Consider the following 288,358-nt stretch of genomic DNA (forward strand, 5'->3'; position numbering starts at 1 on the left):
GCACTGCTGGGGGGTGGGGGTGCTGGGAGACATGTGTGGGGGCCTGGTGGAGGGTGCCCTGCACTGCTGGGGGTGGGGGTGGTGGGAGACATGAGTTGGACATGAGTGGGGGCCTGGTGGAGGGTGCCCTGCACTGCTGGGGGTGGTGGTGATGGGAGACATGAGTTGGACATGAGTGGGGGCCTGGTGGAGGGTGCCCTGCACTGCTGGGGGGTGGGGTGCTGGGAGACATGTGTGGGGGCCTGGTGGAGGATGCCCTGCACTGCTGGGGGGTGGGGGTGCTGGGAGACATGAGTGGGGGCCTGGTGGAGGGTGCCCTGCACTGCTGGGGGGTGGGGTGATGGGAGACATGAGTGGGGGCCTGGTGGAGGGTGCCCTGCACTGCTGGCGGGTGGGGGTGCTGGGAGACATGAGTTGGACATGAGTGGGGGCCTGGTGGAGGGTGCCCCTGACTGCTGGCGGGTGGGGGTGATGGGAGACATGAGTAGGGGCCTGGTGGAGGGTGCCCCTGACTGCTGGGGGGTGGGGGTGCTGGGAGACATGTTTGGGGGCCTGGTGGATGGTGCCCTGCACTGCTGGGGGGTGGGGGTGGTGGGAGACATGAGTTGGACATGAGTGGGGGCCTGGTGGAGGGTGCCCTGCACTGCTGGGGGTGGAGGTGCTGGGAGACATGAGTTGGACATGAGTGGGGGCCTGGTGGAGGGTGCCCTGCACTGCTGGGGGGTGGGGTGATGGGAGACATGAGTTGGACATGAGTGGGGGCCTGGTGGAGGATGCCCCTGACTGCTGGGAGGTGGGGGTGCTGGGAGACATGAGTGGGTGCCTGGTGGAGGGTGCCCTGCACTGCTGGGGGGTGGGGGTGCTGTGAGACATGTGTGGGGGCCTGGTGGCGGGTGCCCTGCACTGCTGGGGGGTGGGGGTGGTGGGAGACATGAGTTGGACATAAGTGGGGTGCCTGGTGGAGTGTGCCCTGCACTGCTGGGGGGTGGGGGTGCTGGGAGACATGTGTGGGGGCCTGGTGGAGGGAGCCCTGCACTGCTGGGGGGTGGGGGTGCTGGGAGACATGAGTGGGGGCCTGGTGGAGGGTGCCCCTGGATGCTGGGAGGTGGGGGTGCTGGGAGACATGTGTGGGGGCCTGGTGGAGGGTGCCCTGCACTGCTGGGGGTGGGGGTGCTGGGAGACATGAGTTGGACATGAGTGAGGGCCTGGTGGAGAGTGCCCCTGGATGCTGGGGGTGCAGGGGCACATGCGTTGGTGGGCAGTAGTTCAAGGTGACATGTGGGTTGGCTGGGGGGCATGGCCATGGTGGATGGGCTGCCTGTGGGACATGTGCAGGGTAGGCCCCTGTGGTGTGGGCCGCCTGCAGGGGCCGTGGAGGGTGTAGAGGGTACACCTGGGAGGACCCACACGTGCAATTCATGTGTGGTGCTCCCCGCGCACCCCTGGAATACACGTAGCATGATGGAATTGCGTGTGATACTTCCTGCGCACCCCTGAAATACACGTACCCTGCTGCTTTTGCGTGTGATACTTCCCGCGCACCCCTGGAATACATGTACCCTGCTGCTTTTGCGTGTGATACTTCCCGCGCACCCCTGGAATACACATACCCTGATGGAATCACGTGTGTTACTTCCCACGCACCCCTGATGTACACGTACCCAGGACAATCGCGTGTGAAACTTCCCGAGAACCACTGAAATACACGTTCCCCGCTTGGCGTTTGCTGTTTGGCAGCTCTGTGAACTGGTCCAGGGTTAGCGCAGCCCTTTGCGGTGATTTGGGAATTTTGAAGGCTTTTCCTTGCGCGAGGGCGTTCTTGGGGGCGTAACTGGCGCTGCTGCAGGGTCGCTGCGCCACTCTGCGCCACGGCTGGTTTCGGAGGCTAAATTCCATGAATTCGCTGTGCGATGAAAAGTATTTTTTCACACGCGGCTGGCGCAGTGTATCGCACGGGCACACTGTGCGGCAGCCACGTGCACCACTTTTGTGCAAATTTCTATGAATTACCGTGTAAATGCATTCTGTCTCTGAGCGAGTCTGTGATTGATACCAATATACAGGCACCCGGGCAAAACCCCTACTTTTGTCACTGGCCTCAACAATGGCTTGGCAGCTCCTTGGCATCTGTATGAACCTGCTGGGATAATTTAATACATTAATTTAAAAAAGAGACTTTCTTGACTCTCAGTTCTGCCTGGATGCCACACCTTTGGACTGCCTCTTTTCTTTCGATCATACGATCAAAGTTAGAAGCCTACGCCCCTTGATTTGGCCAGACCACTTGGGAATACCATTGCAGACTCTATAGATCAATTTTATTGTCTGCCCCAAAGGAGTGGCACAACTGGAATTTGGTTAATAACAAGAAGCGGACACAAGCTGCAGAGTTCTGGCTTACGGCGAACCACCTATCCTGCCAGAGGTTACATGTAGACCTATCATGATGGTAAGAATAAGATAGCTGATGTAGTTGTACCGTTAAAGACAGGTAGAGCAAACAGCCAGGACAAAGACAAGGGGCCTCATTACGAGTTTGGCGGTAGCCATGGAGCTGTTAGCTGCATGGCTGCCGCCAAACCGGGCTCTCTTACCGGGTTCCCAGAATGGGGAATTACCGGGCCATTCCAAGTACGGAGGGCCCGGTAATTCCTCCCTCTGGGAACCTGGGCCCAAGCCCGGACCGTCTCCATTCCCATCTGAGCCCCATAGGGCTCAATGGGAATGGGAGAGGGTGCAAACAACGGGCCGATTACGAGCGGCCCGTTGTTTGCTCCCTCTTCCCCTCGCGGGACCCGGTAACGACGCCAGGTTTGACCAGACATTCTTTACCGGGTCCCACGAGGGGAGCTTGTAATCGTGTGGAATGGACTTAATGGGTCGAAACCCATTTGCGGAACCCTTTAACCCATTCCGCCAATCTTATAATGAGGCCCAAGGTCCCCTGGTAGTCAAAGACCTTAATACATTTGAGAAAAAAAGGTGGGGGGGGCAAGATGGCCACCAAGTAAGCAGCCTTTTGTTGGAGCGCTGCCACCTCACTGACAACAGGCAGTTATCCCGCCTATTGTTGGGCCCTGGATCTGGCAGTGCAGCCTGCGGTACTGCCTGGAGGAGGAGACGTGGTCTCATGGGTGGGCTTGTGTGCGGCCACCATGGTGAGGCCTATTAGAGGTGCAGGAGCAGAGAGGGAGCCGCGCAGCTGGAGGTGTTTGACTGCAGAGTGGCAGGCTCAGCGCCAGGGTTTATGCTAGCGTCAGTGCTGTAGCGGCCATCCGTGGCAGGCTCACAGGAAGTGGAGGGAGTGACAAGCCAATCCCAGGTGGCAGTCACATTAGAATCCAGAGCTGGGTGGCTTGGCACCACGTTGTGGAGCTGCAGGCCTATACGCACAGTGCCAGAGCTCAGTGGAGGGCCTTGCGCTGCAGCGCTGTCTGTGGTGCGGGCCAGGAAGGCCGAGGTAGAGGAGTTGGCCCACGGGCACCAGACACAGTGCACAGATTGAGTGGAGACGGTGAAGAGTGCCTAGGGGCAGTGTATGGCTGCCTGACACTGGGCAGTGAAGGTCGGGCTGCCATTTTACTACTGAATCAAGTGAGTACCCTGTGTAGGGGTGGTCTTGGGCCAGGACCTCTGGGCCCACAGCCAAGGTCGGTGGTGAGCAAGAGGTGATTCCGGGGGGGGGAAGCAGAGTGACAGTGGGGGACACGCAGGCTAAGGCCCCAGACAGTGAAGCATCAACTGGTAGTGATCGCCGAATGTCTAAAAGAGAAGAAAAGGGTGACCAACGAGCACATTCATCAACACATGGCCCACTGGAACTAAGCTTTCACAAGGCGGTGCAGAAACAAGGTAAAATGGCAGAGGGCGGGTCAACAGAGGTGGCAGCGGTGGAGGGAGAACCATCAGGATGTCGATCCAATGCAGAGTTGAGAGCGCTGATAAATGAACAGGAAAATCACTGACAAAATTATCACCATGGCACAAGTGAGGCATGATAACAGGTAAACTAAGCAAGAGGATGACTGAGGTGGAAAAGAGGGTATCAGAGCTCAAAGTCAACATATGCAAGAGAGCTGGGGGAGCTACACGAGGCAACCTGGATGCAGGCACTTAAGTGATTTGGAAGATAGGTCACAGAGGAACAATGTCAGAATACTAGTCCTGCCTGAGGGCACAGAGAAAGGCATCATGGAAGTATATCTTGAAACGCTGCTCCATACCCGGTTTGAAGATGGTGCTGACCTACAGGGTATACACGTGGATAGGGCTCATCGAATCCCAACACAGAGGCAGCCACCGGGAGAATTTCTGCAGGCCATTATGATGCAGTTGCTGAAATACTGGGAGAAAGTCAACTTCTGTCAATGGCAAGGGCGAAAGGGGAAGTGGTCTTCAATTGCAATAATTTTTCTGGATTACAGAGTGGGGACGAAGAAAAGCAGAAAGATGTTCCAGGAAGCCTAAAAGCTCCTGAGGGCTACGAAGATACAGTACGCCCTACTGTCGCCAGAAAAACTTTGTATAGATGTCAATGGCAAGCTGCAGTTCTCTGAGGACGCCAAATCGGCTGTACACTATACTGAAATGAATATGGGCTAAAGAGGAAGAGGCAGGAGAGTTGGATCGGGGAGCTATGCATTGGACATTTTAAGTCATAGGCGTGGCGGCCAAAAGTGATATTTAGGTTTTCCACATGTGACTTAGCGGGTAAGAAGTGAAGTTTGGACAAGCAACTGCTTACCTCCACAAGAGGTGTGAACACAGTGCGGTCCCCCCCATTTGGACAAGGAACTGCTTACCTCCAGAAGAGGTGTGAACACAGTGTGGTTCCTCCCGCTGCATGCAGTGGTCGGGGTGCAGAACGCCACTGTGGCTTACAGAGGTATAGTGGGTTCGGGATTGTTGATAAAGGAAGGGGGTGTGTGTGCATGGTGCTGCTTGCGCATGAAATGTGGCATCTGAAGTTGGGGGGTTGGATGCATGGGTCGGGGGCTGTTGGGTAGAAGTATGCTGGGATGCACCAGTGTCTGTTTTACTCTAGGACTGTCAGGGCTGTTGGCAGCAAAGTAACCTGACAGGGGATGAGGCAGCAGACAGATTTGTGTTGGTTAATAAATATGGGGCAAAATACATGTGGAGGATAAAGGTTTTAACTTGGAATGTGAAAGGTATACATGGCTAAGAGAGCTAGGATAATATGAAGGGGTATCAGCATTGCGATGTTGCAAGAGACACATCTTACAGCCGTGCAACATGAGATGCCGGGAAGGATAAGGGTAGGGAATGTGTTCAGCTCCTCCTTCACTTTGGTGACTAGAGGGGTCTTTATTTGAATCCATAATACTATGCCCTAGCAAACAGAGTCGATAAAACACAGGATGGAGCGGGTAGGTATGTGGGGGGGGTGGGTCGTTTGGGGGCTGGGAGGTCAGCTTGAAATGTTGTTGTGCACCTATCCACCCAGCATGGACAGTGCAGATTTTGTCATGCAGATCTCCTCATTACTTTGCAGACAGGCCATGTACAAGATCTATTGGATGGGGGAAATGCAACTTTATTTTAGATAACAATCTGCTAGATACATCCAGAGCTAGGGGTAGGGCATTGGGGCTGGCCTCTAGAACTCTGTTAGACACAGTCACGGAACATGGGTTGGAGACTGGCAGCATCTACATCCGGGTGTCAAGGGTTATTCCTTCTATTCGGCAGCACATGAGTCTTAGAGCAAGGTAGATTTTGCTTTTGTGCAGACAGAGGGAGTGCATGGGCTGGAAGCAGCAGAATACCTGGTTTGGTCATTATCCATCCACGCACCACTGCAGATCACATTGAGCTGGGCTTGCGAGCCGTCTCCAATACCAACATGGAAACCAAGGACGGATGAGCTCACAGATGGCGGGTACAGGCTCATAGAGTGACAGGCAATAGAGGAGTTCTTTAACAACAATGCAGACTCAGTAGGTTCTGTTGGTATGATGTGGGAAGCATTAAAAGTTTCCATTAGAGGGGTATGTATTTCCACCACATGCGATGTTAAGCACACTTTCACAAGGCAAATTGGGCAGCTGGAAACTGAAATAGGGGACTTAGATAAGAAGGTGGTGAACTCCAAGGCGCTGGAAGCGTCGATGGCTGCCAAAAGGGAACAGCTTTGTGACGCATATAAGCTAGAGTACACAGCATATGTGAGCAAAATGCATGACCAGGGTGATAGGCCGAGTAGAACTTTTACATGGCTGGTCAATAGAGGAAAAGGAAAGGGTGGCATCACTGAGATAAAGAACAAGGTTGGTGGAACCATTCAGGAGCAGAGAGGGATTCACAAAGTGTTCAGGGAATTCTATGGAGAGCTATACACTCAGCAGACACGGCTGGGTGAGGCTCAAAATGTGTACCTGTTGGATGATGCGGGATTACCATGCTTAGCGGAGTAAGACAGGGTAGACTTAGACTGGCCTTTAGATTTTGAGGAAGTTCAGTGGGTGATAAAGGGTTTGCAAAGTGGAAAGATACCAGGGATTGTCAGGATTCCTGTTGAATTCTGAGCAACATATAAGGAGCTGCTGGTGTCCAGGTTGCTGGAGGTTTATTCTGAGGCGTTTGAAAAAGGGATAATGCCACAGTCCTTGCCCAAAGCTTTCATTATACTATTACTGAAGACTGGGAAAGGCCCAGGGGAGTGCAGCTCCTATAGACCACTTTCCTTAATAAATGTAGATGGTAAAACGATGGACCAAAAACGGCTGGCCCGCGTTATTCACAAGCTGGTGCACGAGGATCAGTCAGGGTTTGTGCCTCAGAGGAATATAATGCTGAGCGGGAGGCATAGGTTTTTAATCATTGAAGGAATGCTGAAGGAAGAGGGCCATTGGGCGATTGAAAGCCGGGACTGTGTAGATTGGGGCTATATGTATAGGGCGCTTCAGAAGTTTGGCAGAGGAGAAAGCTTTGTAAGGGGGTGAAATTGCTGTACAAGGAGCCATATGTCAGAGTTAAAAGAAATCAAGTTATCTCTGGTAGATGGCAAGTGGGCAGAGGCACTGGACAGGGCTGTCCCTTGTTGCCGCTGCTGTTCGCTTTGGGGATGAAACCATCTGCGTGCTTGTTGAGGAAGAAGTTTGAAAATAGCGGCTACAGCATTAGGGGGCAGGATCATGTCACATAGTTATATGCAGATGTCTTGTATATTAAAAATCCATCGACCCAATTTCCGAAAATGCCGGAGCAAATAGAGGAGTTAGGTGTTGGTGTCAGGCTTACTGATCAACTGGACAAAGTCGTGTCTATAGGCACTTCTGGGGGCGGATAGGACTGCTTTGGTTAACTTGGTAATTCCAGTTCCCATCTCCCCTTTCCGATACCTGGGTATCACTGCTAGTGCGAATGTAGGAGATGTGTTTGAGGGGAACATGACACAAACACTTCACAGACTGCAGAGAGCTGTGGAATACTGGCAGAAGTTCCCATTGTCCCCGATAGCCAAGGTAGCCATATCTAACATGATAGCCCTTCCGAATTCTCCTGAACATATTTCAATGGATCCCCTGTGTTAATAATTGCAAAGGATATTGGAGAATGGATAGAATGATGGGACGCCTCTAATGGGGTGACAGAAGCCCAAGGATAGGCCTACAAACGTTGAGGTTAGCGTACGAGGAGGGAGGCATAGGGGCACAGCCTTAAGGCTCTACTATGCAGTGCTTTATTGCAATTTGTGGTCCCATGGTTGGGGGATTCAAGGATATTGTTGTGAGATATTATAGTGTGATAGAGGCAACACTTGCACTGCAGGGATTGCAAAACAAGAGACAGGTCAATGTCCTGCCGTGGCAGCTGAAAACGATACATAAAATGTGATTGATCTGCTGCCTTACAGCGGATTTGCATGAGCTGTACTGACTCCTCATGGCCAGAGTTACATCCCGACTCCGGAGGCACCGGTGGGGGGTAGAATGCTTGCAGGCCGCGCTGGGGTGCGCGCTTGTTCTTCTTCTTGCTGATAGATTTTTATCCATCAGCGGTGACTTTTGGATACCGAGGCTTGAGCCTCATTACTCCATCTTCTCAGGTTGAGTGTGTAGTCGTGGGTTTGTATTCTTCTTGGTCTGTGTGGTCTTGTCACAGTAGGGCTGGTTTCACAGGGTCTTCGCAGTGATGGGCCGCGGGTAGCGGTCGAAGGGGTTTGCAGTGGTGGCAGTGAGTCTTCTGATCAGAGGGTTCGGGTTCTGATCCAGTTCTTGGCAGAAGTTCTTACTCAGCTTCGCTAGATGTTCATCCAACATCTCGATGTCCAGGTCTCTGTGAAGGTCTGCTATCCTTGTGAAGATTGGAGCTCCAGACGATATCCGCAGGGCCTTGTTCTGGACTATCTGGAGACTCTTCCGGTGTCGCTCATGGCAGGTCATCCATGCTGGGGAGGCATAAGTCAGGGTTGGTCTGATGATCGCCTTGTAGACGTTGATCTTTGTCCGGAGGGGCATGGACTTGCTCTTCAGGAGTGGGTACAGCGATGCCATCTTTCCTGTTGCCTTCTGCTGAGTATTCTCGATGTGGCTTTCCCAGTTGAGTTTGCTGTCCAGGGTCACACCGAGGTAGCGGCTGCTGCTCTCCCATTTGATGGTCTCCCCGTTGAGGCTGATGTGTGGGTGCTCCTTGATCTTCTTTCTGGTGAACAGCGTTGCAGTTGTCTTGCTGGTGTTGAGTTCTATCTGCCAGTCGCTGTACCACTTTGCAATGGTATCCAATGAAGCTTGCAGGTTCTTCGCCACTTCCTTTTCGCTGAATGACTGGGAGATGACTGCAACATCATCTGCATACAGCGCCAGGTTCGTCTTGTGGAGATCTGTCGGGATGTCGTTGGTGAAGAGGTTGAACAGGAAGGGTCCGAGGTTCGATCCCTGTGGCACGCCTGCTCGGATGGGATGTGAAGAGGACATCTCAGACCGCATGGCGACATGGAAGGTGCGGCCTCCCAGGTAGCTTGCAATCGTCTTCACCAGGTAGTTCAGAAATCCCAGGCCAATCATGTGCAGCAGTCCCTTGTGCCAGACTCGGTCGAATGCTTTGGCGACATCCAGGAAGACGATTCCTGTGGACTTCTTGATGTTGAATCCGTGGCTGATGGTGTCCACCACTCTCAGTAGCTGGTGAGTCGTTGCATGCTCCTTTCGAAATCCAAACTGTTCCTTTGCTAGTAGATTTCTTTCGGAGGTGAAGTCGCTGAGTCGAGCGAGGAGGACCTTCTCCAGGAGCTTCGATAATCCAGAAAGCAGGCTGATGGGGCGGTAGTTTGCTGGATCCCTCAGTGGTTTGCCGGCCTTTGGAAAAACGATGACCCTTGCTTCTTTCTAGGAACTCGGGAAGTGCTGGAGCCTCATGCATGCAGTGAAGATCTCTGTGAGATGTTCCATTGATGCTGGTGGGAGGTTCTTGATTGCCAGGTTGGTTATTCCGTCGCTCCCCGGTGCCTTGCCGTTCGCCAGCTTTTTTCCGCGCTGGGGTGTGGATCGGGAGCGAAATAAAGCACGTCATGCTGCATGTTCCTTCTGCTCCGCTCTGCCTTTATTGTGCCTCACGTCGTCGCATTAGCAGGACACGAGGCAGATACAACAGTCACTAAGGTAGACAGAGGCGGGAATATGTAAGTGCTGCAGATACCAGTTTGGGGGGAGGAGATCTGCTCCATGTTGAAGCAGGTGCATGTAGATGGGAATGTCGCTGGAAGGTGCAGATTTGTGAGTTATGAGCAGGCCAGACTCTTGCTTGAAATGGGAGGTGGGCTGGCTTCTTGACGTATGCCAAATTGGCGGCATGCAGTAGAGCGGAGGTGTTTCCGAAAGCTCCCCAAATACTTGCTGTCAATATTACATTGTTATGGGAGGGAGGAAGACAGATAATGACTATACACAGGGCATGTGTTAGGAGGGCAGTGCCAGAGAAGTGGGAGGAGGACCTAGGGCAGGCTCTCAAAGATGCTGACTGGACGAGGGTATCTGGGAACACATAATCTCTCTCGCAAAATGAGGTCCAAGATTATACATTACAAATATTTGCAACAATCATATATAGCACCCTCTAGACGCCACAACATGTATAGTCAGGCACCAAATGGTGACATGTGAAGGCTACCTTCATTCACATGTGGTGGGAATGTTCCCAAGTAAGGAGCCTATGGCAGAGAGTTATGGAGGTTCTCTCCAGCTTCACAGGGTGGGCGCTATCGGCCACAATCGAAATGTGACTCCTGGGTATTATGCCTGGTAGGAAGAGAGGTCAATTGCTGCTTGAGATTCCAAGACTGGCTAAGAAGCGGCTCGCGATGGTGTGGAAGCAATCGACCGGGCTAAGTTGGGCCAGAGGTATGCTTACATGGGCAACAGCAGAGAGGGACAATAGACTCAAACACGCTGAGTTCATGGGACAAGAGGGATATATGTTCAGTGTGGGACGAATACCTGGATGCTGTACTGGACTCACCAGACTTGATGCCTCCATGAGGCTCCCCGGGAAGCAGGGTCTTTGGATGATGGAAGGCAGGTGGTAAGGCAATGCTCGCCAGACGTGTGCGAGGCATGACATTGTGCAGGGAGGATTATTCCCTGGTGTTGTATGTTAGGGTATGTGTGTGGTAGATGAAGTCTAGCTTTACAAGGGTGTAGGAGGTCCGCTACTGGGGACAGATGGTTGCAAGGGTGTGGGGGGGCACTGGTGTTGGTTGGGGTCTTCTTATTTGTTTCTTTTTCCTACTTATCTCTGTTGCTGTTGTTGGGTGTCCTGACCCACGTTTGAGCTATCATGCTGCAACATTTGGTGCTGTGGGCTTAGAAAATCCAAGATGGCCAAAAAGCCCACATGTGCGCCAGAATCCAGGAGAACCACGCAGTTTGTCCGCACACCAAAATGGTTACCTAACTTGCCAACCACCAGTGTAAAGAAAGATCTTTGTTAACAAAATCCACTGTTACTGATGTCAAAAAGTTGCTGAAATCGTGGCTCACCGGACCACTTTAAAGATTCAACCCTTTTGTGGGGTTCCACATAACCATTTTACTGTAAGGAGCCCCATCAAAACAATGTTAAGCAAGGATTATTTACTACCATGTAAGAACCATTCCTGTTTAGAATGCATTAATCCAAGAAAGATCCCAAAAATGGATGCAGTACCAACAAAATCCTCAAGGCAGCGCTAGCGGTCTAAACTCTGACAGGAGAACTGAGTGCAGTTGCTGACAAAGGGATTTGACTCAGCTGACTTCAAAGGCTGCATTTTAATTAAAAATTAGCCACCTGCTGTTCCCAGAGGCCAGAAGCCTGGGAAACCCTCTCACCTCAAGAGATTCACACCACAGCCCAGGATATCACATGGTCATAATAACCAAATGCAAAGTGACCCCCTGGTCTGCTGACCTCAACCTCCTGGAGACCACACAATAGGCTATTGCACTTGAAGAGAATATGTTGATTTTGACTGTTTCCTGTCAACAAAGGCCTGTCTGCCAGCAGAGGCATGGTCACTGACCCACCCAAGTCTTGGAGGCGGACTCCAACACTCTGAGAACTGAATTGAAAGCAAAATATATATTTTACAGAAACACTGATAACTCTTTGTAATCAAATGACAGAAATGTATAACTTTGAGAGCCTTAATTTAAAAAATGTACCTTCAATTCAAGCCCAAACTCCAATTTGTGTGATGTTCTGGGGCAAAACCCTGCTATTTATGTATACTACAGACTCTGTGTTTAAGCTAGAGACATGGGAATTTACTGGAGTATGTAGGGACAGGCCGTGTATATGTGTATACTTTTTAATGAAAAACCAATATTGCAAAACCACTAAAAAGCACAAATGTTGCCATTTCTGAATGCAAGCCCCCAGGAAGAGCAGAGTTTGAACAGGGTATACCTCATGTGATATGTGATGGGTGCATGTAATTTCAAACCACTGTGTATCTATGAAATATGTCTTTAGGTCAAATATAGATTGTGTGTAATTTGACAGGGGAGTGTCCTTTCTGCAAGCCATTAAATGACATCATTCTGACACACAATCCTGCTCTCCAGTGAGAACGCAAAGAATTCTCCAACCTATCAGAACTCTGAAGGGGTTGGGCCTAGAAAGCTAGCCTCTCCACCCACTTTCAAAACACATAAAAAGAGACTGCTGGGACAGGTAGAGACATTCAAATCCATTTGCTGCAACGCGCTCTGCCGGTCCACACAACATCCAGAAGATACTAGATCCAACACTTAGACTTTAAAACTCCAAAGAACTTGATTCAGAACTCAAAGCAAGGGCCTAAACCCACAAACTGAGAACTCTTCTCAGTAGGCCTCAGCATCCAGCAAACCTAACAGCGGTAGCAGCATCCAGGAGCCGTGCAGATCAGCGCTGGGTCCAGAGAAAGCTGTGCAGAAAGATCCAGAAGCAGTGCTGTACCCAGAGAAAGCAGAGCAGTATCCAGAACCAGAGGCCAGAGATCCAGAGTGACCCAGACCGCTGTTAGCAGAACCAGAGAGCTGACCCAGATCACTGTGAAGTGCCGAGAACAGAACCGGAGTCCAGTCCAAAACCTGGCCAGATCCGTGGCGAGGCCTATTTCTAAATATAATGTGAGTACCTAGCTGAACTGTGCAGAACCAATAACTTAGTTAAAATAATCTAATCCAAACTATTTTAATCTAAGTAGAACTGCCTCCTAACTGTCACTTGTCAATTCTAGCTGCAAAGCTGTCACCTGTCATTTTCTAGCTGCAAGCTGTAACCTGTCGCTTTGAACGTTTAAAATTTCAAATCCGAAAAAGAACAACCTTCACAAAATCGTTCATAACTCCGTAACCGTTTGGGCTAGGAACTTGGTTTAACTTTCCTCTGAAAGCTTAGGATCTCAGCTCTTCAACAAGCCTAGACTTCCTACTCCTTATACTTTCTCCGTAATCACGATTCTCGCACTCGCGAATTTTACCGCGATTTGCGATTTGGTTAAAAATCCAGCCACGTGTAACCATCAGCAGTCATCTCTTTCCTTGCTAAAAATTCGTTTGCTTCTTAAGAACCATCCTAGATCCTTGCTAAAGTGAGCCTGAACTCATCCCAAGTATATTTCACTCACTCTGAACCTCCTAAAGGGAATTAAAACCATTTTCAGCATATTCCTCACTTCATTGTCCCCATATTCAAAGCACTTGGGTCTGTGTTTCAAAACTCCTATCTGTTGTATAAGCTGCTGGGGGGGAATTGAACTGAATTCTATTTGATTGCATTCCTAAGAACTGAGTCCCATTCTATTCATCTCCTTACATTGCATTAAGGGGGGAGTGAATTGCCAGAGAAAAGTGATTACATTGTCTTTTGCTGAAATCCTATCAAGTTATTTTCTGTACTGCATTTCATTCCACGTTGCATCCATTTGAAACCATAAAAGTATTGTTGCTATCTTATCCATCCTATCACCACTCAGCATTGATTATAAAGAAGTGTGCTAGTGCCGGACTATCCATTATTGATTACTGCTCAGATTAAGTGTGATATTCAATTATTAATTTATTATAAAGTGTGATATATATATATATATATATATTGTTTAAATTCTTAAATAAACCTTTTAACTTGCAAAACAGAACTACTTCTTGGCTCAGTGGGGTCAGGGGGATTCCAAGAGAGGGGTGTTATATAGGGGTAGTCATCCAGAACTCATGAACTGGACATAAAGATATATCAATAAGGGTTTCCATTCAGTATCCCAGACTAGGCATTGACTTAGCTGTAGTGTTGAATTGAATCATCTTACAAATTGGGGGCTCGAGCCGGATGTTTGGGTTAGATCTATCACTTGTGCAGATTAATACAGCGTGCCAGCTGACCAGGTACACATATCCGGTCAGATCACCACGCTGTGTTACGCTGTAAAGCACTCCTCAAAGGAACGCTCTAAGGAAAAGGTCTGTTTTGCAAAAATAAAATACAAACTTCTGTAAGTCAGGACAGAGACCAATCTCTAGAATGACAACCTTAGTAGACATGAAAATAGCCAGAGAGCACTTCTTACATAAGTTATTTGTGAGAGGTGAGTGGACTCACCAGGACCGCATGGTCTGGTTGCAGGCCATCACACAACAGGTCACTGAAACAGGGTCAGATATATGGAGAGATCAGGGTCCCTTACATGTGGCCCTGAGTGAACTATACATGGCTCCTAAAGCTAAGGATGAACAAGACAAGATGGTTAGGATAGCGGCATACCTGTACCTATATATAGAAGACATGCAGGATAAATGTACTGAAAGCCAAGATCTGGCGAATAAGCGACAGATGGCGTTAGAGAAGGTCCAATCTGACCTGGTCTCTTCTAAGCAGAGGCTGCAGGGGAGCCAGGAGTCAGAAAATGATAGTAGGCAGTATATCATTAAAATAAAAGAGGACATGGATATACTGCAACAGGAAAAGACAGACCAGCATACCAGAATTCTGGCTTTGCAGAAGGAACGCCAAGACAGTTTGGACTCCCTACTGCAGAGCCAGAAAAAGCTGGAGCAACAGATCAATTTCAACAGGGCATGCACAGAGCAGGTAGCCACCCTGCAAATCCAACTAGACAGAGAGAAAGAGGAGAGCAATAAACTGATCCTGAAAGACCTGGATACCCAGGCAGAGTTTGATCAGGAGCCCCAGAAAGCTGGTGCCTTCCAAAGGCAAAGGGACGACCTGGCGTCACAAATTCAAGCTCTTGGTCAGGAAAGGGACACCTTAGGCCAGGAAGTCTGCCACTTAAGAAGAAAAATGGAAGAAAATCACCTGGCCCACCAGGGACCTCCAAAAAGAACACCAGGACTTGCTAGAGCACACCAGGAGGGTGGAGGAGGCTCTGGCAAGACAGGAGCAGGCCAGTAGGGATGGGACTCAGGAGGTAACCCTCCTGCAGCAAAGACTGGCCCAGTGCTCCAGGACCAATCAGGAAACGCAGAGAGAGAATGAGGCTCTCTGCCAGCACAATGATAGGCTCCAACAACAGGTAGCAATGCAGGAGAGACTGATAGAGTCTAGTAAGGCCTTAACTGAGGAACTGAAGGCGCAGGCTCTTGCATTGCAACAGGGAGCAGGGGCAGATAGAGACCAGGTTCGCTGGGAAAGGGAAACTCCTGAGCATAACCCCAGGAGCCCCAGTACCAGAGGCCTTTATCTCTCTCAGTCCCTGGACTCTGCCACCCCCATTCCCCCTGGCGCACATGAGCACTGGGCCACAGGGATGGCAGATTACTATCCAGCCAGAAGCATGGGGCTCATAGGCCAGTACCTCCCAGGAATGGATGGGCGGGCATCTGGGTATGGGCACCCAAGCACAGTGCAATTTAGTGGGGAACCCCAGGAGAATAGGCCCATGAAGGGCATCCTGAAAACTTCTGCCCAGTTATGTCAGTGGGGGGGGTACCCATCAAATCCTGGCAGCAAGGAGGAATCTGAAGGCTCCTCTGAACGGCGCAGGACACAGGAGACCAGGTCCCCACATTCTGCCAGCCAATCCCAGGCTCGCAGAATCCGGGAAAACCTGGAAGATCAGACAGGAACCTCTGGGAGCAGTGCCTCTGAGTCAGAGGATGAATGGACCAGGGTTACCCAAACCAAAAAGGCCAATAAGGCAAAAAGGGCCTTGCTTAAGGACCCATTGAAGCAAATAAAGGCAATAAGGAGTGTCATCACGCCTTATCACAAGAACGCCAAGTATTCTGTTTGGGAACACTTGGAGCTTTACGAGCAAATGATGGAGACTTTCCATTTGAAGGACAGCCAAAGCTGTATTCAGTATGTAAAGTGGACATTCTCCCCAGAATACTCCAGTTTCTTTGCGGGGCTGGGGGACCAAAATCATTTAAGATGGTCCACCTATAAGTCGGCCATCTTGAAACATTTTTCTGTTCACAGAAATCCTCAAGAGGCTCGCAAGGCAGCCTACAATTTGCAATGTGGGGAGGATCAGGCTCCACAAGAATTTGTGCAAGAACTGAAACGTGCCTTTGCGCAGACCACCAGAAGGGTGCGCACAGACAGCAGAGAATTTGTCAATACATTTTTCCATGCCTTGCCCAAATATATAATGACCCAGCTCGTGAGAGATTTTCATGAGAAAAGATCTTTAGACTGGGTCATTGAACAGGCTACCCGGATCTATGAGGTGCAGAAGCCCATAGAAAATAAAAGCAATACCCAGAAAAATCCCAAAACCAACAGCACCCCTGCTGCTGCCAAGGTGGCAGAGGTAAAGGTCACCCCCGTTTTGGAGTTGGAGATGGGGGGCCTAAAAACCTACCTGCACCTAATAATTCACAGCCCAGAAGGCCCTCGGGCCAGTCACAGACAGGGAGTCGAGGAGGTAGTCCCACAAATGGGGTCCCCCGCTCCCCTAACTATGTAAGTCCCCGCTACAAGGGAAACCGACCAATCCTGGGTTATGTGTGGACTCCTCCAGCCCAAGGGTGGGGGATCCAGCCAAGCACCTGACCTGGGGAAGTTCCCTCCTAACTTCCCCAGGAGGGCAGAAATTCTCCAAATCCTGGGCAGAACTTTTTCCCCAGGTATCCACCCAATTTCCAGCCCCAAAATCATCCATCCTTCTTTCCCCAATTCCCTGAGCCCAGAAAACCTAATCCGGGAGAGGGGAGGCCAAGGGTGGAGGGGTACCAAGATCTTCCCAACCAGGGGTACTACCAGAGAAGGGATAGCTACCCTTCCCGGGATCAGCCCAGGGGAGAAAATAGAGCCCCGTATCAGCCTGAGCGGGTTTCACAACTTGAGCGCCAGGTCCAAAATCTGGCACGAGATCTGGGTCACATACTGAGGGCTCAACAGAACCCTCAGATGAGCATGGCACCACAGAATGCCCCAAACTCGGGACCTGGTGCTCAAGAACAATGATGGGGGCGGCACCCCGATAACCCACCGGTTCCCAGGGAGGAGGCACAAGGGGAAGGGGGGTGTAAAGCCTTGGAGGAAGCTTCCTTCCCAACTTGTAAACACCCCCTGGAAAACCAGGAACCGGAAACAAAATCTCCTGCCCCTGAAAGCCTGCCTCCCAAGGAGCAGAGGGGGGGGGGTAGGAGAAACAAAGGACCCAAACAGACCCACTTTGTGGAGGAGGTTCAGGTCTTCCAATTTGAGGGAGAGGGATCCTCAGAAGATCCTGGGAAAAGGATCTTCTCCTTCAGAGATGAGGGAACTCCTCCCAAAGAAAAATGGGTCCCAAGCGATGTCAATTCAGACTGGGGAGATATGGAGACTGAGCTACTGCCGCCCATCATCTCATCCCAGAACCCACAATACCAAAATCCCCTGGTTCAAACCCATCCGGATGACTGCCTCCAAAAAGAGCGGGGATGCCCAGAACCGGAACCAGGGGAACCCACAATGGCTCTGATCTCCAGTTGCCAACTTTTTCTTTCAGATTCCCAAGGCTCTCCACAGAATCCTGCCCAAATCTCTTCTCTAGCAATGTCCAAAACCAGAAAGTTAGCCCACCAGTTGTCCAAAAATGTGCATTATCTGTGCCCCCTTGAGGAGAAGGAGGGAAGATACTATGCCCCGGTACAAGTACAGGGGCAGGGTACAATTTTGGCACTGGTGGACACTGGATCCCAAGATACCCTTCTGTCCAAAAGGGCCTTTGATGAACTAAATGCAGGAAGGGGGGAGAATTACCGTATTCCTCCCACCTCTCTTCCTGGACAACTGCAGAACATTGACGGGAAGGAAATTCCCGATGAGGGGACTGCAGACTTGGACATTAAAATTGGGCGACACAAGTTGAAACACCCGGTCATAGTAGTGACTCCAGAGGGCACCCCTTGTTTACTAGGGAATGACCTCCTGAGAAGGTTGTCACCCCTAATAGATTTTGTAAACAAGGTCCTCTGGACCCAGACTAGCCGACCAATAAAATTAAAACAGAGTGTCAACCATGTTAGTTTAAACTGCACCTGCCACATGGTTGAACAAAAATCTGACCAAGTAGAATTTCACTTCCAGAACAACCAGATTCCAGACGTGACAGTAATAGCAGTAGGACAACAGACTGGTGATGGGGGGGTCCTCTCTATTTCTGAAAATCAACCTTCCTTCCAGTTTAAGGTGGTATTCCGCACTGGAAGGAAACACCCTGAAATTCTTTACTAATTCACAATCAGAAACTCCCACTCCTATAGTCCAGAAAGATGTGAAATCAGCTCAGAGCCTGGCTGATATTCAGCAAATTGGAGAGCAGTTGTTCATCCCTGTTCAGTTAAATGATGGGAAGGACTCTGTTCTCGCTCGAGTGTGTGTGAACAACGGTAAGAGCTTCATCAGCGAAGCCATGTTCCGCCAACTGCCAAAAGATCCAGCCATTCCCACATTCAAACTGATAGACAAATGGGAAATGGACCTGGAAGCACCTAATTCCAAACATCTCCTGCCAAGCAGGTGTATGCTCAAAATCTCCGTTGGCAACAAGAGCATAGTCCATAATTGTTGGGTCGTGCAAGACGTCACTGCCGCCTTTTACTTAGGCAGTGACATTCTCAATCGCTTTGCCATTAGTTTGGACCTAATAAACTTCAAAGCTTGGTCCCGATTAGCGGATAATCCCATGGGCTTTGATGATCCAGAAAAAGCATTTAGGTCAGCTCAATTGCTACCTTATGCAGTTGAAATTCAGATCAAAGAGGAAGTCACCATCCCAGAAAGGACCCGACAATTCTCCCTGGAAGTGAAAGTTAAAAGAGGACAATATTTGCAAAACCCTGATGCTTACATACATCTAAACGCTTCTCTCCAACAGCAAGGGTTGGGGGTAAACCCAACTCCATTAATCAACATAGAACATTACACCATTCCAATAGAGGTGGATAACAGCGACTTAAAGAGTATTACTCTAGCCGCAGGCACCATTATTGGAATGGCGTTTGATGACCGACATTTTTCCATTGATCTAGGAAATGAACTGTTAGGACCAATCCCCAAGGACTGTTTTGACAGTGACAGTGAGGACAATACAACACCAGACAGGATGTTTACCCGGCATGGGGGGAACTTCCTGGTGTACACTTCCTGCCCCTATGGTAAGGAAGATGTGACTTGTGACTTCAGGAGGGATGAGGTGATTTTCCAGGTCCATGAGGGTTGCCTTTCCCACCTGAGGCCTCCAGTCCAAATCAGCACTCTGACCAGGGACTTCTCCACCCAGCTGGAGGAGCCCTCTGAGATAGCCAAACCAGAATTCTTTCCAGGCTTCAGGCAGATGGTGGAAGAGAGAGTCAACCTAGCTGATGCCTGTGTGACTCTGGAACAAAAGCAAAAGTTGAAACAAGTTTTCTTGGATTTCCAAGATCTCTTTGCGGTAGACTCATATGACTGTGGTCGCACTGACATCCACACAACAACAATCCCCAAGGACCCTGGCATGACTCCTGTGTTTGAGAAGCAATATCGCTTGCCTCTCGCATCAATGGAGTCCCTTACTGAAATAATTAAGAACCTTGAGTCCCGGGGAATAATCCGTCCAGTCTACAGCACCTTCAATAATCCGGTGCTGGGAATATTGAATCCAAACTGCCAGTGGAGACTCTGCGCCGACCTCAGGGAGCTCAACAAACGGGTCCATACTTCCCAATGGCCTCTGCACTACATTGACCAAGGGCTGGCCCAGATCCAGGGGTCACAGGTATTCACTGCAATAGACCTGACCAATGGATACTGGACTGTGCCTGTCAGTAGGGAGGACCAATACAAGCTGGCTTTTACCTTTGGGGGCCAGCAGTACACATGGACCCGGACTCCCTTCGGATACCTCAACTCCGGCAATTAATTCAACATTTTCCTACACAAGGCCATGCCCGACCTGGGTGCAAGGGGTAACCTGGCTTATGTAGATGATGTCCTCATCAAAAGTTCATCTGTGGAGAAACACATAGCGGAGATCCGTTATGTTCTGACCCAGTTGAGGGCCGCCGGAGCAAAACTTTCCTTTCAGAAAGCACAGTGGTGTAGAACCCGTGTTAATTTCTTGGGGCATGAGATTACTCCTCACGGTCTCTGTCCCCAGGAAAAGAAAGTGGAAGCACTTCAGAAACTGAAAGACCCCACAACTCTGCGGGAACTAAGGAGCCTCCTTGGACTGACTAATTACAGCAGAAAGTTCATTGAGGGCTACGCAGAGATCACCAGACCCCTGATTCATCTCCTGAAGGGGGGGGGGTCAAGTGGGAATGGGGTCCAGAACAAGCCGAGGCAGTAAGACAACTCAAAAGAAGCCTCTCACAAGCGCCCTGCCTAGCTTACCCTGTCAGAAACAAGGAGTTCTTCCTGGAGACGGGGTTCTCTAATATGTGCTTGACGGCAGTATTATACCAAAAGCATGACAAGGTCAATAAAGTAATCTCCTATGCGAGCAAAACTTTATCCTCTGTGGAGGAAAAATTCAACGATTGTGAGAAGGCACTCCTGGCAACGGTGTGGGCATTGAAGAATTACCGCCCGTTTATCCAGGGGGAACACATCATAGTGGAGACCCCACACCAGCCTCTGCAATATCTCCAAAGTGACAGAATCCGGGCCGGAAATGTGAGTAATTCCCAAATTACTTCCTGGATTCTGTCAATGCAAGGCTTTCCTGTGGAGGTCAGATATGGCCAAAACGAGAAGAGTCCCCTCGTGCAAGGTCTGGCTGACTTGCATGATTGTGCCAGAGAAAACTGTCTCGAGGGCGAAAGTCTAAAGATCAAGGACAACACGGAGGCATACCTTAATTCCCCACACAAAGCCTTTGAAGAAGACAAGTGTGAGGGAATGCCCACTGTCTATGTGGATGGATGCTCGTACCATGTTGACAACGACGGGGAGAAAGAACTGGTGGCTGGCGTAGGGAATGCATGGGTGAAGGAGTTCCCAGAACCCTCCGCTGGATACAAAATTGGTCCCCGAAGTAGTCAGGTGGCAGAATTGATGGCTGTGCATCAGGCCATCCTCACTGCTGTCCAGCATCAACTCCACAAACTGATCATAATCACAGATTTGGATTATGTACGGAACGGGTTCGTGGAGCACCTGGTTAATTGGAAAACCAGAGGCATGTTATGTGCTAACAACAAACCCTTGAAACATGGGAAGTTGATCCAAAACATTGATGATCTGGTCACCTCGAAGGGGATGACCATCTATTGGAAGAAGATCAAGGGTCATTCCAAAATAGAGGGACCAGACAAAACTGGAAATGACTTAGCTGATCAGCTGGCCAAAACCGGGGCCATCCAAGGGGATCTAATTGAGATTGAGTCCCTGTTGGGGTATATCCAGGTCACTGCTATCACTAGGTCCCAGACAAATGCTCACAATGACCTTTCAATTGCACAATGGAGTAAGGAGACCCCTGATGCTGATTTGATTACCGCTCAGAAGGGGGATCCAATAATTGGTAAATTTTACCAGCACCTTGAGGACCCTGAGAACTTTCCCCTGACGGATTCCGATTACATTGGGAAAGAGGACCTAAGAGTATTGATGAAATGTCCCAAAATGTTCCGAATCCAAGACGGTTTGCTGGTAAGGAAATCCAAAGCTGGCCACGGGTCAGTGGGTGGTTCCTACCTCATTCCGAAGCCTGATGTTAAGTCACGCCCATGATGCGGCCACCGCCGGTCATAGGGGGTTTCACACAACACTGGAAATCTTAAGAGAGGTTGCATACTGGCCACACATGGGGCAGAACCTTGACCAATACTTGAAGGGGTGTCTTGTGTGTGCACAATTTCAGCCATCATCCCTCACGCACCGTGCACCCCTCCAAAAGAGGGGGATGACACTGCCATGGTCAGATTTGCAAATCGACTTTGTAGGCCCTGTGATTCGCTCGACTAGAGGAAACAAGTACATGTTGACCGTTACATGCTTGTTTACCAAGTGGGTGGAATGTCTCACAGCCCCAAATTGCAAGGCAGAAACTGCAGCTGCCCTGATGATTAACCACATCTTTTCCCGTTTCGGTCTACCTCAAAGGATTGAGTCAGACAGGGGTAGCCACTTCACCAGTGAAGTAATGACAAAGATGTGGGAGATACTGGGGGTTAAAAGGAAGCTACACATTGCTCACAGGCCAGCTTCTTCTGGAGCAGTAGAGAGATACAACCGAACCATTGTGAGCATATTAAAGAAGTTTGTGGCAGATTCTGGGCCAAGTTGGGATATCCGATTACCTCTGGTCCTAATGGCCATCAGATCTACCCCTTCATCTGCAACCAAAATGTCACCATTTGAGTTGATGACTGGACGCAAGATGGTGCTTCCTCAGCATTTGCTCTACAGAACCCAAGAGCAAACGTTGATAAATGCCTCCACAACTCATGAGTATGTGGAGAATTTAAGGAAACACCTTCAGCATGCTTTTGCCTATGCTCAGCGGAATCTAGAAAGATCAGCCGAGAGTATGAAGACCCACTATGACCTGAAAACTTCCAGCAAGGAATATCAGGTGGGAGACCGGCTCTATCTATACAATTTCCAAAGGAACCAGGCCAAACAGCGAAAATCTTTGCCTACATGGAAGGGACCGTTTGAAATTATAGACAAGATCTCCCCTGTGGCCTACAAGATCCACATCCCCAAAGGCGGTTTGGCGGAGGGGGAAGACAAGTGGGTCCACATTAACCAGTTGAAGTGTTGCCATCCCAGGCACACTCTGCAACAACTGGAGGAATCCTCTGGAATCCCAGGGGGTACTGTCTCAGATTAATTCCGTTCTAACTTAAAATATCCTACATATCGCCTATCAAATTCTGTGTTTCTCAAGTTTATGTGTTCCTGTCTCTTAATTTAATAAAATGTGCATGTTCATATCTGTTGAGTTCTAAAATAGATATGCCACCCCACTATATCAATGGTGGGGGAGAAATGTCCATCAATAGGTGTTGCCGCTCTTCCTTTGTCATCCTAGGAGAAAGAAAACCTGTAGACTGGCCAAGGAGGACGATCCGGAGACCGGGAGCAGAGACGCAAGGGGCCCGGGGTACCGCCCAATATTCCCATCAGGACCGGCGAGGAGAACCGATCGATCAGTACCGGATGGAGGAAAAGATGCTGAACTGTGCCATTTGCAGAATTGGGAGAAGATTATGTGGACATACCAGTGCATGGGTCATCACCTTCTGTGCACCCGACTCCCCATCAACTCAAATTCAAAGTGCAGTCGCGTGGGGGGACTTTGTTGGGTGTCCTGACCCACGTTTGAGCTATCATGCTGCAACATTTGGTGCTGTGGGCTTAGAAAATCGAAGATGGCCAAAAAGCCCACATGTGCGCCAGAATCCAGGAGAACCACGCAGTTTGTGCGCACACCAAAATGGTTACCTAACTTGCCAACCACCAGTGTAAAGAAAGATCTTTGTTAACAAAATCCACTGTTACTGATGTCAAAAAGTTGCTGAAATCGTGGCTCACCGGACCACTTTAAAGATTCAACCCTTTTGTGGGGTTCCACATAACCATTTTACTGTAAGGAGCCCCATCAAAACAATGTTAAGCAAGGATTATTTACTACCATGTAAGAACCATTCCTGTTTGGAATGCATTAATCCAAGAAAGATCCCAAAAATGGATGCAGTACCAACAAAATCCTCAAGGCAGCGCTAGCGGTCTAAACTCTGACAGGAGAACCGAGTGTAGTTGCTGACAAAGGTATTTGACTCCGCTGACTTGAAAGGCTGCATTTTAATTAAAAATTAGCCACCTGCTGTTCCCAGAGGCCAGAAGCCTGGGAAACCCTCTCACCTCAAGAGATTCACACCACAGCCCAGGATATCACATGGTCATAATAACCAAATGCAAAGTGACCCCCTGGTCTGCTGACCTCAACCTCCTGGAGACCACACAATAGGCTATTGCACTAGAATAGAATATGTTGATTTTGACTGTTTCCTGTCAACAAAGGCCTGCCTGCCAGCAGAGGCATGGTCACTGACCCACCCAAGTCTTGGAGGCGGACTCCAACACGCTGAGAACTGAATTGAAAGCAAAATATATATTTTACAGAAACACTGATAACTCTGATAACTGTCACTTGTCAATTCTAGCTGCAAAGCTGTCACCTGTCATTTTCTAGCTGCAAGCTGTAACCTGTCGCTTTGAACTTTTAAAATTTCAAATCCGAAAAACAACCTTCACAAAATCGTTCATACCTCCGTAACCGTTTGTGCTGAAAGCTCAGAATCTCAGCTTCTCAACAAGCCTAGAACCGACTTGCTACTCCTTATACTTTCTCCGTTATCCCGATTCTCGCACTCGCGAATTTTACCGCGATTTGCGATTTGGTTTAAAATCCAGCCACGTGTAACTATCAGCAGTCATCTCTTTCCTTGCTAAAAATTTGTTTGCCTCTTAAGAACCATCCTAGATCCTTGCTAAAGTGAGCCTGAACTCATCCCAAGTATATTTCACTCACCCTGAACCTCCTAAAGGGAATTAAAACCATTTTCAGCATATTCCTCACTTCATTGTCACCATATTCAAAGCACTTGGGTCTGTGTTTCAAAACTCCTATCTGTTGTATAAGCAGCTGGGGGGGAATTGAACTGAATTCTATTTGATTGCATTCCTAAGAACTGAGTCCCATTCTATTCATCTCCTTACATTGCATTAAGGGGGGGGGGGGGTGAATTGTCCAAGAAAGTGATTACATTGTCTTTTGCTGAAATCCTATCAAGTTATTTTCTGTACTGCATTTCATTCCACATTGCATCCATTTGAAACCATAAAAGTATTGTTGCTATCTTATCCATCCTATCACCACTCAGCATTGATTATAAAAAAGTGTGCTAGTGCCGGACTATCCATTATTGATTACTGCTCAGATTAAGTGTGATATTCAATTATTAATTTATTATAAAGTGTGATATATATATATATATAGTTTAAATTCTCAAATAAACCTTTTAACTTGCAAAACAGAACTACTTCTTGGCTCAGTGGGGTCAGGGGGATTCCAAGAGAGGGGCGTTATATAGGGGTAGTCATCCAGAACTCATGAACTGGACATAAAGATATATCAATAAGGGTTTCCATTCAGTATCCCAGACTAGGCATTGACTTAGATGTAGTGTTGAATTGAATCATCTTACACTGTGCATTTGACTGCCTATCAAATTGGTGGATTGGTGACAACTATTTGTTTTTTTAATGCTGAAAGTCAATAAAGAGATATGAAACTAAAGGAAATCTCTTAGGAATGCGGATTCGCCTCAGACCGCGCAGCCCATAAAAGGGCCGTAAGGCATTGCAAGAAAGTTTACAGCAAGAGAAAAAGACCTACTATTCCAACTGCGTTTGAGTCTTTTTAGGGTCCACAATGAACGTAAAGTAGTAAAGTCCCTCAGTAAAAACCCTCCTAACCAACCGGGAAGTGTCAATAAATGTGGCATTCTTTTCTCTGACAAAGTTGCTACAATTTATGCAGATTCACAGAGTAAAAACCATCACAATATGTGGGTGCCCTGATAATTTTTCGTTTCCCATTTTGGGTTGCGGTTTCTGGTTTTTGAGGTACTTATACTATGCCACAGGCAGACCGAACTTCATCAAAGAACGCATACACATATCAGTTACGAACCAGATTCATTCGCTATAAAGAATGTTTTTTTACACATTTGTGGAACGATGCATACATTTTTATCTGGCAGTCTGCGATCTCCGCTGGATCACAAATTGAATTTAGGATATCCTTATTAGCAGACCTGAGAAACCAGATCTGCTGGAATCTTTCGTTTCAGATAACTCAGTGCAAGATTGTTCAAACGTTTGAACATCAAACACAGCACATTGAAAATAATTCGGAAGCAAATGGATGTAACGCTCACCTGATTCCCGTAGAGGCGCCGGTCTTGACTGGGCGTATACCGTATCTTCAAAGGTGATGTGTAACACACGGCTGGCTCTTTGGGCTGGACCTCTGTGCACTGTATGTTTGACTCGAAGGGTAAGATGTCTGCAGATAGAAAATATGGGATTAATGAACTGGGTTATTGAATGTCTCTCTCTTCTTCCCTTTCTCTTCTCCTGTAGAACCCCGAAGGTTAACGCTCTCACCTTAGGTAAGTGAACGCCGTGCTCTCCATCTGCCTCGGGGCAGGGTGCTGTAACCAGTTTCTTCACTGGATAAGGGGAGCAGGCCTCTTGACTTCAGAGGACTGCTGTCCGTCGTTTACTGCACGAACGGTAAGTTTCGAGTAATTCTAATGTCTTTAAAGTCTTTAGTAATGATGTCTCTTGTTTTGCAGGGTTCCGGCGATGGTGGATGACGGGCTGAAGTGAGTTGAAGATGGAGCCCGTGTGATGAATAGAAGCGCCTGGAAGCACGTAAGTAAGCTCTTGTTGCCTGCTTCACGATGCGCTCTAACTGTCTTTTTATTTTGCAGGTACAAGTTCGGAGCGGCTGCAGGGTGCCGGAATACCCACTGGGTTAGATGTGGAAAGGAGTAATGGCACGTGAGTATTAAAGTTCCCCAATGTCTTTAAACGCACCTTGTTTTGTCTTTCAGATGCGGGATGCAGCGCCGAAGGCCTCCGGAGCGTGCGAAGAGTTGGTAAGCTTTTGTCTTTCAGATGCCGGAATGCAGTGTGAAGACCTCCGGAGCGCACGAAGAGTAGGTAAGCCTTTGTCTTTCAGACTGCAGCGCGAGGCGTTGGTGACAGCCGATGGCCCAGGTAAGTGAAGAGCTGTCACTGAAGACCGTAATGCTAACCTGTTCTTTCTTGTCTTTATAGGTGTTGCTGAAGATTGGATTCAGGATGGTAAGCCTTTTTCCTTAGGCCCAGGATCAGATGCAGAAGACACGATGAGCGTTCTGCTGCAGAGGATGCAGAATAACGCAAAGCAAGATTCATCCATCGGGTGTGGTTTAAATAGCCTCCTGTAGTGCTTAGGTGTCTCCTTCCACAGCCACGCCTAGGTAAGAAAAGAGTTCCTGCTTTCCAGAAGAGTTCCAGTGTTCTGAACCTAGGGAGTGGCTCCTGCCCCACCCAACAGGAAAAGTAGTTCCAAACAGAAGAGGATCAGAGGCTCAACTGGTAGGCAAGTAAGCAGCATGGTCTGCTGCAGGTAAGTCCACCCAAGCATTATGAGCCCGGGGCTTCCAGCGCTGGGACTGGGCATATTTATGAGCCTGGTGCCACTGGCGCCAGGACTGGGTCCAAAAGGTCCCAATTGGGACTGGTTGGCACTCGGAACCTGGGTTATGAATCTGCTTCCAAGGGAGTTGGGAAAACCCTGACCTTTTGGAAGCAGAGATCATGACAGTAGCCCCCCTCAAGGCCCCTCCCAAACCGGGCTTCTCCGGGGGTTTTGGCTTGTCAGGAAATGTTCGGTGAAATCTTTTGATTAGGCGAGGAGCGTGGACATATTCAGCAGGTTCCCAGGATCTCTCTTGGGGGCCGTAGCCTTTCCAGTCAATTATGTAAAATAGTTTAGATTTGGAGATCTTGGAGTCCAGAATGCTTTTGACTTCAAACTCGAGTTCCCCATCAACTAGGATAGGTTTTGGAGATTTAGTTAGTCGGGTTTGAGGTTGCACGGGTTTTAATAGAGAGACGTGGAAGACCGGATGTATCTTCATGTGCGGGGGCAAGTCCAACTTGACCGCTACTGGGTTTACTATGGTAGTGATGGAATAGGGACCAAGGTATCTTGGGTTGAATGTGCGTGGCCCTTTTAGAGGTAGATATTTGGTGGATAACCAGACTTGATCCCCTACTCGATATTGAGGGGCTTCCTTCCGATGTTGATCTGCTCCTTTCTTGTATTGTTCTTTAGCCCTTTGAAGGTGAGAAACAGCTTCCTTAAAGGCTTGGGTGATTGTAGAATGCAGGTAGTCTACTGCTGGTGTTTCAAGATCTTGGAGGGGATCCAACTCCGAGGTTCGAGGGTGACTGCCGTACAAAAGAAAAAACGGGGTTTTCCCAGTTTCCGAATGGACAGAGTTATTGTAGGCATATTCGGCTATCCAAAGGATGTCTTTCCAAGTTTTTTCAGTTTGTTGCAGCATGCAGCGTAAATACTGTTCCAGAGTTTGATTGGTCCTCTCGGTTTGTCCGTCGGTCTGAGGGTGGTGACTGGTCGATAGTCTCACATCAATTTGAGCCGACCGACAGCAACTTCGCCAAAAATGATAAATTGACTACCTCGATCCGAAATTAGAACCGAAGGAAAACCGTGCAGACGGACGATGTTTTCGAGAAATTCTCGGGCCAGAGTTGCTGCTGTTGGCAAGCCTTTGAGCGGAATGAAATGCGCCATCTTGGAGAATAAGTCCACGATTACTAGAATCGTATTGTATCCGGAGCATGGAGGTAGATCGGTGATGAAGTCCATAGAAAGCGTATGCCAAGGGCGAGGTGGGATGTCAATAGGGCGTAAGAGGCCTGCTGGTCTTTCCTTTTGACTCTTGTTTTGGGCGCATACTCCACAGGACATTATAAAGTCTCTGATATCTTTTTTCCAAGACGGCCACCAGAAGTAGCGCTTGATCTTTTCTGAGGTCTTGGCTATACCGGGATGTCCTTCCATTAAAGAATCGTGATAACAAGAGATTACTTCTTTCTGTAAATCTGTGCTGGGTAGGTATAATCGTTCTTGGAAATACAATAAGTTGTCCTTTACTGCAAAGTCCTTTCCTTGCAGATGCCAATTGTGTATGTCTGCTGGAGTTACAAGTTGCCTGGCTTTATCCTTAACTTCCTCTATGGATTGTGTGGCGATTACACCCAGAATTCTTTGTTCGGGAATGATTGGTACAGGTTTAGGGTTGATCAAGTGTTCTTCCACTCCCATCCGAGAAAGGGCATCAGCTTTACCGTTTTTTGTACCAGGTCGATAGGTAATTATGAAGTCAAACTCGGCAAAGAATAATGCCCAACAGAGTTGTCTAGAGGATTGGGCTTTTGCGGTTTTCAAATATTGCAGGTTTCGGTGATCCGTAATCACAGTAACGGTGTGTCGGGCCCCCAGCAGATAATGCCGCCAAGCCTTAAAGGCAGACTTGATAGCCAGAAGTTCCTTGTCAGTAATCGTGTAATTGATTTCAGGAGGCGAGAATTTGCGGGACCAAAATGCCACGGGTTGCAACTGATTGGTTACCGGGTCCTTTTGTGATAGAACTGCCCCCATGGCAAGGCTTGAAGCATCAGTTTCCACGATGTAGGGGAGTTCGGGGCGAGGGTGTTTTAAGATTGGTGCAGAGATAAATTTAGTCTTCAAATCCTGGAAAGCTTGTTCCGCCTCGGTAGACCATTCAAAAAGTTTGTTTTTCTTTAACAAGGCAGTGATGGGCTGGACTATTCGAGAGAATTCGGGGATAATCCTGCGGTAAAAGTTAGCGAAGCCTAACATGCTTTGCACACCTTTTACGGAGGATGGTGATGGCCATTTGAGAACTGCATCGACCTTCTTTGAATCCATACGCACTCTGCCAGGTGATAATATGAATCCCAAGAATTCAACTTCAGTCACGTTGAAAACACATTTTTCCAATTTAGCGAAAAGTTTGTGTTGACGCAATCTTTCGAGGACCATTTTCACGTGTTTCCGATGTTCAGATTCCGATGAAGAATAAACGAGGATGTCGTCAATGTAAACAACAACACACACATCTATGAGCTCTCTGAGGACATCGTTCATAAAATATTGAAAGGCGGGCGGGGCATTGCAAAGTCCGAAGGGCATGACCTGATATTCAAATAGCCCATACTTGGTGCGGAAGGCCGTCTTCCATTCATCGCCCTCTTTTACTCGTACCAAGTGGGAAGCTCCTCTAAGATCCAGCTTTGTATATATGCATGCTTTTCTGACTTGGTCCAGGAGTTCAGGGATCAAAGGTAACGGATATCTATTCTTAACGGTGATCTGGTTCAGGGAGTGATAATCGATACAAGTTCTAAGGTCTCCTTCCTTTTTTGGAACGAAGAACAAAGCTGAAGAAGCAGGGGACTTGGAAGGACGAATAAACCCATTTGCCAGGTATTGATCCAGGTATTGTCGAAGGTGAAGGTTCTCAGGCTCGGTGAGGGCATAAATTCTACTACAAGGAGGAGTAGATCCAGGTATCAGGTCTATCTGGCAGTCATAAGACCTATGAGGAGGTAGAGAGTTAGCCTGATCCTTCCGGAAAACATCTTGGTATTCTAGGTATTCGGGAGGTAACTGGGGAGTCTCTGAAGAAATTGCTGCCAGTGCAACACCAGGTGGAGGGTGACAAGTAGAGACATTCTGGAAACTGGACCGTTCTTGCTCGCCAATCGATCAGAGGATTGTGTTTCTCTAACCAAGGTATTCCTAGAATAATCTGAAACTGAGGGGCCTTGATCACATCGAACACGATCTTCTCATGGTGTCCATCTTGACTTATTAGTGTCACTTCTTGAGTGGTATGTGTTACTGGCCCGGAGGCTATCTCCGTACCATCCACCGTAGTAATGACGTCCTTTACAGCCTTGGGACAAAGAGTTAGATTCATCCTCAAAACCATTTCATGATCCACATAATTGCCGATGGCACCGCTGTCGACGTAAGCTTCAATTGCATGTAATCGATCCGGATTATCAGGGCTAATGAGGACCATAGGTATCACAAAATGCGAGGTCACGGAACTGGTTTTCACGCTCGGCAAGAGGACCTCTATTCTTGTCGGGCGAGGTCGTTTCCCTGCTCAGAGTTTGTAACTTTGGTAACTGCAGCTCCTACTGCCTTCTTAGCAGGTTTCACCGGACAGTCTCGAAGAAAGTGCCCTGAGTTTCCGCAATAGAGGCATAATTGCAACTGTTTTCTCCTTTCCCGCTCCTTTTGTGTTAGAGGACCTTTCAGACCCCCTATGTGCATGGGTTCCCCGGAGTCTACTCCTTTGGAAGGAGTTGGCGGTTTGGAAAATACTCGAGCATCAAACTTGGAACGATCGGCCTTCCTGTTCTGCAGTCTGTGATCTATTTGAACGACTAAGTCTATATAGTCCGAACAATCTTGTGGGGGATTCACTACTTGGGCTAACACATCTTTGAGCTCTCCACTTAGACCTCTATAAAACAGCGTAATCCTTTTGTCCTCAGGCCATTGAGTTTCCACTATCAGTCTGTTGAAAGACGCAATATAAGCCAAAAGGTCTTGATTACCTTGTTGCAACGAAAGAAGCTCATTGTCCAAGGCCTGCCCCTGTGAATGTCTTGCGAACAGTTTTTCCATACTGAGCTGAAAAGCTTGAAAATCATGGAGGACTGGATCATCTTGATTTACTAGAGGGATCGACCAGTCTGCCGCATTGCCACTAAGGTACGAAAGCACGAAAGCTACTTTAGCTTGATCAGTTGGAAAGGCTGCTGGCAGGCATAAGAAATGCAACCGGCACTGATTGATAAATACTGCAAACCTCTTTGGGTCACCAGAAAATCGTTCGGGCGGAGCCAGAGGTACATTCCCAGGTAGGTTGATCTGCACTGGATTCATAGAGGATGTAGAAGGAAGATTTCCCCCAGATGCGGGTAACGGGGTCTGTCCGGCTTGTGACTGTAGCAATTGTCTAGCGAGATCATCTGTTCGCTCCTTGGAAATAATCAGTTCCCTACTTAGAGCGTTCGTTTCCTGACGGGCTGCATGCACTTCTGCCCTTAGTTCCCCAAGTAACTGGGCTAGTTGGTCGGTACCCGAGGTTTCCATAGCGCCTGGACGGGAGTTTTGTGGTGGGCTTTGCGTTCTGTAACGCTCACCTGATTCCCGTAGAGGCGCCGGTCTTGACTGGGCGTATACCGTATCTTCAAAGGTGATGTGTAACACACGGTTGGCTCTTTGGGCTGGACCTCTGTGCACTGTATGTTTGACTCGAAGGGTAAAATGTCTGCAGATAGAAAATATGGGATTAATGAACTGGGTTATTGAATGTCTCTCTCTTCTTCCCTTTCTCTTCTCCTGTAGAACCCCGAAGGTTAACGCTCTCACCTTAGGTAAGTGAACGCCGTGCTCTCCATCTGCCTCGGGGCAGGGTGCTGTAACCAGTTTCTTCACTGGATAAGGGGAGCAGGCCTCTTGACTTCAGAGGACTGCTGTCCGTCGTTTACTGCACGAACGGTAAGTTTCGAGTAATTCTAATGTCTTTAAAGTCTTTAGTAATGATGTCTCTTGTTTTGCAGGGTTCCGGCGATGGTGGATGACGGGCTGAAGTGAGTTGAAGATGGAGCCCGTGTGATGAATAGAAGCGCCTGGAAGCACGTAAGTAAGCTCTTGTTGCCTGCTTCACGATGCGCTCTAACTGTCTTTTTATTTTGCAGGTACAAGTTCGGAGCGGCTGCAGGGTGCCGGAATACCCACTGGGTTAGATGTGGAAAGGAGTAATGGCACGTGAGTATTAAGGTTCCCCAATGTCTTTAAACGCACCTTGTTTTGTCTTTCAGATGCGGGATGCAGCGCGAAGGCCTCCGGAGCTTGCGAAGAGTTGGTAAGCTTTTGTCTTTCAGATGCCGGAATGCAGTGTGCAGACCTCCGGAGCGCACGAAGAGTAGGTAAGCCTTTGTCTTTCAGAATGCAGCGCGAGGCGTTGGTGACAGCCGATGGCCCAGGTAAGTGAAGAGCTGTCACTGAAGACCGTAATGCTAACCTGTTCTTTCTTGTCTTTATAGGTGTTGCTGAAGACTGGATTCAGGATGGTAAGCCTTTTTCCTTAGGCCCAGGATCAGATGCAGAAGACACGATGAGCGTTCTGCTGCAGAGGATGCAGAATAACGCAAAGCAAGATTCATCCATCGGGTGTGGTTTAAATAGCCTCCTGTAGTGCTTAGGTGTCTCCTTCCACAGCCACGCCTAGGTAAGAAAAGAGTTCATGCTTTCCAGAAGAGTTCCAGTGTTCTGAACCTAGGGAGTGGCTCCTGCCCCACCCAACAGGAAAAGTAGTTCCAAACAGAAGAGGATCAGAGGCTCAACTGGCAGGCAAGTAAGCAGCATGGTCTGCTGCAGGTAAGTCCACCCAAGCATTATGAGCCCGGCGCTTCCAGCGCTGGGACTGGGCATATTTATGAGCCTGGTGCCACTGGCGCCAGGACTGGGTCCAAAAGGTCCCAATTGGGACTGGTTGGCACTCGGAACCTGGGTTATGAATCTGCTTCCAAGGGAGTTGGGAAAACCCTGCCCTTTTGGAAGCAGAGATCATGACAATGGAGGAATGACCAAACTGGGTTATAGAAACTGTCTTTGTCAAGTTAAAAATTACGCAGATAGCTACATTGTGAAAGTTTGTAGCCGATTCATTCGGTATTCTGTAATAGCCAAATATAATGAATTGTACTGGTCCAATTTGGGGTTTATAAAAGTCCCCACTAAGAGCAGAAGGTGCATATAGGGGAATTTTTTCTTTAGCAGGAGCAGTTTATAAGGTGCTGTCTTGAAGGTCTCACTGATCTTGGAATTCAGATTATTGTCGGATTGCCCATAGAAGTCAAGAGATTTAATTTTAGACGGAAATGAAGCGCAAAGGCCTAAAAGAGTAGGGGAGTGCAGCAGTCAATGGTATTTCTTTGGGGCTCAAAAGAATAACTTCCATTTTGGTGGGAAGTCATAAATAGGGCTATCAAGGCGAATCGGAATCTTGTGAATATGTTGGCACCTAGTCGTTAGGAATTAATGGAACCATTTCAAAGTGGAATCTGCAATTCGAAACAAATCAATTCGATGAGACAATACAAATCTTGGGTCAACTGTATCAAAGGCTACCGACAAGTCAAACATGACTAGGAGTGTTTAGAGGTCAGAGACAGCAGAAAACAGAATATCTTCTGTGAAGGGCAGACATGAGAGTCAGACACAAGGTATTCATATTCTCAAGCAAATACATTTATTAAGATAATAATAGGTTGGGAGAAATGCCTTAATGGCCCTGTTCTAAGAGGAATTTCCCTACCTAAAAATCAAACCTAAAATGGAGCAGCCAACATCACAAAATCAGTAACTGAAAAGTCATACTTGTGTCCAAAACATCCTATCCTGACCCTCACACTAAACAAAACAACAAAAGTGTGCAAGGAAATGCCTTTTTCTTGATATTAGCAAAAAGTGTTCAAACGCAAAATTTTATGATGAGTCCAACAAAATAAATTCTCCAAGGTAGAGACCCTTGAATCCAGAGGGTGTTCCACTTTAATTAATAGTTCCTTTATGTCCTTTACTGGACTCACACAACTCTTGTTTGTATCACAAGCCTTGTAACTGTCTTTCTGTAAGATTTCCTTTAGTTCCCAAGATTGACTAGTGTACTCCCCTGCCACAAATCTTCATTAAATCGCAACCACCTGGTATACTCGCCTGCCAGGATTTCTTTTAAAGTTCCTTCCAGATCACTGGGTATACTAGTCTCTGCCATGGACATTTAAATAAGTTCAACTGCCTGGTGTACTCACCTGCCAGGACTTTTCTTAATTGATTCACAGTTCCTTGATTATACCGAAATGGCCTATACCGTGAGGTACTTGGCATATTTGCCTAAGGTACCACTTGCTCAATCTTCTCCCCCACCCTGGCATCCCATACGTCTGTGCTTGATTGGGGGTTGTCTATGTTCTGTGTCTTGACTGCATTCAAACATTCTTCTTATGCCCTTTTCAGCATTAGCACTTTCATATTTATCAAACACTTGCCAGCGCCCTTGTCGGAATGCCCCCGGGGACCCCAGCTGTTTTGGGCAGACTCACCAGCCTCTTCCAGCATCTCCGACTCTGCCCGTGCCTTTGTGGTATAGCTGCGTCATTCACGTTCCACTCGTGAGTCAATGGAGGTCTCGCCAATGTTCATGCAACTCCATGACCACACATTAGCTTCCTCTCTTGGTCTGGACTGATGAACGCTGCTTCTACAAGTGGCCCGACAACCAGTACTTCTGTGCAGCTCCCCATGTCTTCAAAGCTTTTGCTGCTTGTCTGTGTTGTCCTTCCACCTGTCCCTTTAACCTGCTCTGTGTGTCTCGCGTTCGCAAGTCTCTAGATTGAGTTCACTGTCCTCTCCTGCACTGCTTGTCTTGTTAGTGCAGTCACCATCTTTAAATGTCCTGCGTCCATGAATGTCATTGTGCTTTCAACTCTCAACAGGTTTTTCTCAGGACTTTTATAATAAAGCATATTAGAAACAGTAGGAGTGTGTGTGAGTTGTGAGTGTATAGGTTGAAGATGGAGGCTTGACTAGAATGACAATAGGTCATTAAATGTCCCGCGTCCATGAATGTCATTGTGCTTTCAACTCTCAACAGGTTTTTCTCAGGACTTTTATAATAAAGCATATTAGAAACAGTAGGAGTGTGTGTGAGTTGTGAGTGTATAGGTTGAAGATGGAGGCCTGACTAGAATGACAATAGGCCATTAAAAACTAGGGTATCAGAAGGTCTTCCTCATGGGTAAAGGGGGAATACCGCGTCCCACCTGATGGACTCAGTGTATCTCCCCAGAGGATGTCTCCCGCCATCTGATCTCCGTCATACAACCGCCCCAGGATCAGGTAGTGGCTGCCGTCCCCTGGCCACATGGGAGGAGGTCACTACCAGGAAAACAGTGACAAATCCAACTGGTTAATCCCACTTCAAAGACCATGAGAAGAGCAGTCTTTGTTCCATGTCTAGGTCAGAAACCGAACTTACATCATTATGAAGCATATTATTGGGTTCAGCAAGCTGTTGCAGCTGGAAGATCACTATGAACTCAATGACCTTATAAAGCTACCGCCGGCTTGCCACTGGGTGACAATTGTTCAAAATAGAAGGATCCATGGATATTTTTTTTATAAACGGGAAGATAGTTTCAATGTCTTTGGAAACCACCCCTTACCCAATGATTTATTACTGAATGCTGTGATCGAGTCTACAACTGAGGCAAAAGGTTTAGCCGATAAATCTGGGAAAGCATCCTCCAGTTGGTTGGTGGGACAGAAATCAGTTAAAAGCAGTAGTACATCAGCTGAAGACACTGAAGTGAAGTTCAACTGCACAACTGGTCTGGATATGGTCTTGTAAGCTGCGGCTGTAGTGACAGTAGACTTAGAAAAATGGTGGATAACAGGCTAGCAGTGATACACAAGTGGCTCGTCCATAATGGACAGTGGGGAGTAGGCCCCCCTCCATTATGAACAACCCAAGCCAGCCCAGTGAAAACACTGAGTGCTTCTCCAGCTGCAGCAAACAGCTGAGGGCCCGCTCCTGGGCTGGCTTTAACTGAACTCTCAAAGGGAAACCTTTGTTTCTCTTTGACAGTTCAGCACAGCACAGATTTTAATAACACTTGTAGAGCGCAGCATAAAACCGAAGGCACCATGGCGCTAAGCTAAAGAGAAAAAGTCTGACCAGAGAGATGAGAACTAAAAGAGAAAAGTCTTCAGAGCCCGACGAATAGGCAGATGGGGCTCAATGTTATGCAGAGAAGAAGGGAGTTCATTCCAGGCCTTCGCAGCTTCCACAGAGAAGGCGTGCCCATCCACCCGGGCAAGCCTAACCCTAGGGGACTGTATGGGCTTCAAATCTTGTGAGCGGAACAGCCTGGAAGTTACATACCTACAAACCCTTTTCTGAAAAAATTAATCTTGTAAAAGCTTTATGAACCACGCACATAGCCTTAAATCTAATACGCTGCTTGACAGGGAGCCAATTGAGGCAACGCAACAGGGGGGTCATATGAACACCAAAAGGAGGACAAAGCACCGTCCTGGTTGCCACATTTTGCAACAGCTGAAGCCGCTGAAGCAGATGTTTTGGGAGGGTAAGATAAATGGCATTACAATAATCAATATTTCTGATGACCAAGGAGGAGACCAGCATGCCAGGAGACCACATGCCCAATAAGCCATGAAAGGCAAGGGGAATTTTGCCTCACCAAGCTTGTATGGCCCATTGGGGATACAGGATTGGGTACTACAGGCCAAAATGTGTGAGGAGGCGCTCTTGTGCCTCCTCACACATCTTGGGCTAGAGGACCAGTGTTGGGGAGAATTCTCTCTTTAGGCTGAATTTCCTAACCTAGTGAGTCCCCCAGCAGCTTTGCTGGATTTCTGGAGTTTGTTTTTTTCTCCTGCCAAGAGTGAGACTCTTTTTCTCCCACTCTTGGACATGATTTATGGTGTTCCTTTGACTGTTAATGTGTTTTATGGGGTATGGGGTCCTTTACTCCATAGGGTCTCATGTGTTTTTACTATGTGTGTTACACAGCACCCTCCGTGCACTAACACAGGGGTGTCATAGTGACCCCCCACCATAGACTCCATACCCTGGGACTGACTACTGTCTCCCAGGGCATGTAAAGTCACCATTGGCTTTACTAGTCCCAAATTATTAACAGAAACCAGTACAAACCATCATATTGTGGACGTACTGGTCGGGGCAATTCGATTGCCCTGAGGTCTGTTAGTCGAGGGGGCACGTCTCCGTCCCCCCTGATCGAGTTTTGGCTGGTGGCAGTGGATACTACTTTTTATATTCGACCGCGAATATTTCCCTATGAGATTTTCCCATTGTTCGAGGCTACCAACTTTAATTATTTAATTCTCATAGCCTCGAACATACCGCCGGTTTATTTTATTAATATTAATTCGCCGGTTGGTATTTTTTGCCAGGACTCGATTCTAAAATGACATTTGTGTTCTCTTCTGTGACTCCAACCCAAGTCGAGCCCTTTGTTCCACTTTTTGGAGGGCTTCTCCACAGAAGCCTCCAAAAGTGGTGCCACTCTGTCTGGGTATCACAGGGGGTGTAGGAGGGGCTTTAGGCACCCTGGACTGAGTTACCTTGGTAACTCAAGTCGCACTCTTGTGTGATTGCCCAAGTGATGAGCCGGCCGGCTCACCACTTAGCATGTTTGATTGACAGCTAGGCTGAGTGAATGGGGGTATGCTGCATAAAAGCAGGGCTTTGGGGACTGGAACTTCAGAAGTCGCCACAGGACCTGAGAATCCGATGAGGGAGAAGCTGAGCCGACCTACCACGACGACACCACCGGTGGAGCCCTGCGGAACCGACTCACCACTTCCCGACGACAGAGAAGATCTCCCGGCTGGAGAGGCTTCTTCCCCTGACTGGTGGGCACAACCAGTTTACCTTCTTCTCTTCGCACCCCAGACCGGTCTGTGGTCGAATTGCCTGTGCCAAGCACCCCGGCAGCCGGATAGCCACTTACCACTGGACCGCGAACTAACAGACCGCTCCTTGTACGCGAGAATCTCCGCGGCTGGTTTCTTCCCTGGCAGTGCAATGGACTCCTGTCTTCCTCCCCGACGAGATCCTCTCTTCCCCCAGACGAAGCACGAACTCGCATCCGCTGGCAGGAACAACTGCCCCCTTAACCTTCTGGGCTGGCCGTCTTGACCCTCTAACTGGTCCCTTTCTTTGGGCCAACTCCTTTTTGAACCGTTACAAGACTATTGTGCACTGCAGCCGGGTGACCTTGGACACATTTTGTTTTGATCCTCTTAAAGCGGGTCTGGCCTACTGACTCTGAATTCAGGGTGTTACTTTGCCTTCCTCTCTTGTTGTGTTTGTGAAAAAGTGTTGGGATCTGTTTCAATTGATTCTCTGCTTTTCTCTCCCTTTTTTTAAAACAAATTATTAGAGTTCCATCTATGTTAAGCGCTCACCGCTGTCTGAAAATAAGTGGGGCTTTACTTAAGACTTGTCTAATATTCTTTTAAGGGAGTGTATATCTTTTAGTGACCGTGTTTTTGAATTGCTTAATACTAGTGCCTTTCTGTTTTTCTAGATGTGGTTTTAAATAAATAATTATCTCTTTTACACCAAGCTCTGGTCAGTGTTTACTTGTTCTACTGTGTTCTTTTGACCTATTGTGAATGCTCTGTCTACTTGCTTACTCTTCTTGAGGGAAGTCTGACTGCTCAGCCACAGCTACCAAGTGAATCTGTGTGGTGCAGACTGCTACCAAGTGGGTTTACTGCCAAACACCTGTAGTCCTAAATCTTTTGCAGTGGTCCCAGAGGGAACTGCACAGGTTTCTCCCTAACACTGGTGCACAGCGGTGGGATTTGTATTGGGTATACAGTTTAGAGTGCTTTTTGAACACTTTAGGACAACTAACCACAGAGCTTAGCACTAAAAAGCTGATTTTCTAACTATGTCTACTATGGAGAGTTATACCCTAGAATCATTGTCTGCCAAAACTGCTGATTACTTGAAAGTATTGTGTAGACATAAGAATCTCTCCGAGAAGGGCAAGAAAATGGAACTTATAGAAAGATTGTTAGAAAACTAGAGGAATCTACCCCCCCAGCAAATGTAGAAAACAGTGATGGTATTGATCTGAATCAAAGTCTTGATAATGAGTCAGAAGAGGAAAGTGAACCTAATGAAGTTAGCCACTCTGAGCGTCTGTCTGCCTTACCTACTGGGCCTATCCCAGGTCCTACATGTAACCCTGCTTATTTTGAACTTGAATAAAATGAAGCTTGAATTACAGTACAAACGTTTTATTGCTCAATCTGAAAGAAACCAAGAGCTAGAGTTCAGAAGAATGAATGCCCAGGCTGAGCAGAAGAAAGCTGAGTTAAGACTCAGAGAAAGAGAGCTTAATCATGAACTAGAAATGAAAAAGTTGTCTGTGGAAAATGCTTCTGTCTCCTCAGGTTCTTCTAGGGGTTCCAGTCCCAAAAGACCCCAGATGCCTAAGGAATTAGTGGGTATATATGAACCTAAGTTGGATGTGTTGGATTGGTTGAAAATGTTTGAATATAATCATGGGCTCCAGGACATCACAGGGAATGAGTTACTTCCCTGGTTGTTCTCTAGGTTTATCCCTGTTGCAACTGATGTGGTAATGGAGTTGGGGGAGGTGGATAAGGATTATGAATGTGTGAAACTAGCTTTGATAGCTAGATTTGGGAAGACCCCTTCCCAGTACCTTAAGAGGTTTACGACCCTCAAAAATCATGATGGTACCCCTTGGGCTACTTGGGTGAGTGAAAGTTTGAAAAACTTAGAGGGATGGATTAAGGGTTACAGAGTTAACACTTATGAAGGAATGAAGAATCTTGTAATGTCGGAGTCAATTTATGATGCCTGCTCTCCTGAGCTCAGACAGCACTTGGCTGATTCAAAGGAATTAGATTCCAGGAAGTTAGCTAAGGCTGCTGACTTGTGGGTTGCCAACAGGGCCACTCACAAGGATTCTGGGGCTACTCAGAAAAAGGATGAGGGAAAAAAAGCCAAAAAAGGATTCCAAAGAGAATTCTAATAATTCCAATTCCAAAGAGGGCCCCAAACCAAACTAAAAGGGTAAGCCACAAGGGAAACCAAATCAGGCTAGTGTACCTCCTGGTGCCAAACCACAAGGAGGTCAGAACAAGCCACCATTCCAGAAAGCATTTGGTAAATGCTTTGTTTGTGGCTCTACTGACCATGTGAAAGAAGATCCCAGATGTAAGGGTAAACCTTCAGGGGTCCAGCTTGTCTCCTTAGCCTTCGCTCCAGAGGAGGAAGTACAAATGGCAAGTGGAAACTTTCTATTACTGGTGGATGAACCCATTGGAGTCTCAGCCAGTGTTTCTTTAGTGTCTCTGGGTTTGTGGGAACAACAGAACTTAGATGTCTATAATTCTATCACAGATTATACTAAAGAGTATTATAAGGACAGTGTCCAGGTGAATGGTCAGGAGACTCCTGCCATTAGGGACACTGGGGCCAGCATAACTGTGGTAGAGAAATCGTATTTTCAGGCTGAGGATGTTGCTAAGGCACCCAAATGCCTCACCAAGATAGCTGGAGGGCCTGTGCAGATGCTTCCCCAATTACCAGTTCTCATCCAGTGTAATGGCATGACTGTGAAGATACCTGTCAGCATACGAGTGAGGTGCCATGAAGGGTTCTGCTGAATAATGACTTGAAAACTCTTGGAGTAGTGTCACATACCCCCAGACCTCCTAGTAAAAGGTTACAGGAGCTCACCAGACCTGCAAGGGAGAGAACCATGAGAGGTACTCCCAAGGAGATGATTAAGAAAGAGATCACTCCTGCTCCACTGGAGATGTCAGCTGCTGTCTCTAAGCCACAAGAAGCAAAGGGGAAACCTAAGACTTCTAACAAGAAACCAGCAGTCAGCACTCCAGTGCAGCCAACAAGGACTTCCCCCAAGTTGTCCAAAGTTAGACCAGTAACTCCCCCTCTAGCTGAGGCTGAGAGGGAGGTACAACCCTGTGTGGTTTAACTAGACTCTGAAGAACAGCTAGTGGAAGACCAGGAACTCATCCTGATCCTGGAGATCTGGATCCTGTTGACCATCCTGAGCTGCAGTCTTTACTGGCAGAAGGTCGACCCAACAGGGCAGACTTCAGTAAGGGACAAAGAGAATGTCCAACTCTGGAAGGTCTTCGCCACCAGGCAGATGCTCAGGCTGAAGGGCAAGAGCCTGGGAAGTATAGGTTGCACTGGGAAGATGGCCTCTTCTACAGTGAACCAACAGAGTCTGCACCTGGGGACAACAAACGAGTTGTAGTACCCCAAGAGAACAGACCACAGTTCTTGCAGTTAGCCCATGAGATTCCTTTGGCTGGTCACTTGAGTTTCAAGAAGACTAAAGAAAGGCTCTCACTCTACTTTTATTGGCCAAAGATGGGGGCTGAGGTAGATAAATACTGCAGGAGCTGCCACACCTGCCAGACTTCTGGTAAGGTTGGCTCCAAGAATGTGGCACCTTTAGTGCCTCTCGCTGTAGTGGGAGTCCCATTTGAGAGAGTAGGGATTGACATTGTTGGTCCCCTTGATCCTCCAACTTCCTGAGGCAACAGGTTTATACTTGTTGTAGTAGACCATGCTATTAGATACCCTGAGGCAATTCCTATGAGGACTGTTACAACTCCGGCTGTGGCCTAGGCCCTCCTTGGTATTTTTACCAGGGTTAGGTTTCCTAAGGAAGTAATCTCTGACAGGGGGTTGAATTTTATGTCCCACTACATGAAAGCCATGTGGAAAACCTGCAGAGTTACTTACAAGTTCTCAACCGCATACCACCCTCAGACAAATGGGATGGTTGAAAGGTTCAACAGAACCATGAAGAGCATGATAGGTGCTTTAGAGGACCCCCTTAAAAGAAAGTGGGACCTTCTACTGCCATGCCTTCTCTTTGCTTATAGAGAAGTCCCTCAGGAGGGAGTAGGTTATTCTCCCTTTGAACTTCTTTATGGTCATCCGGTCAGAGGTCCATTGGCGCTGATCAAGGAGGGGTTGGAGAGTGCTCCTTCCCCCCAAGCCAGTCAGAGTGACTGACTACGTGATGGGTCTCCAAAGGAGAATGTCACAAATGATGGCAGATAACTTGAAAGCTGGACAAGCATTGGTCAAGCACTAGCATGACCAAAAGGCTAACATGGTTGAGTTTACTCAGGACCAGCTAGTTCTCGTTATGATTCCCACATGACAGAGGGCCTTGCAAGACAAATGGATGGGACCCTTCAAAGCTGTAACTTTGGGTAAACTTGGAGAGGTCAACTATCTGGTGGACTTGGGCAATCCCAAGGAGGCTCCAACAGTCTTCCACACCAACAGACTAAAAGCGTATGTCTCCAGACCTGATGTAGGAGCTTTGCTTCTAGCGTCATCAGAGGAAGAAGAAGAGAGTCAAGCTCTTCCTGATCTCCTCAGAGGCTTACCTTTAGACGAAAAGATTGAAGGAGTAAATCTCTCTTCAAATCTGACACCTGAGCAACAGGAAGAGTGCAAGTCTATGTTAAATCAGTTTGCCTCTCTGTTCTCACTTTCACCAGGCTTGACCCCTTGGGGAAGCATGACATACTCACTGGTGTTTGTCTGCCAGTCAAAAGCAGAGGATATCGAATGTCAGAGAATGTAAGAACCCACATCAAAGGTGAGATCAGCAAGATGCTTGATCTCGGGGTAATAGAGCCCTCTACTAGTCCATGGTCTAGCCCAGTTGTGTTAGTACCAAAGGCAGGATCTAAGGAACTAAGATTCTGTGTGGATTACAGAGCTCTTAATGCAGTCACTAAGACTGATGCCCACCCTTTGCCAAGGACAGATGAGTTGGTGGATAGACTTGGTGCAGCCAAGTTCCTCAGCACATTTGACTTAACGTCAGGCTATTGGCAAATAGCCCTGACAGACCATGCCAAGGAGAAAACTGCATTTTCTACCCCAGTTGGCTTATACCAGTTTAAGGTTATGCCTTTTGGATTGAAAAATGCACCTGCTACTTTTCAAAGGATGGTAAACCAGGTTCTGAATGGGATGGAGGAATTCTGCATGGCATACTTGGATGACATAGCAGTGTTCAGCAATTCCTGGGAAGAACATGTGGACCACCTGAGATATGTTTTGAAGGCTCTTGGAAAGGCCAATCTGACCATAAAGGCAAGTAAATGCCAGATAGGACAGAGTAAAGTGGTCTACCTTGGACATGAGGTAGGAGGTGGAGAAATCAGGCCTTTGCCCAGTAAGATTGAAGCTGTGTAAAATTGGACAACACCTACTACTCAGACCCAGGTGAGAGCCTTCTTAGGCCTCACTGGGTACTACAGGAATTTCATTGAGAACTATGGGTCCATAGCTTCTCCACTGAATGTCATCTCCTCTCCTAAATTCCCTAAAAAGGTTAGGTGGAATGAGGAATGCAATCAGGCCTTTGAAACCCTGAAAAAGGCTCTTTGCCAAGCCCCAGTACTCAGAGCTCCTGACTATCACCAAACTTTCATTGTGCAAACAGATGCTTCAAATGTAGGAATAGGTGCAGCAGTCCTCAGTCAACTGGATGGGAAAGGTAGGGAGCACCCCATTTGCTTCATCAGTAGAAAACTGAAGGATCCTGAAACAAGGTGGGCAACCATTGAACGAGAGTGTTTTGATATTGTGTGGGCTCTGAAGAAGTTTAGGCCATACTTGTATGGTTCCACTTTTGTCATTCAGACTGACCACCATCCCTTGAGATGGTTAATGCAAATGAAAGGGGAAAGCCCAAAACTATTGAGATGGTCAATCTGCCTGCAAGGGTTTGATTTCACCATTGAGCACAGGTCAGGGTGTCACCACCAAAATGCTGATGGTCTCTCTAGGATGTATGTCATCGACTAGTGGTATGAGATTCATCCAGGACTGGATTAAATCCTCCTGTCCCTTAGTCTGGGGGGGGGGGCGAGTGTTAGGGAGAATTCTCTCTTTAGGCTGAATTTCCTAACCTAGTGAGCCCCCAGCAGCTTTGCTGGATTTCTGAAGTTTGTTTTTTTCTCCTGCCAAGAGTGAGACTCTTTTTCTCCCACTCTTGGACATGATTTATGGTGTTCCTTTTACTGTTAATGTGTTTTATGGGCTATGGGGTCCTTTACTCCATAGGGTCTTATGCGTTTTTACTATGTGTGTTACACAGCACCCTCCGTGCAGTAACACAGGGGTGTCATATTGACCCCCCACCATAGACTCCATACCCTGGGACTGACTACTGTCTCCCAGGACATGTAAAGTCACCATTGGCTTTACTAGTCCCAAATTATTAACAGAAACCAGTACAAACCATCATATTGTGGATGTACTGGTCGGGGAAATTCGATTGCCCCAAGGTCTGTTAGTCGAGGGGGCACGTCTCCGTCCCCCCTGATCGAGTTTTGGCTGGTGGCAGTGGATACTACTTTTTATATTCGACCGCAAATATTTCCCTATGGGATTTTCCCATTGTTCGAGGCTACCAACTTTAATTATTTCATTCTCATAGCCTCGAACATACCGCCGGTTTATTTAATTAATATTAATTCGCCGGTTGGTATTTTTTGGCAGGACTCTATTCTAAAATGGCGTTTGTGTTCTCTTCTGTGACTCCAACCCAAGTCGAGCCCTTTGTTCCACTTTTTGGCGGGCTTCTCCACAGAAGCCTCCAAAAGTGGTGCCACTCTGTCTAGGTACCACAGGGGTGTGGGAGGGGGTTTAGGCACCCTGGACTGAGTTACCTTGGTAACTCAAGTCGCACTCTTGTGTGATTGGGCTCACCACTTAGCATGTTTGATTGACAGCTAGGCTGAGTGAATGGGGCTATGCTGCATAAAAGCAGGGCTTTGAGGACTGGAACTTCAGAAGTCGCCACAGGACCTGAGAATCCGACGAGGGAGAAGCTGAGCCGACCTACCACGATGACACCACCGGTGGAGCCCTGCGGAACCGACTCACCACTGTACCTGAGAAACTCTGCGGCTGGTTTCTTCCCTGGCAGTGCAACGGACTCCTGTCTTCCTCCCCGACAAGATCCTCTCTTCCCCCGGACGAAGCACCGGCTTGCATCCGCTGCCAGGAACAACTGCCCCCGCTGCAGTATTCTCACCACTTTAAGGTACCGTGTCCGCCAGGCCTCCCTTTCTAAAGATTGCTACAAGGTAATAATAACCCCTTAACCTTCTGGACTGGGCTGGCCGCCTTGACCCTCTAACTGGTCCCTTTCTTTGGTCCAACTCCTTTTTGAACAGTTACAAAACATTTGTGCACTGCAACTGGGTGACCTTGGACACATTTCGTTTTGATCCTCTTAAAGCGGGTCCGGCCTACTGACTTTGAATTCACAGTGTTACTTTGCCTTCCTCTCTTGTTGTGTTCGTGAAAAAGTGTTGGGATCTGTTTCAATTGATTCTCTGCTTTTCTCTCCCTTTTTTTAAAACGAATTATTAGAGTGCCATCTACGTTAAGCGCTCACCGCTGTCTGAAAATAAGTGGGGCTTTACTTAAGACTTGTCTAATATTCTTTTAAGGGAGTGTATATCTTTTAGTGACCATGTTTTTGAATTGCTTACTATTAGTGCCTGTGTGTTTTTCTAGATGTGGTTTTAAATAAATAATTATATCTCTTTTACACCAAGCTCTGGTCAGTGTTTACTTGTTCTACTGTGTTCTTTTGACCTATTGTGAATGCTCTGTATACTGCCTAACTCTTCTTGAGGGAAGTCTAACTGCTCAGCCACAGCTACCAAGTGAATCTGTGTGGTGCAGACTGCTACCAAGTGGGTTTACTGCCAAACACATGTTGTCCTAAATCTTTTGCAGTGGTCTCAGAGGGAACTGCACAGGTTTCTGCCTAACAAGCGTCATGATCAGAGTGCCCTTGCTTCACCGTTCATATGGAAGAGCCAGAAATCACTCTCTGCTTCTTGGTTCCGGTTGTATGCTGTACGCTAGTCAGAGGGACTTCATCGCAAGGCCAAGAACACACAATCTGGAGCTGGGCAGCAGGTAAGAAAATAGAAAAAGTATATTTGGGTACATGTGTTTACACGAGAGTGCAAGGGTGAATGTGAGTGAATGATTGATGATGCCTTATGAATGCTGCTATGTGTGTGAATGTAGGGATTGCTTAACAGTAATGTTCATTAGTCCTAGTCCTCTTCCTCAGCCCAGTACTTACTTGTGAGGTATCCTTACCTAACAAATAAGTACTGAGACGAGGAAGAGGAACATGAAGGCAATGTTAGGATTATCTACCGGTAATCTTAATTACCCATAACCATACTCTTCCTCATCCCAGTACTTGCCCGTGCCCACTGTTCTTCTTGTCCCAAATATTAAAAAAACAGAGACACTTATCCGGCGGCATCAGGGTCCACTGGCCATGGCCTTTGGGCATGGCCAGTGGCCACATCCTGCCGTGCCCACTATAGATGTTTCACCAACCATTAAAAAAAGACCCATATCCCCCGGCCTGGTACTTGTAAACCCACCTCTGTGCAGGTTTACAAGACTATTGCTAAATCCCAGTGGTCCATAGGCCACTGGTTGCTCCCTCCTTTTTACTCCTGCACTAATTTCTCATGCTATATACACTACCTTGCTGCCGCCCTCTATTCCCGTAAATGTCGTTCCCGATAAACATTCCCATGGGAATGGTAAAACAGAGTATGTCGTTTCCAGCTGTAACGTAACGTTTGCTGATTCCAGCGGAAACGGGGAAAATGCTTGAAAATTCAAAAGCCGTCCTGTCCATCCCTGGCACTTCCCATGTGTCCCCCTCCTCTTTTCTTGGTCCCCCAAATCCGACATTTTATCAGATTTTCTCCGACATTTCCAATTTTGAGCGTACCAGGACATTTTGTCAGGTGAAATTCAACCATATCTGTCGAGTGAGTCAAAAGTTACATATATCAGTGAAAAAACTTTGTTAAAGGGATGCTATTGTTAAGTTGGACTAATAAAAACCTACCAAATCAAGTGAAAAAACTTTGTTAAAGGGACGTTATTGTTACAAGTAGAATCGAAAACCCCAAGAAATTTGCCAATTGTGGTAAGCTATGCAACCATAACTCGCGCCACCGCCATGCACTGCTAACACTAACACTCAGGACCTCAAACATGACATCACAAATGACATCATCTAGGGACTGCCCCCGTAACCTTGACAAAGTTATTTCCGGGTTACTTTGGGTATGTAAGCACTATCCTTTGGGTATCCATTCACCTGGGCGTCCACAGCAAAGGAAAGACAGAGCTAAGGGTTGCTGCTATAGCCCTCTATTTCATTCTATGTTCCCCGTTAGCCCCTGTTGGCCACAGGTTGCCGCGATAATGCCTTGCATACAGCACAAAAACAACATCCAAATCAAACTCCAACACAACACTCCACTAAAACAAATTGCATACCCCTGCATTCTTCTCAACTGCCATTCTGCACCTGCTCACACACAGGAAATTAATGAACTATTTAGCAAATATTCCCTAGATATACTCTTCCTTACTGAAACATGTCTCAAACCCCACCACACACCTATCATCCCTGAGATGCTTCCCTGCACCCTCTTATTCACCACAAAGACTGCCCACACAAACAAGGTGGTGGCATAGCCATCGTATATAAAGACACGCACAATTAGTTCCCCCGATACACATCCTTTGAAGCACTCTCTCTCACTTGCTCCCCTCCATCACACCCACACCCCACCTTTCTCCACCCAATTTATCACTCTCCTACACACAATCCCAACTTCTACACTGACTGAACTGACCTCCCTACTAAAAACCACACCTCCCCCCTCAACATCTACCTTGGCAACTTCAATCTCGGTAGTTCCCTTCCAGACACCAATCCCACACTAAAGAATATCCTCACTGCACTCACCCCATATGACCTCACACAATTCATCACCAATCCCACTAACATTGCTGGCAACACCTTGGAACTTTTGATCACACGCAAAAATCATGTCTCTGTGGATAATTAAATCTGGGTATTGTGGTTTGATCACTTGGTATTCCCTTCACACACACACTACCACACAAAATCCCACCACCTGCCACACATCCCTCTCGCGTCCCAGCTGGACAAACCAAACATATTGCAGACATAGCCTTAGCACCACTCATACCATTTCCACACGCCCACTCCTTCATCCTACTCCACCAATAAAACACCATCATCACAGGGGCACTTGACAAAATTTCACCACTCAAATTACAAAAACCCCAAAACAACCATCACAGACCATCGCTCAATAGTTCCCTCCCCTCCATCAAGCAGGAAGCCAGACATCTACAAAGATCCTGGCAATAGAACCCATGTACTTCAACCAATACACCAACAGACACTGCCGCACCCAATATAAAACTGCCATACACAATGCAAAAGCCACCCATTAATTCCAAGAACTCCAATCCACAACCACTCATACCCAGAAACTATTCAGCATCGTCAAGTCCCTCTTTCAACCCCATCCACACCTTCCGCACCCCCATCCACTGCAGTATGCAACTCCCTCATGAACTACTTCACCTCCAAAATACACATCAGGACAACCCTCCCCTCTGCACTCCCACTCACACCCTGCACTTCCAAACATACCAGTACATGGGACATCTTCCACCCCATCAACACCCTCATTCAACCTCAATGCCAAAACAAAACCTGCACACTTTCTGAATGATACATGCCCACCTCAAGCTGCACCCAATTGCATCACCACCCTAGCTCCCCACTGGCTCAACATCAAGTACTGTCTTTCGCATGGTACTACCGCCCCATTACTAGCCTACCATATTTCACTGGAATCATGGAACACTTTGTAACTACCCAACTGCAACAACACATCACCACAACCTACTCAACCCCTTCTAATTTGGCATTCAGCCTGGCCACATAATTGAGATCGCTACTGTACACATCCTTGATGACCTCCACCGCATCACAGACATAGGACACACAGCACTACTCGCACTCCTCGACCTCTCTGCAGCCTTCAACACCACCGACCGACCATTCTACTAGACATCCTAGACCACAGGATGAATCTCTATGGCACCATACTCAACTGGTTCACCTCCTTTCTCACTGACAGGGTACACTTTGTCTCCATGCCTCCTTATCGATCAGACCCCACCCCTGTCAAGTACGGGGTGCTGCAATGCTCACCACTATCTCCACTCCTCTTCAACCTATACGTTGAATCCCTTGGACAGAACCTTACCAAACACAATGTATATTGCCACCAAAACGATGATGACAAACAGATATACTTCCAAATGTCATCCCATTCACAACTCCATACCCTTAAAACCGGTAGTTCCATCAGCAAATAAATGGCCACCCACTTCCTAAAACTCAACCCTTCCAAAACAGGATACATCCTCATCTGACCCCAAGGCACTAATCCAACCTCAACCCCTGGATCCAAGAACTCCCCATGGACAACCCACCCATATCTCTCTTCATACCAGTTAAAACCCTTGGCTTCACAGTCGACTCCCACCTTTCCTTCACACACCACATAGCCACTGTCCCCATAGCATGCAATCTACAACTACACCTCCTATGCAAAATGAGACATATCCTTCCTCCTGAGGACTTCCGCACCGCAGTCCAAGCACTGGTTCTCTCCACGCTTGACTGTGGAAGTGCTTTCCTCACTTGACTCCCCAACAAGCCATATAATAACGCAGCAGCCAGACTCATCCTCCACCGATCGAAACATACACACATCACCCCCGCTCTTGCCCAGCTCGGCTGGCTACCCATACCTCAGAGAAATGCCTTCAAAGGACTCTGCATTGTGTTCAAAGCCATCCACCTCAAAACACATCTTACCTTCATGACAAACTCAAATCCATCACCCACACAAACACCAGACAAGCCAGCCAACACCTTCTACACATTCCGCTCTGCAAACTCACATGCGCACAAAAACACGCATTTACCCACTGGGCACCCAGCGCATGGAAAATCCTACCTCTCCACATACGCACTGCATCCGCCATCACCACTTTCAGAAAGAGCCTCAAAATATACCTGTTTCCCCACACATAACCCTGCCCCCTGCCACTGCTATCACGTGTCTATCCTAATCTGCCAATCCTTTCCTGAAAACATTCTGAAACTTCTTTTTTCAACGCTCACCTTTTCAATATTTAAGCTATGCAAGGTGCTCCGAGACCCTGTAATTGTTTATTTATACAGCGCTTATACACAGGTGGAGTGTTTCAAAGCGCTAGATAGATCTTAATTAGGATTATATAAAATACAGAATACATCAAAAACACATAATATAAAATGGAAGAAAAACACATGCATAAAAGAGCGATGCAAAACTCAGCCAGGCTGGGGTTCAATCCTGCGTGACGCTCTCCTGAAAGAGGCCAGTCATCTAGTATACTTCATGGTCCCCTAATGGTAGTAAATTAGCAGTACAGCGTGCGGGGGAGAAATGATTCATGTAAATAACTTCCCTTCACCGAAAAGCATTCGATAGAATAGGAATTCTGCTAGGTCCATTCATCGAAGTCAGTGCATTGAGTCGCTTCATCTCAGTTTCTCTGCCTTCCTTTTACTTCGTTTAGGAGAGTGCTCTCTGGAAACCTCGCCTGAACATCTTCCCATAAAATCAGCACCAATCCAAGGGAATGCAAATCCAGTGTAAGGGCGTTCAGGCTTCCAGAAGATGGATGAAGTGTGGAAAGGACATTTAAAACTTGAACAATCAAGTTGCTTTTCTTGATAAAACTCTTTGAACAGCATACCTAGCTGGGCCGTCTTTAGCATAAATAGAAATAAACTTGTGTCAGAAAACCACTGGGCAAATCTTCTTCCAAATTCTTTTCTCCAAAGTCCCAACTTGCCATATTGTACTCTAGCCCCCATACATAGTCTGGCTGCCGAAGTTTGCCTGAAATACAGATTTGAAATAAGGTGAGATGATGTTATGTTTCCTGTGCAGCCTGATGATGGCTCTACTGGTGGCTTCTGTTTCCTTGGTTGACGAAATAATGTGCGACTTTCCACTAAAGGAATTTGAAATGGTTACACCAAGACATGTACATGTGGGCACATGTTCCCAGGGTGTAGTATTCAATGAGAACTACAGTTTCCTGTGTTTAGGGGGAAAAAGAATGATTTTAGATGAGCTTTTGTGATTTTGTTTGCAGTACTGATCAACTATGTTGATGTGTTTCTGCAGTGCCAATGGAATCCGTGTCAGAAGGTTGACTTCATCTGCATATAACAAAGCTGGAACTAGGAGCTATACCAACCGACGTCCACTCACTCTGGGTTGAAGAATATCTAGCAATTACAGTCAGCAGGACTGTATCTAAATTACTTCCAGAGAACCACCTGGGAGTAGCTAGAACAGAAGGTCTGGAGATGGGCAAGGCTCCTTGGTTTATGACCGATACCGTAGATCTAACCAAATGTAATGTTACCACATTTATTTGACCGAGGTAATGTGGTATATGTATAGTGCATAATAGGTGGGGCATGGGGTAAGGGTATAAGTTAGGGTAGGGTAAGGGGGGATGCAGGGGTCTCCCCCTGATTATTAAAAAAAAGTAAAAAGTTAATTTCGTTTTCCAGTAAAATAGTTTCGGTCACTTCTCCATTCATTCAAATATTTTTGATTAAATCATGGACATCCGTTTATGACAAGGTTTCTCTTGCCAACATGTTGGTAGTTCCAATACGCCGATAGAGTATTCCAATATGGCCTTGCAGTTTTTCATGCTCATTTATTTCTTGCCCGTCACCCAAAGACGGACCGGATCAGGAAACACTTTTTGAAGCCCGTTGCACCAGAGGAGGGATTCTCCGTATATGAAGCTATATTTTCTAGTGGCGCCGGCGCATTTTTTAAATTACTGAGGCGCTTCAGGTGGCTTGCTCCCTCATGAGCGTATGGAGAATCCTCTCATCCTACATCACTCTTCTCCCTTCTCATGTCAGTGAGGGGAGAAGAGAAATTAACATCTGACCAAGTATGTTCTACTACAAATACCTGGACCAGAAGCTATAGGCACATGAGGATTTCTTTTACATTTCTGAGATTACCCTATCGAGTATTGGAGAGTTAGGACTATCTTGTGACCCTTCGTGAAGGAAAACCTGGGAACATCTGGGAATAAATCGCTTCATGATATGCATCCTGGTGGGATATTTGTTTCAGAGGATGGTTTCTTGAGATGATAGGAGGTTGCTTTCCCAAAACCCTTCATACTCCTACAACTCTTGTTACAATAGATTGTTAATTCAAGTGGTTTCAACGCTGTAAATGATGGTCCTTGTAGCAATGGTTCCTGGGCATCAGAGATCGGATGAGGTGGGAAGAAAGTGTTGAGCAGGAATTCTCCGATATGCAACAGAACCAGATTTGTTCGCATAGACATGAGGTTACAGAGGTGGCAGGTATACATTGATTCAAGTGTTGAACAGGGTTTGTATTACCAGAGCCATTCCCGAGATCAGTTTCACCTGCCCATATTGTAGCAAAGAGGTGGCAGGGCTTTTTCATGCAATGTGGGAATGCCCCATTGTGCAATTCTTGCTAGGATAGAGGAAATCACAGGACGTTCACTTGCTCTGGAAGCCTTCTCCGTGTTAGAGCGAATCCGCAATGATATCTGGAAAATACTGTGGAGCTCATGTTGGATTGCAGATTAACGTTAATGAAAAGAGTAAACATATGGAGTAAGGCTTTAACGCCTTACATTAACATCTGTGATGAATCAGAGGAGATAATCCCAAAGACCCTGGCCAGGGACCCTTCTCATGTGGCCAGGGAAAGGCAGACGCTTCCTGATCCTGCTCCTAGGGGTGTAATTCTGTGGGAGACCTCTCTAACCAACTTCCCTAATGATCCCATGGTCTTAATGTCCTATTGAAAAATTGAAGCCTTACATGAACAAGAACACTAGGGACTTCAAGTCCCATAATGCTCTAGGTACTGGGAAGTGGAGCTCAGAGGTGCAGAACTGTAGTGTGAACTCTAATGTTTCTAATGACCCACAACTGAGCAGAACTGTTAAATATGTAAAACCCCCTCAGGGGCAGGCCATTAAGAAGGAGAAGCAGTGGGGGCAGCAGAGACAGAGCGAGGGGAGACGGAGCTGCCACTGTAGTGGAAGCAGGATGCCATGTCATGGAAGTAGCAGAGGTTGGAAGCCCTGTAGAATGTAGAGGCCGTGCAGCAGGAAGTGGTACAAAGAGAGGAGCTCTCCTGGTCCTGCATGCAACTCCGGTGTGTGGCGTTCACCAGAGTGCAAGCGGAGCAGCGGAGTTTCCAGAAACAGGAGGCGATACCGGAGCGGTCAGGCGCCTGTGCAAACCCCAAGGAAGGAGCAGCAGGTCCTTTGGAGGTGCACGAAATTAAGGTAAATTAACCCTGGGGTGCTCCAAAACAGACAGCTGACTCCCAATAAAGTTTTTGAATACCGAACTATTGAATGCAAGCCAATTAAGTGCAAATCTTATATTACGAGACAGAATTGAGGAATATTGTATCCCCCATTGTCGAAGTGGGTGCAACTCTTGTATTGAGAGATCAAATTGAGGACTATTGTATCCCCTATTGTCAAAGTGGGCGCAACTCATATATATTAAGAGAGACAAAGTTGAGGAACATTGTAACAACCTTTGCCAAAGCAAAAAGGAAAGAATATTCAAACAAAGTGGATGTGGGTTAAAAGAAAGGTCACTTGTACAAGAAAATTATAACCAGTATTGCCAAAGCAAGGCAATTAATGGAAAACAAAGATGGTAGAATAGAAGCCCTCCTTGTAACAATTATCAAGGGGGAGAGGAATATATTCTGCATTGCCAGGGGGAAATGAGTACAGTGAGAGACATTGTCAATGTGTTGTGACTTGAAATTATTGTTGATCTATCTTGTCCTCATTTGAAGATTGAAGTGTGGAAAGTTTGAAGCAGCCTCACCACACAGTATCTATAGTAGTGGTAGGTGTTTTATCCTGGCAGGTGAGTATATTAGGAAAGGGACTATTAGTGGTTAGTGGACCAGGAAGAAGAGAATTGAAGTACTGCAAAGTGGTAGAAGGTTGTGGAGTAGTGCAAGTGTCGAGTCCATTAATGTGTTGTGATGAACTGTGGGAAAACCATCCTGACAAAACATTATTGTTTATGAAGAACAAACGTGAAAGTGGTTTTTCTTTACAGAAGAGAAATTACATTGACTACTGACTGAAAGTGGGAAGACAAAGGCCCTGATTCATGGATTATTTGCGCCGAAAAAAAACTGGGTTCGTGCACCATTCTGCCCACAAATCCCCATTTGTTAAACAGAGATTTGCGGGCAGAATGGCGCACAAATCCCATTTTGTTCAGCGCAAATAATCCATGAATCAGGGTGAAAGTCTTTTGGTTTATCAAGCAGGAACTGTGTAACTTTGACGAGTATTTTGAAGAGTTATACATCCCGTATAGCACATTTCAAGTGCCAACCGAAATACTTGGAATGAAAAGAACTGTGTGTTGTATTCGGAAACAGAACTTGGCTATTGAAAAGAACTTTCCTTATTTGAAGTTTGGGTTTGGAAAATCCTGAATCAATCCTGGGGAAAGGGAATCCGACCCTGGTTAGAAGGATACATGTTTACAAAGTTTATGTTTGAATAGGACTTATTTTATTTAGGTTGAACGGCCATTTGATACCTGTATGATTTTGCTGTATGTATAAGTGTGAGGGACAGATACCTTTTGATGTTGTTTTCCTTTCATCTTAGTTTGCCAGGCAGGGAAACCCTTGTTAGGTTAGGGAAAGTGAGGCATTTACCTTGCCTTTATTATTTAATATAATGGCTACTTGTGAGAAAACTCCCACCTACTTCTACGCCTCACATTTCTGACCCCTCACACGTCACACCCAATTTTCAATCATTAGTATGGCGTAGTCAATTCTCTAACAAAATGAGAACTTCTACAATGAACCAAAAAAGATTGTCCCAAATACCAAGAGTGTAACATCCATCTGGCACAGTGAAATCACCCTGAGCAGTGAATTAAGACGACCTAAATCAAGGATGAAAGTAACATTCCAGACCACCAAACAGGAAGCAAGAAAAGTGATTGCACTAGATTCCAATAATGCCATTGAAGCCCAGCTACAAGATTGGTCATTGATCTCGGCAACCTTAGCCTCTACCAGCTCTTATTAACAAAAGCCATTAAAGATAGACTCATGCAACATCAGCGGTTTTAGTCATTTACTTAATGAAGACCATCGAAACCTCAAAACATAACATCTTCTGTTACCAAGAAACCTGGATGCGGAACAAACCGGCATGTGACGGATTCTCCATCTTCCTGAACCCTGCTCTTAAAAATGTGAGCGGTCGACCGTTCTCAGGACTCTTAACAATGGTGAAGATGGAACAAGGACTTTCAATCCTGGAGGATCACTGCCCCAATTCCTTCACACAAATGCTAGTCCTCAAAATGAAGAACCTCGAGACTGACAATGAAAAAATACTAGTTCTATTCAATCTGTATTGGAATCCGCAAAAATACATGCCACAACTTTCCTCAACACAACAACAGCCTCGATAGAGGATGCCTACTACCGATTTGCAGATCCTTACATAATCATTTGCAGAGATTTAAACATCAAAAATATAGACCCTAGAGGACTTCCCATTGACAAAAACAACCTGTGTAATAGAGCAATGATGTGGCACCATGAGATAAACAGTTGGAATTCAGTCATGCTGTTAACCAGTCAAATTAAATGAGACATCCCAGCAAAATACACATGGTCCTGAGGAAAACATCAAGCTCACTTGGACTATTGTTATGCATCATAGAACATAAGAGAACAGATTGATACTATGACCATCATCCAGGCAACATCAAGTGATCATCTATTGACACTCGAGTGGAAATCTGCTCAAAAGCATAAATCAACACATCCAACTTCCACCAGTACAAGTATCGAACGGTTGAAATAGGCTCAAAATAAAAACGAATGACGTGTACTTGATTACAGAATAATTGCGTAGGTTGACGTCCGCAGAAGGCCCAGCAGTTAATTATTTGGGAATTTTATCAGTCTATAGTGAGAAGCCAAAAGGAAAAGCAAATGTTCTTCTAACGAATGTACACACCTTTAATAAAGACCTGGTGCAACATCAAAAAGCCTATATAGCCGATATGTGCGATATAACAAACTCCTAGGACATCATGCAATCGTATTAAAGAGAAGGAGCCAACAGTAAAAAAAAACTGGGTAATAGCTACCAGACCCATCCAAGCGCAACAGGATGCAGGACAAATGTTAAAACATGCTGCACCAAAAAAAAGCTTCGGAGCTATGGTCTAGTTTGAACAACAATGCCAGCCGTCAAGAATTGTCTCCAACCAATATGTTAACAGATCAGTGGCAAACACATTTCACTGCATTATTTGCTCCATCTACTTTCAGTGCATATCCGGCCATTAAAACACGTGACCATCTTTGGAACATCTATCTTGACAAAGACGTCATATGAAGGATAAATAAAAAACTAAGCTCATCCCGAGCCCCGGGTCCGGATCAAATCACCAAAAATCTCATCAAGAAGTCAACTGAAGCCTGGACTGAACTGTGCATATGCATATTCAATAGAATATTAATAGCCAAGAAAATCCCGGACTCATGGGCTCCATTAAATCCAATATTTAAAAAAGGTGACGAGAAAGATCAGTGGAACTATCGTCCAACTGCCTTACTAGATGGCCTGCGAAAAATCTTTGGCACAGTACAATTAAGACATCTGAATGCATCTGGCCAGTTAGAACCTAGACAATCGGGATTTGTCAAGGGAATTGGCACTTATTTCGATGTATTCCTCTGGACGCTGACAAAACTGAAAGCAATACAAACTAAATTCAAAGTCTATACAGTTTCGTAGATCGAGAACAAGCTTTTGACAGCGTCGACAGAGAAAAGCTCTGGAACAAACAGTACTTGTGGGGCTGTTTGTCCGACCTACTTGAAGCGATACAAGCTTTATATTCATCTACATCTATTCAAGTGACACCATCTAAAGAAGGCACCCTATCAAGTAGAATAAACACTTTTAGGGGCCTAAAACAAGAATGTCCCCTGGCTTCAGCCCCGTTCATTATCTATACATCCGATACGAGTTCCAGTCTAAAATCAGCCAGTGTCTTTCCACAGGCAATCTCGTCATAATGGATCGAACCAGAATAGGATTAACGTGAAAAAAACTAAAATAATGGTACTAGCAAACACCAAATGCAAAGCTCGATCTGGAAGCCAGAAACTAGAGAAAGTTCACCCATAGCCTACCTGAGGGCCCAGATCAGCTGCCACATTGGCAAAAGTGGCTGGTTGCATCTGTTGAAATCGAATGCTAAAATCTAGCCCCACAAGCGAGATTAAGAGAAAATATTGCAAATACACTGTCACCAATCATCAGGTTCTATAATCAGAAAGTAACTCCCATCTTGACATACGCTGCAGAATCAGCACTCAACCTTCCTTGGCAAGCTTGGGGCCGGTTAGAAGGTATGTTCTGGAAGAAACCTTTGTGTCTTCCAAAGAGTATCCCAATTGGCTTGGTAATATTTGAATTGGGTCTGCAATCACTTCAGTCGATAGTTTTATGGAAAAACCGTATTGCTGTACCGCAAATGTATTATGTCCGATGACTTACCTCCATTCGACATCTTGCGAGCAACAACTGGGAAGAAAGCAGACTGGCTGTTAACTAAATGGAAAACATGCAAAATATGACTGTATACACTAGACACAAATGAAGAAACACTAATTTCCAATCCGAACAAAGTGAAACTAGCAATTTGGACACACAACGGAATAAATATTCTGAATAAAAGATCTCAGTACTGTCCGGCAATACCAATGGAACCAAAACGAAGAGCATTTGGAAAGCGTCTATCATACTTGAACACATTTCCGTCATCTGAGCTTGGAGACCCATTTATGCGGATCCGACTAAATATACTACCAACGAGACGGGTCCTGGGAATGCAAAATCAAATTCCGTGGTCAGACATGTTCTGTTGAATCTGCTTAAACCAGCACATGAGTGAGTCCACAAAACACTTGCTGGTAGAGTGTGAAGCCCTGCGCGGAATAAGATTCATCATGTTCGCAAACGCAAGCAAAAATCAGGATTCTTTAACAACAGAAGAGTGGTGGTGTTTATTTATAATTGGACACATAGTTATAGCAGGAACTAAATGGCAACAAATGTTTTAACCTCGGACTGAAGGCTGTCTCCTCTCTAGTGGACAAATCTGATTCATGTATATTGGTGGAACTGTCCTTCAAGCACTGTACCGTGCAGTCTCTCCTTTTGTTGTCTATATAGTGGAATCCACAGGAAGCCTCTCTGAACTCGATTCTAGAGGAATTAGACTGGATATTGGGCCATGCCTCAGTGTCTTGTCCCAATCATGAAATCATGATTGGAGGTGACCTGAATTCATACCTAGAACTCTACAACGTAGCACAGCCAGCGCGTTCTTCCTCTTTATATGTACAACAAGCATTCCACAGAGGATCTAAATGGACAAGCTTCTTCGAAGCATGGGGTATTTACCCAATCCAACTTGCGCCACACTCCATGAAAATCTCTTGGAGACGTGGCACAGCGTCTTCCCTTATTGATTACCTGTTTGCATCCAGAGTATGTTCTGGTTTGCTTGACCCAATTCTGATTTTAGACTTGGGAGTAAGCGACCATTACATGCTGTTTTCGCGCTTACATTTGGGGATTGACGCATACAAACCCTCTGTTCCAGCCAGTATGGCTGAATGCGATAGGCATACTATGTCTGTAGAAAATTAGTGTTCCTGGTGAATAGGGATCTCCTTGTATGCCATGATGACTTCCTCTCGCTGGGTAATGTGGAAAAAATTAATGAAATAAATCTTATAATGATCCACAGGCATCTATCCGACTTATGGGAAGGTCTCCCAGGCCAAGATGACCCCTTTGGATGTCCATCTTAATTCGGATTTGGTTTTAAACCTAAAAAAGCAGAAAAATTGGGACCTACGTATCTTAAGACGTAAGTCTACTAGCCTGTTTAAGTACCACAAGGAAAAAAACTATATTATCGCCTGCTTTAAGAAACATCTTAAGAATCTTCGCCAGGCAGCGTTTAACGTAGCCAACCAATACATGCTCCAGCTGTTATGTAAAAAAAAAACGCGGGAGCTATGGGCTATCCTACGAAACCCGTCTGGCAAGGAAGATTCACGATTGGTGGCAACCATTTCGGGCCCGGAAAGGGAGTGCTTTTTTTCCTCAGAAATATGCAGTGCCGGAGGCACATCTTAATTTAGAATCAATTAACATGCAGCTATCCTTTACACGTGTCTGCCCATGGGACCTTAAAGACATCATATGGGCCATCTCCCTATTGAAATTCTCGAAAGTGGCTGGTCCGGATGGGCTGCCCCCCTGCCTCTTTAAGGATGATCCCTATTTGTGGGCCAGGTACCTGCTTTCACATTACCAGCTGATTTATCAAACTGGCAGAGTGCCACAATCATGGCTAACGGCCATTATAATTCCCATCCACAAAAAGGGTGCTTTGAGCAACCCAAGCAATTTTAGACCAATTGCTCTAATCGATACTGCTGCAAAAATCTTTGCTCGGCTAATCTTGTGTGAGTTGGAAGCTTATTTAAGATCCTCGAACATTCTTTCAAAAGCCCAAGTCGGTTTTCGGCGGGCAATGGGTACCCAGTTAAATGCTGCAATTTACGGAGCCGATACGGGCTCCAGGATAAGAAATTGGCTTGGTTTTAGGGATTTGGTGAAGTGGGAGGGATGCAGATTTTGCTTGAAAGCGACTGAATGTGAGACTTTAGAACACCTGTTTATGTATTGTAACTTTTTTTTCAATCAAAGGCAACTCTGTTTGGGTGTATATCTGACCTCTTCTTCCGCTTTTGAATGTCATCTACTCTGGCTTCGATGCATGCAGGGCAACACCATCCCTATCATGTTAGCTACGGTTAGACTGGTTGTGATGATTGAGGAGCACTTTCTGCCATGTAACATCGCCATTTTGTGTGGGCAGTCTGTGGAGTCCCTCTTGCCATTTAAATAGAATTTACGCAGTATCGTTTATGCTACCGACATTTGCTAGTTTAGATGCTTTTGTGGTTCTGTTACTTTTTTGGTCCTTTGTTCTCTTACGCTATAAAGAGGCTGCTGTGTGTGAATATAGCAGTGGTATATCTGTTTATCTTGTTATGGGTCTAAAGAATGTTGAAGGTGGGTTTTTTTTCTATGTTGGTTGTAATGTGTTTTTTAAATCTTTTATTACGTCTCAAATGTCCTAAATAATAACTTCTTTTGTGTTTTGTATGTTGTACGTTTTCTGAAGTTTTCTCTACTAAGAGTATTATTAACATGAATAATTTGATTATGTATTATTATAAGATTCTAAAATTTGTAAAGGTGTAAATTAATTTTTGCTACCAAAACAAATGAACAAATTTTAAATAAAAAAAGAAAAACTAAATGGCAACAATTCTTCAAATGAGCGAACGACATCAGAAAGAAATTAAATGGCAGGTTACATGAGAGTATGTTGGCCCAGGGGACTAAATCAACCACGTTGAGGATATCTTCTATTGCAAACACTTTATGGAAACTTAGATGACTACAAGAAATCAAACTTTTTAGATTTTTATGAAAAGTGTGTACTAAAGTAAATAATTTAAAAAACATACATATATGGTGGAAAGTAGGGACGAACGAAACTTGCGTTTCCACCGCCATTCTTCCCATCTCTGCAGCCAAATGATGGGTTTTAGGAATATGAGCTCCTGTGCGTTTTGTAATCATTGGCGAAGAGGTACTATTTATACCAGGCATGAGTGAGGCCATGCCCTCCTTTCCGATTTAATTAAAAAAATGTTGTCTGGTGTAACCCTTGTCCGAATCGGGGCACACCTAGGGTGGGCTAACATACTGCCCACCTGTAAGGTAAAAAGAACACAAACACACACTACATTGTTTAATCACATCGACTACATGCATTAGCAAGCCAGGTGATAGAGTAATGCCTGAAAAGCACATCATGGTTGATGGAAAAATTCCCCAAAGGGTGTAGATTTTATGAAAAGAGGTTCTCGAACAGCTGTCCATCATGTAGGCGTCTAGAATGTGTTTTTCTTAGTAAACAGTAAACCTAAAACGTGCATTAAAAGATTTATTTTGCTCCCGTTACTGCAGTCAACCAACACGTATTGGCACAAATGCACTCTACCAGATTGTAACCCAGTCCACCAATGCAGACCAATACTGTTTATGTTGATATTATGCAGTCAACCTAAAGCGAATGTGCGATGGAGCCAGTCACCTGGAGGGTATTTTATCCAGGGTACACCAACAAAGAGGTGTCATTTAACACTAGGGCCACTTGGGTTCTTCTCAGAATATCATGACTTTGTCGTCACTGTAGGGGGTGGAATTAGGCCTCGCTAGACACCATACCTGCAAAGTTACTCCATTCTCTTGTCACAGGCACAAAACCAATGAGTATGGTCCTAATCAATCCTGCCCCTTCCCCTGCCCGCTTCCCTTTAAATGTTGCCTGATTTCCTGTAAGCACCGAGCAGTGGCTTCCTTGGTAAGGGTAGAAGAAAGGGGGACATTCTTTGCTAACAAGAAAGCCATGGGGAGTTTGTGATTCCTCTTGGCATGGTCTACATGCAACACCAAAGGCCATCGCCGCACCCGAGCACTAGCCAAAGTCGGGCTCCCCAAACTCATGCTCTGGGTCGAGTGCAGGATTTTTTATATAGGTCCATCCGCTACTTTCACGTCCCACACCTGAGCTTATTACAGTTGCAAAACCATGAGTAGCAGAAGGAATTAAAGGGAGAAAGGCAGAGCAGTCGTCTTGCTGCAACCATTACTGTCCTGAAGATTTTAAGAGCCACACATAACATACCTGGGTCATTAACCAAGATACCCATTTACTTCTGCATTACCAAACTGTCCCTTGCTAGGTTCCGGGGACATCCAGTGAGGGGCAGGAGGGTGATCCCCAAAGTGGGCTGAGTACCCGCCCAAGGCAATGGCTGACCGGCCTGGCCGTGAAACCCCTGGTCACCATCACCTCGTCACATGGCATGGGAATCTCATGAGGGAGAATGGCATCTGTCCAAGAGACACGTGTTTGGCCGGTAAAGCATTTGAAGCAAACTGAAAGCCAGGGTGTGGCAATGAGTGATGAGTGTGGCAAGGAGTGATGAGCCAACCTAAAGACCCACATCATGATTGTAAGCCATAACCGTAGGTGGGGGGTCTTAAGTCAACCCATGCTCCGAGGAGGAGCAAGTAGGGAACTCCAAAATGGAGCAGATGCGGTTCTTGAAGCTGTGGTCCCGTAAACCCCAGAGACCCACCCAGGCATTTACCTCTGCTTTCTGACAGGCAAAGATGAGTGTGTGAAGATCTTTCACATGCAGCACTAGTGAGTGCTCCTTCCCAGTCCATGTGGACGAACACTGGCAGAATGACGCATAGGAGCATGTGAGCACGGAAGAGCAAATGTGCTGTGTTCCCACACAGAACACCCTTCTTTATTCTAAATTCTGCTGCACCTAGTTAGCCCGATTCTAAGTGAACTACCAAACGTTTGCACCTTTCTCATGCGAACACACTTACATACCCACACCACACCCTCAACACACCCCCACCCACACCCTCAACATAAACAAACCCCACTTACCTTACAGTGAGCGGGGTGTTGCGGGGACAACCCCGCAGCCCCCGTTTTTTTTCCGGGAGTGCTGCTCGGGTGTCCCCCACAACACCCTGCTCACTATACCACACAGTATAATGAGCCGGGTGTAGCGGGGGACACCCTACATTCTTTTTTTAAAATTTTACCTATTTTAAAGGTTCGCGTGGGCAAAAAATGCTACCACCAAAGGTGCGAAACTTTGGTGTTCAAACCTTTGGTGGTAGCATTTTTCAGACTTTTTCCCCATGCAAACCTTTATAGTTGGTAAAAATGTACAAAACCGTTATCACAAATGTAGAGAGAAAGAAGCAGGGTTCTAGATAGTGAACACTCCTGTGCTGGGCTCTGTGAATGGTTCACTTGGAATTGTAATGTTTCTGCAAGGTCACAGGTTTGAAGAGGCAAACCCAATACCTCTTGAAGGGGAAGTTTCAACATAAACGTCCTGGTTACCTTGCAAGGCAAGTATTTGGACCCTTATTTGTGAAAGGATCTCACGCATTTTCGCTTTGGTTGTTACATGAAAGTTTTTATTTGCATTGAAATATAGTTTAGACACATTGTCTTTCATGTAACAACCAAAGTGAAAACGCGTGAGATCCTTTCACAAAAAAGTGTCCAAATATTCGTTTATAGTTATCACAAATGACCTGAAGAACACACCAACTCTTGAAGACAGTTTATGTAATAAAGGGGCTCTCTAAGAGCCGTCCCTTCCCTAGCCCAGGTGTCCCTCAATCACAGGATCATCTTGAGAGATCAGTAACCCCTACCGTCTAAGAATCTGGCTGCCTGTTGGTGTTGGTCCAACTCTCTCCCTCTGGGAGAAATGTAGGTGATCTATAACCTAGGTTCCCAATGCAGTGTAACTCCAGGATAGGTGCTTTCCAGACACTCAGGCCCCAACGGGTCCATTCCTTTCACACCCTTCTGCTCCTTGCCCTGATGTTCCAGTATGCCTTCCTCCTTCTTCTACTCTCCTTTGTGTCTCTATACTTCTTCCCCTTCTCCCTCTGATGTTCTCGCTCTCGTGTACTCTCCACACCTCTCTCTACCATTACTCTCTGCACCACCACTCTCCACACTACCACAATGTACTCCTGTTATAATGTTGTCTTGTATATGATTATGATTGGTTATTTATAACGCGCATAATACCCAGAGGTTTCTAAGCGCGGACCCGGGGAAATCAGACCCGTGTTGCTCCGCGTCGTCTTGCTTCCAAGGCGAGAGCGCTGCCCTGAGCTATCCTGTCGAGACAATTAGATATTAGATCTGTTTGAGGAAAGAGCTGTGTGATGTAGGTACTTTTCAAATTGATTGTTATGTATTAAAGGAGTTCCAGTAATAGCTGTTGCTCTCGGAGAGAAGAGGGAGTCTGTGCTGAGGGTCTGTGCCTTTGTTACTTGTGAATAAACCCAGTTAAAGAAACACTCGTGTGTAGACCTTCCTTTCTCACAACTTCAACCACACCCATCACTTTTCACGGTTCCATGTCATTTCATCGCAGGATGTTTTTTCGGTGGGTTTTTTACCGTGATCTTTTTGTTGTTGAAAAAACCCATCGATTGATTTTTTTGAAAAAAAACCCATCGATTCTTTTATTTTTTTTAGGGGATGTTACCCCCCTAACCCCCCAATTTTCAAAAAAATTCAATGGTTTTTAAAAACATCCCGCGACGAAAGGACATCATACCCTTTTCACTCCCCGTCAGATTTCCATTTACTCCCTGCTCTCGCTTGATTAGCCCCACTTACATACCTTGCACACACACTCAAGTACCACTTTCTCCCACAAACCATTACCTCACATTGGATACTTTTTCAGAGATCTTTATCCATGCTCCTCTGCACCATGCGTCCTCCGCTTGGTCTCTTTGTCATCCTCTTTCTCCCTTGATTTGGCTTTAATAACTCACAAACCTTCCCGTCTCCTGTGCCACTTTTTATTCTCCCCTTTCCCTCCCCAGAAGCGCTCTCCCTTACTTGGTTCCCCGGGCCAACTGATGGCTTTCTTTTCCCCAGGTGAGCAAACACATAAAAGGGGTCTTACGTCTCATCCATTTCTTGTACACAGGTTTGCTTGCTCTAATCAACTGCGGACGCTACTATCATAGTCAATGTTCCAGGTCGTTTTAGGGGTTCTCGAGTGTTACTTATGCCGATTACAAGTAAAGGATTTGTCTCTGCACGTTTTGCATTGTGCACAGAGATTGCTGGAATGCTGAGTGGCCCACTCTGCATACTTGCTGGAATTATGATATGGCATTTATAACGCGCCTATACACAAGTGTTTCAAGGTGCGACAAGGCAAGGGAGGGGAACAAAGGGAGGGAGGACGGACGGACGGACGGACGACGATCCTATGAGGCCAGGTGCCATTCAGATGGCGCAAGTGCATGGGATGGTGGACCTGGGCCCGAGAACAGAGGGTGGCCAGGTAACCAGTGCAGTTTCAGCTTCAGCCAAAAAATCAGCAGGGGAGAGATGGAGAAAAAGCAGAAGCAAAGAGAAAGGTTTTGAGGTACTTCTGGAACCGGAGATGATTCTCCTCAAGTTTCAGGGAGGGAGGCTGTTCCAGAGGGAGGCCCCAGCCAAAGAAAGATATCTACCGCCAACTTGTTACTTGGAGAAGCAAACTGACCCTGAGGGAGTTGGAGGAGGATAAGCGAAGAGCTCGAGAGGGAAGATATTTAGGAAGAGAGAGTTGAAGGTATTGAGGCCCAGGCCCGAGAAGGCCTTGTGGACTATGCAGAGGGGTTAGTCTGTTTTGTGTAGCATGCTGGTCTGCTGTGCAGGCTGTTCTAGCACACCACAGCTCTCTGCCATCTCTCTCTTGGTCAGGTTGCTCACTCAATGTTCCACTGCTGGGCAGACTGGATGTGGAATTTCCACAGGACAAAATAGACAGACCAGTATTGTGTAGTACAAGCATAGGGCAAGAAAAGGTGGTACTAATTTCATGCAAGCAGGCACAAGTGGAAGGTACAGGGATGGCTTCCTTCGAATTCCTACACTCCACCTCTGGGGCAGGACTGGGTCTGGTAAAAACCCTGTTAGGCCTCCCACACCACATCGAAAAGGGTCCCCACCCCCCCACCCCCCCACCCCCCCCCCTCTTGACAGGCAGTCCTGTGCACGTTGGGGAAACGTACAAGCATGGAGGATACGGAACGAACGTGGGGCACTTTTCTTTGACCTCAGAGCCAGTTTTGTGTCCCAGTCTGACCCAGCTCGCTAATATCTTCTCCAATAAGTAGTCGAGCCCTGGTAAGACACATCCTGGATGACAGTGAGTCTATTATTTGAAGACATAAGCTTTTGATCTTTTTCAGGGTTGCAGCAGGCAAAGGCTGTCGCAATACATTTATTCTTTAACTATTGTAAATATAGCACTGTGTGTTGTCAGTTTTAATTATCCTAGAAAAAATACAAGGCTAGCTCCTTTTTAGTTCTGGTTAGAGAGACCTTCATCTCTGGCAGATATTTCGCTGGTACATTTTTACAGGGACTTCCGGTTTTCCATTAAACAAAGTATCCAGTGAAACCTTCAATTGTCCATTTCTATGGCAGCCATATTATGCAAGCTGAAAAAGAGAAAACTAGCATGCTCCCCTTCTATCTCTCTACTCACCCCCCTTCCTCGACCCATTCCCACGCTCTCACCCCCCACCATCACCACTCTTCCCTCTCCCAGCTTCCAACCCCTCTTCCTCGACTTCTCGCCCACATCAGACACCTCGAGCGCCATGAGATTCACGCACGAATCCCCTGTCCCCAATGCCTTCCTGCCCTCTGACCAACCCCCACCCGCCCAACTCCATCCTCCCCCCACTCACTTCCCCCTCCGCCCACCTACTCTTCCCAACCTCCGTCGACCAGTCCACAACATTCACTAACCAGAACCCACAGTTACCCCCCAGGTCCCAAACCCACCACCCTCCCCCGCAACTCACCCCACCCTTACAACGCCCAGGATTACCCCCACTCCAAAATCAGATGCATCATTTTTAATGCACGCTCTGTAGCAAAAAACACATATAGCATCTTCAACCTCCTCTCCTCTGACAACCCTGACCTAGTCTTTATCACTGGAACCTGGCTCTCCGACAACTTTGTCCCTGTCGCTCATGAAGCCTCCCCCCCACCCCCCGAATACTCCCTCATCCCGCTCAACAGACCATACAGAGGAGGCAGAGTGGCAGTCGTTTTCAAATCTCACTTCTCCGTACCACTCGTCGACTCCCAGACATGCATTCCCTCTTGTGAATCCCTCCTCGTTAAACTCTTGCTACCCCCGACAATCTCCCATAGCTTCCTAATCATCTACAGACCCCCCCCGGTTATGACAGACATTTCACAACCAACCTCTGTGACTCTATAGCCACCATCCAAGTAAACCACCCCTCTCTGACTCTTGTAGGAGATTTCAATATCTGGCTAGACATTCCCACCAACCCCATGACCCACTCACTGGTCGACTTTCTTGATGCGCTTAACCTCTCCCTTCACATGAACAGCCCAACTCATTCTAAAGGACACACCCTTGATACCATCTTCAGCTCCCACGACCAGATACATCTTTCTCCCCCCCAGACCTCTCATCTGGTCTGATCACTCAATCGTCCCTTTCTCCATGCGCTCCCCAGTCTCCGCGTCCAACCCTGAACCAACCACCCTCCTCCACCACAAATGCTGGAAGAAACGAAAGATCCTCCGAGACATAGCTGAAGCCCTGCTTCACAGACCACTCCACAACCGCCCCCCGGGATGAACCCAGAACCATCGACTCCTTCGATTCATGGCTCGATAACTCACGAATCCCGCTCACCCCCGCATGCCGCCCCTCCTCACGCCTTGGTCCCTATCCCAAATGGGTTACTCCTGAGCTGAAGATTGCGAAACAACTAAATAAATCCCTAGAACGCAAATGGCAGAAAAGCACAACCAATCTGAGCAGATCCACCTTCGCCTTGCACGATCGCCACTAAAGCTGAAATTCGGAAAGCCAAAAAAGCCCACTACAACGATCAAATTATGAACTGTGGAAACCCTAGCAAGGAACTCCACAAAATCCTTTCAGAGTTTGTCAAACCAATCTGTACCTCAGCCCAATCTACCCCATCTCAATCACTCTATGACTCGCTCTCGCTCCACTTCTACACCACTGCTCTCGCCAGAACGACTTCTCTTAACAAACTGGCCCTCCTCTCACCGCCACAAAATCCGTCCGCTCCTCCAACCTCCCCTCTGCCCGCCGCCGCTACAACGCCACCCACCTTGAACTCCTTCAACCCAATCTCCAGAGACTAATTTCTTAAACTTCTTTCTGCCTAAAAACCCTCCAGCTCCCCCCTCGAACCCTGCCCTGTCTCAGTCCTCAAATAAATATTCTCATCCACCTGCGCAGGAGAGTACGCAAGAACCATCCTAAACGACTCCCTCAGCTCTGGAATCTTCCCCGACGCTTTCAAAATTGCACAAAAACCATCCCTCAACCCCCTCGACACCCAAAACTACCGCCCCATCTCAAACACCAGGTTCCTTGCAAAACTCATCGATCAAACCGCATACTCCCAACTAAAGGCCTTTGTCGAATCCAACAACCACCTTGACCCCGCACAATCAGGCTTCAGACCACGACACAGAACCAAAACCACTCTGGACTCAATCTGGGACGATCTTAAGATCACCGCAGATTCTGCAGGATGCGCTGCACTAATCCTCCTAGACCTCTCCGCCGCCTTCGACACAATTAACCACTCAATCCTACTTGACCGCCTCCACTCCCTAGGAATCAGTGGAAACGCTCTCAAATGGATAGCCTCCTTCCTCAGCAACAGGAAACAAATAACCCCCCTCTCCACCTTTGCCTCAGCCGCTCGACCAGTCGATACTGGAGTACCACAAGGAGCATGCCTATCAGCCCTCCTGTTCAACCTCTATATGTCCACCCTTCCTGGAATCATCCGCCCGCACAATATCCTGTGCTACAACTACGTTGATGATACTCAAATCATCCTAAAACTCCTCAACTCCTACTCAAATTCTCAGCCCGACCTCGCAGCCTGCCTCCTTGACATCGACCATTGAAGGACTACAAACCACCTCCTCCTAAACCCCACTAAAACCGAAATCATGGTGTGTGGCGACACCAAACTTCTCCCCCACCCTTTACCTTGGCCCACATCCATGGGCCAACCGCCCACCACCTCTGCCACAGTAAAAAAGAAAAAACCTTGGATGCACTCTGGACTCTGGCCTAACCCTCTCTCGTCAAATGAACAACATATCTAAGTCTTGTCATTACCACTTCAAAATTCTTTCCATACCTCTCGTTTCCTAACAGACTTGTCGCTGTTAAGTCTATTGTAATGTCGAGATTGGACTACGCTAACTCCCTCTATCTCGGAGTCCGAGCATACCACCTCACTAAATTGCAAAGAGCACAAAATGCTGCCGCCAAAATGCTACTAGTACTGGGGCCAAGAGACCACACCTCTCCAGCTCTCAAAACACTCCACTGGCTCCCAGTTGGCCGAAGAGCCACCTTCAAGACCCTATGCATCACCCACCGTGCAGTGCACAAGACCGGCCCTCTATACCTGCAGGACAAGCTAAAACCCTACCTCCCACCCCGCACCCGAACATCAAGCTCTGCCCTCCTTTTAATGATTCCCAACCACCTACTCGGTCAGGATAGGAGGATCCTCGTTCTCAGCCTTAGCCTCCACTCTATGGAACTCGCTTACACCCCATATCCGACACTCTGAAGACTGTCAATCCACAAACTACTAAAAACGTGGCTCTTCCCATAACAATGATGACCACCACCGATGACCACCAAAAGACATGTCTGAATCCCCTAGCAACCCAAGGATGAAACACACAATGAAGATGTGCTACCTGGTGTTCACCCACACAATAGGATAGAATGGATGGACTAGAGAGAACGATAGGAGTGAATGGAGTTGATGTATGGAGTAAACAGAGAGAGTAGACAGAATGACAGAGTTGATGGAGCAGAGAGAATAAAGGAGTAAAGGGAGTGGAGGGAATGGATAGAGTAGATGGAACGGATGGACCAGATGGAGCAAATGGAACGGATGGAGCGGTTGGAACGGAAGGAACGGGTGGGACTGATGGAACAGATGGAAAGGACAGAGTAGATTGAAAAGATGGAGTGGATGAACAGATGGAGTGTATGGAACGGATAAAGTGGACGAAACGGATAGAGTGGATGGAACCGATCGAGGAGATGGAACGGATGAAGTGGACGTAGTGGATGAAACGGATGGAGCGGAGGGAGCGGATGGAGTAGATGGAATGGATGGAGCGGATGGTACAGATCGAACGGCTGGAAGTGATGGTGCGGATGGAACCGATGGAACTGTTAGTGCAGATGGAATGGATGGTGCGGATATACGCTACATACATGTATCCCATCCCCGTATATATCTGTATCCCCATACATACCTGTATCGACCCCTGTCACTATTTATGTGTATGTCGCTATGTAAGTCCCCCCCCCGTCCTGTCCATGTGCCTTATCACAGGCACCTCTACAGATAACTACCATATCACACTGCAATGCTTACTCTCTACTATACACCATCACTGAACTAGAACACAGCTATAACCCTGATAATTCGGCCTAGCTGCTCACATACAAATAGGACCCCATGAACACCATATCACCCTAATAAAACACAGCTAGCTGAGCACATTCCGCGTAGCTGTTCACATAGGCGTTCCTCAGGCCTAACGCAGCCAGAACGCAGTCCGAGTGTCCACCCACCTGACTGCACACATACAACCGATATCTTCAGCACCACACTTATTGCTAGCAAGCAGCTTTCCTCCAACAACTACACCTGCTGCTCACATATCCGGTGCACCCATGCACCATACGACACTATCTCTCTCTACTGACTTGAACTACGGTTCCCAAGGGCATTCAACCTACCAGCGCTTTGACGTCATACCAATGATATATAAAGCGCTATATAAATGCCAAGTAACATAACAGAGTATCCAGTGAAAGCTTCAATTGTCCATTTGTATGGCAGCCATATTATGCAAGCTGTTTGCACTAGCTTCCTTTACCGACTGTTTTCTACATGCGTCCCAGTTGATTGCCTCATGCATTTATTTTCTTATATTTTTCCTTTTGCAACATCTCAAATGCAGGGATCGTCAAGGCTAGCTATCCACGATGACAAATCAGAAGGACGAGTGCATAAAGTACTGTGAGAACATGGACACTACAGCATTGCCATGTAACAGTGATGAAGCCCTTCATAGGGTTGTTTAAGTCTTCATTACTGGTTAATGTAGCTGTAAGGCACCATCTTATCATGCCTGCCATTGATAGCGTTTTCCACCCACTGTCTTCTGTATGCCTTTCCCACTCTCTGCCTCATGCATTTATTTATTTTTCATTTCAAACGTTAATGCAGGGAGTGTAACAAAAAGGCTAACTATTCACTGTGACTATCTGAAAGCAGATGGACAAAGTACTGTGATGTGTACCTCTACTGAAATTAATGTATTGTTACACCACGTCTAGAGAACAACTGAATATCATCATGCATTTGGGTCATAGCCATTGGTCACGTTGCTTTCAGTACCTGTAAAACGGACAACCATGGCACTGCAAACAGAGTAGAGGAGGCAGATGGAATGTAAACCTGGTAATAGACGTTATACTAGCCCAGGCATGTCATTTAGAGGAACACTCTAGTTCGTTACTACTTTGACTGTATTTGTATCACACCAGACATCTCCACCTTCTAAGCGCCAAACAAGGCATCAGACTCATGTTGCAAAGCATGGCATTACCCAGAGTTATCCTCTTACCCTACAAATGAAAAACCCATACATCAATGCAGGTCACGTATGTTAAAGGTCTACTGGAGTAGTTCAGCATGAATACAAAAGGTGGCAATGCAAAGCACCCAGTTCTTTCTCTGCTCACTGGATTGGGATGAGGCGTTTCTTGGCATAGTGGTTATGCGACATGTGTAAACTCAGTAAATTAGCACATTATGAACAACATGAGAGAGCCAGTACGCACAGCTGTGCTCCCTTCTTGATGCCATATTTCAGGACGCTGTACCCACATGTTAAGAATGATTTCTAATCCATGTGTAAAAGGGAAGCTTTCAGAAGCACTTGTTCATTACATAGGTAGGTTGTGTGCAGTAAAATGTTTAGTTATCCTAGAGTTCAGATCAGCACACCAGGGCCACTAGTCAGACTCTCTATGTTGCCGCCTTCTGCCAGAATTGGTAAGGAATATATAAGTGTGAGGATTACAGGATAAAGTTGAGAAGAAGTGAAATAATAATTTCTCAATGAGCCCCTAATATGTGTTCACATATTAATACGCACTGGAGATAGACCCCTGGGATTTAGGTGCCTAAAGAGCGACTCCTTCCTTGCTTTTCATCTTTGTGATCCTGCAGGACTCACGGAGGATAGACACTTCTATGAAAATAACCCAGTAAATAGGAATATGCTGCCAGCAAGAGTCTAGTGCAACCAGCTAGAGGTACAAATATAAGTGCAATTAATTTTACAGTACTCCCTCCTCTCTCTGCACTTGCACTCTCTGAATGTTCACAAGGCCTAATAGGTCTGTCTTTTTCCTCCAGTGTATTAATTGTGTTCTATCCCATGTTCCCTCCCCGTTACCCTGTGGGCGCTTTGAAACACAAGTTACTTGCTGTATAGGCACGCAACTATCAAATGATAAATAAATAAAGTGTGCTCAGAACTCACATGGTTGTATTTGCTAGTGATGAAGCTATGAGATGGACTCTGCAGAAGCCCGCACTAACTATGGAGTGCCGTAATCACGCATTGAGGCAAGTGCTGGCGAAGGCACGCACAAAACGTCAGACCTCCCGACTTTGCCAATGCTGGTTTCATGTGCAATTGTGACCAATAAAGAGCACTTTCCATCTTTTACCAATTAGTTCTTAGACGTAAGTGGACAGTGTTTGACCCGGTTTTGGGAAAATAAATACATAACTTTGTTCCATTCCCAAAATGTGCACTAATGTGTAAACAGTCACCAAATTCTGGTAAATTCCTTTGCTTCTTACACAATACAACGTATTATAAACAGGACAATGCTGTGCAGGTAAATAAAATAATTCACATCTGTTCTGGTGGCAATTCTCAGTAGACCTGGTACCCAGAAGCAATTCTCTTCTGCACCCAGAGGGTACTGATTTTAAACTAAGAGCCACTGGTTCAATTAAACCTGGAGGGGTAACTTGAAGAACTTTTAAAAATGTTTGACCTATAACAAGAAACGTGCTAATCAGACATTTATATGCAAATATTGTATTGTTTGCGAGTAACAACATTAACAACATTTACAGCAAACATGGTAGTAGACAAGTAGAAAAGTGGCGGGGATTATTCAATAACAGGATAATAATACTTTTTGGTGTATTGACAAAATTGCATTTCCAATTGCAATTAAGAGAAGGCACTCTGGTCCACAGACAGGGGCAGCATTGCTATTGTCAGTAGTGCAAAAGCGTTGGTCTCCTTCTGATGAGGGTCTATGAAAAACTGTTTCACACCCGCACTAAATAAAGGGGGAGGATTTTTCACACCCTCCCAACTATGGGGTCGACAGTGCTGTCGGCTTATTCTTAATGCACAGACCTTCATCGGTATATCATCGCAACAGATTGATGCATGCAGATTGAGTAAAACATTTATCAATGCAATTAGTCTCTGTAACGGATGTCACGGGAAACAAGCACCTGCACCATCCCTAACCATAGTGGGGGGACGATGAGCATCCTATGGAACAACTGATGCCAGACTGGGAACCACAGAGACCCTGCATTACTGGAAGACCCGTCCCCCTCATGTTTAAGACAGACCAATCACTTAACTTTCGTCCATTGTGCATCCAGCACTGGAATGCACAGGCTTTCCGTCTCCACATGAACAAGTGTCTCAGCCCAAGTATGGTGGACAAGTCCCATAGTACATGTCAAGTCTTAACACACAGTACATATAGACTGAAGGATACTGTCCCCTCCACCTGCCAAACCCTGCAGATCCAACCCGAAAGCCAGACGTCTGTGTAGACAAGTGGTAGTCAAACTCGGAGCAGACTTCACAACTAGTAAAAACTAGCCATTGGCACATACACAGCCAAAGCCCAATCCCAACTGTGAGAGTACACAGGAAGTAACACAAATGGTTTACTAGAACTGAGCACAGAATAGGGTTTTACGCGCTCCCAACACCACAAGGTAACCGACATCCATAAGCTCAAGTGGCATATGCATGTTTAAAGAATAGGTACACGTGCCTGGATTACACTCTAAACCTACACATATCAAGCAGTGGAGAGCCACAGGTGGTCACAAACACAGGAGTATAAGCCAGGACTGACCAGAACAACAAATGCCACATCTGTGGCACTGCTAAACAACCAGGTCATCAAAACAAGGGCTCTGAAAGCTCATGGAATGGACTACAGACGGTTTTCATGTATTCTTTGTTAGTGGCAATAGTTTCTCAAAGTCATGTATCGTAGTGTACCTAGCAATACATTGGACGTTGATGGTAGCAATGTTTGACAGCTAAACTTAAAACTTGTCACACACCTTTATCCCCTGCCATAAACTGAACAATTGAAAACAAATACAGAAAGCAACAAATTCAACATTTGAAATAGAAACATTTCTGGGGGACAAAGCCAAGACAATCTCTCCAGTCTAATGCACCCAACATTCTACAGAGGGAATCACTGGCTTCAGACGGCATTCAATTCCCAGCCGTGTGAGGTCTCGGTCTCTCAGCAAGCATCCTTTCCAGGCTGCATCACAAGCGATCCAGGGAAGGTGGTCCTGAAATATTCTTCCAAGAGCTTCTCTATATCCTCTTCCTGGTAGTCTTTGACAAAGAATCGCTTGCCGTCCTCTGCTCCACGTACCATAGCTGACAAACCTGTAAGGTAGATGAGATGAAGGGAATGTGAAAACCGGCTGGCACACTCCTGCGTTAGGTTATCTCCAGTCATGCGGAGTACACAGCTGGCAGTGCAAGAACAATGGCCAAAAGCTCACACAGTTAGAACACCACAGAAACCACTCGCTCCACTGAGACACATCCACCACCAAATGTTAAGTCTGCCCTCCGGTGAGTTTTCCTCATTCTTATACTAAACTTCATAACACAAAAACACCTGTCTTTTCTATAATGTATCGTAGGGGGAGGGCAATGGCGGAGGGTGCAAGGGTGCCTCTGTGGAAAAATAAATAAATCTATGTGCCTAGCAGATAACGACATTATTTTTATTCTCTAGTTATCCATTAAATGCCATAGTTTTTCAATGGAACACTGATCAGTCCTTTATTTCCTGGTTATTACATTTGTACCATGGCTGAGCAAAAAAGAATAAAACTGAAGAAAAAAAATGGTGAACCAAACCTAAATACAAAGTGTGATACCCAAGCACAGAATATGAAGGCATGACAACCACATGTCATGTAAACATGTTAAAAAAAAAAAAAAAAGGTAGCCATCAGAATCCATCCGATGGATTAATTCCTGTGGCTGATCAGGTCTCGAATGTGACCCGCCTGTAAATGCATCAAATATATTCTTGGAGACACATTAACGAATTCCAAAAGACAATATATATGTTGCACTAGTATAAACCTATAAAATTGAAGGGAAAAACGTTGTTACAGGGACGTTATGGTTACAGGCAAAACCGAAAAACCTCAGAAATTCGCCAGTTATGGTAAGCTAAGCAACCATAACTCGCGCCACCACTGTGCACTAAGACTAAGACCCATAACATCAAAGATGACATCACTTATGACATGACATGTCCTGCTCCCTCTTTTTTTGGTCAATGATATATGTAGGGCAGGTGGTTTTCTTCACGGACAATCAGGAAGTAAACATTCAAAAGGTACTCTATGTGTAGACCTTACCCTTCTCATATGTTCTACACTACTTTCCCTAGGGTTCAGTCACATCATATGATACATATACATAAGGGAAGAAGCAGGCCTGAAACACAGCAATCATTTGTGGCTATGAAGATAACCAGTTTGGTTATGAACACTTTCTGCTAATACTGCAGCTTTTTGCCTACTTTACTTTCCCTGTATATGGGCTTATTTGTGTGCGTTGAGGTCTCTTTATGTTTTGAGTTTAGTAGTACAAGTATGTAGTAAATGAGGCGTTATTAGTTACTTATTACAAGTGTCACAGTATGCAAAACTCTGACACTAAAGCATTCATCATTTTACTATCCAACATGGCAAAAAGGTGATTATTGCACCTCTGTGGTGCATGCTGCAGACAATGACTACGTTTCTGCATGACTTGTTTCATATACTGGAAAGAACTCTAGACTGCAATGGTGTTTATAGCAATGCATTGTGTGATGAATGATGTTCTCCTAATGACCTCTGATAGTTTCCTGCCAACATTATATTGACAATCCCTTGTGGAGGCTCATCATGAAATGTATATGTACATGTGATGTCATCAATGACATTTGTGATGTCATCTTTGATGTTATGGGTGTTAGTCTTAGCAGTGCAAGGTGGTGGCGCGAGTTATGGTTGCTTAGCTTACCATAACGTGCAAATTTTGAGGTTTTACCTGTAATCATAACGTCCCTGTAACAACGTTTTTCCATTCAATTCTATAGATTTTTACTAGTGCAACTTAACCATAAGGTCCCTTTAACAACGTTTTTTGTCAGTGAATTTCATTGGTTTTGAGAAGAATACCCTTACTGTGCCACATAGTGCAACTGCTGGCACCATGTTAATGCGGACAGCAGTCGCGGACTATACGTTTATTTGCAGAGATCGTGTGGCATCCAACCGCCCGAGTAAGGAAGGTGCTCTCTTACATAGTGGTACCAATTACCAAACGCAAATAACAGACAAACAGCACCATGGGCAAAAATTGGCAGGGAAAATAGAGTAGATTTGCAAATTGTGCACTTATGAAGCAAACAGGTCAAAGGCATAGGGAGTACACCATAACGGAATGCATCAACAACAGAAGGGATGACTGCCTTCACCAATCTTACCGCACTGCTACTTTAAACGGGAAGAAAGAACGAACTGCCAGAGTAAGTACTGAAAAATGCATAGACCTTAACGTCAGTACAATGTAGTAAGAACCCTAAACTTTGTAAAATAATTGCACCGGTGCTGCAGTATGCAATAGTACGGAAGCATAACGAGCAATGCAGCAATGCCAAGCACCTTACAGTGGCAGGAAGAACATTTCCCTCATGACGCAAGTACTTTCTATAGTAACTCCATTGGTACGCACAGTGCTGTGAACCGTAAGAAATGTAATTATATAATATTTTTTTATTTAATAAAGTCTGGATCCTGTCAGCCTCTGCTGTTTGAAGAGGGGGCGGAGATGAAGTTTTATTTCTTCAAAGCACCATCTGTGTCATGATGCCTACCCCGGGTATCTGGACCAAGCCCATCAGCCCCGGAAGCAGGCATCCAGACATTCATTAAAACCTCAGCAGCCCCGGCTAGGGGCTATCTGGGTTCAGTCTTGGCGCCTCAGGCGCCAGGCTCATAGTCATTACTTACCTCAGGCATACCATGCTGCAAATGAATCCAAGCCAACGTGAAGCCTGGAGGGGACTATTTTACTACAGGGACTATTTTTTACTCGGGTGTGGTTCTAGGGACTTCTTACCTGGGACTACTTTTGAGGCTATTTAAACCACGCCCGACCAGCAACACACGCTTCGCGTTATTCTGCATTCTGCAGCTTAACGCTCACCGTGCCTGCAAGCCTGCATCCAGTCTTCTGCCACGCCCGCCTCGAATCCGGAGCTCCTAGAAAAAGGGGAAAGAAGGAGAAAAGGTTAGATCACGGACATTATTTTAATTCCTTACCTGATTCTGGATCTAGCACGACTCCGAGCCTGAAAGGACATTACTTCAGCATGCGTCGCATCGCCAGCTGCAGCGCTGCGCCATACTCACCAGTCCACAGCATCTGTCGACTTGGCGCTGCCTCCATCATTTTCTTCGGCGAACTCCAATACCTGAGGGAAAAACAAAAGGAATAACAAGGTGAGCCTAGAGAGCCGACAAATACAATCACTTTTACCACCAGGCTTACCAGATTTACCACCAGAGGCATTACCCTTCAAGACTCCACATCTTCTTATGCCGCATCTATAAAAGGGAGAGAAAACAACAAGTTAAACTCGCGCAACTTTTACCGGACAGTGTTGGGTTATACAGACTCTTACCTGAATGCCATCAGCAGCCTCCAGACAATATTTTTTGCTGCAATTCAACAAGGGGATGCAAGAGTGAACATCGGACATATTGAACTCTTTGAACTGAACTTTATAAACCCCGGAGTCAATATTCCTCCGGAACTCTTCCAGTACCCCAAACCAGTGAAGTAGCTGTTATCTACGCGCCCCTGCATGCCACGCAGGATGGAGAGCTCATCATTTAAAAACATAAGGTGAGGATACTAATCGGGAATATCGGAGGTGACTAGCGGGGAGAACGAGAACAGTGGGGAGGGACCATCACTAAAATCCACGGAGCTAAATCCCTTTCTCCACTTGCAGGAGAATACTTCTACGGGTCAAACAGACGAGATTAGGCGGGACAGTCCAGACTGTCATCTCTGCACTATGCTTCACGTTGGCGGAGACCGCCGCTGTCCGGGTCCGATCGACGCCCCTGTGGGAACCAGGTGAGCGTAACAATCTCCTCTAGTTGTACTATTTACTTTGCCCTGGTCCTGGCGGTTCAAAAGGCCAAGACTTTCGTAAAATCCCACAACTGCGATGGTCCATTTAATGTTCTCTCTACTCATCAAGTTGTTCCATTTCCCCTCTTCGTCCACAAAGTCAAACTTGCCAAATAAATGCCCCAGATGACTAGAGCGAGTTTCGTCTACACCTCTACAGGTTAGGAGTAGGTGCTTCAAGGTTTCGATTGCATCTGGTTGGAAGCAAAATCGGCAGAGGCTGGTGTTGACTTGTTTTCGCCTCTCTAATATCTTGTTTGTGTATCAGATGTTTAGGCGGATCTGCATAAAATTTTCACGCAGCTTCTTGCAGGGACACTTCAATAGATAAGCTCTCGCTTCATTCATTTTTACTGGATTGTTTGGACTGTTCTTCATTGATTTTACTAGCTGGGCTTCGTCTATAGTTTGTATCCAGTCTCTCTCCATCACTCGTTTTTTTACTTTTCCTGGAGTGTGAATGAGGTCCTCGCGAGAGCAGCCTGCCCAGACAAGACGAGAGATTATTTTCTCCTCCCATTGTTGGAGCATCTTGCATGTCCCTGCTCTCATTTCTTGTTCAACTGCCCTAAGTATCAACAAGGAGTTAGGTAAGAGCATTTTGCGGTATAGCATCAATTCGTTCCGTGCTATGATGGAATTTAGTGACTGTAAAGTGAGTTCTTTCCTAATGACTCCCACAGGAATTGATTGTGGTAAATTGAGGACTTTGCGCCAATAGCGGCCTTCTACTTTCTGCCAAAAAAGTGATGTAAAGCAAGGCATAGCTTCCACCCCATACGTTAAAGTGGGGATGACTTTCATCCTGTAGAATGTCAGCAATGGGGCAATTGTGAAACGGCCGTACTTTCTGGAGAGCATTTTGGTCTGGGTTATTAGCAGGCGTAGCTTTTTCAGAATGGTTTCACACATCAGGTTTTCTTTGACACTTTTGCTAAGTGTTATACCAAGATATTTAAAGTCCTCCACCGTTTCCAGTGTTTCTTCCCGTATCTTCCATGTGAATTTCACCTTTTTGCTCACGCCTTTTCCCAGAATCATGATTTTAGTTTTTTCTTGATTCATTTGAAGCTGGTTTGCCTGCAGATAAGAATCCAGGTTCGTCAGTTGTCTTTGGAGGCCTATAGGCGTTTGGTCCATCAAGATGATGTTGTCTGCGTACAGCATTCTTGATATTTGCTCTTCACCTATTTTTGGGGGGAAGGATCGTACCTTTGCCTCTTGATCTTTATAATCTGAGGTGTATGCATTGTAAAGAGCTGGTGCTAGTGGGCAAACCCGCTTTACTCCTCGTTCGATCAGGATGACAGTAGGCCTTGCTGATTTTGATGTACGCACATCGACGTGTCGGTGTACAGATCCTTGATGGGATTTAAAATTTCAGGTGGACAGTTGCTATTTTCAAGTTTTTCCCAGAGCAGGGTTCTGGCGACGCAGTCGAATGCCTTTGTTAGGTCAATAAAGGCCATATAGATTTTGGGGTGGCCTTCGACTACTTTGGCTTTCAGGGTACTTAGTGCTAAGATGTTGTCAGTCGTTCCTGAATTTTTCACAAAGCCTGTTTGTAACGGGTCCGTCCTGTGCCGAGGGCTACCCAACTTTTGAAGCTTTCCAAGATAAATGCTGCAAAATGTTTGCCTATCGAGTTTAATAATGATATAGGCCGGTAGTTGCTCAGGTTGTCTCTTGCACCTTTCTTAAAGATGGGCACAACGATTGCCTTCTTCCAAGATGGAGGAATGGTTTAGGCTGTGTTACAGTTCTTGAAAACTTCTCCCACGAACTTGGACCAACTTTCGCCCTTTTGTTTGAGGTCAAAGTTGGTGATGCCGCCTGGTCCTGCCGCACGTGAACCATTGAGTTTTTTGATTTGTCTCATGATCCGTTGGAACTTTCCATTTTACTTTATCATCAGTAAGGGAGCGTGTTGGGAGTTTCAGGGGCGCTTTGTAAAGTTGTTCAAAATGTTTCACCCAGCTCAATTCGCCCACTGCATTGGTTAACGGCTGGCTTTCTCCCTTTGTTCTTCCATTAATCAGAGACCAAAGGTCCTTTGTTTTTTTGCTGCAGATCGTGCGCAGCATCAATTCTGCATCCTCTTGGTTTCTCTGGTGTCTATTTGCTCTGAGCCACTGTTGGTAGTGTTTTGTAGCTTTGTCTAATTCTACTGTGTCGAATTCCGAGCCTGATTTATTTGCTCTTCTTTTTAATTTTCTGACCAGCTTCCTCTTCTCCACCAGTTGTTTGTTGAAAGCGTGGATTATCGTTACTGGCCGTTTGACTTCTTTTTTTGCCGGCTTTCTGTGGACTAAACAAAAGCTGCAGTTATCCGTGGATACACTGCACAACCTCCTATAATTGATTCATATACATTTGTGCGTAAAGACGCAGCATTATCCCCTCCAAGACAACAACCCTACTTAAAGAGTATGTGTTTTAGACGTAAAACAGCATGCCAGAACTCATTTATTTCTGATTAATTTAATAATTTTTTAATTATAGAAAACTTTTACAAAAGAGCACATCAAATATATTAATAACACATCTATAAAAAAACAATTGTCAAGAACACACATTTTATCACATCAACAAAAAAAGCTCACACCACACATATCATTGCCTTCCATACTCTTTCCTCCCCATACATACAAAAATCACTCATACTTGTGCAAAAAAACGCAATCCTGGTAAGTTTGTTCTGTACCTCAGAACATCCCATCCATATGGGTTTGATATTTTACTAATTCCAAAAATGCCTATTTAACAATACTTTGTCCATCAAAAGATGTAAGAACACTGGGTGGGTATTCCAAAGCTAACATTCATGGACCCATATTAATCCACATATTGGTTTATAAAAACCCAAGTTAGAGCCAACTCTGGGAGGAGTAGGCTCTGTGGTATTGTCGACTCGAGTTTCGGGCTGCCAGAACGGTCTATACAGCTTCCGTCTAGTGCACCTCATCAGAACGTATACATTACAAACAAAGACACAATTACTAAAAACAGAATTCAAATTGATGTGACTTGACAAAGTTCGTTCAATTTCAAAGAGCCAATTTCTTTTGCTTCACAGGGTGTTCAATAGTAGTAATCCAAATACGATTTTTTCCGAAAGCCACTTCTTGATTCACAAAGGCGTTGTTTCCTCCCCGCTGGATATGTTGTAGGCCAAATGGTTCGAGTGCACTAGACCAATAGCACAAGATCCCTGTATTCTTCCCCAAAAGAGGAAAACACTGGATGTGCACAGTGCCTCACACTCAAGATGTCAGCAGTCACTGTTATTCCTGCCTCTTGAAACATCTGTGACTCGAAATATTCTTCATGGAATCCAATTTCATATTGCTTTTGTAATGTTTTGACACCTCATTCACTGCAGAAAGTCAGTTGGCATTGGAGTTGCAGCTATCTTCCAACACTGTGAAAACTTCTGTAGCAGGAGCAGCCGGCAGAGGGTCACAGCCTTCACAGCTACTTTACAAGCTACTTGCCAAAGCCTGTGCAGCTTTCTGTGGACTGTCAGAGCGGGAGAATAATCCCTTATGTTCTCGACAAAGTGACTGCTGTGGCTGGAGTGCTCGGAGTATTCTTTCGTCAGAGCGCTGATTGCAGTGTTTGATAAACAAATACAAATACCCTGTGTGTCCAAATCCGGAGGCAACGTCATTCTTCGTTCTTCTTTTAAGCTCATCTGCCATTGGTGAAGTAACAAGTTGTGGTCGCCGTTTTCGGTCCTTGGCACCATAAAGGACGCAAAATATTTTAGATGGCTTCTGGACACATGGATATAGTCAATGACCGCCTCTTTACCCTCTCTCTCCCATGTTGGAGTAAAGGTTTCTTCTGTGCTATTTATCAGGTGCAGATTGTGCAGGTCTCTAGATTTCATGAGACTGGACCACAAAGCAGCTCTTCCACATGGGTTTCTCTTGTCGGTAAGTAGATCGATGTTCAGATCACCGGCAATCATTATGCGTTTGACGTCATCTTCTATTAGGGCTGAGTCGATTGCTCGTTCCACTTCCATCATAAGTTGTTCGTTTGGGATTCTCAGAGGGTTCCAATAGATGTTAAGGACCAAGATCTTCTCTTGCATCTGTTTTTTTGTGCTTTTGACCAAGGTTGACCACGTAATTATTGATGCCAGGATGAATTCCAATCTCTTCAAGACCTTGGTCAAAGACAGGGAACTTCCTGACTTGACTGCTGTTATTAGGCCCAATCGTGGTCTGCCTTTTTGGCCTTTTTGTGCCCGGGAGTGTGCTAGCTCAAAGCCATCTAAGCAGGGCTTGTTGATAAACCATGTCTCCTGAAGACAAAGTACAGACAGTTGCACGTCTGATCTCGCAGTCAAATGGGCGAAACCCCTCGTGTTCCAAGATGCCAGTGATAGTGTAGATATGTCGTTTGATCCTTGGTGAAGCCAAGATGGATCGGAGGTGACCATATATAGCGGCTACTTTGTTCTTAGCCGATTTACTTGCTTCATAAACCAATCGCTGTTTTCGTCAGGATTAAGGGGTGATCTTTCTCCGAGGCTCCACTCTTGTTCGGCATCGGTACGTGGATCCATTTTTTTCCTTTGGTAAACATTCTTTGGGGATAAGATGTACCGTTGCTCCTCTTTCCCGTGAGGGCTTTCTGCTGGATTAGGCGATTTATCTTTTATCTGTTTTCGCAGCTGTGTTAGATCGTAGCTCCTCCGCAAGTCTCTAGCTGTTTTTTCCCCTCCCAGCTCTCTAATGTTAGTTACTCTCTCTGAGGCAGCCTGAGCTAATCTAGTGTAGGAGAATCTCCTACTAGGCGAGTTGGGATTTCGTGTGGCTCTTGCAAATCTTCCTTTAATCAGTCCTCTAGGATTTTTTTGTTGCTTTGTCCTCCATCGTTTTGTCTGATTGATTGTCGCATTAATTGCTAGAATAAGCTCTAAGCCCAAATATTTTAGTTCATCCTTGGAACTCCAAAATAATTTTTGGGCCTTGCTTGAATTGACATGTAGGTAGGAGCTGTCCTTCCTTCTATTGAGGTTAGGTTCCAGGATGTCAATAATGTTTAGCGCAGCCACTTTGATGTGCTTTATTTGCTCAAAGATGCTTGATAACGCTTTGTAATTCAGAGTCCAATTATCTCTTTCTTTGCGGTATCTTTGGAGCTTGAATGTCCGCGTCAGGATTGGCTGCACACTAGAAGTGAGCTTACGTTCCCCGAGCGTTCTCTTGCCAATTAGGTGACTCAGAGATCTCTCTTGCGTCGTGAGCCCTTGACCTGTAATATGTTTTTGGTTGGAGTGGAGGACGGCGCAAACTCGTCTCCCCCGGAGGGTGATGTTTGGGGGCATCGACTTTTTCTGCATTTTACTTTCATACCCCAGCTTTCCTGTTATTCCCTTGATTATTGGATTGGAATATAGTACTGTCCTGGCCTGTCACTGAATGTGGTTGCGAAGACTCTGAAGCTCTTTCAGCAGTTTTTTCAATTATGTTTTTGGTACGTGGTCTGTATTCTTGTGGTGTTGGACTAGAATCCTCAAAGATCACTCTCTTATTTGCCATTTGCGTCTGTCGAGGGTTTGTGACATCTCTTTTGATCTTTTTTTGTTGCGGAGCTACTGGAATTTCAGAATCCTGAACAGTGTATAAACTTAAATTCATCAGATCTATTGAGTCGTATGTTTGTTCATCGTCTTGCCGATTCTCTTCTACTAGCTCGCTCTGGGCTGGTGATAAGATTGAATTTTTCGAATTGGTCTGCGAGAGTTTGAGGCTGTTGCTTTTTTTAACAACTGTTGCTTTAACTGCAAGGGGGCCTTTCGCAATCCCTGTGTTGCCCTTCACCTCCTTTGATAAGCAACTTTGCTTCGGTACAGGCTTTTTCGTAGGTTCGATTTAAGACAGGGCTTTCTGCGAGAAAATATCGAATGTTGGGAAGATATGGTAAGTCGTGAACGTGAAGATTGCCGGAGCAGATTTCGTCTTTGAGCTTTCGTTTGCATTCAGTTTTGGCTCTGGTTTTCTTATTTGTTGCCCCTGGTCTGTGGTGTTTTCGCCACCACCGCCCTCCTGTGGCGATAGAGGTGCAGGGGTGATAATAGAATGCGGATCAACTTTTTGAGATCTTGCCGGTACTATAGAAGTACGGGATGAGTCATCATTTGCTACTTTTGGTGTTTTAGTGGGGGATAACTCCCGCAAACGTCTGTTTGAGTATGATAGGATCTTGTAGCGTGTGCCTCTGCTTCTCTCCCAGTGACATCTTTACTATTATTCCCCTGCCTTGGCCTTTCTTGTGCATCCGCGTTAGGATGTTTCTCCTTGGCAGTCACGAAGCCCTATAAGAAGAGTATTTTTGAGTACATCATAGCGATCAGTGTATATTGATCTTTCATTGCATCGTTTAGAGCTTCATATAACTTTCCAAAGGGTGACAGTGCTATTGTGACCGTTGATAGGATGGTCATCGCGTCCAATTTCTTTTGAGGAGAGTCTTGCGTTTGTTTGCTGGCGACCTCGCTCATCCGTCTGTTCGGTATTGGCGACCTCGCCCTTGGATCTTTGGTGTTTGTTGTTTTGTCAGCGTGTTTCCTGTTGTCTGTAGTATTAGAATGCAAAGGGCTGGAAGTTGATTGGTTCGCCAAAAGGTTGCTCAGTGGGAGTTTTGCTGCCACTTTTCCCTTTGTCTTTCTTCAGAGTCTCTTTTCCTTTACTGAGTTGCCCAAGGTCATTTATGTTTTTTAGGTTGTAGTACCCTTTCCTCTTGTGTTGTTTCTTTTCCCTTGGTAGGATCAATTTGATCATGTGATGGTGTTCTATGTTCTAGTGACACTTCCTCAGGTTGATGAACCCTCGCTTTCTCCATGTTTGGAAGGGGCGCAGGGGACTTTGTTAATGGGTCGAGTGTACACTTAGCTCAGATGCACTGGACGGGGTAGACTTAGCTTTTCATTCCCCTGTAATGAGTGGCTCTAGTCGGCCCATGTCTGGGGCAATTTCTGCAATCTTTTTGTTGCCTGCCTCCTCAAGATTTTTTTGTGGGTGAATAGATTCCTTTCTGGCCACCGGAATTGGGGGAATAATTATCTCTGAGAGGTGTGAGGCTGTGTCTTCTACAATAGCCAGCAGTTCCGCTTCAGAGATGTCATGGTGTATGGAACCATCTTGGCGTCCTTTCCTGCCTTTAGAATATTCATGGAGTTGGAGGGATTGGAGATGCTTAGTTTGTTTTGATTTTTGCACGTTTTTTTATATGGGGCTTTAGAGCGTGATGCTTTTCTGGCTGACGTTTTAGATGTACTGGCCACTATTTTACTTGTAAGGTAGTGCTTGAGGGGTCTCTGATCCTCCTTTCCCAACAGATTCACTGTTGGAAGGACTGATTGGGGAGCTGTTCCACTCTCACTTGCTGGTGAGGCCGGGATATCAATCCAGAGGGAGGACCCTCCCACCTCCCCGCCCTGCCTCGGCCTCACTTCCTGCACGAGGTCCGTGGGCGTCCCGTCTCTCGGAGGGGACTCCTTTCACATCCCCGCCGACTCCGGCCGCGGGGGGGGGGGGGGGGGCGGGCACCCTCCTGAGGACAGTCCTCGCCTTGACTTGCCAGCTCACCCTCCGCAGTCGCGGGCCACGGTGTCTGAGGTGCCCCTGGCGGAGAGGAGATCCTCCACCTGCGGGTGCGTGTGTACAGCAGCCAGGATAGTCGAGGATGGGCACCTGGCTCCCGCAGGCGCGGCCTGCGTAGGTAGCCCCATCGTCGCAGCCGCTCCCACCTCTGCTCCGTCCTCTCCGGTGAGTGTTGTGGGCTGCACACTATGATCAGTATTGCGCGGGTAAAGGGGGCAGAGGGCTTGTGTTGTTTCTCCACCTGTTCTGGGGGATCTGCCGCCATAATGCATGAGGTGGTTTTTACTCTCCTCCTCCCGACACCCCCCCCCCCCCCCCCAAGAGTTAATTCTTCAATAGTAGAGGGGGGGCTTTTGTAAGGGTTACTTTTTCCCTCCCTTCCCTTTTTAGATACCTGATGAGGTGACAGGTGGGATTGGAGTTGGCTCTGTAGCGTATTTTTCAGGTTAGGGAAGGGAGTCGTCTTTAAGGCTTTTACTGGTTGGAATATACCGTGTCCCCTCTCTAGAGTGCTTCCTCCTGCACACCCTAGGAGACGATCACGTTTGCTTCTAGTGTTTATGCCCTCACCTTCTCCCTCCAGGGAGTGTCGCTTTGCCGTCGCTGCCATAGGGCACCAGGCGGGCCAGAGATGGTGCTCCACGTGCCAAAGCCGCCAAACAGCCCAACAGCTTCACTACAGCCCTTCTGTCTCAGAGCCTACGCTGCAAGGGCGCTCTGGTTTTGAGCCCAGCTGGCGGTCACGTGACTTTCTCGTCGGCCGTGCGTTGATTCCCGTTCTCAGGCGGAGGCGTCCTTTTCACCTCCTGCCTTGAATGAAGGTCGTGCAGGCAGCTGCAGGGAAGGATTGCAGTGATGTATTCCTTCGCTCCTCACACATTGCAGCACACCAACAATCCAATGCTTTCAATGTATCCGCCGCAATGAATTAAAATTAAATAAATTGCAGCGCCGCCACAGCCCAACAGCTTCACTCCAGCCCTTCTGTCTCAGGGCTAATATATATTGCTGCATGCACATCAAACCCATTTTCTTTATGGCAAGACAACATCTTGGAAAGGAAAGCAAGGCGGTACAAGCAGCAACCCTTGCACAACAGCATATGGGCATAGGAAACAAAAGAAACTCTGTGCATCTGAGAATGGACAGCGTGGAAGTCAAAGTGGAGAAATTGGTGAACAATTGGGCCGCTTTAAAGGATTGCGTACAAGGATATCATTTGGACAAAATAACACAACACTGGCACACCTGCATGTGTACTCCTTCCCCATGTCGGAGACCCCATTCCCTCAAAAACCTTTTCATGGGCGACGTTACAGTAATAAATCAATCTCTTCCTCCCCTAACAACCGAAATTGTGCAAATCCCAATTTCCCCACAATAAGTACTTCTGCTACCCCTTCCTTTCCAAATGGGGTGTATGCATGTGTACAAGGAAACAATAATAATGAAAATGTTGCTGACTGTTTGAGTGGTAATTTGTTTTGTACCTGAAAAGTGGCTCTCACTCAGCAGCACACAGTCTAAACATTCTCCTGCTATATAAACCTCCCCACATAACGACCGACTTTGTAAAGAATCTGTCAACCTTTTTATTTGCCTCTGTTAAAGCAAATACAAAATATTTGCTTCTGGGAGATTTCAATCTATGGTTTAACCATAAGGAAGATAAGACTGCCCTTGAAATGCAAAAAGCTCTGCAGGAATTAGGCTTTACACAATGGATTCAAGAGCCCACTCATAGCTTGGGCCATACTTTAGATTGGGTAGCTAGTCATGAGACTAAAATCCATAATATAATAGTATCACCATGTCCCTGGTCGGATCATTTCTTTGTAAATTTCGATATCGGGTAGATTTTCCCATCAAACTTAAATGTCAGAATCCCACTAAAATACTGCATCGGAACCTAAAGAACATTACGCTGAACAAGATAGAATCAATTCTCAACACTATAATTGATCCTATCACTGATACTCCGGAAAATCTAGCAAAAGATGTCACTTGGTGCAACATTATGCAACAAGCGATGCATAAAAAACTTGACACCATTAAGGGAAATATATTAGAGGAAAGTAACAATATAAAATGCACCAAGGCCACACCTGTGGATTGGTCGTATCATAGACCAGCAACAATTCCAATCTTTAATTTATCCCCCATAACAGACAAGGACTTAAAAACTATTAAGCAATTAAAGCTTACAAGAAGCAAAAATGATATACATACTACCATGATAATTAAAACTTGTGCCCCTTCTTTAAATTGCCTCCATCCGCCAATTTGTTAATACCTCTATTTCCACCGGCACGGTCCCCCCAGGAACTTAAGAAATCTTGGGTTATGCCAATTTTGAAAAAACCTGGGTTTTCAGTCGATATGCCAAATAACTATCATCCAACTAACAACACAGCGTTTTTACTTAAGAGTCTGGACTGAGTGGCCTATATACAAATTGCAGATCATCTAAAGACCTATCCCATTTTAAACGACCATCAGTCTGGATTTCGGGTCGGATATGGCACTGAAACCGCGCTTCTCGAACTGAAGTCTAAGCTGATGGCCCGTATGGATAACAAGGAAGCATCTCTGCTCATGCTACTTGACCGCTCCGCGGCCTTCGACCTGGTGGACCACGATATCATGGCCACCAGGTTGTGTGAAGTTGCTAATTTTTCCCCGCTAGCTCGTAATTGGGTATTGTCATTTCTTAACAATCAAGATAGCAGAGTCGTCTGCGGCAATGCTGAATCTGACTCCATCGTCACAACCTGTGGTGTCCCCCAGGGTGCTTGCACCTCCCCTTGCTTCTACAATATTCTTACTGCTCCTCTGTTCGCAATACTTGATCATGAGAACATTATATTTACCAACTATGCGGATGACACTCAATGTGTCATCCCGCTCTCTGGATCTCACAGCATAGACGAGTTGGCCATCAACAGAGTTTTTACTCTAATTGACACCTGGATGGTCCACAATAAGTTAGCACTGAACAAATCAAAAACTGAACTGCTTGTAACAGGCTCACCACACACTATTAATAAACTTGGCCCACAGTATGATAACTTCCAGTGGGGAGAAGAATCCATCAAACCACTCAAAAAAGTGAAAACTCTGGGAGTGATCTTTGACTAACACATGACCATGAAACAGCATGTCAGTAGTCTTGTTTCATCATGTGCTTATTATATTAAACTTCTAGCACACTTAAGGCCTCTTATCTCACAGGACAATGCAGAGACTATTGCGAGAGCAATAGTAGGCGCAAACAGATTATTGCTCTAGCCTCCTTATGGGAATCAATAAGTCTGAATGTAACAGGCTACAAATATGTCAAAATGGGGCTATTAGAGCCGTCATGAAACTTAAATATAGAGACCACGTTACGACGGCGAGACGTGAGCTGCACTGGTTGACTGTGGCCTCCAGATTCCTATTTCGAACTTTGACTATTGTACACAAGTGCAGATCTGGGAATATGCCTGGATATCTACTGTTAGGTAAGATTTCCACAGGGCTGGTAAATCTTCCTTGCCTGGTTCAACTCCAGAACTTTTTGCTTTTCTAGCGAGATATTTTCCATTAATACCTCAGTGAGTGGGAACCTTTTTCCACACTCACCTGTCTTTAACTCTTTTTATGGGTGTCATTTTTAAGACTCTTCATAGTGTCTTTTTAAAGTTGTCATGTCTAAACAACTTATTGGCAATAAGTGCCTGTTGTTGCTGGGTTGCCCTAGGGGCTCCCCCTTTAACTTTCTTGTGCTAACCTTGAGTGAACTACAGTTCCCAAGGGTAGAAAGGATCTTTGGATCCCTTTTACATTTTATTCTGTGAAAACCAGCACACCCCACCTTATGTGGAGTGCTGGGGAGATACAATGTATCCCCTTTCACATTTAAACTGTAACAATTCTGTTACAGTGACAAGCTTACCTTTAATGGCTGGTGGCAGTGATACCTTTTACTAATTTGGTGCCCCTTTACCGCGTGCTGTAATCACAGCTGCAGTAAAGGCACCTAAGGGTGCTCATTTTTACCAAAATGGCCCCTGTCTTCTTTTTCTGCCATTCAGTGTTTCTTTTTCCTTCCCCTGACATCCAGGGCGGGAAAATCCTTTGTTTGAGTTTTGGACACCCCGCCCAGGCTCCAGTCAGTCTGTAAGCACAGGAAGTGGGGGAGGGGTCCCGAACTTCCCCCTCCTTTGTCTTAGGTCTTCCTTCAACTGGGCCAAATCCCAGTGGGGGGTTGGCTGTCCTGATTGGACAGCCAAACGCCCCTTTCTTGAATAAATGCGGGGAGAGAATGCAGAGGTTGTGTTGCAGTTCCTGATAAATACTGGAAACCTGGAAGCTGAAGTCATGTCGACCACTGGAACCGAAAACCGAAGAGGATGACAAAGGAAAAGCGGCGGGAATGATTTCCAGCGGCCAGAGAGCCTGCTTTGTAACCGGAGCCTGCTGCAGCCCTTCCTTCCGATCGACCTGGGGTCTCTGAAAACGACGACCCGAACCCAGAGCCTGGTGAGACCCACTAGACTCAAGACGACCTGCATTTTGAGCCATCCCACGGGTTGCTGCGACCTTGCGTTCTTGCAATACCCCAATACCCTGGGACCTCCTGCCACTGTGCGGTGCATGGTCTTCCGAATTCCGAATCTCGCTGAAACTTCGTGGGCATCCTGGTCTATCTCCAGAGACACGAATCGAGTCCAAAAAGTCCCCTCACAAGAGTGCTGGACCTTTTAAACAACGAGAATTCAACCGCGATTTTCTGTCTTCTGTGCTCCTTGAAAAGGCGCCAAACCCGCAGAACCGCATTCAGCCACGAGAGAAATCTTGCCTAGAGCCTTCTTCATTGATCCCTGCTGCAAAGTCTCTTCTGAGGTCTTGTGTTCAGTCTCCAGGACAAGGAATCCAATGACCGGGTATTTGGCTGCAGTCCCTGAAGTTCTCCTGCTGCAATCTCTTCTTCATTGCTGAGGTACTGTGTTGGCTTGGGTATATACTTACCTTAAGGGATTTCTGTGTAGTCCTGGGGTGTTTTCTGTGATTGGGAGGTCCCTCGTCCAGTACACCCAGTCCCACTGCTAGAATCCTGCTGGGGTGTCTTCTGTGAAGCCCCTGGACCCTCTTCTAACCCTAGAAGTAAAGTACTCACTTGTTTGCCCATTTTTCCTAAGGAAACTCTGGCTTTTGCTACTAAAGAACTTATTCTAACACTGCCTGTTGGTCACTAGTCCTAGTGACCCCCCTTCTGCCACTGAGAACACTCATGCTCTAAGGGAAAAGACTTTGAAGGGATTGGGACTTCTGTCTAGAAAAGAAATCAAGTGTTTTTACTTACTTGTAAAGAGTTGATTGGTAACTGTAATTCTAAGAGTGAACAGTTACAAAAGTTCTTACTGATCTTGGATGTGTGATGCACTATTCTTAAAAGTATGGTTAACATCTTTCCTTCCTTAGCCACTGTTTTGCCAGTCTAAAAGAAAGTAGATGTGAAGGTATTTTACTCTCCTGTGATTAGGTTGTGCCTCTTTACAAAAGTAATGTGTTGGTTTCATGACATTATTCCTGAAGGGTAATTGTATGAGTGTCCTCCAACTGTTGGTATCACCAGGTTAGTCCTGCTAGGATAACTGTATGAGTGTCCCTCAACTGGGTCTTGCTTCCCCTGACTTGCTGCTAGCCTGTCTTTAATAAGTCTACATTAGGTTGTTGCCTACCTAGAATATCTATTCAGTAAAGTGTGACATTGGGTTTTACTTTCCCCTTCATTGTGAAGTTAAAGTAAGTGGGTTTTACTTACCTTGTGTTAGCTGTGTGCCATCCAAAACAAGTTACAAGAGTTATTGCTTACCTCAATCTGGGGTTCCCTGATTTCCAAAGCATCTGTAATTGTACATTACACCCATAGGTATTACTCACCTGGTATAACTGTGTGTTATGACAAAAGTAGTTATAGGTTTTTACTGCACCTAGAATAAGTGTTTCACTATTCACCAAAAGTATATTGTCCAGTTGACTGTTTATGTGATTTGTTCCAAGAGTCACTGTACAACTGGAAGGGCCTACTGTCCTTGTATTACCAAAAGTAATCTAAAAGTAACCATTGGTCTTTTACTCCCAAAGAATAGGCTTGGCCTATACTAAATGTGTATAACAAGGTTTTGACTTCCCTAGAACTACTGTTAGGTGTTCCAAATAAGGTCTATACTTGGGTCTGTGTACTTTCAAGTATAGTGTTGTGTTATATTGTGATTTCATATAATGTTTCAGTATTTACTTAACCCCTAGATTTATCTGGGCCTACTTGTATTTAAATAAATCCTTTATTTTTATAATACATAGTGTTTCAGTGTTTCTTTGGATCATTTGTATTACAATTTTCACTTGTACTGTATCTACTGCCCTCTCTCCCTCCTAAGATAAGCCTGGCTGCTCTGCCTACGCTACCATGTACTCAGGTGGTACAGTCTTATACTAAGAGTGGAGTCTTGTACTGCCTCAGTTGAATGGTTTTACTAGGCCCTTAACTGGACTTCAGAAAAACTGTCCTAACATCTACAACAGCTAGTATCCATAACACCAACACAAGAACGTTGAGGTCAAATAATCTGCACCTCCTATCTGAACCGAAGTGCCACACTGTTAGAGTAGCTAACGCAGCCTTCACCTCAAATGGACCTAGAGCCTGGAACGCTCTTCCTCTAGAGTTGAGATCCATTGACTCCCTGGAATTGTTTAAGAAAAGATGAAAGAGCCATTTGTTCAACTAAATGACTTTGACATGTTCATAAATATTCTCCTTCTGGCTTCCCTTTATGGATCCTTCTGCTTTGTTATATCTGTCATGTAGTGCCCTCACGCCTTCGGGTCTATGGTCACGCTATATAAATGTATATAAGTAAAGTCCTTGTTGCAATGACCGCAAGTAAGAAAAAGGTAGGTGTCCTATGTATACTACAGCTGTTCGGCCTAGCCGCAATGACAATGGAGGTATCCGTACGCCGCCAGCATGCTCCGCATGTCTGCATGTTGTACCTCACCAATCAATGCGTCTACGCCCGGCCATTTATGCGTAATACAAGTACACGCATGTGTGTCTGTTCCTCTGTGTCCTGCGGACATCGCCACTGTGCAGCATATGCAAAGGAACGTTAACTCGGTCGGGCGTCCAACCAAGTCCTACAGGTAGCTATGCAAACATCCTACCTGCTGTACCTTATAAATACCTAGCATCTCCCTAAATTGTTGGCGCATGTATGGCGCAGTTTTAGTCAATAGAGAAAAGGCAACAATGTCCATAGGACACCCATGCATGTGTGCACAACGTATTGCGCCCAAAATGCATGCAGCAGACAGCCGTCCCAAATGAGAACAGTGGCGACGTCATCATGCGACTGCAGCCACTCTGGGCGTGAGCCCTTATTTTGGGGACAGGAGCCAGACCCTCGAACAGCAGGAAAGTGCAGGGTTGCGCAAACTAAAGTACACACTTACAGACACCACAATGTGCCGTTGCACGTGTGTATAGTTTGAAACAATGTTGGCCTGCTTTCCGGGTGAAAGTTGTCCACAGCAACCCTACAAAAGGACACACCCCAGAGGGACTGAGCAATCAGTTTGCAGCTTTGCTGAACAAAGTAGCAGGCCACATAGGTTTGCCCCATAAGTAATGCTGGACCAAATCTGATGTGCTACAGTGTGTCTGCAACTAATAGCAACCATGTTAGTCCGGCTGAGTACGCACAGTAATGGACAAAATTATTAACAGACCTCGCTGCGCCACACCCAACAGCAGAAGCAATATTCCCCATTGTGCCAATCACATGGGTAGCTAGCGGCAAAGGGGAGTAAGCGCACATGCGTTTTCCCAAGGACGGCGAGGGCCGTGTCGCAATGAAGCAAAAACATTCCTTCTTCCCTTTCCAGTTTCTTCTTTGCAGCACACCGTCATTGCGTACTGTTAAAAAGATCCACACGCTTCCACCAATGACATTGAATAGCTCTCCATGTAACAGTATCAGTTCTGTACAACACTCCTCTGTGTACACACTCCGCCCAGAAACGTTATTGCGCAATCCATGTGGCTCCACAGTCCCATTTCCATCTCTACCATCTTGAAAATCCCTGGATGTGGCTTTCGTACTGAGCGCAAGCGTAGGGGCTCAACGTTCAACCAGAGTACAGGAAGTTTGTTATAAGAGGCGGCTCTTTCAAGAGCTTTTTTTGGGGGTGGTTTGCAGATGCTTCTAGAGGAACACTTTTTTATTTGATTTTGTGTTTTCATGTGTGGACATTTTTACAGTAAACCCTTCACCGCATCTTGCAAAACAGCATTACCAATGGGTGACAAAGAAATGCCATCTGGTTGGAAAAATTCTGCATTTTCACAACTAATGAGGTCATTGTTGCAGAAGACCATCCAGGCAGCGGACAAAAAAGTATTCATGCTTCTGTTGATGAGACAACCTCCTGCGTCTGGCATGGAACAACATCCATGAGCAGTGGACCACACTCTTCCTGGTGTTATCGATGAGAACAGCACCTTGGCAGTGGGAAAAAGCCTCTTCACTAGCTTTACAAACCTCTTTAGTCAACGGAACAATCCTAAACAAGACATGTAACCCATATGCATACCACCGTAGTGGATTACGATAACATCGCCTCTACCGAAAGTGGCCAGGTCTTTGCAAAGTGCATCCATGTCGGCGAAACTGCGCTTGCACACACCATTCCACTATGCGACCACTCCTTCCAACCCGAAATTGCCATCAAAGTTTCTTTTCATGGCATACTTGTGCAGATTGAGTAGAAAGGCATCCCCTATAGGTAACACAATGGGTTTCGCCATGTCAGCCAGCCTCACTACGCAGACTATAATGTACAGCAGGTTGAACGCCCCTTCCCGTAAACCACACCCACAGTACCTGATTGGATAATCCCAAAAAGTCCCATTTGCATTGGACAGCAACGTAAAAAGCGGGAATTGTGGCACGTGCGGTGGCCAATTCCACTACCTTTTGTCCAGCACTACCTCATTGGGTACGGGTAAATGGCGCACACACAATTCAACCAGTTCAATCTAAGACGTTACCATCTAACACTGTCGGTGCTGCACACCACTTCATAGAAAATCCACCTGCTAGTGTCCTGTCACTTGGCACCCAATACTGTAGGCCTTACCTACACCCAGCACAACATAATAGCCTCATGAAAGGGAACATTTCCCAAATATCACGATCCACAAACGTAACATATGATGGGTGGTGCAAAGGGCAACCGCAAATAGCGTCATGTGGCTCGCTAATGTCCAAGGTGGTGGCATAATGGGTACCATATGGTAACGGATATCAGGTCACTTGTGCTGTTCAACCACGTCGACAAGGTCCTGCACAACCATTTTTTCGACGTCACCACCATCAGAGACAAGCATAATTAAAAGTGCAAGTTTGCATTATGGTGGTGTGCTATGGAGCAGGCCCAGCGTCTTCAGTCACTGGGCTACGGGCTACCATACACCTAACAGTGTAGCCCATGGCCACACCCAGCTCAACATAACAGTTATGGAGGTCACCCCTAGCCACTTCCAAGCATCCTCTACTTCACCACTTCTCCCACAGGACACACTGGAGAAGTCGTCGCTTCATCAGGTCCAGGCATATACTACACAGTGTACGAATTGCAACCAAACTCTGCAACCATAAAAGCAACATTTTAGCACACGCAGCACACCGTACTGCAGTGTACATTGCAACTTTCATATGTTCTCCCCTTCTGCCATTGCTCTACCATCACTGACCACTGGGTCTCAGCACACACTGCACATCCTAGTACAACCTATGTTTTACTTCTCATGTCATATGTAATGCCGGCCCCATCTGCAAATGCACCTGCCAACTTTCAACCTGGCCACATCTTTACATACATGGCTCAATTACATTGCATTGCCTGTGCAAAACGGTAGGTGTGTGGCTGTGTACATTGTACATATTGCAACTTTATAATGCTGATTACTTCCTTTCAAGGCGCACTATGGTAAAACACTTCCTCAAGGAAGGGTCTTATAGCAAATGCACATGGTGACATGTGGCTCCCTATTGTGCAACAGGGGCAATGATGTACACTTTATTGTAATGTACGCATAGCAGCTCACTTCTGCTGTTCCACCAAGTGCACAATGTCCTCTGCAACCATTTTGTGCTACTCACGAATTCCAAATGCATGCACAGTAACAACTGCATTGTTGCATTGTATTGTATTGTGGAGGCTGTGATGAAGGCCTAGGCTGTTGGGAGCATGGCCTTTGGCCATGCTCCCAACAGTCTAGCTGTAGGCCACACTCAGCACAACATAACAGCCATGCAGGAGACCAGGTACGCATGTACCACAAATCACAATGGCAACATACACACCAGCCCTTTCAGTGTATATTGCAAGTTTCATGTGGTCTCCATTGTACTCCCCTTCTGCCATTGCTCTACCATCACTGGCCGCTGGGGCCTCACCACACACAGCGCACCCTAGTACAACCCATGTTTTACTTGCGTTGCCTGTGCTAAACGGTATATGAGTGGCTGTGTACATTGTCCATATTGCAACTTTCTCATGCTGATCACTTCCTTTCATGGCGCAATGAGGTAAAACACTTCCTCAAGCAGGGGTCTTAAAAGGGCCAAACCATAGCAAACGCACATGGTGACATGTGGTTCCCTATTGTGCAACGGGGGCAATTAATTCCACCATATGGCAATGAGCTCACTTGTGCTGTTCCACCAAGTGCACAAAGTCCTCGGCAACCATTGTGTGCTACTCACCAACTCCAAATGCAGGCACATTAACAACTGCATCAATGCATTATATTGTGGAGGCTATGTTGAAGGTCTTTGACCATGCACCCAACAGTCTAGGCCTAGTCCACACTCACCACAACATAACAGAGCATGCAGGCAACCAGGTAGACATGTTCCATGAATCACAAACGCAACATACGCACTAGCACTTCCACCCAACCGCCACACCATAAAGCAGGGACACAAGAACACATGTTCCACGTACCATAATGCAGAAACATCTCGCTGTGTTTGGCACCACTACCCACTTCCAATCACAAAGCATTATAAGCATGCCAACAAAAGAAGACAATCTTCACAACATTGAGCCTGCTTCCACCACACTAGTACGTGCATTGAACCAATGGTGCATACCGCATTGCAACACTTACAAATCTGCGCAATGGACACTACGCAAGCACATAGAACAAACATTTGCACCAGGACCTCTTCCATATGTACACTATTCCATTAATACACCCATTGGACACACTGAACGACTGGACACTGCACCATCTCCACCCATACACCGACAACTGTAGGTTGTTCTACCAATCACCACACATATGCAACCACCATTGTGTGCACTGCAGCCAATTCATACACAATAAGCAACATTGTGGCACCTACTTTCAACCAGTGCACATAATTATCTGTGCTAGGGCTGCAGCCAAGGGGCTACAGACTTACATCACACCATAGTACAAGTTTAAATCCTCATTTGTCGTGGAATGCACTCCCCTTCTGCACATGTGCCTGCCACCACTCATGACAGAAAGCCATCGGCGCTGTAGCTCGCATGCCATAACGCAGGCTGCCTACAATGACCACACAAGATAGTTGCCTGTTGAGGTATCTGCGCATTGGCGGAGCATACACAGATAGTGCTGGCAGACCTCTGTCTTCTTGCATAATGATATCACGTGAAGCTCTTCTCACTCCCACACCCTTTCCATCCCTTCTTCCCACCACCAGATACCGTACAATGTTTTTTAGATCCTTTTCCCACCGCAATGTCCTCCGATACAACATACTGCCTTCATGGAACACTTTTCACACATCCCGTCACCGCACACTGCAGTTCAATGTTTTGACCGCACTGCGAACAGGGAAATGGGATGCCGGAGCGGAGCCAGATACGACTAATTTTAGTACGCACACTACTACGTACAAGAGGCCCAGCCATGCACACAATAGCTTAGAGCCTTGCCACACACACCGCAACACTATCCTCTGATACACCATGGCGGGGTTTCCTAAAACCTTTGACGCACAGCACGCTTCCCTCCAGCCAACCACCGGCAGCGTCCAATGTTCGACATCACGCGTACCGCAGGCCAATGAGACTTCGGTCCGCGGAGCGAACAGGGATATGGGTCCACGGAGCGAACCCAGATATCACAAATTTTTTGTGACGTACATTTCAGTGGTTTGCAAAAGAATTACTGGTCCGATTTCCATCAAACACACAAAAGCATGCTCTCTGACCCAAGGACCCCGCTCCTGTTGCAAATTTGGTGAAAATCCGTCCAGCCGTTTGGGATGTAGCCATGCGCAAAGTTTTTCCCCATTCAGTCTATGGAAAAAAAAAAAAATGTTGGGGACCCCCCCTATAACTTTGCACCCCGCCCACCCCCACTCACAAAACCTCACCCAACTTGGCGAAAAAAGAGCCGCCCATATACTTGTTTTGCAAAGTTTGGTGAGGATTCGTCCAGGGGGAGCGAAGTTACAAGTGCTCTTCCTATGAGTTTAGCAACTTAACTATAACTACATGGCCGCTATCACGGGCGTGTAATTTTATATATACACAAACACACACAGTACTCCATCATCGTTAGAAAGAGTACTCAATGCTGCCTCGTGTCAGGTAAGATACTGATGGCCTCCAGAGGCCCACCCAAACCGCGCCTCGGCTGGCTCGTCCCAAGAGTACCCAACGCTGCCTCGTGTCAGGTAAGATACTGATGGCCTCCAGAGGCACACCCAAACCCCGCCTCAGCTGGCTCGTCCCTGTGATAACAGCTGCATCTTCTCAAATAAGTTTGTACACACCCCCCGGAAATGAGACGGAGTAGTCCACTCTGATCTGTATAACATGAAGTTCCCCGCTACCAGGGTGGAAGTGCTGGCAGAAGCCGACTGCTCAGGCCGCGAGACAAGCTCCTCTAACATTAAGGCACTTTTCCTCTCTGTGTCCTGGTCGATCTTAATGTGCATGAGGGAGGGGTCCGCTCACTGAGGCTATGAGAAAGACTTGCCTGAAGGAGTAAAAACAGATGATCTGCCATATTCTTCACTCTTTAGAGCAGATGAAAAGTGGAAAACCAATGTTAAAAGCTTTTGCATAATCCAGTGAAACGATGGAGCAAGCAAAACAGAATGCACTTCAGAAGGAGAAGTAAGCAGTGTTCACTAGCAGGCGTAGCTGTGAGCAACAAGTCGACCCGACTGCATGGATCTGTCAAGTCTTCCCCATCCCATAAACACTGCCAAATCGGAGCACTTGTGGTCAACCTAGGGTGGTGAACAGAGCAGAATGGACGATGTGGTTGGCTGAGTGTCGAAGGTGGCGTGAGCCTACCAGTGCCACCTCAGTTGTGGCTCATTATCACTCCTCGGCTTCCATTCTGAAACTCGTCTTAGGCTGTCCTACTACCTGCGACAATGCCTCTTGCAAGGACCACTGACAACTAGATCGGGCCGTATCTTGCTTGCGTAACAGTGTAACAAAACCCCAGGCTCGTCAGGGTATTGTACATTACAGGAAGAGTTCGACCCTCCTCTTCAAAGACTAGTTCTTCCCTAAACACTAGGACAACATATCCTCCACTCCCCAACTAACCTAAGATGGGATGATCTGCTCCCCTTGTTCCTCCCCCAGTTTCCTCCCCGGATTGCTTGAAGATCCGAGGCTCCTACCCAGATAGCTCCTTGATCCATAGTATCTCTGCTCCCCTCACCGCGTCCTTCCCCCTATGATTTGCAAAGCGCTCTGTTGCTTCCTGAAGCGGGGTTTGCCCTCAGAAATACTCAAGCCAGGCCTCTTTACACATTAAATATGAAACTTGTATGTTTCTGTGCACCAGTTGAGAGCAGAGTACAGTGCAAAGGGCAGATGACTTAACTGAAACCAGCGCCCAGTTTGATTCTCATCTGCATGGACAAAATTGCAGGCCATGAAGGAGGTCTGTCAGAAACATCACACAGTGAGATGAGAAGTGGATTCCTTCTGTGTTTCTCGTCTGTAAATGCTCATGGAGTGTAGCTTAATGCAAAGCAAAAACAAAGAGGTGATGGCTGGAAGGTTTAGAATGAATCTTAACCACTGGCATTGCTCTGGGCAACCCTCCAGACCATTGTTCTTCACCTGCCAAGCCATTACAGAAGGGGAAAGACCATATGCAAATCATATGCGTGTAGCGTAATGCATGCAGATCTATTTTCCAAGCAGTTTATAATCACAGCAGTAATAAATTGGAAACCTTGATTACAATTTAGAAAAATCAGTTAAACAAATTCTGCTCCTTTAGTGAATCCATGCTTGCACTGCACAAATGTGCATTTACCATCAAGATGCATCTATGTGGTGTGTTCATACATAATGTGTGGGGGAAGGTTGTTCACAAGTGTAATAACTTGTTAGGAGCCAGACACACTACTGTTTTTTCTGTCCTATTCATTTTCAAGTTCAGTAAGGTTCTAGTTGCATGCGCAATACTTTACACTCTTGCTGAGGCTATTTAATTTACACTCCGTTAAAACAGTGTGTAAAATACTCCCACCACAAAACCTTATCTGGGGTACGGACAAGTATGTAAGGTGTAGTTTAAACATCCATTAAACCTGAACTTGGAATCAATGTGGTAAATGTACTATAAATGGTCAGCAGCAGCAAGGCTGTTGCTCAAGGATGAGGGATTGTCATTACACCAATCACAGGGGACACAGCCTTTTTCAAGACTAGACGTAAAGCATTCAAAACTTGACGACTCGAGCCAGTGCAAGCGCTCTTATAAAACAATCAAATGGTTGCTTTTGCAAAGGAAACAAAAACTCAGCGGCCATCCAGATAGGTATTTCAAATGTTTATATAGTTGTTCATGCAGGATTCCTCCAAATTCTAAGCACTGTGATTATTAGTTCAGTCGATAGTTTACTGACCTCTGAAGAGAAGGGTAACTTGGACCAGCCAACATTTGATCATGAGATTAGATATACAGTTAAGTTAGTTTGGTTCAAGTAAACGAGGACTTTCATTAATCATCAAAAGACAATTCTGCTATGAAACCTTAAAAACACATTCCACGAGTCACCCTTGCTTTACTATTTAATTAGCCAGGATTGTCGGCGTCTTAACAATTTAAATATATAAATATAGATCCAATGTGCAGACCTTTGAAGAGGAATAATGAAAGGCGTATTGGGTGACTGTAGAGCTGCTGACAACTGACACACAAGTCACTTGTTCTAAAGTTGAATTCCTTCGAATTCCGTTTTACAAAATGTTTACTATGTTGAGTTTTTGTGATTCCATGAGCAGAGTTAGCCTTCGTATTTGAACTAGTCGCTTTCAATGCTATTAGTTCTACGTATCAGAAGCTTGCGCAGCAGAGGCAAATAACTGTTCCTGCACTATGTGGGTGGTGCTCCCCCTGCTGTTCCGTTATTCCTATCCTATGTAGCGGCAGCTAGGATTGCTTGGCCCCTGCTGAGCTAATTCTTTGCGATAGGAATTTGGACAGCCGAGGCCTATTCTGTTCACGTTCTGTGAAGTCTAGCTGGCATTTCGGAGGCCATTCATTTACCTGTTCAATGCGAGGGGGCTTGCACTGCTCAGTCCCTTCTCTATGCGAGTGAAACTTCTACTGCTGTGACAAATTATTGATCTAAGGTACTCTTCTACTGTTAGGCCCACAATGTTCCTCTTCCATGTTAGGTAAGAATGATCAAGGTCGATGCAACACCTTTTCGATATTAGGCAGGCTTCAGGAGGGCACACTGCCCTCCAATGTTGCAATGGTTTAATGAGGGTGTCTACCGTGGAGACCCATTCCTTTTCTACTCTTGCTTTACCTTGCACTGATGCACTCCACCTGTTCTACATGATGAATTATTGTATTGGGGTTGCCACGATACACTGTTTTGGTTTGTGCGAGGGAAGCTTGAACGCATCCGATTCAAGTTGTCCTGTTCTGTGTGAGTGAAACGTAAACGGGTTATGCTGCTGTTATACCCATTCGTTGCATTCATGTGAAACCAACAGTGTGTGCTCCTCTGTTCCATTGGTCAGATGGCATTTCTTCTACCTGCACGCTGTGCGTTCCCTTTTAAATTGTGGGAGAAGGGAGTCATCTCTTACCTGTAACTCCATTTCTCCAGAGTTCGTATCTTTCATGGATTCACATGCTGTGAATATTTTCCGTCAGGCTGTGAAAACCTCAGAAACATTAACATAGCATTTTCCTATGGAAAACTTCAATACCAAATGTCCCATCGACGTTTTTTGGGGTGCTTTAGGTGGCACCAATAGGAGGTCTAGTATAAAAAGCCCTGCCACCGCAGCTTCTCTTCAGATTTTAACCTCCCAAAGTAGAGGAAACCCAAATCAAGGTTTGCCTGCAGGGGCGGCCGGCGGGCGCATGTGAATCCATGAAAGATACCAACGCTGGAGAAGGAACAAGTTACTTACCTGTAACTGTTCTCCAGCATGGGTCTGGCATGGATTCACATGCTCATGAATATTCCCCGTCGTCAGGCTGGGAATCCTCGGTAAAGAAAAAAATCAGTTTCGTTTCTGATCTGTCTTTCTTAGTAGTAACCAATCACTGATCTCTGGGTCATACTGCCCCCAGCCAATGACTGCCCTCTCCCTAAGCCCCGCCTCTGGCAGCCATCCTCAGATTTGGTAGCACGTAAAGTGGCAGTATGACCAAGTGAAGAGCCGCAGAGGGGTAGGCGGGGGAGGGGGGTAACTTGTTCCTTCTCCAGCATGGGGTCTGGCATGGATTCACATGCTCATGAATAAAAGAATACATAGCAGTACACACATGCACAACCACGGGAGGTGGCAAAAGGCTCAACATTAAGCAATACAACAACTCAACACTAAGCATCTCTTACCTCCTCACCAGGCTCACCTTAAGCGAACAGGTTGCGCAGCACTGCTTGGCCAACCCTGGACTCCTCCCTGGAGTCCTGATCGACGCAGTAGAATCTTGTGAAGGTGTGCATCGACCTCCACGTAGCAGCCCTGCAGATGTCCAGCAGGGGCACACCAGACAGGAACGCCGTGGTAGCAGCGATCGCTCTGGTCGAATGGGCTATCGGACGGCCGGGCAGCGGTCAGTTTGCCAACCGGTGACAGTGCATGATGCAGCCGGAGAGCCATCTGGAAATGGAAGTCTTCGAGAGAGCCTTCCCTTGATTCACAGTCCCAAAGTTCACAAACAGCTGTGACGTCTTCCGAAAACTCTTTGTGCGGTCCACGTAGAACTTCAGCGCTCTAGCTACATCCAGCGAGTGCAAAGTCCTCTCAGCCGGCGACGAAGGCGACGGGAAGAAAACTGGTAACACCATGGGCTCGTTGAGGTGGAAGTCCGACGGCACCTTGGGCATGAAGGAGGGGTGCGTCCTGAGCACCACCCTCGTGTCGTGAAAAGTCAAGTATGGAGGCTTGCAAGATAGGGCCTGAATCTCTCCCACGCGCCGTGCGGAGGTGATGGCCACTAGGAATGCTGTCTTCCACGACAAGAACTTCAAAGGCGCCAAATGCATAGGCTCGAATGGGGGCCCCCCCCATGAACCTGGTGAGCACCACATTAAGCTCCCACGCCGGGGCTGGAGCCTTCACCGGCGGCAACGATCGGAATAGTCCCTTCATAAATTCCTTCACCAGGCGATGAGACCACAAGGACGCCCGTCCCATAGTCTTGGTATATCGGGAGATGGCAGCCAGATGTATTTTGATGGAGGCGTGAGCCAGTCCAGCTTTGGCCAGCGACAGTAGGTACGGCAGTACTTGAGGGGCCATAATCCGCAGAGGGTTAGTCTTCTGTGCACAGCACCAGACAGAGAACCTCTTCCACTTATGTCCGTAGCACTTGAGAGTTGAGGACCGCCTGGCTTTTGCAAGAACCTCTGTGCAGTCCGCCGGGATATCATACCATCCAAACTCTAGTGCTGCAGGAGCCAGGCCTGCAAGTTCAGCGACTCTGGGTCGTGATGAAGAATGGCGCCTCCTTCTCTGGAGAGAAGATCCGCGTCCGCCGGCAGCTTGCCTGGTGGGGACGTTGACAAGTCCAGGAACCAGATCTGCCTCGGCCACGCCGGTGCGACGAGGATCATTCTGCACCTGGACTTCTTGAGCTGGTTGATGAGACGGAGCAGCAACGGAGGGAACGCGTATAGAAACAGGCCGTCCGAAGAGAACGAGAAAGCATCGCCCATGCTCCTAAACTGTGGGAACCTGCGGGTGAACCTCTGGCACTTGGAGTTTGTCGCCGTCGTGAAGAGGTTGATCCGGGGTTTGCCCCATCGTCGAAAGAGCCGATCCACTTGGTCCAGGTGTAGTTCACACTCGTGGCACAAGCGCAGCTCCCTGCTGAGTGGGTCGGCGATGGTGTTTTTAATTCCTGCCAAGTGGAAGGGAACCACAAACATCCCCTGGGCGACAGCCCAGTGCCACAGATCCTGGGCCTCCTTGGATAGGGCTGGGGATCTGGTGCCTCCCTGCTTCCGTATGTAGAGCATCGTGGTGGTGTTGTCGGTGAAGATCCTCACCACTTTGTCCTTGAGGGACGGAACGAACGACTTGAGCTCCCAGAAGACTGCTCGAAGCTCCAGAATGTTAAAGTGGAGAGACCTCTCCTCCGGGAGCCAAAGGCCTCTTGCGTGGAGGTCTCCGGTGTGGGCCCCCCAACCCTCCAGGGAGGCGTCCGTCGTCACCGTCTCCTGAAACGCCGGGGTCTGAAAGTCTGTGCCTGCCGTGAGGTGCGCACGGGTACCCCACCATAGGATCGCCCGACGGAACTCCTCGTCGAGAGGGATCCTGTCTTCGAAGCAGCCCGTCGCCTGAAACCAGCGGGCGTCGAGGAACTCCTGTAGCGGACGCATCCGAAGTCTGCAAAGGGGTACAAGGTAGATGCATGAGGACATCATCCCGAGGAGGGACTTGATGGACCTCACCCTGGCCACGTTCGTGGCTAGCAGGCGCCGCACCTTGCCCAGAATGGTCTTCGTCCTCTCCTCCGACGGGGAGGCCAATCGCCCCACTGTATCGAGCTTAGCTCCCAGAAACAGTGCTACTTGCGACGGAACCAGGTCATCGCTGTGTGTTCGACAGCGAGTTCTCTTGTCCTTGCATGGATTAGCCAGTCGTCCAGGTAGGGGTAGACATGGATCCCCTGCAGGCGCAACCGCGCCGCCACTGGTGCCAGGCACTTGGTGGATACCCTGGGTGCCGACTTCAATCCGAATGGTAGGGCTCTGAATTGGTAGTGGCGTCCCTGAACCATGAACCTGAGAAACTTTGTATCCTTTTAGAATGGGGATGTGGAAGTAAGCATCCTCCAGGTCCAACGGCAATAGGAAGGCGCCCTCCTCCAGCTGTCCCAGCACGTGCTGGAGGGGGAACATCCTGAATTTCTGCGCCTTGATGCATTTGTTCAACCGACGCAGGTCCAGGATGGGGCGCCAACCGCCTGTCTTCTTTCTGACGAGGAAGTACCTCGAGTACACTCGGAGCCCCGGAGCCTCCTGGGGACGAGCTCGATAGCACCTTTCTTGAGCATCGCCCTTACCTCCCACAGCAGTTGAGGGACGCGATTCTCCTTCCGGGCCACGGGAGGAATGCGAGGGCACTTCTTTTGGAATTCCAGCGAGTGCCCGTTGGCCAGGGTGTCCCGCACCCAACGGTCGGTGGAGATGGACTCCCACACGCTGACGAACTTCGTCAGCCGGCCTCCAACCGGGGTGCTTCGGTGGGGGCCCGACGACACGGCCGGGACAGTCTTGCTTGGAGACGGCCTTGGCGACGACGGCGGGATCCCCTTGCTTGCCGCGACCTCTGTAGGCTTCCTGGGAAGAGGAGCGGGCCGCCTGGCGGTATGTGGAAGAGCCACCACTGGATCCTTTGGAGGCACCCTGTCTGCTTCCGGAGCTCCGAAAGGGCCGTCGTTGTTGAAGTACCACTAGAGCCCGGGCCGTCTCCGAGTCGGTCTTGATGGCCTGGAGAGACTCGTCCACCGCCTTACCAAAAAGGTTGTTGCCGTCGAACGGAATATCCAACACTCTGGTCTGGACGTCCTGGCGAAAGTCTGTCGCCTTGAGCCACCCTCGCCGTCGGAGGCAAACTCCGTTGCCCAGTTGGCGAAATCCGGTATAGGCAATGTCCGTTGCCACCGTTATGGCGTGATCCGACGCCACCTCGCCTTCCTGCAGAATTTGTAGGGCCTCCGCCCTCTTGTCGTCAGGTAGGAAGTCTAGCAGGGGAGCTATCTTGAACCAGAGCTCCCGGTCGTAGCGGGCCACGATCGTTAAGGCATTGGCCGCCTTAATCGTCGTCGCCGCTGACGAGATGACTCGTCGTCCCATGGAATCCAACTTCTTGCCCTCACTGTCAGGCGGGGAAGTGGAAGCCGCCGCACCCGCTGCTTTCTTCTTCGCCGCTGCCGAGACGACGGAGGCCGGCGTGGGCTGGGCCCTGAGGCACAAGGGGGCGGTATCGGGGACTCGGTACTTTCGTACCTGTCCCTCTTGGCGGGTGTCGTGCAAGGGTTCTTGAGGACAGCAAGCCCCTCGCCCCAGATGTCATTGAGCAAAGTCACCGCGGAGACAGTCTTCCTCTTGGCCTCTCGTTGTTGGTAAAGAAACCCTTCCTTTTTTTGTCCTTCAGGGCAGAGCAGGAAGAGCTCGGATGGCCTGGTTATCATGGCGTGAAAGGAGCCAATTTCGTCGGCTGGAGAAGCCCTAGGGGGGTGATGACGGGATGTCCGCTGTGTCATTGCCGCCGTCGTCCATCCCCGTCGCTGTATCCGTCGCCGTATCCTCTCTAGGGTCCGGCGAGGGGTGGGGGGGGGGGCTAGGGGGGGATGAGGGGACCACAGGCGCTGGCGGGCACGAAGGGCGGAGAGGGGTGGACTCTCCTCCGCTTGTTCGGAGGGTTTCCCCGACAGGCCTGGTTCTGGATCCTCCGTCGGGGTCCGTGGTAATCTCGTCCTTATCTCAGTACATAAGGATTGGATCGCCAACAAAATGGCCGCCAAGCTATCCTGAGGCTCGGGTAATGGCTGCGATGGGCGGGATGGCCGCTCCACTGGGCCCTCTTCGATCACATCAGCGGGGACCGTCCCCTGGGATCGAATCTTCTCGAACCTCTCGTTGAGGCCTATGAACCTCTCGTTGAGGCCCTTCTCGGTTTCCACCAGCTCCTCCTCAGAGGCTGATTGAGTCTGTAATGGCCACCGAGTCTGTAATGGCCACCGCCCCCCCCCCTTTTTCCACCGGGGACTTCACGGGGGTATTAACGATGGGCTGGCGTAGTCTCAGCCGGCTTCGCCAGGGTCGCAGCGACTACTTCGATAGAGGCCTTTGCCGGCTGGATCAACGCCCTCACCACCTTAGGTGCGTCCTGGGCCTTCGCCTTGGGGGGAGGGTCAGCGCCTCGCTCCCCCTTCGAGATCGACTGGGGCCGCTCCAGCAGCTTACCCGGGTTCTCGGACTTCCTCTTCTCCGAACCAGAGCGCTGGCTCGTGGTTGAACGTGCCGGGGAAGTCGCGCCCTGCCTGGCAGCCGAAGAGCCCGACCTTTCGGCGCTCCCAGTGCCCGCGGACTCGCAGTGCTTGGCCTTCTGTTGGGCCCCCGTCGCCGGGGTGCCCTCACAGGACTTGGAAGCCCGCTCAGACTTTTTCTTCGCCTTCTCACCTGCTGTGCCCTTCTCCAGCCAGGCGGCGAGGCGGGAACGACGATCTTGTTTGGTCCGTTCCGAAAGGTTCTTGCAGAACGCACAGTCCTTCTCCACGTGCGTCTTGTCCTCATGAAGGCAGTAGAGACATTGCAAATGCTCGTCCTCCTTGAAAACGTTTTGTAATCTGCATCAAGGGCAGCACCTGAACAGCTTGGATCCGGGCGTCGAGCTTCCCTTGTCCTGGGCCATGTCCGTTGAGGTAGGCCGCAGATCTTCCGGAATCTTCCAAGAAGCGTAAACTCGACAAAAACTTCACCCTTGAGGGGCGTAGAAGAATTCTGAAACGGGTCCCAGTTATCGGAAGTAGAAACGGTGGAGCTTGAGGCTCGATTAAACCGAAAAAAAATGAGAAAACCTCCTGAAAAAGCGCAAAAACTCGAGAGCTATAGCACGAGGACTCCCAACACTTGAGCGTGCAGTAAAAATCTGAGGATGGCTGCCAGAGGCAGGGCTTAGGGAGAGGGCAGTCATTGGCTGGGGCAGTATGACCCAGAGATCAGTGATTGGTTACTACTAAGAAAGACAGATCAGAAACGAAACTGATACTGATTTTTTCTTTACCGAGGATTCCCAGCCTGACGACGGGGAATATTCATGAGCATGTGAATCCATGTCAGACCCCATGCTAGAGAAATGGAGTTACAGGTAAGAAACTACTCCCTTCTCCAGCATTGGATCTCATGGATTCACATGCTGTGAATAGATTACATAGCAGTATGATAACCTGGTGGTGCACGACGGGCAAACAAAACCCCTTGCCCCAGGCCATAGCCATCAACAATATGAAAAAACATCCAATATAAGTAACGATAAACATCATTAGAACAAACCAAACCACGGAAGCTGCGGGGCTTACCTTATTGGAACAGGCTTTAGAGGACCGCACGTCACACCTGCACATCTTCTACATGCTGTTGCCCCAGACAGTGTCTGATAAAAAGGTATGCAGCATCGCCCAAGATGCTGCTTGGCAGTAAACCCACCCACAGCGCCGCAGACGACGCCGTGCATCTTCTAGAGTGGGCTTTAGGAGTGGCCCGCAAAGGCGTGCCAGCCTTGCTGTGGCAAAAGGAAATCGTAGAGGAGAAGACCCAACAGGAAAGTCCTTGCTTAGAAATAGACTGCCCTATGTTGGAGGGGCCAAAAGCCACAAATAACTGACTTCCTAAAGACCTGAGTTTGGTTGTGATAAAACTTCAACGCCCTCTTGGCGTCCAAGGAATGCATCGTTTTTTCTGCAGGAGTGGTAGTCTTAGCGAAAAAAGTGGGCAAGGCGATCGTAGAGTTCTTGTGAAACTTCGACTGAACTTTAGGGGTAAAGTGAGGATTGGTAGACAGTAGAACCTTGTCCCGCATGAATCGCAGATACGGCAGGTCGATTACCAGAGCCTGAAGTTCAGAAATCCTCCTGGCAGATGTAATAGCCACCAGAAAAGCGGCTTTCCATGTGAGGAACTTAATTTTCGCCGTCGACATAGGTTCAAACGGTGGCTTCGTGAGAGCTGAGAGTACCACATTGAGACTCCATACCGGAGAATACCTCTTCTTCTGGGGAAACGTCCTGAAATGGCCTTTGAAGAAGTGTTTGACCAACCGGTCACTGAACAGAGGTGTAGAGCTGCGCCGTCTTGTGAACCTGGATATGGCAGCCAAATGCACCTTGATCAAAGACAACACCAGCCCCTCCCCCTTCGACAGCAGCTGCGGATACGGAAGAAGCTGAGCTGGTGACACGTCTAATTGCTGCAAGTCTGGCTGATCCGCGCACCAGGCACAGAACCTAGTCACCTTTCGGCCGTAACACACGTTGGTAGATGGCGCCCTTGCCGCAGCCAAGATCTAACAGCAATCTAGCGAGATCCCTAGATGACCAAATTCGGAGTGGTCAGCAGCCACGCTGCAAGACTGAGGGATGCCGGGTCGTGATGCCACACCCTTCCGTCGTCCTGCGACAGCAGATCTGTCTCCGACCCCAGATGAAGAGGGTCGTTCACCGCGGGGTGAAGTAGATCCGAGAAACAGGTCCGCCTGGGCCAGAACGGGGCCACCAAGATCACCTTGCACACTATCTGGATCGTTCTCCGGATCAGAGGAAACGGAGAAAACGCGTACGCAAACAGGCCCGTCCACAGGAATGAGAACGCGCCCCCCCCCCCTCGAGTCTGGATGAGCCACCCTGCTGGCAAAGAGAGGGCACTGCTTGTTTTTTTGGGTACGCAAACAGGGCCAGCGCGGGAAGACACCCATTTCTTGAAAATCCTCGCCACCTGGGCGTCCTTCAGTTTCCATTCGTGCAACTGAATTGTGTCTCTGCTGAGAGCATCCGCCTGAACATTCTGAATACCTGGCAAATGGTAAGCAATTATGTGAATCCTGTGAGCAATGGCGCAATGCCAGACCGCCTGAGCCTCCCGGGACAGGGGCTGTGAATGCGTGCCGCTCTGCTTGTGCAGATAAATCATTGCAGTGGTGTTGCCTGTTTGAAGTCTTTTCTGCCTCTCATTCAGGGTCTGAATTCTGAGCCCAGTGTACTGCTTTAAACTCCAGAATGTTGATGTGCAACAACGCCTCCTTGAGGGACCATAAGCCCTGAACCTGAAACTGGTCGAGGTGCGCCCCCCCAACCCACCTTGGAAGCGTCCGTCACAATCGTGTACTGAAAATCCGGCTCCACCAGGGGCACGTCCCTCGATATGTTGTCGGAGCGAGTCCACCATTGCAGGGCATTCGCCAGAGCCCAGGAGGTGATAACCTTGTCGGACCAGGAACCGAGGCTCTGTGACCACATGGAGGCATGAAACTCCTGCACATAAACAGTCGACAATTCCTGCATCAGGATGAGTGGGATGCAGGACGCCATGGATCCGAGAAGAGACATGTAACCTCGGACCGTGATCGATGTTCCCGGCCCCCACAGGGCCGCCCTGGAGATCAGCTTCTGAATTCTGTCGACAGACGGCTTCCCCAGATTGAGCTCTGTGTGAAAACTGGCCCCAGAGGAAAACCAAGTCCCTGGATGGCGTCAGATTTTGTGAAGTTGACCACAAACCCCAGCCACTTTAACAGGAGCATTGATGCATGGAGAGACTCCAACGTCCTTTGATGAGTCGCTCCTCTGACCAACCAGTTGTCTAGGTACGGATAAACATGGTGCCCCTCCCTGCTGAGGAAGGCTGCCACCAGAGCCAGGCACTAGGTGAACGTCCTGGGTGCCGACTTGAGGCGAAAGGGGAGAACCCCAAAACTGGTAATGATAGTCGCCGACCATGAACCGTAGGAACTTGAGAGGTTTGGGAAGCATCAGGATGTGGAAATAAGCGGCTTCGAGTTCTAACGATGCCAAGAAATCTCCCAGGTGGTGTCATGATTCGAGCCCCCTGGAAGCTGTGGGAACAATGGAGGAGGAAATGAGTTGAGTACGCTACGGCGAAGTCGGTGTAACTTTCTAGTGTTTCACCCCGACTTCGCGATGACGTGTTTAAAGATGCGTCGAAGCTAGCACTCGGCGCGTTGCAACCCTGCTTTCTCCGTCGGGTTTACACGCTGCTCGAGTGTTCCGCTTTATGCCTTTTGTTGAACTTTCCCTCTAGGCTTTTAGCCTTTGTTTTTCTGCTTCTGCGTTACTCTTAATGCTCCTCTGGCATTCCTGCCGCCGTCTCGTCAGTGGTTCGGTGCCGGTCTCCTGGTTTCCTCCTCTCCTCTTCCGCCCTTTTGCCTCTGAGTAATTTCTACCTTTTCCACGGCTATTCCTGTTCCTACCTGAAGTTTCACCGGCAACTGGTTAATCTTTCTCCCGGGTCCGGTGCATTCTGGGTATCGTAGTACCTACGCTCTCAAGATCTACGCTCTCAAGTCCTCCCATCAGTTAAAGAAGAGTATTTAACTGGTCATTCCATTACCATCAGAGGATCGACATCAGGGTTTTTCTGCTAAGGCTTTTCCCTGAAGTGGGGTGGACTCCCTGGGAGCCCCTACTGCCAGCTTATCGCTAACAGGCAGTGTTGCGTCCAGAGGAGCATACCCTAAAATCTGCAAAGAAAAGCCTAACTCCTCCTGGCGAGAAAGAAGACAGATTTCCTCTGGACGTTCCTCAGACGAAAATTCCACAGGTGAGGAGGTGGAGGAGGTGGGTGACTTGGAGGTTGAGAATACATTTACTATCAAACCTGAGAGGTGGACCGAGCATATAACGTCTGGCAACGTTAGCATCCTGAATTTGTGGCGTTTCAGATTCTTGTTTAGTGGCCGAAGGTCCATAATGGGTCGCCACTTTCCATTTGGTTTTTGATCACAAAATACCAGGAGTAAACCCCATCTCCTTGTTCTGACACCGGGACCGGTTTTATTGCCCCTTTTTCCAACATAAGACGCACTTCTTGACGCAAGATCTGCAGATGCGGCTGCAACACCTTCACTGGTGGAATAGGAGTTGCGGGTGCCGAAACTCCAACCAGTGGCTGTATTGTAATTAAACGCCACTCTGCCCCCTAGTTGACTGCCCATATGGCAGTCATTACTGAGGCTTGGACTGCCGGCCTCTACTAGCTGATGCGGCTGGACCCCTTCTGCTGCGCTTGATAGTCCTCGTTAGTCCTTGTTCCTCTGCGTGGACTGGAAAGAACGTCAGAACCCTTGGGAGGAATAACTGGGGTAACCGTAGCCCTTGTCGCAAGAGCCTGCAAATCTGGCATTCTCTGAGGCTCCTCGAAATGCACAAAAGTGGCAAAAAGAGCATCCACGCTGCAGCGTCCCCAGTGATCGCGCTGCATCAGAGTTCTCCTTCACACCTTTCAATGCCTTGTCAACTTTCTCCCGAAACAGCTGCTTACCTTCACATGGCCTGTCCACCACTTTGTGTTGTACCTCAGGCTGAAAATCGGTACAGCGCAGCCAGGCCTGCCTCCGGAGAACAACTAAATTTCTTATCTGTTTGAACCCGGATTCGGCCAGGTCCACCGCAATATTAATGCTATGATTGGAGTCTTCCTCCCCCCTCTCGAACCAGAAGCATTGCCTCCTTCCGTTTTTGCTCAGGCAGATGCGCCAATAGTGGAGCCAACCAGTACCACATTGCTCTGTCGTAGCGAGAGTTGGCCGCCTTGACCTTCGTAGCCCCAACCGTAAGCACCTTCTTGCCAAACGCATCCTGCTTATGGCCCTCATTGCCCGGGGGCTTTGCGCACTTGTGCTGATTACGTGCCTTTCGACTAGCCGTCGCCACCGACTCCGGAGTGGGTTGCGACGTGAGGCACTTGAAGACGCTTTAAACTTTTTCTCTAAGCAGCCTTTGACCGCAGGCTCCGAGAACGGATTGCGCATTGTGTGCAGACCTTCTTGCCACACGTGGTCCAATATGGGGACAGAGAAGACCGCCTTCCGTCTCTTCCCCATATGATCAAACTAAAAAAACAATCCTTTTGCTCCTCTTCCGGAGTAAGACCAAACTTTTGACAAGCCTTTGCCATCATGGCATTAAAGGCGCCCACATCTGGCGGAGATGGCTGAGCCGGGTTACTCGGGGGATCCACCTCTGGGGGTGTATCCCAGGTATCCGTCCTCCTGGGCAACGACGAATCTCCGGTGTCAACGGACCACCTCCGGGCCCAAGCAGAGCCGAGGCCTTCAATAACTCCACACTTGCCGCAGCGATCGTCGACGAGGTATCCAGCCCAGTCGACGACGGTGCCGTCGACTAAGGAATAGAAGGCAGCACAACCACCGTCGACGGAGGGTCTCTCGTAGACGAACCTGTCGGCAACAGAATCGAGACCGCCACCAGCCTGGCCTTCTCCGGTGAAGTTGGCCGCTGGAGCTGGATCGATGCTTGAAAGACTCACGGGCTGAAGAAGAATGGCGCCGGTCCTTCGAAGATGAGTGCCTCGTCGACGAAGACGCGCGTGACTCTGCCTTCTCCTTATCAGCTGCCGCGGATTTGTGCGACAGCGCCTTCTCCGGCCTGCCACTCAATGCCCTCGACTTTTCAGCCCTTCGTGCCCGACCCTCTTCTCTGATGCACCGACCTGGTTCCAGACGACTCACCGCCTTTCCCCACTTACGACGCCGGCCCTGCTCTGCCAATCTCGCCCTCGCTCTCGGTGCGAAGACGACACCTTCTCCGCCGTAGTAGAGGACTTGCCACTGCTGGCCAAACCAACTTCCGTACCTTCGTTCAACCAGCAAATCAACCACCGGTTGCAGTCTTTCAGCGTCTTGTGAGAGAATGCTTGACAAATCTCAAAGTTGTCTGCGGAATGATTGGGATACAGGCAATACAGACAGTCTGCATGCCCATCCCCTTTGTAGACGTTCTTGAGGTCTCACAGGGACGAAATAACGATTTCTTTGGGCCCAATGTTGACATGATGGGCCTGAAAATACACAGAACAGCAAAGGCGCGTGCAAAACACGATAAGCAATTTTCTCAAGAGAAAACTCGAGGTAATTCCAACAGTTTGGAGACGGTAGAAATCTGAAGGGAAGCCGCGGGGGCGGGGATATTTATACTAGATGTCCTATTGGTGCAGCCTAAAGCACCCAAAACGACGTTGCTAGGACACTCAGTGTCGAAGTTTTCCATAGGAAACCGCCATGTTAAACTAACCAAGGTTTTCCCAGCTTGACAACGGGAAATATTCACAACATGTGAATGCATGAAAGATCCAATGCTGGAGAAATCATCTTTCTATCATGATGCGGACCACCGCCACATAATTATTTCCATACAGTTTTTGCATGCGGCTGCTGCATGTTAAATACATTTTGCTCTCTTGTGAAGAAGACCCATTTTTGCTCCCTTGAAATCACATTTACTCTCAAAGTTTGAAAATATGGAGTATAATACTCCCACCTCCAAATCTTGTCTGGAGCAATGACCACTATAATAAAGGGTGTCGAGGAGTGACTGTGTATTAGCAAGCGGGGACCGGGTGGTCGACTTTCGCAGGAGTGGTTGCGGAATATTCCAACCACATTCTCTTCCAAGGGGAGGTCTTCACTGCAGATTCGGGTACATTCTTGAAATTAAGAGATCCTTGTAACATTTCTCCTTACACCGAATTGCATGCACCTTTCCTGAATCCTGTATTTTTCACTCTTCCTCTAATCCCACGCGTGACCCATTAAGGTACTTGCAGCTTGTCAAAAACACCAAGTTGGACACTGTCACTAAATATTCCAGCCTTACTAATACAGTAGTGACCTATAGCCTAACACGTTATGCCTATACGTTACCCCCAGCTTAACCAATTTTCCTACATCCTTTAATTACTACCACCACCACCACCACCACCACCACCACCACCACCATCATACCCTCCTTGGGTGCCCTTGGGGTCCAGTGGCACATTCCGGATCAGCAGCAAATGCACTAGAGTCGGGTGCATTTAAGCCCCCGTGCCAGAGTTACATTTTCTCTTTTCTTATTTTTTACTTATTTAATGTGTTCAAAGAACTTTTCACATAATTATTTCATTAAAACATACAATACTCCAATGAGCATACATCAAATGTAAAACATAAACTTCGTCAATTGGTCGCAAACACATAATCATTACAAATGCTAAAAACAGAACACTACCCAACTCCCTCAAAAGAACAACCCAAGAAGACCTGAACCCCTCATTAAAACTTCTTTCCCACATACAGCCAATGATCTCCCTATTTCTTCCTTGGAATCTTTTAGAATTCTCCTTTTATCTTCTGCCACATCTTGCCGCCACAAGACACAAACTCCAAGATTCAGCAGACTATCACATTAGTGTTGTGTAAAAGGTTTCCCCCAAGTATACCATGTAGACAGACATTTAGCAGTTCTGTCGGGTCACAAAGGAGGCCATTCGTGTCCTAAATGACTGGACTAATCGCTCTCACACTCATACACAGCTCGCACAATCTTTATCCATGAAGCATAAACTAACACGTCCTGGCAATTTCAACAGTTTGGGCTTTTGTATAGGCATGGGAAAGGCATATGGCAGGCACTGCCATAGTGGTATTAACTGGCCATTGATGGTAACAGGTGTAAAATGGTGAGAATATCTGGGCATTTAATAGCAGGGCCTGGCAAATGCCTAATACACAAGCCAAAACTGTTTCCAAATGCTTGTTCTTAACAGGACCTCAGTGAAGTACACGCATAGTGCTTCTAAATAGAGTGGCTGAGGCAGACAGGGTTAAGATATTTTGATTACACCAGTAGCACGTTTATAGCTCCAATTAAGTCTCAGAAGACTGCTTTGAAAAAACACTGGCAAAACATAACAGCTATGTTGTTGGGAAAACCCAAGACCCTGAGGTATAATAAATGGGTTTCTGACATGAAGTATGTATGTTACTTGAAAGAAGAGTTTACAATGAACAGGGATGCCCGACTAAGTAACATCTGGGGTAAATGGGAAGAGTCCTGCCAAATGACCCCCCCCTTTTCTTTTTTCTTTCTTCCCCCCTTGTACTCAACTCCGGGAGGGTGGCAGGTAGGGGGTTAAGCTGATGAAATGCTCATTCATTGTATATTTCGATTTGCTTCACTATTCTTGTAAAGTGCTCAAGTTTTGTTTATATGTTTTTTCTTAAAAACAAATTGTGTTAAACATTTCTTTTTTAAAACATTACAAAAAGAACAAACATCTTCAGGCACTTCAAAATGTGTGCTCGATGTTAATGCTTGATAAAGCTAGCTCTAAGAGATCCCAGGAGGATGTGGTGTGGGGCAGGCATTGTGTGGGAATAGCCTGATAGCCCGAGTTAACGGCCCAAGCGAAGCGAGAGTGGTTAAGGGCTCCGGCCCATTACCCCTGCCCCCACTCCAACTTCCAACGCCATTATACCCCAGGTTACCAAAGTGGTAAACCGGGGTGCTAAAAATAAAATTTAAAAAAGTACTTTATTTCATTGGGACGCTGCGTGCCGCTCAAGGAGTCAAAATACTTATCCAAAATGCCCACCATGGTTGTAGAAGGCGGGGCTCCATATGGAGCACCTCTTCTATTACCATAGCAGCCGGAAAAGTGAGGAGGGAAGCTGGTGCTGCTGCTGCAACAATCAGATAAGTGCAGTGCTGGAAATGCAAACACATTTTTGGGAAAACGGTCAGCTCCTTGGAGGGGCGGGCCAATGGCGTGGCCCCTGGCCAGGTTGCGCGACACAGTATCTCTTCATCGAATCCAATCCTAGCTATTTGTATAAAAGCAAAGAGTGTTATGGGTACATCATAATGTCCACAATTTAAAATACTAAATACGTCATATTGATTCAGAAAGAAGCCCTTTTAAAGTGAATAATGGACTCTTCTGTTTTGATTGGTCATGATATCCACCCTAATAAAGAGATTTATGCAAATTGCAGGACAGGACATACATAAAGTTTGGACAGCTGCAGCACTGTTTGTGAGGCTTTGGCAGTTTACAGTGCCGGGACTTCTGAAAGCTTGTTGAAGAGCTGGTTACTCGTGTGTGCGATAATGCAGCTTCAGATCTGCTGGGTAGATGTCTGTGCGAGCCCCTGGCCCTGAGTAAAGAGCAGCACACGGAGTTATAGCAGGCGTAACCAGAGTTTCACGAGCATACCGCTTTCAGAAGACTACGCAGCGCCCCGTTAAGACGCAGGACCAGGGAGAGACATGTACTGTCCACTGGGTATGGGGGACGGAGCGGCGCTCCGAGAAGACATTTGTGCTGCTCCGCCTTGTTCCAGCCCATTCCCTGTAAGTGGTAAAGGGGAGGGTGGTTGGGACAAGAGAAAATAAATAAAAAAGGAGTGGGTTGGTCAGGGGCAGATGCGGCCCACGCCAGGGTAGGCAGCCTGCAGTTTCATGGAACGCAGGCTCAGATTAGCGGTTTCAGCCCGCGTTTCATGGAACCCGATTGGCCGCTCCTCCCGCCCTGGGTTTTGAACAGCTCCTACTGCCAGGAAACAAAAGTGCCACTCTGGAGTTGGGGAACACCTGGGGAGATTTCAGGGGTATATGATTTACTTCCAAAACTCACTGATGTTTTATTGTTTTTATATCTCCTGGAATACCTTTCACCTTAATCGCTTGCATCCTCCCTCCATCCAGTCAAGCCCTTTCTTAGGCACAACAAACAGGTGAGGTCCACAGTAGACTTCAGCTTTGCAGGGTCCACAAACACACTTACATCGGCCAGAAGAGGGGCGAAAGAGACACAGGACCTTCTTCTTCATGGCCACAGCTCTGCCCAACTCATAGCCAACTCCCAGGGAGGGCTGCGTCACCTCTGCGATGACCACTGTAAAAAATAAGAACACAGAGAGCTAGAGTGAAACACAGGTCCTGCAAAACCCCCACACCCCATTACACCCTAGGCCCCCCGTCACATATGTGATCCTGCACTACACCCGTCAATGCTTCCGATCTTTTTCCCCATGCACAAGATGGGTTTCTCGGTTCTTGCGAATCACCTCTTTCACACGCTCCTTCACTCATCCATACTGGAGAAACCGTACCCAATTTTCACTCCACTTCACCCATTCTATCATTCACATAATACCAATATTGCTAATCTCAACCTCCAGCAATAGGGCAAAGGAAAATAAGCATGGTGCTACTCTGCTGGCCCAGCAATGAGTAATGCCGATGGTCAAGTGGACACCCCCTGCTAGAGAAGGGGGAGCAACACAAGTGGACACTCCAGATCTGAAACACCAGGGCCTGGGGAAGTGTCCTTCAAGAAATCAAAGAGTAGGGAGGTAATGGCAGAAGAAACAAGAGCAGCAATGAAAGAAATAATGTCAAAATTAGTATCTCCAGGAGTCCCGCAGAGGGGAGTGGTGGGGTCGAGGAAAGAAGAGCCTCAAGAGGTTGGGGTATTGCTCCTCTATTGCTTGAGCAACCACTTACCCACCTGCAGAGCAAGTTCTGCTTGCCCAGTCTGCCCCAGTAGAAGGTATCCTAGGCGAATTGCTAGGCAGCTTTCCGAAAGCTGGGCCTGCCACGACACATTACTGGGGAATCAAAGGCGGTGATTAGAAGGCTCGAGGGGGTGCTGGACATCTCAAATAATGCCCCCAAAAGAGTCCTTTCACCCAAACCATTTTGTCCCAGTGGAGGTGCTCGGGAAGAAGTCATTATGAAGCAACTCAGAAAGCAATCAATACGTTCCATTGCAATATACACCCAGGGCATCAAATCCACCAATACCTTCAACTGCCTCCAATCCAAACAGATGGCATGCAACAGCCCACAGGGCACGCATCAAGGAAATCAGCAGCCCTCCCAATGTGGCACCTCCGTTGTGTCCATAAATCAAACCAACTTCCAGAACACCTTATGGCAAGACAGATTGAAATAGGTAACCCCAGCAGTGAGTCGCAGAGGGGCAAGCAGGCTAAAACAAAAGACAAGCCCACTATCCCAAATGCCCACAAGGTAACAAGGTATGAACCAGGAAAGCACAAGCATCAAGGCCTTGGCATGGCGGAAAGAAAAGCCAGGCCAGAGATCAGTCGCTAGGACTTGAGACTGAAGGATTGACATTCTCCAGTGAGACATCCCGAAGGACTCACGTCTCATTGGCTGCGGGGTGAGCTTGTTGCCAGGGACTCGCCATTGTTATGTTATGTTATTTTGCATTTATATAGCGCCTTATATACCATTGGTATGGTCTGAAGGCGCTGGTAGGTTGAACGCCCTTGGGAACCGAAGTTCGGGTCAGTAGAGAGAGTAGGGGGGAGTCAAAAAGTGCATGTGCGCACTATGTATGTGTGCAGCTGGTGCGAAGACAAGTGGTAGCTGCTTCTTAGCTGTAGGTGTGGTGGTTGAGAGATCAGGAGTATGTGTTCGCTCTGGTCGGCTTTATCCGGAACGAGTGTGGCTGCGTTAGGCCTGAGAAGAACGCCTGGCTGGGTGGTGAGAAACCAGCAATGTTTACTTAGAGTGATGTGGAGTAAGCGGGAGATGTAGATATGAGAACAGTTATACCGAATGGTGTCATAGTATCTCTGTGTTCTAGATGAGTGGTGGTGTAAGGGAGAGAGTAAGCGTGGGGTGTGGCGTGATGTATGTTTTCAAGAGTTTTTCATTCCAAGGCATGTTAAGTATCGTCCGTTGCATATAATCGCCCGTTCCTCATACTCGACCGCTCCACACATTCGTCCAGTCCGCACCCTCGTCCAGACCGCACACTTCGTCAGGTCTAGACACTTGTCGAGACTATATGCTCGTGTAGTTTATCCACTCGTCCAGTCTACATACTGGTCGAGGTAGGACACTCGTTCAGTCCATAATCAGTCGTGCGCTCCCCACACTCATGCGCTCCCCACACTCATCTACTCTCCACTCTCACCCGCTCTCCGCACTCTCACCCGCTCTCCGCACTCTCACCCGCTCTCCGCACTCTCACCCGCTCTCCGCACTCTCACCCGCTCTCCGCACTCTCACCCGCTCTCCATACTTATCTGCTCACCACAGTCCTACGCTCTCGAGTTCTCCGCTCTCCACCCGATCTCCGCTCTCCACAGTCCTCCGCTCTCCACAGTCCTCCGCTCTTTTCGGTTCCTCATACTAAGCCGCTCAATACACTCAACCGTTTTCCGCACTCAACCGTGCTCATCCGCTCCTCACAACTCGTCCGCTCACACACTCATGCGCTCTCCACACTCACCCGCTCAACCACACTCACCACACTTGCCCGCTCTCCTCCACTCTCCTCCACTCTCCTCCACACTCAACCGCTCTCCACACTCAACCGCTCTCCACACTCAACCGCTCTCCACACTCAACCGCTCTCCACACTCAACCGCTCTCCACACTCAACCGCTCTCCAGTCACATCCACATGCTTCCGTTTAGTGTAATTGTCTGTTCTGTACGCTTCATCCATTCTAACTGTTTTATTTATGTCATTCACTGTATTCCCTTCTCATTCATTATGCCGTTTTGATCGGTTCAGATTTCCTGAGTTTCTCGATGATTTATTCGTATTTTCTGTTTCATTGTTTTGATCTACTTTACTCGTTTAAGCCTGCTTGTCTTTCTAGTTTACATTCGAGTTTATTTAGCTGTCATTCTCGCTTCAGGTAGTTTGATGGGTCGGTATTATTGTGATGATGCTGGATTGGTTTTATGGGAAGAGCCAGGTTTTCAGTAGTTTGCGGAAGGACGTTAAGTCTTCAGTTGAGCGGATGTGGGGTGGGAGTGAGTTCCACAGGGTTGGAGCCAGTGCAGAGAATGATGATCCGCCTAGCCTGACTGAGTTTGTCTTGGGAATTACTAGGAGGCCGGCTGAGCTTGAACTTAGGGTGCGAGTGGGATGATAAGGTATTAGTTTGTCTTGAAGATATTGCGGTCCAGTTTTATGCAGTGCTCGATGCGAGAGGCATAAGGTTTTGAAAGCTACCCTACGGGCTACAGGAAGCCAGTACAGTGTTTTAAGGGCTGGGGATATGTGGTCTCTTGGACTGAGCGCAAGTAGTAATTTGGCCGCTGCGTTTTGTGCTCTTTGGAGTTTATTCAGTTGGTAGGTATGGATTCCGAGGTAAAGGGGGTTTCCGTAGTCCAGTCTGGATATAACGATTGATTGGACAGCGGAGACTCTGTTGGGAAATGAGAGGTATGGAAAGACGCGCCTTAGGTTTTTAAGGTGATGGTGGCAGGACTTTGAGACATTGTTGACTTGGCGCGAGAGTGTTAGGTCGGAGTCTAGGGTGCATCCAAGGTTTTTTACTGTTTTAGAGGGTGTAGGTGAGTTGCCCATGGCGGGTGGCCAGGGTAGTGGGTGCGGAAGAAGGTCGGAGTTGCCGCAAACCATGATTTCTGTTTTGGAGGGGTTTAACAAGAGGTGGCTTTGGGTCATCCAGCGCTCTATGTTTACGAGGCAGGATGCCAGGTCGGGTTGGGAGCTGGGTTTCGAGTTCAGGAATTTTAGAATTAGTTGAGTGTCGTCGGCGTAGTTGTAACATAGGATGTTGTGTGAACGAATTATTGGTGGGAGGGTGATCAGGTAGAGATTGAATAGGAGGGCGGATAGACATGCTCCTTGAGAGACTCCCGTGTTGACTGGTCGGGCTTGGGAGGTAAAGCTGGAGAGTGTCGTTATTTGGTGCCTGTCTTTGAGGAATGAAGCTATCCATTTAAGAGCGGTTCCACGAATTCCTAGCGAGTGGAGGCGGTCTAGGAGTATCGAGTGATTGATCGTGTCAAAGGCAGCGGATAGGTCAAGAAGGATTAGAGCGGCACATCCCGCAGAGTCTGCTGTCATTTTAAGGTCGTCCCAGATCGAGGTTAAGGTGGTTTCAGTTCCGTGACGTGTTCTGAAACCCGATTGGGCGGGTCAAGGAGATTGTTGGCTTCAACAAAGGCGTTTAGTTGGGAGTAGGCGGTTCGGTCAATGAGTTTGGCGAGGAATCTGGTGTTTGAGATTGGGCGGTAGTTTTTGGGCTCGAGAGGGTCGAGCGAGGGTTTTTTAATTAGAGGTTTGGCGTGTACCATTTTTAATGCTTCGGGAAAAATACCGGAGGAAAGGGAGGCATTTATGATAGATCTTGCGTGTTCTCCTGCGCAGGTGGAGGCAAAGATTTCTTTAAGGGTTGTGGCTGGGCAGGGGTCCAGAGGGGATCCAGATGGTTTGCGGACAGATAGAAGTTTGAGAAATTGTTCTGGTGATATTGGGCTAAAGGATTCGAATGTTGGTTGAGTTGAGGTTGTAGTTGACGGGCTGGTCGGTACGGGTGGAGGATTGTCAATTGGTTGTAAGAGAGCCAGTTTGGTGTTTAGAGTTTTTGTCCTTTCAATAGCTGTGGTGTAAAAGTGGAGGGAGAGTGAGTCACACAGTGATTGTGACGGGGTCGGGACGGTTGTATTACAAGTTGGATTGGTGAATTCGGAGATGATTTTGTGGAGTTCTTTGCTTGGGTTTTTGCAGTTTAGGATTCGGGTGTTGTAGTGGGCTTTTTTAGCTTTCCGGATTTCAGCCTTGTACCGGTACAGGTGACGGGCCAAGGTGGTCCTGCTTTCGTGGGTTTTCTCCTTTTGCCAATTGCGTTCTAGGTATTTGTAGTGTCGTTTACTGGTCTTCAGCTCAGGAGTGAACCATCTGGGGAACGGGCCACGGCGGGTTGATGGTTTGCATGTAGGGGTGAGTTGCATCAAAGATGCGTTGAGCCATGAGTCAAAGGCTTCAGGTGTTAGTTGGTTTTTAGGGTGGCAGGTGGGTGGTGGGGACTGGAGGGTGCCTCGGCTAGGTCAGGGGTGATTATTAGTTTTTTCCAGCATTTGCGTAGGATCGGAGGTTCAGATGCGGATACGGGGAGGGGGCCGGGTGCGGGGATGGCAAACGAGAGAATGAAGTGATCGGACCAGATGATAGGAGTTGGGGGCTTTAACTGAATCTGGGTGTGGGAGCTAAAGATGGCATCGAGAGTGTGTCCTTTAAAATGAGTCGGTCCATTTATGTGGGGTTGGAGATTAATTTCGTCTAGACCGTCGATTAGGGCGTGTGTCATAGGATTGGTGGGGATGTCGAGCCATATGTTAAAGTCTCCGAGAAGGATGAGGTTGGGATGGTTTATTTGGAGGGTGGCAATAGAGTCACAAAGGTTGTTTGCGAAATGTCTATCGTAGCCAGGGGGCCTGTAGATTATTAGGAAGGCGAGTGAGAGCGACGGGGAGAGGGATAGTTTAACGAGGAGAGATTCACAGGATGGAATGGAGGGTTGGTTGTCCATGATTGAGGCGCGGAAGAGAGATTTAAAGACAAATGCTACCCCCCCTCCTCTGGACGGACGGTTCAGTGGGATGAGGCAGTAGTCGGGCGGAAAGGCTTCATTTGCGATTGGGATGATGTCATCAGAGAACCAGGTTTCAGTGATGAAAACTAGGTCAGGATTGACAGAGGTGAGGAGGTCAAAGATGCAAGGTCTGTTTTTTGCTACAGAGCGGGCGTTAAATAGGATACAGTTCACATCGGCAGGGAAGGTTGGTTTTGGTGCTGGAGCGGGATGGGGCGGAGGGGGAGAGAGTGGCGGGAGAGGGGTAGGGTTGGTGGTGCTAGGGAAGAGTGGGCGAGCCGAGAGTTTTGCAGGCTTCGTGCGGGGTTGGGTGGATGTGTGTGATGGGATGATCGGGATTGGGGTGGGGGATTTGAGGATGGGGGGAGGGCGGTTGGGAGTTTCGGTTGTGGTGAAATCGAGGGCGAGGGGTTTCAGGAAGGGCGAGGCCACGGGGGAGGAGGGGGATTGTGGGAGAGAGGTGGTGGGTCGAGACAAGGGTGGCGAGGAGAGCAGAGAAGTAGAGGGGGACCAGGAACGCTTCCTCTTTAGTTTCTTTGCTGCGATTGGCGTGAGAGAGAGGGTAGGAGGGTCAGAGGGGGAGAGAGAGGCGGCTTCGGTTCTCGCTAGGGCTAGGCGCGCAGTTTTTAGGGAGGGGAAAGGGTGCAGTCGGGTGGGGAAGGTGGCGGGTATATGATGGCGAGGCGGGGGGTGGATGGTTGTAGGGTGGGGTGTGGTAGTGGGGAGAGCGGGCATGGGCAGTGCTGGCGGGTCGGCGGTGGGGTTCAGGAGATGAGTGGTCTTGGGGTGGGTGGCGCGCCATCGTGCCCCTCTGGCTTGGTGTTTGGAGAGGGTGCTGGCAGGGATTGTGGAGGAGGGTGGGTTGTCTTGGGAGCGGGGGGGGCGAGGGAGGGCAGATCGATGGTTGCAGGGTGGGGTGTGGTAGTGGGGAGAGCGGGCATGGGCAGTGCTGGCAGGTCGGCGGTGGGGTTCAGGAGATGAGTGGTCTTGGGGTGGGTGGCACGCCATCGTGCCCCTCTGGCTTGGTGTTTGGAGAGGGTGCTGGCAGGGATTGTGGAGGAGGGTGGGTTGTCTTGGGAGCGGGGGGGGGGCGAGGGAGGGCAGATCGGAGGGTGGAGGAGGTTCATGGGAGTCGTTTCTGACGGGCATTGGTGGAGTTGGTGCGCTCATGATTGGTGTGCAATTGGGTTCACTTCTAAATGCAGGTGGGAGACGATTTTAAGTTAGACTTTCCCAGAGAGGCTCTTGGGCGTGACTTCTAAATGTGATTAGGTGCACTTCTAACTGTAGGTGGGAGCAATTCTAAATTCAACTTTCTAAGGGAGGGTATAGGGTACAGATTTGGATGCGGGAACAGTTCTAAATTCAACTTTCACAGAGAGGCTATTGGGCGCAGCTTCTAAATGGATTTGGGTACACCTCTAAATGCCGTTGGGTACGTTTCTAAATGCAAGTTGGACCAATTCTAGATTCAGCTTTCTCAGAGAGGCTGCAGGGTACACTTCAAATGTGAGTGGGAACAATTCTCAATCGATTTTCTCAGAGAGGCTATTAGGCGCAACTACTAAGTGCAATGGTGTACACTTCGAAATGCAATTGGGTACACTTGTAAGAGAGTTGGCAAGAAGCCTCCAAGTCTTAGACTCTGACTGGCTGAGTGCCCTCTTGTCAGGCTGCCCATCTATGTGTGCAGAGAGAACATGGAAGCAAGTGTGTGACTGACAGCACAGGAGAATGTGGAGCAGTTGGTGCTAGAGTGCTCTGGATGCGTCAGTTGGGGGACAGAGGGTATTCGCTGGGTGCTCCCTTATGTACAAAATATGTGAGTGAGAGTATCCGCTGGGTGCTCCTTTATGTACATAATATGTGAGTAACTGAAGCCGGTAAATAAAAGTAACCTGGGCTGTGGATCTCTGCAGGTCGGTCTCTGGTCTCCATCTACACCTCCCTAAATTACAACATAACCGCAGTGGAGTCAACTCAATATATAGTATAAGAGAGCACCCTTTTGTCTTGAATTCATGAATCCCGCTCACCTACCGTTTCTTGCAATGTGGTTACTGTGAAAGCTTGCAGCTCGAGGCGGGGTGGTGTTCTGCTGCCCATTATCTCCCTCCACTCCCTCTCTGTGACAAGGTACCCGGCTTTGCTCTGGGGCCTGCTGTAGGGTGCCTCTGCATACCAATGGATCAGGAGTTCAATGGGGAGAATCTGCTGGTTACCCTAAATAGACTAGCAGGCAGGAGACTTACCTGGACACCCATTGCTCCGGGTTCTTTAATAGAAGGCATTGTTTGGCAGAAAACTACAAAGCTCGCCAACCTAGGGTGTCAGGCAGGACCCTGTGGCACAAACGCCCCAGATCAAGTGAAACCCAAATACCCAAAAATCCCTGCTCAAGACCAGCACACTTTAGTCTGAGGGAGGGTGAATATGATTGGCCATCATTCATTGCAGGCTCAGATCTCAAGGTGGCGCCCATAGATGCGCAATTCAACTACAAGATGGTGGCCCCATATTCTAGACAAGGTCCAGTCTCTGTGCCATTAATTAGCGTTGACTGACATAACAGCGGAGCCTCAAAAGCTTTTCAAATTGAAGCATTAGCACCCCTGAAAGCCCTAAACCCAAGCCAACCCTGGGGCGCAGCAGACCGTGGATATGCGGGAGGGGGATTGGGGGAGGGCGGAGGGGGGTATGGGCGGAGGGACCAGTAAGGGGTTGGTGTGGGTATTTGGAGGAGTGGAGGATCAGAGTTTGGATCGAGTTGGCATTTGTAGAGAGCTACAAGGAGGAGGGGGGAAGATATTGAGGGGGGGGAAGGAGCAGCAGAGATGAGAGGAAGAGAAAGGGTAACTGCAGAGGGTGGAAGGAGAACAACAGGAGGTGACTGGAAAGTAGCCACAGGCAGCTCAGATACCAGAGGACAGAGAATACCAGTGAGGTTAGACTTAACCAGAGGAAACAAGCATTGGCAATGCCAACCGTTTGGGCTTTTGTGGAGGCATGGGAAAGGAACTTGCCAGGCACAGCCCTAGCGGTATTAACTGGCCATTGATGGTAGTAGGTGCGAGTACCTGGGCATCTAATAGCAGTGCTTGGCAAAAGATTAATACATATGCACAAGTCAAAAATGTTGGCTTTGCCAATGCTTTCTTTTAACAGGACTTCAAGCGCATGCAGAGCGCTTATAAATCAGTGGCTTAAGATCGACCTAATTAAGAAAGGTTTATTAAACCAGTAGCCATTTACAGCTTCCACTCCAAGTCAGTAACTCTGCTTTGAAAAAACACTGGCAGGCCATTTGAGTGCAAAGTTTGATGGTAAGGCTTAGTTAAAGCGAGGTCAAAGAGTTCCCATGAGGAGGCGTTTTGGGTGGGAATGGCCATAGGGATTAGCATGACCAAGGCAGTCAATGGGTGGGTAAAATTATCAAAAGCCTACAAGCATTGTGTCCCTCCTCACATGCGACTTCTCCCCATCTGTACTCAAATGCATTTGGACTACAGTCCAAACTAATAAGGTACAAGAGGGCACATCCCCAAGGCAGGGGTTAGGGTCTGAAGAGGCTGAGCCCTTGGTGGTAGGACAAATGAGAACATGGCAGTACGACAAGTACGGGCAAGACCAGTAGAGGATATGATTGGTTATTTATAACGCGCTTAATACCCAGAGGTTTCTAAGCGTGGACCCGGGGGTCGAACCTGTGTCGCAGAGCTTCCAAGGTGAGCACATTGCCCCCTAAAATATCCTCCCGATGATCAGAGAAGCAGGGCCAAGGATATACATTTGGACCCCAGGGAAGGAGAGTGATAAGAATCTCAAAGTCCCAACTGTAGAAAGGGCAGACTGGAGGTTGGGAGCGGCTTTCCCTGTGATTAGACAACAAGCTACGACTAGAGCTCATGCCCGAGACAGCTACAAGGACTGAAGGTCGTAACTTACCCTACAAACTCTGGCAATACAACAATGGGGACTCTTTGGGAAAACAAGCTTTCAAGAGACCGACTGCTGGGGTGTTACCTCAAAACCTTGTAAACTTTTAAAGAAAATCCTTCCCAAGTTAACACACCAGGAATGTACATTTTGATGAACTGCAAGTTGCTGAAACTTCTGAGGAGAGATTCTCCAGCATTGGATCTTTCATGGATTCAGATGCTTGAATATTCCCCGTCGTCAGACTGGGAATCCTCGGTGATAAATTTAATAATAATTCTTTTTTTTTTCCAAATATATATACATTGCTACCTAGCAGTGCATGCACATAGCCCATTATGGCCTATGAGCCATTTCATTGTGTAGTCTCTCCACCTCACTTTGGTCCTTTATGGCCCCAGCCAATGAGGTGGCAGGGCCCAAGCTCCGCCCCCGGCAGCCATCTTCAGATTTTTCACCGCAGTCTAACAGACACAGGGAATCCTCAAGCTCTCTGAGCTTATTCAAAGTCTTTCTACTTGTGTGTGGAATATATTTGGAAAAATATATTCCATCTTGTTCCCCTTCTTAGGGGCTTTGTTTTCAATTATCCTTGGAGACAAAACTTGTTGTTTTCCTCTCAAAATCGTCGACTGAACTTCTCTTCAGAAATGGAGGCACCTCAGGCTGTCAAGAAGCCTTCCCTGTTCAGGGACTGCACGAGGTTTAAGAAGAAATTGGTTTACTACAAAGACCCCCACGAGCATTGCATTTATTGTCTGTACCTGCATGACATTAAAAAATGCGAGATTTGTAGAACCTTTTCCACCAAGACCCTTCATGTCAGGCATAGAAGACTCCTTTCATACCTGGAATCCAGGGATCAATCTTCGGACGAAGAGTCTGTCAGAACAGCTCCTGTCCAATCCAGCACTCCATCTGAGAGGCAAACTTCAAAGAGAAGGGCCTCTTCAGTGGAAAGGAATTCATCTCCCAAGTCCAAAAAGAGGAAGCTGGAATTGATACCCTTTCTGCCTCCGGTTAACTTACCAAGCCAGAAAAAGTCAGCAAAATCTGCCTCCAGAGGTAAGGAGGAGTTTGCAAAAAACAGGGGGGGGCAGTCGTTGGCGGGTAAACCGTCCACGAATGAAGGGAAAGGTAAAGGCCCGTCATCGGCCATACCGTCGACGAAACCATCATCGACGACGCTTAAGACATCGTCGACAATTAGATAGTCGTCATCGGACATGTCGACCACGAAGCAATCGTCGACGAGCAAGAAACACCACTCGTCACTCGTCCACGAAGCATTCATCCATGACGCAGTCGTCCACGGAACATACTCCACATTCGTCAACGAAGCCCTCATCGACGGGAAAATGTCAGTCGTCGAAGGCGTAGCCCTCGTCGACGAGAAAATCTCAGTCGTCGACGAAGATAGCATCGTCCATAACACCTTCAGAGGCACCACAAATTTCGGCAGTTACGGAGGATTTACTGCCGTCCACATTTGAAACTCCTGTCATTGAAAGCAATATCATTGAGAAGAATACTGAGACTGAACCACTGGTACAACAATTTTCACCTTTGGGGCACATGGCAGAACTTCCAGATGTAATTCTTCAGGAAGAATTCTCTGATGCGGAAGTGGTGGAAGAGTCCATCGGTCCCTTCCCGAAACAATACAGCCCTCCTTGGCACCCGTCCACGGGAGAATCCGAATATCCTCATGACCCGATACTCATGTTATCCGTGCAGAGGATTGTAGAAGAATTTTACAAACGGCAAAGGGAGAAGCAAATCCCGATTAATCCCTTAGAAGCAGGAATTATTCCTAGAGAGTCATCTCCGATTCCAGGCACATCTGGTTGCTCTCCTCACAGGAGTAGACCGCAAAAACGGATGAGATCACCTGCTCGAAGACCGAGGAGCAGCACCCACAGTGCTTCACCTACAAGAGTCCCGTCACCACAGTCATCGCACAGACCGCGATCTCCGGACGTGGATCCTACGATGGTACCGTCCACCATCTCGGTATCAGACTGGCAGGAGGATCCTTTTGGAGAATTCTCGGAACCAGAAGAAGGAGAAATAACACAGGAGCCAGACGCACCCAGTGAGTGGGATGACTACGTAGTCGAGAAGCCCAGGAGGAGAGACTCGCCGGGCAATGCCTCACCGCCGGATGATCTCGTCTCTTTCCACACCATTATAGGTAAAGCCGCAGAATTGTTTAAAATTCAGGTTTCTTCGGAGGAAAGGCAATCAGTGCTCTATGAGCACAGGGACAAACGAAGGAGGACAGTGACCACAGTTCCTCTCCTCGATACCATCTGGGATTCCGGATCCAAGATCCTATCCACGCCCTTATCGACTCTGGCGTTGGTGTCCAGGCCAGAAAAGAAATATAAAGCTCCGGATTCGGCACCGCTTTGTTTGAGGGGTCATACTAAACCAGACTCGGTTGTTACAGTGGCGGCCAGAAAGAAACTCGCCAACCCCTCCTCACCATTGTCGGCACCACCGGATAAGGACGGACGAAAACTGGAAGCCATGGGCAGGAAAGTATCATCTTCTGCATCCCTTACAATCAGAGCGGGCAATGCGCTGGCCATGACCGCAAGGTTCGGTCGCGAGCTTTGGCTCCGCATGTCTAACTTGGCTAAGCAATTACCACTGGAGCTCCAGGAGGAGGCAAAATCGATAATCGCGGATGGTGAAGCAACATCGGATCACATGATCGACGCAGCGGTTGATGTGGCCGAATCAGGCTTCAGGCAGATGGCGCACGGCACAGTGCTCAGAAGGCAGACCTGGATGAAGGCTACTAACTTTAGACCTGAAGTCCAGGCGCAGATATTAGACATGCCGTTTGATGGCCAAGATCCCTTTGGAAAAAAGATAGATGACCATTTGAAGGCAATCAAGACAGACACGGACACAGCCAGAGCCATCAGTTCTTTAAAGGACAAAAGTAAGGACCATCGGTCTTTTCGTCCCTTTAGAGGTTCATCTTCCAAGTTCAGAGGATACGGTCGCTCCTCCTATGGTCAAAAAGCACAAGGCGGCACGTACCAAGACAATAAATATCAGTCATCCAACAGATACGCCCATAGAGGCAGACGTGGCTCCGCCCAAGGGAAGTCACAAGGCAAGCAAAACTGACGACCAATTTTCTCCCCCCCCTTCACCACTCCCCGGTGGGGGGGGAAGGGTGGGCCAGTTATTCCAGCGCTGGCAGTCAATTACATCGGACAGATGGGTGTTGCAGGTGATCCGAAAGGGTCACACCTTAGAATTTCTGGACCAACCTCCTTCTCTGCCTCCAACATCTCGCAGAGTGCATATGCTAAGACAGGTCATGTCCGAAGTGCAAAAACTGCTCCAGAAGGCAGCAGTAGAACCAGTACCTTTTTCCTCAGAGGGGAAAAGGTTTCTACTCCCGATTCTTCCTCGTCAAAAAGAAAAACGGTCAATGGAGACCCATCTTGGACCTGAGGGCACTCAACAAATTCATCAAGCGCATAACATTCAAGATGGTAGCTTTACAAGGGGTGCTACCTTGGTTAAACAAGCACGACTTCTTGGCCACTTTAGACTTGGAGGATGCATACTTCCATATTCCGATCCATCCAGCGCACAGACAGTTCCTCAGGTTCACAGTGGGAGAGCTCCACTTTCAGTTTCAAGTTCTCCCGTTCGGGCTAAAATCGGCTCCGAGAGTTTTCACAAAATGCTTGGCACCGGTAGCGGCAAGTCTCAGGAGGGCAGGAACGGACGTTTTTCCATACCTGGACGATTGGCTGATAAAGGCAAGTTCCGCTGCAAAGGCTCGCTCGGCAGTGTCGAGGACTGTCAACCTCCTAAAAGAGTTAGGTTTCTCCATAAACCAGACGAAGTCCTGCCTCGTTCCCAGCAAGGTAGCTCTCTTCCTGGGAGCCGAACTCGACACCAGCATTCCCAGAGTGTATAGCAGCGATTCTACGCTCAACTTCGAACTTCCTACAGAAAGAGACAACATCCGTACGCTCTTACAAATCCCTATTGGGCATGATGTCATCATGCATATTCCTCATACCGAACTGCAGGCTTCGCATGAGACCGGTTCAGGAAGCTCTGGACCACCAATGGAAAGAAGCTTTTGGATGCTGGGAAGACATTGTCCAGATTCCATCGACGTTGCACAAGGCCCTTCGATGGTGGAATGTTCCGAGGAATCTTCTGCAGGGAATGCCGTTTCAAGCACCGACATCGACCCTCCTGCTGCGGACGGACGCTTCCTTATCAGGCTGGGGCGCTCATCTGGCGGACCTCCAAACCAAGGGATCTTGGTCGGCACAAGAGTCCCAGCTCCACATCAACGTGTTAGAGCTCAGGGCCATAAGGTTAGCGCTGAAAGCTTTCCTACCGGTTATAGCTGGTCAAGTTCTTACAGTCCAGACAGACAACACGACCTCCATGCACTATACAAACAAGCAAGGAGGCACGAGGTCTCAGATCCTGTCGCAAGAAGCCCAACAGCTATGGGCATGGGCCTTGCGCTACGGGATACAGATCAGGGCAGAGCATCTTCCAGGAGTGGACAATGTCCTAGCGGACAGACTAAGCAGAGAGTACACAGCGTCACACGAGTGGGAGCTGGACGAAAAAGAAACCCAACGGATCTTTGCCTTATGGGGCCATCCGCAGATCGACCTTTTTGCCACCAGGAACAACAAAAAATGCAAGAGATTTGCTTCAAGATACCCGGAGCACCAATCACTGGGAGACGCGTTCTCAGTGGATTGGTCGGGGAAGTTCCTCTACGCCTTCCCACCCATTCCCCTCATGTCAAGGGTACTTCGCAGGGTAAAAGAACAGGATTGTTCTTTGATTCTTATTGCACCGGATTGGGCACGGCAAGTCTGGTACCCGACGCTGAGGCACCTATCCTGCCGACCCCCGATTCGTCTCAAGTCACATCAATATCTACTGACACAACAGAACCGCAAGGTCCTCCACCACGACCCGAGGAGCCTGTCTCTCAAAGCATGGTTCCTGAGCAGCGCAAACTGATGCACCTAAAGTTACCATCAGAATGCTGGGATATCATCAGGGCCGCTAGAGCCCCGTCCACGCAATTTACCTACACCAGGAAATGGACCAGGTTTTCCAAATGGTGCGAGACCTCTGCGATCGATCCCCTCTCGGCCTCGGTTGATCAGATTCTGCCCTACTTGTTGCACCTGGCTAAGTCAGGGCTCTCACTGTCCTCTATCAAGGTCCATCTGTCAGCCATAGCGGCCTACACAGTAACCGCGGAGACGCAAGCCTTACTTTCCTTACCAGCGGTTAAGGTCTTCCTGAAAGGACTGATGCGTACTTATCCGCCTACACCTACACCAGTTCCAGACTGGAGTCTCAACACCGTCTTAACAGCCCTCATGCAACCTCCCTTCGAACCCATACACAGATGCGATATGAAATTCTTGTCCTGGAAGACATCTTTCCTGATAGCCATCACTTCAGCCAGAAGGATCAGTGAGTTACAAGCTTTGTCTTCTGAACCCCCGTTTACTTTGTTCCAGAAGGACCGCGTCATCTTAAGGCCTCACCCGAAGTTCCTCCCCAAGGTACTTTCGGAGATGTCGTTCACTGAGCGCATTGTGTTACCAACCTTCTTCCAGAATCACGCTTCTGAAGCGGAAAGAACTTTACATTCTTTAGACGTTGCTAGAGTGTTGAAGTTTTACTTGCAAAGAACCAAGGAGTTCCGCTCCTCAAACCGGCTATTCATTTCTTTCTCTGGCCGTACCAAGGGTCAGCATATATCTAAACAAAGTCTGGCACGTTGGGTATCGTCCTGCATCACCCACTGCCATCAATTGAAAGGCGACTCTTTAGCTAGACCGGCGTCTGCGCACTCCACCAGAGGAAGGGCGGCGTCAACAGCATTCCACGCCGGGGTGGCCTTGAAGGACATATGCAGAGCCGCCACGTGGAGCACTCTGCATACCTTCGCGAAACACTACTGCCTGACTGAAGACACCAGCAAAGAAGCTGCAGTTGGGCAGGCAGTGCTCCGCCATCTTTTTGTATAAGGTAGGACCAGCCTCCTTTCCCACCTTTCCCGAAGTAGATAACCGTTGTGTTGCTGCAGGGTAAAGGTTTGATCAGAAATATGTTTTTCTGTATTTATGCATATATGTATATAATGGTGGCATGTTTTAACTGCTTGGTATTCTATTTAAGCATCTGAATCTATGAAAGATCCAATGCTGGAGAAGTCTTAGTTACTTACCTGTAACTGTATTTCTCCAGCATTGGTATCTGTCATAGATTCACATGCGCCCGCCCGCCTCCCCTGAGAGGCTGCTCCTATGCTCGGCATCCATCATAATGTAATCTATACGGTTCAAAATCTGAAGATGGCTGCCGGGGGCGGAGCTTGGGCCCTGCCACCTCATTGGCTGGGGCCATAAAGGACCAAAGTGAGGTGGAGAGACTACACAATGAAATGGCTCATAGGCCATAATGGGCTATGTACATGCACTGATAGGTAGCAATGTATATATATTTAAAAAAAAAAAAAAAAATGTTATTATTAAATTTATCACCGAGGATTCCCAGTCTGACGACGGGGAATATTCAAGCATGTGAATCTATGAAAGATACCAATGTTGGAGAAATACAGTTACAGGTAAGTAACTAAGACTTCTTTGTTTTGGGAATAAAGACTTTTTATAGCCATTATTCATGCATGGACTGTGTGGATGTCACATGTCATGACATAGAACATGCTACAACGCATGCTACACCTCAGGGATGGCACCCAATGGCATAGGCTTCACCTATGTCTGAACATTAGCCCTTACTATGCGCATCCAGGCCACCGGTGTCCCCTGCACCAATACCTCGATTTCCAGGATAGACTTGGCTTCATCTATACTGGTGCTGAATGCCCGCACCTCCGCTTGGCCAGTCCCTTCACTGGCCAGCACCGAGACTTCTTTTGCATGCGTTACCTTTGTAGGATTGGAATGTGTAACTGCATGCACTGTAGTGATGACTGACGCTCTCTACCATTGACCATCACGGATGGCGCCATTTGCTCGTCTAAGAAGAAGATACTGCTACCTTACACTCTTTCCACCCATGCACCTACTCACATGTACCATCACCCACCACTTCCATACATATGGCGCCTGAAGGGCTCTAGGGTCAAGCATGCACACAAGATACTATGACAAGAATGCAGAGCCGCAATCACAGGGCTCAAAATAAGTAGCACGACACCCCAATTTGCCATGGAGACCCAGAGGTTTGAAACTTGTTTAGCACTACTGGCGATTTAGTTGCCCTCCTTACAGGAAAAGCAGCTCATGTGTTGAAATCTCCTCTTGGCGAAGACGATGCCCCAGTTACTAATCTTTGCTAGAGTAAGTTCAAGGCGGTTGGTGGAGTGCAGACCTAGGGGAGCACGGGGGGGAGGGGAAGAGCCAGTAGAGCACGGGGGGGGAGGGGCAGAGCCAGTAGAGCACGGGGGGGGGGGGAGAGGGGCAGAGCCAGTAGAGCACGGGGGGGGGGGCAGAGCCAGTAGAGCACGGGGGGGGCAGAGCCAGTAGAGCACGGGGGGGGAGGGGCAGAGCCAGTAGAGCACGGGGGGGGGGAGGGGGGAGGGGCAGAGCCAGTAGAGCACGGGGGGGAGGGGGGAGGGGCAGAGCCAGTAGAGCACGGGGGGGAGGGGGGAGGGGCAGAGCCAGTAGAGCACGGGGGGGAGGGGGGAGGGGCAGAGCCAGTAGAGCACGGGGGGGGGGAGGGGCAGAGCCAGTAGAGCACGGGGGGGGAGGGGCAGAGCCAGTAGAGCACGGGGGGGAGGGGCAGAGCCAGTAGAGCACGGGGGGGAGGGGCAGAGCCAGTAGAGCACGGGGGGGAGGGGCAGAGCCAGTAGAGCACGGGGGGCAGTCAGTGGAGCACAGGGGTGTGTGGGGGGACAGAGCCAGTGGCGCACGGGGAAGCGGAAGAGCCAGTAGAGCATGGGGGGGGAGAGACAGTGGAGCATGGGGGGGGGGGGGAGCCAGTGGAGCATGGGGGGGGGGGGGGAGAGCCAGTGGAGCATGGGGGGGGAGGGGGGGAGAGCCAGTGGAGCATATGGGGGGGGGCAGAGCCAGTGGAGCATGGGGGGGGCAGAGCCAGTGGAGCATGGGGGGGGGCAGAGCCAGTGGAGCATGGGGGGGGGCAGAGCCAGTGGAGCATGGGGGGGGGCAGAGCCAGTGGAGCATGGGGGGGGCAGAGCCAGTGGAGCATGGGGGGGGGGGCAGAGCCAGTGGAGCATGGGGGGGGGGGCAGAGCCAGTGGAGCATGGGGGGGACAGAGCCAGTGGAGCATGGGGGGGGGGGACAGAGCCAGTGGAGCATGGGGGGGGGACAGAGCCAGTGGAGCATGGGGGGGGACAGAGCCAGTGGAGCATGGGGGGGGACAGAGCCAGTGGAGCATGGGGGGGGACAGAGCCAGTGGAGCATGGGGGGGACAGAGCCAGTGGAGCATGGGGGGGGGGGGGACAGAGCCAGTGGAGCATGGAGGGGACAGAGCCAGTGGAGCATGGGGCGGGGGGGAACAGAGCCAGTGGAGCATGGGGCGGGGGGGAACAGAGCCAGTGGAGCATGGGGCGGGGGGGAACAGAGCCAGTGGAGCATGGGGCGGGGGGGAACAGAGCCAGTGGAGCATGGGGCGGGGGGGAACAGAGCCAGTGGAGCATGGGGGGGGGGAACAGAGCCAGTAGAGCACGGGGGGGGCGCAGAGCCAGTAGCGCACGGGTGTTACACTTCAGGCTTCCCCGCGGGCCTCCTTGCAGAATAAGACTTCTTTTCAGGCTCCTCTATGGTCCAGGTACAGGCTACCATGGCGTCTGTACAAACGTCGACGCACTCCGGGTCACCTGACACGTCTTGTACGTGGAAGACGTACAGCAAGCCACGCCCCTCTTACGACTATAAAACCACCGTCTTCCAAGGGGCTCGTTGCTGCTAATTAGCGTTACAAGCTACACGGGGTTTCGTCCATTTTCTCTTCGTGTCTCCCTACACGATTCCTCATCTGAACTCCTGGTTTTGACCTTTGCCTGACTTTTGGATTGCCTCGTCTCCTCCTTTGTTCCGGTCGTGCTTGTCTGGTTGTTGGACTCGGAACGATACTGGATCAGGCTCTCTTCTGTCTCTTGCGGTACTTATTCCTGGTTGCCGCTCTGCACTCAGAACCAAATTGCTGTCTATTATCCGGATCATCTCTACGGCTACTCAGCTATACTCGTGTGCTCAGGTACATGATTGACAATCCTCATCTTTGCTATTGGTTACCTCCACGACTTGTTGGGATAATTGTCTTCTGTTGGATTCTGGGACATCGAGTGACTTTCCTGTGAGATTACTCTTAAGTGCATATAAACGCTTTCCTGAACTGCATTAACCCGGCACTAGTGCGTCCCTCTTGCCGTTCGGGGCTACTTCCCTATACTAACATCCCTGTTTGTTATTTTCTCCTGTCGTTGCCTTCAGAATCCTGGACTCCTTTTCCTCCATATATCCTTACTCAGGTCAGTTGTTATCAATTCTATATCTATAGTTGGAACCGATATTGATTTAGACCATTTCCACTCATTTGTGTTATTCCTTGTAGATCATCCCGGGGAAGCTCCACTACAATATCTATCTAGGTAGTTGCCCAATTACTTCAACTGTTCTAATCACTTGCATTAATCTCAACACTATCTTTGTATTCCTTTGCAGCATTGGTATTGGCGGTGTGTGTTCTCCCCGCTCTTTTATTCAATTGACACCTCTGTCTATCCCAACTGAAACAGCAGAGAGGTACATTGTGGAAAAGAGCCCCTCTTTGAGGAAGCCTGAGTCTTGTACTCAGGGGAGCTGGGATGGAAGGCTGAATTTCGATTCTTATACCACCAACATCTCCAAGGTCATTTCTCTGCATCTTCGGCCTATTTCGGAGTGGCGAGTAACAGAATTACCTGCCACGAAAAAAAATGTCCACGGAGGCCAGTGATGCTTTGAATCAAATCGTGCAAATGGTCACAGATCTACGTACCGACTTGACCAATGCACAAGAAGCACTGCGCCAACGCATGGACGCCATTCAGGCTTTGGTTACCACACCAGCGTCACAGATGGCTGGTGCTACAGCATCAGGTTCAGGGTTTCCACCTCCACAGCAGGAATCAAACCCGATCATGCTTAATGCTTACAACCCAGTTCCCTCTAGCTCCTCCTGAACGCTTCCTAGGCGACCCTAAACAATATCGAACCTTCATTAACCAATGCAAATTACATTTTCTGTGTCGCCCCGCCTCATTTCCCACCTCTACAACTAAAGCGGCTTTTGTTTTGTCTCATTTGGGAAGCACTGCAGCCGCATGGGCTAACCCATTGGTGGAATCCAACAGTCATGTTCTCTACAATTGTGATGCCCTTCTTGCTACTCAAGCTACTGACCTGGAACTCTTAAATCGACAAGCGAACAATTCTTTACTGGTTTATTTGGCCCGGTTCAATCAGTTGGCAGCAGAAACTGACTGGCCTGAAGAAAAGAAGACAGCCGTCTTCTATCAAGGCCTCTCAGATGAACTAAAGGACATCCTCTATACTGTTCCTGTAGTTCCCACGGCATTCGGGGAACTGCTAGACTTAGTCCTTCAGATTGATGCCCGTAAATCCGAAAGATGTGGCGAAAAGAAAACAGCATTGTTCAGCACAGTTTCAGCAGAGGCCTCGTCTTCTTCACTTCCTGCGCCTGAACCTATGTAGATTGGTGTGGTTAGGGGACCGCTTACGCCTGCTCAACGAGAATATCGTCGATCACACAATCTCTGCATGTACTGTGGGGCCTCTGATCACTTATTGCCTGAGTGTACCAAAAAAAACTAAAAGAAAGGCGGGAAACGCCAAAGCCCGACAGTAGACAGAGTCCCTATGTCGGGAAACTCACCTTTGGACTCTACATTACAGAATCCGAGTCATTTAGTCTGCCTACCTGTTACATTTTCCTTAGATCACGGTGTTTCATTCCAGACAACAGCCGTGATTGATTCAGGTGCAACAGGTAATTATGTTGATCAATGTTTTGCCTCCATGTCAAGAATACCACTGGTTCGCAAAACTATACCTGAAACAGTGAATGCAGTGGATGGTTCAATTCTTGTCTCAGGAATGGTAACTCACCAAACAGTTCCACTGCATATGAGTAGTGATGAAGGCCATACTGAAGACATATCATTCGATATCATTAAAGCACCAGTTTACAAAGTCATTCTGGGCATTCCATGGTTGAAACTTCATAATCCTGCCATTGACTGGTCGACATCTAGGATTCAGTTCCCTTCCACTATATGCAATACTCAATGTACTACATTACTCGGTTTTACCCAGGATAGTCCAGTCAGGGCGCTAGTTTCTCCTACTATGCATATTGGAGCTGTCTCTAAAAACGTTGCCTCTGTGATACCTTCTCAATATGCAGATTACACAGATGTTTTTGACAAAGGGATGGCGGAGACTCTACCCCCACATAGAGCCTATGATTGCCCAATAGACCTAATACCGGGAGTAAAGATACCATCAGGCAGAGTGTACTCCCTCACTCTCAAAGAAGATGAAGTCCTTAAAGATAACAGACAAGGCTTTGACCATGGGATTCATTCGTCCTTCCAAATTACCAATTTCATAACCACTTTTCTTTGTTCCTAAGAAGGAAGGGGATCTACGTCCTTGTATTGATTATCGTGCTTTGAATGCAGCAACCATAAAAAAACAGTACTCTCTTCCTCTGATTTCTGTCCTCCTTGATCAATTGGGTTCTTCCAAAATATTCACCAAGCTTGATCTCAGAGGAGCTTACAATCTCGTCCGCATGAGAGAGGGGGACGAATGGAAGACCGCATTTAAAACACGTTACGGTCTATTTGAGTATCTTGTCATGCCCTTTGGGTTATGTAATGCCCCGGTCACCTTTCAGGCTTTCATGAACGATCTGTTTTACGACATTCTTGATCAATTTGTTGTTGTCTACCTGGATGACATTTTGATTTATTCACAAAACCAGGAAGACCACGAAAAACATGTCAAAACAGTACTCCAACGCCTGAGAGAACATAGATTGTTTGTAAAAGCCGAAAAGTGCATATTTCATGCCTCAGAGGTGGAATTTTTGGGATATGACCTTACTAACAATGGAGTGCGCATGAGTCAGTCCAAAATTAGTGCGATCCTGGAATGGCCTGTGCCCAATTCAGTCAAATCTTTACAATCATTCCTGGGATTTGCAAACTTTTATAGACGCTTCATCAATGGATTTTCTGAAATCTCTGCACCTCTTACCTCTCTGACAAGTTCCAAGGTACCATTTGTATGGTCTTCAGAAGCTCAGAGAGTCTTTGATCAATTAAAATCAGCCTTCACTTCCGCCCCTGTCCTCAAACATCCTGATCCCGAGCTTCCTTTTTTTGGTGAAGCAGACGCTTCAGGTTATGCTCTTGGGGCGGCATTGTCTCAAACCTGTCCTCGTTCGGGAGAGATTCCTCCTGTTGCCTACTTCTCTCGTAAATTAACAGCTTACGAAAGAAATTATCCATCACAGAATGTGAACTTTTAGCCACCAGAGACGCATTCTTGGAATGGAGGCATCACCTTCTGGGGGCCAAACACCTTGTAACTGCATACTCGGATCACCGCAGTCTGTTAGCCTTCAAATCTATGAAATGTCTTACGGCTAGACAGGCGCGGTGGCATTTATTCTTTTCACAATACCAATTTGTTATCACATACCGTCCTGCTAAAGCTCAAGTTTCGGCTGATGCTCTCTCGCGCTTACATGCGGATGGCCAGTCTCAACAGGTCGAAGCACTTCCTCTTCTACCGAACAAAGTTGTCTGTGGTTGTTCGGTTTAGCCCTCTTTGCGTTCAATCATCCTCGATTGGGTTTCAAACCATCCAAAAGAAATCACTGACTTCAACCTGGAAATAATTCAGGGTATGCCATTCATTCAAGGGCGCGTCTATATACCCTCAGGTCAAGCTAGAGATTTAGCGCTTCAGTGGTCTCACGATTCTTTGATTGCTGCACATCCAGGAAGTCAAAAAAACTCTTGAAGCCTTACGGCGTTGGGCTTGGTGGCCTTCCATGGTTCGTGATGTAAAGGATTACATTTTGACTTGGTCCATATGCACTCAGTGTAAAACTTCTAGAGCCAAACCAGTTGGTTTGTTACAACCTCTCCCTGTGCCGTACAAACCTTGGCAGATGCGGTCAATGGATTTCATTGTGGAACTTCCTGACGTTCAGGGCTATGACACTATTTGGGTAATCGTGGACTATTTCACTAAATATGCATTGTTCATACCTTGCTCTGGTTTGCTGCAGCTCCAGAATTGGCGAGACTGTTCTTGACCAATGTGTTTCGTTTCTTTGGTTTACCCTCGGTTATTGTTTCCGATCGTGGCACACAATTTACATCACGATTCTGGAAGGCTCTTACAGCTTCTCTGGGTATTGAGGACAGGTATTCCTCGGCTTACCATCCTCAAACGGATGGGCAGACAGACAACTAATGCTACCATCGAACAGTACCTACGCTGTTTATGCCTTCAGTACCAACAGTCTTGGTTTACTTCTCTGCCATATGCGGAATTTGCATACAGCAACTCTATGCATACATCCACTGGAGTTTCTCCTTTTTTTGCCCTGTATGGTGGTCATCCTAGGGCACTCCCACTTGATCCGGTATTACCAGCCATTAATCCTGCAGCAAAAGATTGCATGAGAGATCTCGATAAGATTCATCGGGATGTACGCTGTCATTTACTCCAAGCTCAAGATCGTGCCAAGAAGTATGCTGATGTGCATCGATCACCTGCTCCAGTCTATCGCAGTGGCATGAAGGTGTGGTTGTCGTCCCGCAATTTACGAATTATAGGCAAACGCTCGCTTCTGCCCAAATATGTGGGACCCTATGTCATTACTGATGTTATCAATCCTGTGGCAGTTAAGCTTTCTCTGCCGCGATCATGGCGCATACATCCAGTCTTTCACGTCTCCCTGATTAAGCCTTTCGTCCACGGGACTCGTCTGCCTACTCGTCCTTCGCCGATCTTGGTGGATGGTGAGGAGGAATATGAGGTCTCGCGTATCCTGGACTGCAGGGTATCTAGGGGTACGTTCTACCTCGTGGATTGGAAGGGGTATGGGCCTGAGGACCGTACTTGGGAGCCTCTCTCCAATTTGCATTGTCCGGTTCTTCTGAGGAGCTTCCATTCCGCCAGGTGGTTGCCAGAGTCTTTGGGGGGGAGGATGCTGTTACACTTCAGGCTTCCCCGCGGGCCTCCTTGCAGAATACGACTTCTTTGCAGGCTCCTCTATGGTCCAGGTACAGGCTACCATGGCGTCTGTACAAACGTCGACGCACTCCGGGTCACCTGACACATCTTGTACGTGGAAGACGTACAGCAAGCCACGCCCCTCTTATGACTATAAAACCACCGTCTTCCAAGGGGCTCGTTGCTGCTAATTAGCGTTACAAGCTACACGCGGTTTCGTCCTTTTCCTCTTCGTGTCTCCCTACACGAATCCTCATCTGAACTCCTGGTTTTGACCTTTGCCTGACTTTTGTATTGCCTCGTCTCCTCCTTTGTTCTTGTCGTGCTCGTCTGGTTGTTAGAATGGGAACGCTACTGGATCCGGCTCTCTTCTGTCTCTTGCGGAACTTATTCCTGGTTGCCGCTCTGCACTCAGAACCAAATTGCTGTCTACTATCCGGATCATCTCTACGGCTACTCCGCTATACTCGGGTACATACTTGATTGACAAACCTCATCTTTGCTATTGGTTACCTCCACGACTTGTTGGGATAATTGTCTTCTGTTGGATTCTGGGACATTGAGTGACTTTCCTGTGAGATTACTCTTAAGTGCATATAAACGCTTTCCAGAACTGCACCAACCCGGCAATAGTGCGTCCCTCGTGCCGTTCGGGGCTACTTCCCTATACTAACATCCCTGTTTGTTATTTTCTCCTGTCGTTGCCTTCAGAATCCTGGACTCCTTTTCCTCCATATATCCTTACTCAGTTGTTATCAATTCTATATCTATAGTTGGAACCGATACTGATTTAGACCATTTCCACTCATTTGTGTTATTCCTTGTAGATCATCCCGGGGAAGCTCCACTCCAATATCTATCTAGGCAGTTGCCCAATTACTTCAACTGTTCTAATCACTAGAATTCATCTCACTGTCTAATATCTTTGTATTCCTTTGCAGCATTGGTATTGGCGGTGTGTGTTCTCCCCGCTATTTTATTCAATTGACACCTCTGTCTGTCCCAACTGAAACAGCAGAGAGGTACATTGTGGAAAAGAGCCCCTCTTTGAGCGAGCCTGAGTCTTGTATTCAGGGGAGCTGGGATGGAAGGCTGAATTTCGATTCTTATACCACCAACATCTCCAAGGTCATTTCTCTGCATCTTCGGCCTATTTCGGAGTGGTGAGTAGCAACGGAGAAGGGGCAGAGCCAGTGAGGCACGGGGAAGGGGCAGAGCCAGTGGAGCACGGGGAAGGGGGTGGCAATGCATCGGAGGGACAGGGCCTCCGTATCCTTGTCCTTTACTGCTTTTTATTGTGTGTTCTGTCGTGTTTTCCGTGCAGGAGTTCATGTGGGACTCCTGGCGGTGCAGCTCTTTTAGTTTGGTGAACGGACCCGTGGGATACCCTTATAGCACCCATGTGTGGGGGTACAACCCTGTGCCCCTAGTGTATGTTTTTGGGCACCTGTGGGTGGGCCACAGAGCAGGGTATAGGCTGGTGGCAGCTCCATGCTGAAATTGACAGGTGCATGGAGTATCCTCCATTTTGGGATACCCCAGCCCTTACATTGGGATCAGTTGATTCCTGATGGAAAACAAGATGGCCCCTGTGGCCTCTTGCTTTCTATTACCCATTACCTTGTTTTCCCAAAGTCCTGGGAAGCCCTGACTCTGTCCCTTCCCCCTGACTTGCTGTTGGGTGGAAATGCCATATATGGTGTTGTTGTGAAGGCCCGGACAGACTAGCTGGAGCCTTCCCGGTGATGTATGTTGTGGGTACCTCCTATGGGTGGGACCTGGGTGAATATAGTGTGACACAAATATGCATTCTGTGTTGTGGATGTCTCGTATCTGGTGGTTGACACAACGACGGAGACAGCCCTGCCCGAAACCGGTCTGAATGCAGCTTGGAGTGTTGAATGGCTCGGTACTTGTCCCAATACACATAACTTGTTGTGAGTGTCTGGAGAGAAGTGAATGGCCTGAATACCTCGTGTGCCTGATTGGCTGCCTGCCTGCATGAATGAATGCCCTTAAGTCGTGATTGGATGCTTGAGTGTGACCCAGCGGAATGAATGGGAGATCAACAGTATATCTGGGGACATCTCACTGCTAGGAATCGTGTTCAGAAGCTGAAGTCCACTACGACGACTAACTGGAGTAACTGAAGCTTGACCTTGAAGCCCCACTGGACGAGAAGAGGTGCTGTTGCTCTCCTTCACAATCTGAAAGCTGCTGTGCCTCCAAGGACTGATCCAGACAGGACCTGGTAAGGTGCCCTCTTCCCGAGCTACGAGGGACCATCGTGCACAGCTGATCTTTGCCAAAGCTCCCTGGTAGACAGACCTTAGACAGGCTGCCGCCCCTAGACGGGGACTGCCGCGGAATCTCAAAGAGAAGCACTCGGACTGTTGTCCGCCACTGTCGACGACCGGAGCCGCCGTGCTCCTGTTTGCCTAAGAACTTCAATTGATGATCGGACGCTCTTGTCTGCATCGTCGCCCGCTTTTCTCCCGCTGGAGAAGGCCCGACCGTCGACGAGCATCCGCCGGTGGGTTTTCCCACCACCTAAAGACCACAGAGACGCCGACGACTCGACGCCCTTGCTAGGCCACAGTTCTTCATCATCATCTCTTTGCGGTCCAGAACTATCGTCACCGAGGTGCCCCGCACGCCTCTTCCTTTCAGGACGCCAACGCTCTGTCGTCGACGAGCACCGCTAGGAACGAAGCTGCCACTTCACCGCCGTAGTTCAACCTGTTCTTCGTCGGACGTTCGACGACCCGTGACTCCTGCCTTAAAGGGAGGGCACTCAAGAATGGCCGTTGATTCCCCGACACCGAACGCAGAGTTCCCCGACACCTCAACGATCCGTGGCTCCTGCCTTAAAGGGAGTCACTCAAGAAGGATTGGTCGACGCATCGTCAGAGAACTCTACTCCACCAGGTACATTGGGGGGGTAAAACCTTAATAGGAGGAAATAAGACTATTGAACATATATGGACTGGGCTTGTGCTATATATCTTTATTTTACAGGTTGCCCAGGTGGGGGGGTGGGATCTCCACACAGAACTGTGTCTAGATAACGGGGACAGCATTCTGCCTATTGTTTCAACCATGTTACGTTCCTTCCTATCTCTAGGGCTGGTATCCTCGTTATTGATCTGTGTGACATTTTAACCGTACAGTTGATGCACTTTAATGAGATTTGATAACATTGGTGGTTCCACTTTAGAAATGTATATATTTATCATTATTGACTCCCGAGTACAAAGTGCGTTATTGTGATTGTGTACATACCTTTGAATATTAATTATATAAAGACTGTTTTCAGTAATACAGTGTGTTGACATTCCTTTGTGGGGGTTCGGGGACTACACTGGGGGGGCAGAGCCAGTAAAGCACAGGGGGGGGGGACAGAGCCAGTGGAGCACAGGGGGGGGGGGCAGAGCCAGTGGAGCACGGGGGGGGGGCAGAGCCAGTGGCCGAGCCAGTGGAGCATGGAACATTATCTCCTTCACTGAAAGTGCCAAGGCCTCTTTCCTTTTAATACAACTGTAAGCCGGGAGGGCTCCGGGTGATACTTAAGTAACCATATTCTGTTTTTCAAGGAGCTGTACGTCTGTTCACTTTTTATTTTTAAAAGTCAGTACTGAATTGGCAACCCCAAAAAATAAAGTGTTACATTGATTAACAGTATGGCTGCTATAAAATCCTGCATTGTGTGCATTTTTTTCTCCTTGTTTTGCAGAATAGATCTGTTTTTCGAAATGTTGTACTGTGCCCTACATTAATAAGTGTTCTTTAATATGACGCTTCATGGCAGATCATTCTAGCTTATAAGCCATTTAACGACACTTGCAATTACCCCATGTATTCGTCTACAATGTATCAATATTGAAAGGATGAAAGAGAAGGTAACGCTATGAAATCTGATGTTGGAAATTGCAGGCCGACCCCATGTCAGCTATCCAACCAGATTTGCATTAGTCATTTAAGCCGGGGTTAAGGGGCTTCGTATTTACAAGCCCAAGAGGACACTTGAAAATTTCTTGGTATTGACAGCCGAATATTTTTGATGCAAGACACCTTACTGTGACCTGATGGTTTATAATAGATCTCAGAAGCTGGTGCTTAACCCATGTGATGGGGTTGGCCCTCCACAAATAACCACGCTGCGTCTGATTGCAAGTCCAAGTCCACAGACGCCCTTCTCTCCAATAGCCGCCGCACTCCTTTCGCCCTGACCTCCTCTGGTCTCTCAGACATCCCCCAGCACCTCCTGTCCTCACCCAACTACCCCACACTAACATGCATCTTCTTAAATACCCCACCTCCTCCCAGGATTGGTCCACTTACTTTAGAAAATTACTTTCTTCCTTGAGGGGCTGTGATATGGCAAGGGTTTATAATTCCCACCCCGTTGCTGCGATTCCAATATGGGCCCTGATGGGGTCCAAGGAGGTCGGTTATACAAGGCCTTCTGATAAGAACAATGAATCCCTGGGGTTTAGTGGGGTTACCATGGCTTTCATGGAGGCCTTTTTATGATCAAACATTCCCTGGTGGGCTAGTAGATTTGTAAGGCCTTAGGAAGGCCTTTATTTAATATGGAAATACATGGTTGCTTCGGGGGCCTCCTTACTCGCACCGATTCCAGAACCGGCAACGTCCGGTGTGGGTGCGGTCGCTGCACCCCGAAGCGAAGTACAAGTTGCCGCTCTGCACGCGGCATCCCGCAGCACCGTTGTTCCTGATCCCCACTGCGTTCCTCAGTGTTCAGTGCTGGTGTGGCTGCGGCATGGTTCTTTTTTTATTATTATAATTGGTTATTTACAACACACTTAATACCCAGAGGTTTCTAAGCACGGATCCGAGGATCGAACCTGTGTTTCTCTGCATCGTCTTGGTTCCAAGGCGAGCGCGTTGTTCATGAGCTATCCTCCCTGTGCTATCCTCCTTCCTGGCCCAGCCGACATCCTTCAGGTATGGAGGGGTGTTTGCCTTCACAGTGTTGGGGCAGCCATCCCCCAACCCCTTTGACAAGGCCTGCCGACAGGCCTCGTCACACCGACTAATCCCAAACTCCTTGCAATCAATCGACCTGCTGCTTTAAACTATCTACCTTGAAGCATGGCAAGGGGCCATAAGCCGCAATTTCCGTTCTAGTTAGACAATGATTAGATTATATATTGAAATCCATTGATATAAAAGCCATGCAAGGGTCATTGGATCTTGCCATTTAGTTTATTGCTGCAACATGATTTTCCCTACTTAAGACTCAGCACTTACATGGTGAACATGTTAATGCGTGAACTCTTAAACTTCTCAACCATGCCTAGTACAAACGAGGGGCTGAAACTAACATACAGGGACCGTGCCGTGTTCAAGAACTACACAAAGCCTTGCACGGAAAACTGTCTTCACAGGCTTATATATATTTTCTGGGGTTTGCAGCGTCCTGTTCTGCAGCGAACCCTTACAGGTTACACCCACTCATCTCACTAATGTCTTATTCCAGAAGAACACCAATGTGCAAAGTGAGGGGGCGTGGCTAAGCAGCCATGAGATAGGACGTATCTCAGACCGTCTCCTGCTGATCCTTCCAAGATCCTGCGGTATAAGGATACCTAAACGGAAGCATAGGTTACTGAAATAGCACCTATGGCTGCATGAAATCATGCAGCGCAGAAAGAACGCTTCCCAGAAGAAAACCGAACTGTAGCAAAGCAACTACGGAAGAAACTGTAACAAGGGCGGACGGCGGAGATCTCAGAGGAAAATGGCAGCCGGCCCCGTATAAAGAACAAAGGAAAGAGGCTGGGTGAAGAGGCAAGCCTGCTGGGTGATCGCATGGAAAACGCCTGCGATTAAATGGAAATGCAACACTGCAACACGTATTGGGGGGATAATGTGGATGCAAACCCCCGACGAGGGAGTGCGGCTGAATGGGGACGCCAACGCTGTATTCAGAGCCCCACAGTGTGATGCGAGGAATAGCGGAGCATGTCCAGCTCACTGCAGCCGGAATAAGGGACGCGTAAGTAGTTCAAACGAGAGCCCCCGTCTAACATACATGCCCGCTGTGGGGTACGGAGAGCGGCTGGTGTGCTGCCAGACAGTGCCGAACAACAGGAAGAAGGCGTGCAGACGGAGCCAGACCGCGCTGGCAGCTGACGAGCATGGGCTGCAACAAGGAAATACATTAACCTAGCCGCAGACAGAGGCACGGAGAGCCTCAAGTTGCACCGGTGACACACAGACTGGCACGTGGCCAGGATCCGACTATCAGAACTTCAGATACAGGCGGACAAGCAATACGGGAAGAGATACATTGTATCGGACGAGGGAACTCTGTATGCAGTTATATGCTCTGAAGCCGTCAGTGCGAGAGAACGAGATATAAGACGTATGCGGCAACAGGGCACGCACGTTAACCAGTGATCAGTTAAGTCATGGGGCCGAATAACACTGCTGTTGAGCACAGCAGACTTAAGAGAGGAGGAGCCCCACCCTGAAGACAGTGCGGATAACGCAGGGAGTGTGCTGCAACTAACAACAGGGTAGCCCAGCAGTGCACCAATGTCGGGAAGTTGGTTTGGAGTGATGAAGTTGGGGTGCCCCATGGGCCATGCTGCAGGCGGTGGCAAACGAGCTCAACAGGGCTGACACATGGGATGCCCATAAACATATGCGGAATGGCAACAGATAAAGAAGCAATATTGCACCCTGCACCTGTGGGATCTAACCACAGCTTAGACCCCAGCACACACAGCGTAGCCCGAAGAAACACTGGGCTGAACCCTGGACCATAGCCCAATGTTGAAAAGGGCCACGTGACAGTAGGACCTAACTGCGTGACAGTAGGACCTCACTGCATTGGAATCGAGAGTCACGGCTCTGCTGTCCCGCGAAAGGGACCTGGCGCGATAGCTGGAGGAGAGCACTACGAGGTGACTACATCTGCTACGCTCTGCAGCATAATAGCCAGCCTCTGCGCATACACAGATACTAGGGACGTGGATGTAAAGTCGTGGCCAGCAAGCACAAGTATGCAGCCTGGCATCTAGCAGCCTGCAAGTAGAAATCTCGTCTTGTGTTGCTGCAGTTGAGGCCTCAACCAGGTTGGGTCATAGAACATGGCGTCCAAATCAAGCAAAGCCAAAGGGAAGCAGCCATTGATGGACATATTTACCAAATTGCCCCACACAGGAGAGATGGCGAAACTTCCGGAGTGCAACAAGCAAGAAGAAGACACCTTGCCAAGGGATGACCGCCAGATCCTGGACGCAATTGCGGATTTGAAAGTGGCATGGGAATCCAAGTTGGGATCCGCCATCGCAGACTTGAAGACATCCCTAGAGGGGAAAATTGACGCAGTCAGTGTAGATGTGAACCTCCTGAGGCAGATGTGAGGGGCTTGGCTGAATGTACAGGCAGACTAGAAGAAGTAGTGAAAGCGAACATAAGCAGCTGCACCACCAATGCTAAGGAGGTCTCTGTACTCCACAGCAAGTGCGCAACCTAAAGAGCAGGGCGGAGGAAGCAGAAGGAAGGGCGCGCAGAAACAATATCTGCACTGTCGGACTGCCGGAGGGAGTGGAAAGCCCGGACCCGATTAATTACATTGAGAATTTACTGCTGCAAGAGATTGGAGCTGGTTTGCTCACGCAGGGCTTCGCGGTGGAAAGAGCGCACAGGGCCCTCACGAGGAAATCGCCGCCCGGGGCTCCCCCTAAGCCGATCATTGTCAAAATTCTAAATTACGAAGACAGAGAAGATTCTTGAACATTTTCACAAAGGAGGCACTATCAGTAGAGCATCGGCAACCATAACAGCATACCCGGACTACACCTTCCAGGTACAGAAGCAACGGTTAAGCTACGTGTCGATCACGAGACGGTTAATCTGAGAATATTGAATATGCTAAAACATGAAGCGCTGCTTAAGAAATTCTCCATCTATGCTGCTTCCATCGATCTACATGCAGCATTCGATTTGGTCAACAGACAAAAACTATGGCAAAAATTGAGAATGTGGAACTGCCCATCGGAAATTATGGTGCCTATAAAACAACTGTATAGTAATACGATTAAGATCAGGCTCCGAAAAGACGGAACGCTATCCGCTCAGACTGCCACCTCCAACGGTCTGAAACAGGGCTACACTTCAGATATCCCAGATGAAAACATATTTCAAACGGCCAACCCACCGAAACTTAACGGCAGCCTCATTCCACATTTAATATATGCAGATGACATTGTGATTCTAGATAAAACCTCTGTGGGCCTACAAAGAAGCCTTACACAGTTAGGGAAATATATGAAGACTAATGATCTAGAAATCAATACGAACAAAACACAAATCATGGCGTTGGCAACCATTCGACAGTCCAAATCAAAAATACCATCGTTCTATATGGACAACAAAAAGTTGGAATGGCAAAAAACAATTAAATATCTAGGAATGCTCCTGAATCAGTCTCAAGTAGAGAAAGACTGGATGACACAGCTCAATACAAAAACATCCTCCCTAGCGCGTCAAGGATCATCGATACACTTCAAATATGGAAAATTCTCACTGAAACCACAACATTCTACCAGCAAAAGGTGACCGCCATCATCATGTACAGGAGCGAACCGATGATTAATCTAGATCAAGATATCTGGGATTCATTAGAAGGCATCTTCTGGCGAAAAAAATCTTGAGGTTCCCTAGTTAGTTTCCCGCTGTAAGAATTTGCCATGAGCTTGCCACCCAGTCACTCAAATCCATAGTCACCTGGAAGCAACTCGACCTATACAGGAAAATCTCCAACACTTATGACAATCCGGCTATTGATATCCTTCGCAATAGAGAGAATTCGACGGCGGACACAGTCCTGATACTATGGAAACTCACGATTGAGCAAACAATGAGAGAGAACGATATAACTTTGGAGACACTAATTAATCGTCCACAAATAGCAAAGAAACGTCTTCTATAGAATGACTGGATAAGGACAATCAACAATAAGAATAACTATAGAATGAATATCAATTGTGAACTGGACATTAGACTAATCAGTTACCATCATATCTATCTTTATTCCTAGATCGTAACATCAGAGATCAATTACTCAGATTTCGCCTTAATCTTTTACCTACGCGCGAATCACAAGACAAATACCTACCTCATCATCATCATCCTTCTGTTTTTTGTCAACAAGAAGAAACAGTTGAGACACTATTTCATATCAAAGTGGAATGCCCCAAACTAACCGAAAAAAGAAACCTCTTTAGAGAAATGATCACGAACTCGGGTCAACTCGAGAACCACATGATCGATGGTCCCAACTGCTGGCAGGAGTAAATAAGAATGTGACAATTACCATCATCCAATTTTGGACTAGTATAACCGGAAATCAATAACCAATGAGCATGGCTAAACCCTGTCGCCTTCTGGCGACTCCATTTAGTAGCATATAGAAAAAAAGACAACTGAGTTTTGTGGACACTTTCTCGAGACTACTCTTGGGCTGGCTATTTGGCCACTATTATTTTCTTTTGTTTTTATGTCTCTTTTGATTTCAGTGTAAAATAATGTATGATAAAGCTCAAATGAAAAGTTTTGTAATTAAACTATATCATTTTAATTAACACAAATGTAAAAAATTTACAAAAAAATAAAGACAAGGCGATTTTCTTCTGAGTCCCCAGATGATGCGATGGGCATGCAGAATTGTCCGGCGAAAGCAGATGACCAGACGGAGAGCGGTGGTGATAAGTGAACCTAAGGTTAATATAACATAGCTATGCTGTGAGCAGGGTATGATACGCACAAGCGGACTAAAGGGAGGAGGCTGGATAAGTGAACCAGAGTTTCCGTGATACGGGTTTTGCACTAAGCAAGGGTGGTATTATCCACATATACCTATGACACGGACCTCTGGACTAGAATATAAAATGTAATATGGGTTGTTCGAGTGATAGGTCCACAGAAGTGCTTAAGATGTACGAGTCGGTAGTAAACTGTGGCACTAGTGCGGGAGACACAGAGGGAATGCGTTCTCACCCCCAGTAGTTAGTTTAGTCGGGATACTAGTAGAGCAGTATCCCCCTGCAGAGTTCCAAGTACTGGCAGAGGCCGTGAAAGGGACTAGATGTGGGGTAGCCTGAGATCCAGGGATGGAGTTGGGGGTTGGGTAGGGTGGTGGGAGGAGGGGAGGGAGTTAAGGAACTAAAGGGAGCAAGCCTTCAAACACAAGCCACAGAGTACGAGGAGGAGGGTGGGGGCAGAGATGGGAGGAGTAGGAAATGGATAAGATGGGAGACCTGACGATAGTGACCTGGAAAGTGAGGGGGTTAAATAGTTACATTAAACAGAATAGGGCCATGATGTACCCGAGGAGATAGAAAATAGACATTGCACTGCTCCAGGAAACTCACCTGACCAAGGAGAAGCAAGGGGTGGTAACTAAAAAATGGAAAAGAACCACCCTCGGAGCGACATACTCGGCATATGTCAGAGGGGTCATGACATTGGTAGCACCACACGTCCCATTCAAGCTGCTGCAGTCTACTATAGATAAAGATGGCAGAATGGTGTTCATAAAAGGGATGGTGGAAAACAGAGGGGAGTATCAACGTTTATGCCCCTAACCAAGACACCACAGGCTATTTGAGGAACTTATACTCTAAGATAAGCTCATAAATGGACGGGGCAGTCATATGGGGAGGGGACTTCAACTGCACCTTGGACCCGAGGCTAGATAGGTCAGATGGGAGGGCTGGAAGCCATGCTCCAGCAGAGAAGGCCCTGGGGGCCTTGTTAGGTGATTTTCAATTGGTGGATGTGTGGAGAATGCACCACCCCACAGGAGAAATAATATTTACATTATTCTGCCCCACGAAATTTGCATACTAGATTAGATATTTATCAGGCAGGAATTAACACAAGAAAGTGACACGGACAGAATACAAGGCTAGCGTTCTCTCGGACCACACACCACTGACAGTAACATGGAAGAACCTAGCCCCCCAGGGTGAGAATCCCGACATGGAGACTTAGGGCCGAGGCATTGAAAGACATGGCGTTTAGAGAAGACCTAAGGGAAGGGATAAAGGAGTATTTTGAGCATAATACCGGCAGCGTAGAATCGGCAGGGACACTGTGGGAGGCATTTAAAGTGGTGGTGAAGGGGGAGGCGATATCGAAAGGGCTGCAAGGTGGCATAATACAGGACTTGCACAACGCAGAGCGGGATTTAGAAACAATGATGCAAGGGTGCACAGGGTCCCTTGAGGAGGCCAAAACCATATATCGACAACAGCAAGACTGCAAGAACCACTGGGAGAGGCTAGGTAACCTAAATTATAAAAAAGTATGTGGAGAGGCAGCACGCGGAAGGAGACAAACCAGGCCGGTTACTAGCCTGGTTATATAAAAGCAAGACCCCCAGACAAACAATTAGAGCAATGCAAGGGGTAGATGGGCGGACACAGGATACCCAGGAAGGAGCGAACAAATGCTTTTTTGAATACTCCAAGAACCTATATGCGGATATCGCAGAGGGCGAAGAACTAGACATACAAGGAGCATTAACAGAGATCACCCTCCCTAAACTCGGGGCGGCAGAGAGGGAGAATCTAGAGGCCCCTAGAACATTGGAAGAGTTAGAACAAGTGATCAAGTGTCAGGCTCACTGGGAATCTAGTGGCTACAGTTAGGGGTGCTAGGTGTACTTCAAAGCTGGTGGGAAATGATTTTTGGAACAAAGGAACATGTTTATTTAGTTTCCTTAATCTCTTTCTTCAGAGATCTTCTGAGCACAGTGCTCAAAATGAAGGATTGGGCTTGAACCCAGGTCAGAAATTGAGTTTCTGAGCAGCTGGGTTCCATTTCAGAATGTTGAGGGCTGAATGTCTTTGCGCTGGCCTTTTTCAAATGCCTTTCATCACTTTTCTTTTGTAAGAGCAGTTCAGTTTCTTCAGTATTCTTTAGGCCTTTAACTTCTGTGAACACATTTCAAGTCTGAAGAAGCAGCAAGTTTTGGAGAGAGCTTCAATTAACCAATCTGGTGGGAGCGCAGCAATTTTTGGGAAATATGGTCAAGATTTGAATAGTTTAAATGTGAAGTTTGCTGCACAGTGTTTAAAGACTTCAGTTTGAAAAGACTAATTGCATGCCAAAACAGAATAACTTAATATACTTTGAGATTGAGTGGATTTGTAGCGTTTGAAAGACTAGTACCGGTTCATCATGTTTAGAGCATGAACTTAATTGCGCTCACGAGAGGATCGTAATATACTGGAGAAGTGAAGCTGAGCTATCCACTGGAGTTATTTGCTGTGTGTTCGTGTTAAAGGGCTAGTCCAGTAAAAAAAAAAATTTTAAAAATAGATAGGCAACATTAAAAAAAAAAAAATACTCACACTTTTTTTTTTAACTTCCTATGTAACATTTTGAGCTATTCAAGCTCAAAATTCGCAAAAGCAAGCACATGGGCGCATCCATTTTGTGAAATGGATGCCCGCCTGTGCTGGCTTTTGCGGCACTAATGAAGGAAAAGCCAGCCAGCTGTAGTAAACAAAAGCTACCGCTGGGTGGCTTTTCCTTCATTGGTGCTGTACGCGGAGGACGGGGACCGGAGACCAGAGCAGGAAAGCTGCAGCTGAATCTCGGTAAGTGCCATTTATTTATTTTTTTAAAATAAGCACTAGCTGCGTTTTTTTTTCTAAGTTTTCCGGGCTGGAGGAGCCCGGAAAACTTAAAACCGTAGCTTTAAAAACGTTGTATTTATGTTTTCGGTCGCTTTTGAAGCGACCGCAAACATAAATACAACGTTGTGTTGAAAACGCTGCGGTTTTTCTTTCCAAGTTTCTCAGGAGCCTGAGAAACTCGGAAAGAAAAACCACAGCGTTTTCAAACACAGCCGCGTTGTGTTTCTTCCTAAATCTGCTTTCCCATTTGGGGCTCTCGGGCTCCCCACGGAAAGCAGATTTAGGCAGAAACACTGCAGCATTTAGCATTTCCCATTTGGGGCTCTCGGGCCCCCCATGGGGAGCCCGAGAGCCCCAAATGGGAAATCAGCTGTAGGCAGAAACACTGCGGCATGTAAACACAACCGCGATGTGTTTCTGCCTGCCTTGGCTTTCACTTTGGGTCTCCGGTGCTCCCCTGGGTGATAGCCACAGCAGGCAGAGAAACAACGCGGTTGTGTTTGATAACTCTGCGGTTTTTCTTTGAAGCAGGTAAATAGTAATCAATTAAAGCAGAGTGCTGAATAAGAAGTGGACAATAACAGTGAAGTCTGGAAACCGAATTATTTGAACATCACTTAAATTTAGTCTGGAAAGCAGATCACTTACAAACTGAAAAAAGAAAGGTTCAATTTGAAAAGCTATATGACAAAAGCGGATTGGCTGGATGAAAATTGTTGAATAGCCTTGAAACTTTTCCTCCAGGCAATTTGTGGAGGACACAGGTACATATTGTTGATATGATGTTTAATTCTCTCTGAATATTTGAATGTATGTAAAGAATACTAACCTTTAACCCCTTGTCAGGGACCAAGCAAAGAAGCAAGAAGAGCGCCAGTGTTTGTTATTTTGTCCCATTTCCCCTTTCCCCCCTCTAGCTGGACTGATCTCCACTGTGTATAAGTAGGTGGGGCCCTGAAATGCTAGTGAGGGACTGTGGGGCCTAGCGGCTTCTACAGAAGGATTTTAAGAAGACATGACAGTATGAAAGGCCCAAGGTGATTTTTCAGTCCAAGCTGCTATGGACCCCACAGGTCTCTCACTTAGCGTTTGGGGAGGGGGGTTGTCTGAAATCAGACAGGAGTTAAGGGCAGCCAGGAATGAAAATAAGTTTTTAAATTTGAAGGTGGAAGGTTTGGTTGAGAGGTTCAATGAGATACAAGCTCAGGGAACTCCTTTACCGGGGGATTTGGTTGGGTTGAGGATATGGGTCCACCAGTTCTTTTGCATAGAGATGAGGTGGCGGTTATGAGTAGTAAGGAGAGGTTTGGTGGATTCAGGGAATGTCATCAGTTACCCATACCGTTAGCTGCTCCTGAGCGTTTTGGTGGGGATTGTCAAAGGTTTTCAGTGTTTGTGACTCAGTGTCAACTACATTTTTTGTGTCGTCCTGAAGGTTTTACCACAGGTACTTCAAAGGTTGCATTTATTTTGTCTCATCTTTCTGGTGATGCAGCAACCTGGTCAGTCTTACTGGTGAATCAACAGAGTCCATTTTTGGAGGATTTTATGGGCTTCATGAGAGAATTCCGGAGAATGTTTGATAGACGTTGAACGTCGCAGGAGGTGGACTGAGTTATTGGAGCTACGGCAGGGTAGTAAGGATTTGGTTAGCTATATTACTCAGCTCAAATCTCTGGTTTTAGAGTCCAACTGGCCGGAAGAGAAGAGATCAACTTTGTTCTATCGAGTTTTACGGGATGACCTCAAAGTTGTGTTGTCATCCATTGTTGAGAGACCTGCGACGAGTTAATATCTTTGGTTTTGCAATTGGAGTTCAGGATGAATGAGCGTAAGGGGGGGCGAAGAAAAAAAGTGTTACTGAAGTTCAGCCAATATCTAGGTTAGACAGCCAAAAGGAGGATTTGAGAGTAGAGAGTTCAGACCTTCTTTGTGCAGTAAAGAGAGTTATTCAAAACCCAGAGGCCCTTTGACTAAGGAGGAGAGGGAAAAGAGAATCATGGAGGGGTTGTGCATGTACTGTGGAAGGTCAGGACATTTATTAAAGGATTGCCCAGGCATTTCTTGAAAGATTCCAGTATCTTCAGCTAATCCACAATTTGTAGCCAATTCAGTGCAGTCGGCGGTTCTTCATCTAACCTTGAATATATCCTTATTTTTGGCGGGAAAGGTGAATGGGAGGGGGCCAGCAATGTTAGACTCCGGGGCTACAGGACATTTCATGGATTGGGGGTTGGCTAAGTCATTGGGAATTCTAGTCAGTGCGAATGATAATCCAGAACAAGTTAGGGCAATTGATGGAACGCAGCTCACTTCAGGACCAATTACCCATGAAACCGTTCTTTTGCGGCTTGCAATCGAGGGAGGCCATGGAGAAGAATTCGCTTTTGAAATAATCGATGCTACACAACTGTTGTTGATTCTAGGAATGCCTTGGCGTACGTTACATAATCCCTCAGTAGATTGGGAGAATCGGTCAGTCAGTTTAGTTTCCAATTTCTGTTTATCACATTGCTTTGATGGTTGCAATAAGTCTAGAGATGATATGCTTGAAGACAAGGAGGTGGATGGAAGGTAATGAGGCCTTTTGGCTTGCTGAAAGAGGAGCTGGGCAGACAATAGTTGGGGCAGTGGTTGGGCAATTTTTTATCAATGAGGTCCTCAGAGAATTTTTGGACATCTTTGTTATTGTTTACATCGATGACATCTTAATCTTCTCACAGGATGAATTTTCGCACCAAGAGCATGTTAAGAGAGTATTTCGGAAATTGCGCGACAACAATCTTTTTGCTAAATTGGAGAAGTCTCAATTTCACACCAAAGAAGTTGAATTTTTAGATTTTGTGATTAGTCCTCAAGGTTTGGAAATGGATGAACGTAAGGTTCAAGCCGTTACCAATTGGCTGATTCCAACTTGTGTGAAGGAGGTGCAAAGCTTTTTGAACAAGTGATCAAGTTACTGCCTATTAATAATGCCCCTGGGACAGATGCACTACCGAGCGAGTTTTATAAAGCTTATAGGGAGGAATTACTTCAACCCGCTGTTGGCAATGCTAAATGAAGCGTGTAATACGAGCACATTGCCTGTATCCCTACGAGAAGTGATCATCATCCCGCTGCTGAAACCCAATAAACCGGACACGGAATGTGGGTCCTACAGACCGCTTTCGATGCTCAACCAAGATAGTAAGATATTCACAGCGGTGATGGTGAATAGGTTGAGACCAGTCATAAACAAACGTATACACCCTGACCAAACGGGGTATGTCCCATGCAGAAGCATATCTGACAATTTAAGGAGACTCCATCACGTTATAGAGCAGACACAGGGAAGTTCCCAGGAGGTGGCAATAATCTCGCTAGACGCGGTGAAAACCTTTGATTCGGTCATGTGGCCCTGGCTGATGGCTGTACTAGAGCAATATGGTATTGGGCCTGCATATTTAAAGTGGGTTTGATTACTATATGACAAACCGCTAGCAAGTCAGAACGGTAACGACCATATCAGAACAATGGCAGTTGGGCAGAGGTACCGGGCAGAGGTACCAGACAGGGATGACCGTGGTCTCCGGTGCTTTTAATTTTGGCACTGGAACCCCTGGCAGCGTACTTGAGGCAGCAATATGGAGAAATAGGTATCAGCACTAAGAGTGGGCAACATCGGATATCGATGTACGCTGATGACATGTTTCTGTACCTTAAGTACCTTGAGGAGAACCTACAATATTTTCTGGAGGTTATGGAACGATACACTAAGCTGTCTGGCATAACAGTGAACCCAAAGAAGTCAAGCATATTCCCCCTGGGTAGATACATAAGCTGCCGGTACTACAGATAAAATGGGAAACAGACGTTCAGATATTTGGGAATAGATGTATACCACAGCACTGAAGTCAAACACAAGCAGAACACTGAAAGAGCAGTGTCAAAGATTGAAAACAGCATGACACTCTGGGCCAAGCTGCCCTCAACAATGATGGGTAGAGAGGCACTGTTAAAGATGGTGATACTACGCAGGTTATTACACTACTTTGCGAATATACCATATATGATACCCAAACGATTCTTCACTAAGGTAGAGAGTATATGCAGGGGGTTTATATGGCACAACTCCAGAAACAGGATAGTGTTATGGAAATTACAGAACTCGTACGAACAAGGGGGCATCAGATTGCCCAATTTTGAGGTGTACTACCTGGCTAGCCAACTCCAATATGTGGCAAGGTGGCTATCAGATGATCCCACACCGGAATCCAAACTGTTGGGGGCCGAATGCACCCCTTATTTCTTGAATGCATGGATGTGGTTACCAAAATTGCAACAAGAGCGGGGAAGCTGATTACTGGACCTGGGGGGGGAAATGTGGGGAAGAGCCTGCCAGTTAATGGAGAGCTCGCACCTGTGCTCCCTACAGATACCGCTAGTGGCACTGGAGGGAGTGGATGAGCAAATGAGGACGACCATAAGGGGGAAGTGGGAATAGATAGGCATAGCGACCATGGGGGATGTGTGGCAAGATGGGAAAGCAAAGGATTTTAATGCCTTGATGGAAGACACTGGATTACATCAGGGACAATACATCACATATGCTAGGCTGGTGAAGATAATAAAAGATACATGGACTGATACAGTTTTAGCTCGACAGCCTGAGGCAGTCATAGAAACGTTTTATGACATATCGGGTGGGGGCCATGAGGTCTCCCGGATTTATGAGCTGTTGATGTTGAAAGTGGGGAAAGAAGTAACCCAGACGAGGGTAGACTGGGAGGAAGAGGTGGGGGAAGCGATGGGGTATGGACTGTGGGTTAGGGTGCAGGGATACCATAAGAAGGTATCAAGGAATGTGAGGTTGCAGCAGGTGCAGCTATACGTAACCCATAGAGCATACTTGACCCCCAAGACGATAGCTACGTTAATAAATGCTGGAATACAGACATGTTCAAAGTGTGCAGAGGTAAACGCAGGAATGGCACATATGTTCTGGGCATGTCCCGAAATAAGGAAATTCTGGGAGGTCCTGGCCCGCTGTATGGCAAGAAAGGAGATACATTTAGATGTGAACTCCCTGTGGGCATGCATACTGGGGGGTTCCCCAGGCCTAGTAAACTTAAGCATGTGAGACAACTGAAAGACTTGGCATATATACTGGCTAAATGCAGAATAGCAATGAGTTGGAAAGCAAGTAGGAGACCAAGAGTAGAGCCCTGGTGGTACGATCTTCAGAAATGTGTGAATGCCGATACCACAGTGTGGGATGAGGCAGCAAATAGAGGTGGGGAAGATTAAGCGGACACGCTGATGGCCTGGAAACAAACAGTAGAAACACTGTCCGGATCTGACCAAGCAAGCCAGGGGGAGGTAGCCCCCAGGAGGGGGAAAATGAGAAACGCCCGCAGAAATGAAATGAGGAAGGTTGGAATGTTTGGTAGGCTCGGGAGAGGGTATGGGGGGGGGAGAAAAATACTACATGGAATTGTACGTGTGGATTGACATGCATATTTGTTGCTATACTGTATGGTGCAAATTATGGAAAATGTATTAAAACTATTTAAAAAGAAAAGTCTTCAAAGTGAATAACTTTCTGTGACATTAAAACAGTAAGGTAGAACCGCTTATCAAGTAGATTGGCTTCCTAATCAAGTACATTTTAATAAACACACACACACACACACACACACACACACGCGCCATCTTGCTTCAGTGTTCCTCTAGCCATCTCCATCCTTCCCCCTCTTCTGATCAAAAGGAACCCAGTAAAAATGTGTTGGGTTTCCCAAGTCTGGGTGGGAACACCAGACTAAATCTGCTGACGAAGGCATGCTGTCGGGGGCCCTAGGAATGTCTATCCAAGCTGCCCTTCTGAGGCAATGCATTACATCAAGGCAAGACTCGGGAGAGTAAGTCACAGACCATGTAGTAAACACCTCCAAGTGCACAGCAGGCAGTGGAGAACGGATGGGCCTTGCAGTGTTGGACCATTGCCAATTGGCGGGGAACCGCCCGTTGCCATCATCACCCCAGCAGCAGATACTCTTGGTCCAAACCTTGTAATTCGCACACAACCATACTAGAGCTAGCAGTTCAGAGTTGCAACCGGTCTTCTCCTGACCATCTTACCCCGTCCGACTGTCAGACCATTCACCACCAAGATAATCTACTGGGTAGGCAACAATAGGCAATGTAAATCATGTTTTTAAATCACCCACAACAGTCTTCCAAGCAAGTGGGCAGGCAAGAATCCCCCAAAAGAAAACTAACCGTCTGTAAGCTCCAGCCATTGCACATCGCGGTCATGGATGAACTTGTCCCCATCTCGAATAGCATCCTCGCCTAAAGAACAAAAAATACAAAGTAAGTTCAGACGTGGGAGATCAGACCCAGTTTTACTGTGGCCACCAGGACTCTCATTCACTCACAGGTTTTGGAATATTAACACAGAGGGCCCCATGCCAGGTTTGCCATGTTTGTTCCCTTTCTTCATCCCATCCATTGCCCATTGTTACTTAATCCTACTTTTATGCATTTAACCTGTCTGGCATTTCTAGACTTGCACCAAGAAAGAAGAATCTGTAAGTATGGGCTGTGTGTTTAACAGAGTTCATTGGACTCACAGCATATAAGGACCACCAGATCCATCCCAGACTTCCAATTTTCTGCTTATTTAGAAGTAAGTCTCCCCTGTGCCCTTTTAAAAAAAAATAATAATAATTCACTGACTACATCTTCTTTTGGAGATCCCATTTATGCGAGACGTTACTTACCAGTAAGTGTCTTTCTGTGGCTTGTATCTGTTTAGACTTGCATACTTTGGCATACGCTGCCATCTAATGCTTGGTGCAGAGTATTACAAGTTCTTTTCTCCAAAGTTAAAGGGCATCAACACGGATAGTACTGCAACACCATCGCTATCCTACGTGTGTACCCATTATACTGTACACGACGACATCCTCAGATGGTTTGTTTTCTGAAAGATGCCCTTGTGTGGTAGCAGACCGATAGAAAGTATAGACAGTGCTGTGGGGAGAATGGGTGGGTGCATGCGACTCTAAATAGACACAAGACACAGAAACAATCTTACTGATAAGTAACAGCTCGCTTGTGAATCAGTTGAGACTCATGCTTTGCGAAGACTAGCAAGCAGTACCTAATGAACACAGTGAGTGAGCTGAAGGAGTGGTAAAAGGTTTGAAAATAGCTTGACCCACTTGTGAGACTGCTCTTATTTGCGAGTCTATACAGTCACGTTTTGTTAAGATATGAAATGACCTCCAAGTATTGTGAGGGCATCATGAAGTAAGACACTGACAGATTTAATTCAAACAAATAATATTTATTAAATTAAATGTCAGGATGGTAGGTCTAACTTGCCTGTGGGATTTCCCTACCTAAATAAAACGAAGGACAGACCGAGTCAAAAAAGAGTCCAACTTAAAAGCCTGTATGTGTCCAAAACGAATGCTTGCCCTCACAACTAATGCTAAACAGGGTGTAGGGATGTCAATATTCAAAGGGATGGTGATCAACACAAAATGCTGAGCTTCTTCCAGCTCCAACCTAAGTTCGAAGTAATACAGTTCAAACAAAAGAGATCCCGAGGCCCTGTCCTCATGATGATAGTTCTAGTTCATCAAGTCTCAGGGTTCCCTTCCCCAAGACTTCAACGTTGGAACTAATGAATGAGTCACTCGTTTAAAAGCCTTTTAAAAGCTCAACTTAACTCTGGGTTCACTCTTAGTGTTAGAGAGAATTCTCATAAAATGTGCTAATTTCCTTCACCTTAGAGACCCCCAGCAACTTTGCTGGATTTTGAGGACTTTTTTTTTTTTACCTTGAGAGCGTGAGCCTTTTTTCCCCCCACTCTCTCGTGTATTTTGATGTGCGTTTTACTCTTGTGTTCTTTGATTATTGAGTTTTAGACAACTCAATAGGCATCATCTTTCATGTGTGTTACACAGCGCCCTCAGTGCAGTAACACAGGGAAGCCTTTCTAGGCTGTCCCAAAGTTTAAATACCTTCTCTGGTATAAACTACTGTTTTCCAGAGAATGTAAAGGTAAATTGACTTTACTAGTCTTTTTAAATTCCTAGACCCAACACACACTACCTTACAATAGAGTGCTGGAGGGGTTACCTAGTATCCCGTGTCTAGAAACTCATGTAGCAGTCAAATGCTACCCTTTCCTATCGAAATGGCTGGTGGCAGTGGTTTTACAATGAACTACCATGATTTTTCTTGACCGCGAACACCGGTAGCGTTAAATCACGGGAGCCAATTTTTTCAAGATGTTGTCTGAGCCTCCTTTGTTTAAACAGGTCCCGGTCTTCTTTTTTCGCCTTTTCTTTTTGGAAAGGTCCTTCTAGAGTTTGTCTCTGCGCGCCAAACTAGGTTTGGTACCTTTGTTTCTATGCCTTTGGTGGGATTCAGGACTGAAGACCGCCTCTGGCGCCTGAATGTCTGGGGTGGGCAGGAAGTGAGGGAGGTGCCCGAAACTCCCTGTGCTTAGTCTCCTAGGAGACGCAAATACACTCTGACGTGATTGGCTGGCTGACTGTCCGGCAAGGCCAGCCACCCTGCTGGGTGAGTGGCAGCTAGGCTGGAATGAATGGGAGAAAACTGTTTAAAAGGCGAGTCTTGGCCTGGAAGGCAGAGTCGACCACTGAAACGAAAGAAACAAAGACGAGCTGGAAGAGGACGGCTGCTGCAACTACTGGACCGTTGGTTTGCCCGGTGGAGCCCTGCTGCAGGTCCGAATTGCCAAGTTCATCTCGACAGAGAAGCCCTTCAAGGACGACTTCTTCCTTTGAGTTGGTAGGACCAATCAACTCGTAAGCCACCAGGACACCATTCTCGGAGCCGGTTGTATTTTCCTCACAGTGCTGCAGGAAACCGAATAGCCAGGGAGAAGGACACCAGCTTCCGGAATCAAAGAATTGCCAGTTTGCCAGCTTTGTGACCAGTCCCAGTGCAGGAGTCCCCCCCACCCCCCGCCGTCCTCCCTCTTGTCCCCACGACTGAGGCTCAGGAACAGCGAGATCTGCTGGAACTGCCAGTAACAGAAGTCTTCAGCTGCATCTTTTTCTTCACTATAAGGTACTGTGAAAACCTGACCGAGAGAACTTACTCTCACTGCGAAAGTTCGTGAAACTTTGGCAACTTGCAGGCCTAGTCAGCTTGTGACCCGACATATAACCCTTTCTTCTGAGAACTACTTCCGAGAACCTTGGCAAAGACTTTTCCGTTTATCTACCAGAACCGTTTTTACCTATACAAGCCATTAGCCCATTGACTTTGGCCTACCTATTGCATTAGACCAACTCCTCTTGTGAACTCTAACTATTTGCACTGTTTGAAAGTAACTCTACTATTCGTTTTATTGACTTATGCCTTTTTGCTCCTACTTCAATTGCTCTGAAGGCCATTTTACTCCTACTTCAAAGTAGTTTAAATGCTTCAGAACCGGTTAGTGTGAAGTAATGTAGGATATTTGTGTGATATCGATGGCCTCCTTTTAGTGAATGGGTTCTAAATGACTGTAATAAATTAATAAGTGTTTTACCAAGAAACCTTGAGTGTGTCTATTTGAATACTTGTAATTGTAGATCTCTGTGTGACCTCGTTACAAGCTCACATTCCATCTTGAGATAAGCCTGGCTACTCAGCGCGCTACCAAAAACTGTGTGGTACACACTTATACCAAAGGTTAGTTTTGCTTACACCTGTAGTCCTAGTTGTGTGTAGTCATCCCAAAGGGTACTGCATACAAACTTTGCCAAACAAGTGTTCCTTCTTGGTAGGTTTTGCAGTGTCTTTACCTTTTTTAATGTGGGGCTCACAGGTCTCGGCACAGTTAACAGACCACATGGACCACCCACCACAGGTCGCGCAACCAGAGCCTCTCAGTACTTCAGCCCACACAGGTTTCTCTGTATTCGCCTCCATGCGAAAGGGCCCACTCCCTTAGACTCTCCTTGTTGGCCTCTTGGCTTTGTCATACCCCTTTTGCCAGTCGTTGGCCTTGCCGCACTGAATTTATTCAAAGGCTATTCGGTGGGGGAGTCTGTTCATGCCCACCTTTGGTTGCACTCCTTTACATATATTCCTTTCCCCATAGGTTGCTTTCAAATGGGTATTCTCCTGTATTGATTGTTGGTTTTGCTAATAAAGTTCATTAATATTCCATTTAGGTGTAACATTTGTATTTTCAGCCAATTCGGTATTCAACCTGCTTGATTTAGCACAGTTGTAAGCTTTCATTCAGCTCAGCGTTCAATATGCTTGGTGTAACGCTGTCTAAAACGTCCACTTAGTTCGGTATATATATAGTTTTAATGTTGGTTTTAACTCTCATTCAGTTCGACATTTAAAATGTGTAGTCTAGCGCTATTTGGAAACTTTATATATATATATATATTCTAAATAATATATGTTAGCACCATTTGGAAAACCTCCATTCAGTTCGGTAAATAAGATGTATCTTGTTTCGCTTTGAAGGGGAATATTCCACCTGCCCTCTTACAGATAATCATTCAACTATACTCTGGGAATACTGCCTATGTTAGATGGGGAATGGGTGGGGAACCAACCGACCCCTTCGAAGTATCAAGAGGGATAAGGCAGGAATGCATGCTAGCCCCTCCTCTTCTTGTATATCGACAAGGTTGTAAGAAACGTTGGAGGGAAATGCCTGGACCCCCCTAAATTGGGTTTGGAGATCTACCCATTGTTGCTCTTTGCTAATGATGCAGTTATACTAGCTACATCACAAAAAGGCCTCAGGATTACCCTGGAGGCGTTTGAGGAAAAATGTTCAGAGGTCAGCCTGGAAATAAATATGGCTAAAAGCAAAGTGTTGATTTTTCGCCCGGAATTCTGTAAATGTTCTAAATTGGTGGTACATGATGAGAAGTCTACCTTCGACCAAGTTCAGCAATATGGTTACTTAGCCCTAAGTTTTAACGACCAGTAGAATTGGCCTCTGCTTGTGGGTAAATCCTGTTTGCAGATAGAAAAATTCAGGGGGGCATTGTAAGATTCTTTTATGCACATGGCCAAGGCCTGATTTCACCCACAATTACAATTCTTTTTATCCCGGCAAAATTTGCAGCTATGATTGGGGCCGAAATCTGGGGCAGCGCAGACTAAAATTAGGCCGAGAGGAGAGAGCCATTTTAAAGAAACCTTTGGTGCTCCCTAAATCCACACCTGGCCCCATATTATACATGGACTTGGGATTGAGACCCATACAGAGAGAGGCCAAATACAGACCAGTTTTCTATTGGCTGAAGCTCTGCTCAACATTGGAGCTGAACATATACCAAGAAGTACTTCACATCTTAGAGGCAGAAGCAGGGAGATCTCTGCCATGGTTCCAACAAGTTAAAAGTCTATTGGGGAAATTGGAGTTGCTGGACCTATGGCAGGCCTCACATGGAACAACCCATGCAGCACATGCCCGGTCGCTTATGGAGGCCGATTTAGAGAATGGATGAAGGCATCTTTCAGGCGGCCACATCTATTTGGCCAGCAAGACATGTCTGGGCTTTGAAAACTATCTAGACCTGGTTAGGCCTCAGTTTTCCCGTAATCTATATATAAGGTACAGAGTGTCTAACTTGAATCTGGCAGGTGTTACAAAGAATTGGGTCCCATAAGGGAATGGTCTGTGTCCCGTGTGCCTGTCAGCGGAGGAATTGCTGCCGCAGTTCCTTTTTTTCTGTGATGGTTACCAGGCTATTATATGTAGGCTCTTACTGATTAGAAATGGCATCATCACCGTAAATGCAGCACTAAATTTTTTTTAAAAATGTGATGACATCAAAGTGGTGTACTGTGTGGTGTGAGACGCTCATGGTGACAAGACAGACAAGTGATCACAGTTCAAGAATGTTTATTGAACAATGAATTTGGTATTCAGGTTAGAAAAACACCTAATCGAAACCTAAATCTAAGATGGGCAGCAAACATCAACCATCAAATGAAACATAAGGCAGTCCTAGTTGCGTCATTTCAAAAAACAAGGGCCTATGCTAAGAAACCTTTTGCCAACCTCACAGCTAATACCAAAAAATGAGTGTGGGATATTTCTCATGAAAAGAAAGAAGTGTTCGAAAATAATATGTCAGTATGCGGTAGCCTGGGTCTCTCTGCCCCACGTTTTGACTACGAGGTAAGATGGGAGCTTTGAGCACAGTACAGTCTCTGGCTTTTCCAGCACGAGACGACAGTTTCAATGGCAGTTCTCAGGATCGCCGATGGCCAAGTCTTGTTCCTTAGACAGTCTCTTGCCTTCGGGGCCCGATGAGCTCAAATAACCAAAAACAAACGTTCCTTTAACAAATGGAAGTTTGTTCCAATGTTCACTGGGTGATGGGTTCACCCCTGCCCCCCCTTTTCTGGGAGTTGACCCTTCTCAATAGCGTATCGCAAATATATCAAAGTTCCTGTATCAAACAATCTTTGGGTGATAGCTGCACCACTGGATCTCCCTCGGTTGGCGCAGAACCTTCTTCTCTTTATATTCTTGGGTGATGGCTTCACCCCCGATCTCCCTCGGTAGGGCTCGGACCCCTTTTGCAGTATTGCTCCTCCCTCAATGTCTTTTGCTTGGGTGGTGGCTTCACCACTCTCTCTCTCTCGGTCGGGCTCGGACCTCTCTGGACTTCCTTTTCACTCAAATGTTACAGGATTCACTTCCCTTGCTTTCAGAATACTTGTAGATCAAAGTCTTTCGATTGTACAGGGATTTTGCTCGACCCTCGGTATGACAATTTTGACCTATTTCACTGGCCCTAGTTACTCTCATTTAGGGCTTGACCAGTCTCTTTGGAATTAGCACCCACGTGGTGCCGCTTCCCCTCTGTAGCGGATCTTCCCTTCACACTTAACAATTCATTCAAAGTTCATCAGCATCGTTTCAAAAGTTGGCACTTGGCGATTCCTACTCAACAAAGCCCGGTTCTCATCAATTCTCCCCTCGACTCACTAGCTGTGATGAAACCACTTGGCTGTTGCCTCTTTGGAGTCAAGGCCGGTACAATGGGCACGGGAGCTTCCTCGCACCCGCTTATCGGCATTGGTTTGCCCCCTGCATCGTGGACATCTGCTGCAGGACAATTGTGCTATTGTTCACGGTTTTAGGCTTTCCTCCACGAAGGCTCTGTGGGTCTGGCACGAAAAGGGCAAGGTCACATCTCTCCTCGCCACCATCTCGATTCCTGCTGCCCTTCTCCTTCTCTTGAACTGCCGCGTGTTAGCCGTCTCCACGTGCGGTCTGCCATGCTCGCCTTGCTCTTACTGTGCTCGCTTGCTCCACCCGTTATCCCTGAGGTGAAAAGGAAGGGCCATCAGGTGTGTGTGGTTCAAGTTAATCGTCTGACTTTGCCTGACCCTCGGGTTGGAACAGGTCAGGTACACAGGCTTAACATTAGTCTGTTGTTTGTGGTGCGAGTTTGTCAGAAAAGGGGACAAAGGGGTTGTATGGGATCATATCCTTTGTATTTGGGATTGCGGTGCTCTCGGAAGGGTAGGTTTTGGAGGGTTTTTTAAATGGCCGAGAATGACTGGGATGAAGAACCGAACATGGGATCATGGAGCCGGTAGTGTATTGTCATAATAGGTTGGGATTTTGGAAAATGACAATCACGGGGACAGGATTGGTAGGGTTTGCAGGTTAAGCGGGAATAACTGGGGTTGTGACATGAACAAAGGGGATTGTGGGAATCAGTGTTTTGTCTGATCAAGTAGGGAATGCGGAAAATGATACTCAGAGGAACAGAAAGAAGGATAGGGAGTATTCAAGTGGAGACCGGTAAAACGAAGATTCTGGGAGTTATGCTTTTTGGGTGTAACCAGGTTTGGGACCATAGCGGATTGATTACGTACGTAGGGTTTGTTGGATCTGAGCAGGAGAGCTCTAACTGGAGGAAGGGAGGCAGATGCAATACAGCCAATGAAAGCCTCAGATGCCTCGTCCTTCTCCTTCTCTAGCAAAAATGCAGCGTCTCACCAGGGGTATTCCCCCACGCATAACCCCGGGTTCCACCATACAGGTGATCCTCCCCCACTGGACCATGCCCAGGAACTAGATCCAACAGCGTGTCCTGGCCACCTGAATAAGGGATTCTCAAGGTTTTACTGGGAGAACACCCTTAGGTTTCTCACAGTGGCCACTTATTTATCTCAAGCCTGGAGGGTGAACAAGTTGAAGGAGTAAAGCACAAGGCATGACTAGCGAACTGATTAACATGATCGATCAAAGTGGTGTTTTCTCTGGATGCATTTGGCACCAGTGGTATTCTTATTATGCATCAAATGAATTTTAGCCCTAACATTTTAATGTATTAGTGAATTATTTTAAAGAATTGTTGTAATTTCTATCACTATGTTTTGTAATATTGCGTATTTGCACATTAACGGTGGCTAGATGACATTGTGTTGACTAAAAGTCTTTTGAACGTTAATTAATACAGAGCTTGATTCGTATTAAACAGACTGCCCGAAGCGCCCCTGTTTTCCAAGGGTCTTTTCCCCAGCACTCACCGGTTTGCAGCGTCTTCCTCCAGCGGGTCTTGCTGCTCCTCTCGACTTCCCAGGTTGGCGCCCCGATCTCAGCTAGCCCCGCCCGCATGCTGCTTTTATTTCTGCAGGCACCAGCAACTTTGTTGCCTCAGGATGGACACGGACAGGGTCCTCGCTTTCTCTGGTGCTTGTTAGCAGTTCCCAGCTGCTCCGACTCTGCCTTGGAGGCTCCCACACCTCAGTAATATCTGCTGGCGCCCTGGTCACACTTCAGGTCCTACCACGGCTGCCTCCCCACAGAAAGGGTCTGTTAGGCAGAATCCTGTGCAGTGCCCTTAGGGACCACTACACTACACACAATTAAGACTACAAGTGGTAATACAAGTTCACCTTTGGTACAAGCCCGTACTACACTGTTAAAGTGGTAGCAGTAGCGGAGCAGCCAGACTTAACTCAAGAGCAAAGGAGCAGTAGTAGAAATTACACAAAGGACCACCAATACTGTGACTCAAGTAAACACTGACTCAAGGTTTTTGGTTGAAAAGTAAAAGTACATTTATTTCTAGACCATCTGTTTGCAAAACACTTCACTTCAATTAAATTATAACCACACGTAAAATACACTACACACGACCAATACACTTTGGGCAGCACAATTCAAGATAAGTACCTTTGGTTTCGACAGACCGGTGTTGTGAAACGAAGACGTTACCGGGAGGACAAATGCGATCACTTTTTGACAGTAATGATAGTTCGGTCTTACTAAAGATACGCGTACCCACGGAAAGAAATGTCACCAGAGTTAAAACACACTTAGCCCACGAATCAACACAAGAGAGTTGGGGATAAAAATCATAGGCAATACTTTTGTCAAGGCAGAGAGAATCAGAGGGCACTTCCCTACAAGTGAAGAAAAGTCAATAGGCCTGTGCCAGTGTCAAGCGGAACAGGTTTCCTGTTGTCGAGAATCACACGGTTAGTACAGTTCACGATTCGAGATTGCCAGGAGGACTTGGATATTGTCACAAGAGGAAGCAAAAGTTATAAGAGGGAAGGAAGATAAGGACACACCTTTGGTGAGGAGAAAAGGGATTCACCCTAGTTCCAAGGTCAGAAACGGTACCTTATTCAAGTGAAGAAGAGCTGGTGCCACGGCAGTTGTTCCTGGTAGTTCCTGCAGACTCACGGTTCCTGTGACTTCAGTCGTGGGGACAAGGAGGATGATGTCTGGAGCAATCTGCACTAGCCAGGGATGATGCCAGCAGCAGCAAAAGCAATGGTGAATAAAATGTGCGCCCCTTTAAAACAAGAGAGGCTCTTCAGGTGGCTGTCCGGACCACTACAGCTGTGTGCAGCAATTTCGACCAAGAAGAGAATCCTCTACCTGTGGAAGAGGAGCTGTTTAATACCACCAAGCTCAAGGGAAGAAGACTCCGGACTGGATCTTCTCGTCGTCGAAGGGTAGATAGCTCAGGACTGCAGCAGGGCTCCACCGGGACTCGGTAGTTGCAGCAGCGGTCTTCTTCTCCGCTTCTCTTCAGTTCCTTGTAGTTCCAGTGGCGACTGACTTTCAGCCCAAGAGTCCTGCCTTTTATACGAAAATCCCCCATTCACACAGCCTGGCTGTCAATCACACGGCACGGGGGTTGTCCGGCCCGGACAACCACCCCGGCCAATCACGACAAAGGCCGACTTGGGTTTCCAAGGATAACCTGTACAGGGGGTGACCACACCCCACCCTCACATTCAGCCCACCTAGACACCCAGGCGCCAAGAGGAGAGCTTCTTGGGAGAAGTACGCCAAACGACGGTGAACAAAGAAGGCAAACCTGGTTTGCCGTGCAAAGTAAAACACAAGAAGGACTTTAACAAAAAGAAATGGAGAATAAACCCGACCAGAGCCAAAAGAGAGCATTTGGTCAAGCAGGTTTATGTTCGAGGCTACTATGATAGCCTGGAACAGTACCACGTTTACGTAATATAATCGCCGTAGAAAAGTTAGGGTAGATACCACTGCCACCAGCCAAGTCTAAATGTTACAAGAGCAAAACAAAGCTCAGAGAGGCACAGACAAAAATGGATAGGAGTTAACCCTTTCCAGTACTCCATGTAAGATGAGGTGTACTGGGTCTGTAGTTTTAAATGACTATGTAAAGTAAACGGCAACTTTACCTGTTTTCTGGGGGACAGTAGTCAGCCCCAGAAAATTGAGTCAGGGGGAAGTCTCAAAGACAACTCTGTGTTAATGCACGGAAGGTGCTGTGTAACACACATGAAAAGTGGGGTTTATGGAGTGGTGTCCTCCACAGCCCACTATCATACAAACAGTAAAAACACACATGGCAAAACACATGTAAGAGTGGGAAAAAGGCTCACACTCTTACCAAGAGGGGGCGTTGGGGTAAGAGTGGCTCTTTTCACTCTGGGTTGTTTGTTTCACCAAATGAACCTGCTTATTGAGCTGTTCAGATCACAAATAAAACTGTCGGGAAGGATAAAGGGGAGTGCTATAAACAGATAAAGAAGTTGTGGGAGAAAATTCATCTTGATTGAGGTCATACGACCGTACCAGGATAGGATCAATGGGTCCCACTATCATTTAAAGTGGGCTAAAGTTGGCTTGCCTGATATTTGCTAGGTCCCTAGTGAGGCGGACCACTAGGAATTTAATACACTATTTTCCCACCCTCATTTCCATAAATCTTACTCTAGAGTTGATTTATCAACGTTTATTTTTGGGCCCGGGAAGTGTCAAAAACTCAAGATTTGCAAAAGTAGTTTGGGGAGGGAGGAGTGAACATTGGAAAGGTAACCAAAAATGCTGTCAGCGAAGAGGGACAGTTTGAAGTCTACTTCCCACAAGTTATAACCCTAATAGACCGATTCGGTCTGATGCAGAGCCAAAGGCTCCCTCACCAGGGCGTTAGGCAGCATTGACAAAGGTCACCCCTACCTTGTTCCCTTGATAAACTGAAAAGGTTAGACACAAATCCATTAACCTGTACCCTCGCAGTTGGGGAATCTATATAGGGCACAAGCCCATTTCTGAAAATTGTCCCCTAAATCCATTTTCTCATGGACTTTCATCATATAAAGCCAATGAACCCTGTCAAAGGCCTTATCGCCGCGAGGCAGGCATCCATGTCGACGGTTCTCGCGCGATGAATCAAATTAATAGTCTTTCTAATTTTATCAGCACACTGCCTGCACCAGAGGAAGCTAATCTCTGTGGACAAGGAATGCTACAGCGATTAAAGTCTATTCCCTAAAACGTTTGCTAATATTTTTACGTCATTATTTAACAAGGAGATTGGTCTGGAGAAGGAGCAGAGTGAGAGATTCCTACCCTCCTTGTGGATGACCACAATAATGTTCTTGATCATAGTAACGGGCAGCTTGTCACCTGAAAACTCTCGCTAAATAGGGGGCCAGGGTCAATCGATACATTTTATAAAACTTCATAGAGAAACCATAATTTTCCCAGTCGTGCCAGATTATAATTTTTTTTTTTTTTGTTAAAAGATATGGATGATTTCAGGTGTGACAGGCGAATCTAGGTTGGCAGCTGAGTCACAAGAGATTCCCGGGGTTGGTAATTGGTCGAGAAACTTAGTAATTAGTGACTCATCCCCAGAATATTCTGAGAAATGCCAGTCCTCGTAATATTTGGCGAAACCCATACCAATGTTTTCAGATTCATGTATCACGGGGTCCTCCAATGTTTTTATGGAGACTACCATTTTCCTTTTCCTTTCCTCTCTTAGCCTCCAAGCCAGAATTCTGTCAGCTTTGTCCCCTTTTTCATGATATTTAAGAAATTACAATTTCTCTGTGTCCTTATTGAGGAGAGTCCTGAGCTTAGCTTTATAAAGTTTTAGTCTGCTAGCAGACTTAAGAGGCGAGACAATTCCCCGGGTGTCCCTCCTGGCTGTACTTTTGCTATCCTTTTTCTGAGCATCTCTTCTTCTTTCAATTATCTCTCTTTTTTTCAGGGAGTCCATCCGTACTAGAATACCTCAATGTGGCCTTAAACCTCTCTCAGATGGTATGCACCCCCACTTCCCCATTGTCATCGTTTTCAAAGTATTCTTTAATGTCGGGCAGTTTCCCTTTCTTTTAGCCAATCATCTTTGCACCTGTTGGGAAATAACCAGGGTCCTCCCGAACCGCTTTAGAGTTAGGCAAGACCTCTTTAAGACACTAATGCACTAGGGGGAGGAGGGACACTGAGAAGGGTCTCTCATGCAAATATAAATCACAAACACAGACATGGGCAAGCACTGAAGAAGGTAGTTCTTGTCTAAATATAAGGCGCAATTAACTATTAGCTGGATAGATTTGTAAAGTCGGATCCTAGGTATTGTAAAATCTTAGTACTATAGAGGAGTCGAGCTCATTCCCAGAAGGAATGCAGCCTGTGGGATCTAAAAATTGACCACAGGCGCTCATCACTATGGCCAGCACTGGCAGCACAAAGTGAATCACCAGCTGTCTACTGTCCGTCAAAGGTCCATGCAGGTTAAAAATAGGAATTACATGCTCTGTGCGACAAAATCTTGGTCCAACCACAGAAATGCAATCACCCGAGATTCAGAGGTCAATCCCTTTAGGGTGTTGTCCACCAATATGAGGTCTATTCTAGAATAGGAATTATTAATAGGAGAATAATAAGTGAAGGTTCTGGTCACCTTCTGTGGGTTCAATGAGGGAGTCCAATTCCTAGGTCACGGGTTCACTCTTTGGAATCACTATCTCTGATCTCAGTCTGCTTCGCCAATCTTTTCTGGTCTTGTACAGGCTCTAAGACCATATTGAAGCTTCCCCCACCCACCATCATTATATTCCCCTCCACAAACACTCCCCCAAAATGGAATTTGTCCTGCATATGGTCAATACACTGATCCAATTGTGACTGACCTGTCCTTCACCCTCCCCTTTACGAACAAATATCGGCCATCTTCAATCCCACCTTCCATCCCAATCAGTTCGAGAATACTATAGCCACGCCTCTTTTTGGTTGCGCCTGATGACTTGAATACCTCGTCTACAGATTTTGCTCTGAACTTGGTTCTCTGCCCTTCTGTCAATGTGGTTTTTGTAGCAGCAGGATGTCCAAGTTTGATCTCTGAAATTCCCTAAGGACCTTCAATGTCTTGACCGGAGAGTTGACATCCCTTGCATTTAGGGAGCCTATTGTGAAATCAAGGCCCATACCTATTACTAGTTACTGTATGTAACCCAAGAAATGTACCAACCCTGTGCCTCCATCTCTATGTTGTGACTGAGTCCTTATAGAAACCAAACCAGGAAATGAAACATTTGAACAAACAGAAAACATTCCTTCCCCATCATTTCCCCCCACCCCCCTAGAGCTCCCTCCCTCCGAACCCTGAGCATCCAGTCCTGAACGTTATCTAAACACTGCTTCGGACTAGACACCAACGAAAGCCGAAGCACTGCTCTATAATTTCACTATGCAATCTCTTTTGAGCCCCTGCTGCCCCCCTCAAATCGACTTCATCTTGCTGACCACCCCCAATCGTCTCAATGGCCTCCCCTTTCCTACCCCAATCTGTTGAAATTGGGTTTGAGACTCCAAAGACATCCCTGAATGAGAAACACACACACACACACCCCTTTCTGTAAATACTCTGTACCTTCCCTGGAAAAAACACACAGCTTCATGTTCAGTTTTATGAACTTCCAGAAGCCTGGGATATGTCTTCTTTCACCCGAATTTCCTTTCCATGGAGTCTCCCTGGAGGAATCAGAGGCTTGATCACATTTTGAATTCCCCAATAGTTCACCCTTGACCCTTTGTATATCGTCTTCGTCACCCGATTGTATTTGAAGTCCTCATGCTCAAAGGATATCGAAAAAGGGGAACCCCCACCCCCCATCAGTACCTCACACCCTTATCCTTTAGCAATTTCATTAGGGGAGCACAAAACATTCTTCTAGACAGGGTGAAGGTAGAAAGATCTTGGAAAATAGATTTCTGAGCATTGCCATATTCCATATGGCCCTCTTACCTTGCCTTATCAAGGATCCTAGCCTTTTCTGAGTAGTAGTGAAAGCGAGCGAGTACAGTTCTGGGGGCCTGCATATCTCCACCGCCCTGATGTGCTTGATCTATGATGTGTTCTTCCATTGTGTCCTCTACAAACAGGGCTTTGATTACATCGTGTATAGCCCTTTTTACGACTTTTTCTCTGGGAATCCAAAGAAACTGAGATTGTTGCAATGCTCTCTATTCTCAAAGTCGGCCATGTTAAGCAACATTTCACCTTTCAAGTTCCGATGGTCTCGCGTTTATTTGGGATTCCATGATTTCTACCGATAATTGGTTCGCTTCCAGTTCTTGAATTATGTAGTCTATTGAGGCCACCCTCCTATCAAGTTTGTCCTGCCGAAAACCAATGTTCGATCGCATGCCACTGATCTCCTCAAGGAGCGCAGCTATGCCTTTCTCCATGGACATCGAATCTTTGACCACGTTTGCTTGGTGCCCTCTTTCTGCTGGTAACGCAATGGGTACTCAGTGAAGCAATATCTCTGCAGGGCTGCCCAAAGGGAATCAATAAGGAGCACACCGATCTTCTATACCTTACCTCCTCTGTACTAGGAGAAGACCCTGGAGCACCTTGTGTGGCGCTTTGACAGTCCCTAAGATGGCCAGTGCACCATCACCCTCAATAAGTTACTCTGCAGGGATCTGGGATCTCACAGAGAGAATAGAAAGCAGAGGTTAGGGACGCTGGCTGGCCCCCTAGACACTCATGTCATGGAGGGCGAGAGGGAACTGCTTGGGGCGTGCACAGTCCACCTCTCTAGATGTACAGGAAGGTAATTTGGATCCGAGAGTGGTTAGGTTGGCAGCATGACACTTATTCAGACCCCACCCCCCTTACCCATCTGCCAAGCTGTAGGGGTGATGGCCTTTCAGAAACAGTCACACTTCTATTCACAAAAGAATTGGAGAAAATGTCAGCTTCCCCACACTCCTCGGCGCCGACATTCAACAAGCATCTTTGTTGCCAGGCAGAGATGTACAATTGCTGGGGTCCCACCTACTTGCAGGCTCAGCGCTCTGTTCTCTGGAGAGCTACGCCCGCTCCAATGCCACTAGTCAACACCAGACCCTCCCCTTGGGGCGCCTCCAGGGTATGTGTGTGGGGAGCTTCCCCGCTACAGTCTCCCTCTCCTTTCCTCGCCTCTTGGTTCTCACAGGGGGGTGGGGGGGCGGAGGCAAAAAGAAGGATCGATTTCTTGCTGACAAGGATTCTTGGATAGCAAGGTCTCCGGGGGCCGATGTGGGGTTAGTGCCAGGACATGCCTGTGTGGAGCCGGGCCCCCGTTTTGCAGATCAGGGCTTCCCACAGAACGGCTGGCTTTGGTCTGCCCTTCTTGCGGGTCCTAGATTTTGAAGTTACACCAGTATGTTTACATGCAGACTTTTGGAAGCAATGAGCGGAGGTCGATTGAAGAGTAGGTTCTTCCATGCCCTCTATGCTTTGGCTTGGGCCTTTGAATTTATTGAGGAGCAGCCTCTTGGCCACCATGGGAAATATCCTGAGCAAATTTGCTTGGCCCAGTGGTGTTGGGGGCTGGAGGTTCAGATTGAAAGTGGCGTGGCTTCCAATACTTGCCAAATTGTATGTTATTTTTTGCGTTAAATGTCACTTCAACTAAAATGTTAAATATGTGTGTGTGCGCACACAGAACGCCTTAAGAATGTTCCATTACTACATTAGACGTCAGCCTACTTAAATATACTGAATTACACTGTATAAATGCTGTTACTTTTGTTTCCAAGTTCTAGGAGTGGGTGAGACCTTACGGACTGGTATTGGGGTGGGGAGGGGAGGGTCTAATTTGGTCCTGCTTTATTGTTGGCGAGGGGTTCCCCAGTTTTCCTCCCGCTAGAGGTAATATATAGGTGTGCATTTGTATCATTGGTGCTGCTAGAGGTGTGGGGGATTTCTTTGACTTTTGTTGTGTGGCACTCTGGGTCTGGGGTTTTGTTGTCTAGAGCTCTCCTTTTATCTTATATATATACACACTATGCCTGCCACCAGATAGTTGGTACACATTTGGTTTAGGAGAAGGTAGGGTCTCCTACGATACTTGTTCTGTGGTTTTATGAGAAAGTTAATATGTTTTAGTATACCATTGTGGGGTCCTCTCTAGGGGTAACCATTGGGACTATTTCAGTACCAGATTAGCGACCCACACTCGAGTTAAGCCTGACTGCTCTGCCACAGCTACCCTGAGAAAGTTTGGCCTTGTATGGCGCAAGGCCAACGTAGGTGCTATAAGACCTACCCTTTTCCTGTTGGAAACAAGGTCTTCCTATTATTCTATAGGATTTTGTTTTTTGAACAGACTGCCACTTTTAGACTAATTCAAAAACGAATAATGAAATACACTGAAGAAAACTATCAATAAAAGGAAGCACCTAGTAGAGGTTTCTCAAGAAGAGTGCACTGTACCAATGATATAATTATCCGTCCATTTCAGCATCAAACGTATTGGTAAATCTGGTTACCAATTAGTTGGTAAAAAAAAATTATAATATCCTTATGTTTGCAGATTTTGAGCACAAACCTAGTTTATGGTTCAGATACTTTGAAAGGTTACCTTATCCAGACACCTGCTGTCTAGCCTACTTGTCACACTTCACCAAGAAAGTAATGGCAATACCATGCAACAATAAATTGCTCACGTGTGCTCCTAGGGTTTGCCGTTGATTGGTCATCTGCCCGGAAACGTATTACTATAGTGGAGGAAAAGAAAGTGACAGAGAAAGAGTAAACAGAAACATGGTAATCAGACCCAAGCACACTTGGAACTAAACCAGTTTACTGCACAGTACTGCTCTCGCATCCTCAGAGGCATGTATCCCCACTCCCAGTCAGAAGACCCTAAAAAAGCCCTGATCAGGCATTAACAATTGCTGAAATATATATATATATATATATATATATATATATATATATATATATATATATATATATATATATATAGTACACCATTGCACCAGTCCTTCCAGAAATCCAAAACTGCAGCAGCAAGACCCAAAAGAGGGGGAGATTGGGACTGCAGATGCGGAACACAAAATAAGGGAGTTGGAATGAATACATACAGTAATGTCCCACGGCGCAAAGCATTTAGACTGTCCTGAACACTAAAGCGAAGCAAAATGAAATTGCAAGGGAGTGGGAATGAAAATGAATACATACAGCCCATGTTCCACGGCGCAAAGCATTTAGACTGTCCTGAACACTAAGGCGAAGCAAAATGAAAGTGCAAGGGAGTGGGAATGAAAATGAATACATACAGCCCATGTTCCACGGCGCAAAGCATTTAGACTGTCCTGAACACGAAGGCGAAGCAAAATGAAAGTGCAAGGGAGTGGGAATGAAAATGAATACATACAGCCCATGTTCCACGGCGCAAAGCATTTAGACTGTCCTGAACATGAAGGCGAAGCAAAATGAAAGTGCAAGGGAGTGGGAATGAAAATGAATACATACAGCCCATGTTCCACGGCGCAAAGCATTTAGACTGTCCTGAACACTAAGGCGAAACAAAATGAAAGTGCAAGGGAGTGGGAATGAAAATGAATACATACAGCCCATGTTCCACGGCGCAAAGCATTTAGACTGTCCTGAACACTAAGGCGAAGCAAAAGGAAAGTGCAGTTTCCATCTTTCTGAAAGGCCTTTATCAGCAGTGGTGAAAAGGATGCTCGCTGCACCCAATGTGGGGGTGGGGGGGGTGGCTTTAAAATAATGATTGTGAGCATCACATAGAAGGCGTGGCAGTCTTCATTTTAGGAATAAAGCAGGGATTGTAGAAACGCGTATTAACTTAACATCCAAAGATCCCCAGGTGACATTACCGCCCACAGGGCAACAGGGAGGGAACATGCATGGTACTAAAAAACAAATAATGAAAGAGCGACGGATCTACTACTGGGCCTTGTGAACATTCAGAACTTGCAACGCCCCCCACCCCCAACAACCCATATCATTTAATAATAAATATAATCAGTGCAATAATATAGGACGCTGGTTCCCAATCATTAGGCGATTCCAAAAATCAGTTTGCATATACAGAGAACATTTAAAAAATATACTCTGTTCACATCCCAAAATTAAATGTTTTGTTCTCTCGTAATGCACTTTTAATATAGAAAGCCTACAGAGTCTAAAGTTTCGAGCAATTCCGCTGCTTCAACCCATTACTTAAGAGAACAGAATAAATTCCACCAAAAGTGCACGCGTGTAGGGATCGATGGAAATGGACAGCTCACTAATTCTTGCCAAGAGCCGCTTCTAGCTCCAGCTCACCCAAACGGGATGTTGATCCCTGTGCATTATTGCATATCCTGAATTTGCAACATACGCGAGGCAGCCGTCGCTCCAGCTTTGCTGTTTCCAAGAGGTGGCAGCACGCAGATGCTCCAGCGTAGAAATTAAGATTTGAAAAGCAGGAGCTAAAAGCACCTGGCTGGGTATCCAGCCTTAACCAGGAGCTACCACGGTGGCACGAGGAGCTAGTGCCTAGCGTTAGGCACATTTAAGTTCCACAAAAGATGCAAACTCACCATTTAGTCATGGATTAAGGGTTTTAAAACTCGGAGGGGGGGTGTGTGGGGTTACAGTTGAGGGTGAAAATAGAGATCTGATGTGTACAGTGCCAGCAAATGCTTTGGGGCACAGCAACAGAGGTTTTCAGGAGAACAGAATTAGTGAAAGTGGATTCACGGAGCCCGAATGAAAACCCTGAAATCCTACGTGCAGGCTCTCAAACAAACACATGCTCTCCCTCAGTGAAGCAAAAGGCTATTCGCGTGGAGAGAGAGAGAGAGAGAGAGAGAGAGAGAGAGAGAGAGAGAGAGAGAGAGAGAGAGAGAGAGAAGAGAGAGAGAGAGAGAGAGAGAGAGAGAGAGAGAGAGAGAGAGAGAGAGAGAGAGAGAGAGAGAGAGAGAGAGAGAGAGAGAGAGAGAGAGAGAGAGAGAGAGAGAGAGAGAGAGAGAGAGAGAGAGAGAGAGAGAGGAGAGAGAGAGAGAGAGAGAGAGAGAGAGAGAGAGAGAGAGAGAGAGAGAGAGAGAGAGAGAGAGAGAGAGAGAGAGAGAGAGAGAGAGAGAGAGAGAGAGAGAGAGAGAGAGAGAGAGAGAGAGAGAGAGAGAGAGAGAGAGAGAGAGAGAGAGAGAGAGAGAGAGAGAGAGAGAGAGAGAGAGAGAGAGAGAGAGAGAGAGAGAGAGAGAGAGAGAGAGAGAGACACAATGAGGTCCTAATCAAGATCAGATCCTGTAATGTGCCATTTCCTCAAGTTGTCCAGGGCGACTAAGATGCTACGAAGTCCTTTTGCAGACAGTCTTTTCGATGGAATTTGTAACGAAGAAATGCCATTAAAAAAAACGAATCGAAATATATACGGGGTGGATAATGGGTTAAAATGGAGGGGTTGGGTTAATAACATGGGGAAATGGGGGAGGCCCCCAAAATTAATATTTTAAAAGACTTTTTTCGATAAACAAATCCATCAAACAAACTATTGTTGGTAAACACCGAAACGATAGCAAGGGTCATATTGGCTCTTAAACAGAAACGTGCTGTACCCGGATGTAGTTGCCTCTGAATGTTGCAACGCTACTGTTGAACCATCTATGGTACTGCAGCAAAGCAAAAATTCAAGCGGAAACTGGAGGCAAATCCAAGGAGATAAGACTCACAGAAACAGCAGTGGGCTCCATTACAGGCATAGCGAGGCCCATGTGAGCATACATGAAAGAACACATCCGCCAAGCATTCTCAACAGGAACTATTCAGCCAAGGGTAGTCTCTTCAATAGGCTAGCAACGTTCCGTTATGCTCCAGGGAACTTTGGAAGGATATTCTCCAATGAGAAGGGATCCCAAACATGTGCTTACTGGCTACCTGTGACACTATGAGCCTCAAACATAAGCCATGCTTTCAGAATGATGGCTTTGAGCCCTTTGCAGAGCGGAGATCAGTCTATGGCCTACCCAAGGAAGATATCTGGAAATATTGTGAAAATGTTTCGTCATCCTATTGCTAAACGGGTAAGAGCTTGGGGGATTTCCCTACAATAGATATGCACAATCTTTTGCAAACAAGAAACAGACCACCTTGTGAACATACACAAGAGCAGTACCGGATATATTTACCATACCCCTAAGGCAGCATGTGAAGAGGACAATATGGTGGATGGGAGACGAAGATAGCTCTTGGAGCCTGGCCAACTTGTCCTAGAGATGTGAACCCTCCTCGAATTTCATACATGGGGTTACATTGGTCATATAGATACCCAAGACATTGGACTCATTGCCTGCTTCTTACTGGAGCAATCTTTTGGTCTTATGATCTGGCTTTGCCTCTGGGGAAAAAGCTGTGGGACAAGGTCTTGGCGGTGAGACACAGTGATGGGATTGACCATGCATAAGTGTCAAACTGCCAGGACTCGCTGTGTCTCTGCACAATACATGTGTGAAATGGAGGCTTGAGGCCCTTGCAAACGGTTATAGGTCAAAGGAATGACTGCAAAGGGTCGAATGGCAAAAGGTTCGAGTCAATAGTCTCGAAAACAAAAACGTTTGAATGTTTATTTGGGGGGGGGGGGTCCCCCCCCTCAACCTCCGTTTTTGTGGTAAAAAACACTTTTTACCTACACGGAAACCCAAAAATAAATATATAAATAAATAATAAAATTCGAACCTTTGCTTTTTGACCCTATTTCACCTTTTGCATTCAAGCCTTTTGTAATCGATCCTTTAACTGGACACCCTTGCGAACAACAGACGGGCTATTTTAGACACTGGAAAAATACACAGAGACACACCCATCCGCAATGGACGAAGCTGATGACACAAGTGGCAGCCAATGAATACATTTTACTCAAGGAATCCAATATGGAGGGGAGGGAGAGAAGGTCTGTTTCTCCCAACAATGCACCCCCTTTTGGCACTTGGTTGGCTGAATTGAGGATTCTGTGACCATGGGAAATGGCCTTGCCCAAACCGCCTCTATACACCAAAAACACTGGCTGAGCTCAGTGAGAGCAGAGGTGCCACCAAGGGGTGGCGCAGCTATCCTTACAAAAACATGTACGCCCCCCCACCAGCCTGTTTATTTTGGTGTGCCACCCCAGTGACCTCATCAGGCCACCTCTATGAAGCATTTCTGGGGGTGCCACTGAGTGAGAGGACCCTGGATGCTTTTCTCCTTAGCCCATGTTCACCTGCTAACTGGTTGGGTATGTATGAGCCCTTAATGGACAAAGAGGAACTATACAGCGGTAAAGAAATGAGCAGTAATAATAATAATAATAATAATAATTAGGCTTTTATATAGCGCTACAAACCCTCAGGTATCTGAGCGCTGCTTATTATTACCCACGGTGTGTGGTGCTCATTTATCGACCTCGGAAGGATGAAAGGCTGAGTTTGGCCCCGCCGGGATTCGAACCTGCGTTAACAGGCTCTGCACGGGTGTCAAAGCGGGCGCTCTACTCGCTGTGCCACTTGACCGGCGGAGTGAGTGATTGTTTCATCGCGTGCAGACTCGTGTCCAGGATCACAGGGGAGGAGAGATAGGTAATCGTAGGCGTTTGTTTGCACCCTGTTGTGTTATGCCAGTGTGAGCCTCGCAGGGCTAAGGAGGGGTGGGGGAAAGGCAGGAGAGCCAGGTGCAGCAGGAGGCTTTAGGCTGATAAACAAGGCCTAATGCCTATGGCAAGGCCGAATGTGTACGTGTGACTACTGTAATGTATAGCAGCAGGGTAATCCTGCCACATGACTCCCAAGGGAAAGAAGCAGAGGACAAGCAAGCAGCCACAATGTGGAGAGGCATTTCAACGCTGCGACACTGCTATACCCTGGCAGGGAAGGGCCGGTCTGAAAGTGACCCTATCCAGTCTGTGTCCCATGGTGTTAGCCAGCATTTTAATGTCAATGGGCCTGTAGGGGTCACAGGCCTTGGGGTGCTTACTTTCCTTCATGATAACTGTAATAGAAGCCTTTACCATAGATCTGGGCCATGCTTCCCGCCAGTTTCATTAAATAGCCTGGTGAGGACTGGCAAAAGGTAATACCATCTTCCCAGGGGGCTTTTCCACACCGCAGGCCTGAAGAGTCACTGCGACTTCCAATATTACTTCGATCTGTGCATCTGTCACATTCTTTCTTGGAAGGTCGAGCTTATCCAAGTATCTCTCCAACCTATTCTTGCCACCGAGGCGTAAAAAGCCTTAAACAAATATTTAAAATTCTTCCACGATTTCACCACATTTGTCCCAATTTGCCCGGCAACGCACCCGATACACCACACCGCTCAATCTATGTTAATTACTCAAACAACATGCTAAGATTGTATCTGCCATCATCACTGTTTAAGGGATCTCAGCTTCCGTTCCATGTATTAGTAATGCCCACAGTTCCGACTTCTGTAATCTCAACTCCTTTACCAGTGTCGCTTCTTCCCCAAACCGGTTGATCCCAGGGCAGAGACAAAATACACCCTAAAGCTCAGACAAGGATAGGTGCTTCAATATCACAACAGTGGTTATTCGGCACATTATGAAAGCTCAAGCTCAGGCAAGTATATAAAGGAATGAATGCATCATGCTGTATGCACATATGGCCTCTGAACTTCGTGGAGGTCTTCATCGCTCTCAAGCAAGGCTTCATATGTTGGCATGCATTGCATATATCTTCGACATATCTGAAAAATGTACTTATAACTTGGCTGTGACTGTACGTTATGCATTTTAAACATAGACGAGCCTTGAGTTGAACAGTTGCCCCTGGGGTTTATAGACCAACTTATAATAGCCCCGCTCCACCTTTAGCATACCAGTAGAATCCCACTAAACATTCAGTCCAATTGTCACAGTCACTGACATAGTAATCCACACCGCATCTGACCACGCTTCATACTACGGTTATTATAGGTTATTACACTATAACATCTTTGCTAATAATTGGACAGTTTGAAATTATAAAAATACTATTGCATGCAATGTAATCTGCTTTTCATTTTATAGCTGTTCAGACTACGTTCTTCCAATGGGCCATTCAGCCCACGGTGTTTTGAAGCCTTACCAATGGCAGTAAGAGGCTATTCAAATATAAAACAATTTAACTTCTGGTCAAGAATTGCCCTGAAAATACTGGCAGGATCGCAAGTCTTTTCTCTGTTCAAAATGTCACATCATATCATTGGGTCAAATGTCACAAGAGGTCATTCACTCTGCAGTGACATCTCTATGGGGTGCTAGATAGGGCCCAGACACCCTCTTGGGCCACAGTTAACATCTGTGCCAGTGGCGGGCAATCCAGACCCACGGTATGAAGAGGTCAGCAGGGAAAGCTGAAGTTTCAAACAGATCCTTATCATACATCCCTTGCTTTTTTGTGATTAGGGAGAACAGTAATTAGACTTAAATATAACGGCAGCAGAGGCACAGAAGTATACGGAGGCTTTCATTTTGCAGGGCGCCTAACTAGCCCCATAAAGGAAGAGAACCCTGCCGCCTTCCTGGACAGCGCTAGAATAAAGGCTGGACAACTGCCTGCTCCAGGATTTGACCTGAAAGCTATTGATGTGCACACTCCTTCAGTGAGATTTCCCCCCTCTGTTTTAATTTTAGGTAGTTCAGCAGGTTGTTCGACTGTTGCAAAGATCTGGAGGTAACCTGTGTTACAATGCAGCGGTTTTAATCTTTAAGGGCCCAGTCAGTACCTTTTCTTCCTGAATCATACCTGTTACTGTTGTGATTATATAGGATCAGCTTGATTTATTCCGTGATTTGGTGCTTGGCAAGTCAGATTTATTGAAGAGTCACAGTTTAGCCCATGAAAACCCAAATACAGAGCATTGAATTTTGGTTTTAAATTGAAGATGTAACACAACTGTGCTGTTTAAATTGTGCAACAAGGAAACCAGGGTTCACAATGCAGCTTCCCATAATGTGATGCTTAGTAATTCCCTTTATCGCACCCTACCCTAGTTTTCCTTCACTATCAAAACTGAGATCACCCAGCAGTAAAGCAATTTATTACGTTCTATAGGGAAAGTGCCCCTCGTGCTTTATCGGAGTATATAATTGCTTCATATACAGTAATAGTATTAATCATTTATATAGTACACATTGCTAGTTGAATTGATCCCGGCTCACTCAACGCAGCATCACTTTGAGCCATGGTTCTCGGACAAAACAAGCTTAACAAATGATTAATGAGAATGGCTAATGACAAATGTATTCTAACTGAATATATAATTACAAACAGACACACATGCTACTCTTTGGCATTGGTACCCCATAGCAGCGTTTCATACAGACCTCTCCGATTGTAGGCCACAACAGGATGACTTATTATTTACTCTGATCTACAAATTCATTCCCGCACTTGTAAAGTGAAGTATTGCAATAGCATATCATTAGATTTCTTATCCTTCATTAACTAAGTTGCTCATGTTAAATTGAGGGAAATAAAATGTGAGCGTGCACCTCTTTTGTTGCAAAGCTCTCAACCTTTTGTCTCACCAAGGTGGGTGAAAGCACCTTTCTTTTTTGGTGGGTGAGAGCCCATTAAACTGAATGGGTGTGTAGAAGGCTTAGCCGGGGAGTCCGCTTATTGCAAGGCAGGCGACACCCGAGTTGAGAGCTATGTTATTCAAGTTAGGTTACTATGTACTTACTCATATGAATGATACTAGGAGCACATACCAGGAACAGCTTCCCAGAGTACAGGCAGGGTTTGAAATTAAGATTTGATGGGCAGGAGCTTAAACCAGCTGTTAGGTAGCAGGTATCACTCACTAGGCGGGAGCTATCACTGGGGAACCAGGTGCGAGTACACAGCGCACCGCAAAAAAAAATCTAACTTCTACATGGAGGTGAACACTTTTAATTGTGTGGCCATTATGTATGATCCATTATATATAAATATGTCCTGGGTGCATTATAATTGAGCACCGGCTCACCTTCAGCCAGCCCCCGCAAAAGAATTTGAAATGCAAGTAGCATTCGCCTACTAGCAAAAAAGGCTCGTCAGCTTTTGTGGCTACGAAATGTGCATATTGAGATTCTGCTCATTAAGAGAGAGATTTGTTTGCACTGGCCAGCGTACACATTTATTGACTTTTTTTTTAAAATCAGGATTTCAAAATAGTCTTTACAGATTGCTCCATGCTGGTAACAAATGAACACTGAATGGGTTTGTAAAATCAGCATGTGCTTCAAGTTTCCCGGGGCCAGGCTTGAACTGCTCCTCGTGCCCACTTTTCTGCAAGTCACACAATCAATCACTCCTGGACGTATGTTCGCGCGCTCACACATTTGATGCGCACATCTTGCCAGCAGGTGGCGCGATGGCGCCATCCCCTCATTGGTCCATTCATAGTGACGCGTAAAACGGTCTTTTTCAACGCCAGCCAAGCCAAGGTAAAAACCACAGCCCAAGCACTCGCTTTGCTGCCAGAGAAAGATGCCCCCGAGCCCTACTATTTCATGCGACTTTCCCTTCCTGTGCCCACCTACATAGGATTCCTGGAGACGACACTGGCCCTCTCATGTCACTGTGCTAATTCATATTTGTAAAGTTTGGAAAAAAAATCCTATCTCCCGTAAAATTATTTGTAGGGAAAATTGGCCACCCAAGCCCTGTAATTAGTGTCTAATTTCCCTCGCCACCCCTTCCACTAGAATTGTCCCATGGAAGCCACCGTACCCCGCTCGCTGCACCCCTCTGACGCGACGTGCTCAGTGAGAACGCGCCCGTACTCGCGCAGCTTGTCGACGATCCGTGCATACAGGTCCCGGTCCTGGCGCCCGCCGCGGATGCTGCCGCAGAAGTACACCTGTAGTCCCGCCATGGCTAAATAAGGGAGTGGCATCGAGCACGTGCACGTGGAGCCTTCTTATGTACACACCTCTAAACACTAGACCGCTCAATAAGCTTTCAAATGCCCTAAGGATGTGAACTGCAAACACATCCATCATGGCGCCCCCAATGAGACTTCTACGTATTTATCCAGAACCAAAATGGCGGCGGAGATCGGGCGAGGCCAAGCTATTCTACAATCCATGATGGCGCGGCAGTGCACCCAGCGAGCACGTGCGTTTGCTTTGACTGCAGTGCAAGAATTCAAATGCAGACTTTAAGCACCCCCCTCCCCAACACATACACCTCCATGGCAGTAGTACATGAATTCAAATGAAGACACAACGCTGATTGCAGAAAATTGGGAAGTTATTCTGACAGTGCCCCCATGGATCAATAGTCGAAGAACCTTCCAATAAAGGGGGTGATTCAAAGTCAATATAATGGGACATTAGAGCTGAAGTTCAATATGTTGGAACATTTTCAAACATGCCACATTTTTGGACCGTCTGGGAGGGATATTTTGTTACATTAAGCTGGATGGATCCATTGGATTGTGTTGGTGTTATTATTTTATTTAACATTATGTGAACAGAAATCAGTAGGAATATTAAAGTTGCAAAAATAGTAATTAGCATAATGATGACAACACAGAAAATGTCAAGTGAATTTATGACATCTTAGGCATAGCTCTCAACTCACACGCTTTTGGCGACTGTCACCCGCCTTGTAAAAGGCTGACTCACCCGCCAAGCCTCCTGCACGCCCATTCATTCCAATGGGCGTCTCACCCGACAAAAACAAAATCGGGTGATTTCACCCGCCTTTGCAACACAAATGGTTGAGAGCTATGACTTAGGAAGTGACATATGGCCTTGAAGCTATCACAGGAAAGGACTGCCTATTGCATAGCTCTCAACTCACACGCTTTTGGCGGGTGTCACCCGCCTTGTAAACAGCTGACTCAACCGCCAAGCCTCCTGCACGCCTATTCCTTTCAATGGGCCTTTCACCCGCCAAAAATAAAAGCGGGTGTTTTCACCCGCCTTAGCGACATAAATGGTTGAGAGCTATGCTATTGAGACCTAGCCCAGCTCCTTTTCATTAGAAAGAAATGTACCAAATAAGTGAACTGTGGGCACTGTGACCAGCTTCTTCCTCATTAACACATATTTTCCTCTTCAAACATACCCGCTAATTATCACGATGGCCGGCCAGCCAGCAGGGAGCAGAAACACGAAATACCCACTGAAATGCTATAAATCCTTCTAGTCAACAAGTGCCTGCTGTGGAGGAACCAGTATGAAAAGGCAATGCTGTGATATACCGGAAGGGAAGTGACGGCTGCAAGGCCTCTCGCAAATGCAGCATGTAAATCAAACCCCAGAACAAAAGTAATCCAGAGAGAAATTCTGGGGGCCTCCCTGAATCCCTGCTTGGCTTTTTGGCTGGTTTTCTCATGTCCCTCAATGCCTCCTTCCCTCCTTTCATCTTTCTCATCCATCTGCTTGTTTTTTCTCCTGTCGCCTGGGTGCCCGCGGCCTTCCTTTCATCTTTCCCATCCACCAGTCTGTCTCCTCTCCCCTCCCCTCCTTCCCATTGCTTTGCCTGACTTCTGGATGTCTTCTCTTCCCACTCTCTTGAGGTTTCTCTTCTCCTCTCGCTCCCTTCCTTCCTATCGCCCCCCTGCTTACCACTCTCCCACTCCCTCTGCCATGTATTCTTACCTTCCCCAGATGGCGTTACTCTGCTCCTTTAGTCAAGCTTTTCCATCCGGGAAAGTGAGCCCTGCTTTCTGTTTCAATCTGCATCATGTCGCTAATGGGACTGGCCGGGGTCCCGGAAGGAAGGCAGCACTGACATGATTTTAATATGTGATAGTTTGTGGGGATTTGCTTTGGGTTCAACCTCTTAGGCCGGCGATTCTAGTTTACATCTAATTTAGATATGTGTCACGTTGGTTCAGTGGTTTTGGGAGGGTCCAATCCCCCCCCTCCCTGGTTTAATCCTGAAGTCAGTAAACCACACCTTTACCTGAGCCACCAAAAAAGTTGCAGGGATTATCCTGTGACAGACAACATTTCGACTTGAACCCAATTTGTTATTACATTTGCCAAGAAAGTTTTTGTTTTGAGAAAGGCCTTAGAGAGGCCGAAACACGTGTAAACCAGTGGGGCAAAAATAAAACATATTCTGACAGCAACCACAGTGAAAATTCGTTTGAAACTTTTTTGGTGGCGCAGTTAAAGGTGTGGTTTACTGACTTCATGATTTTAATATGGCTGTGATCTGATTTACAGACGGAGCCTAAAGTGGCAAGAGCTATTTTCTTTTTTTGGTTTTCAACCCCTTATTCATATTGAGGTTTTTTAGAAAGCACTTGGACGCTTAACATGTTGATTGCAGCTTCTTCTTTGAAGCACTTTACTTTGAAAATGGCAACCACAGCAATAGAAATATTAACTAAACAGCAATTAACTGCATTCAAAGTGTTACAGTGTTTATGCAAAATTAATCCTGGTATATAGCCTGGGGTTTCAGCAGTCGCGGAACGCTTCTTTTTCTATTTTAATAGCTCTCTGCATCTCCAAAATGTGTGTTTAAAGAACGGAAGGCAACTTGACCTATGCATCACTACTGAGCGCAGACTCGTCAGGCACTCACCTTTCTGCAAGTGCCACGCGTGTGCTCAGAATTACTTCAGGTCAGTCACAGAGTTGTCAATCAAATAAATGACGTCTCCACACACCCACCAGCCGAAATTGCACAGGTTTAACTCTTTCTCATTCTGCAGCGAGGGCTTTAAGTGGGGTAAGAAATCGAGGGGGGGCCCTCGTTTTGGGGCGTGGCTTGTGGGAGGGGCGTGGCCTAAAAAGTACGCAAATCGTAGGGTATACACACAAATATATATAAATGTTATATATTTGTGTGCGTACCTTACTATGGTTTGTGTACTTTGCAAGCCATCTTTTATAAACGTAGAAATATGTTACATATAGGAAGGTACGCACACAGATATATAACGTTTATATATATTTGTGTGCATACCCTACGGTTTGCCTAGTTTTCAGGCCATCTTTTCTAACATTTCAGGTTTATAAAAGATGGCTTTGAAAATACACAATTCAAGCCATCTTTTTAAACCTCGAAATATGTCGAGGAATCCCCAGGTTCGCCGAGGGTTAAAGACGCCTCGGCGACCTGGGGAGGAAACAAAGGGACAGTAACTGCCTCTGGTGACCTCTCGCGCGAGGGGTCACCAGATGCAGTTACTGTGACTGACGGAAGTGGCAGCCAGGCACAGCGTCGCTGTGGTTGGCTGCCACTTCTGTCAGCTCGCCTGACTTCATTGCAGGCGCATCTCCCGTCGCGGCTGCGGCCGCGACGGGATAATGCATCCCACCAATGTTGCGGTAGGACGGGGCCCCGGCAGGGCCCCGGCTCAGTCCCACCTTTTGGAGACTGCCGGGGCCCGGCCCCGGCAGGCCCCGGCCCACTTTAAGCACTGTCTGCAGCTACTAGCTCAGTGTCAGATCTCGCTCCGAGGCTTCAGAACCTGGGGATCCATAAAGCAATTTGACAGACACTAAAGTGGTAGGATCAAACACCCAAATCTGTAGGTGGTAGGAGTGCTTAAAAAGATATAGCCTACTGCCTAAATCGGTAGAGTTAGCAAGTATGCATTGTTTTATAGAAAAATCGAGCCTCTTGCTTAAAACGAGAGGGTTGACATGTATGCATGTAATGGGTCAAAACCAGTGCTTAAAATGATGGGCCAGTCCTCAGTACCTGCACTTGTTATTTTTGAGAAGATTAGTACCTGCACTTCTGAACGCCAAAAGACAGTAACAGAACTCAACTACACAGTGAGATGAAAATGAGAGCATTTCATATAAACGTAGCGCAATTGAGGACTACGCTTTTACAGACGCTGTGCTTTCTTCCTCCTCCTCTCTCCCCTACCCACAGTCCCCATAATGTCTCCTTCAAGGCCCACCCTGCAGAACAAAAGAAGAGATAAACATGCAGCCCCAGAGCTGCCAGCACATTAGGCGTGTAACACCAGTTCACTTATTGGGCTTTACCTGTTAGCCTCTTGAGAGATTGCATATGGAGCACAGATTGATTTGGAAGGCCTGGGCTATTACTTTTCTTCGTTATTAGCAGTGCCTTTTCTTATAGGTACATGTTTATGTAACTGGAATGTTCCGCACTGAAAACCTACACACCAGCAAAATAGTGTGAAAATATCTTAGATTTGCTAGTTAACCAAGGTGTGTGGTAATTGGCAAATCATTTAATTTCCCTGTGCATTCATTGCCTGCAGAAACTGGGAGCTCTCAAAGCCTGCCATCTTTTGTACATCACAATACTAGTGTCAAACAAACAGGCTAGTCTGTGATTGATAAGCATCTTTCAGAGATGAATGCATTAGACTGAAGGACTGAAATGTAAAGTCTGTGATGCAGTGAAGGATTGGACCATTGGAGACTCTGGAGTGGCCCGGCATCACAGCAAGCAGAGGACAATAGGGTGATGTCACCAGGGAGGGAGTGAATTGATTGACGGGACCGAATCCAGAAGAGGAGGAACCGTCTTATGGATGGGCGTACTGAAAGCCCTAAGAAAATCCTGTTGAGAAAAGTTGTTCCGGCACCGGTTGTGCCCAGTTTGATGAGGAGGAGGCACGTTGCCGAAATCCATAAATTGCGTCGCACCTGGTTGTGAAAAGAGGGGGCGAGAGGGCACCTCGCCGCGGGGCCCTCCCTCGTGTGGGAGGAGTTTGGGGAAGAAATCCCGATGACGAGCGGCTGGCCGGGGAATCCCCGAGAAGATGCAACGCTACGTGTAAGCGAACAGCTGGTGCGCGGCTGAGCGAGGGAGTAGCCGACCGAGGAGCCGGAGGGGCAGCACACGCCGCTGCAACAGCTGATCGAGGGGACAAGAGAAATCAGGAAGAGAATTAACCGAGTGGCCGAGGAGTTGATACGAACGAAAATACAGCAGAAAGACGGTGAGGCGCTCGGCGTATGAGGAGAGTCCATATCGGGAATTTTGGGGTAACGGGGTACGAACCCACTGACCCAACGTATAAGCTGGGAACGAACAGAGAGCCCCTCTGAGAACTGAGACTGTATATGGCTGCGAAAACCCCTTTGCTAGAAAAACTCGCCACCGATCCCGAAATTCTAAAGAGACTTCCTTTTTCCCATTTTTCTTTAGTGCCAGTTGAGAGTTGAACTGAATAAAAGAAATCAGTTAACCAATCGGCCTCAAGAGTGTTTATCCCTCCCGCTAAGTTGGGACATTTGGTGGCAGCGGTGGGATAAACAAGGACCATGGAGGAGCTGATCAAATCATTGGTCGAAGGACAACAGTTGTTACAACAAGCGCTCCAAATGCAGGGACAGCAAGCACAGGCCGATCGGCAGGCGTTCCAGCAAGCCTTGCAGCTTTAGCAAGCTCAACTGATGGAAACAACCGGTTCGAGGAGCCATACGCAGGTGCCTACCTCTGTGCTACAGAAATTTACTTCAGGGGAAGATCCGTCTCACTTCTTTGTGAACTTTGAGAGAGTGGCTCGGAATGCCCAGTGGCCTACAGACCGGTGGTGTCATTATGTGGCTCCCCTAATGACGGGGGAGATGCAAAGCGCATACCAAGCAGCCAACCCCGCAGGAGACACCCCATATGGAGAGATGAAGCGGGCGGTCCTGGAAAGGTTAGGTCATGATGAAGAGGCCTACCGAATTAAATTCCGAGAGACTCGACTACTTCCCGAGGAGACTCCTCGCCAGCTGTATTACCGGGTGAAAGAAATAGGGGACAAGTGGTTGCAGACAACCACCTCCACCGCCCATGAGATGTCGGAGAAGATAGTGCTGGAACAATTCCTCGAGGCCCTACCCCTACCGATCCAGAGATGGGTACGGCAACATCATAAACCATCTCTGGTCGAAGCGGTGAATATAGCTTCCGCATACCAGAAGGCGGGCCAGGGGAAGCTATTAACCTATCCAGCCGTCCAGAAGGGGATGGGGGGAAACCCCGGTACTGGCCCGAAACTCTCTGGCAGTTCAAGGTGGCCGAACTCAATGCTCCGAAAACCCGATTGGGAGGTACTAAAGACTCGACCTCCCAGTGAAGGCTTTCCGACCTCAGTAAGTCCCAGACCCCTTAGCCTCGGTGCCCGGGGACCCCAGTGTTTCGAGTGCGCAGAATGGGGACATCTAGCCCGACTATGTCCCAAGAGAGGAAAAACCGAACCTATGGAGGTGGGGACACTGGAGGTCGCCAATGAAAGTAACCAAGCTGAGGCGGGTTTCGGAACAAAGCCTTCTTATCCCTATGTGTGCGAGGCAGAAGTGGAGGGCCGACCTACCAGAGCCATGATAGATTCGGGAAGCCTACAGACTGCTGTCAACCCGGAACTGGTAGGTGGTATGCCAGAGACGAATGAGACTGTACAGATACGCTGCGTGCATGGGGATGTCAAAAGATACCCAACTAAAAAAATTCATTTCAAGTTAGTCGGGGAAGAGATAGGGATACGAGCAGCTGTGATGCCGGTGCTTCCGGAGCCCCTGTTAGTCGGATCCGATGTACCAGACCTATCACGCATTATCCAGAAAATTGAGAGAGGGTGGTTGAAAGAGGCGCCCTTCCACCCCCAAGAGATCACATCAGAATCAAACAAACAGAGGAAGAGTCGAGTAGAGAAGCGAAGAGAGAAACGAGAATGGGTTGCGCGAAACATGTATCCTGTAGCAGTAGATTGGACTATGGAGGATCAGGGGGACAGTTTCCGTTCTGCACAGGAACTTGATCCCCTATTAAAAAACGCTAGAACGTCGGTAGGAGAAACGACAAGTGGGAAAGGGCCCTACTTCATCAAAGACAAAGGATTGTACTATAGGGTGGTCACCGACCCCACCGAAGGAGAAGTTCGACAACTGCTGGTACCCAACAAATATACCAGGTCCGTGCTGGAAGTGGCACATGTCCAGTTAGGGGAAGGTCATCTCAGAGTGGAAAAAACTACCAAGAAGATACTCGCTAGGTTTTTTTGGCCAGGGGTATATGGGCAAGTGACACGCTTCTGCCAACAGTGTCCTGAGTGTCAAAAAAAGAACAAAGCTAATGTCTGAAAAGTACCGTTACAAACGATGCCCTTAATACTGGAACCGTTTCATCGGATCGGGATGGACATAGTGGGTCCACTAGATCCTACAAGCAGAGGTCTCAAATACCTATTGGTAATCGTAGATTATGCAACTCGATACCCAGAGGCTTTTCCTTTACGATCCATTAATGCGCAACAAGTCTGACGTCTTGGTCCCAATTTTTTCCAAGAGTCGGCATCCCCAAAGAAATCGTAACGGATAGAGGCACCAATTTTATGTCGGCCGTGTTAAAACAGGTGTGTGACACCCTCCACATAGAACAGATTAAGACAGCAGTATACCACCCACAAGCAGATGGTCTAGTGGAGAGGTACAACCAAACTATAAAACTAATGCTAAGGAAAACCATGTTGCCCGGAGAACGGAATTGGGACAGACTAATCCCTTGGATTCTGATGGCCTTAAGGAATACACCACAGTCTTCGACAGGTTTTGCGCCATTCGAACTCTTGTTTGGCAGGCCGGTGAGAACTTTATTAGATATCTTACGAGAAAACTGGGAGGAACAACCCAGCTCAGAGATTACGCTGACCGAATATGCCTTACAATTGAAGGAGAGGGTGGAGAAACTTCAGGCAGTTGCACAAAGTCATCTTCTACAAGCTCAACTCAACCAGGAGCATTACTATAACCAAAAGACTCGCATGAGAAGTTTCCAAGTGGGAGACAGAGTTTTAGTTCTCCTACCCACCTCAGAGAACAAAATGTTAGCCTCCTGGAGGGGACCTTATACCATCGAAGAAGTCTTGGGTCCCGTAACGTACCGGGTTCGTCAACCTGAGAGGAAGATACAGCTACAGACCTACCACATCAATATGTTAAAAAAGTGGGTCGATCCGGTGCCAACCATAACCATGATCAACGTGGAGGAGATGACGGAGGAAAGTATGCCTAACAGTGGGGAAGAAATAGGCAAGGAGGCATTGAACATTAATCCGGAGTTGACTACTAGCCAGAAGAATGAGTTGTCGAACTTGGTGGGAGAGTATGCAGAAATATTCTCGTCACTTCCCGGGAGAACCACGCTAACTTGTCATCAGATCCAAACCGACCCGGGAGTCAAGGTCCAGGCGGTGAACCAAGAAATACAAGAAATGCTCAAATTGGGGGTAATCGAGCCGTCTTATAGTGAATGGTGCTCTCCCCTAGTCCTCGTACCCAAAGCAGATGGGACATCGAGGTTCTGCCTAGATTTTCGAAAGCTGAACGAAATATCAAAATTTGACGCATATCCCATGCCACGTATTGAAGAACTTCTGGAGAGACTAGGGAAAGCCGAATACCTGACAACGATAGATCTAACCAAGGGTTACTGGCAGATCCCTTTGAATCCAGCGGATAAAGAAAAGACGGCTTTTGCTTCTCCCACCGGCTTATATCAATTTACTGTGCTGCCATTTGGCCTTCATGGGGCTCCGGCTACGTTCCAAAGACTGATGAACTTCCTAATAAAGGGTCATGAAGGTTATGTGGGAGCATACTTAGATGACATCATTGTCTACAGCCAGAGTTGGACAGAACATCAGAGTCATTTACGGGCCATCCTGCGCACACTACGAGATGCCGGACTACACATTAATCCAAAGAAATCTCACCTGGCCAATTTCCACACTAAATACCTGGGGTACCAGGTGGGTCAAGGACTAATTAAGCCCCAGAAGGAAAAACTAGAGGCCATCCAGCGTTTGCAATTTCCAGTAAATGCTCGACAAGTGAGAGCATTTCTAGGATTTGTAGGTTATTACCGACGTTTTATCCCACATTTTTCAACAATTGCGGCTCCCTTGACTGATCTGTTAAAGTCCACGGCCCCCCGTCAAAGGGAGTGGAGAAATGAGAAAACCGAGAAAGCTTTTGAGGGTCTAAAGAATGCCCTCTCGAATGAAGCGGTGTTAAAATGTCCCGATTTCCAAATGCCATTCTTCCTACATACGGATGCCTCAGGTTATGGTCTGGGGGCCGTCCTGTTTCAGAACGATGGAGACAAGGAGAGACCAATCCTGTTTATAAGTCGTAAACTGTTACCCAACGAGATGGGATATGCCACCATCGAGAAAGAGTGTCTGGCGGTAAAGTGGGCAATCGAAGCCCTAAAGTACTATTTGTTAGGAAGATCATTCACGTTGGTGACGGATCAGGCTCCTCTAGTGTGGCTCTCTAGAAACAAAGATACGAATCCTCGAGTATTGAGGTGGTTTCTATCCCTTCAGCCATATTCCTTCAAGACGATACATCGACCTGGCCGTGGAATGGCACAAGCAGATTTCCTGTCTAGGATGCATGCTCTTCCCGAACGTAAGAGCCCGGAAGAGGGGGTCTGTGATGCAGTGAAGGATTGGACCATTGGAGACTCTGGAGTGGCCCGGCATCACAGCAAGCAGAGGACAATAGGGTGATGTCACCAGGGAGGGAGTGAATTGATTGACGGGACCGAATCCAGAAGAGGAGGAACCGTCTTATGAATGGGCGTACTGAAAGCCCTAAGAAAATCCTGTTGAGAAAAGTTGTTCCGGCACCGGTTGTGCCCAGTTTGATGAGGAGGAGGCACGTTGCCGAAATCCATAAGTTGCGTCGCACCTGGTTGTGAAAAGAGGGGGCGAGAGGGCACCTCGCCGCGGGGCCCTCCCTCGTGTGGGAGGAGTTTGGGGAAGAAATCCCGATGACGAGCGGCTGGCCGGGGAATCCCCGAGAAGATGCAACGCTACGTGTAAGCGAACAGCTGGTGCGCGGCTGAGCGAGGGAGTAGCCGACCGAGGAGCCGGAGGGGCAGCACATGCCGCTGCAACAGCTGATCGAGGGGACAAGAGAAATCAGGAAGAGAATTAACCGAGTGGCCGAGGAGTTGATACGAACGAAAATACAGCAGAAAGACGGTGAGGCGCTCGGCGTATGAGGAGAGTCCATATCGGGAATTTTGGGGTAACGGGGTACGAACCCACTGACCCAACGTATAAGCTGGGAACGAACAGAGAGCCCCTCTGAGAACTGAGACTGTATATGGCTGCGAAAACCCCTTTGCTAGAAAAACTCGCCACCGACCCCGAAATTCTAAAGAGACTTCCTTTTTCCCATTTTTCTTTAGTGCCAGTTGAGAGTTGAACTGAATAAAAGAAATCTGTTAACCAATCGGCCTCAAGAGTGTTTATCCCTCCCGCTAAGTTGGGACAGTAAAGTGAATGAATTATTAGTAAACCATTATACTGAGGTTTTAGTTGGAAACATTGAGATGTTTCAGCACAGCATGCGCCAAGGGCCAGGCTCCGAAAAAAGAATACGGACGAACGCAGAGAGTTAAAAAGCGTGTGATAACAACATTACTGAAGTGGGAGTGTGGGGAGAGAGACACATACACGTGGACACAAGAGAATGAGACACGAAGAGCGAGACACATAGAAAGTTAAATGGAGAAGTGTGAAAATGCAGTATGGCAGCGTGTAAGATTAACTGTAATGGGTCAATGAGCCTCAGCCAGGCTTTGTCGTTAGAGCGACTTTCAGGCCTTCCAGGCTGAGCCGGGGCCCACTTTAAGTCTAGACTAGCGAGTACCTGCACTTCATTATGTCCATTTCAAGCACTGGTCAAAACGTAAAGAAATCCAATGTGGCTGATTAACTTTTAAAATATTTCTAATTAAAGAATGCATGTGCCCTAGTAGCGATGGAGATGCAACAAACCAAAGAGGATTCAAGGCAAGTGTTCTCCACCCAAGATTTAACTTTAATCAAAATAATAGGTGAAAATAGTACATTTTACAGTACATAAGAAAAAAAAGATTCAAATTACTATCAGTTCGGTAGGATAATACATACAAAATCTGCTAGATGCCAAGTCACCGACACATACATGCCAACCCTCCAGATTTCGGCAGGAGACTACCAATCTTCCTGTCATAAATGTGGCAATTTTTAACTGTCTGCCTGTTACGCTCACCTGGTTCCCACAGGGGCGTCGATCGGACCCGGACAGCTGCGGTCTCCACCGACGTGATACGTAGTGAAGAGATGACAGTCTGGACTGGCCCGCCTAATCTCGTCTGCTGGACTCGTAGATGTATTCTCCTTATGTTTTTAAATGATGAGCTCTCCATCCTGCATGGCATGCAGGGGCGCGTAGATACCAGTTACTTCACTGGTTTGAAGGTACTGGAGGAGTTCCGGAGGAATATTGGCTCCAGTGTCTATAAAGTTCAAAGAGTTCAATATGTCCGATGTTGACTCTTGTTCCATTCCCTCATTAGGTTGCAGCTGGGTCCAAAAGAATATTGCCTGGAGGCAGCTGATGGCGATCAGGTAAGAGTCTGTATTACCAAACACTGTCCGGTAAAAGTTGCATGAGTTTAACTTGCTGTTTTCTCTCCCTTTATAGGTGCGGCATAGAAAGATGCAGGTGGTAAAGCAGGTAAGCCTATGGTGGCAAAGAGATTGTCTTTGTCGGTTTTCTCGGCTCACCTTGTTATTCCTTTTGTTTTCCCCCCAGGTGCTGGGTTTCGATGAAGAAAATGATGGAGGCAGCACCGAGTTGAAAGATGCGGTGGACTGGTGAGTATAACGCGGCGCTGCTGCTGGCGAAGCAGCGCGTGCTGAAATAATGTCCTTTCCAGGCTCGGAGATGTGCTGGGTCTGGAATCAGGTAAGGAATCAAATAATGTCCGTGATCTAACCTCTTCTCCTTTCTTTTCCTTTTGCCTAGGAGCTCCAGATTCGAGGCGGGCGTGGCAGAAGACTGGATGCTGACTTGCAGACACGGTGAGCGTTACGCTACTGGATGCAGAACACCACGAAGCATGAGCTGCTGTTCGGGCGTGGTTTAAATAGCCTGCAAAGTAGTCCCAGGTAAGAAGTTCCCTAGAACCACACCCGAGTAAAAAATAGTCCCTGTAATAAAATAGTCCCATCCAGGCCTCACGTTGGCTTGGACTCATTTGCAGCATGGTGTGCATAAGGTAAGTAAAGTCTATGAGCCTGGCGCCTATGGCGCCAGGACTGATTTCCATGATGAGCCTGGCGCCCAAGGCGCCAGGACTGAATCCAAACAGCCCCCAGCCGGGGCTGTTGGGGTTTTAATGAGTATCTGGATGCCTGCTTCTGGGGCTGATGGACTCGATCCGGATGCGCGGGGGTAGGCATCATGACACTGCCACCTAAAATATCGCTAACCCAAATCCTTGAACTTCAGGACGGTTCTGTGGCTGTAGCAAGCTCACAAATACTTATTTCGGCTACCTATGCTGCTGACATTGATATTACAGGCCATCTCACAAAACTGATCATGGTAGTAATAGTGCAATCTTCATTTCGGCAACATAGCTATAAAAGCAGGAATATCAAGGAATCAGATAAAACAACGTTTAAAACGCCGGGTTAGACCGTAAAACACTGTTAAAAATGGGTAAATGGCATAACATTTACAAAATACATTTAATTCTCAGGCACCGGCATTTTTCAAAAAGGCCAAATGAGTTTGGAGTTCAACATGGTTATGATTACATAAGAAAAATTCCGACTCCTCTTTCATGCCCCTTAAATAATACTTTTTATAAGTAGGGACAAGCCACTTATAGCGGATGCTCCTATATCGGGGGCACATAAACAAGAAACGCTCAGGATGTTCGTCGACCCGCCGGCGAATTTTACACAAGGGTAGGTTGCCTTTGCCCAAGGAGCTTACAACCGCTGCCAATGGAAGTATCCCCAATCGTGCTTTTAAAAACAAGGTACGTGTTTCCTTATCATCAGTACAGGATACATATTTTTCACAGCTGCTTGATGTAATCCGCTTTTGCACCTGCCAAGCCGATCTCAGAGTTTAATCTTGTAGTACCAGTCCCTGTATCTCTGCCTGATGCAGTCTTTCGCTACCATATGGTCCTGGGATTCAGGCGTGATCATAGAGGGGAGGCCGAGTTTCCTGGTGAGGTTTGTAAGGAACTCATAAAGGAACACAGTAAAGACAGACACAAGTGATCATAGTTCAAGGGTATTTATTGGATGGTATATTCGGGTTGGAGAAACGCCTAATCTAAACCTAAATCTAAGATGGGATCCAGCTACAACCATCAAATAATAATAAGGCAGTCCCTAGGGCCTCTTGTAAAAAAAAAAAGGGCTTCTAGTACCTATCGCCAGTCGTCCTTACAACTAAATACAAAAGAGTGTGGGATAGTGTTCACAAGAAAGGGAAAAGTGTTCGCAAATGATAAGTCAGGAATGTGATAGCCGGGGGTCTCCCTTCCCCACATTTTGAGCACAGGACAAGGCGGGACTACAGTTCCGCTATCAGGTATTGGGACCTTCAGTGGTTAAGTCTCTTGTCTACAAAAAGTCTCGTGCCGCAGAGAACCTGATGCGTTCAAAGAAAAAGTTCCTTTCCTGTAGGTTCGTTGGGTGATATCTTTTCACCTCTGGATCCCCTTCTTCCGGGCTCAGATCCACAAAGTTACTTAGCGATATCAAGACCTTCAGAGATTTACTCTCTTGCTTCCGAGGGTCTGATAGGTTAAAAATAAACAAAAGTTCCTTTCTGATTGCACTTGGAGGGATAATACTTCACCCCTGGGTCCCCCTCTTTTGGCTCAGACCCCGCTCGAATATCAGCCTCCATCTGTCGGGTTCACCATGGTCTGTATTCCAACACTTTTATCCGTTACATTCACGCATCGTTGGGTGATGGCTTTTCACCCCAGGATCCCCCTCTTCCATGCTCAGACCCTTCTAGAATGTTTGCCTCCCTCCGACGAGTTCAAATCAATTCTACGCATGGCATTCACAAATCTTAATGTCTTTTTAAACAGTTCACTGTGGACATCCCTCTGTCGGGTTCACCTTTGTTAACACACTGTTCATTGGGACTTTAGGTTTTGCCCCTTTCCATCGGCATCCCTCTGTCAGGTTCACTCTTGCCAACTTTTTACTAATCATACAGTTCTTTCTTTTGAATCACTACACAGGATTCATCTCCCTTAGCTTTCCAATTATGTGCATGTCAAAGACTTTCAACTGTACAGGGGGTTTTGCTAGACCCCTGTATGACCACTTTGACCTTTTTCTTGTGGCTCTCCTAGGGCCTTCTGGTTTCGGTAGTTTCAACGAACGCAGGATCAACCAGAGTTTCTCGAGTGAGCACCCACGTGGTGATGGATGCCTCTGCAGCTGGCTTTCCCTTTATGTTAACAGTTCTTTGAACTTGCCTTAATTTGCCACTTTGCGACTTTCTTTCAACAAGGTTCGGTCTCTTATCGGTTCTTCCCTCGACTCACCGGCTGTGATGAATCGATTGGCTTTTCTTGTACATGGAGTCAAGGACGGTACCACAGTAGCGGGCGTCTCTCTCTGTCCTGCTTATCAGCATAGGCATGCTCTGTGTACCGTTGACATCTGCTGCAACACACACTGGATATTGATCGTGGTTTTACGATTCCTTCCACAGAGGCTTCGCGGGTCTAGGTCAGAAAGGGCAAGGTCGTTTCTCTCCTTGTCACCCTTTTGATTCTTGCTGCCTTTCTCCTCCTCTTGAGCTGCCGTGCTTGGATAGCTGTTTCGTCGTGCGGTCTGCCTTGCTCGTAGTGTGCTCTCGTCCTCCACCTTTTATCCCTGGGGGGAAGGGAAAGGGCCGTCAGGTGTGTGTGATTCTGGCCAATTGTCTGACTTTGCCTGACCCTTGTGTTGGGACATGTCAGGAAAACCGCTCTGGTGTTTGTCCGTCGTCTTTCGTGGTATGCGAAAGTGTTCGTGTCAGAAAAGGGGGAGGAGGGGTAGAATTTATGAGTATTCTACGTGGTAGGATGGGAAAAGGTATTATAAGAAGGGGGATAACGCGTCTCACCCATCGGTGTCCCACTTCCACTCCCTGAGGGTCCCCCCCATCCAGGTGATCCTCACTCACTGGTCCACCCACACTGGGTCCAATAGCGATGGCTGTGTCCCGGCCACCAGGATGACAGATCCCTGGGAACTAGTCAGGGAGACACCTTCAGGTTTCGAAACAGGTTGGAAATATAACTAACCCATGGGGCGCTCCAGCGCCTTCTTGCACAAGTATATCAAAGAGCGCTTCCTTATAGGTTTGAAGGACAGGTGAGGTGCACAGTTTATAGCAGTACATTAAGGGTCAGAGCCTAGCGTCGAAAGCAAGGCCAACCACTCCCAGCTCTAATCTTAAAGGAAGAGATGGTGCACTCCTTGGGAGGGCAAGGAGTTCTTTCAGCATTGCCATTTCCCTCTGCTCCACCCTACCAAGATCATAGTGGCCCCAGATTTCAGCACCATACATAGCGGACGAGTTTGCGCAGGTCCTTAGAACCCCCAGGGCCTGAGACACTGCGTTACCCCCGTAATAATTCTTGAAACCTGGCATCACCGCCCCTTGCCTTGAATACCTAAGTAATGATTTTTCTATCTGTCTTCCCTAAGATCCTCTTTCATCAAGACAAACTCCAAGGTAGTCATAAAATGCGACTCTCTCAATCTTTTTGACTAAAGCATAGCCTTGGTTTTGTTCAGATTAATTACAAGACCCAACCTTGCTGATATTAAGGCAAACAAGTTTAGCGCCTTCTGAATACCTCCTCTGGTCTTACTAATCAGGACCGTATCATCGGCATATAAAAGGATGCCAGTTTTCGTCCCTCCTAACATAGGGGTATTCATGTCACATTAGGAAATCTGTTCAGCAATTTGGTTTATATATAAACTGAAGAGCGTGGGGGTGACAACGCACCCCTGCCTAATGACCCTAGAGACCGGGAAGGGTTTGGATAGGCCTTCGCCCACCGGGATACATATACGCACAAAGTTCCTATATGCAGGCTACGTATGGCTGCCAGGAGGTTAACCAGGGACCCCCATTTGAAACAGGTGCAGCCATAACTAAGTTCTAGGGATGGAGTCAAAGACTGCACGCAGATCAATAAATACCAGATACAGATTTTGGTTCCTAAGTCAAACATATTTATCCCCAAGTAGAGATAGCCTAAATACTTGGTCCACCGGGCCAATACCCAGTCTAAAACCTGCCTGGAGATCAGAGAGAACGTTACTTTAGTGATTCCAAACGTCCAGTTTTCTTAATAAAATGTTCCCGTAGATCTTAGAAGCTACATCAATTAAAGATATAGGCCTATAGTTTTGAGGATCACCCATATCCCCTTTTTTAAAAACGGGCACTATAGTTGCACCTCACCAAGATTCGGGTATATGATGGGGACTCGCGATATTTGAAAACAGATGTTATTGAACAGGGCCCCATATTCTTACTTCCGTACTAAAGAGTTCCCCCGGGATTGCTTCTGGTCCGGGCGATTTCACCCTCTTCTGTGAGCCAATTGCTTCCTCCACTTCCTCTAAGGAGATATCCAATAAATAATGTGATAACAGAGCCTTCGATCTCATTGGTTTAATATTGGTCACAATTGTGCCCCAGAGTCCTGATAAAGTGAGTTGAAATGCAAGAGATACCTGGCAAAGCGGCACAGGACAACTGCTTGGTATATGCGGACACTATCTTCCAAAAGGCGGGTGTGTTTTTCGTCCATGTCGCTAACTGAAGTTCTTTCCATTTTTTCTTACGGAACAACTCTCTCTTTCCCCCCAACAAGGTTTTGTATTCATGTCTAATTAATCTTATTTGGGCGACATTCCTACCCTCTGTCACTTTCACAATTGACAGCAATTCAGATTTCTTTTGATGGCACTCCTGGTCAAATCACCCATTTATAGGCGAGGTGCTTGTCGCCCCCGTGGCACCTGGTTTATTCATGATCAGTTTTAACACACATACCAGCTGCTGTGAAAAGACACTACGGGATGATTCGATCCCAGCTATCAGAGACTCAAGGAGCAGAACTAACAATGTATATACCTTGCTGATGCAATTACTTTCAACCAAAACCTGACACAGGCTCCTCCGCTTGCCTTCACCCTTCAGGTCATGCGGCGGTTTCCCAGATAGAATGAAAAATAAAACAAGGGGATTGTGATCACTTTCAATGCGCGGGATAACTTGAAAATCAGCTACCAACCCCCAACTTTCAACATACAACAAAATATAGTCAATATAGTTTTGCAATTCCCTGTGGCATACGTCGATTTTGGTGGGATATCATGGGAAAACCTTCCATTACAGGCCCGATATCCCGTTTCTATCATCTCCTGAATTAATTTGCCAGCGTAGGCTGTCCTGATATGATATGATATGATATGGTATTTGTAACGCGCCTATACACAGGTGTTTCAAGGCGCGACGAGGCAGGGAGGGAGGGAAAACAAGGGGAAGACAGACAATCGATCCTACTAGGCCAAGTGTCATTCAGATCGCGCAAGTGCAGAGGTAGGGGGAAAAGTAGAAAGTGCAGGGGGAGGAGGTGGGGGGGAAAGTGCAGTACAAGGTAAGTAGTGTAATAAAATAATAAATAATATATAAAAAGGGCGAGCTGGTGGCAAGTGCGAGGTAAGTGCAGAGCAAGTGCTGGGAAGTGCAGGGAAGGGGGCTGTAGGGATACAGTGACAGTCCCACAGTGCAGGGGGAGCCAGGGAGGCAGTGCAAGTGGAGAGTGGCTGGGTCCTGGACCGAGGTCGCTGAGAGTGGCCGAGATGCAAGTTTAGTGCAGAATTCAGTGGGGAGTTAAGCAGGTTTAGCAGGGGAGAGGGAGAGAGAAGGCAGAAGCGAAGAGGAAGGTTTTGAGGTGCTTCCGGAACCGGAGATGGTTCTCCTCAAGTTTCAGGGAGGCAGGAAGGCTGTTCCAGAGGGAGGCCCCTGCTGCGGAGAGAGATCTACCCCCAGCTCGTTGCTTAGAGAAGCGGCTGACCATGAGGGAGTTGGAGACGGATGAGCGAAGGGCTCGTGAAGGAAGATATTTAGGAAGAGAGAGTTGAAGGTATTTAGGCCCCAGGCCCCAGAAGGCCTTGTGGACAATGCAGAGCATACAAGGTCGACTATATGGCAGAAGTATCCCAAAGAACTCATTGTGATCCTTATATAGATACCTATACTCTTCAACTGTTTCTAACTGCATATTAAAATCACCTGATAACACAATATATAGCTGTTGGGTGGTGCACAAATACCTTTTTCTTTCTAATTCTTCAAAATAAGTTAGTAACACAGCTGTGGCTTCCTCCAAAGGTCTGTATGGGAGGACAAGTCAAAGAGAACCCCCCTCCCCTGCAGTCCCCTCCTTGTGATGTCCATGACTCATCAGGGGCCCCCGTGCCACCAGGGCCCAGGTGGTGGGTGGACCACTGGCCGACACATCGACTAAACATACTGTATTAGGCTAGGCCCAGGAAACCATTTTGAAAACCAGAACGCCATCTTAAGACATGACTCCTTGTGCGCTGCAGCACGGCCCCCACCTTTAGAGAGTCCCCGTCTACCCTGTTGCCTCCTCTCCCTGGCGGATCCGCTGAAAGCCCGTTCCCACGACCAGTCGGACATGAGCTAGTGTTAGAGCAAACACTATCTTTCACCTTCCGCAGTGCATCATTATCCTCAGCGTGACCCGGGCAGCGGGGCTGGCTTGGAAAATAACTGTAAACCGTCCTCGATGAAACAAAAGCCTTAATCCCACACCAGGAAACTGCTCATACATATATACATATATTGCATTACAATGCTATCCCTTCTGCACGACCTCTGTATCAAAAATCTACAAACACTGCACGAATAGAAGAATGTGTTATTGTGTGACCACATTGTCACAATACTCAAACCCCCTCAGTATGCACACACCCTCAGGGCCCCTGGCCTCCTACTATGTGCCTCTCTAGGGGTAATGTAAAGTGAATGATACCAGGTCCTTATGCCATGACTTCCCTGATGCTGACAGAGTGCAAAGGAACACAAGCGCGACAGTATTGTGAGCTCATGTAAATAAGATACATAGAATACTATCAAGTGCAAATGTACAGGTTTAATGTGTATTACTGCTGTCAACCGTATTGGTCTGTTGCTCCTGCCTGCTCCACCAACCCTAATGCTACCTCACGTATCATGTTTACAGTGTGATGCTAAAACTGCTAATATTGCAAATACTTACCCTATAGTGACTAATGGAGCTGTAGATATAGTTAACGACTTCTGAAATGAATATGTACTGATGTAAATACTATAGATGTGTAACCCCTTAGCCAGTTTACATTATGCAAATCCCTTCGTTTTACAGTTTGCAGCTTGCGAGAAGACTATCATTGTGGGCATATCCAAGGCCACCCCTCCTCCCTTCCCATTGAAGCCTGCCAGAGAAAGCAAAGGCCCGAGCAACACCGCCTCACCTCCCCCAATTCGGCTGGAGCCGTTTCAGGCATTCATGATTCCCCCGCAGCTCACATGGCCACGAACAGCCACCTGAATTATTTACAGCCCAGCAGCAAAATCCAGCCATGACCAGAGGCCAGAGGTGCCCCCTCATAGGTCCCACGACCCATCAGTTCACCCCAGATTAATGACGCTTGTAAAAGAAGATAACTAATATTGCACCAACATTGTGTAAAAGCATCCTTCATGACTTCTAACGAGACCCAAAGCCCAGACAGCTTACCCCATGCCCTGAGACCCGACCCCGTGGCCTATGATACCTAGTCAACAGGATAACAGCAACCCTGTATTGATGTATCGCTAAAGTACCCCACCTAATGCGCATTCCTCCTGTGTTATATTAACCTGTAGAATAACCTATTGTAGGATTTACAGGACAACTGACATTGCAGCATTGAATGAATGGGGTGTGCCTGACCCTTAGGGCAGAAAGCCAAGAAAGACGTCCATCAATGACACTGACCACGCCGCACCCGGATGTGCCCAGCTGACCTGCCCACCCCACGTTGGCACCCGGCGGTGTCCACCAACCACGGAGAGACGCATCACAACTGCACATATAGTTAGTCGACGCCACCCAATCCCCATGTACATGTGCCCCCTATAGTGTGTAGGTGCCTATGACACGTTTTGTAAATAAAAACGCCTGTCTTTGCTATTCTCAGACAGAGCGCTCTCAGAGTTTGCAGAGTTCTTTGCATGCCCTATTTTGACTTAGATAAAACTTTCCTTAAGCTCACCCGCACTTGGTCCTAGCCTTATTCCCATTCATGGGAGAGTCCATTCTTGCCTCTCATTTGGGGGGAGGGTCGTGCTATCTGGGTATGCTCGCCTTCAGTGGTGACCCCGATTGCGTGATTACATCTCCTGGTACATCCTTTCCGTCCCCTCTGGCACGAAAATCTCTGGTCGAAAGGGCAGACGCACGGTACGCCTGCTCCGGAAAGCTACCCGCCTACGGCGACTGGTACGCTCAGAAATGCGCACGTATTAGAGAAAGGGTAAGGGATCCCGTTTCAAAAAATCCCCTTTGAGTACCGCTCACCGGAGCTGGGGCTGGAGGTTGAGTGTGAGGCAGCGCCGCCTGGACGAACCCAGTTTGGAGACTCTCGGTTCAAGACGGGCACGTGAGTATTAAGTGCGAGTGATCATAAGGGATACGGGGAGTAGGGGAAGGGAACAGGATTTAAAAAAACAAACAAAAAAAACAAGGTCATTTAAAAGGGGGACGCGGTGGGCATCACTAGAATCAATACTTTACTTTCTTTCCTTTTTCTTTGCATATGGCCATTAGGATCAAAAGGTGAAAAGAGATAAAGAGACGGGAACCTAGCTCTGCAAGGGGGTAGAAGGCGGCACCACATAGTGCTATCTTGACTAGTACTGGGAATATATGAACAAGTGGAGAATAAAATAAAGGTGTCTGGTAGAAAGAGGAGACACAGTGAATATATTAGCAAATGCTTCTCTTTGATTCTTTCTGGGTCTATAAATGAAAATAGGTGAAATACTTAGTAAAGACAAAAACAGATTTGCGTGAAAAAGGGGGACCTCATAACAAATAAAGATAGGTTAGGGGAAACAAGGGAGGGAGGAAAGAGATTAAAGGTTAACTTCCAATAGGGTACCGACTATCATTGTATATGCATTATATGTGTTGATACAAAGCCATGTTATGATGATTTTAGTGGATTGTAAAATGTGCATGATCATGGTGTGGTCATGGTAAGTATGACCACGAAACATTATAAGGTGGTAAGCCCAATGAATTAAGTTGTTTCTTTTGAATATTTGTGCTGATAATATTGGTAGTGTGCAGAAGGTGGTTTGCTCTTGTATGTGCCCCCTAAGTAATTTCTAGTATAAAGTACACAACCGCACACCCCCTTATTGCCAAGGTGTCAGGAAAGTATAGAATTTTAGAGATACATATCTATACATATATTGTAAAGAAGCCAACCATATACAATGGGGACAGAGACACCCCTGGCTCATATCTGTAAGAGTTTACCTGGATATGCTGAACGCATTAGGAAGTACCACGATCAGTGGGTCACAGAGTTAAAGGGAGAGGGTCTGCCCCAAATATGGCCCGAAGGAGGATCTTTTGATAAAAATGTTCTAGACATGGTGGCTACATGCATCTTCATGAAATATAAGGGGAAGCAGTTCCACAATAGGAGGGAGATATTAGTTCTCTGGCGATTGTTTGAAGAGGTGCCTCCCATCAAAAAGATAGAGCCGACTACCAATTTGCCATCTTCCACAGACAACCCGTTACTGATACCCAAAGGCGATAAAGAACTGACTGAGCAAGAAAAACCAGGTGAAGTGACAGGGTTGTACCCTATACTTAATAAACCGGTGCCCGCAGAAGGGTATAGTGACCCCACATATGTGCCCCCAACTCAAGCTACAACAACACATGGCCCGACTGCACCCCCGCCATATGAGGGTCATAGACAGCGTGGACAGATATGTACACCCACAGTAGATATAGAGAAGTTAACAGAGGATTTAGATTCAAGACTCTCATTAGCAAGAGATGAATTATCTAGAATTAAAAATATCTGTGAGCAAAGTGGGACGAATGTGGCCCGATTAGAGCAAACACCAGGGGCACAAAACAATGACAGGACAATTGAGGAGGGGTGGAAGAAGGGGGAAATATTGTTCAGAATACAAGAAGAGCCCACGCGAATAATAGAAATAGACGGGGCAAGTGAACATGCAGATGATGAGCTTTTGGTTACAGGGGGAAGAAAGGACTTGTGGTGTGATGTGAAGGACGATGAAGAAGAAGGTGGGAGATTAAGTGTGGCAATGGGAGGAGAGAGTGGGAGAATGGATAGTGCACATCTGGGGAGAAGAATGGATGAGGAATGGACAGGGCGACTAAGAAATAGGCTAGGGGGAATGGCCCCGCTAGGAAGGAAGGGAACGAAGGTGAGTACAAGCAAAGCAACAAAGGGGAAGTTAAAACTCCCATTGATACACAGGGGAGGAGGGAGGCCAAACTACATACCCTGGGCTTAAATGGATATGGCCAATCTGTTAAAACTATTACCACCACTGTCCGGAGGGGCAAGTAAGTGGATATATGCATTCGAGAAACACACAGCGGGTGTCCCACTGGCGGTAGGGGATGTAAAAAGCCTACTAGTATCAGCGGTTGGGGACCAAGCAGATAGAGTGTGGATAAAAGCCGGTTTTCCAGGGATAACATTAGATTGTGACTGTCGTGATGGTGCTTCCTTTAACACAGTACGAGCACGAGTGTGGGACGCAATAAGAGAAACATTTCCAGACACACCAGACTTACAGTTGGTTATGCAATGCACAATGAACGAGGGGGAGGATGCTATGGATTACATTTTTCGGGTGCAGGAGATGTGGAGAGCGGAAACGGGCACGCCCTGGTACCAGTCAACATCATTATTTTATTTCAAAATCGAAATACAGAGTATAATAGTACACCACTGCAAACGAATAAAGGAACGAGAAAAGGAAATAGCACAAAAAAGATTGGCAGATGAAGCCAAGTTAGTACAAACGAAACTGGTGAAGGTCGCTGCAGCAGTAGCGGCGCTCCCACATAGGAGGGAGACAAGGAGGAGGAGGGGATGGTAGCAATACAGGGGAGGATGGCAGCGAATTGGGCAGGAGCGGGACAACCACAGTGGAATGGACAGGAGCAGTACGGAGGTCCGCAGTGGCAGGATTGGGCCCCTCGCGGGGGACTAGGTGGGTACAGGTGTCGCAGAGGAGGGGGGCACGGGTACGGTGGTAATGGAGGATATGGGGGACAAGGCCCCAGAGGTGCACAAGGGAGTTGCTGGAATTGCGGGAGGTGGGGGCACCTCTCATGAGAATGTAGAAACAGACCAAACAACGGATTTCAGGATGTGGAGCAATACGGTAACCCCCACCCAGTGAGTCCATATGGCCTCCCAATGGGAAGACAGCAGAGGCCAGAGGAGCAAGGGTATGTAGACCAAAGACACGTTCAACACAGCAGAACACAGGGTCACCCACAGAACGACGAACCTATGCACTACACACCAGGAAACCCCTTCGCCACAGTTGCGAACGGGGCACCTGCCCCTGCCCCCTATAGCGGTGTGGCAGTTGTGTCAGGCAATGTTTTTAGTCAGGGGGGAGTAATGAGGCAGCCAGCATAGGACAGCCCACAGGGAACACTTGCGTGTCCCATCCTATCTACCACCTACAATGCAGCGGAGGAACCATTAGTGGGGGCACAGATAGGAGACAAGCAGTTCATATTTATGGTGGATTCGGGAGCCAAAAAGCCATGCATACATGAGGGTCAGTTTCTGCTTTCTAACCGTAGGTTGGAGACGCAGGGGTTCTCTGGGGCTGTCATCGAAGTTCCTTACACAGAAGAGTAGGATGTGACAGTGGGGGGTAAGACAGTTAGGACGCCCCTACTGTATTACGAACATTCCCCAATAAACTTGCTCGGGAGGGACCTTCTCAGCAAGCTCAATATGACTATATCCTTCACAGAAAGAGGGATAGTTTGCTCAACCCCAGGAATATGCCCGATGCGTGTAATGCTAGTGGTACATGCGCGAGCTACAGCACCAGAGATACGTGGCATGCCGGTAGATGAAATTGTGTTTATTGAAGGGTTGAAAACTCTAGCGTGAGTAGTACCTGAGCTAAAAAGGTTAGAATGGAGGGTACCAACAGAATTCATCTTCCGCCCAATAGTACGCACAGACATTACACCGGGGTCAGTGATATCTTTAGATTTGCATGCAGTACAGATAGCCAAAAGAATTGCAGTAATTGGTATGGACATAGACGGGTGTGAATGGCGCATTGTGTTGTGCATCAATGCTGACATTGCCTTATGCGATCTATCAGATGAGGATCTCTTTTCAGACTCAGAAAGTGACGGAGATGTAATAATGGAAATAGCAATACCATGTGATATCTTGATACAAACGAGACAAGTGCCTGCACAATTAATGGCTGTGGTAGGAGCACCACCTTCCTTCTTTGATGATGACATGAAATTAGTGCCAAGCAACTTGTGGACAACAGGTCCCCATGATGTAGGGTTGCTGCACGGAGTTACCCCAGTCACGATAAAACTAAAACCAGGAGCAATCCTGCCCCGAGTCAAACAGTACCCATTGTCCCGTGAAGCTGAGGAAGGGATAAAAGAAACGATAAGTGCCTTATTGATCCAGGGAATAATAGTACCCTCAAATTCACCATGTAATACTTGCATTTACCCGATCAAAAAAGCAAAGGGAGGGGGCATGGAGGATGATCCAAGACCTACGCCCACTAAATGATGTCATGCAAAAAGAGTTTCCTCTAGTCCCGAACCCGGCATCGATACTTAGCAGTATCCCAAAGAACGCATCACATTTCACAGTAGTTGATTTGAAAAATGCATTTTTCTCCATTCCCCTGGCAGAAGAGAGCAGGTACTTGATAGCATTTACACTAGGGGGGAAAAGGTATGAGCATTGCAGGTTACCACAGGGTTACTGTGAGAGCCCCAGTATCCTCCACGAAGACTTGGGAAATTTGACAGCTGAGAGTACAATCATTCAGTACGTAGATGTCATGATGCCCGCTCCCGGGGAGCCGTTTCAAGCCCTGCGTCCCCGAAAGCGGACATCCAGTCCCCAAGGAAGGACCCAGCAACCCCATATAGGGGCCCTTTGGACAGTGTCCTAGTGCCTATGGCGCCAGGCTCATAAAAGACATCAGTCCTGGCGCCATAGGCGCCAGGCTCATTATGGAAGTGCTTGAGTGCACTTACCTGATGCAGACCATGCTGCAGGATCCCGGCCTCCTTGAGGCCTGAAAGGAACTACTTTACCTGTGGGACTAATTTACCATCCGGGCGTGGTCGGGGAAGGATACATACCTGATTGGAGGAAGGATACATACCTGGAACTTCTTCCAAGGCTATTTAAACCCCACCCGAACAGCCACACGTGCTTCGCGTTGTTCTGCATCTAGCAGCTGAACGCTCACCGTGTCTGCTCCTGCATCCTGACTTCTGCCACGCCTGCCAGCATCCTGGATCACCTGCAAAGGAAGAGAAGAAGAGAACAGAAGAAGGAAAAGTCCTTACCTGCTAAAATCCGCATCCCGGAGACATCTCACCGACAATCCTGAAAAGGAAGACTTTTATTTAAAAGCTCATCACGTCGATCGCTGCAGCGCCGCATTCAACTCACCTTTACAGGGCGCCTCCATGTTCAGCAGCGATCATCCGGATTCGCAGTCATGCCCCAGCGGCTAGGGAGAAAAAGACCAGAACAAAAGGTGAGAGAGAGAAGGGAATAAGGAAAGCTAAATCTCCATGTTAAGACTTACCTGTTGATTCAATTCCTCTTCATTTCGGGTCCGCGCCGCATCCTGGCATTTCCGGACCCCGGCCCCTAAGGGGAAAAAAAAGACATCAGCGTTAATGAGCGAATGAAAAGACATTACCAAAAAACGCTCATTAAAGACTTACCTGATTTCTACAAGGATTTCACCTCTCATCTCGGGGCGGTGCCTGTTCCCCGGCATTCCGTACCCCGGCCCCTATGGGGAAAAAGACACTAGCATTAGTACATTAATGCGTGGACACAAGGGGAACCCCTTATCAAAAAACTTACCTGGAAGCCAAGCAAGTTTGGTTCTCACCAATCCGAAAATCCAGTGAAGTAACTGGATACCAACGCGCCCTGCATCAGAAGCAGGATGAAGAGCTCGTCCTTCCAGTCCCTAAGGTGAGACGCTACGAGGAATCACAGAAGGGTTTCGAGGAGGGTGAGAGGGGAAAGTGGGAGGCTGATTGCATTACCCCGCAGACAGTTAATCCCCTATTTTCGCCTACAGAGGATACTTCTGCGAGCCAGACAAGCCAGATTTGGGGGCCCGGTCCAGTCCGTCTTCCGAACCCTGCGCATCACCTTAGAAGAGGTCACAGCAGCGCGAACCAGGCCAGCGCCTCCGTGGGAGTCAGGTGAGCGTCACAGAACGCAAAGCCTTCCTACAAATTCCCACCCAGGCGCTATGGAAAGTTCTGAGACTGATCAGTTGGCCCAATTACTGGGGGAATTACGGGCCGAAGTACATGCCGCTCGTCAAGAGACTAATGCCCTCAGGAGGGAATTAATAATATCAAAGGAAAGAACTGATGACCTGGCCATACAGCTTTTGCAAGGTCAAGCTGGGCAAACTCCTCTACCCGGTTCCGGAGGGAACCCCGCTCCTGTGGTTTCCAGTAACCCTGTGCAGATTAATCTACCTGGAAACATGCCGCTGGCCCCACCCGAACGCTTTGCTGGGGACCCCAAACGATTCGCCGTATTCATGAATCAGTGTCGTTTGCACTTCCTATGCAGACCTGGGGCCTTCCCTAATGATCAGACCAAGGTAACCTTTGTATTGTCATATCTCAGCGGCTGCGCTGCCGATTGGTCAGTTCCACTGGTTACTCAAGATGACCCGATTCTCCGTGATTTTCAAAGGTTTCAAGCAAGCATGGAAAGGTTATTTGCTCGACACTCTCAGGGGCAGGCTCTGGATGACGAACTTCTATCCCTGCGACAGGGCAATCAGGACCTCCTATCCTATATTGCAACCTTTAATAGACTAATTGTGGAAATGGGATGGCCAGAGGATAAAAGAGTCACGTTGTTTTATCGAGGCCTACGCGGAGAACTTAAAGATGTCTTGGCCCAAGTTGTAAATCCGCTCCAAGAATGCACAGAGTATATAGACTTAGTGGTCCAATTGGATCACAGACTTCAAAACAGAAAAGCAGATCGGTCCAGGTTTGAGACCCGGGTGTTGGTCAAGACCCATGCTAATCCCAAGGGAGTTGATGTCTCTGAGCCTATGCAAATTGGAGGGGTTAAAGGACCCTTAACTCAAAAGGAACGTGAAAGGAGGCGGCAGTTAAAATGATGTCTTTATTGTGGGAATTCTGGACACTTTCTACGAGATTGCCTGGCAAAACCGCCCCGAAATGCGGTAGGAGCCGCTGATAAAAACCATGCTGACTCTGTTATGGAAACGACTCTGCCCGACAAGTGTAGGGGTCCGCTTGCCAAGCTTGAAAACTAACTCTCAGACCTCACATTTCATTGTGCCAATGGTTCTCATAGATCCAGAACAGCCTAAGCAGTTGCATGCAATAAAGGCATACATCGATAGTGGGGCTATTGGAAACTATGTGGATCGTGAATTGGTCTCTAGGATTAACCTCCCTCTCCGTCCTAAAACCAGCAAAGATGTCATCACCACAGTCGATGGAACTGAAATTGCCTCTGGACCGGTAACAAATTCCACTACTGAGGTGACTCTTATTGGTCCCGACGGCCATCGGGAGGGTGTTGTGTTTGATGTAATCAAGGCTCCACAGTTTCAGGTTATTCTTGGAATCCCTTGGTTAGAGACACATAATCCTCGAATTGATTTGGCGAGCTAAGAGAATAACCTTCCCGGATTGTACACAAACCTGCTACCCAGAAAACCTGAAGATTAATCTAGCATCTGTAACCTCTGGCTCTCCATGCAACTACCTCCGGAATACCAAGACTTTCAGGACGTCTTCCAAAAGGAACAGGCCAACACGTTACCTCTTCACAGATCGTACGATTGCCAAATCGATCTGGTGCCCGGTGCACAACCCCCTTGTAGCAGGATTTATGCCCTTACCGAACCTGAGAATCTGCATTTGAGACAATATTTGGATCAATACCTAGCTAATGGTTTTATTCGCCCGTCCAAGTCCCTGGCATCCTCGGCTTTGTTCTTCGTGCCCAAAAAAGAAGGTGACCTTAGAACTTGTATCGATTACCGCGCATTGAACCAGATAACGGTTAAAAACCGTTATCCTCTGCCTCTGATCCCTGAACTCCTTGACCAGGTGAAGGACGCTTGCATATACACCAAGTTAGATCTCCGGGGGGCTTATCATCTGGTACGAGTTAAAGAAGGCGACAAATGGAAAACTGCCTTCCGTACTAAATACGGATTATTCGAGTACCAGGTGATGCCTTTCGGATTGTGTAACGCGCCGGCTGCCTTCCAATACTTTATGAATGATGTCCTTCGGGAACTCATCGATGTTTGTGTTGTCGTATATATCGATGACATTCTGGTGTACTCCTCTTCGGAATCTGATCACAGAAAACACGTCAGGGCAGTACTTGAAAAACTGCGCCAACACAAACTATTTGCTAAATTGGAGAAATGTGTTTTCCATACCACAGAAGTCGAGTTTCTAGGTTTCATCCTGACACCCAAAGGAGTCCGAATGGACTCAAGAAAAGTGGATGCCATCCTCAAATGGCCATCACCTAGCTCTGTAAAAGGGGTTCAAAGCATGCTCGGCTTTGCCAATTTCTATCGCAGGTTTATCCCGGAAATCTTCACGCGTGGTACAACCCATTACTGCACTCTTGAGGAAAAATAAACGTTTTGAATGGTCTGAAGAAGCCGAGCAGGCCTTTCAGGATTTAAAAGCTAAGTTTACCTCCGCACCTATATTGAAACACCCGCGTCCAGATCTCCCTTATGTCGTCGAGACTGACGCATCCAGCGTAGCCATGGGAGCTGTCCTGTCCCAAAGAGATCCCGAAACCAACCAACTGCATCCCGTAGCATTTTGGTCCAGAAAATTCTCGGCACCCAAGGTTAATTATGCAATCACGGACAAAGAACTGTTAGCCATTAAGTCCGCTTTTAAAGCCTGGCGGCATTATCTGCTTGGCGCTCGACATACCATCACAGTGATCACTGATCACCGGAATTTACAGTATTTGAAAACCGCCAAGGCTCAGTCATCACGGCAGCTCCGATGGGCTTTGTTTTTCGCTGAATTTGATTTCGTGATTACCTATCGACCTGGCTGCAAGAATGGCAAATCAGACGCCTTATCCCGAATTGGAATGGGAGAATCTGATACAAACTCAGAACCAGTACCAATAATTCCCGAACAGAGGATTCTAGGCATGACTTTGTTACAGACGCTTAAAGACATTCAAGCCAGAGTGAAACAACTCCTGGACCCTACAACCTTACAGGATTGGATACAAAAGGGATCAGACTTTACCTTATTTCCAAGGACGCTTATTCCTGCCACATAAGGAATTACACAAACTAGTTATTTCCGGTTATCATGATGCATTAATAGAGGGGGACACCCCGGTATTGCCAAGACAGAGGAAAAGGTGAAACGACAATTTTGGTGGCCCTCTTGGCGAAAAGATGTTACATCTTTTGTGATGTCCTGTGGTGTTTGCACCCAAAATAAAAGTCAAAAGAAAAGACCAGCCTGTCTCCTTCAACCTCTAGACATACCGCCAGCACCCTGGCACACCCTATCAATGGATTTTATTACGGACCTGCCTCCTTGTTCGGGGTACAATACTATTCTGGTAATTGTGGATTTGTTTTCCAAAATGGCCAACTTTATTCCTTTGAAAGGTTTACCTTCAGCTTCTGTCCTAGCCAAAGAATTCCTCGAAAATATTGTCCGGCTACATGGATTCCCATCTATATTAATCTCTGACCGGGGAAGCCAATTCATTTCCCACTTCTGGCGCAAATGTTGTCAAATGGCGCAGATTGACGTAAGATTATCGACCAGTCACCACCCTCAGACCGAGAGGACAAATCAGACCCTTGAGCAATACTTACGGTGTATGTTACAGGAATCTGAAAGCAAATGGAAATACATTCTTTGGATAGCCGAATACGCATATAATAATTCGGTAAACTCTGGAACTGGCCACAGTCCTTTTTATACTTTGTTTGGGCATCACCCTCGAACCTCAAACCTTGACTCACCTCAGAACCTCGGAATGCCTGCAGTAGAACATCTGCATTCTACAATTACCCAAGCCTTCAAAGAGGCAACTACGCATTTACAATAAGCCAAGAGAAAATACAAGGAGAATGCTGATCTACATCGGAGTGAAGCACCTCCGTATCAGATTGGGGATCAAGTGTGGTTAGCTAGGGGGGGCGTGGCTTGATGGCTACGTGAGAGGACGTTCCTTGGAGGAGCTCCCGATGATCCGATCCTGATCCTGGGGAAAATGTGATGTTTTCGGCGGACTTTCGAGCCCACGGTGCATCTAAAGGCGTATGAGAGTGGGGGGCATACGGTGTGTGCCCTCCCCAACGGCAAGACTGCATATTCACGGAACTAAACCCCGAAGAAGCTGGTGGTCGTGCAAAGGAAAGGGAGCACCCAAGATGGCCGCCTGTGGACAAAGGGCCATAAAAGGTCTGACGAGCTGAGGAAGACAAGGTTGGTCGGAACGCGGGCGAGCCCAACCAGATAGACGGGTCGCATGCGCCTCGGGCTGGAAGCAAGAACATAAGGGCGAGCCCCTACCACTGCAGAGGCCATGGGTTGTGACGGACTAGCAGAGTGAACCCGCGAGGATACAGCTGGGCGCGTGGGCCCAATCGCCGCAACAGGATGCCTTCCAAGGTGGTGCGACCCCGGACCAAGCAGCCTACGATGGAGACCTACGCTAGGTTGCCCTCGGGCGCGGAAGGGGGCAAGAGCAAAGAAACCCCTGCGGCGGCGACGGACCAACCGGGTACCATCCAGGAGGTGCTGGCAGCAATTGCTGACCTGAAGGTGGCCTGGGAGACGAAGCTGGGCCTGGCCATGAAAGAGTTGCAAGAGGGCCTAAACCTCAAGATAGGAGCGGTCCGAGAAGAAGTGAACCTGTTGCGCCAGGATGTGCGAACGATCGCGGAGCGCACTGGGGAACTGGAGCAGGAGTTGGCCCCGACCGTGGAGGCATGTAATACGCACGCCAAGGAACTTCATGCCCTTGTGCAGCGAGTAGGCAATTTGGAGGACAGAGCAGAGCAGGCGGAGGGGCGCACCAGGCGCAACAACATTCGCATAGTGGGGGTACCGGAGGGAATGGAAGGATCGAACCCCACGGATTTCGTTGAAACCATGCTTTTGCAGGAGATTACAGGCGGAGAGCTGACCCAGGGGTTCGCGGTCGAAAGGGCGCACAGGGCCCTGTGACCGCGAGAAGATTCTTGAATTTTTCCGGAAAGGGGGCACGATAGAAAGGGGGTCAGCGAATATAACAGCGTATCCGGATTACACACTGCTTGTACAACGGAGTCGAATGAACTTTGGAACGGTGAAGAGGAGGCTCAGAGAGGCAGGCCACCGCTACATGTTGCTTTACCCCGCCAGGTTAAAGGTGATCCATAAGAACAGATCCCTCTTCTTTGAGACGCTGAGCGACGCGATGGAATGGCTGGATATGCAAGGTCGACCACAGGAATCGGATGCCCAGACAGAAGCGGATGGAGATAAGTAGCACGCTGCAGAGGCACCCGTGAGGCCATAGCTATGACATTGGGACTAGAATATAGTTTGATATTGTGCTTGTGTGGGGGAAGTCACGGCATCTGCCGGCGGGTCCCGTTGAATTCACTTCTCCTTAAATAGATGACTGGGAGCTCCTGGGGAGCAACCTCTGCACCCGATAGTAGTATACTTAGTTAGGTCACTGTTAGATCGGTGACACCCCGCGGGGTCCTTTTTCTTGGTCACAAGACGGGTCCAGACGTGGGTAGGCCTGAGATCCAGGGATGGAGCTGGGCTATTGTTGGGTGTTGGCGGGGAGGGTGGGAGGGGAGTTGTGTGCAGTGGTGTGAGGTTGGAGAAGGGGGGAGGGGGGCACGGGTCGTTAATAGTAGGGAAAGAGCCAGGAAACGACCCTACATGGGGAACATTGCGGGGAGGGATGTAACGGAGATAGACCGACTAGATGGCATCGGGTAATCTCAGAATTGTGACCTGGAATGTACGGGGCCTCAACAGCTACCTTAAACGCAACAAAGTGATGATGTATTTAAAGAGGATGTGCGTAGACATAGCCCTGCTGCAAGAGACCCACCTCACTAGAGAAAGGCTGGAGGTGGTTGGGAGGAAATGGAAGGGCACCGTTGTGGGGGCGGCGTACTCCGTGTACGCCAGAGGGGGCGTCACTTGGGTGGCGCCCCACGTGCCGTTTCGAGTGCTTGATTCTACGGTGGACCCGGAGGGTAGAATGGTGGTGGTAACGGGTCTCTTGGAAAACAGAGAAACACATCATAAATTTGAACGCCCCCAATAACGATACAGCGGCTTACTTTAGGACCCTCTACGGTAAACTTGGCCCCCTGGCGGGGGGTACGGTAGCGTGGGGGGGGACTTTAACTGTACCGTAGACCCCAGTATGGATAGGTCCAAGGATAAGGCAGGAAAAATGGCACCGGCGGCTAAAGCGCTGAGTACCCTACTGAAAGACCTAGTCCTAGAGGATGGGTGGAGGAGGCTGCATCCCACGGATAGACAGTACTCACACTACACAGCGCCAAATGATTTGTACACAAGGCTAGACTACATGTTTGTAACAGCCGAGATAGTGAGAGAAATAGAAGGAGCAGAATACAAGGCCCTAGTGCTGTCGGACCACTCGCCCTTGGTGGTAGACTGGAGACACCAGCCCCCACGCCCACAGATCACCACATGGAGACTTAGGACCGAGGCTCTGCAGGATGAGGGGTTTCGGGAGGGCCTGAGGGACGCCATTGAAGAATATTTTGATAAAAACACGGGAAGTGTAAGCTCTGTGGGCACACTGTGGAAAGCGTTTAAGGTGGTGGTGCGTGAGGTAGCTATTTCCCAAGTTAAAGGGCTACAGGTGGGGGGTTGAAAGGGAGCTCCGGGAGGCGGAAAGAGAGCTAGAGGAGCTCACGCGTTGCGTGAGCACCACTCATGATAACAGAACCAAAGTAGAGGAGCTACAGTTGTCTTGTAGTGCACTCTGGGATAGACTGTGCAGACTCAGCTACAGGAAATATACGGAGCGGATACACGCAGGGGGCGATAAGCCGGGCAGATTGCTGGCTTGGCTGTACAAGAGCGAGACCCCCCGCTCTGCGATTAGTGAGATTCAGGGCGAAGGAGGTAGCATATGCAACACCCAGAAAGAGGTAAACGAGGAATTCCTTAAGTTTTATAGACACTTGTATGAGGACACGGGGGAGGATATGGGCCAAGACATACTAGACACATTGGGGGACACTGAGCCGCCCACCTTAGATGATCTAGAACGCTCTGAGTTGGACGCACCCGTCACCTTGGATGAGCTGGAGGTAGTGATTCGGAACTTGCCCACTTGCAAGGCGCCGGGTTCGGATGGGCTGCCCAGCAAGTTCTATAAAACATACCAGCAAGAGTTGCTCCAGCCACTGCTTGCCACTTTCAACGAGGCCTATGAGAAGGGAGAACTCCCGTTGTCTCTCCGTGAGGCCGTAATCGTCCCACTCCTGAAACCAGGCAAGCCGGCCGTGGAGTGAGGGTCTTACAGACCGTTGTCCATGCTTAACCAGGACAGCAAAATACTCAAAAACTGATACACCCAGATCAGACGGGATATGTTCCGGGCAGGAACATCACTGACAATCACCGGAGGGTACACCATGTCATGGACCAAAGTGAGGAAGACACGGGCGAGCTGGCCATAGTGTCGTTAGACGCGGTCAAGGCCTTCGACTCGGTACGATGGCCCTGGCTGAAAGCGGTCCTGAAGGGGTATGGAGTGGGACCCGGATACCTCAGATGGGTACAGTTGTTTTACAGCACCCCGATGGCGAGGGTCAAGACAGGGTCCACGGTCTCAGATTCTTGGCAACTGGGCAGGGGGACCAGACAGAGATGTCCCTGGTCACCAATGCTATATATACTGGCATTGGAGCCGCTGGCAATATGCCTGCGTCAACAATATGGGGAGGTGGGCATAAACACGGCCAGTGGAGAGCATTTGATATCATTATATGCGGATGATATGCTCCTTTATTTACGCTACCCAGAAGAAAACCTACAGTACGTCCTAGAGGTGATAGAACGGTACGCCATCCTCTCCGGTATATCGGTGAACCCTGGAAAGTCCAGCCTGTTCCCTTTGGGTAGATATAGGAAGGTCCCGGTGCAGAGGCTACCTGTTCTGCCAATACCATGGCAGCCCGTAACATTTAGGTATCTGGGAATAAATATTTACCACAAGATCGAGACAGAACACAAGCACAACAAGGAAAAGGCGATAGAGGGGATTAGGAACAGCAAGGTATTTTGGTCCAGACTGCCCCTGACCATGATGGGGAGGGCGGCCTTGCTCAAGATGGTGGTCCTGCCTAGACTCTTGCACTTTTTTACAAACGTCCCGTTTCTGATACCAAGAAGCCTATTTGCGAAACTTCACAGCGTGTGTAGGGGTTTTGTGTGGGGCAGCTCTAGGAATAGGGTGGCTCTGTGGAAGCTCCAGAACCTGTGTGACAGGGGGGATAGGCCTGCCTAACTTCGAACTCTATTACCTGGCGGGGCAGCTGCAGTACGTGGGCAGGTGGCTCTCGACTGAAGATTCGGCGGAAGCCAGGCTCCTGCGCGAAGATACAGCCCCATACTTTCTGATGGAAGTGGTGTGGTTGGGCAGAGATAAACTGGTGGGCAAGGGGCGGTTACTGAGGTTGGGCTGGGAGATCTGGCACAGGACATGGAAAATTGGGGGGGACTCGGAACCATACTCCCAGCAGGCCCCTTTGGCGGCTCTGTGTGGGAGCGACTCCCAACTACTTGAATCGGTCCGCAGATACTGGGAACAGGTAGGCCTAGCCACCCTCGGGTACATATGGCGGGAAGGGGAGGCGGTGGACTTTCAGCGGCTGCAGGAAGAGACGGGAGTACATGGTGGCCAATATATAACCTACACTAGGCTGGTGAAAAAGACTAGAGAAAGATGGCCGGAGACAGTGCTCGCGGAGGATCCAGATGCCTCCCTGGAAACCATGTACGATGTATCGGAGGGCGGGCACGAAATATCGAGGATATATGAGCTCCTGCGGGCAAGGTCAGGGAAGGAGTTGCCCCAATTGAGATAAGATTGGGAGGAGGAGGTGGGAGGACCCATGACGGATGGGCAGTGGGAACGGGCCCAGAGGTACCATAAAAAGGTGTCCGTTAACGCGAGATTCCAACAGCTTCAGTTGTATGTTACCTACAGCAATGCCCCAGGTGCGGGGAGGTGAACGCGGGACTGCTACATATGTTTTGGGCTTGCCCGGAGGTGCATAGATTTTGGAATGAGGTCAAGACGAAACTGGCTGGCGGGGGGGTAGTGCTGGATGTGGAATCGGCCTGGTCATGCTTGCTTGGACTATTCCCTAGACCCCGGCATTTGAAACACATAAGCAAGATGAAGGACCTGGCCTATGTCTTGGCCAAACGTAGGATCGCCATGAGCTGGAAGGCGGCTCATAGACGCAGGGTTGAGTTGTGGTGGACAGACCTCTTGAGATGGGGAGAAGCTGAATCCGTAGTCTGGTTTGAAGCGGTCACCAGGGGGGGCGAAGAAGAAGTAGGGCCTTTGTTGGCCTGGCGGCAATTGGTGGCCTCGTTGGCAAACCCTCACCAGGGTGACAACGAAATAGAGGACCCGGTTGATGGCAGTCTAGATGGTGTGCCACCCAGTGATGTTCCCGTAAATGATATGTGAGAACTGGCTCTAGTTTAAAGGGGGAGGGGGGAGTTGGGGAGTTTGAACAATGTGTTGAAATATGATGCTTTCTATGTTTTGAAACAGTTGTAGTGTGTTTGTTTGACCTTAAAAAATAAAATAAAAATATATTAAAAAAAAAAAGTGTGGTTAGCTACCAGACATTTACCACTCAAAGGGCCTCGAACTTTAACCCAAAATATCTGGGACCTTATTCTATTACGGCAATAATTAACCCAGTGGCTGTTAAACTTGATTTACCAGCTAGTATGCGAATTCACCCTGTTTTTCATGTGTCACTTCTGAAACCAGTGGTACCCGGAACCCGACTACTCAAACCTCCAGAACCTATTTTAATAGATGGGGAGCCCGAATTCGAAGTGAAGAACATTTTAGACTCAAAAATGTTTAGGTCAAAACTGTTCTACCTAATTGATTGGAAGGGGTACGGACCTCAGGAGAGGTCGTGGGAACCCAGCGACCATGTGCATGCACCTCGATTAGTCAGGAAATTCCACCGACTCTTCCCAGACAAACCAAAACCCCCAGAGGGAACAACCTTGGGAGCGGCCTTGGGGGGGGGGGGTGCTGTCATGATGCCCGCTCCCGGGGAGCCGGTTCAAGCCCTGCGTCCCCGAAAGCGGACATCCAGTCCCCAAGGAAGGACCCAGCAACCCCATATAGGGGCCCTTTGGACAGTGTCCTGGCGCCTATGGCGCCAGGCTCATAAAAGACATCAGTCCTGGCGCCATAGGTGCCAGGCTCATTATGGAAGTGCTTGGGTGCACTTACCTGATGCAGACCATGCTGCAGGATCCCGGCCTCCTTGAGGCCTGAAAGGAACTACTTTACCTGTGGGACTAATTTACCATCCGGGCGTGGTCGGGGAAGGATACATACCTGATTGGAGGAAGGATACATACCTGGAACTTCTTCCAAGGCTATTTAAACCCCACCCGAACAGCCACACATGCTTCGCGTTGTTCTGCATCTAGCAGCTGGACGCTCACCGTGTCTGCTCCTGCATCCTGACTTCTGCCACGCCTGCCAGCATCCTGGATCACCTGCAAAGGAAGAGAAGAAGAGAACAGAAGAAGGAAAAGTCCTTACCTGCTAAATCCGCATCCCGGAGACATCTCGCCGACAATCCTGAAAAGGAAGACTTTTATTTAAAAGCTCATTGCGTCGATCGCTGCAGCGCCGCATTCCACTCACCTTTACAGGGCGCCTCCATGTTCAGCAGCGATCATCCAGATTCGCAGTCATGCCCCAGCGCCTAGGGAGAAAAAGACCAGAACAAAAGGTGAGAGAGAGAAGGGAATAAGGAAAGCTAAATCTCCATGTTAAGACTTACCTGTTGATTCAATCCCTCTTCATTTCGGGTCCGTGCCGCATCCTGGCATTTCCGGACCCCGGCCCCTAAGGGGAAAAAAAAGACATCAGCGTTAATGAGCGAATGAAAAGACATTACCAAAAAACGCTCATTAAAGACTTACCTGATTTCTACAAGGATTTCACCTCTCATCTCGGGGCGGTGCCTGTTCCCCGGCATTCCATACCCCGGCCCCTGTGGGGAAAAAGACACTAGCATTAGTACATTAATGCGTGGACACAAGGGGAACCTCTTATCAAAAAACTTACCTGGAAGCCAAGCAAGTTTGGTTCTCACCAATCCGAAAATCCAGTGAAGTAACTGGATACCAACGCGCCCCTGCATCAGAAGCAGGATGGAGAGCTCGTCCTTCCAGACCCTAAGGTGAGACGCTATGAGGAATCACAGAAGGGTTTCGAGGAGGGTGAGAGGGGAAAGTGGGAGGCTGATTGCATTACCCCGCAGACAGTTAATCCCCTATTTTCGCCTACAGAAGGATACTTCTGCGAGCCAGACAAGCCAGATTTGGGGGCCCGGTCCAGTCCGTCTTCCGAACCCTGTGCATCACCTTAGAAGAGGTCACAGCAGCGCGAACCAGGCCAGCGCCTCCGTGGGAGTCAGGTGAGCGTTACAGTAGATGACTTGCTCATATGCGCACAGAATGAGGAAGAGTGCAGGAAGGACTCAGTTACACTCCTAACACTGTTAGCCCGCAAAGGGTACAAGGTGGACAGAGGGAAACTACAATACTGCCAACTAGAAGTATTATACATGGGACAGCTGATATCAAAGGATGGCAAAAAGATAATACCGGACAGAGTAGAAGCAATCACAGCAGTAAAAGAGCCAAAAACGGTAAAAGAAATGCAGAAGTTTTTAGGAATGTGCAACTATTGCAGAGCGTGGATACTAGACTATGCAGAATACACAAGACATTTACTACAAGCACTCAAAGAAGCCCAGCGGAAGAATAAAGAAATAAAATGGTCAAAAGAGATGAGTGACTCATTTGCGTCACTCAAACAACTAATTTCAAGCGCTCCAGTACTCGCCAACCCGGACTATGAGCGTAAATTTTACCTGTTTTCTCACTGCAAGGGAACACTAATGACAGCTGTTCTGACACAAAAGACATCCATGGGACCATGCCATTGGCTTACTACAGTGGCACACTAGACGCAGTTATGCAAGGACACTTTGCGTAAGAAACAGTCTCTCGCTGCCGCCGCGTTCGCCATTGAGAAAAGTGCCACCATAGTAATGGGATGCTCCGTTACATTATATTTGGAACACTCCCTTTTCACGATACTGGAAAGATCTAAAGGTACACTAACAACACAGCGAGCAACAGCGTACGAGATAATATTATCCAGCGCTAACATTCACATAGTGAGGTGTAGAACAGTAAATCCAGCAACATTCATCACAGAGCCATGTACAGTAGAAGACATGCAAAAACATGATTGTGCAACATACACAGGAGAAGAGGGTGAGGGCCCAGTGGTAAGTGAAAATGCCCTAACAGAAGGAGAAGTGTACTTTGTAGATGGATCAGCATCAATTGACATGGATACAGGTGAAAAACATGTAGGAATGGTGGTAGTGAGACTAGAGGAAGGTGAGTACGAAGTGCTAGTACAATATCGCCTACCATCACACTTTTCTGCACAAGCAGCAGAACTTGTTGCCCTAATTGAAGCATTACGTGCAGCCAAGGGATGCACAGTCACAATATACACAGATTCAGCATACATGACTACAACGGTACACGGTGGTCTGGCCCGGTGGGGGCGGAGAGGGTTTCGCAGGGCGGATGGAACCCCAGTACAACATGCCAAGTTGCTACAGGAATTAATTGAAGCACTTAAAGAACCTACAATGGTGGCAATCGTCAAGTGCCAAGCACATACGTCCAACACAGATATTGTATCTTTGGGAAACGCGGCAGCAGACGCTGCCGCCAAGGAGGCGTCATATTTCCAAAAGGAAACTGCAGGTGAGTACATATTGCAGCAACAAGCGAGTGAGGAATTACCAGAAGGGTGCAATGCCATGCCCATATCACAAATACTAGAGTTACAGGAAGGAGCAAGTAATGAAGAAAAAGCATTGTGGGAAAAAAGAGGTTGCAGCCAGTCGGCAACAGATGAACTATGGCGCCAAAATAACACAGGTAAAGTGGTGATGCCCATTAAATTAATAGAGATCGCGTTCCAGCAATTACACTTTCCAGCACACAATGCCAAACAACACATAGCAGCAGAGTTACAGGAAGATTGGTTTGTGCCAGGGCTCCAGGAACATATATCAAGATTAGCAATGGAGTGCACAACCTGTCAGATATACAACTCTGGGATGACCTTACGGACACTCAGAGGGACAATTCCAAAACCTACAGGGCCCTTCCGAGAACTGCATATTGATTATGCAGACATGGGGGAAAGGTGTTATGGGGCACGCTACATGATAGGAGTTGTAAGTCCGTTCCCCAGGTGGGTCAAAGCTGGTCCATGTGCACGCCCTGATGCTAAATGCGCAGCAAAGTTCCTAGTGAGGGAAGTATTCCCGCGCTGGGGAATTTGCGACGTGATTCGCTCAGACAATGGCACTCATTTTGTGAATGAACTGTTCAAGGAAGTTACTGCATTATTGGGGATCAAACACAAGCTTTGCTTGATTTATCACCCTCAAAGCAATGGCGTTGTGGAGAAGATCAACGGCCTATTAAAAGGAAGATTGTCCAAACTATGCTCTCACTCAAAAAGAACTGGGTGTATTGCTTACCCCTAGCTCTATTTGTGTTGAGAAACCAGCCAAGTAAGTACCACCACTTGTCCCCTCACGAGATTGTGACAGGGAGAAGAATGCACACAGCACATTCTCCACTGCGTAGACACTCATACGCACATAGAAGCGCCACAGTATTAGGAGATGAGTTTACTGATTATCTGAAAAAATTGACTAGAGCAGCGCGTGCAATCTCAAGACAATTGTCACCGCCATTTACAAGAGAAGAGGGAAACGAAACTGTCATTTGTGGAACAGAGCCCCCAAGGACAACTAATGGCAGGGGATTTTATTTATGTTAGAAGCTTTGTGCGCAGGTGGAGTGCCCCAAGATTCCATGGCCCATATGAGGTAGTATTTTGTACTCCCACAGCAGTCAAAGTTAAAGGGCTGAGGTACTGGATACATTTAACAGACGTACAAAGGGCCCAAAATAGTGTTCAGGAGGAAGTGGATGAGGAGGCGCAGACAACAGCAAATGATAAGAAATGAAATATTAAATTAAAAAGGAGACGCTAAAAATAAGTGTATCAGGTATATTAATATGCTAACAAAAATTGATTTACAGGTACGAGAAAGAAATAAATGAATAAGATTGAGGGATGAAATGAAAAATGGAAAAAGTGATTAAAAAAAAAATTGAATGAGAATATGCATCTTTCTCTCTCTCGTTCTCTCTACACCCATCCCCTCTCTCTCCCTCTATCTCGCATTATAAGTGTATGGTGGCTACTGTACAAAATGAAAATGTTTACATGTATATACTTAATGCACTTTTATGTTTCAAATAGGAACAACCATGGCAACAAACGGGCAGCCCACAACGGAGAGCAATAGAATATCAAGATATAGAAATGCTATAGTAGAAAGTTGTAGATATTCGTATGAATGTGGATTGTCTGTGTGTATCGTATTATTTTTTGTGATACTGTTTGGCATAAGCACATATTGGTTCATAGCATTCATCTCTGTCGAGATGAATGAGGGGGGGGACAGAAGTAATATTGCAAATGAAAATGTAACAACTGAAAAAGCAAAAGAAGGTGATTTTTTGGTATGGAACGGACACCAGCTTGTGTGGGGTATAACACGAAACCGCCCAAAACCACCAACCATTCCAAGAAAAGCAGTGCTGAAATAAATGCTAGCATAAGTCCCCTGCCAAATGCCTCTAACTACAATGCCCTCAGTCTAAATGACCGCAACCCTTCTGTCATATCGTGGCTTTATAATACCCCCACTACCCCGCCCACACAAGTAACCACCCCTACAGCAGCCAGTACCTTGCTTCATAGAACAACTGAAGAGAACAAAAAGATGGCAGAAACCGCCCAAAACCACCAACCATTCCAAGAAAAGCAGTGCTGAAATAAATGCTAGCATAAGTCCCCTGCCAAATGTCTCTAACTACAATGCCCTCAGTCTAAATGACCGCAACCCTTCTGTCATATCGTGGCTTTATAATACCCCCACTACCCTGCCCACACAAGTAACCACCCCTACAGCAGCCAGTACCTTGCTTCATAGAACAACTGAAGAGAACAAAAAGATGGCAGAAAAGTTTGCATCTCTGTATGATGAATGGACAGAGGGGGATGTGGGAAAAGGGGGGTATAGATCACACATCACCCATGAAGCTGCGAGGTATCTTAGAAATAATAGGAGGAAAAGGGAGGCGGGAAGTAGGAAGTATGACGAATATTATGGTCTGGGTTTAGATCAGATGGAAGACCCAAGACACCCTCACCAGACTAATAAATGGTATGCAGACATGAGTTCAACTGCTAAACAAACAACAAATGAGAGTTGCTATGTCTGCTCCCTTATCCCCCATGCCTCAGGAACACCCAAGGTGCTGCTACCAAAAGAATTGCCTCTGATAAATTCCCAATGTCTCCTTCATTTTACGCTGTGCAGAATTAAGAACACCTTTCAGGCACACGAAATAACTTTTAGCATGCTGCAGAACGAGAAAACATGCTACCCGAAAGTGGAAGGAGTAATATGCCTGAAAGAACCATTTTTTGTAATAAAGGGGACATTATTCACAGACAACAGATGGAAAGACGAAGAAGTTACATGCAAAGCGGAGGCACTGCGGGGAGTGTCACCTGAAAAAATGCAGTGGATCGAAAGAACATGTACACCCATCTGGAAAGAGCACATCACAAAGTTAACGTGGGTGACTGCCATTGAAAAACCATTCAAACTGCAGAAAGAAATAACATACGAACTATGCTTCCAGGGGGAAGGAAAGACCGCAATGGGGGTAAATAGAGATTGCAACAGGACTCTTACCATCCCAGACATGAGGAAGGGGACAGCAGCACTCATGGACACCTACTGGGTGTGTGGCCGCCAGGCATACTTGCATCTCCCGCAATCATGGAGCGGCAGTTGCTCACTGGCCACACTACATTCAGCACTAATGGTGATACCAGAGAGCCACATCAGCGGGGTCAGGAAGGGGCAAGAAGCCCCCCGTGAAAATAAGGCCCAACCGACAGAAGAACCGCAGATGTATGTTTTGTCCTCTGGCAACAAGGAGGAAATGCTGTCCCGAAAGAGATGATCATCCAACTACATATCCAAGGCATCTTCAGAGCTATTGGCACAGATCCCAGACAGATATCGATTGTTTAGCTCTGCAGAGACCTTCTTCGCATCACTCATTCCAAGCATCCAGGCACAGGCAAATGCTAAGTGGCTCCAAATAACACACTGGGAGCTGATCCAGTTGCAAACGATACAGAGGAAGCTTTCAACGTGATAAAGGTAGAATTGAGAGCCCTGCGGCTAATGACAATGCAAAGTAGGTATGTCCTGGACCTATTAACAGCAATGGACGGAGGTGTTTGCCGAAAAATTGGAAGTGCATGCTGCACTTTCGTACCTTCTGAAGACGCTGATAATGGCACATTGTCCCACGTGATCGCAGCAGTGCACAACCTAGGAGAAAGAATGAAAACGGAAGGTGGGACAGTAGTAAGCACGTGGTACGATAACCTCTTCTCCTGGGTCCCATCATGGGTCGGATTCACTGTTAAACTACTAATGCCAACAGTATTGTTTTTACTTCTAATTTTTTGTGTGCGCCAGATGGGCCTTCGATGCTGTGCAAGCGGAGTACCAAATGGTACATTGATGATGGTGACGATGCTCGAGGCACAACATTGCAAGCTATGCAGGAAGCTCAAGTGCAAACAGGTGAAGAGCCGGGGCCTAAATATCAGATAGTGCCGGTATACCGCAATGGGGATATAGTAGATAGGTTATGGCACACAACAATTAGAGAGCCCCGGGAACTGGAATGGTATGAGGAGGTGTGGGTAGACTTGGAGGGAACTAGGGATTGTATATATCTAACTTGTACCCCAGACAAATATGCTAGAAGGGGGGAAAGCACTGCACTGTTTTTCGGCGTGGTCCCTAGGGAGGAAAAAGGTTACACACTCGGTGTGAATCCTTCGAGGGGAAACGTCCTGTTACAGGAAGGACAGAATTTAAAAGCAGTATTTTCCATAGTGTATAAAGATGGCAGCCCGGCAGAATAAAAGGGAGTATAGGGGAATATTAATTCTCGAAGTGAGATGAAGATTAACCTCCTCCCGCTCTCTCCTCTACTGTTCGGGGCTGAGGCCCATTGGGGCCTAGATAGGCCTCAGACAAAGTTTGTTGAGACGGGAATCGTTGTCGATGGATGCTCTTGTCCTCGAAAGCCATTGCCGGAGACCTTGCGGTGTACGGTTGTCAAAAGGACAGAATGAAAGACAAACTTTAAAACTTTTTCTAAGTAATGGCGTCAGCCAAGAAGGAACTCTGCGATATGCGTCTGACTACGATGAAGGAAAAAAACAATCTGAGGGACCTTGACGCGGTAAGGACCATGGGTACAGTGGACGTCACACTAGGAATAGTATTACTGGCACGCCCTGTCGACGTCCCTTGTCGAGTTACGAAAACAAAAAATGTAATACTCTACAGCAACCACTAGATGTCGGCCTATGCATAGCATGCGATGTAAGCAGATCCACAAGCCTCAAATATATATTATCACATATATCTCTGTCAGGTGGTCAAATGAGTACTGGAGGTTAAAACAGAGCATAGCATAAACAGCGCATTAGCAAAAACAGTAATTGACAGTTAAGACCTAACCCACCCCTAAACTACCTATTCTGTCTAATACCTGGTGGCTGTGCTCGGGTGGGAAGAAAATATGAATCCTAGACCAACAGCACACACAGCAATAGCAGTCATAAACAGGAACCCAATATGCCAATTTACAACAGTCGCAGTGATTCCTAAACCTCTGGGACAGAATAAAAAAAATGCAAACTACATAGGAAATATAGTACCTATTCGGTAGAAAAAGGTGTTGTACTTTAGAAAACAATTCCAGAAGCCACCAAAAGTCCAACTAGATTTAGACCAGAGCCATTACACTAATAAAAAAAAATAATCATCCTTTAGGTAGATATAATGTAGCAGTGGCTGCTGGTGACTGACAGGTGGTGTGGCGTAAATTCCTCGGAGCAAATTTGTGAGGGAGCGGGGGAGCCCACACCGCATCAAGGGGGTGGAGGGCATGTGAGTTCTCATTTACTGTCTAAAATCTTGATACACTTCCATACCTCTGTGAGAAAGAGCTGAAATACAGTTTAACACACGTGTGCGAAAGTATAAGTTAGAAAGACGTAAACATACATTGCACCCCCCACAGAACGGTATCAGGTAATATGATCCCCATATATATGGTCACCGTACATAATATCTCCGGGAAAAGGTTGTGGCGATATTATATGGGTGACCATATATATGGGGAGAGGGGCAGGAAAAAAAAAACGAAAAAAAAGGGTTTGGAGGTTGCAGGGGTGTCCCCTGCATGTTCCATACAATAATGTCCCCACAAAAAACTGCCATTTTTCGGCGATATTTTTGCATGGCAATATTTTTGTGGGGACATTATTACATGGAACCCACAGAACATACAATCAGATAAAATCCTTGTTACTGAAAAAAACTTAAAGGAAATGTCAGTCACACCCAAAATGTCATTCAGAGTCTTAATTAAAATTCTCTTATGCGAGTTCTTGTTCCCATGAAATAAGCCTTTGAAGCAACCGTCAACCTTCTTTTGCCTGCAATGGCTCAACAGGAGCGGGGCATAGAGCTTTACTTCGAGAGCCAATGGAATTGTACTCCCAATGTAGTGTAACCCACATTACCTCTCAATATCAGACTCAGGGAACCCTTATCAACAATAGCTAACCAAGAAGCCAAATACCCGCTAGCCAGCCATTGGCAGAGTACCCACCAAATGGATAATAAGAAGGATATCAAATTTGTGGGGATGGCCAAGGTCTCGTTACCTCAGAGAGGTGGCAATCTGGTTTTTGAAATTAAGACAACTGGAAGCCAGATTAATATGCCAATATAGGACAGTCCTCTCTGGCCTAAATTCTGATCATGAATTTGCTGTGTTCCTATGTACCCCCCCCTTCCAGTTGAAATACGCTCACACTGTATGTTATTCCAGCTATGAATGGACAGCTGATAGGTTTGGTATTGCTTATTATATTGCTGACTATCATACAACTTGTGGATTCTGGAGTATTATCTTGGTGTACTGAGGACAGTGCATACATATTCATGTAATACCCAAATGTTTATTCATGTTAATTTGCTAGTGTAATTAGCACTGGGCGGGTGGCTGCGTGCTAAATGGGTCGCACCAGCCCGACTCCGGTCATTTCATTGTTGCATGTGCTTAGCAACTAGATTCAATTCAATAGTTGAATCTGCATCGACGGCAGCTGGCATTAGCATACTATTATGCATTTAATTAGTTGTGGCCTTTGCCATACTTTTACAAGTTGATTGTATCCCTGGATTACCGCAGGTACAACATGTTCACTACTGACAATTAAACATAGATAATATTAGGTATTGTACACAATTAACACTCATCCAAGATGGCGGAGACCAGAGCTATGGTCTGGCGCCATCACGTAACATGCTAGTTTCCGCAATGAGAATATATGCAGTGCAGTTAGACGCAGCTGCAACTCCCTGATAACGCATACATTGGCCGAGAGGCCAAACAGGTAGGACTCTTCTCACACGGTCCCTTGACCATGCGCACAGCCGCGGGTTTAAACACCCGGCATTTATCGTATTGATTGCTTACTTATAATGCTCTGTCTCTCCTTATTTTTATGTACTGTTACGTGAGACTTTGGAAATCGCGCTTGATGTGACATTAATTGGCTGCTACTTGCAACAACACTGACTCGCCAAATATTGAATGACATATCGGTAACTTTCCGCAATTGCAAAGCTTTAGAGGTACATTTTTGCTCTGCATATGATACTTTCTGTTAAACTTTGTTACAAATAACGAATTAACTCGCAAGTTTAGATGGACACGAGTATGTTCTTTCATTCATTTTTTTGTGATCAAGCACCCAAAGTGGGTTTCCAGTAGGTTAAAACGTTGACTGGTAAGTGAACATTTTGCTTTCAGTTTTCAAGTCAGCCCGAATGGTGGGCATTAACTAGATATGATTCTCACTCTAATATTAGTCGGATCATTGTTTATATTATCTTTTCTATAGAGAGACACACAACAATTTCAGAGGACATAAGGTATTTAAACTATTAAGAGGTTACCTGTGTACTGGCTGATGTGATGCATTGGTGCTCAACATCCTACTAGATGTGTACTAATTGAATTCTCTTTTCTCTCTCCATTGTTGTTGTGTATTGTATTTATATCCCTTGCTTGTCTCTCTCTCCATTATACAAATGTTTAATGTATATGCTGGTTGTATTTGCCAATAATTTGATCAATCAACTAATGATCCTTATCTATATTTCTGTTTACCAATTGACCATGGACATATGTATAACTGCTCCCTTTGTCTTGTACTTGGGTTGTGACCGCTGGTGTGTATTTTAATGTGCAATCAATTGCGCTCAATGATAATCATTCAGTATTACAATTCAGCCTCACAAGAAGAGCATTTGGCTCGAAACACGTGTCGGGCTGACCTCTCGCACAATAATTGCATGCACTCAAGCATGGAACCTTTGGAACTTGGCGCAGTGTGACTGTATTTGCCTTTACATGATACTGCACTCGGCTTTGGGGCAATTGGGAGACTTGACCTTAAGGACAGAGGGGACAGAAGAGATATGGAAACAAATAGAACGTTAGATGGGTCCATACCCCATACTGAGGTAGGCCCGTGGCCTTATCCAACCTTTCTAATCTATGAAATTGAGTCACGCTCGAAAGTGCTGACACTGAGCCCGTGTCCCATTATTGATGTGCAAACATCCTAGCATAACCAGCAACTACGCTCCACTGATTAAACGTGCCTGTCCCTTGCCGTCTGCCCGATTCTCTGTATCGGAACCCACCCATTTAAGGTACCGTGACCTTGCCTCGTGTGCCTCCCTACGTCTAGCATGACCTTTAACGCTGATTCGAACTGTCCTATGCCGCCATTCTACCACTGCTGCCTAAAGACTGTGACTATGTCCTGGTAACCTCTAATGCTATGAGCACGGTAACCACACTGTACCATACATGTGTAAACCTAACTTGCACCGCGCTGGCTTCTTGACTGTGACACCTGCTATGCACATTGCAGGCATATACTTATATTGCACCCTTTGTAACGATTTTGTGCTGTCTCACCTATGACTATTTGACCCTCGCCTTTGCCAACTGGCACTCAAATGTACCTGTACTTGCCTGTCCGCCAAAGTGCTGCCTCTGGTCTCACACGTGTATTTGAAATCTTGCATGTAGTCTGCAACTAATTCAAATATAGTACGGTTCTTGCCTATCTACGTAATAATCTAAACTGCTGACACCGTACCTCTTGCCTTCGCCAGAGAACCTTTTGCAATAACCTGCCGTTGCCTACTACCGAATAGCATACTCTGCCTACCACATGACCATTATGTATTACACTTTGCTTATGCCTACTCATGTGTTACCTTAATTTTTACACAGCACCGGATATTTGCCTATTGGTATAACAAATGCTGCTAATGATCGGATTATCACATAAGGCTTAAGCTTGCATGACTTGTATTTAGCCTACGTTGTAGGACTACTGAGTTTAGCTTTAACTTAATGTCCACAACCCTAACTCATATATGATTACTAATTTGCTGTCCCTGACACTAATTAGGTTGAAAATTACCAAGGCTCAGATATTACTTCCTGCCTTAGGCCTCCTTACTATAATGGCGGCTGTATCCCTAGCCTCATGCCCACCTAAGGACAGAAACCTGACGCTGAGAGCAAGACTGTGAGGAAATAAGGGCTCCAGGCAGCAGTGATGAAGAAACAGTAATTTATTTCATTACAGCGACAGCGGCCTGTGAGAGCCGAGTGCCAACATGGCTCTCTCCCTGCAGTCTCTACTGTCTCTCATCCACATTCTTAGAATAACATTCTTAGAACTTAATGAGCTCATAGTGCAGCTCAATGTTTAACTAGGATCTGGTAATACATTTTTATGAACTTGTTTTAACTTACACTTACATCATAACAGACTGCCCCGCATCTATGATCCCCTATCTAACTACACCATCAGAGGTATTCCCCGTACGGCCGCCTAACCTACTCGACTAGCCACTAAACAACTATACAACCAAAGACACAACCCTAGGTCGACTGCCCTCTCTGTTACCAACCAAACTAACTTCAAAAAAGGTCTTGTCGCTACCAAAGTCTCCCCTGTCACTCAGGCAACTAGCACCCTATCACTAACCGGGTCCCTTATCAATGCCAGGTCGATGGTAGCTCATGCTGCTGACATCTCCGACATTATAGTAAATGAGAACCTGGACTTCTTGGTCATAACCGAGACCTGGCTCCACGAGGCCGCAGGCCCCGCTATCATGCTAGCAGTACCAGACGGCTACCAATTACTAAGAGCCGACAGACCAAACGCTAGAGGTGGTGGCCTAGCTATCATCCACAAATCCAACCGACCGATTAGGCCTACCTCCAATCTCCCACTCCAATCTTGTGAAATACTCACAGCCAAACTCCACCTATCAGGCAACCGTACCCTCACCACTTTTGTATTATACAGACCACCGGGACCACTAGGCTCCTTTGAGGAGGACTTAACCAGTATCCTAAACAATAATACTAAGGACCATGCACACATTTTGCTATTGGGAGATTTCAATCTCGGATTTAATCATAGTAATGACAAACATGCCTTATCAGTAGCCTCACTAATTAATGACTATGGTTTAACACAAAAAATCTCCACATCCACACATGCCAAAGGTAGGACGCTAGACTGGGTGGCCGATTTGAACTGTAACATTAGCATTACGAACATAACACCGCAACCTTGGACAGACCACTACTTAATCTCTTTCTCCACCTTACTTGCCTTGTCCGCCCTGAACCGATGCTCAAGGCACCGCCTCTCCCTACTAGGTGTAAAAAAGAGATCACGGCAGAAAATCTCCTACCTCACCTTATTCCTACTCTTGATAATTTTACCAATACCTCAAACCCTACCCTGCTGGTAGAAGTCTTCAATAGTACCATGAATAAAGCTCTTGACACTATAGCCCCTCTTAAAACTTGTAAAAGTAGACAAATGTCCCACCTTAATAACTGGTTTACACCTCACTTGAAAGAACTGAGGATTCAAAAAAGAAAGCTGCAATCAATATGGCACCACTCTCCGGTGTGAGCTCCACGCCCGAGGGCTGAAAAGTGGTTCTGAGCCCCCACTTCGTGACCCCCCCAGGGCTGTAACTTGAGCGAGAGCCGCGTGAATCTTACCCCCCCATCCTGTGAAAAATTTGGGAAAAATCGGAGCTGCCTTCCCAGAGAAAGCATCGGATACGTTGGCTAGTCCCGACTACGACGTGACCAACAGCCGAACGAAAGTTAAACCGCTCGAGGCACACGTGGATACGACAAGACTGCCGACTCATTTCGCGGACCCTGCGCGGGCTGGTTTATAGTGATACTATCGAAAAAATAATGTTGGACTACAAAAATGGTGAAAAAAAATGTCGAAAATATATACATATAACAGAAACAGTCAATTTTTCAAAAATAAATGTCGGAAAAAAGTCGACGAACAATACTAATATACCAATGTAAAGTGTCATCAATTGTACCATTTAAATGGGGGGGTTCCCCCCAAACCCCCTCACCCGACACCCCACAATCACCCACCCCCCCAGCCCCCGAGCCCCCCTCTCACCCCTCGTACACAACACAAAAGGTAAGAAAGGGTTAAGCAAATAGGTGACAACCACGAGTAAAGAACCTTGCCTAGGTACAAAGGAACAGATGACGGTTGTGAAAAACCGTCATTACCTGACAGAACCAAACGTCAGAGCGGACTGCAGGGAATTGAACAGAGTTACTTCAGGCTAAAACAGGTAATATTCACATAACTAACATTTAACTAAGGGGGTAATTCATAGAATTAAGCGCACAAGTGGCGCACGCGGCTGGCGCATAGGGTGCGTGTGCGAATCCCTGCGCCAGCCGCGTGCGCTAAAATCCATTTCCGCGCACAGCGTATTCATGGATTCCAGCTACCAAAATCAGCCGTGGCGCACAGTGGCGCAGCGACCCTGCAGCAGCGCCAGTTACGCCCCCAAGAACGCCTCTCGCGCAGGGAAAAGCCATCAAAATCCCCAATCCAGCGCAAAGGGCTGCGCTAACCCTGTACCAGCACGGCAAGCGGGCTACGTGTATCACTGGGGTGGGCGGGAAGTACCTCACGTCATTTCAGCTGGGTACGTGTATTTCAGGGGTGCGCTGGAAGTTCCACACGCGATTCCATCAGGGTACGTGTACATCAGGGGTGCGCGGGAAGTTTCACACATGAATTCAGCAGGGTACGTGTATATCAGGGGTGCGCGGGAAGTTCCACACGTGAATGTCCTGGCTATGTGTATTTCGGGGTGCGCGGGAAGTTTCACACGCGACATCAGCAGGGTACGTGTATTCCAGGGGTGCGCGGGAAGTATCACACGCGATTCCATCAAGGTACGTGTATTCCAGGGGTGCGCGGGAAGTATCACACACAAAAACAGCAGGGTACGTGTATTCCAGGGGTGCACGGGAAGTATCACACGCAAAATCAGCAGGGTACGTGTATTTCAGGGGTGCGCGGAAAGTATCACACGCGATTTCATCAGGGTACATGTATTGCAGGGGTGCGCGGGGAGCACTACACGTGAATTGCACGTGTGGGTCCTCCCAGGTGTTCCCTCTACACCCTCCACGGCCCCTGCAGGTGGCCCACACCACAGGGGCCTACCCTGCACATGTCCTGCAGGCACCCCATCCACCATGGCCATGCCCCCCAGCCAACCCACATGTCACCTTGCACTACTGCCCACCAACGCATGTCCCCCTGCACCCCCAGCCACCAGGGGCAGCCTCCACCAGGCCCCCACCCATGTCTCCCACCACCCCCACCCCCAGCCACCAGGGGCAGCCTCCACCAGGCCCCCACCCATGTCTCCCATCACCCCCACCCCCCAGCAGTGCAGGGGCAGCCTCCACCAGGCCCCCACCCATGTCTCCCATCACCCCCACCCCCCAGCAGTGCAGGGGCAGCCTCCACCAGGCCCCCACCCATGTCTCCCACCACCCCCACCCCCCAGCCACCAGGGGCAGCCTCCACCAGGCCCCCACCCATGTCTCCCACCACCCCCACCCCCCAGCCACCAGGGGCAGCCTCCACCAGGCCCCCACTCATGTCTCCCATCACCCCCACCCCCCAGCCACCAGGGGCAGCCTCCACCAGGCCCCCACCCATGTCTCCCATCGCCCCCAGTCACCAGGGGCAGCCTCCACCAGGCCCCCACTCATGTCCCCTATCACCCCCACCCCCCAGCAGTGCAGGGGCAGCCTCCACCAGGCCCCCACTCATGCCTCCCATCACCCCCACCCCCCAGCCACCAGGGGCAGCCTCCACCAGGCCCCCACCCATGTCTCCCACCACCCCCACCCCCCAGCAGTGCAGGGGCAGCCTCCACCAGGGCCCCACTCATGTCTCCCATCACCCCCACCCCCCAGCAGTGCAGGGGCAGCCTCCACCAGGCCCCCACCCATGTCTCCCACCACCCCCACCCCCCAGCAGTGCAGGGGCAGCCTCCACCAGGCCCCCACTCATGTCTCCCATCACCCCCACCCCCCAGCACTGTGGGGCACCTGCCAGCAGGCCCCCACTCATGTCCAACTCATGTTCCCCTGCACCCCCACCCCCCAGCACTGTGGTGCACCCTCCACCAGGCCCCCACTCATGTCTCCCATGTCTCCATGTCTCTCATGTCTCCCATCACCCCCACCCCCCAGCACTGAGGGGCACCTGCCAGCAGGCCCCCACTCATGTCCAACTCATGTTCCCCTGCACCCCCACCTCCCAGCACTGTGGGGCACCTGCCAGCAGGCCCCCACTCATGTCTCCCATCACCCCCACCCCCCAGCCACCAGGGGCAGCCTCCACCAGGCCCCCACCCAATCTTGCCAATGTGTACTTTCTTGTTCATGCGTCCTGTGTAGATGCTAACTTCCAGCGTATAATCTGCCAAACATATGCCGTGTGGTACAGCCTTAGTACTTGATGCAGGGTATCTCACTTGTACTCTGCATAGGTCAGATGTCCCGCAGGGACATGAGTGCCCATTCATGCTCCATGTGCATTGCACGCATGCCCCTATGTGTCCTTGACTGGATGATCACTGTAATACAAGTCCTTGGTTACATACATTGCCTGCCATCTCATCAGCCTTCCCATGTCAACTGTGGCTCAGTCCTGCGTTGCACACATGTTTAGGGTCTGACAATCTGTGTGGCTCACAGGCCTCAGCCTGTTCAATGGCCAATGACTCTGTCCAACTGTTGTTGTGTCTTCTTCACACATGTGCGAAATCCAGAGTTTTCATCATGTGTCCTGCTTACTGTCCCAGCATCAGTGTTGTCACTTGAATCACATTAAGCTGTTGATGCCAGTCAACACTGCCTGTCAATACACAGGTGTATGGTCAGCCTTTTGATACCATGCTAGGCATCCCTGCTTTGGTACTGGGTTGGAGGGGTGCTTGGCTTCTAGATATGGTACACATTGAATGCACAATGCACGTGATGTCTGAATTTGACATTGCACTGCCTTCACATTTCCTGGCACACACCATGGAGTCCTTGTACATTTAGGTAGTGAGTGGCGTACACATTTTCTGCACTGCATAGACCCACTTCCATGGAAACTGCCACCTTTCAACAGGTCTGATCACAGAAGCAATTCAAAGTTGACCCAGCATGCATGCCAGGTTATATGTTGTGTGTCACACGTCTGCCTGATGCGTTTGCTGTCGGTGTGTGTGTGTGTTGTGTGCTTCTGACATGTGTAGTGACCTTTTTTCTCTCTATTTTTCAGGTGATGACGCAATGGAGGCGGAGGATGGTGTTGTCATGCCAGACACAGGGTTACCACTACATCAACCCGGCACTAGTGGGGGTCGTGGGGTGGTAGGCCACGAAAACCCCCAAGTGCTACAGTCCATCTTGTCTCTGGCTGCCTATGAGTCCAGCCTTGATGACGACTCTGACGTCCATGTTGAGTTGGATGAGCATCAAGTCCATGTGTCAGGGGTGAGTGATTCTGATGTGGACATTCCTCTGTCTGCGACACCTGCACTGAGGGATCAGACAGTCTTGGTTCCTCCGTCCGTGGTGGATCGGGACGCAGGGTCACCCTCCACACCAGTCACTGATGTGCCTGGGACATCACGTCGACGGGGGCATGTAGTCGTGCAGCCGCGGGCGGTGCCAACACAGCGAGGACCCCCGGTCCTTGGGTCCCGCAGGGGACAGGCCCGGCAACGCGGTCGCCGCGCGCAACCGCAGTATACTGAGTGGGAGCAAGACATGACTGCCAATTCAGAACGGCAGGGGGCAGCAATGGAGAACATCGCTGAGAGCATGGAGCGTGTGGCCCGATCCGTGCTCCCCCCTGCTAGGCAGGTGCTTCTCCAGCAGCAGGCGGCACGGTCCACAGCCCGTTCGCTCAGGCTGGGCATGGCGGCCTCAGACAGGGCACGCCAGGCTGAAATGTCGTCTCTGCGTCAAGCAATTGCTGCTCACGCAGGGGCGCACATGGATGCCCTGAGGGAGGAGTATGCTTCCCTCAGATCCACTCTGGGTGTCCTTATGATGTCCCAGAGGCAGCAGGCAGAGGAGAGGTTTGCACAGCTTGAGCTTACCATCTCGGCTGAGCTACAGGCTTGCCGGGAGGTGCAGCGGTTGTCCAGCCAGGCCTTGCAGGAGGAACTCCGTGTTACATGTGCTACCTTGCAAGAGGAAGCACGTGTATCACGTGAGGTTCTGCATGCAGACCTACGTCACATCGCCACACAGAACCAGGCTCACCCGTCCGGCAGACTTGCTGCCGACGAGGGGCAAGCTGCGGCTAGGCGTGGCCAGGCTACTGTGCCACGTCCTCCTTTACAGGATGAGCCAGACTCGGACGACCATCTATCTCCCATATAGGTCGGGCTTTGCAGGCGTTGAGCCCATGGAGGTTTTTTTTTGGCTCAGCATCATCGCATTTGGATGTTGAGCAGCACCCTGTACCTCCCCCCTCCTGGGTGCCTCCCCTCCCCCCTGGGTCGTATGTGGCCATTTTTGATTTTTCTTTTAGTTTAGTTAGTTAAGTTTCTGTTTGATAGTTAGTTTAATTAGGTAATGTAGGTTTTCCATAGTTAGTGTAATTAGTTAATATAGTTTAAAATTGCTTGTCTATTGTGCTTTCATGTGACGGTGCGGTGCTTTTGAAGGCATCCACTGTTTGTTCCAGCTGGGCCCTTCAGGCTTGTCTTGTGTATGTGTTTGCTGCTTGGGGTCCTTCACTCACATATGCCACTCCTGCCTCCCTTATGCATGGGCTCGCAAGGATGGTTCGGTGTCACAACCTTTTACACAAGGGCTTTGGACTGTCATATCTGTGGCATGTCTGGTGCTGTGTGACTTGTGTTTACACCCCTAGTGGGGATGATTTTGGAGTTATTGTCCACTGTTCAGCTTTTGCTAGATGGGGTGTTTCATGATTAATGTGTACATTCATTGCTATGCATTGTGTAGTATGTTTCTTATCTTTACTGTACACGTGCTTGTTGCAATTCATGCTGTAGATAGTGTTCCACACTTTGGATGTGAAAGGCGGACTGATGGTGTGATTTATGATGTGACTCTCTGACATGGTCAAGTAATGAGATGCCTGAAGAGACACACAGAGATGACTTTGAAGCATTAATCATGTGTTTCATGCCCTTTCTGCAGGGGGATGAGCCTCCAGAGCACCTTTGCCAGCAGACATGGCCCATTGGACGACAGAATTCTGGACATGTTTGTTGGTGCCCACATGCACATGTGTGCACAAGCAGAGGCACAGGGATTGCAGACCTACATCCTAGAACTACTGACGTGTTCCAAGGAACTCCAGGCAAGGTGAGCAGCACAGGGGGGGCACAACACAGCAAAGCTTGCACCAGGCGAGTTGCACACGCAGGCTTAGTCACAGCACTGAGGGTGAGCTTGGACGAATATTGGTGTTGAAGCACACAGTGCAGCTCAGATGTGTTGGTGGACTGATGGCTGTTGATTGTAAGGTTGTCTGGGACACCTGCAGGGGCAGTGGCACATACCCTCTGGTACACCAAGGTCCGTCGAGACACTTGTATCAACCATGTAGCCTTCCGAGACATGGAAAGGGGCAGCTCACAGGGACATACAGCAAGGGACATACTCGTTTCGGTCATGGTGGTACACAACTTGCTCTGAAGTCATGGCTTGCTATATGGGTATGTCTGCTTACCCAGGGAACATTGCATGTTGTGTGAATTGTGACACATTGGTGTTCCATTTGCCACGCAGCCACCGGCGGCTGACTTACTGCATTGACTGTGTATGACCCATCACAGGGGTAATGTTATATATGGGTACAATGCATCTACACCAGATTGTCTGTTTGTAGAGTAGTTTGTTGCTATGGGGCATGTTTGGTGGTGTGTTTTTGTGTAATTGGCACGTACAGGTTGTTGACTGTGGCTCTCTTTGCAGCATTGCAGTGCTCCTGTAACCGGACCTGAGAGTGCGCAGGCAGGAGGCCAGCACTCAAAACCAGAGCTAAGTGTCTTGTTGTTTTTCTTTCAAACTGCTCTGCATAGGCTTGCTGGGGGGTGCACGAATGCATGGATGTATGTGTAATTCAATTTTGTATGTTTTTTTCCCCCTAATCACCCGGAATCCTATGCAATTTTGAACCCTGTACCCTCTACCCGGTGTTCCTGCTTCCCGTACCTACCTAAGCAACGTTCCCTAACCCTCTTTCCCCGCTGGGGTTGCGGATGCCTGTGTAAGCCCCAAACTTGCAGGCGCCAAAACCCTAGAGGGGGTGGTTGGTTCGTGCCACTCCTAAGCCTGGACTACAGAAGGCCATGACAATGATGTCCAAGTTTGTTTGGATTGTGTATGTGTTCATGCAGGTAGTACATTTTCGTGCATTCCCTACTTTCATGTGTCATTCCTCCTCCCCTCTCCTGCCACTCATTCCAGTTATCCAGTGTGCCAACACCTGTCCCGACTGCATATCCCTGAACCTCCTTCCCCACCAGGGTCTCAGGGGCCTGTGTGAGTTTGACCTTGCAGGCACCCGGGACACGGTGGGGGTGGTTGTTTCGTGACACTCCCGCGCCTGTACACGGGACCTGTGACAGTACACATCCGTTCATGGTGCATCATTCTATGTTATGTAGCACACATGGTTCACATCCTGTTGTGACATTGTTTTACTGTGCTACCTTGGTTGTTGCATCATTGTGGTAGTACTTGGCCTTTGTGAGGTACTGCTACGTCAAGTCATTTACTGGAGGGTGTTCTGGTTCGTTTTTATGCCTTGGATTTTGTGATTTTGGAAATGAGTGTGGATTCTGAGGGTGCAGGCACCTTTTTACACACAAGGTGGGAGATGGTGACTAAGGGTAAAGGTGATTCTGTGGCCAGGTGGAATTGAGGGTTGAAGGCTCCATGACCCAGGTGCAGTTGTTCAGTGGGTCATGGTCATTTGTGAGGGAGGGGGGGTTGTTGTTGATAGTTGCCTTGCCCTGCAGTGTGATGGGAACCCTGACATTGTAATGGTGGTATCCTATGTACATGTCGTGTTCTGCTGATCAATGCCTGTTCATGTGTTGTGTATACCTTTCAGGTGCGAGGGGATAGTTGTGGTTTGACATGCTGGGGTGTACACATGGTGAATGTTCACATGTGATGTGTAGAGAACACTGATGGTCACTTGATTGCACATGCATATGTTGAGTGCATGTCCTTGCTGACCCACACACTTGCACTCTGATGCACTACATGTACTACCACCCTTGCATATCCACGTGTACACTGTTTGCCTTCTGGTGCCCACTGTGTCCCTGCAGCACATGTTCTGTGACCAATTATGCATCCTGTACATGCCTAATTTGCTTTTTGATGTGGTCTGTCGCTTAGATGTGATGCTCAGGGTGAGCATCACACACAATGGCTGTTCACTGTGCTGTGCGCTGAGCAGTGTGTTGCAGGAGTAGGACACAGCACACAGAAGCTGCAGTGTTGATTTTGCAATGCACAATGTGCATGTAGACAGGCATTCATTGTTATGTTACGTCTACAACTGTAATGCATTTGGAAATTACTTATTTTGGGTGGGAGGTTGTTGGTCAGTCATTTCATCTGATTCCAGGTCAGGCATCATTGTCTGATGCCACTGTACATTTTGGACATGGCAATGTGTACCTTATTGTTACTGTGTTGGTGTATGGGTATTGCTTGCCATGTCATGTTGTGGTTTGGGAGGGTTTGAGTGACATAACAGTGATGGCCATGGCCTGTTTTGCAGGTGTGTGTGATTCACACCTTGCAGGTCAGGGTCATCTGCTTCTCAAAGCAACTAGCTGGGGGTAGATCTCTCTCCGCGGCAGGACCCTCCCTCTGGAACAGCCTTCCTGCCTCACTGGAACTTGAGGAGAACCATCTCCGGTTCGGGAAGCACCTCAAGACCTTCCTCTTTGCTTCTGCTTTCTCTCTGCCTCTCCCTTGCAAAATTCTTCACTGGAACTGCACTGGATCTGCAACTGGGCCACTCTCACCGACCTCGGTCCCTGGCCCAGCCACTCTCCACTTGCACTGCCTCCCTGGCAACCCCTGCACTGCGGTACTGTCTCTCTATCCCTACAGCCCCCCCTTCCCAGCACTTGTCTGCACTTACCCTTGCAGTTGCCACCAGCTGGCCTATGTATTTGATTTTTGGTCTACTTACCCTGTACTGCACTCCCCCCCTCCCCTTCCCCTTGCACTTTTCCCTTCCCCCTACCCCTGCACTTGCACAATCTAAATGACACCTGGCCTAGTAGTACCGTTGTCTGTCTTCCCTTGTTCCCCCCTCCCTGCCTCATCGCACCTTGAAATACTTGTGTATAGGCCATATCATGTCATGTCATATGTGTGCCTTTTGGTCACACAGGATAGCTTGTGTTTAAGTAGCTAGGGATGCAGACAATGTGGCACTTCCATGGCAACTATCTCAGGGTGGTAGGGTTGTGACAGTTGACTGTCTCTTTGTCATCATCGATTGTCACCTGGTATGTGCCAGGCCTGTGTGCACTCCGCAGGGGTGGGAGTTTAGGAGAAAAATGTGGCCACAAGCTGGGTCTGGGCTTCCTCGCCACGTGCCCTGTCCCCTCTCATGGGCAGCGCCTGTGCCTGTGGTTGGGGATGTGGGGGCACCACCATGTCCACCGGGACGCCCTGCCGTGTTGCAACATTGTGCAGGACACATGATGCCACAATGATCCTGCACACTACTGGTGGTGCATAGAGTAGCTGCCCGCCAGAGCGGTCAAGGGAGCGGAAACGTGACTTGAGCACTCCGAATGTGCGCTCCACTATGGCCCTGGTTGCAATATGGGCGGCGTTGTATCTTACCTGGGGTGGTGTGGTGGGGTTCCGAATTGGCGTCATCATGTGGTTGCTCAGAGGGTAGGCACTGTCCCCTGGGGAGGTGTAAATGGTTGTGATTATTGGGGTTTGTTTATTTGTGTGTGTGTGTGTGACATGCATGCATGTGCAAGGGCATTTGTACTCACCTAGGAGCCATGTGTCGCCATGCTGCCCAGCTTCCAGGGCCCGGCTCAGGGCGGACATTCTGTATATGAAACTGTCATGGGTGGAGCCAGGGTAGTTTGCATAGACAGAGGTGATGATTCCCTTTGCATCGCATACCACCTGTACATTGATGTAATGCCAGCGCTTGCGGTTTCGGTAGATGTGCTAAGTGGCCCCAGGTGGACGTAGGGCCACATGGGTGCAATCTATGGCACCGAGCACTTTGGGGAAGTGTGCCACCCTGAAAAAATCCAGGACAACGGCCTGCCTTTCTGTGGGTGTTCTGGGCATGTATATGTGCCTGCGGACTGAGGGGCACGCTGTCATGATTGCCAGTACCTGGTGTAGGCAGCGTGACTGCGTGGCCTGTGAGACCCCCCCCCCACTATGGCAGTAGTCCGCTGAAATGACCCAGTGGCCAAAAAATGCAGGACATTGAGCAGCTTCTCCAAGGGGCTCAATGCTTGGGAGCAAAGGGTGGAGGATGTAAGGTCATCTTCCCACTCCCTGACCAGGTCTAGGATGATGTGGGGTGGAAACCTATACCTGCCATAGACCTGGTCGTCAGGCATCTCAAAAAGGCTTGTCCGTGGTGCGAAAATGCGTGCCCTGGCTATTCTCCTCCTCCTGCAGTGTCCCACAATCAGTGCTGCGACAAATGGGGCATTCATCGTAGCTGTATATACGTGTTTGTTGTTTGCGTGCACTTTTATACTGTGTGCGGGGACGCTTCCGCCTGCCTTCGTGTGGCGGACGCGTTGACGCCTGTGTGCGTCTTTTGCCGTGCGCGGGTTTCCCGTATTCGAATCCATGAATACGGGTTGTTCGCGTGCGTGTGGGCGTTCCGTGTAGTTCCCTGCAGTACTTCCCCAGTTACGCCTTCTTTTTCACGCGTTATTCCCCATTTTGCGTGTTACGCCCACTGTTCCGCCCACTTTGGTTGTGTGCGCCGCGCTATGTGAGCTTTTGCTGTGCACGTTGCGCACGCCGTGTATGCCTGCGTGCGCCATGGCTGGATTGGGCGCACGGACAGCGGGAAACACGCGCAGCGTCTTCCTTGCATCGCACGCGTGCGCTGCGTTTCTCGCGCTTGCGCTACCTTGCGCCTGCTTGCGCATGGATTTTCGGCACACGTTTGTTCCATGAATCGGCCCCTTTATATTAAGGTATCTTACTATATAGAAATGTGTGACGGGAATGGTAAACCAGTTTGTTTTCTCCGTTATTTTAGAGTAAAAAATGGAAGACAAGGTGGAGTATATCACTTCACAAAAAGGAGGAAAACATACGGTTTTCAATGGTTATATTTTCTATAAAGAAGCCAAAAAAAAGGAACGCACATATTGGAAGTGCGCTGAATATTACAAAACAAAATGTAGCACACGAGCAATAACTGAAGCTTCAAATGTAAAGACCAAAAATGACCACAACCATCTCCCGGATCAAACAAATATTATAATTAAAAAAACACTTCACGAGCTCAAACGAAAGGCAGTGGAAAATCAAGCTGAAGCAAGTGGTTCAGTGATGTCAAGTGTATGTGACAAGTTACCATTACATATATCGGCACAATTACCAGGAGAGAAATTAATGCAGCATACGGTAAACCGTACAAAACAACAAAAAGAAAATCTGCCACCGGCACCAATGATATATACTGATGTGACAATACCAGAAGTTTTCAAAATAACCACAAAAGGAGACAATTTCCACCATGCCACCATGGAAATAAACAACGAAAAAATAATATTTTCAACTGCTACAAACTTCCAACAACTCAGTCAAAGTCAACAATGGCAAAGTGACACCACATTTAAAGAGTGCCCCCAACCGTTTCAGCAATTTCTTACCATTCATGGAACAATAAATAACAGAATTATACCGCTTATGTTTTGATGCCAAGGAAAAGTGAGGAAACTTATAAAATCGTGTTCAACAAAATTAAAGAGACTGTACCTGATTCACAACTAACTAATATAATCATGGATTATGAAATCGCACAGATTAAGGCATTTTCTACAGTATATAAAGAGACAAGGATACAAAGGTGTTTTTTTCATTTTACTCGGAGCATTTGGAGAAAATTACAAAAACTAGGACTAAGCACGAAATATACAGAGGACAGTACTTATCGATACAACATAAAAAAACTTTTCGCTTTGGCATTTGTGAGAGGATCAAGTGGTAAATTTTTACAAACATTTGATTGACAGTGAGTATTATAAGAATCATGAGGAGGAAAATTCAGATTTATTAGATTATATGGAGAACACTTGGATAGGACAATTGACACGTAGTGGGACAAGACGCAACCCAAAATTTACTGTAACATTGTGGAATTGCTACCAAGCAACGTTAGAGGGAAAAGCACGAACCAACAATGCATTAGAATGATGGCATAGCAGAATAAATAAACATTTCAATACCAAAAACCCAAACTTGTGGCATTTTTTAAAGGAGTCGCAAAATGAACAAACACATCAGGAATTTCACCTATCTCAAACAATTTCATTGGCAAATGCAGAACCCAAAAGAAAGAAATACAAAGACTACAAACAAAAACTTGAACAACTGGTACACAAATTTGACAAGCAAAATAAAGAAAACTACCTGGATTCTGTTGCATTTAATTTAAAATGTTAAAAATACTTACGTTTTCGTAGCATCGGCGATCCAATAAGGCAAAACAGTAGAGTATCCAAAAACACCAACCTGAGAACTTCATAAATCCCAAAGTCCAAGAAACAATCCGTAGAAAAATGACAAAAAAAACCCCAAGAAAAATACAAACCTGCAGTTCGAACAGTTAAATCCAGCACAGAAGAGTAGGTGCAACTCCAAAGAAACCAGAAAAAAAATCCACATTCCACGATGCAAAGTGTATAAAACCCAAAAAAAACCATAACATCCACGTATTCCGATGGGAAAAAAGCCATTAGGTCCAAAAAAATCCATGAAAAAAAAAAATCCACAAAATCCATGAACGGAGAAACGGAGTCCCGAACGCAACGGAGACGGTTTCGTAATGAACTTTAAAAATGGCGCCTACGTATACGTACGCACACGTAACATACATACAAAACAATAAGAAATACCAAAAAAAAGCAATATGTAAATTTGTAATGCAATAGTACCATCTAATGGACAATAGTTATACTGAATGTTCAACGTGAAAAAAGCATGCTACCTATTTATTATTTAATATTTATTAATACATAGTTATAGTTAAAATAAATAGTTCTTTAATTCATATAATTATTAAAATTTACTATTGTACATTATATTGTGACGTTAAACAATAAAACATGCATAATAAAATAAATATACATATGCTTACCTTATACATTCTCACCCTGCATGTATTATTTTCGAAAAAATGAAGACATTTTGTATTTCCGACATTTTTTTCGAAAAAATATTTTCGATAATATGACTTTCGAAAATATTGTATTCGAAAAAATAACTGCACACCGCACGGACCAGACTCCGGCTGGAGAGAGGCACCTGCCCTTGCTTGCTGTCACACCCCACTGGAGGAACTCATACGGAGACCCTGCCCCCCGAGCATGCTGGACCCCTCTGGCCGGTGACTGCCCCCGCGCTGGAGGCCGCGCCGGTGTAGATCTCGAACAGGCCTCCCATTACAGAAGGGGTAGGTAATCACCCCTCTCCCCCGCCTACAAGACGGCGCTTGGAGCGCAACTGAGCCACATTGCAGCGCGGCTACCCGCGACTTTTAAATATCGCGTGCCTGCACTCAAGAGCTTCTCCCTTTCCTCGCCTCCAGCTCCGCCACACACCGCGTGATACAAAACAATTATATTAAAAAAAGACAGTCACAAGGGGGCACGGATGGGGTGGTGTTCACACAGCTTCTGTCAGCACGAACACTGAGGCCCCCGATCGCACTATAAGGAAGAGAAAAGTCTCCCCACGCATGCACGTTCTGCCCCTCCCAGAGGGCCCCCAAGATACCCATACGCTACAACACTCTACTGGGCACTTAGCTGGACGGCAATACCAGGGGGAGGAGGGAGAAGAAAGGTGATTAAAGCCACAAAAAACAGGCAGTGAACGAGAACGAAGTGAAGACCAGCAGGAGCATTGGAGAGTGCATCCCCAGACCCGAGAGGCCCTCAACCACCAGAACTGAACCGGCAGCATTCACTGGATTGTGGACTGCCAAGTGAATCCCTCAAGCACCTCTCCAGCCCCTTCAAGAGCTCCACAGCGATCCCAATATTTGGGCCTGCCTTGTTGCCACGAACCTGCACTGCCGCACAGAGGGTAAGGCCCCCGACTCAGGGGCGTTTGCCTCCTCTAACCCAAGAACCATTTCATGCACGCACAAAGCAGGCTTGCCAAATACGCCTACGCCCCATCCCCCCTGACCAGAAACCAACAATAGCGACAGATGCCAAGGAAGCAGAGGCTGCCGCCACCAAGGGGCTCATTGCGGCATTATTATCTGAGATAAAGACCTTGGGATCCAGTTTAGGCGGTAAGATCGAAAGGATTACCCAGAGAATGGACAACTTTGAAGAGAGATTGGAAGGTGTTGAGAACAATCAGGCTTCGATTGACACCCTTGAAGTCCAAATGAACACAAGGATACGCAACATCGAAAAGAGGGAAGAGGAGATACGTCTCAAAATGGACGATTTGGAAAACAGAGAAAGAAGCAATAACCTCCGATTTTTCGGTATTCCGGAGTCCGAGGGAGAAACCGAAGACTCACTTAAAGCCATAATACATGACATCATAAAAATCTTAATGGCAGATGAAGAGATAGACGAGCCCAAAACTGAACAGATCCACAGGGCAGGCGGACCTCCCGGTGGCCCGCATTCTGTTCTCGCAAAATTCCACCAATACCAGGACAGAAATAGGATCCTGATGAAGGCCAGGTCCAGGGACTCGCTCACAAAGGGGGGTGCCCAAATTACCATCTTCCAGGACCTATCGTCGCTCACGTTGGCGTTAAGGCGCCTCTACAGTCCCTTGACCAAATGGCTCAAAGAGCGGGGCACGAGATATAGGTGGGGGTACCCCTTCTCCCTCACATTTGAACACGGCAGCACGAAAATTATCCTTCGGTCCGAGGAAGAGATCAAGGATTGCATTTCGGACATTCTTGGGGCAGCCCCTAGAGGAGGCGAAAGAGGCGAGACTGAACACGCCGGAATGCAATGGGAACTCCAGGGCCCTAGAAGAAAGAGAGTGAAAGGATCAAGAAAATACAGACGCCCAAATAACATGCCCGAAAACGGGAAATGAAGATGGATCTCTTGAACCGGGCGAAACAACGACTGAAACCCACGATTGAAATGCTCGGAGACAGTCACTCATTGGCACAGAGCGATATCAGCGCCCAGCAGTGGCACCCCCCCTGAAATAAGGGGGGAAGCAAACACCCGAAGAAAGGACTGGAGAACGCACGTATCGTTACACCTTTGTTTCCTTTTTGATGTTACTGTTGAAATATATGAAGTTGGGGAAGGAGGGGACGAGAGAATGGGGCTCAACTATATGTTATGATGTTATACTCGAATGGGACCGTGAGGCAACGGTCTCCACTGGTGGTCCGATACTGGACTGAACATTTCCACCATGTACGAGTCGGATGCCGTCAAAGTGCTGAAAATGGCACATCTTCAGTTCCTGGGTTCATTTGAACGCCATCAACACAGGAGGGGGGGGGCAAGGGAGAAGAGAAACTTGGGAATAGTAGTAGCACCATCTGAACTAATCCGCAATATCAACGTCAACGTGGGACTGAGAGATCGAACAATTGTCTGGCCGCTGGAAGTGAGCGATACCCCAAAGACACCTAACGATGGCACCACTTGATGAACTCAAAGTGAGAGACTCGCTCAGAGTCGGGACCATCAATGTGAAAGGCCTGAACTCGCCGACCAAGAGGTCATTGGTGCTCAGGGAATTTCGTAGATCCAATATTGACATACTACTCCTGCAGGAGACCAAGTTTGCCAAAGGGGAGGAGCAGAGCATCCCGGGGAAGCGGGGAGGCCTGGAGTTTTGGGGTTCGGCCCACTCAGGAAGGGAGGAGTCGGTATCCTACTCAGGAAGGGAATCAAATTTGAAGTGGAAAAGACATGGTCCGATGTGGCGGGCCGTACTCTCCTGATAACGGGAAAAATAGCCAGAGTTAAAGTGACTATTGCCACAGTATACGCACCCAACAATGGACAGACCGCATTCCTTGAGAAAACGATACATAAAATAATGTTAGAAGCCACAGGGCATGCCATCCTGGGGGGAGACTTCAACCAATGGTCTGACCAGGATATGGATTGGAAACCGGGTAACCCCGAAACAAGAAACCAATATAAAGGAGGGCGCACCGAATTGGCTGAGATAATGGAGCTGTACGACATGAAGGATGTGTGGAGAATTATGCACCCCAGCGCAACCGGATACACCTTCTATTCAAACCCCCACCACACATTTACGCGTATTGACTACATATACCTCACAAGCGACCTCACAACCACTACACAACACTCAGATATCATCCCGATATCCTGGTCGGATCACGACATGGTACTAGTAGATATCACCTGGGCGGATCTACCAGTCATGGGAGGGAAGTGGCGGTGTAACGAGACCCTCTGGAAAGACTTGGTCTTCAAAATGACCTTTGAGACCGAAATTGATGAATACTTTAAAATGAACAATGACGCGAAGTTTCCAAACAAAAGGTTTGGGAGGCTGGGAAGGCCACATGGAGAGGTGTCTTAATACGAGAGGCGGCCTCCTAGAAGAGGGAGCGGAAGATCATAGAGCAAAGGTTACGGGCTGAAATATGTCAATTAGAGGGAGAGATGAGGAAAGACCCTAAGGTAGACCCTTATAAAATGAAAACAGCCCAACGAAAAAGGGATGAACTACGGTTACACAACCAAGTAGTACACAAATTGCAGTCTCTAAAACAGAAATTCTACGAAAAAGGAGACAAAGCCGACGCCTTATTAGCCGCCAGACTTAGAGAACAAAGAGCAGAACGCAAGGTGAACAAAATTATTGAGGATTCCACCCCCCTGCCCAACCCCCCGCACCATCCCAGAATCCTTTGCCAATTTCTATGAGAAGCTATACACCTCTGAAATAACCCCTGGCCAGCTAGATATAAACTCTTATCTATCACCAATCACTATGCCCACAATAACGCATACAAAAACTGAGCTCCTCGACTCCCCAATCACTGAACAGGAGATCCAAGACGCAATTAAAAGGTTAACACTGGGCAAATCCCCGGGGGAGGATGGCTACACTGCTGGTTTCTATAAAACCTTTACTAAGCAATTAACGCCTTTCCTAACGGAATTATTTAACAAAATTATAGAGACAGGCGTGGCGCCAGACTCCTTTAAAAAAGGATTGATAACAGTGATCCCTAAAGAGGGGAGAGACCCTAAAAATTGTGGCTCATACCGTCCTATTTCCCTCCTTAACCTTGATGCCAAAATTTATGCCAGGGTACTAGCCGCCAGACTGGAAACGCTAATGCCCCGCCTGGTCCATCCAGATCAGGTCGGGTTTATACTCGGGAGACAGGGAGCTGACTCCATGCGCAAAACACTACACCTCATCCACGTGGCCCACAACCTCCCCAATGACCCTGTCCTGTTGTCAATCGATGCAGAAAAGCCCTTTGATAGAGTGGAGTGGGAATTTCTGGGAGCAGTCTTGCAGAAGGTTGGAATAGGCCCAAAAGCTAGAAAGGGAATACAAGCGATATACACATCCCCCACAGCCTCGATATTTGTAAACAGAGAATACTCCCGATGGTTCGAATTGAAACGAGGGACTAGACAGGGATGCCCCCTCTCTGCAATCCTATTTGCACTTTCGTTAGAACCCCTGGCACAAAAGATGAGAGCTGACCTTTCGATAGAGGGGATGCGGCTAGGCCCAAAAGAATACAAGGTAGCACTCTATGCAGACGACATTCTCCTCCACATAACCAACCCCTCAGAGTCCATTCCTCATGCCCTGAGACTAATGGACGAATATGGCCAATTCTCCGGTTTCAAAGTAAATAGGACAAAGTCCATTCTGATCCCCCTCCAAGGAACCGCAGAAGGGAATGACGCCAGGTTTCTCTCATTAGTCCTTAAGCTGGAACATGTCACGCTCCAGTATCTGGGCATACAGATTACCAAAACCCTGAATGACCTATTTGAAACCAACTTTCCTCCACTTCTCCAGCGATTCGCAGCCGACCTTAAAAAATGGAACCAATTTACAATCTCCTGGCTTGGCCGAATTAATGCAGTCAAGATGGTGTGCCTTCCCCGTTTCCTGTACCCCTTCCAAATGCTACCAGTTTAGGTACCAAAAGGGTTCTTTATTGAAGCTAAAAAGATCATGATGAGATTCACATGGCAGGGGAAGAAAGCAAGAATTCCATACACTACATTGACGCTCCCCAAGGATAAGGGAGGGGTTGGGCTCCTCGACCTGAGAACTTACTATAAAGCTGCCCAGTTGCGCGTCCTAATCCCACACCTCAGAGATCATCAGGACCTCCAATGGGTCCAAATGGACAACCACTATCTGTCCCCGGCCACAGTATCGGAATGGCTATGGGCTCCACACAAAAAGGTACTACGGAAAATCAAAGGCCACCCCATACTGAGCACCATATGGAGTATATGGCATACAGGCAAAGAAATGCGCAAAATCCCTACCTGGCCATCCCGGCTCAGTCACTTATGGTAGCCCGGCATAAACAACCACATACCCAACGTGGGTAGGTTCCAATCATGGTATGAGCCGGGCTTGGAGAGAGTGGGACAGCTGCAGAAGAAAGACTCATTCATCACTCTACCAGAATTGACTGAAGCATTGGGTATAGGCACCCTATCCACATTCCAGTACATCCAACCGAAAGGGGTCCTAGTGAAGGCAGAATGGAAAGACAAATTGAACAGAGACCTGACCCCATTTGAGAAATTCTTAGACTCTAAAGCCGAGATGAAAGGTCTCATATCAGTAATGTACCAAGAACTAATAGCGGCGGGAGACCGTTCAACGGAACCCCTGAGATCGAGATGGGAAAAAGACTTTGGGGAGGAAATACACCCTGATCAATGGGACACAATGTGTAGAGCGGCCTCCAAAACGTATATATCCAGTCAATACAAACTTCATACCATCAAACCCTTGCACAGATGGCAATACGACCCCCTTAGACTTTCCAAAATGTCCCAAACAATTAACCCAACATGCTGGAGGAAATGTGGTCAAATAGCCAGTTACTGGCATATGTGGTGGGGCTGACCGCGCATTAAAGTATTCTGGAGCAAGCTCCTGGGGTGGATCAAGGAAATAGAAGGCATCCAAAGAGACGCCGACCTATTTAGTACTATTCGGCCTAGAAAGGGATGAAGATGACTGGACCAGAGTGAAGGGCTTGACCCCCCACTTACTACTAGCGCCCAGGGCCCTATTGGTGATCAAATGGAAATCCGCAACGGTGCCCGGAAAGAATGAATGGATCGCCTTAGCCACAAACATCTACCTAATGGAAACAATAACCGCCTCTCTACACGGCAAGGCCGCCCAATGTGAGGCCCTATGGATGGACTTTAAAAATAAACACTTAACAACGGATCACAAGTCCCAATCGGAGGAGCCCGGAGGGTCCTGATGGAAAATGCAAAACCCGATTGACAACAATGGAAGAGATCTCATAATGGGTGGTCACAGAGCGACCAGACAACGGAGATATGACTACTATGCTTTCAATGTCCCCACGTTTCTATAACTATCAGTAGATGTGTGCTAGAACAAGGAAGGGAGGGGGGGGTAAATACACCCCAAAATAAGAAATGAGACATATGTTGCAAATCTCGTTATGATATAATGTGCCTCGTCTTTGCTACGCAACCAAATGTTACCAATGGTGTACCATATAATGTGTATTTTATCTATCTGTTTTTTTGTTAAAACCAATAAAATCGAATTAAAAAAAAAACACATTCAATGATAGAATATCTAAAGCTAATTCAGATACCAATGAATTATTCTCCTTCCTCAGAGAAATAGAATCACCTATACCTCAAGTCGACAATACCCCCAAAGACCAGCCTTGGTGCACTAAAATCCAAAATGCCCTAGCAGGTAAAATCAGTTCCCTCCAAACCAAAATCGCCAACAAAAAAGCATCCATGCTCCTCCCAACAGAACCTGTACCACAGCAGCAGCCACTTCCCAATTCCCCTAACAGCACCCCTCACCCATTTAGCTTCAAAAAAATATCTATAGCTGAGACAGAAAAAATGATACTCTCATTAAAACCATCGAACTGTAAAGGTGACAACTGCCCAGCCCAAATTATAAAGGACCAGCTAGAGATCTAGCCCCCTTTATCTCAAAACTTATCAATGCATCCTTTAGGTCAAACCTTGTGGCCAATAATCTTAAACAATCTTGGGTGCTTCCCTTACTTAAAAAACAAACCTTGGACCCAACTATTCCAACAAACTATAGACCCATCACCACAGTCCCTTTCTTACTCAAAATCATTGACAGAGTAGCTTATCTACAAATTCAGGACTACTTGGAAGTTAACAACCTACTAGGCTCAAGACAATCTGGCTTCCGTCCCCTTCATGGCACAGAAACAGCCTTGATTGACCTCAAGACCCAAATTGACGAGTTGAAGGACACTGGCAAATCAGCTATGCTACTCCTCCTTGAACTGTCGGCGACTTTCGACCTGGTAGACCATGCAGTCTTATGCAATCACCTTAGATCTGCCGCCCACTTCTCAAGTGATGCCATAACATGGATTCAATCCTTCCTTGCCAACCACACAATGAGAGTCTTCTCCCCCCTAGCAGCTGCCGACCCTATTCAAGTCACCTGTGGTGTCCCACAAGGTTCTTGTGTATCTCCTTCTATGTATAACATCTTTACTAAGCCCCTATTTGACAGGTTGGACAGACTGGGTGTCATCTACACTAACTATGCAGATGACACTCAGATCCTCATCCCCCTTTCGGGCAACTACCTGGAAGATTCGGCCTTAGTAAACAAGATATATCTCCTCATTCAGGCATGGATGGCCTCCCATGGCCTCTGCCTAAAGGAAGACAAAACGGAGCTCCTGATCCTAGGCTCAGAGTCAGCTATCAAAAAACATAATCCTAGCTATGACTCATTCAACATTGACAATAATGTCATTAAAGTGATGCCTGCAGTCAAAAACCTTGGTGTCTATCTCGACTCAGCACTCACATTCAAGAAACAAATTAACGTTCTAGCATCCTCTACAGCTTACACCTGCAAACTGATCCGAGCTTGCCGACCGTTCCTATCCGAGACTAGTTGCATTACCCTTGCTAATGCACTTATTCTATCCAGACTGGATTATTGCAATGCTCTATGTGCAGGTTCCCATAAATACATCCTTGATAAACTACTAAGGCTCCAAAATAACGCTCTTAGAGCAGCTCTAAACATCCCGATTAGAGAACACATTTCGGCATTTCGAAGAAAAACACACTGGCTCAAAATTAAAGACAGGATAACTCTTAAAACCCTCTCTCTAACATCCAACTGTCTTAACAATTTAGCTCCTCCTTACCTTGCTGACAGAGTTACTAAAAGAACCTCCGACAGACCTACGAGACTAACCAATGCCTACAAGCTTATGGTTCTCAGATATAAAAAGAGTTCCGCTGGCGGTTCTAGCTTCCCGGTTATAGCTGCCCAAACATGGAATGAACTCCCTGTAGACCTTAGAACGGACCAGCCTTACTCGAGCTTTAGACAGAGCGTCACTACCTGGCTACAAGCTAATGACATTGAAACATGACTTCCCCCCCTTATGACTTTCACCTCTGCTATGACCCGCATTCCCCTGCCCCGCTTTGTGACCTTCCTCCTAAATGAAGTCTCTAAGAATCTTTTCCTACTGCTCTGCAACTAAGCATACCATGCATACATTCTCTGTAACCTTTTTTTCTCCAAATATTCTTGTATTGTTCCACATCCCTGCTCCTAAGTACTCAATACTTTGCTCTGTAACCAAGTTCCTAAGTATCCTTGAATTATTCTGTAACCAAGTTCCTAAGTATTCTTGCACTGGTCTGTAACTAAGTTCCTAAGTATTCTTGTATTGCTTGCGCCCAGCTACCTGAGGGTTTTGGACTCGCGCTATATCAAATAAACAAACAAACATAATAATATTGCCTATTTCAGGAATAGCTTCAAAAGAAGCACTGGTGAGAGTTTCCAAAGGTAGATAAACACCTGTTGTCTTGATAAATGATAGATCTCTCACCTCGCATGCCTGAGTGGCAAATTCAGGGTCTCTGTTGCCTACATTACTCACAAAGAGGCCCTCCTCTGCCCCTCTGTTGCTGCTCTAATACTGCCTGCTTGCTCATCTTCCCGAGATACAATGTTAATGTTAAAGGTTATTTGTACCGTGCACTATCTCCACCGGGGTGGCCCCTCTGGCGGATCTGAAAAGGACAGTGTGAAACAGGGAGGGTGTGGGAGCAGGTAGTAGGGTGCAGTGGGAATAGGAAAGTGAGCTATGATTTTCTGTTGACAGCTTCAGTTCGCTTTGCACCGTTCGATGAGCTTAGGTGTGATTTCCGTGTCTGAGCGATTCCTATGTGCTGTTGTGCAGGGTTATGTGTTGTTTGTATGTTGGTTGCAGTGTGGTGAAGTACGTGCGGTTTGCTGTGCAGAGATGTGTTTGTCTGAGTTTCTGTAGGAGAAGTGTTCGTGGAAGATTGAGGTTTTAGTATTGGGTTAGCAGTGTTCTTTTCTTACATCTTTGCTTTGGTTTCTGTGGTTGACATCTATGACCCTCTTGTGTGCTTTGGTATTGTTTGGCGTCCTAGTCAGCAGGCTCTTTGCGGTGTGGTAATTGTCCTTTGTAGAAATCTAGCGGTATCTGTATATGGGTGGTGGAGGTGTGTTGCCCCCGCCCTATGGTTAGAGATGATTAGGTTAGGCAGGTTTTTGGTCCCTCCTTGGACTTCTAGTGGGGGGTCCCTGCCTACCGTGGCATTCCTGTGTAAACCTGGCAGTGTGTGTACATGAGAGGTCGAATCGTACTCCCTCCGCCCACCAGTTGGGGATGATTAAGCAATGGATTGTAGGTCCCACCCTGGGCTTCCTGTTTCTACCAGAATGTATGATTCCTAGTACAAGGCCATTCTCAGTGTAGAGGCGGACTATGGAGTGTTCGAAAGCTTCAATAACAGCTTTGTGATAGGGAGATAAATCGCATAGAGGCAGCGAGATGGGAAAGGCGCTGGTGCCCCCCCGGTTCTTCGAGCCAGGGGCCTACAAGGCTACTTGAAGCACTTGGAGCACTTAAATAGTTTAGTATTTCTCCTGTCTGACACGCTGTCTACCACAGGGTACAACCAGCTCGGTTCCATAGGTGGAAGTTGCATGGTCAGAAGGTGCCATAGCATGTTGATTTGCTCCCAACTGTCCCTGGCAGAGAGCCCACCTAATAGTAGACTGAGTCAAGCGGGATGAAGTGGTCCCTTTAATAGTAAGAGAGGATGCCAAATTGGTCAATCTTGATCTCCCTTTCGCCCTACGGTGTGCTGTTGTAGGCGGGGGCCAGAGGTTGGAGACATCCTCAAAAACTGCTTGCACTCTGAGCTGAGGATAGATAACGCTGTGGATAACATTTATGGTGCGGCGTCCAGTAGATAAAAGGGCAGCGTATCGAACAGCTACTCACACTCTGGGGAGACGGAGCTAGGTTGATGGCTAAAGGCCAGCTAGTCCCCAGCATTTAGATGCAAGCTCCCAATGCGTAAAGGCATGTAGAAGGGAAGAAAGGCGAAGGGGAGAGGTGGAAGGGCATGCCAATGCACTCACTGCGTTCTCCATATACCGAACCGCGCTCCCAAACCCAATCTCCCTCACTATTTGCTCTCACTGTTTACTTCTGTCCACTCCAAGGGCACTGTGCACTTGCTCCACCGACTCACCAGTTGCCCCAGTACAACTGGGCTGCAGCGCTGGAGGAGGTGCTTAGAGCAGGAGGCCAAAAGGTGCCACCCGCGCAGGAGCACAAAGACGTCAGAAAAGAGTCTCAGATATCGGGGAGTGCCCGCCAGCAACACCAGCAAGCAGGGACAATGAGAAATGCATTGTAGGATGAATTCATTATGCTAATTTGCTAGCACCCGTGCCTCATTAGGAAGTGTCTGTGAAATGACCCTTCGCAAGTATGAGTCTGGCCCCAGTAAGTCTAGACAGCGAACCTCTCCTCTTTGACTTTCCTGCCAGCACCTGAGAGTTCTATGAAGCTTCAGGTGCACCGGTAGCAGAACACAAGGGCAAAAACACATGGCAGATGTATCACCGAATGCATTCATTGCCGGATTCATTGACAATATAGGATCGAACATTCGGATGTGGATATTAGCTGAAGGCCTCTCATTTCCGGACGCGGAAAGTAGTTTTAGTCACTAGAGCAGCTTTTCCAAAACAGGAGTGGAGAGCCTGTCCCAGCCGTAAATGGCGTGAAATTGCAGATGTGGACGACTTTTAATTTGCTAACGTGAGGGGTCCCCGAGAATAGAGGGGTTACTGGAAATCAGCACAGTTACAGAACAGGACAAAGGTTAGTTTATGTATGGAAAATACATGATAGAACCTGCAAGGTCATTACAACGAAGGCTAGAACTGTGCATGAAAGTAGTGAACTTATCCTTAAACGTTTAACCTAAAGTGCGAGTGTATATTTAGGAAACAATCCGAATATTTATTTCTCAAAATGACAATGTTGTTTGGGTTAAACCCAGAGATGTCTGGAGGGTCCAGGTCAGTTCACAAGTGTTGGCCTCATGTAACCACTCGAGTGTGGCTTTTGGAAAAGGAAGAGGAGAGCTTGCCTTGCCGCAGGAAGTGGAGTGGCCAGACAGGGATGGGCTGTGCCTTAGGATTTGCATACCAACTCACGCGTCTGTTGTGTGTCACCCCTCCTGGGAGCATGGTAGCTCCCAGGACGTGTGTAATAGGTCACATGGTGGTAGCCATGTGACCAACTCAATAAATGGGACGAGCTTGTCAGTCTAACAAAGAACTGACTCCGATGTAGTTATTTGGAGCACCATGCCGGTGCTACACAGAGTCCAGCAGGCCCAATGGCTGGGCCTTTCCCGTGGACTGTGCCCCTGCTGGGCAACACCATCCCACCTGAAGATATTGACCATGTGACCGCAGCTGTTGGAGCAACCCCGGGCCAGGGGTGGGTGGGAATGAACGCGGCCTTCAAAGAAATTTAAAACATCCTTTATCAAGAGGGGGCCCCAGGTATCACATGCACATATATGGGAAGTGTTAGATGAGATAAATCGCCCTAGCTTGAGTCAATAAGCGATTGACGGGTTGGAAGCACCCATCAGACTGGAAGAAATACGATGCACGATTAGCACATTGCATACGTGCAAACCTCCAGGCTTGGATGGCTTGCCCGGCGAGTTCTATAAAGAATATGTAGACGATCTGGCTCCTCACGCATTCACTGACTCCTATGAGGAGGGAGTCCTTCCTCTTAGCCTGAACGAATTGTGGGTGCGATTTCTCGCCGTCACCATAACCAGTACAAGAGGGACCCTATAAAAACTCAAACAGAAAAGAGTTGAGTAAACATTGCTTTATTAACACACAAGCATTCGCGAATGGGCCACAAGTTCAACCGTCTCGCAAAGCAAGTCGTCAAAGTGCCGCCCTTTCCCTTGCACATCGTGGTCCTTTTATACCCATCTGTTTTACATTGTCATACATTGCTGCACATAGATTATGTCCACCACAAGGCGGTTCCTCCCAGTCATGACTGTGCATCAACGGTCAACAGTTCAACATCTGCTATTGTGGTTTCCTGTTATCTGTTATTCGCTCTCTCTCGTGCCCCTCTGTGTCCTTATCTCTGTGCACGAGGCTGTGCTTACTCATTCCTTCCCCCCACCCGCATCCTGCAGACAGTTTCAGTTAGACTCAGCTCATTTCGACACACATGGACCAAGCACAATCCTTCTGCAAAACAAGCTCTTGTCAGGTTAAACAGGCCTCTGTCTAATTTACAATTACTATCCCTATATGGACATTCTCAACAACTCATGCTAGTCTCGGCATCTGCAAGTATCGCCATCAAAAGGAAAGCCTCTTTTCTTTTATAAATGCACATTCATTTAGCGCACATAGTGAAAAATACAAAACTCCAAGTGTGAGCACAATATTACACATGCGGGCTCACCTTCAATCCACCCTTTTGCTCACACTTGAGCATCAATTTAGGCATTTCTAATCATCACATAATGTGTATACCATAATCTTCTCCAGGCTTACCTTCTGTGTTTGAGGAGCATACACTTATCCGTTCAGGGACTAAACCAGCATACACGGGTGTAGACATAGTTCAGTATGTGGCTCAATTATAGGTACGTATGCGTATCAGATGCAACCTAGCGATATAGCTGTATCCCCTATTTAAAGCACCAGTGTCCTTATTACTCTAATAGTGGTAGGTCTCACTGAAAACCTTCATCCGATCTGTCCCACGTCTCGTAGTGCCTGTCCCAGGAGGGGAACGCCGAAGGCCCTTCAGGCTACAAGCCCGTCGTCTTCAGTAAGGCACAATTCTGCTAAAACCAACAAGAGAGTCCAAATGTTCATCTCCCTAATGATCAAAGTTCAAAACAGTGTCCTTACACGTTGCTTGGCACATACACGTCACGGGATCGGAGACGATGGGCACACCTGTCACTGGCATCTGGCAGTACACTTGCAACCTGCGGTTTGTCGGTTCCTTTTTCTGGAGGAATCAGTAATGGAAGCGTCTTCTTGACGTGATTCACGTGGTACCAGTGCGATTTGCCATCAACTTTTACCGCAGTTTGTGTTGCGAGGAGCACCTGAAACGGGCCCCTCCATCTGGGTTGCAGTCCGCTGGTGCGATCGAAGGCTTTTATAACAACCCAGTCACCGGGCTGCACGTCGTGACCTTCTCCTATCAGAGGTGATGGAGCTAATGCGTTCACCTGTGCATTAATAGAAATCAGTCTATTAGTTAACCCAATACAATACTGTTGTAATGCAGGCCATGCTTGCTCAATGTTTATTTACAGGCTCCAGCTGTATAAAGTCCATATACACCACCTCAAAAGGGCAGGTGGGTAACTTACTGTGGCCCGCCGGGGCTGGTACACCTTTCCCCACATTGTACAGAACACATATTTCACATTGTTTTGCCCATTGACGACAATACATTCCCAATCTTTTGTTGTACCACACAGCACTCAAAACTTCTTCCATAGTCCTTGCATTAACGTGAGTTGGACCATGAGCCACACTCACTATCACAGGTAAGTATGCATCAGGTAGTACCCAAGTATTCGTATTGGTATGTGCCCATAGCCCATCTACCGTCTCCTCGTATTGATCATCCTTGTGCCAAGATAGTCTTTCTTCAATGGTTGCATCTGCTTGGATTTCCTTTACGCGCTCCTTCGTCCCTTCCATAGTCACATCCCTCCCCACTATGAGCTGTCGGGCTTCCCACCGTGTATCCCTTGTGGCAGCTAGTTTAGCCATCTGGTCAGCCAAAGAATTTCCCTGCGTGACATAATCCAGTGTTTTTTTATGCGCTGAGCACTTCACTACGGCCACCATTTTGGGCAGCGTAAGGGCTTGCAATAATTCAGCAATCAATCGGGCATGTTTAATAGTATCACCTTGGGAGGTTAAAAACCCACGCTCTCCCCAGAGTTTACCAAAACTGGAAACCACCCCGTGCGCGTAGGCTGAATCATATAAATTGTCACTTTCATACCGCTGCTTAACACTAATGCTCTCGTTAGCGCAATCAATTCTGCTGCCTGGGCCGATTTTTCACACACTTTCCCACTCTCAATCAACCGTTCCCCTGTAGTTACTGCATACCCTGCTGTTGTCTCCCCATTTGGCAGTTTGAAACAGGAACCATCACAGAATAATATACCCTCATTATCAACCAGCGGGGTGTCTTGCAGGTCTGCTCTACCCTTAGTGTGTTCTTCCATTTGGATCATACAATCATGCCTAATGTCATCAGGTGAGGTGGGCAAAGGAAGCAGTGTCGCTGGATTCAAAGTGTTACACCGTTCAATTTTTACATTACTGGCAAACAGGATCATCTCATACTGTGTGAGTCTAGCTGTAGTCAAATGCTGTGTATGCACTCTATTCAGAAGAACATCTACCGTATGTGGAACCTTTACTGTTACTTCACTCCCTAGGATGATACCTGCACTTTGTTTTAGGGCTGTCGCTGCTGCAGCTACTGCTCTCATGCATGGGGGTAGGCCTCGAGCTACTGAGTCCAGAGTGCTAGAAAAATATGCACATGGTCTCTGTTTACCCCCTTGTTCCTGTGTCAAGACTGACACAGCGCAACCTTCCTGTTCATCAACAAAAAGGCAAAATCTCTTAGTATAATCAGGTGTGCCTAAGGCCGGTGCGTGGCATAGAACATCTTTCATAGCTGTCAGGGCTTTTTCCATCTCAGGTGTCCATTCTAATGGGCCGTTTTCTTGTACTTCTTTTAAGGCTTTTAGCATGGGCTGGATCAATACAGAGAATTCAGGAATCCAGTGCCTACAGTAGGATAAAACACCAATTATCCTTCGGAGACCCTTTGCCGTGTCTGGACCTTTTATGGACTGTATCAAAGCAATGCGATCAGTAGACAGGGTTCGCCCCTCTTCGGACAGCTCAAAGCCTAAATAATGGACCTTTTGTTTTACATACTGCATTTTGGCTAGGGCTACCTTGTGCTTATTCTCTGCTAAGTGCATTAGCACCAATCTGGTCACATAATGCCATTCCTCTTCGGTGGCTGCACATAATAGCAAATCATCAACATATTGTATCAGAGCAGTGTTAGCAGGTAGGGCTAGGTTATCCATCTGTGTTTTTAGTGCTTGGCTGAATATGGCGGGACTTTCTGTATATCCCTGCGGGGCTCTAGTAAATCGATACTGTCTATCTCGAAGAGTGAAACTAAACAGGTACCTGCTTTCTTCGGCAATAGGAATGCTGAAGAAGGCATTTTTCAAATCAATTACCGTAAACCATTTCGCTGTTTTGGAATTAAAGTGAGTACACTTGAAATATTAGGGACAACTGGATATCTGGGTTCTACTATTTTGTTTATTTCTCTCAAATCAATAATAAAACGATAGGGTACCGCTTCATCACCTTTCTTGTGTACTGGAAGGATCGGAGAGTTACAAGGGCTATCATTTGTTGGCTCTACCACCCCTAACCGTATCATATCCTGTACTATTTGATATAGTGCCTGCTCTCCCTCGTGTGATATGCGATATTGTTTTATCCTGGGCAACCTGGCACCGGGCTTTAGTTTGATTACTACTGGGGAAACATTCAACACTCCTACATCATTCCCATGAGTGGCCCATAGTTCATTCGGGATGTCTTGGAGTTCCGGGGGCAGGGTTTGCATTTCTCCTATCATACTCATAGGTTTGCTTATGGTCATTCTCACTCCCTGGGGGGAGCAATATATTGTGGCCCCTAGCGTTTTTAATGCATCAATACCTAACAAGTTTTCTGGGCAGTGATTGGTCAACAGCCACCCATTCTCCCATTTTACCCCATGAAGTTCCGCTTCTAATATTTCACTTACAGGAGTCTTTATTGGATTTCCCCCAAATCCAACTGATACCTTGCTTTTATCCGATAATGTGACAGCGGGGACGGCTCTGATATTCACGGAACTGTTTCCAGCTCCCGTGTCTACCAGACATCTCAAGTTTCGGTGGGGCCGATCCTAATAGAGGCATAAGGCCCCCTTTGGTCTATAGGAACCTGCACCACTCCCGCTATCTCATTCCGGCATCCTCAGGACATATCGCTTGTGTTATCCTGAAAATCATCGTTATAGTATACCCCTTCTCCACATTCTTCACCCTGGCATACACCTTGTACTTGTGTCGTTTGTCGTGGCTGATACAGTAGATTGGGGGGAGGCGGGGCCGGCCAGGGAACATCCACTCTTGCTTGTCCGTCAAAGGCATTGGGTTGAGGGGGTTTAAACATTCTATTGTCTTGGTTGCCGTACCCACCAGTCCTATTTCCTGGGGCAAATGTTGTCTGTGAAGGGGGCCGTACGCCCCTTCCTCTCCCACCACTCTGGGGACACTGGGATTTCCAGTGTCCGGGTCTCTTGCAGAAGGCACATACATCTTGGGGTAGCCCATCCCTCCTCCCATATAGCGCACCTCCTTGCACTGTACCTCTACCTGTCCCTTGGCCCCCTATCATGTTGCTACTATAGCCCTGTGACGGGCCATTATTATTGTAGTTATACCTGCCTTGGGGCCCTTGATGCAACTGTTGCATCAACACTTTGGTTTTTAGATCCTTCTCTTGTCGTGCCTTTTGTTGTCCCTTTACTCTTTCCCCTCTTTCGTAATACCTAGCCATTTCGAGGAGATCCCGGGGGTTTCTAGTCATCCATGTACTTTCTGCCCTCCTAATGTTCTCCTGAATTGGCCCGTGGAGCCCCTCTACAAAGTTTGTGGCAAAGTACCGTTGGCCCGTTTCAGACCCTATCTCTAGCCCACTGTGCGCTTTGAATGCTGCTTCATAACGCAGAAAGTACTGTGCTACTTCCTCACTTGCACCCTGTATCACAGCGGACAGTTTCTCCACATTCACATCAAATGGGGGTAACACCTTTTCTAGAGCCCTCAGGACTGCCATGCCATGCCCCCTTAGGGGTTCAGGATATTCCTCATGCAGTTTTCTATTTTTGCTCGCATCCATTACATCTTTCCATTTTATTGTTTCATTGTCTTTGGCACGAAAGGGGGTCCATATTTCTTCTGGGACAATGGCTAACAATATGTTATCTACATCCTCTACAGTAAATAACCCTGGTCTGAATAACTTTCCTACTTCTTTGTAGAATCCTGCCGGGTCTATACGGGGGTCGGGGATGGACTTGGTGATATGCATTAATTCAATTCGGGATAAAGGTACATACACATAGGTGCGCATCATGTTACCAGTGGCTGCCTCTATGGTGGGTTGGCACTCTCTCATTGGCATTAATAATAACTTTTCCGTATTTGTTTGTTCACTCACAGTGGCCTGCGCTGGTGGCGAAACAGAGGATTGATGACTAAGAGCTTTCTCTTTTATTTTTTTATAATCTTTTAATAGTTTCTCCACCTTAGCCATCCTCCATTCTTCCGCCCCTGAATCATCCACTCTTATATTGGATAGCAGTTTCTTATCCAATTCCGTCCTAATCCTATTCCACTGGGACACATATCTAGGCTCCTTTTCCTCTTCTATATCATCCACCCTAATAAGAAGATATTTAATTACGTTTACTTGTATAGGCCAGCCAAGGCCCTCCATCAGACTCACCAGGGTGGACATGGACTGCGAGTGTATGGATGCTATCATACGATTAGCTACGTTTTGGCCCGCCTGGTCTGCATCTTTGAGTTTAGCCTCTCTTTCCCTCACCTCTCTTTCCCATGCCCTCTTTTCCTTCTCCCATTCAACACCGCCCCTTATGACTTCCGCTATTGACAGCGTCCTGATATGCTGAGGGCAGATCTGCAGTACTCTGTCCTCTCAATTTACAGTTACCTTCATGAAAGGTATATAGTTTAGTGGCCACTGTCCTAAATTCCAAAGGTGTCAAACGCCCCAATTGGTCCCATAGGCTGTCATTGAGGGGTATGCCATACAGCCCGGTCATAAGGATTTGCAAGTCTCCATCTCTATCCTTTTCTACAGTAGTCGTTCTCCTGTGGTCTATCAACCTATCTGGGTCTCCATACTTCATTGGGAATTCCACCCTTTCACCCTCACTGTCTGCCGGTGGAGCTGTAGCTCCTGGAAACAATAATTCAGTCGTTGTTTGTTCTGCTTCTAGCCCTATCACATCTTCATATCGAGGCACCGGCACGGCAGGATACATACCCCCACTGTTCTTAATCATCATATGTCTATCCAACTGATCTAGCCTCTCACCCTTCTCTTTTATCTTTAGATCATGTAATTTTTGATTTACCGTTCTCTTCTGCTCCTTTGCTTTTTGTTTATTCTGAGCATTGCGCCTGCGCATTGCTTCTACCCTCCATAGTCGTATAGCCTCAAACTGTGCTGGTCTGACCCGTCTTTTTACTAATTCTATTTCTATTTTGGATATGCGGTCTATGTCAAAGGACCCGGTATCTGGCCATTTATGTTCAATCGAATCTTTTGTATATTCAGACCACTCCCTTAAAAACAATGTCGAGTTCAATCCATGTTTAATCAACATATCAAATGCAGGGGTTCCTTCAAGGGGGGCATAGTGTCTCTTGCCTATACCTCCCTTGTGGGAAGCCGTTTGACCCATCTTGGCGGTATACCGCAATTGCCTAAAACACTCACCTTTCCCAAATATGCACCTATTGGCTAACAATAATAATACATCCTCCTGGCGTATCTAACATATCATATCATCATTTCAACATTACTTCTTCATAGACGGACTTACCACCGTCCTCTTCACAAACTCTGAATCATTATTTCCTTATTCCATCATGCATCCGTCCATACCACTTATCTTAAGGGTCCCGCCAGAGTGTTCCGGACCCGAAGGGCGACAGCCTGCTGTTCCACCGCCGACGGAGCCGGAAAAACAAGGATGACGCGTTGGTTGCAATCAAAGGTGCGGATTCAGTTGTTGGGGCCCCGTGATCAATTCCTTCTCCGGTTCCGCCGCGGCGTTCCTCACCCAGTGACGGACTGTCGCTCCTTCGCATCCCACTTCTGACACCAAAATTGTGGGTGCGATTTCTCGCCGTCACCATAACCAGTACAAGAGGGACCCTATAAAAACTCAAACAGAAAAGAGTTGAGTAAACATTGCTTTATTAACACACAAGCATTCGCGAATGGGCCACAAGTTCAACCGTCTCGCAAAGCAAGTCGACAAAGTGCCGCCCTTTCCCCTGCACATCGTGGTCCTTTTATACCCATCTGTTTTACATTGTCATACATTGCTGCACATAGATTATGTCCACCACAAGGCGGTTCCTCCCAGTCATGACTTTGCATCAACGGTCAACAGTTCAACATCTGCTATTGTGGTTTCCTGTTATCTGTTATTCGCTCTCTCTCGTGCCCCTCTGCATCCTTATCTCTGTGCACGAGGCTGTGCTTACTCATTCCTTCCCCCCACCCGCATCCTGCAGACAGTTTCAGTTAGACTCAGCTCATTTCGACACACATGGACCAAGCACAATCCTTCTGCAAAACAAGCTCTTGTCAGGTTAAACAGGCCTCTGTCTAATTTACAATTACTATCCCTATATGGACATTCTCAACAACTCATGCTAGTCTCGGCATCTGCAAGTATTGCCATCAAAAGGAAAGCCTCTTTTCTTTTATAAATGCACATTCATTTAGCGCACATAGTGAAAAATACAAAACTCCAAGTGTGAGCACAATATTACACATGCGGGCTCACCTTCAGAATCGATCATTATTCCCCTCCTTAAACCTTGTAAACCACAGACAGAGTGCAGCTCCTATATGCCCCTATCCATGCTAAATCAGGATAGTAAGAGCTTGACGGCTACGCTGGCGAATCGGCTCAAAAAAGTGATTCACGCCATCATTCATCCCGATCAGACTGGCTATGTGCCAGGTAGATGTATGGCCTGGAACCTGCGGAGGCTACACCATCTCATTGATAGCACTGCGTCCTGGGAGACCCCCTGCACAATAGCAATGTTTGACGCTGTTAAGGCATTTGATTCTGTGAGGTGGGAATGGCTCTATGCAACGTTGCAATGGTTTGGCTTTGGGCAGACATACATAAAATGGGTACAACTGATTTGTACTCAACCAGTCGCAAGAGATAAGATTGGTAGACATATTTCGGACTTGTCGGAACTTAAAAACGGCACTAGGGAGGGGTGTCCGCTGTCCCCACTGCTTTGCATCCTGGCCATGGAACCGATAGCTCAGTATTTGAGGTCTGAATACCTTGCGGCGGGTATAGTTATAGATGGCACCAAATATCAATGTACGCTGATGACACCTTATTATACATTAAAAACCCAGAGGACAACTTAGAGCTGATAATGGAAGCTCTGGTGCTATTTGAGGTGTTATCGGGGATACCGATCAGCATAGCTAAGTCTTCCCTGTTCCCGTGAGCTAGCTTATCCAAAAAAGGGAGGAGCTTCCTCCCAGTTTTGGCACTGTAGTGGACAAGTTTAGATACCTGGGAGTCAATACATACCGTGACCCGGAGGCAGCACTCGTCAACAACACCCTGAGCACTCTGAAAGGTATCAAGAACTCTATGAGATTCTGGAATAAATTGCCCCTATCGGTAATGGGTAGAGCGGCTCTGTTGAAAATGGTGGTCTTGCCTAGGCTATTGCATTATTTTGTAAATTCCCCGTATTATATTCCCAAGGCCTTCTTCAAGACACTAGACTCTGTATGCGGTGGGTTTTTGGGGCAGCATGGTAGGTGGCGGATAGTGCTGACCTCCCTACGCACACCTTATGTGGAAGGCTGAATCAGGGTTCCACACTTTGAGTTGTATAACTTAGCTGGACAACTGCAATTCGTGGTGGACTGGTTGGCGGACGACCCCACCCCAGACACGTAGATGCGCCTGCGTACAGAATCACACTTCTACTTAAGGGAATTACTATGGGATAAGAGGCCTCGAGCCCGCCATAGGTCACACCTAGTGTCTTTAGGGGTGCAAGTGTGGGACAGGGCACTCAAACAGATAGGACTTACAGATCCAATCTCAGCACAGATTCCCTTGATATTGGTGGTATGGACCTCTACACAAGCGCGATTGAGGATACAGGAAAATTGGGAGCCCAGTGGTATTGCCATGATAGGGGATCTACTGCAGGACACATCTTCCATGCCCTTTAGTGTGTTGGAAATGGAAGGCAGGGATCTGCTAAGAGCCCCTTTGCCATTTCTATGGCTGGAGGAGGAAGCCAAGTGGATAGTGGATGGTGTGGCATGGGCAGAGGAGAGCTTTGAAGGTAAGGAGAGTTGGATGGGACGGGAGTGTTCAGAGGCTGGACTCTGTGGGCGGCAGGCAGGGGAGTAGTGAAAACAGCCCTACAGAGAGAACAAATGGATTGTTAGAAGAAAGAGTACACAGAGCATTTTGCAAAAGCACACAGTGTACGCCACAGATTACAACAAGCTGTACATTGGGTGAATGGAAGGAACTTGCTACGTAAACTGGTGAACAAAAAGGAGGTTGCAGAAGTGAAAGCAAGAATTGGCACATGGAGGCCTATTAGGAGGGGGAGGGTTATGGATGAAGGTTAAGTATGTGGGGGGGAGCAGGGAGGATTGTCTGGTAGGTATGGGGATGGCCCAGTCCATGTATAGATATGTTCACAAAGAGGAATTGCACAGGTGAAGGAACGATGTTGCTTGACAAGCAAACTACAAGAGCCTAAATTAAGGGGAAGGCTTGTATAAATGACTTTATATGGCTGCCAGACACCAGTAAACCCAATATCGTTAACATGGGTCGAGGTAATACAAAGCAAGCAAGACCCGGAGGAGGGAGGAGTGCCTGTAGTCCCGTAGTAAGAACGGCAAGAATCAGAAGGCATGTTCTAATCTGTGTAAGAGGAACATCATAATGTTATAAGATATTGAAAGCCACATAGTGATACATAGGGTATAGTGCGCTGATGGCTTTTTGACCTATTTTCATTACTGTAATGACATTGTTTTGGCCGTATGCACACATTTTAAAAATCGATCTGATGCCTGGGCAATTTCTTTACAGCCTGGTAAACTTTCGAACAAAAGTTGGAGACGCTTACAACTTCCTAAGCCACAAAGTCTTCCCAGTTCGGTTTACAGCCTAATAAAGGTTACACCTCAAACGTTATGCATCAACATTTTATTTAAAAGGTGGATATATTTGCATGTTTTATTCAAAGATTTTTCCCGTTTGATGTATACTAAGGGCCTCGCTATGAGCGAGTCGGTCCACTAAAAATGCTGGAAAAATGCTGGTAAATCCTGCTCTGACATTTTTACTGGTGCGTATTACAGGCGGGTAACCGGCAAACTTGTAATGAGGGCTTACATGTTTATGTATGATATTGGAAATGCTTGCTCTGATATTGTACATGTGTGAAACTTACATGAGCCGTCGACGCTTGATCATGTGTTGTAAATGGAAATAGACTATTATGTTAGTATTTTCTCCAATAAGAAAATAACAAATATAACATCCTTAAAGTAGCCAGTAATACGTTTTTTCACAAAGCCAAGTGGACTGTACAAAAAAAGCTAACACCTGACATCGGTTTAATAGTGTTTTTTTTTAATTCAGTTTTTATTGGTTTTTAAAGGTAACAGCAAGCTTCTCCAGAACATGAATTTAAGGCACATGTACACAAGAAATCCAAATGCAAGCCATTATTCCCCGTTATATTCACCCACCCTCCCCCCTCCCACCCAACCCATTGTCTCAGGGCACTCGATCTGCTTGTCCATGCTGAAACTCCTGGGGCAGCTCCCACCGGGCTTAAGACAGTCAATGGTTAACCGACTCTTCAGGTTCAGAGTCAATGTGTTCTGTACCAAGGCATGTTTCGGGCCGGGTTGTGGGTACCTGCGGTCCTTCGGGCGAGTCCTCCGTGTTGACAAACACCTCGTTAAATTGCAGCCAGTCAGTCTCTATCTGTGCGTTTGAGCCATGTATTGCTGCCGTCAGCCTTTCCATAAAGTAAATGTCTTTGGCCACTGCTACCCATTCTCTCCTTGTAGGAAGGGCGGCCCTCTTCCACGTTCTAGCACGGGCCGCTCTGGCTGCCAACAGTAGGGAGTGTGTAAGGTCTGGTAGTTTTTCCCAGTGTTCATCTTTTTGCTGCAGTCCAAATAATATCAAGATTGGGTCTTGTGGGAATACCCCCTCTCCCGCCTCCTTAAGCCAGCTGAGCACTTCTGACCAGTAGGCTTGAACTTTCTTACATGTCCACCACATATGCCAATAATTGGCTTTTTCCCCGCATGCATGGCAGCACAATGGGACCACCTCCGGGAACATCTTAGAAAGGGTAATCGGGTCATACTGCCACCTGTGTAGGAGTTTGATGGCATGCGTCTTATATTGGCAAGAGATCGATGTTTTGAATGACCTGCTGCAGAGTCGCCCCCAGAGTCCGCCCCCGATTCCACAGCCCAGGTCCCTCTCCCATTTTCTTCTAAGGCTTTTGGTTGTCCCCTCCCGGAGGGTCAAGAGAGCTCCGTAGAGGAGTGAGATGAGCCCTTTCATTTTAACATGGGTGTCTAGGATATTCTCAACTGGGGTGAGTTTTCTATATATATAAGGCTTTGGTTTCGGTTTCATTAGGACTCCCTTAAGCCGTAGATAAAGGAGCGGGGCGAGCCTGCCGATTCCCAGTGCCTCCTCGAGCTCCTGGATACCTATAAAGGAGTTCTCCCTCACCAGCTGACTGACCCTACAGAGTCCAGCATCGAACCGGGACTGGTAGTGTTCATGGGCCAGGATTTCTTCTAACACTTCTCCTCATTTCCCCCCCCCCTCCTTCTAGTGCCCTCCACATTGTTCCTAGTATTGGATGATCCCTGATTCTTCATGGGAGCTTTTTTAGTGGGACCCATAGCCATTCGCCCACGGTGACTGGGCGCAGGAGGAAGTTTTCGAGGTTGACCCATTGTTTGTTGGGGTCCTTTCTGAGGTGGGGGGCCAGTGCCCTAAGTTGGGCCGCTCTGTGGTAGGTTTGCAAGTCTGGGAGGGCCACCCCCCTCTTTCTTTGGGGAGTTGTGAGGGTTTCGTAACTTATTCTAGGTCTCTGGCCTTGCCATATAAATTTCGTTATGCATCTTTTGGCTTCTCTGAGATGGGCTTCCGGGGCCCCCAACGGGAGCATCTGGAAAACATATAGCACCCTAGGGAGGAGATTCATCTTTATGGCGTTTATTCTTCCCATCCACAATATTCGCCCCTTCCCCCATCCCTCCATGTCCCTGAATAATTTATCAAACAGTGGGGGGTAGTTTGCCTGGCTCAGGTCTTCGTTGGGTCTGACTATGTTGATCCCCAGGTATGTTATCCCCATTTGCAAATTGGAAGGCCCAGGGGAGTCAGTTCAACTAGGTTTCTTTCCATGTCTGGTGCAAAGGGGAAGATCATTGACTTGCCTATATTTACCCTGAAGCCTGAAAAGCGGCCAAAATATTCTATAACCTGTAGGCGGCTGGGACTGATCTAGAGGGATCCCTCAGGTGTAGCAGGATATCATCTGCGTAAAGGCCGAGTTTGAAGGTCCGCTCTCCCACGTCAACACCACGTACCATCGGGGAACCTCTGAGGTATTCCATGAGTATCTCCATGGTCATGGCGAACAGGAGCGGGGAGAGAGGGCAGCCTTGTCTCGTCCCTCTTTGGAGGCTAAAGATGCGTGACAGGCGCCCGTTCACCGTGACTCTGGCTGATGGGTCTGCGTATAGGGCCTTAATAGCTTGCCTGATCCCCAGTCTGAAACCCAGTTTTACAAGAACCCCATGTAAAAACCCCCAGTTCACTCGGTCGAACGCCTTTTCAGCATCGATAGCCACCAGGACCGGGTTGTCCCCCTCCGGGGCTGCCTCCCTCATGACATGCAGAGTTTTACAGAGGGTGTCCGCACCCTGCTTCCCCTGTATGAAGCCCACCTTGTCATAGTGGATTAGTCCCAGCATATGGCCGTCCAATCTCGTGGCAATGATCCTGGTGAATAGTTTTGCATCCAGGTTCAGGAGGGAGATTAGTCTGCAGGACCGGCAGTCTGCCTGATCCTTCCCCTCCTTCGGGATCACCGTAATGAATGCTTTGCCGAAAGACGGGGGTGCCCTTCCTGTTGTCATGATGTTAGTGAATAGGCCTGCTAGTAACCCAGCCAGTTGGCCCGCAAAGGCCCTGTAAAAGCCTGCGGTGAACCCATCCTCCCCTGGGGCCCTACCCAGCTTTAGTCCCGATATTGCCTTGAGTACCTCCTCCTCTGTTATTGGGGCGTCCAGGGCAGATGCTTCAGAGCTTCCGAGGATGGGGAGCGTGACCCCATTGAGATAACCCTCAAGTGCTCCCTTCTCTGCCTCCCCTTCCCTCCCATAAAGGGTCTCGTAGAAACTGGCGAATTTCTCTGCTATACCTTCCGGGTCCGATATTTCCCCCTCTTCCCCGCTTGCAATTCTTGCCACCCATCTGTCCACCCGCTGGCCTCGGAGCTTGGCCGCCAGCATAGCGTCAGCCTTATCACCTTTTTCATAGTATCTTTGACGCAGGTGTTGGAGTCCCGCTACGATTTTGCCCATCTCCAGTTCTCTCAGTTCTTGCCTCTTCCCTCTAGCGCTACCCAGATCCCTCTCCCTCTCCTCATCCCCCTTCCCTTCCGACCTCTCCAGTGCAATTATCTCTGACCGCAACCTGTGAGCCAGGAAGGTCCTAATCCTTTTTTTGGAGGCCCCTTCACTAATCAGCCTGCCCCTCCAGGTTGCCTTTGCCGCCTCCCATACTGTCGCTCTGTTAACTTCTCCCGTGTCATTCAGCTCAAAATAATCTCTAATCGCTGTTACCATCTCCTCCTTAAAGACTGCATCCCGAAGTAGGAAGTTGTTACATTTCCATAGGGATTCCCTGGGTTTCAGGCCTGATATGCTAAAGTCTGACCAGACCAGGTCGTGGTCCGACCAGCTGACCGGTCGGATATCACTCGCCTCCACTCTACTCATGTACTGGTGTTCTGTAAAAAGATAATCTATTCTCATCCTAGTGCCATGGACTGCAGAGTAGAAGGTGTATCCCTTTCCGATTGGATGTAGCTCCCTCCATATGTCCACCAACCCGTGCTCCCACATTAGGTCCCGGAACATCCCCTGTGGTTGTCCCCCTCTGCTGCCTAGTGGGATGGCCTTTCCACTATGGTCCAGCTCCCGGTCTGCCCACATATTGAAGTCTCCACCCAGGAGTAGAAGCCCTTCTGCTTTGGCCATCACCTCTCCCATTGATTTTTGAATGAATTCGATCTGACCCATGTTGGGGCCGTATAAGACTGCTAGGGTGACTCTGGAGTTATGCAGGTTACCCAACACCACCATGGCTTGTTGGGTGTCCTGACCCACGTTTGAACTATCATGCTGCAACATTTGGTGCTGTGGGCTTATAAAATCCAAGATGGCCAAAAAGCCCACATGTGTGCCAAAATCCAAGAGAACCATGCAGTTTGTGCACACTAAAATGGTTGCCTAACTTGCCACCCACAAGTGCGAGCAGGATGGGCCGGGGTGCCATGAGTGAAATGTGTGCCAAAGGAAAAACCGCACTTTAAAATCACCTTTTGTTTCCCTGAATGCCAGCTCAAAATGCCTATTTTCAAACATAGCAACACATCCAAAAATCTCACTGAACACCAGCGGACATCTGGCAGAATGAAGTATGTGTGCATACAAAATCTGGGAAGTTGAAGAGCCCCAAAACAATGTTCATAACAAGACCGGCTGAGCTCTGCAGGTCTGCAGCAGCCTAACTGAAACTGGATTTAAAACTACCAAAAATCGAAAATGTTTAAATTAACTGAGTGACCTACTTTTGAGTGTCACATAGCTTGTCACTGTTAAAATGTCATAGTTTAGAACTTAGAATCAGTGTTTTAGCTGCATGTGTGAAAATGGTATGTTTGATTTAAACTGGGAACAAAAAGTGACATGTTAGCTAAATTCTGGCTTAAAGGAACTGAATTCTGCCTGACATCTACCCCCACAGGAGTTAAAACCTGCTCAGCCACTCTTCCCCTTGCCAAAAGGAGTTGTCACCTCTCTGATTAGATTAGGGGTGGAGCAGCTACAGGGAGTTGAACAAAGGCCTGTCCTGGGCCCAGGCAGATGGTTTATTAGGGTGATCGTAAATGGCTTCCTTTTGAACAAAGCCCTGCCTTGACTCAGGCAGATGGGTTATTGAGGGGACCGTAAAATAGCTTCCTCTTGGCAGAAGCTGGGAGGGGCAGGGTCTCTGAGCTTGGCAGAAACTGGATAAACTGATTTCTACACCATGTGACCTGAAAAGACACACCCCTGTTGGCCAGAATATGATTCTAAGAAAGATGTATAACTCACAGTGCGGACTTGTCAAAATTATTTAAATGATACCATAATTCTTGTGATTTTTCTGTGCACGTTTTAAGACGCTTGGGGAATTTGTGTGATGTTCTGGGGCAAAACCCCGCTATTTATTGAAACCACATACTCTGTGTTTAAGCTAGCAACCTGGAAAGTTACTGAGATATGTGTGGGAGGGGGGTGTACATGTGTATAAATCTGGAGAAAAATCCGATGTTGCAAAACCCACTAAAAAGCATAAAATGTTGCCATTTCTGAATGCAAGCCTCCAGGAAGAGCAGAGTTTGATCAGAGTATACCTCATGTGATATGTGATGGGTGCATGTAATTTTAAACAAATGTGTACCTGTGCAAATATGTATTTGAATCAAATATAAATTTGTGGGCAAACTGACCAGGGGAGGATCCTCTGACCCATAAAACCTACAGCATCACTCTGACTCACATTTCCTTACCCCAATCATGGGAGAGGGGAGAATTGGGCGAATGACAAGTAGAAAGGGGCAGGCTTAGCTAGGCCCAGGCACACACCCACTTTCAAAACACATAAAAAGAGACTGCTTGGACAGGTAGAGACATTCAATTCCATTTGTTGCGGAGCATGCTGACCGACGACTTCACATCCAGAGATCCAGACTTCAAATCCATCAATCTCCAGAACCTGTAGCAGTACCCAGAAAGCAGTGTTACATCCAGAATCCAGAGAGGCTAAACCAGCAGAGCAGAGCTGACCCAGATCACTGTGAAGTGCTGAGGCCAGAACCGGAGTCCAGTCCAAAACCTGACCAGATCCGTGGCGAGGCCAATTTCAAAAATATATTGTGAGTACCTAGCAGAACTGTGCAGAACCAATCTCTTAGTTAAAATAATCTAATCCAAACTATTTTAATCTAACCAGAACTGCCTCCTAGCTGTCACCTGTCATTTTCTAGCTGAAAGCTGTAACCTGTCGCTTTGAACTTTTAAAATTTCAAATCCGAAAAACAACCTTCACAGAATCGTTCATAACTCCGTAACCGTTTGGGCTAGGAACTTGGTTTAACTTTCCTCTGAAAGCTTAGAATCTTACCTTTCCAACAAGCCTATACTTTTGCCGTAATCACGATTCACGCATTCGCGAATTTTGCCGCGATTTGGCCCGATTTCTTTACTTGTAAAAAGATAGCTGCTTTTGCCTGAACTGCTAAATTTCGTTTGCCTCTTAAGAACCATTCCTGAATCATTGCTAGAGTGAGCCTGAACTAATATTAACTAGATACCACTCACCCTGAACCTCCTGCAGGGAATTAAAAGCATTTTCAGCATATTTCTCACTGCATTGTCACCATATTCAAAGCATTTTGGGCCTATGTTTCAAACTTCTGTAGTCTAAGCTTGCTGGGGTGAACTGAATTACATTTGATTGCATTTCTAAGAACTGTGTGCTCTCCTCTTCATTTCCTTACATTGCATAAGGAGGGGGGGGGGAGTGGATTGCCAGAGACAAGTGATTACATTGTTTTGTTGAAATCATATTGAGTATTTTCTGTATTGCATTTTCATTCAACATTGCATCCATCTGAAACTAGATACAGCATTCTCTACCACCTTATTCTTCTGTTCCTATTCCCAAGCGTGCTACCTCATCCTTTATACTACTTCTGAGTAACCCAATCAGTTTGTAAGTAGAACATTACCCATTGTTGTTAACTGCTCATGTTCTGAAGTGTGATATTAATTATTAATTTATCATAAAAGTGTGATATATATATATATAGTTTAATTTTTCTCAAATAAACCTTTTAAACTTGCAAAACAGAACTACTTCTTGGCTCAGTGGGGTCAGGGGGATTCCAAGAGAGGGGTGTTATATAGGGGTAGTCATCCAGAACTCATGAACTGGACATAAAGATATATCAATAAGGGTTTCCATTCAGTATCCCAGACTAGGCATTGACTTAGCTGTAGTGTTGAATTGAATCCTCTTACAAATTGGGGGCTCGAGCCGGACGTTTGGGTTAGATCTATCACTTGTGCAGATTAATACAGTATGCCAGCTGACCAGATACACATATCCGGTCGGATCACCACGCTGTGTTACGCTGTAAAGCACTCCTCAAAAGAACGCTCTAAGGAAAAGGTCTGTTTTGCAAAAATAAAATACAAACTTCTGTAAGTCAGGAAGGAACTCAAATTCCAGAATGACGACCTTGGTAGATATGAAAATAGCCAGAGAGCACTTCTTACATAAGCTATTTGTGAGAGGTGAGTGGACTCATCAGGACCAGACGGTCTGGTTGCAGGCAATCGCACCCCAGATCACTGAAACAGGGTCAGATATATGGAGAGACCAGGGTCCCTTACATGTGGCCCTGAGTGAACTATATATGTCCCCTAAGGCCAAGGATGAGCACAACAAGATTGCCAGGGTAGCGGCATATTTATATTTACATATGGGAGCCATGCAGGACAAATGTGTTGAAGGCCAAGATCTGGCGAGTAGGCAACTGCTGGCATTACAGAAGGCCCAATCTGATCTGGACTCTTCTGAGCAGAGGCTGCAGAGGAGCCAGGAGTCAGAAAATGATAGTAGGCAGTATATCATTAAAATAAAAGAGGACATGGATATACTGCAACAGGAAAAGACAGACCAGGATACCAGAATTCTGGCCTTGCAGAAGGAACGCCAAGACAGTTTGGACTCCCTACTGCAGAGCCAGAAAAAGCTGGAGCAACAGATCAATTTCAACAGGGCATGCACAGAGCAGGTAGCCACCCTGCAAATCCAACTAGACAGAGAGAAAGAGGAGAGCAATAAACTGATCCTGAAAGACCTGGATACCCAAGCAGAGTTTGATCAGGAGTGCCAGAAAGCTGGTGCCTTCCAAAGGCAAAGGGACGACCTGATGGCACAGATGCAGACTCTTAGTCAGGAAAGGGACACCCTGGGCCAGGAAGTCTGCCACTTAAAAAGAAAAATGGAAGAAAATCACCTGGACCGCCAGGGACTGGGTGACCTCCAAAAAGAACACCAGGACTTGCTAGAGCACACCAGGAGGGTGGAGGAGGCTCTGGCAAGACAGGAGCAGGCCAGTAGGGATGGGACTCAGGAGGTAACCCTCCTGCAGCAAAGACTGGCCCAGTGCTCCAGGACCAATCAGGAAACGCAGAGAGAGAATGAGGCTCTCTGCCAGCACTATGATAGGCTCCAACAACAGGTAGCGATGCAGGAGAGACTGATAGAGTCTAGTAAGGCCTTAACTGAGGAACTGAAGGCACAGGCTCTTGCATTGCAACAGGGAGCAGGGGCTGATAGAGACCAGGTTCGCTGGGAAAGGGAAACTCCTGAGCATAACCTCAGGAGCCCTAGTACCAGAGGCCTTGATCTCTCTCAGTCCCTGGACTCTGCCACCCCCATGTCCCCTGGCGCACATGAGCACTGGGCCACAGGGATGGCAGATTACTATCCAGCCAGAAGCATGGGGCTCATAGGGCAGTACCTCCCAGGAATGGATGGGCGGGCATGTATGGGCACCCAAGCAGAGTGCAATTTAGTGGGGAACCCCAGGAGAATAGGCCCATTAAGGGCATCCTGAAAACTTCTGCCCAGTTAGGTCAGTGGGGGGGTACCCATCAAATCCTGGCAGCAAGGAGGAATCTGAAGACTCCTCTGAACGGCGCAGGACACAGGAGACCAGGTCCCCACATTCTGCCAGCCATTCCCAGGCTCGCAGAATCCGGGAAAACCTGGAAGAGCAGACAGGAACCTCTGGGAGCAGTGCCTCTGAGTCAGAGGATGAATGGACCAGGGTTACCCGAACCAAAAAGGCCAATAAGGCAAAAAAGGGCCTTGCTTAAGGACCCATTGAAACAGATTAAGGCAATCAGGAGTGTCATCACGCCTTATCATAAGAACGCCAAGTATTCTGTTTGGGAACACTTGGAGCTCTATGAGCAAATGATGGAGCCTTTCCATTTGAAGGACAGCAGTAGCTGCATCCAGTACGTCAAATGGACATTCTCCCCAGAATACTCCAGTTTCTTTGCGGGGCTGGAGGACCAAAAACATTTAAGATGGTCCACCTATAAGGCGGCCATCTTGAAACATTTTTCTGTTCACAGAAATCCTCAAGAGGCTTGCAAGGCAGCCTACAATTTGCAATGAGGGGAGGATCAGGCCCCACAAGAATTCGTGCAAGAACTGAAACGTGCCTTTGCGCAGACCACCAGAAGGGTGCGCACAGACAGCAGAGAATTTGTCAATACATTTTTCCATGCCTTGCCCAAATACATCATGACCCAGCTCGTGAGAGATTTTCACGAGAAAAGATCTTTAGACTGGGTCATTGAACAGGCTACCCGGATCTATGAGGTGCAGAAGCCCATAGAAAATAAAAATAATGCGCCCAAAAAACCCAAAACCAACAGCACCCCTGCTGCTGCCAAGGTGGCAGAGGTAAAGGTCACCCCCGTTTTGGATTTGGAGATGGGGGGCCTAAAAACCTACCTGCACCTAATAATCCTAAGCCCAAAAATCCCTCGGGCCAGTCACAGACAGGGAGTCGAGGAGGTAGTCCCACAAATAGGGTCCCCCGCTCTGCTGACTATGTAAGTCCCTGCTACAAGGGAAACCGACCAATCCTGGGTTATGTGTGGACTCCTCCAGCCCAAGGGGGGGGGGGGGTCGAGCCAAGCACCTGACCCGGGGAACTTCCCTCCTAACTTCCCCCAGGAGGGCAGAAATTCTCCAAATCCTGGGCAGAACTTTTTCCCCAGGTATCCGCCCAATTTCCAGCCCCAAAATCATCCATCCTTCTTTCCCCAATTACCTGAGCCCAGACAACCTAATCCGGGAGAGGGGAGGCCAAGGGTGGAGGGGTACCAAAATCTTCCCAACCAGGGGTACTACCAGAGAAGAGATAGCTACCCTTCCCGGGATCAGCCCAGGGGAGAAAATAGAGCCCCGTATCAGCCTGAGCGAGTTTCCCAGTTAGAGCGCCAGGTCCAAAATATGGCACGGGATCTGGGTCACATACTGAGGGCTCAACAGAACCCTCAGATGAGCATGCCACCGCAGAATGCCCCAAACTCTGGACCTGGTGCTCCAGAACAATGACGGGGGCAGCACCCCGATAACACACCGGTTCCCAGGGAGGAGGCACAAGGGGAAGGGGGGTGTAAAGCCTTGGAGGAAGCTTCCTTCCCAACTTGTAAACAGCCCCTTGAAAACCAGGAACCGGAAACAAATTCTCCTACCCATGAAAGCCTGCCTCCCAAGGAGCAGAGGGGGGGTAGGTGAAACAAAGGACCCAAACAGACCCACTTTGTGGAGGAGGTACAGGTCTTCCAATTTGAGGGAGAGGGATCCTCAGAGGATCCTGGGGAAAGGATCTTCTCCTTTAGAGATGGGGGAACTCCTCCCAAGGAAAAATGGGTCCCAAGGGATGCCAATTCAGACTGGGGAGATATGGAGACTGAGCTACTGCCGCCCATCATCTCATCCCAGAACCCACAATACCGAAATCCCCTGGTTCAAACCCATCCTGGTGATTGCCTCCAAGAAGGGGGGGGCAGCCCAGAACCGGAACCAGGGGAACCCACAATGGCTCTGATCTCCAGTTGCCAACTTTTTCTTTCAGATTCCCAAGGCTCTCCACAGAATTCTGCCCAAATCTCTTCGCTAGCAATGTCCAAAACCAGAAAGTTAGCCCACCAGTTGTCCACAAATGTGCATTATCTGTGCCCCCTTGAGGAGAAGGACGGAAGATACTATGCCCCGGTAACAGTACAGGGGGCAGGGTACAATTTTGGCACTGGTGGACACTGGATCCCAAGCTACCCTTCTGTCCAAAAGGGCCTTTGAGGAACTAAATGCCGGAATGGGGGAGAATTACCGTATTTCTCTCACCTCTCTTCCTGGACAAGTGCAGAACTTTGATGGGAAGGAAATTCCCGTTGAGGGGACTGCAGACTTGGACATTAAAATTGGGCGACACAAGGTGAAACACCCGGTCATAGTAGTGACTCCAGAGGGCACCCCTTGTTTACTAGGGAATGACCTCCTCAGAAGGTTGTCACCCCTAATAGATTGTGTAAACAAGGTCCTCTGGACCCAGACTAGCCGACCAATAAAATTAAAACAGAGTGTCAACCATGTTAGTTTAAACGGCACCTGCCACATGGTTGAACAAAAATCTGACCAAGTAGAATTTCACTTCCAGAACAACCAAACTCCAGACGTGACAGTAATAGCAGTAGGACAACAGACTGGTGATGGGGGGTCCTCTCTATTTCTGAAAATCAACCTTCCTTCCAGTTTAAGGTGGTATTCCACACTGGAAGGAAACACCCTGAAATTCTTTACTAATCCACAATCAGAAACTCCCACTCCTATAGTCCAGAAAGATGTGAAATCAGCTCAGAGCCTGGCTGATATTCAGCAAATTGGAGAGCAGTTGTTCATCCCTGTTCAGTTAAATGATGGGAAGGACTCTGTTCTCGCTCGAGTGGGTGTGAACAACGGTAAGAGCTTCATCAGCGAAGCCATGTTCCGCCAACTCCTAAAAGATCCAGCCATTCCCACATTCAAACTGATAGACAAATGGGAAATGGACCTGGAAGCACCTAATTCCAAACATCTCCTGCCAAGCAGGTGTATGCTCAAAATCTCCATTGGCAACAAGAGCATAGTCCACAATTGTTGGGTCGTGCGAGACGTCACTGCCGCTTTTTACTTAGGCAGTGACATTCTCAATCGCTTTGCCATTAGTTTGGACCTAATAAACTTCAAAGCTTGGTCCCGATTAGCGGATAATCTCATGGGCTTTGATGATCCAGAAAAAGCATTTAGGTCAGTTCAATTGCTACCTTATGCAGTTGAAATTCAGATTAAAGAGGAAGTCACCATCCCAGAAAGGACCCAACAATTCTCCCTGGAAGTGAAAGTTAAAAGAGGACAACATTTGAAAAACCCTGATGCTTACATAGATCTAAACGCTTCTCTACAACAGCAAGGGTTGGGGGTAAACCCAACTCCATTAGTCAACATAGAACATGACACCATTCTAATAGAGGTGGATAACAGCGACTTAAAGAGTATTACTCTAGCCGCAGGCACCATTATTGGAATGGCGGTTGATGATCGACATTTTTCCATCGATTTAGGAAATGAACTGTTAGGACCAATCCCCAAGGACTGTTTTGACAGTGACAGTGAGGACAATACAACACCAGACAGGATTTTCACCCGGGATGGGGGGAAGTTCCTAGTGTACACTTCTTGCCCTTATGGTAAGGAAGATGTGACTTGTGACTTCAGAGGGGATGAGGTGATTTTCCAGGTCCATGAGGGCTGCCTTGCCCACCTGAAGCCTCCGGTCCAAATCAGCACTCTGACCAGGGACTTCTCCACCCAGCTGAAGGAGGCCGCTGAGATTGCCAAAGCAGAAGTCTTTCCAGGCTTCAGGCAAATGGTGGAAGAGAGAGTAAACCTAGCTGATGCCTGTGTGACTTTGGAACAAAAGCAAAAGTTGAAACAAGTTTTCTTGGATTTCCAAGATCTCTTTGCAGTAGACTCCTATGACTGTGGTCGCACCGACATCCACACAACAATTCCCACGGACCCTGGCATGACTCCTGTGTTTGTGAAGCAATATCGCTTGTCTCTCGCATCCATGGAGTCCCTTACTGAAATAATTAAGAACCTTGAGTCCCGGGGAATAATCCGTCCAGTCCACAGCACCTTCAATAATCCGGTGCTGGGAATATTGAAGCCAAACGGCCAGTGGAGACTCTGTGCCGACCTTAGGGAGCTCAACAAACGGGTCCATACTTCCCGATGGCCTCTGCCCTACATTGACCAAGGGCTGGCCCAGATTCAGGGGTCACAGGTATTCACAGCAATAGACCTGACCAATGGATACTGGACCGTGCCTGTCAGTAGGGAGGACCAATACAAACTGGCTTTTACCTTTGGGGGCCAGCAGTACACATGGACCCGGACTCCCTTTGGATCCCTCAACTCGGCAATGAATTCAACATTTTCCTACACAAGGCCATGCCCGACTTGGGTGCAAGTGGTAACCTGGCTTATGTAGATGATGTCCTCATCAAAAGTTCATCTGTGGAGGAACACATAGCGGAGATCCGTAATGTTCTGACCCAGTTGAGGGCCACCGGAGCAAAACTTTCCTTTCAGAAAGCACAGTGGTGTAGAACCCGTGTTAATTTCTTGGGGCATGAGATTACTCCTCACGGTCTCTGTCCCCAGGAAAAGAAAGTGGAAGCACTTCAGAAACTGAAAGACCCCACAACTCTGCTGGAACTAAGGAGCCTCCTTGGACTGACTAATTACAGCAGAAAGTTCATTGAGGGCTACGCAGAGATCACCAGACCCCTGATTTATCTCCAGAAGGGGGGGGTCAAGTGGGAATGGGGTCCAGAACAAGCCGAGGCAGTAAGACAACTCAAAAGAAGCCTCTCACAAGCGCCCTGCCTAGCTAACCCTGTCAGAAACAAGGAGTTCTTCCTGGAGACAAAGTTCTCTAATACGTGCTTGACGGCAGTATTATACCAAAAGCATGACAAGGTCAATAAAGTAATCTCCTATGCGAGCAAAACTTTATCCTCTGTGGAGGAAAAATTCAACGATTGTGAGAAGGCACTCCTGGCAACGGTGTGGGCATTGAAGAATTACCGCCCGTTTATCCAGGGGGAACTGGAGACTCCACACCAGCCTCTGCAATATCTCCAAAGTGACAGAATCCGGGCCGGAAATGTGAGTAATTCCCGAATTACTTCCTGGATTCTGTCAATGCAAGGCTTTCCTGTGGAGGTCAGATATGGCCAAAACAAGAAGAGTCCCCTCGCGCAAGGTCTGGCTGACTTGCATGATTGTGCCAGAGAAAACTGTCTCGAGGACGAAAGTCTAAAAATCAAGGACAACACAGAGGCATACCTTAATTCCCCACACAAAGTCTTTGAAGAGGACAAGTGTGAGGGAATGCCCACTGTCTATGTGGATGGATGCCCTGACCATGTTGACAACGACGGGGAGAATTAACTGGTGGCTGGCGTAGGGAATGCATGGGTGAAGGAGTTCCAGAACCCTCCGCCGGATACAAAATTGGTCCCCGAAGTAGTCAGGTGGCAGAATTGATGGCTGTGCATCAGGCCATCCTCACTGCTGTCCAACATCAACTCCATGAACTGGTCATAATCACAGATTCTGATTATGTACGGAACGGGTTCGTGGAGCACCTGGTTAATTGGAAAACCAGAGGTATGTTATGTGCTAACAACAAACCCTTGAAACATGGGAAGTTGATCCAAAACATTGATGATCTGGTCACCTCGAAGGGGATGACCATCTATTGGAAGAAGATTAAGGGTCATTCCAAAGTAGAGGGACCAGACAAAACTGGAAATGACTTAGCTGATCAGCTGGCCAAAACCGGGGCCATCCAAGGGGATCTAATAGAAATAGAGTCCCTGTTGGGGGAAATCCAGGTCACTGCTATCACTAGGTCCCAGACAAATGCTCACAATGATCTTTCAACTGCCCAATGGAGTAAGGAGACCCCTGATGCTGATTTAATTACAGCTCAGAAGGGGGATCCAATTATTGGTAAATTTTACCAACACATTGAGGACCCTGAGAACCTTCCCCTGACGGATACCGATTACAACGGGAAAGAGGACCTTAGAGTGTTGATGAAATGTCCAAAAATGTTCCGGATCCAAGACTGTTTGTTGGTAAGGAAATCCCAAGCTGGCCATGATCAGTGGGTGGTTCCTGCCTCCTTCCGAAGCCTGATGTTAAGTCACGCCTATGATGCGGCTACCGCCGGTCATAGGGGGTTTCATACAACACTTGAGATCTTAAGAGAGGTTGCCTACTGGCCACACATGGGCCAGGACCTCAACCAATATTTGAAGGGTTGTCTTGTGTGTGCACAATTTCAGCCAACATCCCTCACACACCGGGCGCCTCTCCAAAAGAGGGGAATGACACTCCCATGGTCAGATTTACAAATCGACTTTGTAGGCCCCGTGATTCGCTCCGCTAGGGGGAATAAGTACATGTTGACTGTGACATGCTTGTTTACCAAGTGGGTGGAATGTCTCCCAGCCCCAAACTGCAAGGCAGAAACGGTAGCTGCCTTGATGATTAACCACATCTTTTCCCGTTTTGGTCTACCTCAAAGGATTGAGTCAGACAGAGGTAGCCACTTCACCAGTGAAGTGATGACAAAGATGTGGGAGATACTGGGGGTCAAGAGAAAGCTACACATTGCTTACAGGCCAGCTTCTTCTGGAGCAGTGGAACGCTACAACCGGACAATTGTGAGCA

General features: G+C 47.5%; 1 protein-coding gene across 2 annotated transcripts; it reads right to left on the reverse strand.

Moving 5' to 3' along the window:
* Positions 1-73,328: 73,328 nt before the first annotated feature.
* DNPH1 (2'-deoxynucleoside 5'-phosphate N-hydrolase 1) lies at positions 73,329-187,475 on the reverse strand. 2 transcript variants are annotated; one of them, XM_069608877.1, is made up of 5 exons: positions 187,204-187,382; positions 178,168-178,218; positions 161,184-161,255; positions 118,361-118,471; positions 73,329-74,976 (listed from the first exon to the last, which is right to left on the reverse strand). In XM_069608877.1, exons 1-5 carry the CDS (start codon positions 187,367-187,369, stop codon positions 74,825-74,827), a joined length of 552 nt encoding a protein of 183 aa, XP_069464978.1. In that variant the 5' UTR covers positions 187,370-187,382; the 3' UTR covers positions 73,329-74,824. The 2 variants fall into 2 exon arrangements, with proteins under 2 accessions (XP_069464978.1, XP_069464979.1); XM_069608878.1 differs by lacking the exon at positions 178,168-178,218 and having other exon boundaries at positions 187,204-187,475.
* Positions 187,476-288,358: the final 100,883 nt, after the last annotated feature.

This window comes from Ambystoma mexicanum, chromosome 4q (genome assembly GCF_040938575.1).
Source record: "Ambystoma mexicanum isolate Mex_15411 chromosome 4q, UKY_AmexF1_1, whole genome shotgun sequence".
Taxonomy (NCBI): domain Eukaryota; kingdom Metazoa; phylum Chordata; class Amphibia; order Caudata; family Ambystomatidae; genus Ambystoma; species Ambystoma mexicanum.

Excerpts from the sequence above, each read along its gene's own strand:
- DNPH1 (XM_069608877.1), bottom strand. The coding sequence starts at position 187,369 with ATGCCACTCCCTTATTTAGCCATGGCGGGACTACAGGTGTACTTCTGC. Across the intron at positions 118,472-161,183 it reads ATGGCTGGAGCTTACAGACG|TGGTCATCGCAGAGGTGACG; the intron begins GTTAGTTTTCTT and ends TATTTTTTACAG. Across the intron at positions 74,977-118,360 it reads TCGCCCCTCTTCTGGCCGAT|GTTTGTCAGCTATGGTACGT; the intron begins GTAAGTGTGTTT and ends TCTACCTTACAG.